At 40.5% G+C, this 288,358-nt stretch overlaps 1 protein-coding gene and 1 long non-coding RNA gene across 2 annotated transcripts; both read left to right on the top strand.

Annotated features, from left to right (window-relative positions):
• Positions 1 to 25,737: 25,737 nt before the first annotated feature.
• Positions 25,738 to 30,460, top strand: SOX4 (SRY-box transcription factor 4). Its single transcript, XM_062569907.1, has one exon. It carries the CDS (start codon positions 26,595 to 26,597, stop codon positions 27,894 to 27,896), a length of 1,302 nt encoding a protein of 433 aa, XP_062425891.1. The 5' UTR covers positions 25,738 to 26,594; the 3' UTR covers positions 27,897 to 30,460.
• A 24,933-nt stretch (positions 30,461 to 55,393) lies between these two features.
• On the top strand, positions 55,394 to 270,501 carry LOC134136254 (uncharacterized). Its single transcript, XR_009957466.1, has 7 exons — positions 55,394 to 55,546; positions 57,743 to 58,049; positions 134,291 to 134,372; positions 191,636 to 191,751; positions 257,024 to 257,199; positions 264,163 to 264,282; positions 270,333 to 270,501. It is a non-coding gene; the product is annotated as an uncharacterized LOC134136254 (long non-coding RNA).
• Positions 270,502 to 288,358: the final 17,857 nt, after the last annotated feature.

Genomic DNA, 288,358 nt, shown 5'->3' with positions numbered 1-288,358 from the left:
AAACGCCTTTGAAAAGCAAGTTTCAATTGGCAAGAATGCATTTCTGAGTTCTCATCTTGGCATCTATCTACCTGGATGGATTTTCATGGTGGCTCCCAACTAAATTCACTGAGAACATTTGGTTGCTCATGCTTCTGAAGAATCAGGCCATTTACTGAGGAGGCAAGCCTTCAAGTTACAGCTGGCAAATGTGGGAACAGACTGCAGGTCAGAGTCAGGGGGAGTCCTGTGCCTCACCACCACGTTGAGATTCCCTCGTGGCACTTCACGCACTCTCTTGAAAAACTTCACCATGTGCCTACAAACTTAAATTATACCTAAGGCTAGTGCAGTTTCATCCAGAATTGCTATAAATCAACTTGCCAATTAGTTACTGAAAGGATTTATATTATGTTATATTGCATTATCCTTGGCCTAGGACAGATCAGCTCCCACTAGTCTCAGTGGAAGTGCCGTGTCTGCTCAGGCCAGAGCTAGCTCGGTCCTCGCAGTTCCTGCGGTAGACTGTGTATTTCAATGAGACACTCTGTAAGTTCCTTATAAAGTGCTAAATACACCTAAAGTGTTAGCCTAAAATTTAGCAACAATCAAGTAAACAAGCAATTATTTTACACTAAGCTGTGTAAAATCCTTGTAATAACCATAATCACATTAAATTGCATCATCATTAAAGTGGACATAATATAGAAGTCTGTTATAAATTAGCACTTTGCACCAAAGCCCAAACAAACTGTAATAAAACCATAAAAATGGTAAAGGCTGCATTGTATTTTTAAACTGCAGTTCTGTTTGGCAAGTACAAAGAGGAGAGCACCCATGCAGGGACTGCATGTCCATTGCTATATTGCTTCAGGGAGCGAAATGTCTGTTCTCATGTGTATCCAGTTAATGGACAAGTAATGCAGCTACAGTTCTGTCTCTTCCTTAATCACTTTTTTATTAAATGCCCTAAAGGCTGCTATTCCTGCAATCAGCAAAATGAGCGCAGAGGTCTAGAGGGGAGACTTCTGTGCTTTCTCCTTCCCTTTACAAATAAACAGCCACATTCCTCAGTTACCTGCTGTGCCTCCATAGTGCCATACACTTGATAGTCGAGGATATTTTTTCATTTCTTGTTCTGAGAGCTCTAACAGAACTGAGGAAGGAGCAGACTGAAAAAACCAAGGAAGTCTAGGCAGATTGAAGAAGCCAAGGATGCTGTTTTTCCTGCTCTTATGGATTTGCTGGATGACTAGTGGTTTCTTGGCGGGCGCTAATGAACCTCCTGCAGCATGTGTTGGTTCTTTTCAGAAGCTTGTGCCAGAAAATGGGGTTTGCTTAGACACCCCAGATAAAAGAAGTGCTGGAGAGGGATGCTTTTTATATCTGGTCATGATTTTCCTTTTCTGGCTGAGCCCCTGGGCTGAAATGACTCTCCTTTGTCTCTCTTTTGGACCTCAGGATAAGTTGGCTGTTCCTCCAAGAGGGGTCTTTAAATAACAGCTCTTCCCAAGCAAAAGCTGGTCTGTAGATGGCAGAAGGTGCATTTCTGCCAACCATTACAGCCTAGGAGGGAAGAGGGAAGGAAGGAGCATTTCTTTCCTCTTCCAGAACCACCACTACCTCTTTGGGGCCAGCTGCAGATACATCAATTAGAAACTGAAAAAGTCTCCCAAGTTTTTTTCCACAGGAAAATGCCGTTGTCTCTTTTGGGATAGGCAGATGTATTTTATTCCCCCAAAGCTCTGTGAGGCTAGAGTGTATATCTTGCAATCTTTGCTGATGAAAGAGTGAAGGAAGCCAGCTGGCTCCAGCAGCAGTGCAAGGAGGGGGCAGGCCCTGGGGGTCAATGACGTATGAAATGCAGGACTGGGCATATCCACTGACAAAAAGTTCAGGAGCTTTCCTAAAACCTACTTTATGTTTTGGTTCTGACATTGACTTTTCGCTTTAGCTTTCTGGTGTTGATGAAGGATAATGCAATTTCCTCTAATGTATAAAGAGCTTCTTTTCCACTCAGTAAACCTCCACCCCAACCACCCTGAACAAAATCCTAATTCCCTTTTTCTTAGAGTATGTTGTGGAAGGTTCAAGTTCAATGTTTTGATTCATTCTTGGCTACGTATGCATGTGCATAGACTATATTACATTACATTGCATTATATTTAAGGTAGGAAAAGACTTGGAAAAATGACTGAACTATTGAAAGCTTTACCTTGTTTACCATTCAATAATTCAGGGAACGGCACAGATATTAAAATTTTGCCTCTTTTCTCCCCCTCCCTTTTTCTTTTTTTTTACTGAAATGAAAATTGCATCCAAGTCCATAAATTGTATGCCAAGTTTTAGCTGAACAATTAGAAACAGCTTAAATATTAAACTGAAAACTTAAGGATATTAAAGTGAAGTTCTCGCATGGGCTCTTAACCATAGCACTGCCAACAGGATACTGTATTATAGCTGAATGTTAAAACATCACCAAATATATCCATGTATTATGTGAAATTATGAACTCAAAACACTTTAGAAGTCCTTTGGATGTTGCATTCCTCTTTCCTAAGCATATTCAAATCCACATTCATTCAGCTGCTATTATATTAAAATCTCTGTATTACCATGAATTAATAAGGTTGTTTTATGTTCTAGGCATTCTTTTTTTCTTCTGTTGTTTATTGCATTTAGTGAATCCATATAGTTACGTGCTAAATTTTTACTCTAGTAATATTTATTTAAAATGGACCTTTTAAAATTTTCGTTTTATTTCTCAGATTTTAAATGAATACAATTGCTTTTATCTTACTGATAATCCGTAACCAAGTAACAGGGAATACATTAGTCTACAGGTTTTTCCTGTCCCTTATTAGCTACCTTTTTATTCTTTCCTGTTGTGTAAACCTTGGATCTTCAGGTATTAAAAATAATATACACATATTACATAACATCTTCCCAACAGCTGGTTCTCTTAAGATTTCAATGAAGTAGCATATTCACCTCCACCTCCTGCTCCCTTTATCTTCAATAAGCTTTGTGTAAGTCAAGTCTAGTGGGAGTAAAAAATCTAAAACTATTATTCAATAGAATTTTCTGAAGGGCTGACTTCTCTAAAAATGTGAAAATAGTCTCATAATTAGTCTGTAAATACACATAAAAATGGCATTATCAAGTGGGAATCAAACATGAGATACAGAATTAAACTTCTACACGCTGTCCCTAGAAGACTAACAGGGGCTAATTAAAAATGTAACTCTTGTCACAGAAGTGAAAGAGAATTCTGTGTATTTCCCAATCCCGCTTCTGCAAATCCTTCCTGCTGAAACAGCTGAATCAGAACAAATTGCTTGTGTGCAAGTTACTTCAGCCATATGGTGAAAGAAAGAAAGGAAAAAAAAAAAAAAAAAAAAAAAAGGAAAGAAAAGGGGGGGGCTGTGTGCCACCTCAGATATATAGCAAATAGGAACTACCTCCATGTGGTATGTGGTTTTACACATTTATAGCTGATGTGGAGACCTAGATGTGAAATCGAGGACATGATGTGAATTTGTGACTCTCCCTCTGGGACTCTGGGCTCTTAGATTAATGAAAACATGATATTCATCCAGTTATAAATACATATTTTTTATATATATATAAATTCATGTATGTGTGCGTGCATGCTGATTATTATGCTATGAATAAACTTTTCCATTCAAGTAGTTAAAACATAAACAGAACAAACTGTGAAAAATAAAGCAAAATGACTATATACATAAACTGCTAACAGTACTAGGGAAATTTTTGATCCAAAGCACAAGAGGAGCATGTCATGAGTTTGGTGAATAGAAAGCGACAGGAATGTCAGTAAAGGACAGGCACAAAAGAGACATCTTTTTGTCCGTGCCATGTCACTGATGTCAGTCACTAATGATCTCCTTGACATGTTGAGTGCACAACTCAGAATGTATCAACATTGACATTTTTTTACCTTTATTAATGAAAGTCAGCTTAAACTTTCTGTAATAGAAATCAGGGCTTGTGCAAAAGGGTGACTCTGTGTCCTGAGGAGCATTACAATTACATGTTTGACCTTATTTGGATGTGGCATTTGATAAATCTGGGATAATTAATCATGGAATAATCTATGAGATTATCCATTTGGGGCCATTTTTTTCAGCTTTTGTTTGTGCTTCAGTTGGTATTTCTATTTGCTAAGAAAGACTGCAGTGGTGCCAGGGATGAATGAGGAAACAATCCTGGAGAGAAATAAAAAGCACAAAATATGGCATAAAGTAGGAGAACCTCTATAAAAGGATAAAACTGAGTGAGAACACTGAATGTATTGGGCAAATGCTGCTGTCTGGAGATGAAAAGCCATCAGTTTGCTACAGCCCACCCAGAAACCTGCAATTCTCCCCAGACTTGCAGGGCTCTAATCCTCTAATAAAAAATTCACATTTATATCCAGAACCTCAAACTCAGTGTTTACATGGCTGAACATTTTTGTGTGTGTTTGATATATAACAATTTTATTTAAAAACGTCTTGCTTTTAATAGATACAGTTTCAGTTATGAGTGTTGCTTACGGTTATAATGTAGGTCCAATTTATTCATTTGAACCATTAAAATACATCCAGCTAAAAATAAAAATTGGAATTAAAATCTCAAATAGTGCCAAAGTGAATGCAATCAGTTCCAGATTTAAAACAGCCCAGTTCCCCCACAATCTCCTCTATTAGGTAGTCATGGACTCATGGCTGTTCCTAGTGTTTTTCTTCGGAGTCATTCCAGACTTCTATTTTCACTCACTTAAAAACAGGAAGAAACAGAGGTATTAACTTAATTTTCTACACACTCTGCAATAAATTTCAAAATACGCTCCTGGAAAGTGGGCTCCTGAAATGGTGGTAGTGTTCTTAGTAGAGCAGCGAGAGACTGGAGGAATCTTGCAGTCAAGAGAATTAGGCCTAAAAACCCCATTACCTTTCAAGATGGAACTTGTTAAATTTCTGGAATATTTTCTTTATATATGCTGTAAAGGCTGTGATGGAAGAACACTATGTCAAGCAAGTGATGCAGCTGAGTCACAGAGCAACCAGTTTGATGCCAAGGCCCCAGCATAGACATTACATGAGTTTCTGGGGCTTTCCTCTGTGCTAGTGCTAGTTTGGCCTCCTGGAAGTGGATAGACGTTAGGTGCACATCTGCCGGTTGGGTTTAATGCAGAAGAGGTCTGGTCTGCGTGCTTCCAACGGGCTCTGCAACGAGAACAGAAGCAGTGTGACTGGGGACAACTGAAAGACTGCCTTCCAAAGTACCCTCTACATGCAAGCTGAAATGCTAGTAGAGCTGGAGACAAGAACCTCCTTTCTAACCTTACTCAGGCAGTAAACTTGAGGTATTTTGAGGAGAGAGTCACTAGGGATCTGCTGTCCTGGCTGGAGCTCCCATGACAGTGCTCCCTGAAGTAAGCATTCATCAGTGATGCTTCCACAGCCAGGGGCTACGGGGTACAGTACTGCTTAATGCTCTACCCGAGAGCTACAGCAACTGGGCTTCTGCGTAAAATTTTTTTAAAAATCTCTGTAGAAATACTCTGATAATGTTACGTAACTAAATCATCAACTAGCGTAGTTATTTCTTTTTTTTCCTGTTCACATCAAGTTGCTAAATAAAAATCTGCTTTATTTCCCCTCTCTTTCTAACTTGCGTACTTCTTACCTTTCTCTTCCTGCCACAGCAGTGCTAGTGGCCGCGCTGGGCTGCTTCGCTTCCCAGTTCCCAGGCACGGCTGCGCCTGGGTCTGACCTTCCTTAGCTAGAGGGGCCAGAGCTCGGCTTCATGTCCCACCCAGCCAGGTGCGCTGATCTGGCAAGTCTCAGCTTGAAGAGCCGCGTCTGCCACCTCCTCCTCCTCCTCTTCCCTGCACGCAACGCACCGTTTGAGGCTGAGCACCCTGCCTTGCGCGGGATCAAAAGCAGCATCTAGCTGCAAGGCAGCAAGGAGCCAACCCACAGCTCCTCGGAGGAAAAGACCAAAGCGGGGAAGGGAAGCGTCCCGCGGGCCAGGCCGGGCTGCCGGCACGCCGGCCAGAGCCCCCGCTGCGCACCGGGGGCTTCCTCTACCAGCGATGGCAGCTTAGCTTTCCTGGCACTAAAATACGTGTTCTTAATGAGATTTAGCAACCTTTTTTTCTGCAATTCTAGATGCTCTGCAATTCTTCTGACACTCTAGAATAAGTAGAGCAATAAATCACAGTGTAAGGTGGGCTTCATGTTTAGTCTACTGGGATCTGTGAAACTGTGGCGATGCAGTCGCTTAGCTAGATTTACCAAATCACTAGTTCTTTCACTCACCTAATGGAAATCATTTTACACGCGGAGCTGTAATTCGTTTTACTAAACCATAAGAGTACTCATGGTGTATACCACTCCTACTACATACAGGCAGCATAGTTCACTCTTCTAATGTAATGAAGTTACCTATAGAATAACGTGCTATTACTCAAAATGAATGAAGTCATTAAAACTTATCCCAATATATCTGCTGGAGGTAAGTACTTTCATTTAATTTTTAAATTTCATATGCTTAGGAATATGAAAGAAGGTGAGAAGGAATGGGAAGGTGGTGTGCGAAAGCTTCAGTATAAAAAGAATAAACATTTTCACAGCACTCAACCAACCTACTTTAAACAGAGGTCAAACAATTGCCAATATAAATATTTACTGCAGTGTAGTGCCATGCAGAGCTGAAAGATATCTTTAATGCATTGAATACTCAAGGGAAGTCATGCAGGTCTTGCACCCATGTGAAAAGAGAGTGTGCAAAAATTGAATGTTTTGCCAGCTCGGGGAAGCATTTTCCTTTACAGGTCACAATTACTCCTTAAAAGGCACATGGCAATTATCATGTATGCAGAGCAAATGGGTGCCTAGCAAATTGCATTCTAATTGCACTTGAGACAACCATGTAACTTCAAACGTAACTGTGATTTTTTGTGCTATTTTCAGATCCCTTGATACAGTAACCTAGAAGAAACACACAACTAAACTATTAAAATCCTTAAAGGGAAGTTATTTTTGCATCAGTGTACCAGAAAGTAGGTTCGAGGGGATCATTTTCCGTATCCGTACATGGCTTTTTTGGCGTGCCCATCACCCACATTTCATGGGTAGCAGTGCACAAACACAAACAAGCGCGGGCAGGAGCGCGCCGAGCGCTGGAGCCAGCCGCGCAGATAAGGAGCGCGCACCCCATGACCCCCAGCCGCCAGTGCGGGAGCTTTCCACCTTTGCTTTGGGGGGAAGAGAAAAACACGTTTTCCTTTTATGCCAAGACACAAATGCAAGCAGGCAAACATGCCACCCTGCGTGCAGGGCAGACAAACCGTTGCCTGCTAGGACTAGGCGAATGCAGGTGCGGAAATGCCATTCCAGGCTTACCCAGGTTCTCACGCTTTGTTTTTTGTCTGCTGTTGGGAGGCGGAAAACTGTGCTGGATGGACTCTCGCCCACTCAGAGCAACTCCATCGCAAGTAAATGAAGCAAGTAGCAAGCACACATCAGTTAGCAGATGTATGTTTAAATCCGTAGCTCTCTCACAAGCTACATCAAAGCGCTTCACAGTCACACATAGCTTATGGCCACCGTCGCTCTCAGCTTTCAGCATCGTTCTGTTTAATGGCTTCTGCAGTTTTATACGCCCCTTCCAAATTAACTGTTTCTCTTTCTATCTAGGTAAAATGTAGCTAATCCAAAAAAAAAAAAAAAAAAAGAAAAAGAAAAAGAAAAGAAATGTCAGATCTTTTTTTTTAGGGAAATAAAAGTATTCCCTTTTGAGATGTAAAATGAATGGTGGTGGTGGTCTTTCTCCTTTGATTTAACCACCAACCATTTATGTGCAGTATTTCTGCTCCACAGTCTGAGGATGGGAACAGTGTTTCTGTGTGTCTTTAACATCACATAAAATACAGGGTGTCTCTGATCTTACGTGAAACTATTAAGGTGCTGTTACGCTAAGCAATAATACAACGAATGATTAAAAAAAAATCAGTAAATGAAGCCCAACTAGTTCTTCTGGTTGAGCTCTTAAATGCAGTTAACATTCATTTCGAGTGTATCCCCTTTTTCTTTCTGGAATAGTTTAAGAACTGAATTAAATTGCCTCAGAACTAACAGAAGCTCCAATTTAAGAATTTTGTAAAAATCAAGAGAAGTATGTTCTTCTTTATATTTGCGTTTCATTTCAAACACATACTTAAAATGATATGTGTTAAAACATTCTGAACTGAAATTTTTCTGATTTATGTTAACCATTTTCTAGAGAGCTCATTCCCTTTTCTCCATCTCATTATTCATAAGCCACATGATCTTTTTTCTACTATCAATGGATTAATTTCATAATGTCAGAAACAGTACAGCTACAGTTGAGGCCCCAGTCCTGTGTAGAATGTGTATAAATCAAATATCCTCTGAGGTGCAGGGGTTGCTGTGTACAGAATTCTCGTAAAAGTTGGAGCATTTTAAAATTGAGTGGACTTTTGTTTTTCCCAGTTTGATCTTTCTAGCACTATGGGCCTCAGCAGCTTAGTCAGTGAGTTTGCTGTAGGGTTATTATTTAATTAATAATAAGCCTAAGAAAATGAATGTGTCATATTTGTAGATCAAAACTCGAGATTTGCAATATAATGTAATTTAATATGCATCAATGAAAGTATAAACAAAATAATATATATTTACTGTGTTATGAAATTAATCTTAATCCGCATAAAAAATAAGTGATACCGATACTTACGAATGAACAAATCTTTTCCTACTGTGAGATACTGCTTTGGTTAATTTTAATTTTGCAAAAACTTAACACTGTGTAGCATGAAATTTTCCATGGTGCACATCTTGCTAAGGCTTGGATTTTATTGAAAAGTTTTGGCTAAACCTATTTTGATATTATGACCAAGGAAAACCATGTCTTGTCTGCATTAACACCACAACCATATCTTATAGTTCTTCTGGGAAACTGCTTTGTTGAAGCAGAGGCTGGAAATCTGATAACCCAAAGAAGTGCTGTTTGGCATCTTTATGAAAATTTGCCATAATGTGACTGAGTTATGAATTTATGAAATATTCAAGTTTATATATGGTGAGGGTTTAAGGCCTGTCTGTCAACGTTTTGGAAGATTAGGATCTGCCAACTAGCCTTTGCTTGTTCCACCTCCAGAGTGACTGATAGTGTTTCATCCCCTTGCAGCTTGTGGTATGCAGCTGGACAACGCACACGACTTGCCTAGGACGCACGCTCCAGCCCAGGGCTACAGCTTTTCGCTGTACTTGCACTTTCTGACTGTCAAAGGCTGCTGCAAAGCCAAGTGTAGAGGCTTGCTGTCTGAAAAGAGAAAATCTTTTTTTCTTATGTAATAAAAATATGTATTTTAGGTGAATACAGCCAAAAAGTGTTTTATGGAGTTAAATGTTAATGGAGTTATTAATGCTAAAATATACGAAATGCCTTACTAATATAATCTAAAGACTGCTAGGAAGACATTTTAAATTTTATTTTAAATAATCTTGCTTTCTCCACATAGTTTCACAGTATAGAACTTTAGATTTAATACTGACTTCTGATTTTGCTCATGGCTATTTTATATCCATGTATTCTCATGATAAACCTGTTCCTTAGCTTAACTATTTTAAAGCGGTTTTCCCTATTTGCCATTTTTTCGTAATTAGGCAGAAATCAAACAACCTCTCAACATTTAGGAAGCCAATATTTTTCAGCCTCTTTACATTCATTAGGTCTCTCCGCTCCCTTGGAGAGTAACGCCCATGCTAGTTTGAATTCATCTTCCCTGCAAATGAATGACCAGTATCCCAGGCCACTAGTATCCTAACAGGGCCTTGTGTAAGGGTATCAATAGATTTCACAACCTTTAATGAAAAAAAAAATCTAAATTGAGCTTGGAATCATTATAACTTTATGAAATTATGAAATTTATGATGTGCTCTTGCTGCATCACCTTGGTGGCTTATCATCTTCCTGTGACAGACTTCTATATCTAGACTGTTTGCTCTGTCTTTGCCATTTCTAACCAAGGAGCCCTTGTCCCACAGTAAAATGATTACTGTAGCCTGTGAAAGCGTGGACTTGCACTCTCTGCTTCCTTATCCCATTTCCCTGCTCCATTCACAAGCAATCCAGTTCTTCCTGGGTGTAATCCCAGGCCTCTTCTGCATTAGCACTGCCTCAGCAGTGTTGTGTTATCAACAGGTTTCTTCAATGCTCTTCCAAGTCATTAATGAAAGTACTAAATAAAAACATCAAGACCAATCCTTGCACAACTTCGGTTCGTGCTTCCCTCCAGCCCAAACCTTCCCTTTCCAGCACTGCCCATAGCTGATCTCTCTGATCCCGTCCCTCCCTAACCTCACAAGCATTATGCCAATTCCTATCTTCTCCAGTGTAATTAATAATTTCCCACGCAGCACCATAACAAATACTTAACTGTATCTCAATACTTCTCTTTTCTAGAGAATCATTTATCTTATCTAATACAGCTGTTGAGTTAGTCAGCCACAATACATCTGTAAACTAAGAGTGCATTTATCCCATATACCATTTATTTCCATCTGAATATGATACTGTCTGAACTGATGTGGTTTGAAGTAATTTCCTTTTAATGTTCTGATCTAATTTAGTTTGGAAAACTTTTTGCTATCATGAACAGAACCAAAAATACCAGTGATAACAGCTGTTCCTTCAGCATACCAGAAGTTCATTCCTGTAAGGGGACAGTTCTTACGAGGATGCCTGAATGGCCAAAAATAATGGTGCAATTAGCCATATTAAAAAAAAAAAAAAAAAAAAAAAAAAAAAAGTCTGATTCCATTTAAAGTTTGAAACTGAAGAATTTACAGAAAGGCTGCAAAGTGACTGGAGAAGATTACTGAATCCAGGTCCCAGAATTCCTGGGCAAGAAATAAGATACTTCTGAACTGATGAAGTCCCAGGGCTAAAACACCCCCAGGTTCCTGTAGTAAAGGAGCAGAAGTCAAAATGTGAACAGCACAGGAAGAGCCAGGTGAGCTCAAGGTCACTGCTACGGTGGAGCACAGTGCCGGTTACGTGGATTGACCAGATGATACTAGACATCAGACCTTGCTCTGTACTACAGAAGGCAAAAGCAAAACAAAACACTCCCTAGAGAATACCTCAGATTCTGTAGTCTTATAAAGTATTGGCTCACATCAGAAACTTGCCCAAATTCAATTAGTGAAAGAACATGTAGGCATGAAGTGGATGCTGTCTAATTTAGTACCTAAGCGTTTGTATTGCCTGCAGAACCCACATGGGGAGGAGCAGAGCAGCACTCCTCTCCAAAGCTACACCCATTTCCAATCTTCCCTTAGCTGTATTTCTGAAGAAAAGTTTATCATTTCTGTTGTTCCTAGGGCTAAATCTTTTTTCAGTAGATTTTTTGTGACTAAATCCTCAGGCCCTGCAATCAAAAGTAAAGAAATAATAAGCATGTGCATAGGATCCTATGCCCAGAGACCTGTGAGAGCATCTGTGTCTCAGCATTTGCCTAGCAAACAACCAAAAGGTTCCTGCTCTCCATGTTCTGGGGGAAAAAGGAAAAAGTGGAACTATGAACTGAGTGTGAAAGATGCTGGGATGCGTGCCTGAGTCAGCAGGCAGAAGTCATGAGAATCAGGAGACCCTAAAAATCTCATCCTGTCGCCACTAGAGAACTAGCTCTTCTGTGGGGAACTGACTGGCTGGGAGTGACAGGTCTCCTTTACTCTTGTGGTTGGTTTCCCTTTGGTTAATGAACCTCTGGTGACCTGCCTTTCCTCTTCGGGTGTACAGCTTCACAGAGTCACCTGGGCAGGGACTGGCAGCATCTCCTAAACATCCTCCTGCCATGGCCCCAAAATAGGATGCTGCTCCTATGCTTCCTTCTTCCCTGCTTTGATCAGCAGTAAAAGTGTTAGCAGTATCAACACTGAAGTCACATCAACAGGCAGCAAAGATAGCACAGGAGATAGAAAAAGGTATTTTTCAGTCCTCACTGCTGACAAAAGCGAGCTTCACTGAAAAAAGGTTTCTGACTCTTTTACTCAGCCTTTTAGAGCTTCTTTTTAAATTCTGAGGATATAACCTGTTTGGATGTTGCTGGGATTTTTTTTCTTTTTTATGGATAAAACTTCAGGTTCTTAAAACCAGGCTAAAAGTTACAAAAAGCACTCAGTTCAGACAGTAGCCAGTACCATCCACAATGATCAGCGGGGCCTCCGTAGGTTACTGTGGCCATGCACATAATGAAAAAAATTAGCCCCTTTAAAAAATCATTATTGGCAGTAACGTGTTGCGGTTTAAAGGTTTTCAAAAATGTTTCTGTTTGTTATTCTACAGGTCATCGGAAAAAAAACTTTAAAACTCCACGAGCCAGACGGCCATTCACAAGGAGCAGAGCTACTGGCACTTCTCCAGCCTGTCCGCCCGCCGCCCGGCAGGAGAGCAACGCCAGCCCCGGCGCTCCGATGCTGGCACCACCGCCACCCGTGGGCAGCTGGGGGCAATGGGTGGGTTTGCTGATGCGTCCGGATTTAAGGTTAGTTGCCTCGCAAACAGCACGCCTGGTTCTGCCATGTTAACGCAGCAGACACCACAGAGGTCAGTAAGGGTGTGCTGACTGCATCGTTCTCAGAGCACAGCAGAGGTACAGGCGAGAGTTTGCTGTACTGAAGCTATGGATGTGGTTATCATCTCTGCGGACACAGGCTATCTATCATCTAGCTAGCTCTGGTGTCAGTAACGGTACCAATGTAACAGACTCAGCCTAACAGCTCAAGGGTTTTGGCTTGGCCGCTGTGGCTTGCGCTGAACCCTGTGCAGACTGCAAGAGTACTTAGGAATCAAGACCCAAGCTAGCAACAGTAGTTCAAATGCACCCCTAGCCCCACCTTGCAATGCAGATGAAGAGTGAACGCACTCAGTGTGAAGAATAAAATATTACGGCAGGTAGGCACGCATATACATGCGTTAGTGTCTTATGCATTAAACTGGAATTAACATGTTTAACCAAACCTAAGTAGCAAACTATTCAGATAATCAACCTCTGAAAGTAAAGTTCAGATTTAGCAGGCAAACCTGTACTGCAGACAAAGCAGTATCTTCACCTCCAGCTCCTTCAGCTGGAAGCTTAAAAATGACTATTATTGTCTTACCTGCCTCATTAGATGTGCATACATTTTGCAATGTGTTAATCAATCCAGATAATCCTGTCTCCAGCCTCAGTGACAGACTGGTGCAGAAAGATCCTGGCTGAAAAGATTGGTGGATTTCATGTCCATCAATGAGTGTGAGGCCCTGGAGAAGAGTCTTCCCACCTACTATAATATATATGATGAAGAATAAGAGGAAGCATAAGCACCAGAGCCTTCAAAGGCAGGCCAGATCAGAGAGAAGGATTATGCCCCTGGGCAAAATGTTGGCATGCCTCCAGTCATTATTTATATTAAATTACAAAATGTTTGAAAGCCTTCAGTTTAGATTCTCAATCGAAGAACAACTACAAATAGGCTTTTCAAACAAAGATCTTATTTATAAATGTTTTCTGCAGCAATGCAAACATAATGTTAGGATTAATATCAGAGATCAACAAAAATGCTTTAAAAAGTGAGAATGTAATTTGGAATAAGAAGTCAGAGGGAATTCCAATCTATTGAAAATAATGTGTGCAGAGAAAAATGCTAATCTGAACAGGCAAATCATTGCCCGCAATATTTGCTCTGCTCCATTAAATTCATACATTTAACAGTTGGGAATTATTAGACCTATATTCTGCTCCATGTCAATGATAAGACACAGCAGGTCTTGCACTTTTAAGACCATAATCAGCATCAGAGCCTATGAGATTCTTTTCTCTTTATTTCTCTTTTTGTCAATCACTTATACAGGCAGCTTAATTATTTCTGAGAACTTGTTTATAATTTGCTTAAAAACACATTAACCTGTGATAATTGCTGCATTCTTTATTATTAAAACTGTTTTGGTTAGAAAGAGCAGATTTAGAGATTACAAATAATCAAATTACATAAAATGCATAAGCACATAAGTTATATAGGGATCATAACTGCAGTACCCTTTAGCTAACCGTAAAGTGGCCTTATTACGTGAAAGCAAAAAAATGACACAACTGGGACTATCACTCCATTTCCACTCCATGGAAAATACATTTATTTTAAATGGACTGTTAAATTTTTTTCCAGGGGAATACTGGAGACCTTCAGAAGTTATTTTGTTAGTTTGCTGCTATATATATATGTATACATCCCACAGTCTACAGTGTGAGCCATAAAGCTAAGAACAGAATTTAATGATCATTTTTTAACACTACTATTTAAAGTTCAGTTTCTACATACTGTGATTGATTATTTGGAACTATTGATAGCAAATCCACTATGTGACTTGATGAATACTGAATAGGCAAAACTAAGCCCTCATCAATAATAGATCATACTTAAAGAAAAAAAATACACTTGACAACTAACTCGTGTTTTACTTCAGAATATTAGAAACCCAGAGAGCAAATACATCATTGTGAGGATTCCAAATCATAGGGAGAAAAAAAATAGATCAAATGGAAAACATTTACAAAAATGATTCTCAGTCTTCTCATTTTCTTCCTCAGTGGTACAAATTAATCACGAAAAAGCCACACATAAAAATTAAATGTAATTTCAACAGCTAGGACAGTTTACAAATTACTTCTGTAGCCTTGAAGCAGGATAAAAGGAAATAAATATACTTCATGGTTAGTAATCTATTAACTGACACCAACTGTTGCAGCTGCGAATAAAACAAATGCATGATAAGATTAGATATGTTGATTGCACCTGGCCATCTGTAGATTGCTACTTAACATAAGAATCACACGCTTTATTCTAGACACTGTGATAAATGCGGAGTAACTGTTCTTTTTTTACTTTAGTAAATAATAGAGGAAATAATAAAGAAAAACTTACATGAAGCTGATTTGTTTTTTTTTTTTTTCTAGTTTGCACAAAGTTTGCCCTGGTATTTTCCTGCTTTACAAGAGGGAAGGACTATGTTGAATAAACACGACTGTATCTCACCAGTACAGACTGAACAACTCATCTGGACGTGTTCGTTTCAGATGAAGAGAGAGGCAGTAAGCACCTCATAACGGAATTGCCTTCAGGACTGTGAAGCCCTTGCCAGCCTTTCTACCATTTGAAGTAAAAATGCAATAGAAATATAAGTTGACATATCAACAGCTACAGTGGTCACTTTTTTTTTCCCTCGAGGGAGTCGTGAACAGTTTTGGAGGAACGGTTCCCTTTATTTTTAGACTGGAGACACCACAGAACCAGGCAACTCTTCAAAACCACAAGCGACATGTTGCCTGCTGCCTGTTCGCACGCTGCCTGGGCTACCTGCGAGCGGCTGCCGCGTTGTCAAAAAACGTCGGAGATGGAGGGTCACCCTGAAGAGCAGCACGGTCCAATGCAGGCCCAGGCCAACGTGTGCAAAACTTCAGCAGTGCCTCCACAAGGGCTTTCCACTTACTGCCTTGCAAGGGTTTGGGAGAGAGCAGGGAGCAAATACCCCCCAAAAGCAGCAGAAGCTTCCTCCACCAAAGTCTCCCTCTTGCAGAGGTGACACCTCGGTCAAAAGAGCCAGGTGAACCCGGGGAGGGTTGGGACAGTGTTCCCAGTGACAGGTCCATGAAGGGGGTGACCTCCACTGGAGGGAATAAGTGAAGGGTGATGCACTGCTTTTGCTTGCTCGCCACAGCCTAGGTACCCTCGCTGCAGATGGAAAAAGCTGATCTTTCTTTATTGTGGAAAGATGTAACTCAGCCCTCTTGCCTGAGAGCCAGCTGAAGGGTCACCAGAACTAGGCAGACTTTCCAAATCTGTAACCTTGCTGCACTGCTCTCAGGTGGATTTGAACCATTGAAAAACAGAATGGTAAATAAGAAACTTTCTGAATATAGTCATTGGATTTTTTTTCGTTTCAACTAGATACCATACAGTACTATATTAAATAAATTTGAAAAATTGCTGTACCATCTTGCTGAAAATGCAGCTGTGTATCCATCATTGTTACAAAATGACAACAGCATTCGGTTGTGCAAGTCTCTTATTTAAGTATTTGCATTTTGCATGCAGCCACAGTTTAAATATGCATCCAATTTTACAGTTCTCATTAAACAGTGAATTTCACTACTGATGTCAATATATCCTTAGCATAGTGTTATTGCCCTGTGTTCCAAAACAAGAACAATTACAGGCAAAAAAGATTTGTAAATTTAAACAAATGTCTGAGTTGAACACTCACTGTGTCTGGGTGATAGTTAGATGTCATAAATCCTGTCAGGGCTATTGAAATTTGTGAACAATCCAAACAGTAATTAGACATCAGATCTGCTCCCCTAATTTACAATACTTTTGGCATTACATATGTTGTTTTTTTTTCCAAGAGGCAGCATTAATCTCTTGTCATTCTACCATCAACCTCAGGATGTACAGCAGGACACATTTAGAAAAATCAGTTACTGAACATACGTATGAAGTGTAAGAGTTTACAAAATATATCTGCATATGAACAGCACAGCCTTTTCCATTTACAGCAATAAATATGGTGTTTTATTTTGGGGATAATAAAATTGAAAAAAAAAATAAGAAGAATAGATTGCTTGACAAATTTAAATGGTGGATGATTTTTATCTTCTTGAGTAGGTGGGCAATTTACCCATTCATTTGCTACATGTGATTCTGCAGATGAAATCAATGAACTTCCCTCAGGTAAATTTTTGCAAGATTGGACAGAAAGCAAATTACATGCTGAGTAAATTTTATTTCTATTTCCTTTGTCTGATTAAAAAGAAATTAGCACAGAAGTTACATTAGAGCAGCACAGAGATTGCAAGCAGGAAAGCAGAAAATTCAAGACATGAAAAGTTCTGGGCCGGTGAAGCTATGCAAAGCAGCCGAGCATCTCCTGCTGCCTGCCCTGCTGAGAGCTCATCCGAAGAGGGGAAGCTGCAAGCAGAAGGCCCCATAACTGAGAGGCAAGCTGCAAGGTCAGGAGTAGGACAGCACATACCCACACTGCAATCCAATTCCAGCTGCTACAGAAATACCTCGGAGAACCGGAACCACCCTGGAGTCAGAGCCCATGGGACCCACAAATCAAGGACTAAAACTGTGACACCTGCTATTGCTCCTGGTACCTTAGCTAGCTCATTTGCAGCCAGCTCAGGTGCTTCTACACTATGCCACCATCTGCAATGTGGATCTATGCCATAAAGCAAGTGTCTCTTCCATCTATTTATATGGGAATTTGACATTTTTTCCATCTTTTAAGTCTATAATCTAAATATTGTTACTTTCCCTAGTGGTCTCATCACTTGTGTTGCTAAGGAAAATCTTTTTTTTCCTTGTATAAATACAGGGAGGGGGAAATCATACAGAAAATTTTGCAGTGCGGTGTTTGTGTTATATGCTTGTACTTGTATTAGTGATATGCTGTGGCACCTCAGAGCTGTTTCCTGGCAAAGTCATACAAACCAAGGATGAGCATGTCTTCCACTCCAAGGGTAGGTCACAAGACGCATGAGATTTAAAAGCTCCGTTCAGTGTTGTATCTCACTTACTTCCACTTCATACAAAATGTGTGCCCTGGGAACCACGTCACTCCCCCAACAGGTGTGGGCAAGGTGTGAGGAGATGCTCTGCGTCCCCAGCAGACAGCTCACACCGTACTTGGCCCGCTTGCTGGAGCCTGCCTCTTGGCATCACTGGCAAAGCATGGAGCAGCGGCACCCCGTGTCTCCTGTCCCCCTTCCTCCCTCTTGTCTTTCCCCACCTTGCATAACCATGTAGCAAAGAGAACTGGGAAACTCACTGGGGTTAAAGAAAAAAGTTGTTTGCCTGTCTGGTGTCCATTCGGTGATCATTTCCCCAGCACAGTCTACTATGCGGCTGCACAAATAGTGATCTACACACAGAGGCGATGGTGGCAGAAGGGCAGCAGCAACCGAAGCTGGGCAGGAGAGGTGCAGAGCTCTGCCTCCTGTACTGCCTCTCTGTATTCAGCTTTGGATAAAGAAGCATAGAAAATAAGAGTTTGAGGAAAACCCTAAGATCTGCATTTAGAAGAGACCGAGTGCCTCCAAACCCCTGCGTCGGGGCGCATGTGAGCAGCAGCCCTTTATATATTTTGCAGCCCCAAGGTGAAAAACAGACGGAGCGTGGGTATGTTACAGCAACACCCACCCACTGGCACTGCTACCTTCCACCGCTCCCCTTAGCAGTCTCCAAAGAGACCAATTTCCCAGGATGAGCGTGTGAAGAAGTCTCAGTCTCTTGGTGGAAACAGGTGCAACAAAATCTGAGCAAAGTTGATCCAAATGCAAACTTTTTGTTTTATCTGGGTGACTCTTTGGTTGTAAAGCTGTTTTAGAGCATCTTGTTTGGTACCTAATTGCATAACTCCTTCACAGGTCTGGGAAGACTATTACTGAAACTGTCCCACAGCCAGGCATTAAAATCTTTTTTTCTCCACCCCCCCACCGCCCTTTTGAATGGAAGTGGAACAAGAACAGGCTAACTGTATATGCATGGTCTTTCCTGAGTAGAGGAATATTCTCTGCTATAGCAACAGAGTGTGTACCTTAAATTTCAAAGGCAGACCAGATAAACCAAATTAAATAGTGGTTTAGTAGTTGTAGTAGTTTAAAAGATAATGCAGGTGCTTTGATTATCAGGAACACAACACTTTTCACATTTTACAACTACTATTTTCATAATCCACAATATGTACTATACAGCAGCATCCTATTGCCTAAATCAATAATTTTATAAAGCAGAATCAACTGGTCACTGTTTTTAATTCATTGCTGATATCTAGTTAAGACACCAGGCTACTCCTATTGGTAAAAGGAAATACATAAATATTGGTGAACTGAGGTTCTGGATTTTGCAATAATGCATGAAAAATGCCTGATTTTTGTAATAGTGAACAATGTACAGTATTCTAGCTTCCTGCTGTTCCATTCAAATAATTTGTTATTTCTGATAGCAATTAATCAAACTTAAATATAGAGTCTATAAGGCAATGCAAATTCAGACATCCTGCCTCACTTAAGCACACCTGCACATTAAGATTAATCATGTATACAGTTCTTGAATGTGAAAGCTAGATCAGTATTATATGGAAAGGGTAGGGTAGAACACTACCATTTTTTTCAATATTCTGTTCAAAAACCCCATCATTCTATGAGAAAAATCTTTAGCAATTTTTTTTGAAAAAAAATATTCATATTTAATATTAAACCAGACATTGTGCATAAGTAGCAGAGTATTCTGCAGAAGTAGCATAAGCAAGGTACATGACAAAGATAATAGAATTAATAAACCCTGGCACGTACAGAATGGTATCATTTAAACAATCTATTCAGAAAAGATACAAAAAAAATCTACTTACTAATTGTAGCACCACCACCATCATTAAGAGCAATTATATGGAAAGAAACCATCCAGAAAGCTAGACCATTGTATTTGCTCTGAGCACAAAGGGAGAAAAAATGATAAGAAAATTACTTTTTTCTCCCATTCATTTTAGACAACAATGTATTTTGTCTCTTCCCACCACAACCTGCTGTTGCTCTTTTTAACTGCGTCAGAAGCACCAAATCAGAACAATTAAGGGAAGAAAAACTCTTTTCATGAAAATTAAACCATTACTTCTGAAGACTATAGAGCCGAATAATGGAGCTTGAATTTCTGACCAAAGAAGTAATTTTATGACACTGCTACTAAAGGTTACAGAAAGTAGATATGTCAGAAAATGATAGGCCAATCCTAAGACATATCTTAATGCCACAACATGGCTATTTTTATTCAGAGCTATTTCCGTGCTTCAGGAGCTACTAGAGTTCAAGACATTTAACATAATCACAGTTACTAACTGTACCATTTTGTTTTGAACACAAAACGGTGTTTCTTCAGCAACAGGATCTTCTGCTGGAGGCACTGGGGAATGCCTCCAGCAAGCCGATGTGGTAACGCCACCTCCGGCTTGGTGGCACTTTTCTGGTGAGTCAAAAGCCAGATGTATATTCCAAGGTGTCTATGCCTCTGTCCATCCTGCCTTAGAGTACATGGACACCCCAAGCTGTCTGGAGGTTGGCGAAGGAATTTTGTTTGCACAGGGTTGGATCCTGTGAATCGTCATCCATGAATAACCTGAAGCATTTACCAGAGGAGGAAAATCATCACAGCTAAATCCTATGCAAGATTTTTTTTTTAGTGTAGTTACCCTGAATATATCACACAAGAAATGGTTGTGCAAGAAACAGATCAAGAAATACTAAGATGATTAAATTTTAGAAAAAAAGCTTTTTTTCTATGTGCACAGCAGCTACTGTAGGCTTCCTTTCCAGAAATACTAAGTATAAGCAATCTTTTGTTTAACATAAGAACCAGTTCCTATATTGAACTAAATGGCCACCAACACCTCACTAAATCATCTTTAAAATTTTTTTTTTTTTTTTGATTCAATGCACAGTGCATTTGTAGCTCCATCTTATCAACGATGCTCGAGCCTGGGTGACATCATTATATTTGTGGAAGTGGGCAGAAATATTACTTCATTCTTGCTACTATATGGGCTGCTTCTGAACTGTCTTCTTGCGGCTGCTCGCTCGCCTGTCGAGACAACAGGAAAACATGAACTGAGTGTTAAGAGAAGGAGAGTGACGGGCGTGTAGGAGAAGATGGGGGAGGAGAGGGTGCGCAGTGGAGAGGAGCGGGCAGAAGGGATAGACCAGGGCAGTGTGTTCAAAAAGCCCAGCAGCTCAGAGCAGCCCAGCACGTCTCCCCTAAGCTCACTGGAGGGAGAAAGTCACCCCTCTCTCAGCAGGCTGGCAGCAAGCAGCGATCAGCTGCTGTTACCCTCTGCTGGCTCTCATCTACCTCTTCATGGCATAGCCTTAACAGCAGCCTCACCTCATGAATATGCAATCTGCTAATACATATGCAGCAGGCCAGTGATTCTTCTTCAGTCTTACGGTTATGGTGCTTTCTGCTTCACAGAAAAAGAAAAAAAAATCTGCCAAAAGGGCTTTAAAAATTAAGCGGAGCCTTTTCTTCTATGAAGCTATTTTTAAAAAATATTTACATCTTAAATGTTTGGAAAGGTGTTGTGATTCTCCTGTCTGTAAATACAATACATCTTCCAAGTTTTTCTTTTTCAACAGGTCTTTTGGACTCATGTTATTCTTAGAGAACAAGTTTAAACTTAGAAAGTCAAAGTGGATAAATGATAGAAGGAATTATCGTATTTTCTTACTATAAATCTTGAGAGAGGTGTTTCAGCCTTCTCAAACCAAACATTTCCATATAAGTGATTAATATCTCAATTAATATAAATACGTATATGTAAATGGCTTCTTACCTACTTATTGCATTAACCAATCTAGAAACATCTCATCATTCTCATAGCAAGTACTGGGTATCTATATGAAAGTTTGTATTTAAGTAAAATGTTAGTGAGCATACATCTTTGAAACAAGCTGTAGTGTACCAATTTAGGCCAAAGATTTTCACCCTTAAGCATAGGTAAATAATGTCTGGTATAGAACACTTTCCAGCAATAAAAGTTCTTCTTAACAAAGAAATCAGAGAGAGTTCAAAGTGTTTATGAATCATTTTGAATAAAGGTGCTTTGTGAATTGGGGTGATGCAAGTCTACAGTGGAATTTTCTTTTTGCAGACAGGGTGAATATGAAGGGCTCCACTTCAATGGCTCAGTTTACACCTCTGATCCTTAAGCTTGCTCTTCTTTAATCATGAATGTACCCTATGAGCATGCTATTTTAAATGCTGTGTGTTGGGGGGGGTCCGCTTAATCATAAGTATCTTACAAACTGTGTTTTCTTTGTATCCAAATGGGCAAGATGGTGGGAAAAGTGTTTTTTAACACAGCAGCTTTGGTCAAAAACTGGTTTCTGCGCTTTGTAGTTCATTTACAGTTCAAGGAGGCTGAAAAACAGAAGGATGCACACATTTAAAATCCAGCCTAGACTGTTACGGCAAAATCTGTGTGATAGAGGTGAATCGCAGTGGCAGGCAGAAATACACTCAGAAACAATAAAGGCATTTTAAGGAATATATATATACGTACATACACACACACACACACACACACATATACACATATACACACACACACACACACACATATATACATACATATATATATACACACATACATATACACACACACACACATATATATATATATATATATATATATTCATTCTTTTTTTCCGAGCGCCGCACGGCGGGGCTGCAGCCTCCCTCCCTCCCTTCCTCCGCGCCGCGCGGGCGCCGCCCCCGGCGCGCTGCGCCCGCCCCGTCGGGGCTGCGCTACATCCACCCCCGGCTCCGCGGGCGGTGCGCGGCCGCGCAGCGCGCTCCCCCTCCAAGTCGCGGGGGGCAGGAGCCGCGCTACCCACCTGGGGCCTCTGCTGCGGCTCCGCGCCCGCGCAGCGCCCGGCGCGTTTGCCGTTTCGGCGTTGCGCCCCGAGGGAGAGGGCTGCTGGTGGAGCAGCGCGGTGGCCTTGGGGGAGGCTCGTCCCCGCAGAGCCCGGGTGGGTCGGTCCCAAATCGGTGCGCACAGCCGACAGGGCCGGAGGGTGGGAGGGGGTGGGCTGCAGCGGTTGCAGTGAAATAAGCCTGGCCACCGATAATGCTCTCCTTAAGGAGGAGGAGAAATCTTCTGCACTGCTAAAACAGAGTGATCTTTAGACATTTTAACTGATGGAGACTACAGACCTGGTCTCACACACACACCAAAAAAAAAAACAAAAAACAAAACAAAAAAAAAAAAACAAAAAAAAAAAAAAACAAACAAACAAAAAAAAAAAAACTTGAACCAGCTCTTGCAGTTCCCCGGACCGCGGAAAACTCATCCAGACTCCTCCTTGTCCCTGCCAATGTCTTGGAAAGACTCTGCTTGCTCTGCCGGCAAGGCAGCCCGCCGGCTCCAGCTCGCGGCTCTGCGAACCCCGGTTGCGTTACTGTTAGCGGTGGCCTCGGTTCCCCCTGGCAGTTTCACGCGGCGTTTGGTGAGCTGCCAGGCGGTTAAGCAGTGTGCAGGTGAAAGTGCGGGTCCCGCCGCTCTGAGAGCTCTTGTGTGGAAACCCGCTGGCTTTCGGTTAGAAACGTACAGCTGGCTGCTGCTGAGCAGAAGCATGGAAAAATAAAATCCCGGGTTTGTTAGCGCCACGTTTTTCCCACGTCCAGCAGAGGAGGCTCAGCGCTGCCACCTCGCGTCCCTTTCCTCGTCTCCCGACTCAAAAAGCCTGCAGGAAATAGGATGAAGCTTCTATTCTCTTTAGTTGTAAAACGTGGAGAAATCTTGCCAATGCCCTTAAAACTGCCTTTCCATTGGAAGCTGAATACTTTACACCCATGCTTTATATCTGGGGAGCTTTAATGCAGTTTCAATCTAGCTTTGGAGGATTAGGGGTGGAAGCAATTAACTTTGGGGAAACAGCCAAGAAATGGTAATAAAATGCTTTTACAAAGTTTCACTTCATATTCTTAAAATTGCTTTATTAAACAGTTTTAAGTGGTGCTTTTGTAAATTTTGGAATTTTTCATTTGGGAAATTATATTCCTCTATCCAGCCCAAGCACACTTTTTGAACTATGATTAAATGAAAAGACTGTTTTCATTAAGGTCAAAATTAACTTACATTGAGATAACTTTTATTCATGGTGGTCAAGGCCTTGCACACTGTAATACAGCAGAGTGAAAAATTTTTCTCTAAGCAGTGTTTTCCATGTCTCTGTATATTGGTTTGTTGGTTTTACTTGTGTATATTGGTTTAGTTTTTTTATTAGTTTTGCTTTAACCCGTCTTCAGATGCGTGAGAATATTTTAATTGCCTTGCAGTTTAATCAAGTTCATATACCCACATAAAATGTGGTAGCTGGTCATTGAAATCATTTTAGACACCCCTGCTAAAAAGAGGAGCAGCATGATTTGTAACAGCTTCTTTTGGCCTCAGTCTTTGAGAATTGAACACATAAATGCCAGTAGTGTAAATTAACTCAGTAGTACCTATGGCTCCAAACCACTCTGAGTCTTGATTTCTGTAGAGATGGGTGGTATATGAAGTAACATATAATGAAGGATATTAGCTTTGGAGGGGGAAAAAATGCTGGAAGGTTTACTATTCAGGTAGTGTAGAGGGGTGAAATACCACTCACGACACAGGATGTTGCTATTGCAAGAGAAAGGAATATTTTATCCAATACGTAGAAAAGCTGAAAGAGGACACAATATCCTAATTCTGCAAGCTAAGCAATAGTTTGGGTTGCATCTTTGTAAATACTCTCAGCAAAGCCAGTTACCTAGTGAGTGAGGTATTAGGAGCTCACTATTTCGCTCAGCACTTCACAGCAGTGTAATAGTTTGAGACCAGTGTGGGACCTTAATACTCAAAGCTTGTTCTCAAAGCAGCTGGAATCCCTGCTTCAGGATCCAACCGCAGATTTTCTTGCAAAAATATGTCACTCGGTTTTAGGCCACTCTCTGAAATTTCAGGTGTTCCCAACCTGAACTGTTTTAAAAAGCATTTTTTAACTGATTTTCACGTGTTGTCTTCTCTTTTTTCCTTTTTTTTTTTTCTTTTTCTTCTGATGCTAGGGGGTCTTGGGGAGTGTTTCTCAACCCCTGTCACAGCCGCGCTGTTTTTTTTTTTTTTTTTTTTTTTTTTAATTCAATATTTATGACCGCAGGCGGAAAACGAGGTTAAAAAGCGATGCTCCGCAACGCCCCCTGCGCCGGGTCCCGGCGAGGGGCGGCCGCCGCGGGACAGCGCGGGGCCCCCCACCTCCGCTCCCCGGCGGCTCGCCGGCTCGGCTCTGGCTCTAGCTCTGCGGCACGCGTGGAGGGGTGGTGGTTTCGCGTCGGTGTTAGATTAGTGTGGGGGGGGAGGGGAGGGGAGGGAAAGGGGGTGTGACCTCGGGAATTATTTTTGAGCAATTTGTTGCAAGGCGAGTTTTGCAAAATAATGCAAAGGGTGTATTTATAAATACGTTTATGTTTACACGCATCGCTGCACGCGGGGCAGACACGGACGCGCTTCTCTCCGCGCTGGCAGGTGCCGCCGGTCACTCCCCCACGGCCCCGTGACCGACTTCCCACCGCCGCCTCGTTTTTTCCTCCGGCCCCCTCTGCCCGCCCCCGCCCGTGGACGGGAGGTGTGTGTGCGGGGGGAGGGGCGGGGAGCGCGGGGGGTCCCGACCCCCTCCCGCCCTCCCCGCCCCCGGGGCGCGCGCGCGCGCGCACTCCGCGGCGGGCGGGCGGGGAGGCGGGGCGATGGCGGGCCCCGCCCAGCGCGGGGCGTGGCCGGCGGCGCGGGGCGTGGCCGGCGGGCGCCCTCCTGGCCCTTTTAAACAGTTCGCCCCGCCGCTAGGAATGAGGTCAGCGCGGGCGCTTCTCATTGCTTCTCCGCGGCCGCCAATCGGCGGGCGGCGGGCGGCGCTTGGCACGCGGGCGGCGTTGGATACAGTGCCCCATTGGCCGCGGCGCGGGCTGCGAAAGGATAAAGCGGCGGCGGGCGGGCGCGGGGTCCGCTCTCAGCTGCAGCCGGAGGAGCCGGGCGCGCGGGGGGCGCGGGGCATCGCCCGGCCGGCGTGCGTGCGTGCGTGCCTCCGGGCGCGCGTGGGTGCCGGCGGCGGCGGGGCTCCGCGCGCGCGGGGCGGCGGCGGAGGACGGGGCTCGGCGCCGGGCTTGCCTGAGCGGCCGCTCTTGCAGCCGCGGAGATGCACACTTATTAATGCACGAGCGGTTTTCCTTTTTGGGGGCCTTTTTCCCCCCCCCATTTTGGGCTTGCCTTTTTTTCCCCCTTTTTTCCTCTTTTTTCCCTTTTTCTTGACTTCTTTTTTTTCCTGCTCAGTACCTCGCAACCGCCAAATAATACCTGCACAAACTCCTGGGTACTGACTCCGCCGCCGCCACCACGCGTCCTGGAGTCAGGGTTTTCGGGGCTGCGGGGGGCTCTCCTCCTCCCCCCGCCCCTGCGGCGGCGCACGCTGGCCGTGCCCGGCATTGAGAGACTTTCCGCGGCGGGCGCGCTGCTCTCCTGAAACGTCGGGGGCAAGCGAAAAGCACTTGTGAACTGGACCGGCTGCTGCGGGGAGGGGGGGAGCCCCGAGGGGGAAAGGAGAGAAAAAAAAGCCAGAGCGAGCCGACCCCCCTCCAAAAAAAACAGAAAAGAAAAGAGAGGAGGGGGGGGAAAATACCCCAACCCACAAGCCAGCTTGGACGGGCGGCTCGCGGCGCTGCCTCTGCAGAAACTCTCGCGGAGCGCGGGCGGGCGGGCCCGGCGCCGCCGCCGCTGCTGCGCGGGGGAACGGACCGCGCCGCCGGGGACGAGGCGCCGGTGTGGACGGAGGAGCGGTGCAGGGAGCGGGGGCGCGGCCGCGGGGCGCTGCGCGGCCGGCTGCGCCGCCCCGGTGCCGCGGTGAGAAGTTGCGCGCCCTGCCCCGCGCCGGAGCGGCGCTGAGCCCCGGCGAGCCGCCCCCCGCCGCCGCCGCGATGGTGCAGCAGACCAACACGGCGGAGAACACGGAGGCGCTGCTGGCCGCCGAGACCTCCGACTCCGGGGCCGGCATCGAGCTGGGCATCGCCTCCTCGCCCACGCCGGGCTCCACCGCCTCCACGGGCGGCAAGGCGGACGACCCGAGCTGGTGCAAGACGCCCAGCGGGCACATCAAGCGGCCCATGAACGCCTTCATGGTGTGGTCGCAGATCGAGCGGCGGAAGATCATGGAGCAGTCGCCCGACATGCACAACGCCGAGATCTCCAAGCGCCTGGGCAAGCGCTGGAAGCTGCTCAAGGACAGCGACAAGATCCCCTTCATCCGGGAGGCGGAGCGGCTGCGCCTCAAGCACATGGCGGACTACCCCGACTACAAGTACCGGCCCAGGAAGAAGGTGAAGTCGGGCAACAGCTCCGCCAAGCCCGGCGACAAGGCGGACAAGGCCGGCGGGGGCGGGGGCAGCGCGGGCGGCGGCGGCGGCCCCGGCCCCGCGGCCCCCTCCAAGCCCGCCCCGAAGAAGGGCGGCGGCGGCGGCGGCCCCAAGCCCTCCCCCGCGGGCGCGGGCGGCGGCGGCAAGCCGCACGGCAAGGCGGCGGCGGGCGGCAAGGCCGCCCCCTTCCCCGGCGAGCCGCCGGCCGCCCTGCTGCCCCCCGACCACCACGGGCTCTACAAGCCCCGCGGGGCGGCGGGCGGCGCGGCCGCGCCGGCGGGCCCCGGCAAGGCGCCGGCGGAGAAGAAGCTGAAGCGGGTGTACATCTTCGGCAGCGGGCAGGCGGCCGCCGCCTCCGCCTCCCCCGGCGGCGCCGTGCCGGGCAGCCCCACGCTGAGCAGCTCGGCGGAGGCCGGCGACCCGCTGAGCCTCTACGAGGAGGGCGGCGGCGCGGGGTGCCGGCCCGACGGGGACTGCAGCAGCGCCGCCTGCCCCTCGCCGCCCGGCTCCGGCTCGCCCTCGGACCACCGCAGCTACACCAGCCTGCGGGCCGCCTCCCCGGCCCCCTCGACGGCGCATTCCTCCTCCGCGTCCTCCCACTCCTCCTCTTCCTCCTCTTCCGGCTCCTCTTCGTCGGACGACGAGTTTGAAGACGACCTCTTGGACCTGAACCCCAGCCCCGGGTTTGAGAGCATGTCCCTGGGCAGCTTCAGCTCCTCCGTGCTGGACCGGGACCTGGATTTTAACTTCGAGCCCGGCTCAGGCTCGCACTTTGAGTTCCCGGACTACTGCACGCCGGAGGTAAGTGAGATGATCTCGGGGGACTGGCTGGAGTCCAGCATTTCCAACCTGGTCTTCACCTACTGAGGCGAGCGCTGGGCAGAGCTCGAGGAGGCACAGACGCGTTGCTGGGAGGACTCGCCCACCCCGCCGGGGCTTTTTTGTTTCTTTTTCTGGGAAGGGGCCGGTGAGACTGCTTCCTGCGCTTTGGGAGAGCGGCGGCGGCAAGGGGCTCGCCTTCTCCGTGCAGAATAAACCCGAGTCCCCTTCCTCCGGCTGCAGACAGGCCCGCACACACCCCCTTCCGAGAGACGACCCTGATGTTGTTGCTTTTTCAGAGACTGGCGGGAGTGAAACGCTGTCTTTTCTCTTTTTTTTCCTACTAATTTTTTCTTCTTTTCCTGAAAAGAGAGACAGAGAAGGGAGGGAAAAAAAAAAAACCACATACACCTCTGGGTTCTTTGTTATTGCCCACTTTATACGAAAGAGGACGGGGAGTGATGCATTGTGTTGAGCGTACTGGATATCTTGAGTGTGTTTTACCCTTTGCTGGGAAAGAGAGATCAGAACTGCTTTAAAAAGGAGGAGGAGGAAAAAAAAAAAAAAAAAAAAAACACACCCAAGCCTTTGCAAGGTTCACGTTTCGGGGGAGAAATCCTGCGGCGGTTTCTTCCTGCAGGGAGAGGAGGCGAAGATGATGGGAGGAGGAGAGGGCGGATGGAGCTAGGAGCCGAACTGAGATCCTAGTTAAGCGCAGAAGAGCCAGACTTAAACATGAGACCTGTCTTGGAAATACGATGGGGGGAAGATAATAATAAACTGAAACGGATTTGCACGTACAGATGAGGTGGCAGCAGCGCTTTTCTCAGTCACCTTATGTTATATGTAGAGAGAAAAATAAAGCCGAACTTCAAGAACACTGAAAACTTCTTTTGAAACAGAGAATCAGAACAGTTTCTGTAACGATGTGGTACAGGGGAAATGGAGGGCGATTGCTTTTGCAAAAAAATGAAAAGTCAAAAAAAGTGTAGTTTTTTCTTCTTACTCAGAATCGTGATGGTGTTGGATTATTTCACTGGTGGGGTTTAATATAGCATGTTATCCTGTCTATCTTTTTAAGATTTCTGTAAGACTGTTGAACAGTTTAAAAAAATAGTGTTAGGATAATATAAAAGCAGATAGATGGCGCTATGTTTGATTCCTACAAAAATATCACCAGCTTTTTTTCATTCTTAACTCTTTAAAGGATTCAAACGCAACTCAAATCTGTGCTGGACTTTAAAAAAAAAAATTCAGGACCAAATTTTTTCTCAGAGTATGTATGTGTTTGTTCCTTATAGCTGTAAATGAAAAGACTGTTTTTTCTCACCGATGCTCCATCCTCGTATTGTTTTATTTTTTTCCTTGTAAATGTAATCGGATGCCATTTTATAAGTGGACGTATTTATACTGGCCAAACATTTTTGACTTGTATTTCTTTGTCCTTTTTTGGTAGTTCTCGTTGTTACCCGCACCATTTTTATGTCTCCTTCACTGAAGGGCTAGAGTTTTAACTTTTAATTTTTTATATTTAAATGTAGACTTTTTGACACTTTTAAAAACAAAAAGAGAAGAGAGATGAAAACGTTTGATTATTTTCTCAGTGTATTTTTGTAAAAAATATATAAAGGGGGTGTAAATCGGTGTAAATCGCTGTTTGGATTTCCTGATTATAACAACAGGGCCGCTGGTTAGTATCTCACACACGTGTGCGCTCACACACACTCACACTCACACACAAATCAGCCCCTATTTTGTCCATGTTTACACTCCAATCTGCAGGCATCTTAAAGTGACAGCATCCCTCAGCCGCCGCCAGTGCCCGCTGTGCAGCCCCACTCGTGGCTGGAGGTGGGGGGCGGCCAGGGGAGGGAGGGGGAAGGGAAAGACTCAAGCGTATATACACTGTATGCTGCCGTTTCGGGGGGAAGCATATCCCGAAATTAGGTAAAGCAACTGGTGCATTGACGTAGAAGGGATCCTGTACCTTTAACTTGTAAACCACATCTTTTGCACTTTTTTATAAGCAAAAACGTGCCGTTTAAACCACTGGATCTATCTAAATGCCGGTTTGAGTTCGCGACACTATGTACTGCGTTTTTCATTCTTGTATTTGACTATTTAATCCTTTCTACTTGTCGCTAAATATAATTGTTTTAGTCTCTTATGGCATGATGATAGCATATGTATTCAGGTTTATAGCTGTTGTGTTTAAGATGAAGAAAGTGAAAACATCTTTGTACATTTAAGTCTGTATTATAATAAGCAAAAAGAAGATTGTGTGTTTATGTATGTTAATATAACATGACAGGCACTAGGACGTCTGCCTAATGAGGTGGTTCCGTTAAGGGTTTACCTTTTTTTTGTTCTTTTTGTTATTTTTTGGTCATCCATCCTGTGCAATATGCTGTGTAGAATATATATATATATATTTTTTTTTGTCTAACGATCACCCCACAACGCAACGTTGGGAAAGAAGAAGAAAAAAAAATCATGCCAGCTAACCATGTCTCAAGTTCACTGCCTGTCAGATTGTTGATATACCTTCTGTAAATAACTTTTTTTGTTTTCTTCGGGAAGGAAATAAAATCAGCTGGAACTGAACCCTAAAACTTGACTGCTCTTGCCCTCATTGCCGCCGGGCTCCCTCCGCGCGGGTGCGCCCGCACGGCCGCGGTCCCCCGCGCAGCGCCGCAGACGCCGGCCGCGCCGGGGGCCGCGCTTCCCCCGCCGCCCGCCCGGCCGGGCGGCTGCGCGCCTTGCCCGCCGCTCTCGGGAAAGTTTCTCCTTCGGAAAAGGCCTTTTTGTGGAGGCGGTCTCTGCGCGCTCCGGCCGCGGCCTTTGGGCTGCAGCGCCGCCGGGGCCGAGCGCAGGAAGCGGCCGTGCTGCGCAAGGCTTCGCGGGGGCGGGGGCGGGAGCTGTGTCGCGGCTCCCGGCGCTGCTGCAGCCGGGGGGCAGCGGGCCGAGCCGCTGCCCGGCGCAGCTTGCCGGGTGGGAGGGACTGACTTTTATTTTCCCTTTACCGAGATTTTTTTTTTTCTTCCTTTGCGTAACAACCGCCAGAGCAAAGGAACCTCGGGCGGGGGGGCAGCCGCGGGGCCGCACAGCCCCCACCCTGCCTTCGCCGGGCACCTTTAATCGCGCATTTCTGGTGCAAAACACTTGCAAATAGGCGGCGATGGGCGCCGCTAGCGGCATGAACGGGCGGCGGCCGCCCGGGGGTCCCTGCCCCGGTCTCACCGCGGGGCTACTCGGCCGAGAGCCCGACCCTGAGCCACGGCTGCGGGTTCAACCTCTGCTTCGTCGTTACCTGCTGGTGTTTACCTTTCCTTTCCTCCCTAAGAATATGTATTGTACCTTAAATAATGTTTTGTAAACTGTTTAAAAAATCCCACTGACATAATAGTCTCGCTTAGCTGCTAATTCAGAGTTGGCTTGGAGCCACAGACTCTCTTTTCCGTGTATAAGGCACAACAAACTGAAAAGAAAAGTTGTATCGGCTGTTCTGCAAAGCTACCGGCGTAAGAGGTTAATGTTTGCCCCGCATTATCTCGATGAATTCCTGTGTTGTATTTGTGATTCAAAATCTGCCATCTAAAGATCTACACAGTCCCTTGCATCGGAGGTTTCCTGGTTAGCCTCTTTGCATATAACTCCTTTCATGGAAGGTCATTTGCAAATCAAATGTGTGCCTCCAGCCTCCGAGTTTCTCCGGGATTTGCTACCCCCTTCCCCCGACACCCGCGGGGGAAGCAAAGGGGACCACCGCGCAGCCCGGGAAGCGCCCGGAGAAGGCTGGCGAGTGCGTTCCTGGAAGCGTGTGCACGGAGTTACCCCATATTGAGCACGCTGTTGTGCTCATCTCTGGTATACTACTGATATATTTGCTTTTAGGGCTGAGCACAGATCAAAATCGGGGGGGTTGGAGGAGGGAGGATGGGGGTGGTGAGGAGGTTGCACTGCAGACACTTCCTAGAGACCGGCTTGGAAAGCAGGCTGGTAGTGCGCCTGCCTTGCCTGTACTGCTCTAGGCCTATTATATCTTAACGAGATTTACCGTTGACTACAGTTAACTTGAGGGGTTTTATGGTTTCCTGCATACATTGTTTTTGTTCTCAATTATAATAAAGGCCAGTATTGCCAAACGTATTGTTTCTCTGGGGACTCTTTGGTGCCGCAAGTTGGTGCCTCTGCATAGCTATGTGGATGTCAGGCTAAAATGTATAAATACACACCCCACTGCATACATGTATTTGGAATATGCATATGTTCCTTGCTTTCTGCAATATGGTGCTAGGCAAGTCTCTGACTAGAGGAAGTGCATCAGACTAAGCCACACGAGAATATATAACCAAATATACTTCTATTTTTTTGTACAGACCATAGTTTTAATTAAAGGAACATATGACTGATTTTTTGGAAGAAAAAGTAGTGGCCAATTAATAAATGTGAAATCTAATAAATTTATAGCAGATTTTTTAAATGAAAATCTATGGAGAGCACAATTAGGTTTTAGAAATCACTGCTGATGTCAGACCGCAGGTTCACCTAACACAGGTTCACATCTTGGGCATGGGCCAGAGTGGCAGGTACCTATGTACGTAGGCGCATGCCCACGACATAGTGAAGTATCGGAGCTGAGATTGCTGTAGATGTGGTTTCCTCATGCTGCCCTGCTGGTGTGGGTGGCCCGAGCCGCACTCCTGCAAACTGCAAGGGAATCTTGCTGCAGCGCACAAAGCAGAATGAAATCACACCTACCTTGGTGCGCCTTTATCTGGCCTCTCATAACCACCATTTCTGAGACCTCCTCAGCCAGCTTGGACAGCTGTCACTGTCCAAGGCTGTTGCTTTATTCTATCCTTCTTGGGTCTCTCTGCTTACATGTGGCCTCCACAGCATCTTGTGGTCAAGCTGAGTGCTTTCATTTGTGTGCTGAGTGAAAAATGGAGTTTCTGTTTTCAATTTCAGCCTCTGTAGACGTAACTTCATCTGTTTTTATACAGTGACAATGTTGTCATCTCTTCATCTTTTGCTATACCACCCATTTTACAGCCCTTTGCTATTTTTCCATCAGCTCTCCCTGTGGTTCATAAGAGTTCAGGAAAATAATTCAACCAGAAGATCTAAATTAAAAATCACCATAATACGCTGTATATGTCTCTATCTCTAAAATTTGTTTTAACAGCATGCTTTTCATAAATCATTAACTCACCTACAAAGTATATGAAGGCTATTCACCTCAAGAATGTGTATATAATTTTATATAATGAGAACTGCCTGTCCTGTGTGTCATTTCATTACCTTCCTTGTGAAGCAGCACACGATGTGACTGCATACACAGACCAGATTGCGTTTTCTCTCTTTTTTCAACCCCAAAGTAGGCATCCCCGGGAGTTCAGTGCTGCTGGACACATTGCAAGCTTTGTGCTTCTGTGTTCCACTTTCAGCAGCTGTGGCCTTACCGAGCAGAAAGGAAACCGCCGGGACTTTAGTCCTCCCTGCCCCCTCTGTTAGCCGCTGTGATATACATTTCCATGATATATGCCGTGTGCCGTGTGTGTACAGTCACGTGACTACACAGCCTTCCCGTGGCCCTCCTCGCTCACTCTCACTGGCCTCCTTTGTTTCTGCTTCCACAATATAGTGGAGAAAGCAGCAGGCCAGAGCTTGACTCCCTTCTTAAGTGCCCTTTACTCTGTGTGGTTGCTTTTGCACATGCATACTAGGATTAATTTTCCTATGGAATAACTCTATAAAGGCCTTGGAAAAGCTTTGCAACACTAACAAGATTTTACAATGTGGTTCCCTGGATCTACACATGTAGTGATCATTTTGATATTCCAGAGTTCAGAAGTTATTCACACACACAATCCATTTCAGCATTTCCTCTCCAAAATCCTCAAATAATCTCTAACCATTAGTTATGATTTTTGTCATCAACATGAGGAAATTAAATGCGACTGTCTCAGAGATGGGCATGTTGCAGCACAAAAGGAAAGTGACTTACTCAGGACTGAGTCCTGAACGTGACTACCCGGTGAGTGATTGCTTGTCTCAAGTTTTGCACTTGCAGAAGTTTTAAGAAACTTCTGAATGAAGGGAGCAGCATTTCCTGAAACTATTTAACCACCAGAATTAAATCATCTGAAATGCAATGACTCATAGGCACACCTAAGCAACATTTCCTAATACACCTTCCACCTGATTATGCTCTTCTGACTTGTTTCCTATGTCTTTTTTCCTAGCAATATAGTCACTCTTAATATGCTTTCTTTATCTTTGTTAATCCCTCCATCTCCTTCCAGACAAAGCTTAATTCTCCTCTGTCCTGTGGCAGGAAAAGTATCTGCAACCTCCAGTGGCTCCAGCAACATCTTCCCTTTTCAGTGAGCTGAAGAGAAGGCTGATACCCAAGGAGCGACTGCTGGAGTGACAGTCGCAGTTTTGTGGCAGGGGAGGTTAGCTTCTTTCACCCAGCCTGATGTCATTTGTCGACAGCTAGGAAATACTGATCAGATTATTAATGCGCTGCCTTATGTCCCGTCCTTATCACAGGCAGCTGGATGAAGGTCTGACACTCTTGAGCCATAGGGAACATCGAGGAAAGGTACCCTGATGGCAAGAGGAGGGGGAACCACTCACTGAAGAGGTGGGAAAAGAAGATGATACCTGATAATGGGAATGTGTAAAATGGTGAATGAAGTGATTTGCTTGGCTTGTGTAAGAGGAGGAAAAGAATTTGCAAGAAACAGGAGCAAGACTGGCAGGCCAGTTGTGAATGGCATGGGGTCTTTCAAAATGATGGAAATTAGAAGGAAGTAGCAACTCAGACCAGACATGTATAAGGGCAGCCATGAGCTGTGAAGCCCGACTGGCACGGTATGTCAGCAAAATCCCAGAATAAATGCATGTTATACTGGCAATACTTTGCTTTTGTTGCATTGGCAGTGTCTATCTCATGTAAATCTGGAAGAAAAAGGAGAACTTTGGACTTTTTATCTTTTCTTTCTAGCTTTCTCAGTGATTCACTAAAATTCTTCCTGGGCTTCTAACTTCTTTCTTTTTAATCCCCAGTTCACATTCCTTTCTCTGACCCTTTTCCTTCCTTCTCCCTGGATGGCTTCCTCTCCTTGAAGAGCAGTTTTCCTTAAAGAGCAGGTTGCTGATGTTATGGTAGAGAGCTAAACTACCACCTATGCGACCCAGAACACAATGTCTTTCTTGCCTCATAGACACTCTTTTTTCTTTTTTTTTTTTTTTCCCTGTTTCAGCATTCATCTCCTTTCCTCGCAAAAGGCACGATGCTTAATGCACGGCAGTAGAATAAAAAGAAATCTAATTGAAGGTGTACCCAAGATGTACCCATACTACATTATCATCCTGATCTCACTCCAAGGCTCTCAGATGAGGGTATCTCTGCACATTGTCTGTCTTAAAAATAGCACCAAGCTGGGTACAAACTGTGACTGCATTTCTGAAAGCTAAATGAAAACAGCTGGTATCTAACTGAATAATTTAAAAGGCTGTTGCTCAGGTCGGCTGTTTTGAGCAAGTGGGATTGCTATGAAACCAGACAAGATCTGACTGTATCACAGCTCACTGAAACCTATACACTCAGGTTAAAGCCCAACCACATCTTTAAAATGGAGAAATTCTTACTGAAAACATAATAACATGCCTTTCTACTTTAGCAGCTTATCTGAAGCTTGTAGCTGCATGCAGGTATCAATCTGTCCATCTCAGGAAAGGGAAACAAACATCCGAGTCTTTCCAGAACCCTATAACTGCTTTAGTTATAATTACTGTCTTAGTTGCTGTATTGCTTATGGTAGTACATTGAATGGACATGAAGTGACTCGTAAGCTGACAAGGCCTGTGTGCGTGGCAAATGGAATGACAGTTTAAAGGAGAATCTGAGTATTTCTCCAGACTTGAATGTCTGAACAAAATTGTCTCACTTCCATAAAAATAAATTTACCCGTCTTTAGACAAGGCAGAAATGATGTTAGGGAATGGTGTGATTCAGAGACGTGGCACTTGACGCACAACTCCTCACATGAAGTCATCAATTCAGATTTACTCAGGGCATTAAGAAAGGCAAAGTAATTTGAGATTTTATGTGAGATGATAGCCTCTGTTTAGAGATAAGTACTTATGTTCTCTAATTGTACATAACTTTAGGGCTTAATTTCCAGAGAGGGAACATATTTTCTGTGAATATTCACTTGTTCCAAAAATCAATTTATTTCTATAATAAGAAAGCAACATGATTATTTTCTAATGAAAGAACATGCATGGTTTATGCATTACTAAATCTTGTAGTTCTAGCTTTAGCTGTAGGGAAGTGAGTGGTACAGTGAGATTGAAACAGGAGATTGGAAACAGGCATCTTTGGATTAATTTCTAGTCTTCCCGCGTGCTTTGTCCAAGACCTGACACAATTTGGAAGATCTTGCTAAGCTGCTTTCCTTTGGATGGGCTTCTCCTGTTGTGAAATACAAACTATATGTAATAGCAGATATGTGGAAACCTAACTGTTTCACCAGGTGTGAAAGTTTTTTAATTACTGTAAATTGATTGCAAAATGCATTGAGACATCAGGATGAAAGGTGTATTACTGTTTTGCAAAGGATTGCTTTTTATGTTTCTAGAAAACAGGGTAATGGAACAGAATAAGAACGAATTTAGGCATTCTTATTCAAAAAAAAAAGGAGGAATTTTACATATTTGAAAGATCTTTAATTGCTTTTGTTCTCTGGGATCATTTTTGGGAAAAAGTGTAAAAATATTCTTTGGAGTTCCTCCTCACTTTTCAGAAACCAAACATGAGACTTATAGTGCCTCACAGAGTCCTTCACTTCCCTGTCCTGAGCTGAAAATGCACACTAACTACACGTGCACCTACTCTGCAGCTGGTTGCAGCTGGAGGGTTGCAAATTTTAGCTCAGCTTATCTAAATGGTGTATTTCACATAACTCTAAAATATCATAATAATGTCACCATGAAAGATAAACATTATGCGTTAGGTTTTAACTGGCCTGCTCAGTGATAAGTTTATAAAGGAGGTTGCCTATCTTCATTAAGAAATTGTTCCAAATTTAGAAAAGAACAGAAGACACAGTATCTTCTGTTCTCTCGTATTGCATTGCTATGGTTGTTAAATCATTCTTGTTGCCCTTAATGCCCAGCATCCCATGTGCCAGATGCATTTCAAACACAGGACAAAGAGAGAAGCAGCGCTTCAAACTGTTTATGGCTTAAATGTAGGATAGAAATCTAGCCATGGTTATGAGCAGAAAACAAGGTAATATTGCTAGTCAGTGTGGCAGCATTCATCTCACCACATCAGCTGCCTGAGCTAGTTGTTCTTTGTTCTTTTTTTGCTGTTATCACAGCAAAGACAAGTTTGAACATGGGGTTTGAAAGCGAACATACATAAATTTGCACCTGTGAACAGGGAGCACTTCCAAAGTATCTGTCACGATGAGGGAAAATGCAAAACCAGAGCAAGCAAACGGGAAGAAGCTGAGATCATGAGACAATCACAGCTCACTTGGTGCTGCTGCATGGGAACAGTCTGATGCTTGGTATGGTGCATGGTGGTGGTGGTAGAAAATGGAGAGACTCCAAAGCAAGCTGGCATGTGAAAAAAGCTATAGGAGAAGAGCACAACTCAGGTTATCATAATCAAACCCACAGGCAGGGAAAACAGTCACTGAATCAGAAATTTTGGATGAATGGGAAGAACTGGGAACAGATCGTATTCACCAAGGCCTAGGAAAAAGCTATTGCAGTAGCTGAGCTCCGCTACGTGAACTTCAAGAATGGAAGTTTAGAAGAAATCATTAAACTGTAGCCTGGATATTAAAGCAGAATTGATGGCTGTTTATTAATGACAAATATGTTGTCTTATGGCACTAACTGATAAGGAGATGGGAATAAGATTGTTAAGAGCATAGTAGAGATGGGAAATTATATCTCTGTTTTATTCCTGCAAAGCATAGGAATCGGATGGCAGGTTATCCACAGGAGATACTAGTCATAAAGGCTGAGGTTTTAATTTCTTCAGAGGTAAGGGTGTCAGTAGATCATTGGGTAAGCCAGTGAAATCTGGTTTCTACAGAGCTACATCTTGGAAGACTACAGTTGAGTGGATTCTCTGATGTCTAATTGGTGTGTTACCTTATACTGTAGCCTATTTGTTAGGGCCCCGATAGGCCTTAATTCCCCTGACCAGCCCCACCTGGGACCTCCCGAGTCTTGGGACTCAGGAGCTCAGCCCACAGCAGGTCTGTTCCTGTTTTGAGCTGTGTTGGTGGAGTGCTTGTGTCATAGCCTGTTTCCTGCTGTTCCTGAGTTGCTAGTTGGGTTTCCTGGCTTGTTCTTAGACCTGATGTGTTCCCTTGCCTTGGTTCAGCAATCATTGGGCTGCAGGAGCAACCTGCTGCCGCACTGGTGCAGCTGAGGTGCTATGGGTTGGTGGCTGGCTGGTGAGCCCCACTCTGGCTGCTCCCTGCCCTGAACTCTCTCTGGGAGCATCAAAGGTGCTTCCATCTTCTCTTAGGCGCCTCCTTGCAGAAAAGTAGAATCTCTGGGACCTCAGTTCCTCCTGTAAATGTTATGGTTGCGTAGGAAGTGACAGATGGGCACGTGCGTATGTAACCCATTTCCTTGGGAAGCCAGAGGAGGTTTCACAGTGGTATCTAACACCGCTCAGAGTGGCCTTAGTGCTCAGTGTAGGACACAGCATCCAGTGGCATTACAGGTAGAGGTGCTTCACAGATTGAAGATGCTGGGTGCTAAAAGGAAAGCCCCAAGGCTTTTGTAGCTGAGTCTGTGGCTGGCGAATCTGTTGGTAGTGTGAAACTTGGTTAATTCTTAATTGTACAGTAACAGCTGTAGTATTATGAAAGAATGGAAATTCATACCATGTACACACAAAAAAAATCATGTTTAACAGTATTTCTTCATAAATGGAGTTGTATCATAGCTATGTTAAGGTGTGGTTAATGCTCTTATAGTCATAAATGAACGGCAAACACATACAGAAAAGAGTATTCAAAAAGAAATATCTACATGTGCACATCCATAAATCACTTGTTCATCAGGGGTGTGCTCAGAGCAATAATGATAACAAACAAAATGGGCTGGTTTCACATCAAGGTGACTGATCTAAATCAGCCGTTTAAATCACTAATTTTAATCATGTTTTAAAATTGTCAAATGGAAACCTTGATTTAAATGATGGATTTTCATTTTGTTTTCCTTTATACTTCCTAGATATTTTCCAAATAGAGGTTGATTCTCGTTGGCTAGTGTAATTCAGCTTTTTTTTTTTGCTATCCATGAGAGCTAATATATATATATATTATGTCTGTATACATTTAAGTAGTTTAACATATATTTATCCAGATTCTTAATTTATACACTTCTCTCATGCTAGAAAATAAGTAATGAGCATTTTCTTGTTTTCTAAATGGTGTTTCTTTTTTACTAATGAGTTACTTCAAACTATGGATGAAAATTAGATTGCACTAAAAATGCATAAAATCTGGGTGGGAGGAGAAGGTTAATTAAAAATGCTAGGTACCTAAAAAACTAATTTCATTAAAAGGTCTTCCTTTCTAAAATGAAAATCCAGATCTACAAGGGATTTTTAAAGCTGTAACAGCAATCGATTATTTAAGCGGACATTAACTGCCTGTACTGCCTACCTAGGCAGGACTACATTGCAAAGACTGTTATTGACCTGTTTCAGAGCTGGGGCTCAGGACTGTGTAGTTAAGCCAAGGTCTGGGCAAAAGAAAAGCCACCTGAGAGCAGAGCCTCTGCAAGTGAGCAGTGGATTTGCGATGTGAGCTGGGGCAAATGGAGAGCATGGGAAAGAGGAATAGTCACTAGTGGTGTTGAGTGTCCCCAAGCAAGGAGAAGACATGCGGCTTTGGGCTTGCTGGAGGCAGATTTTTTTTTTTTTTCCAGCTGTTTTGACCAAAGTGGGTGTTTCTGCCCCAGCACCATCTCGGAGTTTGGTGCTGAAGTGTTTCTGCAGAGTGAGTCCTAACTGATAAATTGCCTGGGTGAGCTGCAGCTGGTGAGCAGAAGGGTTGCTGTGCCTTTTGATATTTTTAGAAATAGATTTCAATGTCTCAATAACACATTTTATCTAATTGAACAGGGAAAACAGACTTTTCTACTTTTAACTCCTGTTGTTCATATTATGTGTTTTGGAAATACAGTGGTGCACATAGGAAGGGGTGAGGTTCCCGAAAGTCCTAGCAGATGGAGAAGGTTCCTGATTTGATGTACTGAGAAATAAAAATAACTTGTTTGTTTGTTTGTTGACACTGAAGAAGGCATTTAAATTATGTATCGGCTGAAATACAGCAAAGCACTGTGGGCGTTTTTTTAGACTTAAACATGTATAAAGGGTCTTTAAAGATCCTTAGGTTATGGAGTAATAAGGAAGGACTGGTTCTTCCTTTGCTAACTAGGACACAGGCAGTGTCCTGAGCATACCGGTTTAAGCAATCAAGTACGCTACCATGGTCTTATTTAGCCCTTTTCTTAAATCTTTCATCCCATTGACAAAATACCATTTGTAAGCTTAGGCTGTTTCACCACCAAGTGTTCCTTTAGTTAGTAAAGATATTGCAGCTCTAAGGAATTTTGATAAAATACTTGGAAGGTCAGTGTGACCATAAGTGTTATGCATGCATCTCTATACGTGATAAAACAAATGTCAACAGATTTATGATCAACCAGTCAATTCAGGTGCCCTAAATATATTCTGAAACAAATGCAAATCATATGCAAAGTAGATGATGTGAATTATAAACGGGCATGCTTAATAATGGTTGTTTGAAGTTTTCCTAAAATGATCCTTTTAAAGTTTCTTGGTCATCGTATTCTGGTTGGTCAAGGTAGCTTTAAGTATGAAAAATATAACAAATTGCCAGAAAAGTCTTTTTTCTTTTTTCTAGTGATAAAAACTGATTTCTACTAAGTAAGTCCTATTTCTTTGGTAATAATTTTACTGTAGTAGTCGAACCTAGGAAAAGTGACAAAGTACTAATTAAGTCTTATCTAATCTCAGTCTTATCTGGCCATCCATGCTCATAATTAGTTTCTCAGGTTTAAAGGAACTAATCATTTAACAAAGCCAACTGTGTAAATTGAAATTAAGGAACTATTAATTCAGCCCTTGCAGAACAAGCTACTAATTTCACATACTTGTGTTAGCGTTTCTGTCCCTATGGTTCCAAGTGTCTGGCAGTGCCTTATCTCTGTAAAGGCAGGAGCACTTAAATCCTGACCCTTCAACCTCAAGCATACAGTAATATGCAAATATAGGCAGAGGCACACAGAAAACAATCAAACAAAACAAGGCAAACAAAATTCCACCTTATTTATATGGTGATGGAAATGACATTAATGAGACTATCTCCTTGTGTCATAGCCATGACAAGGGGGTCTCAAATTTGAGGATGGGGATTCTATGGTTGGAATATTTGGTGGTCCTAATACTAGGTTTAAAATGGCTAGTTTTTAAAATATTTATTTTTAATCTGTTCTTTATAAAAACATTGCTGTATTGTATTTATATGCCTTATAAAGCTGGAAAATAATCTCCCTTCCTCCAGCAAAGACCATTATTTTTATACTTTATAGAGGAATAAACATAGAGTCCTCTTTACTTCAAAACATCCCTTTCTTCTGCGCCTCAAATAGCTACCCTTACAGAATTTCTAGTCTTTTTCACTCAAGATCTCGATTTATCTCCAGCCCTGCCTATCTTTACTAGCAATACCGCAGAGCTCTCACACTAACAGTTTTTCCTTTCCTCTCACCTTTTATTTAGTTCAAAGTAGCCTCAAGTAGTTTTTACAACAAATCAACATACCCAATATGTACAGGTCATAAAGACAGGATTTCATTAGATCTTCTGCACAGATAGAATTTAAATTCTTTTAAGATGTAGAGAAATAGAAAATAGGAAATACTTAAAATTCTGACAGAACTCTACTTGTAGAATGAATTCTGCTTACCAGCTGATAAACATTACTCTAAGGTTTCTTGCTGTATGTAATAATAGAGGAGGTGAAAGATGGTATAAGTTGCTTTTGGCCTTATCTATTTTACTAAATGTCATGTCAGTGATTAGACTTAATTTGATTTTTTTCTTTGGTGCAAATTTTTTAAATAATGTAAATAAAGTAGCTGTTCAGATTAAAGGATAAATTCATGTACTATTTTATAATAATGTGTTCAATGGGAATATTGTGTTCCCTCTGACAGCATCACAGAAAATACCTGTGATGATAAATGTTGCTTGTCATAGTTCAGTGAAGTATCAGTATGTCCTGGAAACTGCATCCTCAAAACTACTTGGTTTTTAGCTATTCAAATTACTTATCAAGGCAAGTAAGCAAAATTATGCTTAGATTAATTAAGAAGAAGACTAGTGTTGGTTCCATCACAGAAATGTTATTGAATAATTGAGACAGAGTACAAATTTCTCCAAAAGTGTGCACACCTCCTCTTAAAAACAAAACCATTTTCATTCAATAGTAAAAGAAGCAGCAGGGAGAAAGAGAGCAAAGACTTCCAAGACAGTGAACTCCTGTATTCTAGTCCTGCTGTCTTGTGTTGGTTTGAAATCAGATTTTAGCTGACAGTAGTTATTCTAACTATAACTTATGAATAATAATAAAAAAAGGATAAGGATGTAAGTAGGGCTGCATGTATCCACAGCTAGCAGGAGGTAGGCTCACTCGGTCAAAGAGTGTTCAGGGGGCTTGTAGAAAGAGGACTTTATTATGCAGGTGATTTCTTTTTAATAGGGCAACAAGAAGCCTTGCCATATAAATTTAGCTGTTTTATACCTCCCGGATTGATCATCTGACCTCCCTGAAAAAGCAGCAGAAAAACCTGTTTTAACTGAGCAACCTCTACTTCTGGCGCGGTGTCCGCCAGCAGACGCTGGATTCAGCCCTCTTTGCCCGCCTGGTGGGAGAGGGGTGATCCCTGGCTCCTGCTGTGCCAAAGGTCTTATTGGCTCAGTTCTATTCTGCGCTTAAGCCAGGCATTGTGAGACCCAGAAATCACTTAAATAATGACACAGGAGGTGGGAAAATTGAAATTGGCTCATATGTTAATTAACCAGCTTCACCTTATCACCCACAATGCACCCTGAGAATTGCACTTAAAAATATGTCCTAGTGTTTCTCGTTGATTTTTATCTTTCATCCTTTTCTAATGAGAGCACTGGAAGTGATACTTTTTGAAGACTTGATGCCAAGTGCACTGAAACTAAGTGGAAAGGACACCAGTGATTTTAAACTGGCTTTGGAACATGGCCTTAGTGGGAAATTATGCTACTTTTTCTACTCAGATATTTCACTTTTGAAATAATTCTCTTCCATTTCTGAATATGACTACTTCATTCATTCAGCAGTGTTTATACTTTCATATTCTGATTTTAAAGGTATTTTTTGTCAGTAAAAGCTGGGATAATTCTTTTCACAAATAATTATAAAACAGAGGAATAACTTAATATGAAAAGAGCTTCCTGGAAGAGCAGCAGAATGTAGTATAAGATACCTGATGGTTCCAGCTAAGGTGGCACGAATCAGTAGCAGAGCAGGTGATTTGCATGCTGAAGTTAGGAAGTGCAGGAGTGTTCAGAATGAGAACCTCCCTCTCCCTTCCTTTTAGAAAAAAAAGAGACTATTGCATTTTTTAAGTCTGTACTACAGATTGCTGTCCCTCTGCCCCACAGAAGCAGGGCACTATCCCACAACTCCTAGAACTGAGAAATCATAGTCATTTCCCCTTTGAATCAAATACAGTGAAGCATGATAGCAAGCTGAAATAATAAGCACAGTTTCCAGCTGATGAGATCAGTGTCCCCCTGGCCAGCACTATCATGAATGGCGATCACCACAAGAGACTGTGGTGTAGGACCAACCTTCAGGCTGGGAGAAAATCCTGTAGCATCGGCTGCAGACCCTGATCGGCCAGCCTGGTTCCCCCTCCAACACCATCTGCCCTCCCCACGAGCAGCAGGGCCACGTGGGCTGGGGGAGCCTGTGCCCAGCATGAGGGGGTAACCAGGTGCTGAGCTGGGAGTGCTGCATCACCCGGGCTTGGACATCGCTGCTGAGGAGGTCTGGAGATGCATCACACATGTGCCATGGAAGGGAGTGGAGAAAGCAGAGCACAAGTCCTCCCTAATGCTGAAAGTCAGGAAGTGATCTTGAGTGCTTAAAAGGATGGGCATGACTGTTTTCCGATGTCCGTCAATAAATCTGCATTTCTTGATAGTTGTCCTCAGAACGCTCCTCTCGGCCAGGGCTCTTCTTTATGGTAACAGCTTTTCACAGCGGAAAAAGTGTAGCTAAGGCAAGTGAAGCACATCATTTCAAGCTGCTTGTTTGTCCCCCTATAAAAATTCTGGTTTTGAATTTGATGACAACTGATAATTGAAGTAGTTTAGGGTGTGTTTGAGTTGTAGTTGATGTCCAAAGGCTTGTATGCCTTCGAAGTTCTGGTAACACTCTATATGAAATTATCTCTGTTTCATAACTGTCTGGCATGTACATAGTGTTTTATCTAGGGACATCAGAACAGACCTGGATATGGATCTAGTTAGTCCAGAGTTTATTCATTACTTGGCACCCATCTGGTGTTTAGTCTTATGGGGATCTGCCTACTGTAAAATATACCCCAAGTCTGTGTATCTAGAAAGCAATTTTGGCTGTGGTCGCTCCAAAGGACATTCTCCTCTTCAGATGTATTTATTGCTAGCTTAAATCAGGAATACTTTTTTTCTTTTGAATATTTAAAAATATTGTGACATTAGCATACTTGTATACTATTTCTTTGATAAAGCAAGGAAAGTATCTCTTCTCACACAGTTTCTAACTTTTTGGATTTTTTAATTTTCCTTAGAATTCCTTATTAGGATGATAATTTGATTTATACTATATCTAATAGATGTTGTCTATGCAATTTATAGAAAAATATGTAGAAAGCAAACAATATAACTAGCCAAATATTAATTAAAGTAAGTATAAAGTAAAAATAGATGTCTAGTGAACCTACAATGGCTAGAAGAGCAGCATGAGTAGGTTAATAATTGCTCTGCAGCTTCTGGCTTTGGTTTAGCTATTGGCATAATTTCTCAGAATTTCACAGCTATTTGTCCATCATGCATGATTAAATATGCTGACCTAAACTTTTCGTGAGCTGTGTTCTGTGAGCATTGCCTCAGTTTCCCTGCAATTCATATTCTGAATTAGGAGAGACTGCTCTGAGTGGAGCTTTCAATTTCTGTTTTTTCAATGCAGACAGCAGAAATTGGGTTACATATTGATTTTTAGGTATCTGTGGCAATGGAAGTGCAAACCTCGTGGACTGTATTACTGATATAACAGTACATGATTTAAGATGGTAGAGGACAAAGAATTTCCCATAAGTCCTGCCAGTGCTTTTGAACTGGCCTTTTTGATACAGTATGTCTTTCTGAAACAAACTGCCATGAACGATTTTCTAGGTATTTTTGATATCTGTATCTAGGCGTTTCTGATATCTCTATTACCAAAAGTATCCACGTCTGCACGTTCAGACATCACTAAAGCTCATACATAGCTGAAACGGCTCTGACACGTGTATCACATGCATAGGTGGATTACTGAATGAATAATGCAAAAATAGAAGCTTCAGGAATATTCACTGAAAGAAGAAAGGAATTAGGCTTCCTTTCAATATTTAGAACCTGACTCCTCATCGACTTGGCTCTTCTGTGATCATTTATATCTTTGTGAAGTAAGCTTAAGGAGAATTAAAAAAAAAAAAAAAAAAAAAAAAAAAAAGCTCCGCTGGAATTTAGATGGCTCAGGAGGCTTGTAATAGGATGAGCGTCTTTACTTCAGGTCACTGATTTAAATCCCAGTTAGAAATAGCCAGAAGTCATTACAATCTGATGATGGGTTGGTGACCTATGAAATGAACTGGCGCCCAGGGGGCAGGCGGCCTCGTGGGCTTCCTTCGCCCGCGGGGGCCGCGTCCCCGAGCAAAACCCCCAGAGCCTCTCGCCTCTCCTGCCCCGCGCCGCTGAGATGGGCAGCATACTGCCTCCGAGGGAGGGTCCGGCTTAAGCAGCCGGCGGCCCAAAGCACGCAGCCCTGTACCCCGCCGGCCCGCCGCGCTCAAGCCAACGAAGCCTCCGTTGGTGGCCTCCGCACAGAGAAACTGCAGACTTCGTTTTCCTTCAGAAATACCTCCTCGCTCACTGCCCAGCCTGTGCTGAGCAGTGTGCAGTTCGATTTTATCCATTAATAAGAGATTTTCCTCGAATTACGCTCTGAGTAGCTGATCCTCAAATCTGCAGAGACAGCCAGCTGCAACCTTTAGGTAGTAATTTTTCCTCTCTCTGGCCGTTATCTAGTAAATACTTACCTCTCTTTATGCGTGTGGTGATTTCTTCAGGCTTTTTCTGTCCTCACTGAAGAAGCAGCATAGGAAGCAGCATATCCTTACACTCACCCACACATTATTTCGCTTAAAAAAAAAAAAAAGAAAAAAAAAATCGCTGTCCTGTGGATGTATTATTGAAGATGCTTATGTATGTATAGTTGGAGTCTAATATAAAACAGCTACTGAATGATGGACCTGTAAATTACTCAGCATCTGCCGAAGCAGAATCTGGAAATGTAGTGTATCTATGTATAATAAAACCAGAATTTGTAATTTGACCTTACAGGCAGAGGTTACTGACACAGATTATAGGTCTCTCTAAACAGATTCCAAAGTCACATATGATGGGTAATATTTTTCTGTCGTGACGCCTCTGACATTGCCTGAAGCTCCAAATTTGAAGAAAATAGGTTTATTGTAGTTCTCTTATTTTTAACCCAGCATATTTTCTTAAAAATAGCACAAAACAAAAAAGATCAAAGAAAAAGAAAGACAGGAGGGCTAAAATTCAGGGTTTTATGCTGTTGCCTGTGGTCCTAGCCCTTGGAACATATCATCTGAGTGACCAGGGCTCTCAAAGCATTGCTTGCATTCAATAATCACACATATATGCATAAAGTTACTTGCAAGCTTTATTTATATGATAATTTACACATTATTGTTTGTGTTTGCTTGCTAATGGGCCGTATCAATATTGGCGTCAATGGAAAATTTTCCGTCACTGCAGTGGAAGCTGGATTGAGACTTTACTACAGACTCATGGGTTTAAGGAAGATCAACTAACTTTGTGCTTTATTGCTATAGACTAATGTAGCACCTCAGCCTCCCCGAGGGAGCGTAAGCAGTATCTCACTGATACTCCATATATCCTGTCTACTAAAAGACTAAATACAAGGATAAAGTCAACTTTTAGCAGGCTGACAATGTTGTTATATGTATTTCTGTGGTGCCAAGGAATCTCACTCAATACTGGTACCCCTCCAATGGCTGGTTTTGTACAACACTTCTTAAAACAACTGTATGCTTTGAAAAATGTGAGCAGGGTAGATTATCACATTGTACAAACATGTCAAAAGGACAGTGAATTAGTAAGACTCAGAGCTATACTTTCATTAATATGGATCTATCACTGAGAGCAAGTATTTTTTTATTAGTCAAAGCAATATATATTTTTAAGAAATAACGAACAGAAAAATGTTGCAGCTTTCAAGATCGGGTCTCATTTGCCAAAATGGAGAGCAGTGGCAGTGCTGAGACTGGTAATCATATTGACCCAAAGGACCAAAAAGACAATATAGAGGTCATAGGCAAATGACCAAAGAAGAGTAATAGAGGTCACAGGCAAATAGAAAGTCAGACATTTAGCTTATCTCATGTCTATATTTATTATGCTGTTTTTACCAGACCTGGTACAATATTTCTGTGCTTGAGGTGACCGTGATGTTTCTTCCAGAAACATGTTGTATTCCACCATCCTTCACGATGGCAAATATATGTCCCCGTTTTTGTTGGAAGGTTTAGCTGTCATATGCACTTCTATATGAAAAGGCTCAAAACTTCTATGACTTGAAGATACAGAAGTTCAATGCGCACATAGGCCAAAACCAAAGCTCTCTGGCAATATTTTGCAGAGCGCAAGGGCTGCTTCATGCAGATCTGCACAGGCTCTGTAGAGCAGCCCTGTGGTCTGCCCGGCGCTCCGAGAAGCCTGCTCTTTTGGGGTGCCTAGAGAGTCAGGAAAAGCTCATGCTTTCTTGGTCAATTCTTTCTTCTACCCCTTCATGCGTACTGCATGGAGTAACTTTTTTTTTTTCTCTTTTTTTCTGAGGGCTGCAGACTGTAACCGCACCCAAGCCACATGAAGCAGAAGAGCACATTTCTGGAAGACTGCCAGGGCCTGGGGAGAAGGGGAAGTCCCATACGAGATTTTTGGCCAGCCTCTAAAATCCTACCTACGAACTGTCCCTCTATCTACCTCTTCATACTGTTAAGAAAAAAAAAAAAGGCAGTTCAAGCTACAGCGGAGTGTTTGGTACAGCAACAAGGTGCACAGAGCACCATTAAACCAGACCAAGATCACAGCTGTGAGCAGGGCTCAGGTCCTTCTCCTGGCACTGTCCTTCATGTTCTCTGCACGGGGGAATGAGAGACAAGGAGTTTGCAGAGTCTGTGCTTCAAGAATATTCAGCTAACTGTTTGAACAGTTTTATGAATCAAAGAGTTCATATTGACTAAGAGTCTGGCCCAATACATTTGTCAATACTTCTTAAAAGAAGCACTTGCATGGAAAGGGTGGCTTTTTCAATAGAAGAAAGGTTAATTAAATTAGTTGAAAAGCAACTAGAAGTGGTAACAAAAATAGCTTTAGCATTGTTTGAAGGTGGGAATAATAGACAGTATGAAACAATATATTCAGTGTTATTCTTATGCTCAAAACAAAGCGAGATTGCATTTTTTTCTGAAAATTTTGAGAACTATATGCATATTACAGAGTCTATAATATCTCATTTCTGTAGCTATACTTAATCATACTGTGTCTCAAGTAGATCAAAAAATTGTGCAATAACTTGAAGTTAACGTTTTAAAACTTTCTGAAAGAAGGAAGTAAGGCTGAAATCAGAACTCCCAAGATTTAGTCTTATTTTGACTATAATAGAGGACTAATGTAGTAATAATCATAATTGTGTCTAGACAGAGAGGATAATTAAATTAGTTGAAAAGCAACATGGGAACATGCAAGCATGGGATGGGAATATGATTATGAAAATAAACATTTTTTTTTCCTGTGAAGGAAAAATAAAATAGACCTGCTTAACTCTCATTCTTCCTACGGAATATCTTCCCTTGAGCAGAGTAGCAACTGAATTCTGTCTTACTGCTATGTAAGAATATACTGCTGAATCAAATCCCTATTTGAATTTGTTTGGGAATTATCTATTTCTTCAGAAATTCTTAGTTTCTACAAGATCTATCAGAAGAGCCATAAGATATTGAGCAAGAAGTGGCAGGAACAGTTAAAATGGAGACAGATATATGTCCTGTTACTGGTCTGCCAAATAAGGGTGAGGAAAGTGGGACAAAAAAGAAGAACACACAATAAAGGGAGATGAGAAAGAGGATCTAAGGTATGTACCTAAAGAAAAAGTTATGTTAAGTGAGAATCTGAGCAAAGAATTTCTCTGGCTTGATCGAGATAGACACTGGAAAAAAAGATTAGAGAAGATTTTCCTACCCTTTCTTCAGTGTAGGGGAAAACATAAGGAAAATATAGGTGATTGAGAATCAAATGCAAATGATATTTTCCCCTAGAGTATGGGTTCTGTGAACAACCTTTAGGTGACTTAAAGGAATGCAAGGCTGGAAAGTTCATGTTTTTTCTACTCTCTTGGAATAATATTGCTTTTTTTTTTAATGTGACTGTTTCCAGTATTTGCATTTCCAAAATAAACATCCTATGAATTTGCCGAGTATGTGTCTCCAGACAAGAATAAGTCCATGCCAAAACAATTCTTTCATTTTCAGGCTTGTCTGTCTTGATCTTTACATTTACAGGAGTGGATTGACCTAATGATTTGACTCATACCCCTAAAAAAAGCAACTAAACTGTAAAACCCGTGCCTGTGTGAGGAAAAAGTGCTGCTATAAAAATGGAAGAGGAAGCACAAAGTTGCTAGGACAGCAAAAACAGAAGGTGCTCTGAATGGCTTGCTGAAGACCTGGTGTCTTCACATCACCATTATGGCACCAACATAGGTTTAAAGTGGCCATTGCCACTCCTCGGGCAACTAAATGCTAAATAGCATTGTCATAACCCCCCCAAAAACCCCACTCATCTGGTGAGCTTGGAGCAATTGCATGTTTTCTTGATAAATGTAATAGAACCTAAACAAGTTAATGTATGTAATCTCTCAAAGAGATTAAAACAATCCTTTAAGTGTATTATCGCTGCAGGAAGGTTTTCTGTCCTGTGCAGCCAGTCTTGCTTTCAAGCCCCCATTTATAAAATTAGCTCTGCACTAATTTAATGTGGTGGCAAGACATTAAAAAAAAGGCAACTAGAAGTCAAAGCCAAACAAATTTTGATGAAAAGTGAAGCATGGCTTTTGTTGTTGTTTTTCTAATGGTAAGGATTATTGTTGACTTAGTTCCTCAGGGAAGTGATTAACTCAATTTCACTCAATGTGTTAGCAAAACGGAATTCCCTTCTGGAAGTTAGACTTTAGAAGAATATACCCTACTAAAGTAAATATAGGAGAAACTGGATTAAATTCTCTGTCCCATTATATAAAAGGGCAAACTAGATGATTTAATAATCTTTTCTGGTCTTAAAAATCTTGAACTTCTCTAGAGTAGATTTCCCAAGCCAAGGAGGCTTGGGAAGTGGAATATAAAGTTAGAGCATCTCTGATGCTATAACTAAAAGAATTAAAAAGAATATGATAGTGCAGGGTGGGGGGAATCAACACTAAAAAATGAAAACTAAAACATAGGCAGTTTAAGCCAGCTGTCTCCAAAACTTGGAAGCCTGGACAGACTAGACTCCTATCATTTGGAAATGTTTAAATGTTAATGTACTATGAGCAATTTCTTCACCGCTGTGACTTTCTTCAAGCCAGACGTTAGCATGTGGAGCTGTCAGTAGATCTGCACTCAGATCCCTCCTGCAGCTGCAGTGGCACCTGTGCACAAATGCAAAGAGAAGAAATAAAGATGAACAGGCACTGCGTTAGAAGTATTATTCCTACGCTTAGTTCTCTTTGAGTTTAATCCTGTGTCAGGCTTTTTGTTATTGTACAAGGGGCTGATGTTGGGCAAAACGGAGTACTGTTATCTGGGTCATCCTACTTGCCCTTTTCTTTCCTATTGGCACAACATTAACAACAGGCTCCCATAATTTCCATGACATTCCAAGATCTATTAAACTGAACATTGGTGTGACGGAGACCTCCTTACCCAAGTCTTTTCTGACACTAGGTGCAAAGTAGCTAGGACTAAGGATTTAATACTCCTCAGAACTAGGTGCTGTCCAAAAGCCTTTTCAATTACTAACAGACCAAAAGCCTTGTCAGCTACTAACAGACCAAGAAGTGGGTCATCATCTGCATGTAGGATTTGCCTTTCCACTTACAGAAGACAGATATCATTATTACTACACTTTATACTATAATTAACAGAGTTCCTATCTCTATTGACAAGCCTGTGAGATTTGCTGGGAGATCCTTTATTCCTAACTTACTGTAAAATTATTTGAATTCTGTCTCTTCCAGATATGGATTTTTTCCATTATGGCTTTGATCATTCCTAAAAAATAATATAGAAAATTACTATTTAATCAACAACAGTTGCTCCTTTTTCCTGCTGGTTGTGTATTCCTTTTTAATGCTTAATGCTTGCCTTCATTTGGCTAATGGAATCACAAAGGGATTTAACCAAATTTTCTCCTGTCTTGACTGCATATGGCCTTTTATCCCTCAAAGAAACACTTGCAAAGGAAATAGGAATTGTTGAGATGCTTCTGGCTTTTTTCCCACTCTCAATCAATTTGCTAATAATTTTTCTCATCCTTGGTCAATTAGCACTTTAGCTACATATTATCAACTCTGACTTTCTTCTCTTTGCATTTACTGGATATAATCAGGTCATGATCATAGGACCCTTAGCAGCCAGTGGCTTGTGGTCCAGTGATTAGTTAATCTTTATTCCTCATGCTGGAGTAAAAAGGTAGAGACATATTCGGTTCAAATACAATGTTTAGTAGAGAATTACAACATGGAATTTTTAAGAAACGTTCACCCTACAGTTTCCAAGGACAGGAAAAGAAGCAGATATATGTGAACCAATTTCTCCTTTCCCCCCCGAACTCCAGCTCAACAGACAGGCACTGGGACAAGTCACCTTTGTCACAAATTCTCAGTAAATGATACCTTTATGGAAGGTATCTTCGATGTCCCTCCAAAACACATGAAGTCAAAAGCTACTTCTGCAGCTTCTTACACCAGAAAAAGCTGCCAAGAATAGGGCCTTGACGGATTTGGAGTCATCTGGAAAAGAGACACAGCAGAAGACTGTATGTGCATCAGCAGAAGAATATATATTGGTTGAAGAATCAATCTGCATCACTAAAAGCAGAATGAAAATGTGAAAAGTTGAGTGAAAACAAGGATGGACGTAAATGAAAGGCGAGAATGCAGTTAATGTTCCCTTCCTCCATGAAACTGAAGGGTCATCAAAACAAAAGTGATGAGATAGAAAAAGAAAAATGGGTAAATGAAGGATGGAAGTAGTGCAGTCTGAGAGAATAAAAAATGTAGGATTGATGAAAAAGTCAAATGGAAGGAAAGGAGAAATGATCTGTTTAGAAGAAAACTGTAAAAATGTTGTGAAAGTTGTACTAGAACATATAACACAGAAGGGCAGAGGAGGAAAGTAAAGGGAGAGAAATGATGAAGAAGAATGAATACAGGAAGGTGTTTCAAATGCCTTACGTTATACTGCGTTATGTACCATCGCCAGGTAATATACACTTGCTTTCATGCCAGAATGGATGAAAATGAGAGAGAAGCACTTTACTGTAGAACATAGGAGAATGTCACACGAGCAGCGCACATCACATGCAGCTCAGGGTACCACACCGACTACAGCCAGCCGGACGCTGGCCAGGTGCAGAGGGAACTGCCTATGGCTGGGAAAGACCTGGGTGAAACTGGGGCTGAGAGTGGGAAGGGAAGAGCTGAGGACAGTTTCTGAGGGGTGGGAAGATGAAGTTGATCCTGGGAAGGGGGGGGGGTATAAAATGTTGTGGACAACCAGACTTTGAGTTTGACAGCACTGGAGAGGAGGGAATGGCTTGAAGGAAAGCCCCAGTATTTGGAAAGCTGGGAAGGGGGAGAGGAGCTGGAAGGACAGGCTGGCTTGCTAGTGTGAAATTAGTGTGAAATGGAGAGGAAAAGGAAGGGACAGAGATGAGCAAAGGCTGCAAGACACATTAATAGCACAGCAAAGGATAAATACTACTTTGCCTCACTGTGCCCTTCTCGTCCTGTTTTTCCTTCTGTAAAAGCGCATCTCAGAATCGTCCTCAGTCTGTTTCCTAAGTTCAAAAAACTAACCCTATAGGGGGCAAGGGGTGCTATTAATCGCTAATTTCCTGTAACTTCCTCAAATTAAAAAAAAAAAAAAAAAAAAAAAGGAAGAAAAAAGGAAGAATAAGAAGAAAGCAAGTTGTATTTGGGCATGTTTTAGGCCCATCTGCCTGCTTGAAAGGAGCCTGATGTCCAGGGCCCTTGTGGGGTCAGGGGTGGGGGAGGAGATGGCGTTCCGGACTGCTCCAGACCCTCCAGCACCTGTACTGGGGGCATCAGCCGCCCACAGTGCACACACTCCCAACGCACACACCCGCACTGCGGGCACACCCGCTCCCAAGGCGCACCCGTCCGGTACATACACCTGCACAGCGCACCTACGCTCTCAGTGCACGCCCTCACCGAGCGCACACCCCGGCACCCCCTCCCCCCCCAAATACCCACACCTGCTGGGTGCACACGCACTCCCTGTGCACACGCACTCCCAGTGCACACCCCCGCGCCGCGGGCACACGCATCCACCCACCCAGAGGGACATCCCCGCCTTGCCCCGCCGTGCCCCGCCGCGGCTCGGCCCGGAGCTGCCGCTGCCCCGACGTGCGGGCCGGAGGCGGGGGAGCCGCGCCGCGCCGCGCTGTGCCGTGCCGCGCGGGGCGGGCGTGGGGCTGGGAAGCTGCAGAGTGGCGTGGGCCCCCGAAAAGTTGGGCGCCGGGCGGGGAGAGGCGGGGGCGCTTCCCTGCGCTTTTGTTTTGCGAGGGGAGAGGGCCGTGACGAGGCTGAGCCGGGGCGCGCCCGCGCCCCAGCCGGCGGCGGGGTTCTTCCCCTGGCCCGGGGCCGGGGTGAGGAGGAGGAGGAGGAGGGAGGCGGAAGGTGCTCTCCCCCCCAAGGTGAGCTGCAGCTCTGCTCCGCGTTTCTTTTGTCTCGCTGCGAGGCCGCCCCCCGCGCCGCGCCAAACTTTCGGCGGGGCCCGGCGCCCCGACGGCTGCACGGCGCCGGCCCCGCCGCCCCCGGGCTCGGGGCCCCGGCCCGCGGCAGGGGTGCGGGCGTCGGGGGGCCGCGGTTTCCGCCCCGGGGCGCGCCGTGGCTGCCGGAGGCGCCGCGGCGGGCGGCGGTGCCCGTGGGGGCGGCCGGAGGGCAGGTGAGGGGGCCGCGGGGCCGGGCGGCGCCTCCTTCCCGTCGGGCTTGTCTCGGACGGATGCGGGCGGCCCCGTCTTGGCGCTTTACGCAACAGGTAGGGATGCCAGGGGCTGGCCGCAGCGCTGGCGGCGGGGAGCTCGCGGCCAGGAGCTCTTTTCGGGGGGCTTTTTTGTTCTGGTCTCTGCAAAAGTGTAGCGGGGAGGCGAGAAGGGGGGAGGAGAAGTAGCAGTCTTCCCAAATTCTCCTTCAGTTGTTTATTTATGTACTTCCCGTGTCCATAAAAAAAAAAAAAAAAAAAAAAAAAAGGTTCGTTTCGCAACTCCGGAGGTTTTACTTTTTTTCTTTCTTAAACTTGTTTTTCTTTACTTCTTGCGTTTGTGCGTCTCGTTCTGGGAGATCAAACTGACCGAAACCAGATACGAGGGGGATTGTTCTCACTGACAGCCCGGGGAATCCAAACAAAGAGGTGCATCTACCGGAAATAATGATTTGAGAGATGTTGCTCTCCCCTTCCCCCCCACCGCCTCACCCGTCTTGGATTATTACTATTATTATTATTATTATTATCGTTATTATGATGATTATTTCTCTGGGAGGTTCAGTTCGAGGGAAGTTTTGAGCGGGAGGCGGGCTGGGGGTTAAGGAGGGATGGAGAAGAGGGAAAGTTGCGGTGCCGCCCGGCCGTGGGGGCGGCGGGGCGGGGGCCGCAGCGCGGGCAGCGCGGCGGCTCCGCGGGGCCGGGCGGGCGGAGGCAGGGCGGGAGGGGGCGCGGGGGGACCTGCCGCCGCTGCGGGCTCTTTGTCTGCTCGGGGAACTTGAACAAAAGGAGAAACTCGGGTGAACTCCGCATCTCTCGCGCGCGGCTTAGCTCGTCGGCGGCAACTTCAGCCGGGGAGGTTTCCTCAACTTTCTCCAAAGCTCTCCCACCGCTTAAAAACCAGACAGCCCCGCCGCAGGCTCGCACGGAAATCTCTTTTCGCAGCTTGAAGAAAGGAGAAGGTATGTGTGGGCTTCTGGTTTATTGTTCTTCCTCTGCGCCCTCGCCCCCCCAGCTTCGCTGTGGGCTGCGAGCGCGGAGAGGAGGGAGGCTCCGGGGGAGTTAGGGGCCAGCTGAGGCTTTTTCTTTGTACTTTCCAGAGCACATGCAGGTATTATTTTGGGAGGGTAACTCAGGCATTCTGCCCTAGCTTATGTAATGGAGGCACTAATCAGGAGGGGTCTCGCCTCCACACATTTTGTCTGCTTGGTATTTTATTTTATTGTATTAATTCGTTCCTTGTTGGGGGGCGGGCGAGGGAAGGGAACGGGTTCAGAGAGTTTTCTGAGGTGGGGTATATTTTTAAGCGTTGGGACAGAGAAAAAGCTGGACGCGGGAGGAACTTGGGAAGCTGCTAGGGACCCGTCGGGAGCGGCGGTGGGCAGGGGGCTCGGCGCGGGAGCCGCGGCTCCGCACGCCGCTGCTGCCCGGCGCCCCGCCGCAGAGCTCCGGCCAGGTGCGCAGCGGTGCGAAAGTTTGGGAAGGGAGGCAGCGCAGGGAGGATTTTGCTCTTTTGATCGCAGCGGAGAGGGGACGAGGAGATGGGTCAGGCCAGGCTGGCCCGACCTCGGTTGGTCTGCGCTTACCCGGTGCAGTCCGCCGCATCCTTTCGAAGAAGGGAGCGTCGCCTTGCCTTTTTTTTTTTTTTTTTTTTTTAATTCTTCTGCGTGTTTGCACTTTCTAGATTAAGCGTCACAACTTCTGCAAACTTACTGTTGTCCACTTTGTACTTTTCCTAGTTCTCTTGCTTTCCTGCCGTGCTATGTGATTTGTTTAGCGTCTTTTTATTCCCTCTTCCACTTCTATGCTGTGTAACAAATGCCATTTCTCCTCTCTTTTCATCCCAGTACATGACTCTTCCTTGCCGGGGCTATTTTCTTTTCCTACTTTGCCCATTTTTCTGCTTCTTCTATAGATATCTTCTCTTCAGAATTTCTGAAAGTTTCTACTTTTCCAGTCCCTCTCTGCTGTCACATTCCTTCTTCACTGGTCCTTTTTCATCTATTCTTCCACCTATATGCTTGCTTGCATTTCCCCCAAAAAACTTTTTTCCTGAATCGTTCAAAGTCCATGCGTCCTTGACTGCACTCACAGTACTCAGATTCCTCCAATGCCAAGTGAACATGTAGGTTTCTTCTGACTCCTTCTTCTAGAGTTATTCTTTCTTAGTCTGTCATTCATGCATGTTACTCCATTACGTGGACAGAACTGGAAACAAAAATTCTTGTACATCCAGCAATATTTATCTTCTCCTTTCTTCTTGTCTTTATTTATTTCTGTGGACATGCATCTCCCAATTCCTAAAAGTTTATTCCAGTTCCTTTCCCTCATCCCCGAGATGGAAGTTTGCTCATTTTTCTTTTCCCTACTCCACCTTGGCAGACCTAATGCAGTTTTTCTCTTTATTGTTATTCTCTCCCGTGCAGAATATTTAAATGTGTCTTTCTATTGCTCATATTACCCTTCCCAACCGCAGCAAAAATTTGCTGTTGGTACTCCTAAAGGAACGACGCAGCAGGAGCACAAGCGTGGACAGGCGCGGTGGGTTTGGTTGTTGCCTTACCTGTTCCTTGTTGGGTTCCTTGTAGTTTCCAAAGTCTGGCATTTGCTGCCGCAGCCCTCGCTACACCAGCACTCCTGCTGGCAAGGGTACAGGGGCTGAGGGTGGAGAGGAGATTTCTGTAGGCAAGGCCATTAGTTGTCTCCTCCACCACTTTTTTGTATTTCCTTCAGAGAGGTAGACAAACTTTATGTTGCTACTTTCTACTTTCTGTAGACTCATGCTTTTCTTAGGTTTTGAAATATCTGCCAGCCCAATTGAAGAGCCTTTATACAATCTTTCTTTCCGGTGCTTCAGTGCTTTCTGCAGTGTAAGACCACACAATGTGTAGAGAAATATGAAAGCCTTTTCCTTAAAGCGTTGAAAGTATAAAAATGACAGTATCTAGCTCCATTCCTTGGTAAACACTCCAGAGTGGCGATGTTTTGTAAATGAAATGCCATCACCAGGCTTTGAGTTTAGAACTTGTCTAAATCTATAAAGAAATACACGTTTGAAATTATTCAGAAGAATGTAACTTTATATTTGCTTATTAGTCCCTGAGCAGTGTGCCGGAGTTACTGTGCTGAATTAAAACTTCCTCCTCCTATTTGAACAGGTCAAATCATGATCGTCAGGAAAACAGGACGGTTGCCCAAGCATCCGCCTGTGATCGGGGCCATATTGCATTATTCAATGGATGGTGGAATACAACTTTGGATTCTTCAATGGTGATTAATGTGGAACGAACAGTACAACAGAGCTTCTGAGCGTCGTAATGGTTGGAATTTGTACGCACGTTATTGAGCTACTGGAAGAAGTGGAAGAGGCTCTTGCTGAAACTGGAGAATATTGTGGACACTGCTGCTTAGAGCTGTTTGGATTATATTTCTTATCCGACATTGAGGTCCCGCAGCTAATATAAGGTAGGGTCCTCTCCAGCTATTGCAAAAATATTATGTCTTGTGCATCAAAATTTGAAGAATATTATTTTTACCTAAAAGAAACTTCCCTTTTAATCTTCTAGTTGTTGTCTTTGCCTTGCTATTGATGCCAACCAATGGTTTTGAGTGGTATTATGTGACAGAAATGACTTACTAATGGTTTGGTAGTGTGTATGTCTGAAATACAGAAGAAAATGGGAACATGAAAGTATTTTTGTTTTCAGAGCTAACTTATTTTTCAAGGTAATGACTTCATTGGGACTAAGAGTGTTAATTAACGTATAGGGAAAAAAATGAAAACAGTTTAAACAATGCATTTTTTACAGTTATGATTTTCCAAGTAATAGACATCCTGTTTAAAGATATGTTAGTGTTTTGAATTCAGCTCAAGAAAACAACATTATATTATTTAACATCTCCTCCTCAAACAGTAACAAAATGTCTTATGTATAGTTTGTGTATGGAAGATAACAAATAGAAATATTTAATTAAAAAATTTGAGGAATCTTTTTGTTTCATATGTTTTTAAAGGCTGTTGATTTAAGGCTTCTTTCTGGACCATGGTTGCATCCCAATACTGTGAAAGTCTGTTGGATGGGGACGGTGATCTGTTTTCTTGTTATGATATGTGGTGACTGATGTACAAAAAGGAAATGTAGAGTAAATAAATTATTGAAGAAGAAATAATTGCATGAATCTAGCTTAAATGTTAATCCAATGATGAGGAAACAGTTGGGTCTCTTAGTGAACTATTGCAAAGAAAGCTTTAAAGCTGTTTAAAATCTGGTCTTTTATACTTGTTTTGTATATTTCTTATTTATAGCTGAAAATGAATGACATGAAGATAGTTGCTTTTGCTGTGTATTTCAGCTCATCTGATTGGTTCACATCTATACCAATATGTAGGGCACACAAGTATTCCTAATCTTAAGAAAAGTGCTGAGCTGGCTGCCCTACTTTAGAGCGAAATAGAAATCTGAACAAATAATCACTTGTTATCCTTTTCAGTTGCAAACAGAGATAAAAGAAGCAATAAATACAGTCTTATTTTCCTGGTTCTGACTGTCTTTTAAAATAAAGATCTACTTTCAGTTTTCTTGCTTATTGAGGATAAATTTTCTGCTACTTACTGAATGTCCTTCACGTATGTATGTCTAGATTTCCATTTGTAGTATCATTCTGCGTTGATACTGTTTGTGAACTTTTCATGGTTTAAGTTAGCCATATGAAAGTCTTTGTTTTCAAGTCTCAGAAAGCTGAAAGTCCTAGACTCCTCGTGGCAAAAAAAGGGGGAAAAGGATAGTAAAAGAAATGTGCTGTATAAAAATATTTAGATCTGCTATTTAGCGTCGTCTTAGGAAGAGAAGCCCAGTCATTAAGTTTCTATATTTAAAGGAAACCAAAATTGCAATCCTTTCTGCATTCTGTGCAGAGTTTCTTCTTGTTCATTTTTTTTCTCATGCGCTAGAAGCTCTTTAGAAAGACTAATCTGATCAGTGGCTGTTCTTCATAACAAATAGAAAAGACATACTTCATTTATCTGTATGAAGGTTATTAGTTTTCATCAACACAGAAAACAACTTTTTACTTAAATGTCATGTAAATAGAGACAACTGCTTGCCTTTTGTTTTATTGGAGGGTTTAGGTAGATTGAATTTTATCGTTGTCATAGGATTCAGGATATATTATGCAAATTATTAGACATACTTGTGCTTGTTTAAATGTGGAATGTTTCAAACATCGATAGCTCGATGACAAAACTGTTAAGATTTGAAGAGGAAGAATACAATTTATCTAACCTCATGTTACTTTGGACAACTTCCAATGCAATGAAAAGAAGTATTCTCATATTATGAGATAAGATCTGAGGAAAGAGGAAAAGTGCGGTCAGCTAGGAAACATTTGGAGCAATAGTTCCCAATTAGGTAGATGCGCTGTGCTGGTGAGGTGCGAGACCCTTGCAGGGCTTATAAAAATACAGAACCTATATAAAAAAAAAAACAAAAAAACCCCCAAAACCCAACACTTTTTGTAGAGTCTCTCCTGGTTCCATGCTGGACAGGCTTGAGTGTCCCAGCTGAGCCATGAGGGCAATGGGGAGGGCTTGGGGAATGAGCAGCACCTCGGTGATAGGTGGGTGGGTGAGCACCTGCATTAATTGAGGCAGGGAGGAGCCCTGGTGTCTCCCAGAGGAGGGCTGGCTGTGAGAAGGGTAGGAGTGGCTGCAAGGAATGATTTTGGGTATGTGAGCCATATGTTGCATTAGTATAAAACTGAAAAGGATTTGTTCTATTAGTGTGTCTGTAGTTATAGTTGATTTGATATTTGCTTTGCTTGTGGCAGTCCTGAAGAGTGATAGAAGTCCTTGGAGGATCCCATCCTGGGGGAGTGACAGCATGTAGGTAGCCCAGTCAGCATGGGCTGGGCTGAGCTGGGCTTTGAACCTTTTCCTACTAGCCTTGCCTGGGATGTATAGTGTTTAAAATGGTATGACAACTTAAAAATAGCTGAGTTCAAATGAATTCTGATTTTTTCTGATAGTTTCTCCTTTGTATTCCCTGTTATGAAAAGCTTCTAGCCAATGTAATTTGTCCTTTGAGAAAGTGTATTACACCACATAACTGAAGAGAAAGTAGCTATGGAGAAGTCTCAGACCAACAGAGCTTGAGGAGAAGAGTTTTTAATGGGTTGCAAGAAGTGCTTTTACAGTTTGCTGTGGATAGGTAAATGGTAGTGTTGGATCTGTACCCTGGGAGGGATGGACAGAAGAAAATAGGGCTCTTGTAACTTCTGCCAATAGCTAATGGAAGAGATGGTATGTGGAATATCTTCTGTTTAGAAGAATATGTAGGAAAACAGAAAGGAAAGCGTGACCTTTTTCTTTTCAGCAGTTTAAAAACTTTAGTCAAAATTATCCCCTTGAAGAAAGGGTTCTGGCATTTCAGATGGTTTTGAAACAGTCCAAAGAGCATTGTGCAATGGTGGGGAGAAGGCATGGGGAGTATGGACACTGTGCTCCTCACTAGAGAGGAGAGGTGGAAGCTGTAGGATAGGACCCGTCCGTGAGCGTATTCCTAGAATAATCCACTGCAAATTTTCTGTGGATACAACTGAGTATATTTAGCTTTGGTTCCAGGGAGAAAGGCACTGATCACATTGTGCTTTCCTTTATTTTGCTTGGTGCTGGTTGTATTTGATATATCTAATCATCTATCTTGGTATAGCAAAGATCAGAGTTGTAAATTTGATGCTTTTGTTTTTTAGTTCTTGGGTCTCACTTGTTTGCCACCTTTTCTGATAACTTGAAGTACAGGAATCTTGCAGAATTGGTATATGCATTGGAGGATGGTGTGTGTGTTCACATTGCATGAGAGAGGTGAAGAAATGTTGATGAAGGTTGGAAGCGAAGACTTTTTTTTTTAATCTGGGTGTGTTTTGCAAAAATGACATTTTTCTCTTCCCCCCCCGCCCCCAAACAGTGTTCTAATATACTTGGTATTCTTGAATCATCTAAAGCAAATGAAGCTCACAGACTGACATGTAAGATGCTTTCTGTAAAAATGCTATCCTTCAGGTCAGGATGGAGTTATGTGGCTTCTGGAATTGCCATTATTCTCTTGATTGGCACTCTTTTGGTAGCAAGATGACTTCTAACTCACTAGCAGGTTCTATTTTGATGTTATTTTATTGTCATGGTCATAGCATGGAATTTGTCACAAACTGTTTATAGAGTCTGAGGCAGTATGCTATTCTGCTTGATATTTTGACCTTTCCTTGATTCAAATATATGGATGTGTTTGGGTTAGGTAGGGGGAATTAGGTGAGCTAGGGGTATTAAGAATATTTTAACGTAAAACTAAATATGGTGGTTGTGAGGATGGGGATGGTACTTCCCCTGAAAGGTTATAAGACTGCAGCATGTGCAGATTGTGTATTCATATCTGTGAAACTGTAGATTAGTGAGAACATATTGTGTGTAATTCTCTATATGGAAGAATGAAAAATGCTCATACCTAATCTAAATGTGGATGCTCCTGCTAAAAATAGAAAAATAGCTAAAGGACTACACTTTTTTTTTTTTTTTTTTTTTTTTTTTTACTTTAACTAGAAAAAAGGTAATGTTTTTCCCTGAATATGCTATGTTGTTAAGTGTAGTGCATTTTGTATATCTTAAGTACTTTGGTATTGCTTTTTCTCTCTTTAAGATGTCTGAACCATGTTCCTGAAGCACTTTATACATGAAAAGCATTGCATAAGCTCTACACAGGACAGCAATTGTAGTGTTGTTCTGAATGTCATTGTTAACTTTCTTCAGAGATGCAGGAGAGCCGCAGATGTTTTGTGTGTGGACTTCCTCACAAACACCAGAAACAGTGAGTGTCTGTGTGTGGAAAGCAGACAGTTGGCGTAAAAAGTAACAAGTGGGCAATGGAAATGGGTATTCTGGACTGATAAGGTTGGAGCCTGACTTAGTTGTGAGACAGTGATGATAGCTAAGGAAAGGAAGTGGTGAGGCATCTTGAAAATGAAGGCTGGTAGCTAGTGATTAGTGTGATTGAGAAGAGATGGATACAGTGCCAGTGGATTGGAAGCTGTTTGTCATAACTTATATGTCTGTAGGCCTGTGTCATCAGGGCGTTTCTAATAGGAAAATGTATTGAAATGGCTATAACACAGGTTATAAATACCTTGGGGATCAGCAGCATTGACTTTTACAGCAAAATTGTTGCTGTTTAGTGCTGGATGATAAACTAAAGCAAACTTTGTGTGCTTTGAGTTAAACTTGCTCCAAAAATAGTTGTCCTCAGTTGCAGGTACAAGTCAGCCTTTCCTGTTAGTTTTGTGGTACTATGCAAGGCAAGAATTTGTACAGATAAGTGATTCAGGAATTCCATATGTTGTTTTGAGATGCTCTTGGAGGTGAGTTTTTTTTTTTTTTTTTTTTTTTTTTTTTTTTTTTTTTTTTTGCTGCTCACTTGGGCATCTTTCAGAATTTGCAAACTGTCTTTCAGTTGGTATCTCTGTATTACTCTGTGCATATGTTCTGAAAATAATAACAGTGGTGATGGCTCTAGGATGTGTAAGTGTGTCTGGGTTATGCAGCAGGTCCTGGGGTGTTTCTAAGCAAATTGTTTCTTTTGCACAGACTGATACGGTGCCATGCAGGACATTAAATTTAGGCCTGAAAGTCATTTAGCTGTGTAATGGGGCTACTGGGCTTGATCTAGTAGTAAGTGTTACTTCTCAGCTGAGCTCCTGTGGGACTGATGCTGGAGCTGGCTGGAGTTAGCTTGAGGGTCTCTTTCCTGGACTCTGCTGTGGGGTATGAATACAGACTCAGCTGTGGTTGTAAAGACATTGCAGTTTGAGGCTTGAAGCCTAAAGCTATTAAAAGCAATGTGTGGCAAGAGATATTCTGCCCCTTATGAAAGATACATAGCTGTATTGGTGAAAACTAGAATTTGAAAGATCTGTGGTGAAAAATGTATTTTTTCTTTTTTCTTTCTTTTTTTGTTTGTTTTTGTTTTAACATGGCAACGTTCACAAAGTTTCATGATGCGACATAGGTAGTAGCTTTACTTGTTTGTGCTCTCGGACTGGGCCTGTGGAGCGTGGTTAGAAATGAATCTTAGTGAAAACTGATACTGGAAGATAGGGTGGCCCTATTTCTTTTTCCCTTCTTCACAAACTTCATGTTTCAGTGCCTTGCTTTTTTGTTTTTTTTTTGCAAGTGTTCTGTTGTGCCCTTCAATAGAAGAGATGAAAGAAAGACTGCTCTAAACCCCAAAGCTTTTTCTTTATTATATAGATATCGTCTAGCTTCAGGACTTGTGTACATTCTTTTACATTTTAGTCTTAAATCTATGCATTATGTGGTTTTTATCAGTTTAAAGTTGTCCTTTTGTGCATAGCTAAAACTGTTTCCTCGATCATGGCTTGGTTTATTGGATTTGGATTGACTGCCACTTCTTCTTTTCAAATAGCTTCTTTTCCATGGTATCAACACCTGATATTTGAATATTATAATCTTCAGAAGACTTTGCATGAACATCTCTAATCTAATGTAGTCAAGTTTTTCATTATATATTCAAATCATCAAGAGAAAAGTTGAATGGTTACTGCCTTTCAAAACATAAATGCTAGCACAGCTACTGAAAATATGAACTAGTTATTTCTGTAAAAAAATCTATATGGTCAACTTAGTTGCACTCCATGCGTCAGCTGTCAGAGTGAGCTAGAGTTCAATGTGCATCTCCTGAAGGAAATCCAGCACTTGGACACTTCTGTGGTCCAGCCCTCTGCCAGCTTGTGCAGTGGAGGAAGGGGACTATAGCCAGATGTATGTTGGTTGTAAACCTAGTATAACCTGAATAAAGAAGTTCAGAAAGTAACAATAAGAGAAACAATTTCTCCCTCTCTCCACAGAGAAGCATGTAGGTGTCAACTTGCATAGCGTCAGTGGAGATTGGTTTTGGACCACAAAATGAATGCATCTAAATACAAGAATAATATTTTCATTTTAGGTGTCTTATAATGAGGGTTGTTAGTATGAGTTTGAATATGTGCTTTAGTATCATATACTAGATTAATGCCTGCACAGGAAATAATTTCATCAGCCAGTTTGAGTCATCCATAGTACTATTTTATTTATTTTTTCCTGCTTAGTCCCCAACACTTGAACTGTTGTGCCTCAATCCAGTCATTCAGGTTCAACTTCGGCAGAGCCAAATAAGAATAGCTGTTCCTAACTTTGAGAGTGATGTGGACCACTGAGGTCTTTGAGAAAGCAAGTCAGATACCAGAGTCTGAAAACATTGTCCTTAGGAAAAATTATGTGTACATACAGTATAAAGACAACCCCAAACCAAAGGTACAGAACCTGAGAGTAGCTTCGTGAAGGAGATGGATGGTTTCTTTCCTTCTATTTAAAATAAGGTTTAATGCATTCATGGGTCCTCTTCCTTATGCTTTTGTCAATGGTTTCCTGTGCAGTGTGTGTGGTTTTTTTTTTCCCTTTGTTTTCACTTGTTTTGTTTTTCTATTTTTTTTTGTTTCTATTCAAATTGAAATAAACAGTTTGTTCTAATTACCAAGCTGCTGCTTAAAATACATCTTACATGCAAATTCTGGTCAAGCAAAAAATATGTCATGGAAAAGTGTGTCAATTATATTGGTAGAGATGAGGAGTGTACTGAAAATAATACTGATCATCTGTAAAACATTTTATCCCAATTTTCAGACATACTCTAACTTCCCCCCTCCTTTTCCTTCCCTTCTCAGACTCCCAGAAGAAACCACTGAAAAGCAATGAGATCTATCTGATAGCACTATAGAGATGATTATTTTTTTTTTAATAATTGGCTTTATTTTATTATGGTATTAACTTTTATATATGTGTACATGCTTTTGTATACATAGCTCTGTGTGTGTGTATATATATGTTATATATATAGCTATATGTTGGCTTGATAGAATTCATTGCTTTAAATTATGCATAGTGTTATATTTGAAGGGGCTAGAGGAGATAATTTATTTATTTTCATCTTGTTTTAAGACTTCTAGTAAAAACTGTTCAGAGTACCAAAACTCATGTGGGATGTTAGCTATTATGGACTTCATGCAGCTGGGTTGGTGACAGTGTATTTGAGACAAGTGAAAAGGTATTTGCAAAGGAACTGTTCATTGGTTGATTTCTGTCCTTTTGCAAAAGGACAGAAATTGATCTGCTGCTTTGACCTTGGATTGTATGTTGCAGCTGGAATAGTTTTTATATTTATTTCTTTATTTTGGTAAAAAGACAGTAAGGTAAGATATGAAAGATCTAAGGTAAGGGTGATGGTTCCACAAGTTTACAAAAACCTCATTTTAAAAAAAATTGCTCGTGCAGTTTTGTAAAGCACAGACAGGCTGGCTGATGACAGTAAGAAACCATATAGTAGACACTGAAAAAAGTCCCTAGCATCACTACAAATAAGAAAATAAAAAGCCTGAATTTGCAGACATACTGTAGGCCATGTGTTTGGATAACTTCAGAGCATGACGGAGTGAGGAGCTCTGGCTTGTTGCTCTCCTGTATCAAAAATGGTGTTTCTGAGTGATAATTACAGAATTAGAGAGGGGGTTTCTTTAGACTTCTGATTGCTTGGTACAAATGCTGCTGTGCAAACAGCTCAGAAATTGCCAGAAACATTTTGCATATAGCATTTTCCCCAGTGATTCACTGCACACTGTGGTTTATGGCCACAATCCTCCCAAGAGGCATGGGGTGAGGGGTGTGTGTGTGTGTGTGTTTTTTTTTTTTTTCTTTCTTTTTTTTTCTTTGTGGTTGGTGGGGTGTTTTCCACTTTCCCAACATCTGCATGTTTCTAAGGTAAAGAATTAGGAAGTAGACACTAGTGTGTTTTTTTTTTTAAGATCAGTGCCCAAATTAACTTTATGGCAAAAATTGTTTTGGATCATGTACTGCCTTCACCATGTGATCAAGTTGGTGACAAGGGGCACTTGTGGTTCTGCTCAGGCAAGACAAGATTATGTCTGCAAAGATGACTCCCTCTGTGGAGACAGAGGGGTTGAGTATGGCACAACAACTGCTTCCCGGGAAAGGTGCCTGGAGGTTGCTGCTGAGAGATATAGCTGCTGCTTGTGTCCCAGTATTGAACTGGATTCTCTCTAAAGAAAACCAGGTGTGCTCAGTGAGCAATTATTGATGTATCTGTTGTATAGTAAATGTCATATTTTTTTCAGTGAGGCTTGACTTTATCCTCTTCCTGTCTAGACGTTCAAAGATGCATTGAGAAATATTGCTGTGAACTGTAGGTGCCAGAAACTTTATACTTGTGTCTAGGGCTGTCCTATCTCTTTAGCAGTGTTTATAGAACTGGCAAAATCTGTAGGTACTGCTGGATTTTTGTTTTTATCCTCTAAATAGAAAGAGGAGTGAGCAAGCAATACGTTAGACATCAGAGAATATTTGTTTAACTTTTCTTAGCTTTTTTTGTATGGCTCTCTTCTGCCTTTAGAATTGTTAAACTGTAATTGTGCTCATCTTTGGGTTCTTCACTATTCTACATTGAAATTGATAGTTTTATATGAAAAAATCCAGTATTTTAAAAACTTGCATCAGTTATAATCCATTTAGAATGAAATCTCATGCTTCAGAAATCAGTACCTCACTTGAGGATTCTTGGTCTAGAAACTCTCTTTAACCAAAACTGTATCCAAATCACGTCCACTTCTTTTGCTAGGTTGAAGTTAACTGCTTAACATACCACTCATAGCTGAGTCTGTGCGGGTCACAAATTTGGGACCGGCTAGCCATGAAGAAGTAGTACATCTACTAAAACCCAGGCTTAAACTGTGGGGTCAGTAGGGACTCGTGACGTTTTGCAGCCACCCAGCTTAATGCATGTTTCATGCTTTTGGTGGTGGTTTGTTTTATTGTCCCCAGTAGGGTGGGGGCACAAACAGGTGGTGTACAGCTTTTACTAATGTAATACAGTATATAGTGTAGGTTGCACCAAGTGAAAAACCTGATAGGAATGTTGGCTCAACCTGGAGTTAGGCCTAAATGCTGTAACACTGAGTTAACCTTTAGAAACCTGTGTAGTCCTTGATTATCTGAATAAAACATACATAAGGAGCAAGCTCAGATTTACTTGTGTTCAGAACTCTGATAACTTGACATTCGCAGCATTTACGAGCACGTGTATTTGTAAATAGCTAAGTAATTTCATTCATCTCTGCCCTGAAAAACATTAAAATTAGGCCTATAGTAGAGAGCAGATTTCAATCATAATTATGGAGTGTAACCTGTAACCCTGTCTTCAAAAAAAAAAAAAAAAAAAAAAAGTGCCCTGTTGCCACAGAAGAGGTGGTGATGTGGTAGAGCTAACGCAGTTGTGAGCCTAACCTGAGCTCTGATGTCCTGCTTAGCTGTTAACATTATTCTGGGATACGGGGACAAAGCTATGCAAGTTAGTCTGACAAGTACTGACCTCTAAGCAAAAGATAGTAGCCAGAATTTTTTCTACTTTTTTTTTTCTTTTTTTCCCCCAACTATTAACTGTTCATTACCATTCAAATGCTGAATAAGTAGCTGAAATTTGTTTTCCCCCTCTGAGGAAGCATAGAGGGGTTGAAGGTGTTAGGCCCCTGAAATCTGTCAAGTTGGATTTGAACAGCATGGAGAAGCACAGTCAAGAGAGAAGAACCATACACTGGAAATACTAACCGGAAGATATTTAAACCTCTTTTCTTGCCAAACGCTTACATGGCACAGGAGTGAGGCAGGCCCTTCAGTATGTGGCACGTAACCTCTGAGCTTTCAGAAGGTGCTGGTGACTCCTAGAAACTGTAAATTAAATAAGCAGATGCGCATGTCTAATCTGTCCTCAGGCATCTCCCTGTAATGCCCTTAACAGCAGCTGTGTGGCCAGGTAAGCGTGACTGGGTTTGTCCATGAAAGGAAAGATTCCCACCTTATTATTGCATGCAAGTAAATGCTTAGTTTCTTCTAACATTCAGACTGTGAAATGACAAAGGTGTTTGGTAAACTCCTTCATCTTTCTAAAAGATTCCCTCATAGACCTGGAGTTTCGAGAGTGAGGAGTGGGAGCTTTGCAACAAGTAGAGCTCCAAGAGAAGAACTGCAATGTTTTTCTACTGTTCAAATTGTACAGGCGTTTAAGGCCCTTTGGGTTATTTTATACCTCTGTGCCCCAGTAGAAAGCTAAGGTGGTGGTTATTTGTTTTTGAATGGAGTTGCAATGGAGCTTTGTTCATAAAACATAACTCGCTTTGACAACCCACTTTACAGCATATGCATTGGTATATTTGAGTATCTTTTAAAAGCTGGGTATTTAAGATATAAGACAGCTCCTTTTTAAATGACTACGTACCACACTGTCCATTTAATGAGATGCTTGCTGCTGTGTATGTACTGATCTGTGAGCATCAGCTTTTTCCTTAACAAAGGAGACCTCCCTCTATGAAGAGGTTGCTGAAGACCTTTTCATTAAGGTGCTGATTTCCAGAGATATTTTTGCTTGGCTGTGCCTAGCCATTTGTTCACTTGCAATTATAAAATGCCTGTGAGACTCTTCTGGGTACCACAAAAGTTGAAAAGTTATAGCAAATGAGCAACATCTTCCTGAATTTACTTCTCATCTTGGATTTGTATTAAGCTTTTAGACTTCTTCTAATTTTACAGCCCAAATTGAATATATTACAGTAATTTTATTAACATCAAAAGGTTTCAGATTGTTCATGTATAGCTCTTATAAAGGAGCAGTTTAAGGCCTTGAAATTCTTAACAGATGCTCAGTGATGTTCTCGGTGTCTAGAGCTTAAAGAAGGAAGAGTTTAAACCCAATTATAGTTTTTTCCCCTTTTGCTTTGCAGAATTAAATATCTTCATTTATGTAGCACAGAAGTTTAACATTTTGAAATAGGTTAGATAAGCAGGAGAAAAAGGCAGACAAGGATGCATCTTTGTCCATGTGGAGTAGTAATGCATTTGCTGATAATTTTATTGTTACTTCTAATAAATTTGGACTAGAAATCCATATACAAATTCCTTTAAAAAGCTCAGTCAAGTGTGTCAGAACAGGGGCCTGAAAACAGTAGCCTTAATCACTACTACTACTTGTTTTTGATGTATCAGTAGAGAAGGCTTGAGGAAAACTAAGGTGTTACGTATATACATGTACACACACACACACACACACACACACGAAAGTGAGTTTTTTTTTTTTGTTTTGTTTTGTTTTTGAGTGAACCAGTGTGGATACAAGAAATGACTTGAGCAGGCCTGTATGGAATATTGTAATCTTATACATCTCTTTAATTTACAACTGGAGTAGGAAAAGCTAACCTAGACATGGTTACTACTATTGGTTTGAATAATGCTGTATATCAGATTCACCAGCCCATTGTTGCAGCAGTTTTTTGTGGTAAAGTAGGAAATTTTGTTTTCAGGAGTGTAGAATATACCCCAAATCTGCAAATAAATAACTGTACTTCTTTAAACTACTACTAGTTAGCGTGTCTACATAGGCAAAGCATATCAGAGTGCATCTTTTCTGTTTCTAAAGACATTTTATATGACTTTTGGCTAATTTATGTCACACCTTGATCTTTGTGGAAGAGGGAGGATTAGTAATGCTCCCTTGTAATAAAATGAAGCATCTCTGATTCTTACCTTCCTAAATTCTCAAATTACATAATGCATTACAGATTATCTGAATTAACATGTTATTAAATACAGATGTGTCAAAATAAAAGGAAAAATGCCTTTTTTTCTAAGTGCCTTCTTTTTTTGTCTGCTTAACTGGTAAAATTTAACTGAGTGCATGGTTAAGTTTGGTTAAATATCGTACTTCAAAACAGATATTTTCGGAGGTATTTTGTATATTTATCGTTACAAGTTTTCAACCTCAAACAAATTCTAGGTGTCAATACATAGGATACACACAAATTCTATGTGTCAGAATTGAGAGAGGATAGATTTTAGACAAAGCTTGGATTACATTAAACATTTTCAGCATACAAATTTCATGGTATGTATTAAAAATAAACTGCAGAAATCCAGATAAGAATGGAGAGCATCTGCATGCATATGTGTGTATGTGCATGTATGAGCTTAGAGAAGGCAGAGATGAGAAGAAGAGAGGGCTTAAAGGAAGTTTGTGTATTTATCTTTGACCTTTTATTCTCACTTCCTGCAGGGATTCTTGTTTGATGAGCTTTGGGAAGAAATAGATTCTCCCTGCCCCCCCCACCCCACCCCCCCGGTCCATTATACAAGCCTTTGTCTTTTTTTTTTGCAATGTTTTCTGGGTGAAGACAAGAGAGTAGGATATGGATAAAGAATGAGGATTTGTAGCAAAATTTCATGCTGATACTGAGAGTAGCTGTTTGCAAAATACAAATTTGAGTGTGCAGGTTTTCTGCTTAGAAAAACAAGTGAAATTACTAGGTTCTACTTTTGTGATGATACAAAAAAAGATTTGAAATGGTACATGTACTTCTGTTTTCTTTCTCTTGTCTCCAACATTGATCATCAGGGAGAACTTGCGTATCCTAAAAAGTCTTTAAGACCCTTTGAGCACCTTTAAAGAAAATTTTTGTGCATTTAATTAATCCTAATGCCTGGGATATGTTCCAGTAAATTCATATATCTGGGCAAGTGCCAAATGCTTTCAATGAGTTCTCATAATTTGAGGAGTGACCTTTGAGGATGGCAGTAGTACCAGAAAATCATCCACGCAAAACGTGATTCTTCTGCAGGACCTACTTTAGTACTCATTAGAGTCTCAGAGACTGTGGCTCTAATGATGTTGAAGAGCAGCAGGGATGGATAGCAGGCAGTCTCTTGCTTTGTACTTGACTGTATTAAGCTGCATTCCAAAAATCATACTCAAAACATAGATCCCCCCAGAAGGAGAGAAACAGTGTAGGGTGGTTTAATCTGCCTTGGGAGAATGGTCACTGTATCTTGTTGCACTGTATCTCGTTGTTTTAAGGGCTCTGAAGAGCTAATCCTGGGTGACCTCAGCATAAGCATTCTTTCAGCATTTGGCAACACCACTGGTGAGTGGGATGATATTAGAATTGTCTTGATTAGTTGTTTGAGGCTGTCTAGTCCAGACCTGAATGTAGCAAATCTAATCTGATTTTATTTTAAGAAGTTTGAGTGCAAACTATTTTTTTAAGAAGGTGGGGGGAAGGGAGGAGGAAAGACTGCTGTAACAAAGACTCTTTGTGGTGGGACTTTGCATGTTGGAGAAGTGAAGTATTACTGTGGAGAGAGATTATGCTAGGGAGTACTCAGGTGAGCTGGGCACATACCAGACTGAGACTGGATGGAGTCAGCACAGGTGCTGGGAGAGATTGCCAGTGTCCCTGTAGGGCTGCTCTCTCATCCCTGAAAGATTGTGATGATCAGGAGACTCCTGATGGCTTGGAAAGGGGGGGGGGGGGGCATCAGGACCCAGGGAATGACAGGCTGGTCAGCCTAACCTTGCTGCCAGAGAAGACTATGGGACAAGAATAAAGCAAGTGGGAGCAGTCCACATGTATTTACGAAGGGGATATGCCTGTCTGACCTGACTGCATTGTGCTGAGGCAGACATCCTGTTGCAGAGGGCAAAGGATGTAGTTTACTTTGACTTTAGCAAGGCTTTTGGCACAGCCACTTTTAGGACCCATATAGCCACTTGGAAGAGGTTGTCTAGATGGCTGGACTGCAAGTTGGGTGAGAGACTTGCTGGACTACTAGCCTCCCAGTCAGTGTCTTGAAGCCCAACTCTGGCAGCTGGTGGTTAGCAATGTTTCTTGAGAGTTGTTAGAGGCCTCTCTGCCTGCAGCTCCCTCTGCAACCCTCACCCCCAATGGGGGTTTGGCTGCCAGCATTGCTGGATCTGGGGGCCAGCCCTGGGGTGGCAGAGCTCAGTAACCTTGGCTTCAGCTTCTGAGAAAATGGCTGCAGAGATGAGGCATGCAAGACAAGATAAAGTCATATATCAAGGTGGAATTGTAAGTGGCTCAAGAGGGGGAGAAGAAGCACAAATGTGAAAAGACATAAAATGCTAAAAGGGGTGGGGGGGATGGGGAAACAATTAGCAAGAGAAAGCAACTTGGCAATATCGAGGATGTACTTCAGGAGACAATGAAGGCCAATCCCCTCTGGATGATGCCTATCTGCCTGGCAAAGACTTCAGATGTGGCTTTAAGTGGTGGGGTTTTTTTTTTTGGGGGGGGGCAGGGGAGAAGAGGGGGATGTTGAGCCTGCTAACATTTAGCTTAGCTGCTTGTTAAATCCTAGTTATCTTTAGTAGGTTTTGGCTGATGCTTAGCCGCTCGGTACTTCTGAAGGTGCTTACATTCTGTTTGGGGAGTCTCCTTGTGCGTGGCCTGTTGAAGTGGAGGAACTGTAGCTCCTTCCGCAGGCCCTCAGCCCGGCGGAGGGAATTTGCTTTTGAGGTTTGCAAGTGAGCCTTGTCATACTTGGTTACAATTTGTAACTTGCTCAGCTACCGACAACTATTCCTGGCTTGGTTTTTTTTTTTTTGCTTATGTGGTGGGAATTTGATTTCTTCCTTTGGTTCTGATCACTTCATTTTTAAAAATATTCAGTTCTTTCACTTATTTTTAATTAGGATATAAGAAGTTTTTATACCAGGATTTTCCAAGATTTCTATTTTCAGATTGGCTACTCCGGCAGTGTCTAAATCTCAAATTGTGTTCTACAATAAGGATTTCTGTTTGTTATGTGCATTTATTTATTTTTTTCTCCTTCCCTGTCTGCTTATAATATTATTGCTGTAACTGGAAACCTTAAGCCTCTAGTTTGCTGTGGCTGAAGTCCACAAAGCCAGCACCTGGAAGGAGCCAGCTATCAATTCTCTGTACCTTTCCCTGTCTTTGCGAGGGAAAGTTTGTTATGCAGGTGATCTGGGAATTACATTGTCCACTCTGCTCATCTTTACACAGTTATTTATCTGTGTGTGCTTTAGCAGTGTGGAGATTTTTAAACCTACCTACAAAAGAAAGGACCTGGGAAGTATGAGTGAGGAAGAGCTTGGGGACAGGACTGGTGGCACTAGGTCAGATAAAGTTCTGTCTTTCAGAAAGTTATAACAAATTCATTAGATGACTGTAATGGGAATTAGAGTGCATATCATGCACAAATGTGATGGCAACAATATCATCAATTCAAGGCCCTTTTTGTGAGGGAGTAAAAGTTGTTAAATGAAAGGCCAGCTTGCCCTGGGTCCTCACTGACCTGCTACAGAGCTGCAGGAAGAGCACTAGAACAGGATGAGTTTGTTTATGCTCTCCCAAAATACTGTCAGCTGCCACTGATTTATGGCTTTGGAGTCTGGACTTGCAAGCCTGAAGCACTGTCTTTGTAGAAAATCTTCTGGAAAATTTTATTTTGGTCACTTATTGAACTCATGAACTTCTTGTGTTCACTGTACCCGGTGGCACCAAATCTCACAGGTTGCATGGTGTGCTGCAGTATCCACTTGTGCTTGCTTTGAACCTGCTGTGAGCTAAGTGTGTCCCTTAATTCTTCTAATGGGAAAGGTAACTTTTTTTCCCTGTTTGCCTTTTCCTGCCACATAAAATCATGCAGAACTATCATCTCCTCTCAATGATCTCTTTAAAGGAGTTGAGGTTAAAGCCTCACATAGGAACTGCTTGATCCATTTGATACCTCTGACTACTTTGTCCTTTGCTTTGCTTTTTCTAGCTCTATTTCTACTTTCTACTCTTTCTGAGGAGAAAGTGGATTTATGTGGTGTAAGGGGCTCTCTATTTCATTCTCTATTTATTCTCTAATAACTGGTAACGTTCTGTTTAGTCTTTTAGACTGCTACAGAGAATAGAACTATCTTAACAGAAACATCTGTTATTCTCCCAGGACTTTGTTCCTTACTGATAGAATTCAAGGCTGTGTATGTTAAGGCAAGATCAAGCGTTTCCTGTCTTTCTCTCACTCCACATATGCATTTTCTTTAATTTTTCTTTATTGAATTTGACCTACAATTTTAACACCTTAGTCACTGAAGTTGCTGAAAACCTTCAGAAGTTAGGGAAACACCAATCAGAACAAGGCTGAGAACATGTAGCCTTTCCAGAACTGTCTCAGCTGAAGGTACAGGCCAAAGAAGAGCTGAAAAGGCTTGTTCCTCTGGGAACTGGAAGTAGAAGATCCAATAGAGTGGGTGTAGTTATGTTCTCACTCTTAGATAAAAATACTGAAGGTAGTCTTTTTTTTTTTTTTTTTTTTTTTTTTTTTTTTTTTTTAATCCAGAATAACTGGATACAAAGGAATATTGATTACTAGTTAGAGGTATTGATGGAACAGAGAGTTTTAAAGAGAATCTCCTGACTGTTGCATCAGTAGCATTTGGCATGTATCTATAGAATAAATTTTGTGGACTTTTTCATGTTTGCTACTTTACCTGTTTGTGGTGTTTTTATTTTTTTTAAAAAAAAGGCCTGGACAGCCACAGGTTTGTTTTTGATTAGTCAAGCGACTAAATCTTACAGATAGACTATCTATTCTAAGGAGGGAAGGCTCTTTTATTAAAGGCAACCAGATGCTTCAAGTATTTTTCGAAAGAGCTGGTAGTGCTGTCATAAATAGTATCAAGAACTGTAAAAATGCCTTATTTACCCTTTTTATGTTAGCTGAGTAAGATGTGTTAGGTACAGCACAGTAAGATGGAGGCTGCTGCCACCATGCCTGGATACAAACTCAACAGACAAGGATGGGTTTAATGATTAATGTGAATTATGATGTGGCAGCTGAAAGAGGTATTCAGAAGCGGGGGGCATCTGTGTTACAATGAATATAGAAATTATTTTTGTCAGCTTCTGGTGTGTGATTTGCAAATCATACAAACCCAGGGAATGGCTGGTAGTTGCAGATATGTTTCAGGAAAAATATATATATATATATTTCAGGAATTAGTCAACCAATCTGTCATTTCTTCCTCCCCCTCCCCCCCCCCCCACTTTAAACTAAAAATCATTCATCTAGTTTGATGGACTATGGACTTAGATTACTGGAGCTACTTTAGAGAATTATACAGATGATAACTGGGAAAGCATATCCCTATCCTATATTACCAATTTATATATTTCAGTTCTAGGTGAGACTTTGATGAAAAACATTTGAATCGCAATTCTTAAGATGTTAAAAAAGACTCTTTCGGACAAAGTGTATGACAGTCACTTAAGATCAAAATGTTAGGAAAAGGATCAGAGATGTTGTGAACTAGTCCTAAAATTGTGGGGTCATTGGAGAAGCATATTAATTTCTCTTAAATATGCCAGAAATAAAAGAAAAATCATGCCAAAGAGCACATACTGATTGTATGGGGGGGGGGGGAAGCGGGAAGAGCCTCTTGAGCAATGTAGGCATGACTGGTTAAAATGGTGATACTAAAAATGCTCCCTCTGCTCCCCATGTCCCCAGTATAATATACATGACAGTAGTGCATGGAAATAGTCTGTAAGTTCAGTGAACCTGAGTTCAAGACACTATGGATTTAAGTACATGACTAGTCTCCAGAAGCCACATCTGATAGGTTGGTGCATCAGTACCAAAATTGGAAAGTAATTAGATGAAAATGATGCTTTGCCTGGCTATAAAAGGAAACCTTGCTATCCAGGTGCAACTCATGAGTCTTTTAAGGCTGTCTTGCTGGAGATGCATGTGTCTGCTTAGGAAATGAGACATCACCTCTCCTAATCCTAAAACAGCAAGAGAAGAAAGAGCACTCGATTCAGCCATTTGCCCAAGGCTTTGGGCAGCAATAACAGATTGGGAGAGGATAAGACAATTAGTGTTGTTAGTACTAGTGATGCTCATCTCCCATGGGAGATAGAGGTCTGCATTTTCTGCCCAGGACAGCTCAAAATTAAGCAGTAAAAATCAGTAGGGAGCTTCCAATATATATAACCTCTGTCAATACAGACTGAATGTTCTTTTTCATTTAGCTCAAAAAGAACGATGTTGGAAACAGTAGTGAACTTGGTGGGAACTACTTTGTTGGTATGTTTAGCAGCACTAATAGGTTAGTGTGCCCAGTATGCTTCTCTTATGTAAAAGAGGTTCTTGGATGGCAAGCCCTTTTGCTGCTGTAGGACACACTTTAGTTTAAGTGCGTGAGATTGCAATGTCTCCACAGGCATCACCCTCTGGCATTTGCTTTGTGAATTATGTGCACACAAGTTATTCACAGTGAACTGCAGAACTGGGCTTATTTATAATATGATGCATCAGAGAGCATTCACACAGGTGTTTAGTTTTTGCATTTTTCTATTTGCTACTCTGTGGTTGGTAGCCTCAAATTAAAAGGGACTGAAGCCAACAAGGAGAGCAAAAATCTCTCTGATGGCCTATGCATTTGGATTGCTAGAAAAATATGCCCTCTTTAATGTGATGGATTTTGGAAGAATAGCTTACCTAGGCTTGTTTTGCTGTTCTACTGACAACGTTGATACAGAAGAACAAGTCATGGGCTCTTGAGGTGCAGCATTTAGACACAGCCCAGCATAAAAAACATAGTCCCAGCTGTATGCAATGTGCTCAAAACTCTCCTTGGAGAAAGTGCTGGCTTGCTGGGCTGCAAAAGCTGCCCTTCCCTCCCACCCCCACCTCTTGACATGATGCAAGCTGGTAGAGGAGAGGGCTCTTGAGGAGGTATCACCACTTGACAGCTGTGTGGCAACCTCAGTGTGCTGGATCATGGTGCTGACAGGAGAAAATGAGTCTGGCCTGTTCAAACAATATCCATTACACATATTGGAAGGAAGGTAGTGTCAAACACTTCTCTGATGAATCAGCTCTTGCCCTGGTATCAGATGGAAGTTGAATATTGCATTAATATCAGATTTGTTAAGAACTTCTTTCTGAGTGAATATTCAAGAATGATGCCTCTGTTGGTGGAAAATAAAGGATAATCTATTGATAACAGCTGCCTTGAATCCAAAGGCACCAGGACCGCATTTTGAAAGGTGCTGTTTCCTAAGAAACACATCAGTTGGGAAAATAATGTTTTCAAATGACTTTTCTGCACCTCTTCACAGGAGTCAAATTAGAATCTTTTAAAAAAGATATTCTTTGAGGGTGTGATAGTTCAATTCTCTATGTTTCTCTATGTGGTTAGAAGTACTTAGTGGAGATGTGTTAAGCTTTTTTTTTTTTTTATTTTTTTTTTTATTTTTTTTTTTCCCCTTTGGTAATAAATTGTTATATTGGTATATTTGGTAATACTTTTAAAGAAGTCCAAACTAGAAGTTTACCTCTGTTAGCAGTGATGTCCTATGTGCTTGGCGTGCTCTGGTCAGGGGCTTTAGCACATGCATTGCTGTGCTGTCCCAACGAATCCCTTGATCTGTCACTAGCTGTGCTGCTTTGGATTTGTATAATGCATTATTTCTGAACTTTGTAGCTGATGCTCAAGTCGTGGTATTTCCACTTTGCATTCCCTGCTTTTGTTCTCTTCCAACAACGTGATTTGCAAGCAGTCCCAGTTAAATTGAAGTGTGTCCTGTTTCCAAAACTACTTTATGTTTAAAAGGTATGTTTACCTATTAAGGTGTCTGACATCACAGAAATAACAGCATATTATTGCTAAGTTTACATCTCTACAAATCTAGCACTTGAAGCAGAGCTCCTTCCCCACTGTTATTTATAAAGAATAAAATAGATCCTCTGGTACGTTGCAGCTCCTGGGTAAGGAATGTGTTTTAGAGAACCAAATTATCTGAAAAATCCATTAACTTAGGTAAGTTAAATGTGGCATAACTTTTAAACAGAGGACACTTAAGCTATTTAGTGTACAGTCAGACATCTGGTTCCAAGTGGTGTATCTAGCAGAATTATTTCACTCAAACTTAAAAAAAAAAAAAAAAAAAAAAAAAAATTTCTGGTTTTAACAGCAATCTTTATGCTACTGTTCTTGCCTGATGGGAGGTGAAGAAATATTTTAATTCAGAATTTTTGAAGGAGGAATTAGATCTCTTTTCAAGAATAATTGTCCTTTTGTATGGCTTCCACGTACCACAGTGATCCTAGTATCACACACTGCTCTGTCTTAAAGGAAAACAAATTGTATTTTTTTGTAGTTTTTTTTAATCATGATATGGTGATTTCAATCTTTTTCTGGAAAATTTCTTAAATGTTTTTAATCAGGTTAGCATGTTTAAACTGGTGTTGGAAGACCATGCAGTAGCTGGGCTCATGAGTGAGGGGTTGGCAGGCTGCAGCACGTGCTGCAAGTGTGAAACTTTTCCTGGGGAAAGGGGAAGCCTTTGGAATTAACGTTGCCTGGCTAAGGCCGTGCCAGGCTTTGCTCTGGCACTCTGCGGGGAGAGGGGGGCCGCTAGGGGTTGTGAGCACTTCCTTCACTATTTAATCGTCACTAAAGGTTTTGGCGGCGCGGCTCTGATCGCCTCTGGAGTCCTGTTGCCGTGCTGCCTTCTGCTGCGTGAGGTGGTAAAAACATGGTCTGGGTCTGGGGGGCGGCAACTGCTTGTGCCTGTGCCGACTGGAGGAGAATAGACCACACCTTGGCATCTTTTGTTTCCTCATTGAAACATCATCTCTAAAAGCTAGAGAATAAGCACATTCGTGTATGTGTGAGAGATGGAATAACCAAACATCCAGTTTCACCAGTGCTGCATCTGCAGACAAATAAGGATATTATCCATGATAAGCTTTTCCATTATTTCTGTAATGGAAGTGGCCCAAATACAGGACTTCAGTGTTAGGAGTGAGACTATGTATAAGGTGTACTGTACATTATGGTGTCGGGGAGATGTAGGTGGACTGGCATCTATTCTGGGTTATGTTCTGGGGTGTGTAAATGTAGCTTGCGTGTGTGTTCCATTAGTTTTGGCTGTTTCTTGTTAGTAGAAATAGCACTTTTGTTTCAATTGCTGCCATGTTAGTAAAGTGTTTCTGTTTGTTTATTTATTTTTATGTTTTTAAGCTTAGATTGACATAGCAATAGGAAGTTGTGTGATAGAGAAACAGGATAAGGAATTATTGATGTTTCAGTACCAAAGTGTTGGTGGGTTTTGTACGAAACTGGGTAGGCTTATTTCTTCCTATTTCTTTTCAATATCAGACTGCACTAGTGTCCTGACAGTTGATTGCATAGACAAGAGGGTAAAAGTGCAAATGCCTTTTACAGCATTTATTTAGTGATAAAAATGAATTAGCTTGACCTTTCAGAAAAGGATCTTAAATAGTTGACCAAAGTAAATTTGTTTCTGAAAAACACCTTACTGTTATTTCAAGAAAATATTTAACTATGAGTTTGAAATCATCAAGACTGACATCTGAGCATATATAGACTTGAGAATATTACAGCAAATAGAAATATTTGTGCATTTATTGTGGAACTTGGAGGGAAAAGCAACTGGCTGAATGCTAGAAGGCTGCTGGATTTAGGCATGAGGTGTAAGTATTTGACGAAGGCGGCATGCTCATCTCTCTCTCTCTCTCTCTCTTCTTTCTTTACCATAGTAACTCTTCCATTCAAAAACAACAATCTCTATTTCTGGTTTGTTGCTTATCTTTTGGCATATGATATAGTCAACATAATTGATTCAACTTGCTAAATGTAAACCATATTTCTGGCAAAGTTTTGATTATTGTGAAAGTAACAGTTTCAAATTAAAATGTCTTAAAGGTCACTACTTGTTCAGAATTAGTTTTCTAGGGGGAGGGGAAATGAGTAAAAATGCAAAACAGGCTTAAAATCTTGTATTGTTCATGCAGGTAGTACTTAAAGCTGTCTGCTCTGTGCTCCCTTTGCTTAGAAAGAAATTCTTCTGTTGGGCAACACGCAGTGGTGAATCTGGTGTTTATTCTTCAGAGGAAAATTTGATGTTTGCTATATGGGTGTTTTTTTCTTAACCTTTGCAAGTAGAATTTTCTCTTTGCTTAGAAGAATTTCACCTGTTTTAAAAAGTGGGATAATTCTTTGGATGCTTGTTTAACTTCCTGTAGTTCAAGGACAGACAAACTTAACTAGAAGTAAGATGATGGGTTATAAGAGACATTACTGTAGAAACACAGGATTTAAAAATGAATTATCCTGGAGGCGGGGGAAGCTCTAAATGGTCCATCTGTTCTGTCCTCTACTTTGCTCTTTATCCTTCCCTTCTCCAAAGCAAGAAGGCTGAAACAAATCGAATGCTTTTCCCCTCCATCCAAACAAGAAGATAAAATATACCTATGCACCTTATTTCCTGTGTATGTTGCCTTGCTTTTTGCAGCCCATTGGTAGACCTGTCTACCCAGCGGGGATAGAATAAGAAGCAAGATCCTAATTTTAGCAGAGCTTTTAAGTGTATGCTTACATCTATTCCTATTGAGGCCAATACTGATGTCTAGATGTTGTTCTGAATAAAAGTACTTTCCTGAACTGGAGCATGAGAGGCAAAGTATTTGGTGTTAGAGCTGTAACTAATGTTTGCTCTATCTGGAGATTATATTTATGATACTCCTCTGATTGCAAAGATGACTGTAACAGTTTGATGTACATTTGGATATTCTGTGTACTCCCAAAGCATGAAGCAAGGTAATTCTTTGAAAGAAAAAGGACTGGAAATAATTCTGTAGTGAATCCAGCAGAGACAGCAGTAAATTCGAAACAAGTAAAGCTACTGGAAATTACTAGAAACTCAACAGTTTCTTATGTTGAGTCTAGATACTATTAGAAGGTTTCAATGCTATTTAAAAAATACTTGTCCCTAGCAAGGTAAATTGGAAATAACAAATTGCTTATAGGCATCACGTTGTTCCTCAATAGTTTTTTTTTTTTTTTTTTTTTTTTTAATATTACAGTAAGAGCCAGAGTACGTGAAGATCTACAAAGCAATCCCCCATTTCTTTCATTTCTAGTATGAGGGTATGGCTTCTGATTTAATATAGATTTGAAAATGCAGCACAGTGTCATTCCCAGTGCCTAGGCTTTCTGTGTGGAAGGGTTCTTCCCCCCTGTATTAAGAGGGAAGATGACTGTATTTCGTAGTTTCTAGTTGTTGCTTTGGGCTCTTGGCAAAGTGTCGGTGTAGCTGGTTGGACGAAGTTCAGATGTGTCTGTTTAACAATAAAATCTTTTGGCACTGTATTGTACGGGGCTTGGTCCAGCAGACAAGTGTGTATTGTGCAGTCTTCAAATAGAAGTGCTGTAGGAGTATTTGTTTTAATCAATATTTAAACCTATGTTGTGGCATGGTTAAAAATAGCTAGACTATTTTGTTAGAAGAAAGTGCTGTGAATATAAATGAAATAGCATAAATGGCTGATAAGTGAATGTCTTGTGGATCTGAGCTTTTTTTTTTTTTTTTTTTTTTTTTTTGTTTGTTTGTTTCTGTTTGAGGAAGAATAAGTGTGTTTTGTGAACAACAGGCCATAAAACTTAATTTTTACTGATAGTATACACCCCAAATTCAGCTGTATATAAACACAAAGATGATAATGCACCAATGCTGTATTTGACGTTTTATCTTAGATAAGTTAACAAGTGCTGCCTGCACTGTTCTGAAATCTAACTTCTTCAATTTGGCCATGTTGAATACGGTGGAACTGTAAAAAGCATTTTTAAAGCATGTGACTGTGAATAACTTGTTAGTGTTTGCTGCAGAATTCACATAGATATTTTCATCTGGAATGTGTGAACCCATGAGTATCTCCTGTTAATTATGCACTTGACATTTCTAAAGCTAAATAAGAATGATAGTTAGTTATGAATGATATCTTGCCATGCTGAAATGCCAAGCTTTATTTTATTGCAATAAAGATTAAGTCCAACAGAGGAGTAGTTATTCTCAGCATCAGTATTTTTGCTAGTGTCAAATTGCTGATACAGCATTTGTTTAATACAAGTGGACCTTTGCACCTTTGTCAAGTGCTTTAAATCTAGAAAAAATTTATGCCTGATCAAAAGGTTAATCCTGACAGATTATTGTAAATTATTTCCTGTCTGAGCAGAGCGGGTGCAGTGAAATTGCCTCCCTGTCGCACAGCCCAGTGTACATTTGGGAAAGCGGGAGGGCAGCGCTGTGGGCTCTGGTGCTGAGGTGGAGCCTGCGAGCGCTGCAGCCTCATCCACGGTGGCCGCTTTTCGCTCCTCAGCACCTTGCGTGGACTGTGCGCAGGCCTTGTTCCAGCGGAGCCTGGAAAATGCACGCTTAAACAAAATTGCTGATATCAGACTTCGTTGGCTCTTAAATGCTTCAGTGAATCAGGGCCTCCATTTTTTTTTGAGCAGGATGGTGTTTGCTTACTGCTGCATGTGCTGTGTTCCTCCTGTGGCTGGTGATGTAGCATGGAGGGGGGAAAAAAATCAACCACGCACCTGGGTAACTCCCAGCAGTGTAAAATTGCAGTTGGAGTACAGTATGCTTAACAAGCCCTATAGCTTGGGTGTGAGGAAGTTCATAAGCTCCAGTCCAGTACATGTCACTTCCTTTTAATTTTTATTTTGAATGCAAAATCCAGGAAATCTGACTGAAAACTACACTTACAAACCATGGTGTAAGGTTATGTAAAGGTTTAGGACTGTAACCATGTAATTACTGTGTTTGCATTCGTGTATCAACTATATTAACAAAATATATCTTGTAGTTTTTCAATGTTGCAATATATAGAACAAAATACTTCGTATGAGGGACACAGGGCATTGAAGGAGATAAAGTAAACTTCTGAAAATTGCAACGTTTGTTATTTCTACTAGCATTTCCAGGTAGCTAGATGGGCATGCACGTATTTTAAAGAGAACACTTTGCTCTCTGTTTGTGGTATGAGCAGCTGCCTAACTCCTGAGAAATGAAACAAGCTAATAAATGAAGCACCTTTCTCCTGATCACCCTCCTAAATCTTATACTAGTAACCCTTAAGCAAGGACGCCAACTCAAGATCATTATAACACATAAGAATTTCCAGTTTCATTTATTTCCTGTTTTATTAAATAAAAATGTATTTTGCCAGGGTGAGAGACGAACTCATTGTGTAGCCCAGAGATGCAGGTATTCACTGCCTGTGAACTACTGAATTTTAATTTTATTTTTTTTGGGGGGGAAGGAGGAGATGTATACAAGATGAGCGTGGTACGTTTTAAGAAGTTTAATTTTTAGTATCTTATAGTCCATAGAATTCAGGGTCTGCCCAATGCAGGTGTGATGCAGGAAGGCATACGTTCAGCTGTGGCCACCGTTTTCCTTAAAACGTGCCCTCCTGAAAGGGGTGATGGGTTCATTGCCTCGTCTGGCTTGAGAGATGTTCACGCCTGCGTTTCCCACCTCCCTGGTGAGCGCCCTTTTGCTGAAGCCATGCCAATGCCTGGGTGGGGAAGCCAAGGAGGGACAGCGTGGTGGTTCAGGCCTGGCGTTAGGGTGCTTGTGTGCCCCTGGGGACCAGACAGTTCCTGTTCTTGGTCTGGCACCTGCTTATCCAGCAACAGTCCCAGCTTTTTGCTTCCCGCTGGTTGAGCCGGGGAGGCCTCCCTCCTCTTCTGCAGCATCTTTTTTTTTTCCCCTTATTGAAGGGAACCTCCTATTGTAGCTTCCCAATTCCATAAATTCTTCCCCTGAATTCCTCTTCTGTGGCCACAAAAAGCCCCTTAATTCTCCGAGGGGGAGCATTTCGGCCTGGCCTCTGGACAGCTGTTCTATTCACAGCTTCTCCCTAGAGCAAGAGGCATCCCACAAGCTGCTGCTTCCCACCACCCCCCCTCCTTTACCATGGTAAAAGCTAAAAGAATGTTTAACAAAGAATTGGAATGTGCATGTGAGAAATGCGAAAGAAACTTAATAGCTTCAGAAAACTGATGAATAATGTAATTGCCTGTAGTATTTTTCCTCTACTAGCAATTGTATAGTGTCTAAAGCAGTCTGTTGCTTAGCCTTTTATATAGCTTTTTGAAAGCTTTATCCATGTTCCTGGTCAGCCCACAAAACAGCAAACTTTGAATTTAATACAAACATCTTATGTGGACCTTAATGGTGAGTCATGTGTTTTAATTATATCATACTATTTCCAACAACCAACTCTTTGGGCTGATGCAAAGTAGCATGAAATCAAAGTATGTATTACGTGCTTAGGGTTGATCAGAGGTGATTAATAGGCTGTATAATATTTTGAAGTTTTTGAAGTCAGAAATTTTATGTAAATGTTAGATTTAATAGTCAGATGACTTAATTTCTCAATGTTATCTAATTTATTAGGAATTTAATATAAAGTTGTTATTAATCAATTCCAACTGTGGCAAGCCTTCTTCTCGGAAAGAGTACCACACTGCTGGGGGGTAGTGAGGACCATAAACTGTAAGAAGTCTTGTCTTATTTTTGTTTTCTTTCTGGAAATTATGTTTTCCAGTTGCTTTTAATTATTTAAGGCTCTTAATTTCCTTTTTTCTTAGAGGTTTGCGTGTTTCTAGCCAACAATGCTTTGACTGTAGGAAGCACTTGTTTGCAGCATGGATTTGGAAGCACAGAGTGATTGTAATCTTAAGATTGCTATTTTGGAGCAGTCCTCTGAAATTGGTGATTTCGAGGAAAGCAGTCACCTCTTAAAATTACCGTTTTTGCCCGTGTGTTTACGTAGTAGAACGGTTTAAGTTACCGCTGTTTGTAGCGTGTTGCCTCCGCGAGATGAAGCGAAAGATTTCCCTCGAGCTGTTGGGAGCTGCTGGGTGCCTCCCGCCGTGCTGCGGTCTCCCGGGGGTCACCCGCTCGGCCGGCCCTGCTGGGGAGAGGGGCCTTCTGGGGGCGAGCGAGGAGCCGGAGGAAAGTAGTCCTGTTCTTAGAATGGGTTTGATGTCAAGTGGGGATGTTCTCCATTGCCTTTCTGTCAAATCACACATGGGAACGGGACTGCTGTTTGGAAAAGCCAGTGTGTTTTTTTTTCCCTTTTTTTTTTTTCTTCCCTGTTTTTCCTTCTGTGTCGTGACAGAGCACAGGCTCCTATGATGAGGCACTAGTGAACAGGGAGATCCTGAGCACTCCGACCTCGCACTAGTTGTTACAGGGTTTATTCCCTTTACTCCCTGCCTTGCGCGGCTGTGGAAGCAGCTCCACGATTTACTAGCTCGTGCTCTCACGTGCAGAGCTTGTTTCGGTCTTGTACTGATATGCCTGGCCTGAACCCTGAGTATGTGCTTTAACACGGCGGACGGCGTCTCTGAAGGAGCCATTACGCCGCAGCGTTTCAGCGGTTTGCTAACTGAACCCAGGCTCGGTGGACAAAAGCGTCCCCTGACCAGGCCCCTGACCGAGCAGACCGCAACAGCCACATTGTCCGTGCCCACGCGGGCGTGCAGAAGAGCCTCTAAACGTGCGTCTTCACTCAGCGCTTGTGTATCGTGTCGCTGGCTCATGCAATGAGGAGACCCTAGGTAGCTGTTGACATGCGTGGTTTCACAAACGCTTCTTGTGCAGAGCGCTCAGCTGTCGCTGTTCTGGTGGAATAAATAATACAGCTGCCATCTTTTTTTCTTTCTTTTCTTTTTTTTGAACAACCAGTTAATGTTTAGAAATGTGCTAAAAGTCAGTACTAATAGAGCCATGTGAAATACTTGGTTCTAAAAAAAAAGGTTGTCCTCTTGTCTTCTGGTAGTGTTTGGTGATTTGTGTGTGTTGCTTTTTCTTTTTCTTTTTTTTCCCCCTCCCCTCCTCCTTTTCCTCTTTTCTTTTCACTGGTGATGAAGCAAGCATTTCAGTGAAACCCAGACTTTCCTGGTTACAACTCAACACAATCTGTTTTGCTGACCTCTGATATACTTACTGGTGCATAAGTACATGGGGCTGGGAGAAGATCTCCTGAGTTACTGGCTCTGGTCCTTTGTAGGACCCACATTACACAATTTTTGTGGATAAAGCTTGTTCAACAATTTTGCAAATCCAGTACGGTGCATCTTGTCTTCTCACTGCTGGGTAATACAAGAAACCATGTTTTCACTATTGCTAAGCTTTTAAGTCTCCACTCGGCTGTGGTTACGCGTAGGCTTGTGTTGCGTCAGCTGTAGCTTGAGCCACGTGAAGGAAAAAGCAGCCTTGGTCTAGTGGCTGAGAATGAGCTTTAGGAAACATAGTATTTGACTACCAGATGCATTCAAAGCCAGGGCTGCCAAGCGCTTCCCCATCTGTTTTGTGATCAGAACAGCAGCTTTTTTTTATGCTTATGCATTTGTTGCATAGAGGGAGTGGCCTTTTTTTTTTTTTTTTTTTTTTTTTTTTTTTTTTTTAAATACAGGACCTCATTAGTTTTATGTAGTCCATTAGAGTTCTCTAGTGTAAGCGTGAGGAAATAAAAACTCTCTTGTCTTTTTCCTCATGATGCAGCTGCTTCACAGGATCCTCACAGAGGTTTTTGTCACCTTCATTTCTCTCGTAGTTTCCTCATATGAGTCCTCTCCGTCAGACCTTGACCAAAGCTCTTGTCTTTCCTGATGGAGCAATAACAGGAAGCCTTCAGGAATAGTGTGAACGCTGCCGTACCCATGCAGCAAGAACCATCCAAACGAGCTTGGATATTAGGCAGGGGACTGGAGGCATCCGGCAACTGCAAAAATCTTATTCTTGCTGTGCTTCTTGGGAGAAGGTGGCCAGCTGGTGATGGGTGGGCTGCTGCTGGAATATAGGGGAAGCCTGGAAAATAAGACTTGGCTTTCCACCAAGTGCTCTGCTGCTAGGCTTGCAGTTGCTGCAGGGCAGCTGTCTCCTCTGCAGCAAGGTGCAGGTTTCTGTGGCTTGAAGGAGCAGTCAACAGGAGCCTCTAGGACCCTTGGAGGGCTTTGGAAAAGTGTGTGAACAGCCTTAAAAGATGAGATAGCAGCCTCTGACATTCAAACACAACTCTCACCACCTCATTTTCTAATCAGTGCCAGTCTTTCAGGTCCTTATATGCAACCACCTGTAGTGTGGCATTCACATGCTTATGGTTTTAGTCACTTAAATCACTGGAATGAGAGAAACAACCGTAGATCTTGATACCAGATTTGCTTGTCAATTTTTCTAACGTATTACAACTACTAGTAAGAGAACTTTAAATGCAGCTAGAGATGCTTTTCTGTCTTTTCTTACCTTTAAAATTGTTTTCTTTTTGATTCATAATTTCAGAATGTATATCCCAAATATTGATCTAAGGTTCTAAATTATTTGTGTGATAGCTGAAGGTCGTCTTTCTTGCAGCATTAGCAGTTTATTGCAACATTTTTTTTCCTTGTTGCTCAGTGCCTGTGGAGGTTGCTGCCACTGAGGCAGCAAAATTTATTTCTGCTGTGAAAGGATCGGAGTTTTGAAGCCTTTGGGTAGGACACTGGAGTTGAGTTGTGAATTCTTATTTCATCTTTATTCATGACCTTGAATAGCAGCAACGGAGAGGAATACTGGCTTCTGGAGCTCACTGGGCCAAGATACATAGTGGTGCTTCTCTGTGAGAAGTTGATTTCCTCTCATTTTGTGTGCTCCCTGGCTTGGATATTTAACGGTAGAGATGCCACTGTAGCAAAAATGTTTTAATAATAAATTACTGCTTTCTTGCCTCCAACTTCAGAAGAACAGTCTCTCTTCTGCAGATGTTATCAGCAGCATGCCCAGTGGTACATGCGCATTTATGATTGTATATTGTCAGAGCAAAAATGGTAGGTTGAGAGCTTTTAAAACAATGAGGTACAACAAAATATGATTAAAAGTTTTATGTGCTCTTACATTAAAAATGCTGTCAATGGCAGTTATTTTCTGTAAGGTGAATCGATACAAAATCCAGACAATTATTACCCAGCCTGAGACAGTATCTCAGCGTTACAGTGCCCTCAGTGGTGGTTTAAAATAATACGCTGCCGACGAGCAGTGGAGGGATGGCAAGGGCATGCATTTGGCTACGCAGATGGCTGTCCCAGGGCCAAGTGTGTGTGGGTGGCTGGAAGGAGTTGTGTCCTGCCCAATGGCCCCAAACTGTGACAGCTTCCTTGTCCAAGTGCTCATTTACTGCTGCAAACCTCTTCCTCTCTTCCCTCTTATGTGGAAAGATATGCTTTCGGGCTGTATTGGTTGAATGATCCATCTGAGTTTTACTAAGACCACTTATGTGAGTAGCACTGCTTGTACATAGATGTCACAAAACTTATGATGAAAGCAAGGATTACAGGGGATGGAGAGGGGAGGGAGAAACAGGGAACCAACAGTGAACAAGGATATTCAAGAAAATTGCGCTACAGACACTTTATGAAGTACACATTGACACTGACTTGCTAGGCAAGCCATATGGCTCTGACTTTTATCAGTCTCGAGCTAGGGGGCACTTAAAAAAAAAAAAAAAAAAAAAAAAAAAAGGCAAATTATAAGCTTGCCCTGAGGTGAGCTGTTTGACTTCTACGCATACAGTGGAATGGATATTTACATCTCACTACTCTTGTTATTCCTTTACTTACATTTACATTCCCTGGCTTTGTGAATGTAGGTCACATCCATTGAATATTTTGTTCTGCTTTTTAATCATGAAAAATTCACAACAGAAGTCTTTAGAAAGATATCTTTCTAAGGTAACGAGAGTCAAATGCATACCCAAATACCAGAAGTGCTGTTTTGAGGGGAAAATACAACATTAGGTGAATCTTATGAGATTTTTGTCATGTCTGGTTTCTTTAATTCTATGACGCTGGTTGGCGATAGTGCAAGCCAGTCCATTAAAAAAATGTCAAGTGTAATTTTTGAAGAGATATGTTTTAAAACAATACATGCATAAAAAATGGCATAGGGAATTTGCCTCTGGGCTTCTGTGAGGGTGACACATTAGCTGTCACAGATGAAGTAGACCCCCCTCAGAGTGCATGATTTCACTGGTCATGATTTATTAGACTTACTGCTCATTAGAGGGGACACATGTGCTATTCTCATAGCGTTTAAAACATGGTCTTATCTAAATATTTTAGAAATGAACTTGTAACTTTCTAAGATCTACTAGTTATTTCATATTACTTTCCCTGAAATGTGTACTGAGTGTGTGTGTGAGTTTTTTTTTTTAATTGAGCAGCAAGTTCAGCTAGGCTTTTTTTAAACTGTTGCTTTATGATAAATACTGATATTTCTTTTTGCCAGGATGTACTGAAATGCAGACAGTTAAACCAGTGGTTCTTATATAGTGCATAATAAATCATATCTTGTCTATTTTTTCCTTTATACTTCCTGTTCAGTTTATTCAATTTAGCTCTGCAGTGAAATCAGCTAGATGCTGCTGTTGCAGCAGAAGCGAGGCAGTGACACTGTGGCAAGAACCCCCCCCCCCCCCCCCCGGCCGCCTCTCCGTGTTTATTGCAGCTCAGTTGGTTTCTCTACTAGTATTCATCTCGGTCTGCCTTCCACCCCCCCCATGCCCCCCTTTGCACACAAGTGTTCTTTGCTTTTTAGCTGAGAAATCCTATGTTTGTGCTGATGGCAATGACAATGACCGTAGCTCACGGTTTTTAATTGCAGGGAAACAAATGATGCTGTACAAAGAACAGAAATTAGTTTCTCACCTGAGCCATCTCTTTAGATCTTGAAAATGACTGCCTGGAGACTTTCCTCTTTTTCCCATTGGCTCCTGTAGGCATTTGTGATTCTCTGTCCAAACTTGACCACTATAGCAGGAAGCATAGAACTTTAAATCTATTTTACACTAAAAACCACAGCAGGATAACATGAGTGTAAGAATTCATTACACAGTATTGGCTTTGGTCACCGTGCTACCTTCAAAATTGTGACTCCCAAGTCTCATTTATTGCAATAAGGAGGAGTTCTTAGGTAGTGTGAGGAAGTGGAATGTTATGTGATTATTTTTTCATATATGCTGACCTGCAGTTGAAATGTTCTTATCAACTGTTTACATTTTTTTTCCTACATCCTTGACTGAGTCCATCAAGATTGTGGTAATATTTTAGAAATAACTGATCTTTGAGAGAATGAGGTGTCATACTAACTTTGCTCTTGAAGGCATTGAAAAATGCACCTAGTTTTTTTGCATTTTCAAAAATTGAAAGGCAATACAATTCTAGTTTAGTCTCAGTTCTAGTAACTAGTGAATGGTTTTTGCCAAATACAACTTTTGATTAGGGTAACTTTGCTAGTGTCATGCAAAATGTTTCTCTGCTCTACAGCTGAAAAATTTTCTAATAATTTACTACTTACCTTCATAACTGTATTTAAAAAAATTGACACAAATTCCCCTGGCTATCCGATAGCCTTGTATACATCAGCTCCACTACAGGGGTGTGAGCATCTATGTGCCCGTGCGATTGGGCATGTGCAGCAGGGGAATGTCTCATTGCTGTGTTGCCTCACTGAATTTCGAATAGCAGAATGGGAGGAAAAAAGGAAGGGCTTGTACACACACACTGCTACTTCTCTTCCCTGGGCCCTTGAATAATTTAAGACTTGGAGAAGGTGATGTGCCAGACCCAACGCAGGAGCTTTGCTCACCTTTCCATGGGAAAGAGGAATGTCTCCCTGAGACCTAGAGAATGTTTCCTCTAGACTGGATGTGCCTATTCCTTTCTATGCCTGAAGGTGTTTGCATTATGTCTTCTTACCTTCAAATATTATGTCTCTTACCTTCAAATTGAGCTCGCCATCTGCAGTGGGGTGAGACCAAACAAAAAAGCAGAATCTGTAACACAGGAAACTTGCCACCTCTTGTCCTCTGACCCTTCATCAGAGCTGAGGAAGGGGATGGGGGCAGAATTGCATACTGAATTCTCATTTTAGGACTCAAATTTGCCCCCATAGGGTCTGGCTTTGATTACTCATTTTTTACTTACTCCTTTTGTCTGTTTATTCCTTCTCTTCAGTAGCCCTAATGTTTCATGGTGTGTCTGTGTTTAACATCTTGCCCCTCAGTGAGAGAGTCTAAGAAGGAATGCCACAACTTTTAATCAGTAATTTTTTCAAATACTCAACACAGAAGCCAACAAGACTGGATATATTTTAAGTAGCTTTGTTTTTGAGGCAGCACCTGGAGACTCGACTTGCTTCATCTTAGAAGCCATCTGCAAACCTGTATTATTATCTGTGTATTATTTTTAGAAGATATTTATTTTTATTTTGTGTGCTAGCATTCTGAAACAGGAAGCCAGTAACAATGCTCTCTATGCAGGAATGCACTGATTTTGGTAAATAACGTAATCATGAATTTCCATAATGGTAAGGTTTCCTGAAAAGGTGCTTAAAGTCTGACACAGACACACTGCTTGTAATTGACTACTCTTATCACAGAGATAAACTTCTAGTCCCTTTGTGAACTTCCAAGGACTTTTAGGTATGAGTTTGTGGCTTCATTTGTCTTTTTTCTTCCAGTCTTTCCTTGTAGTTAATTACGAACACTCGTATATGATTTCAGTCACTCATATCCTACCTATTATTTCTATGTGGTGTCTTTCTAGAAATTCTGATATTCTTTGTTTCTCAAAATATATAAATTTAGCTTTATTTACCCCCCCCCCCAAAAATGTTATTTGGTTGCACTGTTTCTGCTTTTATATGATTTTCTATTATTATTTTAATTTTTTAATCTGCAGGCAAAACATAAATGAGTTCTAATTAGAAAACCTTCTTTTATGAGGGTGGCTATATCCAAAGAGCTTTGAAAGGATACTGTAAGGCAAGAAAATGTTTCTGAAGTTGAAAAAATTAAAACCTCCTGTTTATGCAGCCAAAGTGTGTATAGTGTAACTGGATGGTGGAGTTGGTAGCATGTGTCTTTTGCCATTTTAAACTGTGATTTCCTTCCTTGATTTTTTCTGAGGATTTCATTACAGAGTACTCTGAATCTTACTACTATCTATGTGTATTTCATTGTAAATGAATCAATGGTGATTCACTGTCACAGACACTGTCATGCAAATAGAAAAATAACTTCAGAAGATACCAGGAAAATATCAAAATTGTTTTAAACATAGTGATGTAACCAACTTGGGCTCATTTAGTGAGTCTAATGAACTTGTTTTCTCTAAAGCTACTCAAAAATCCATGCTATTAATCTGTTAAACCAGGCTGGATCATAGTGCCAATCTAGAGAAAATTTTATTCCATTGGCTTAATGTTTACTAGAAAATGCAGAAATATTTTTTTGAAGATTATCAAAAAGATACTGAAAATTGAGATGTGCTTGCATTACTACTTTAAAAATAAAATTGAGCGAAAAATTAAACAAATCTAGACAGTTACAGAAAAGATGTGATGGCCACAAAAGCCAGACTGTCTTCATAAATGTGCAAAATACGTAAGTAACTCTGCATCCAGCTAATGTTCTTAGCACAATTATCTGTCACAGTGATGCTAGTGAGATGGTGTTCTCCTCATTTTTACATTGATTTCTAAGACAGCATTCCAAATACAGCAATCTGTGATATGTGAGCACTTATGCTTTTAATAAAAGTTTTTTTTGCCTAAATTGCTCATTAGGAGTTAAATTGGATAGGACTGATTTTGCTGTTACTGAACACTTCCTAATCTTAAAAACTCCTTAGCTGACAGCACGTTAGTATGAGTTGCTTTTAAAAAATCAATCTAAAATACAGGTGATCTGTATTATTTATTCATGGAGCATATATATGTAGAGTGAGAATGTGTTAGTAGTACTGCATCCTTTCTTTTTCATCTTGGATTAATTGCAAGGTATAGTTTTCATTATTTGTCAACATTTGTCACTGTAAGTGACAAGGTGATAACTATAATAGTGGCAGAGATTGATGTTAGCTGTTTTCTTCTGTGCTGCATGTAAGGCAAATGTAGTGGTAACTGGAGTATTCTGGAAACCCACTTGGGTTAAGTGAGTATCGCTAGTCTGCAATAAATAATGCCAAAACCTAATCATAATTAGGGTCTTTTTAACTTTTTGGTCAGAGTTTTTTTAATTTTTTAAATCCTTTTCTTTGTTACAAAACCCTGAAGCAGCTTGTTGTGTGCCCAAAGAATTGTCATTAAGCATAAATCCCCTTTCCCCAAGCTTCCCTGGAGTGAGAACCACTGCTTTCCTGCCTTCCCCTGGGCATGAGCACCACCAAGGTCCCTGTCTGTGCTGTGTGTCACGGGGTGCTTATTTCTAGTAGGCTTTCACAGTGCTTTCTCTGTAGGCTTAGAAGAGCTGTGAGATTTGTAGCCTTTAATCTTTGAGTTTCCTGCACTGCTCTCTCTTTTTGAAGCTTCTCCTCTTCCCCCCCTTTTTAAAAGGAGAGTTGGAGTAAGAGTGTGGGGTGTGGGAGTGTGTCTTTTTTTTTTTTTTTTTTTTTTTTTGACCCCTTGCTGTTGCTCATTGTCTATTCTGGTTGTGTGCCGAGAGAGGTTTACAGACTGAGAAGGCACATAATGGCAATGTTTTAAGCCATGACTGTTTATTGAACTGAAATATTTGTTTCACAAAGGTAAATGTATTTCTTTTCAATAGGTAAATAATGTATTTCTTTTCAATAGATGATTGCATCTTAAAATAGATTATCGGCCTTAGCATGTAAACAGAGCCACGTATGTAATACACAGAGAAAAATAAGTAGCCTGCAGTGTAAAATGTTGTGATTACTCATTACTCTTGGTGCTACCCATTTGCGACCCATTTTTTAAAACTCAGACACTCGAACTGTTACGATTAGAAATCAGAGCTTTATCTTTTTTTCTTCCAGAAGTATATCAAAATTTTCATGTGGCATAAAACAATAGTGACTGCCTTTTGCAGGTGTTCTAGAGACTGCACAAACTATCAAGATATGGGACAAGCAGGAGAGAGTGTGGGGAAAATGAGGGAGCAAGGTGAGGTGCGAGTCTGAGATGCTCAATTTCTGAACTAAAACTGCTTGCCACTGTGAAGGTTTCCAGGGCCAGGACCTTTGTCTAATATAGGACATCTAAGTCTTGCTGCCACCCTCCCCCCCCCCGCCCTTTCTGAGGCTGATCTCTGAGCTCACTGAGACTTTAATATGTAAAAACTATTTTAAAACTCATTTCTCACTTTGGATCTTGGTGTTTTCCCTATACAATAAGCATGTTTTGAAAGCGTGCCCCTGTAGGTATGGAGGTGAGAAGAACTCAAGAATGAGCAGAGCCTGCCCTGCCCAAGCACACTGCGTCCAGCGGCAGATTTGGGTCCCTCGCTACGTGTCTAGGTCTGAACTCTTCTTTATCTGGAGAGTAGAAATGACATGGCTGTAGTTTCTTTGAGACCTGGCTACACTTCAATCTGTTTTTTACCTCTGCTCTTTTTTGGACCAAGCCCCAGCATAAAATGGTCTGAATTCTTAGATATTCTGGTCTCCATTATAATTCCTCCCTTTCAAATGCCTTTCCTTCCTTTGCAAATGTAAACCTACTTTGATTGTAAAATAATAATGGTACTCAACAGACAAGACCGTATACCCCTGTGGTACCAAGGCCTCCACAGATGACAAATATTCGTATGCTGACCACACATGCTTTTGACTTTTCAAGGTGTTTTTTTCCTCCCCAAATGAAAAAATAAAGCCAACAGTCTGAGTAAAATAGCTGGCATTCTAGTTTCAATCTAGTGTAAGATGTATCTTTAATTTCCAAATATTTAATGGTGTTTCTATGTTTTAGCTGTGGGGTTCTGCAGCCTTTCACAGTGACAGCTCGCTTTATATAAATTAATGGAGGAAACCTACATACTTTGGCAACTCAGGAAAAAAAGTAAATTGTGTTTTGACAGTTGAAGAGACTTTGAAAGATGTTTTGGAGTGTGGTGAATTTTAATGACTGAGGTGGCTAAGGCAGCTCATACCTCAGCTGATCATTTCAGACTCTGTACCTGCAGCCCTAGGAATACAACTGTATTGGTTTGCAGTTATCTGTTTTAAAGTTTTCTCTGCACTTCTGTAGGCGTGCAATGTGAAAAAAGTTTTTCCACCTAGGTAAGTAGAAATTGGAAGGTCAAAGTTTCTTATATCACCCACCACAAAACTGAATGAGTAACCACAATTCTTTGTGTTTATGGACATTCAGGTTAGTATGTTTGAGTATGTATTCCGTATGTGTGATTGGAAGAATATGAGTTATGAACTTTTGTGCCTACTTGAGCTAGAAAGTACCTCAGCACTAGTGTATTTTACTCCCAATGTTTAAACTACTTGTTTTATTTATTTATTTTAATCAGTATCTTGATTTTTGTTGTGTTCAAGGAAAGGCTGTTGATTTGTGGGAGTGATGGGTCTAGGGAGAATCTGGGATATGGCCATTCTGCTGTTCATGTGCACCACTGTGTTTATATTTTTCATGCTTTACTATTTTAAGAAGTGCTAGTTAGTGTCTGCATTATTTCCTGCAGTACCATAAAGGAGCATTTCAATCTTTCATTTTCTAGCTGATATAGGAAATATATCCTTTTCCACTAAAATAACTGCTAAATCTCCCCGGTGTTCTGATACTGGGTCGGTCAGGATGCTCAGCTGACAGTAAGCATAGGAGTGAACCCATTACTGCCATCTGAAAGCTTGAGTCTGAGCATTAGGAACAATCTCAACCAATTGGAACGTTGCTGAGGATTATGAAAAATGGTGCTAAATTTTTCTGCAGCTGTATTGTATGGTAAGAGATACTTACGACTTTGTAGACTTAGAAATCGATATGAGGCCATCATGTCTGTTTTTTGTTTTTAGTTAAAAAGAAAAAAATTGCATGTGTTCTTCTAAGATCCAATGTAAGAGGTATTGCATTAGGTTGATGTCTCTGAATCCAGAAATGAAATCAGAGTGGAAATTAGACCAGCTCCCAGTAGTTTGCTTTTACCAATTCTCTTTTTAAACATCTTTTGAATTCTAAATGTGAACATATTTTATTTGACAATGTCTGACAGAAGGCATAGACTTTCTTTTTTTTCTTCTTCTAGCAACCCACACTTGTTGTATGTTGGTGGATATTAAGTATGGTTCTCTGTCAGGAAAATAATTCCTGACACTTTGTTTTGAGGGGAGGAGAAAGGTAGGCATCTGCATTTATGTATTGCATTTCAGCTGAGATATTGGGTGTTTAGTTCTTTCTGCGTTTGGCCAGATTGTGACATTCACCGAAGCATCTGTGACTAGCAGTTCCACAGCAGATGCAATCCTTTGCACTGAATGTTGCAAGGTACAGGCCTTCATTGCCATAATGATGTTTCAGTTTGGCTCAGGAATTCATTTTTGAAGGTCTTGATCAGGAGATGGGGAGTCAGGACATCTGCTTTGGCCGTGTTGTGGAGCAGTCCTGGAGCGCACAAACTGGCTTCCTTTCAGGTGACACCAAGCCCAAAGCTGTGTTCCAGCTGCTTACTGACTCCCAGGCCTTGTTTTCTCATGGGCACAGGTTAGAGCTCCTCAGAGACAGGCACGGTGCATGTTTCAGGAGTTCTATATAGAGTCCTTCGCAACAACGGTGCTGCCACCAAGAAGGATGCTCCACAGCAGCGGAGCATAGGTGTAGCTAGCAAGTGATCTGTGATGTTTGAGAAATTGTATGCAACAGGTATGCTAAAGTTTAGGACTCTTCTAGTTTGCATGAACTCTGGGAAAGTTTTGTTTCTTGTTCTCATTAAGGTTTTGCATCATGCCTTAACTGCAATATTTTATTTCATGGTGTTAAAAATATTTTTTTGGAAAAAATTACTAGAATGTGGCCAGGGCACCTAGAGCTCCTTTCAGTGGATTTTAGGCCTTGCCAGCTAGCTTTTCTTAGGTCATGGCAAGTATGTGTTTTACGTGCCCTAGGGTGTGTGTGGGTGTGTATCTGTGTCTGCTCTTATAAGTTACACTAGCAAGTTGAATATTTCAAATTTTAACACTGTAATGCACACAAAACACCAAATATTTATTATTAATGACCACTTAAGCATGGATAGCATATCTCTTGCTTTGTTATCAGGTGAGACTGTCTTGCAAAGCATGCCTGTAATAATTCTTCACATTAACTGTTTCAAAGTCTTGGTTGTTGAGCTTTGGTTTTGATGGTCTTGTGACTCCAACTAGCATAAACAAGCATACTTCTGTTGGGCTTGTGACCCCCGTTGTAACTGCTGTGGCCCTGGCTGGGGTCCTGACCTCTCATTTAGGACTTGCTGCATTAGAACAATATAAGAGTTGCCTTATACTAATGTATTAGGAGGAAAATGCAAGTAACTGTCCAGAAAGCAGTAAAACAGATTAATCATGTGGAGGGTTGTTGTTTTACAAAGCAAAACTGTGTGTGTGTGAGTGGGGAGAAATGGAAATCATAGCTTTTACTTGTTCAGTCGCTGAATAAATTCTGTTCCTCACTCCATTGATTATGTATCTTGTTAAAACAGGAAAACAATTGTGTTTTAAACACTTTGGAAAAATACTTAAAAACCAAACAGCACTGACTTTGCACAAAACTCTGGGGACTTTGGGGGGTGGGGAGAGAAAAAAGGCTTTAAAGTAGGTATCACTTAATGAGCCCTTTGGCCACCACCTCCAACCCAGCCCTAGTAGAACATGGCCAAAGAAAGAGACTGATCCTTTTCCAGGTATGGGGAGAAGATGCCATCTCACTGAATTTGTGTTGAATTTCAGCCTGGAAAGTATTGTTTTATATTTCTTAGAGCAGTGATTTTATAATGGAGATGGTGATGCAATTGTAATTATAATATTACAAGTGTCATGTTTAGCTCTTCTAAGAAGGAACTTCAGAATATAGTGTTTTAACACCTGAATTCTTTCAGCATTTACAGACATCAGTGGGAATTCAATGATAAACCCAGGTCTTTTTCTCTGCCAGTATACTTAAGTCCCATTCTGGATTACTTTATACTGTATGCACCCCGATGTGTTAAATAATGAAGCTTAATCACTTCAGAAAGGTGACTGTGTTATTGACTAGGGAAGAAAACCCTGTCCTCCTCATCCTGAAGAGGAGGAAGGAGCACTGGCTCAGGCTGGTATTGCTGTCTGTGTTGTTTCATCAAAGTGGTATGAGGCTTCTGACCATAATGAAACGTAGGAAGCTTTTGGAGAATCATGAATAAGCCATGACAAAAGGTCCTTTTGGGTCCTTCATAGCTCCAAATACCTGGTTATGATGGCAATGCTTTCAGGGAGGCAAGGAACCCATATCTACCTGATTCCTGACTGTATAATGTTTACAAACAGCCTAGGACGGTGAGTCCTGGTGATCTGCAGATAGTTATAGTCACCACTCAGGGATGATAAGGTTCATGTGAGCTATGGCTGAACCCAGTCAAAGAAAGTGCCTCAACACCCTCCAGGTAGCAAACATAATGTGGGATAGAGGTTTATGCAGACCTGCTGGGCTGCATACTTGCTTGTGCATTAGTGATGCTGCTGGAGAGACTTTGCTTGAGCCCTTACAGATGAGAGTAAGTATCCGTGTTTCGTTTTGCAGAGATGAGGGCAATTCTGCCACTTCACCCTGCTCCCTGCCGTACTCCAGGACTGAACAAAGTGTAACCCTCCCTCTGTAGCATAAAAGTGGATAAGATTGTCAGAGGCGTTTCAGAACAGCACTGGGAGACTCCAGTACCAAAGGTCCTCAACTGTATGCTGCATGGATGCAGGGCTGATTTTGAACTTCATTGAAGATTACCTCTGTCAGTAACACATGTTCTACTCCTGCTGTCTCTCTTCAGTCTTATTGCATCCAATGATAATGGTATCCATCAAGGGACTAGGTCATGCTTGTTTCATTAAAAACCTGATTCCCGGATGAGACCTCTGTATCATCTTTTCATAACTTGGCAGCCCTCTCTGAGCAAATTACTACAGTGAATATTCCCCTTAGTGGCTGTAGTTATCACTAAAGAGATCCACTGAGTCTCAAATGCACAAGCTGGTTTGCTTTTGTATCTTTTCTGTCAGGATGACATCAGGCTGAAACTGTATCTTAAATCTCTGAGGGGGACCTTGGGACCCACTCTAACACTCACAACTAGAAGGCAAGATTGTCTTCCCAAAAATAACTGCAATTCTTCAAGGTTTTGCTATTGAGTATGCATTCTTGATCTGCTCATTAGTCTTGTTTGCAGAGTCCTTACTAAGCTGTGAGTTTTAAGAAGAGGAGGGAGACCTGCCCTGTATTCCGTTGTGAAACAGCCCAAGGGAAGATGGTCAAGGTCAGGCACACCTGAAACAGGACCATGCTTGTCACTCAAGGAACTATACATATGGTATGGTAAGTAACTGTGGCATGTGAGCTCAGAATATAGAGATTTCCCTTTGACTGCTCTATATGCATCAGGTTTATAGGACTCCAGTGTGGTTAAAACATCTGCTAGGGAAAAAAAAAAATACTAGCACTTAAGGGCTCACAGTCTTGAGCACAACTAAGCAGCATCTGTGGTTCAGAGCACGAGGTGTAGGTTGCTATTTGTGTAGTGTTCATGGTTATTGAATAACTTGTCTTAGATGCTTGCTTGTTCTGTCACTGTGATTTTAGGAAATTCAAATTTAAATTAGAATTTGTTAGTCTATTTTTGCAAACCTTTAATTTTTCACTGTTACTCCTTAAAATAAGACTATTACACCTGTGAAGAAAAGCTATGACTATTTATCTGATGATATGATCCTGCTAACATGTTAACTTCTGTTTTACTAAAATATGTATTTTAGCTATCTTATGCGGTTTAACTTTTTTTAAGAAGGGGGGGGAACATACTGAGATGTAGTATCTGCCTTACTCATTATACCTTGAATTTTTGATGAGAAATATTACTCTGAGTAATTTTTATTTTTCTCTCATTAAACAGAAAACAGATATATCTCTGTCTTGACAAATGTTTTGTTATCCCTTAAGCCTTCAGTGCTTGCAGAGAAATAATCTTATCAGAAGTCTATATTTTGGGAGACACCTGGTAGAAATAGTTTCTTTGTGGAAGTTTGCTTCTTTGCTGCTTTGATGTGTTACTACACTTGCTTGTGCTGGGAAATGTGTAGTGTCTTTGGCAGAAGATGAGCATGAACTGTGGTGAAAAAAATGAAGTTAATGCCATTAGTCTTCCAGTGATGAGATACTGCAGGTGCTGTCTTTGACACATGGAAGTGTAGTGCCATTACGCAGAAAGGGAACAGTGTAATTTGTAGTCTCTTTAGCTAATGAACAAGCTTTTTTTTTTTTTTTTTTTTTTTTTTTTTTTTTTTTTTTAACAAGGCATTGATGCTGGTTAGACCAAGCATGTCTATTGTTTTTCAGTTTACTTTCCATGCACTCCCTAAAACTGTAAAGAATATAACTATTTCCTCAATTTATTTAACTAAATACAACCTGAGAGTCTTACTATGCTGTGTTTTAGAAAAAACAGCATTTTTTTATGCTTAGTCTGATTGTAGACAACCATTTTCATTCTGCTCTAAGTTTGAGTAGACATTGGGAGTTTAAAGATCAGACTATTCTGTGAATATTTTTAAGCACTACTTTGCTTAGCCTAAGCTGGCTTGATCTTCTAATAGATATTCATGGGTTTTTAAGTCTACAAAGCAATTTAAACAGGCAGCCTTTTTCTTAACGATTTTAAGAGCTATAAGGGACCTTTAGCATTTGTATAGGCCTCGTAGAAAGGTAAAATAAAGGTTTAATAGCTTTGTAGTCTCTGGCAAATGATCTGCATAGAGCATTATCAAAAAAGGTGCTGCTAATAGCCTAATGAAATACTGTATAACAGTTACTTTCATTCATGAAGGAGATCAAAGTGCTATCAAAATGAATTTTATCTGAGGCAATAATGATAGTTTAGACAGTTAATAGTTACCTGGTCTGCATGTGAATAGGGACTGGTGCTCTTCATTAAGAGGAAGAAGCATAAATACAATAGTATGAGGGGTTAAATATGCCATTTACATGCAAAATTATTTGTAGAATCTGCAAATACTTTCTGTCAGCCTCTGTAAGCCTTTCCTGGCAGAGTGTTAAGAGGAAGGAAAAAAGCACTTCGTGGGCTTAAAGTTCATATTTTGTCTTCTGAGAGCAATTAATTTTTTAATAGTGAAAAATTAAGCTTATGGCAATTAATTAATTTTGATAAAGGTATGCTCTTGTTCTAAATTGTTTTATTGGCTTCTATTTAAAAGAAAGGCTTTGATACAATTTGAGATAAAAAAAAAAAAAAGTTCCCTGCCTATCTCTATTCTCCTGTCAGTTGTCTTGGTATCTCTCTACAGGTTATTTTATTTTGTCAAGACACTTAAAATGAAGCTGGATTTTTTTTTTTTTTTTTAACTCATAAGCCTAGAAATGCTGCAGATACAAGTGCTAAGTATCTGTGAGCAACTTTTCACCTGTTCTTTGAAAAGTGCAATTGGAGTTGTGTTGTTTTGACCAAATAATGCCTACCTGGGATTTGGAAGTTAAATCTGATACTCAATAGTTGCTGAGGACAGTCCGTTGTGAAACTTATGTTTTCTTGGAGCTAGGTTTGTTGTTTCCTTGCAAATTCGTATTACTTTAGTTCTCAGTTTTCAGAGGCTGCAGGGAGGGTGCAGTTCTCCTTTACTGGCTGTTGCTCTTTCACTAGCTCCAGTGGCCATAGCTGTGTTTGCCCAGGAGGAACAGCGAGAGATTCTGATGTATTTAGGACTAACTCTGTGGAAATCCCCAAAGGTGAAGAGATGATCGCAGTCTGGGACACACCTAAACATATGCTATGCCTAACGACATACTCTTTGAGAACTTCCTACTCAATGAGTATTTATGCACAAGATAGTTTCTGCTGCTTTCACTGTCAATCCCAGACAGTTGCAATCCAAATAGCACATAATTTCCTGGCAAACTGGAGGCAGGAGAAGTTTCTTATCATTGTTGCCAGGATATTCAGGAATTGGTTCAAAGTTTCATACTGATGTGACGAATGCCGTATATTTGGCTTAAATTGAGAGGTGAGGTTAGCTTGTGTTTTTTTTGGGGCTTGGTTCTCCAAACGTTTCCTCTGTTCCTGTCAGTGGAACTTCTCCAGCATGGTTTCTTTCCACGTGGACACCAATCTCTTGCTGTGCTGTTGACAATTCCATGATGGGTTGGGTGTGCTTGCTAACCCGGGGCAACCAGATAAAGCTGGGCGGTGTGTGTCAGTGTGGTGTTGCCAGCTGTGACATCAAGCAGCTGTACAATAGCATCCAGAAATCTGAGGGTGGAGTAGGGTATCCAGGACTGCTCCTTCCACCGCCCTTCCTCCTCAAAACAGTGGCTAGCAATGTTTGGTGTGTGGGCTCCCTCACGCCCCTTTCCAGCCTGCTGAGCCTCTGTATGGAAACTGCCTCTCCTGCCTTCCTGATTAGCACCTGGCTGGTGGATATTAATGAATTTCCCCATCTTGCCTCCCTTCCTGCCACCGCCTCCTGGTGTATGGGACTGTCGGCTGTTGTGCTGTGAACCTTATTCTTACTCAGATTAGTGTGTTTGAGGCTGCAGTGCACAGGTATGGCTTTTTATTTGAGGTAGCTGATGTGTTTGAGTGGCAGCTCTGCTCTGCAGGTGAGTGGTCAAGGCCCCCTGGAGCAAAAATTTCATGTAACAAAATGCAGAAGAGTTGATGTAGCTGTAGCCTCCCACAGCTGTGTGTATTAATGAACCAGAGGCTCTTATTTCAGACTGATACAGACTTGAAAATGTCACCTGCAGGCAGCTGTGCAAGCAAGACTTTCTCAAGGACACTTATATTTTGAAAAGGGTAGCAAAGATTTTTATAGCAGCGGAGATCCTCTGAATTTCTTTAAGCTTTCTCAGGGGGAAAAGAAAAAGGCATAGGTATGACCTTCTTGATCAGATTTCATCACATTCCTGCAATCAGCTTATGCATTTTAATAACTTTTATAATGTGAATATACAGGCAGGGAAGTAAAACACTATTCAGTTGGACACTTCTAGTCTGCAGAAGTTACTGGTTGATATGTTTCCTTTAATACCAAATCAATTTTCTGTCTACAAACAGGTTTAAATAGAAGTCATGTAGCAGCATTAACATAGCATTAGCAAAGGAATATATACTTTTTTCTTCGTAGTGATTGTTAGATAAGAAGTGATACTGTTTTATTATGGCTAATTTCAGTACTATTGATCAGCTAGCGTAATTAGTAGAGGGGGAACAGAAGCTATTTTTCCTTTCATAATATATTGAAAAAATGCAAACTCAGAATATAAAGTGCAATATGCAGTATAGTGTCAAAGCAAGTGTCTTAACTACTAGAGTTATGCCATTGCTATGAAGAAAGTATAGTGCTGGGCTGTTTCTCTGCACGCTATAGTGCCGTCAGTGCATTTTCTGTGGTGTATATATTAACAACTAGTACCTCCACTTAAATTTCCATATGTTAGTTAAATTCCAAACTAAAACACTGTATTAAGTTATACCTAAGATAAATTAATCTTAATCAATGCTAATTATTAAAAATAACCATGTGACTATTCTCTCTTCCAGTCTGTATTTTTAAAGGAATTTAAACAAGTTTAAGTTTAACCCCACCATCTCACTTCCAAAAGCTAGAGGAACTTGCAAAAACTTAGCTCTGTTTTGCAATGACACCATGGAATAATTGATGTATCTGATAAATGCATTTTTCAGTATTCCTGCTACTCTATTTTCTACTCCTTTTAAAAACTTTTATATAAGTTATTGCATGTGCTTAGTTGCTGTAGCAAAGTGAATTTTTATGATAACTTACTGTATATTAAATTCAAATGCTAAGACAAGTGAATTTTTCATATATTCTGGACTTTGGGAGCTACAGAAGGAATTCAGTCCTACAGAAGGAATACAGGATTCAGCTGTATCTAACAAGGCAGCAATGTTAAGTCTTTGAATTTGAAATTTATTGCAAATTGCATTTTTGTTTATTAGTAGAGGGGACTTCCTCAATAAGTTGTTGAATATATATCTTGATAAGAGTTAATGGAAATAAAAATGAGGAGAATTAACAGTTGAGTGTCAATTTTTGCTGTGATTCCCTTCAGGGAAGGTGTGTCACTGCACCTCGATTTGCGGTGGTGGCTTGGGTGATGATATCAAACTTGGAAATGACAGCCAACTAAAGCAGTTATAGAAGCCTCTCACTGCAACTGGCTGTTACACCTCTCTGCTAGGGGTTACTGCACTGTGCCCAGAGCTTGCAAATGCATCTGAGCTGCCTCAGTGCAAAATCCAGTGTGTTTAGCTTAAGTCGGTGGTGGTGGTGAAGCTCAGATGCAGCTGCTCCACTGCCTTGACTTTGCAGTGTGGCAAACATCTACAGAAGAAAAAGGGAAAAGCAGGGTAGGAGGGGACAGTAATAAACAGCTGCAGCTGGTTTCGAAGCGGGTGTATGCCAAAAGCTCTTCAGTTTAAAAACTCAGACCATTATGCTAAGAAATGTGCCTGCTAGGTGGTAGATCTACCTTGACTGCTGTGGATTTCCCTCATTGAAACAACTCTTGCTCTACCTTGATTGGCAGAAGCTCGAGTCCCTGCTGTGGGTGGGTGGGGGGAACCCTCACAGGACCAAAGCTGGAGGCCTGAACTAAAGGATGTATGTACTTTGTGCTGGCTCTCCTGCTCCTGGCTCCTGTGTCACTGAACAAAGGAGTATGGCCAGGCAAGGCTGAACGTTGATGGCTGTACTTACATGGGATCTCTGAAAGCAGCTGCTGCAAAGTTCTTCTTGAAAGTGGGACTGCAAAGGCTCCTCAGCCCTCTCAAAACAAACGCATGTGGTCATAAATTATAAGACAGTTATGTCAGAGGGAGAAAGAACAGTTTTGTGGTTAAGGCATTGCTGGTGTCAGATCTGGTTTCACTGCCACAAACTTCCTGTTTGTGTCTTGATCTCCTGTGCTTCCATTTGCCATTATGGAGCAGAGATGATCTTGCTGCTTTTGCTCTGTTTTGGCAGCTCTCCAAGGCAGGGACCTTTGCTCCATCTGTAGGACAATTGGGCTGTTGTGGTCAGTGTTGTGCTCCCATCTGACAGAGTGAGGTGAGAGCATTGGCTTGAACCCGGTGAGGAGAGATTTAAAATAGGAACAAAAGGTGTAGAGGGAGATTGCAACCTGCAGTTAAGTGAGGAAACGGTGGCTGGGAGTCAAAAGCAAAGGATGCAGGGTAACAGGAGCAAGAGAGACCTCAGGAACAAATGCACAAAGCAAAAGGAGGGCTCGCTTCCAGTGTATGTGCACAAATACATGCAGCCTGGGAAACAGCAAGCAGGAGGGACTAGAGCTGCATGTGCAGTAACAGTTGTGGCTCTGGAATAACTGAGACATGTTAGGACAGCCTTGTCCTGACAGGAGTGCTGTGATGAACAAGGGGTGCTGTGATGGACAGATAGGGGCTCTTCAGGAAAGGCAGGAATGAAAAACTAGTGTGAGAGTTTCCCTCTAAGCGAAGGAGTAGCTTGAATGTATGGAGCTCTTCCGTGGAACAGATGACAGGCAAGTTGAGGCTTGTGGGTCATGATCAGAGGGCCAACAAGGGTGACATAGTGGTGGGAGTTTGTTATGGATTGTTTGATTGTGATGAGGAAGCAGACAGTATCTTTAAACAACTTAAGGCACACAGACTGTGGTTCTTACGAGTGACTTGAACCTCCCTGACATCTACTGAAAAGGATGGGGTTGTGGAATGCCAGTTAGCTAGGAGACTTCTGGAGGGTGTAAGGAGTCACTTGACACAGGCACTTGATGAACCAACCAAGGATGACACAGTGGTTGCAAACGAGATAATCTGTGTCAGCCTTGGCTGTAGGGACCTTGAAATAGCAGAGCTCAAGATCCTGAGGGGTTTGAGAAAGGCAAGTGGGAGGATAACAGACCTTGGACTTCAAGCAAGCAGGCTTTAGCTTATTCAGGAAACTGGTAGATGAGTCCCAAGGGAGGCAGCTCTGAAGGGCATAAGAGCTTAGGAGAGCTAGCAGGCTCTGAGGGAGAATCTTCCATGCTCAAGAGCAGCATGTTGCTGCACATAGGTGAACAAGTATATTTATCAGGGAACTCAGAGCTCTAATGCAAAAAGGCAGTGTACAGAAAACCAAAGCAGGGACAGGCTATAAAGTTTGGAAACCCTGTCATGGAGATGTCCTGCTGTCTGGCAAAAGGTGTAAAATATGCCTATCTTCAGAAACAGCCTCCCCCCCCCCCCAAAAAAAAAAAAAAAAAAGATAAGAAAAGAAAAAGATAAGAAAAGAAATCCAGGGAACTTCAAGCTGATCTGCCGTGCTTTGCTTTGTGGGAAGATCATGCATGGTGCCCTGTAGAAGTGTGCTTCAAAGCACATGAAAGAGGATAGCAACAGTCAGCATGGATTGACCAAGGCTAAATCATGCCTGACCAACCTGATTAGTCACTTCATCATAGCAAGCAGATCTGTGGACAAAGTGATGGGTGACAGTGGATGTAATTTACCTTACCTTTACTGTAGCTTCAACACTGTCTCCCACGATAATCAAGTATCCAAGTTAGGACAGCCTGGATGGGTATACAGCTAGATGGATTAGTTGATCAGGCTCAGAGGCTTATGGTTAATGCCTTACTCTACCTGGAGGCCAGTAGCACAAGGAGTGCCACAATGGTCTACTCTGGAACCTGTCCTGTTTAATACCTTTATCAATGACCTGGACAAGGTGATGGAGGGTTCCCACTGTTCTTCCCCATGCATGAAAGAAATTAGTAACTTACCCTGTCTGTAGGGGATAAATGCCTTTGGCCCCTGGTATGGGAGGAAGCTAATTTTATGGCACGTATAAGCCACATTTGGCTTTCTCTTAGAGAAGCTGTGTCAGTGTGTGAAATTAGGCATACATCGCTCTAAAAGATTACTCCAGTTATGCCTATGTCATGGAGTGTTATGGTCAGTTTAGCAGTTAGCTCTTTCTTCTAGTCACCACTGATTCCAAAATCCATTATGGTGCTAAGGGGAGGGGGGGGCCTCAATATTGGGTTTGTCCAGTTGTGTTTGACTACTGGTCAATTAAGAAAAATTCCTGTTGTTATAGCAGCAGATAAGTATGTCCAAGTTATGTCATCTTGTTGGACATAGTTCCTGTGTGAGGAGTAGAGCTCTGCCTTCCTACTCTTTGATTTGAGTTTCACCTGTGGGATGCTATAATAATTCTCATTTCTTGGCCTAAATTTCTCTGAGCTGTTCCTGTATTGTTTAGCAGCTCCTGACTCTTGCCACAAAAGACTGCGTTTCAGCAATGAATGGAATTTGTACTAGTAGTGTGTATAAATGCTTTGGGAAGCTTCCCAGTGAGAGGCTCTGTATCACAATGTGAGATGCTGATGTGTGAATCACCGCTCTGCCTTCTTCTGCCAAGATTGCTGTGCTGAGACCGCGGGGCTTAAATTCCAAATTGTTCCATTTTTCTCAATGGGCTTGCAAAGAACTGCTGCGCTTTGTCGCATGAGTAACTGTGAAGGATTTTCTAAGTTGCACATCTCTTAGATTATAGCTGCAGGTCTCATAATTTTATTTTTGAATCTTAGAGGGATATTTTAAATCTTAACTGTAAGGTCTTTAAAGGCCTTTTGTAGGCTAGTGTGGTAATGAAGAGCTCTTGCTCTTGCTGTCTCTGGGGGTGGGGGAATGGAAGAGGAAGCCTGGGGTCCTGAGCTTGGGCTCAGATTTACAGCATTTCTGTATGTAGTCCGCAACAAAATATAATTTAGAATTATGTTTTTCTTGTGTCTCCTTTCTCCACATGCTGAGTTTTTATTCTGAATGCTGTTCAGCTGAGATGTTACTCCTGATGGTGTTTCTTGATAAATTTGAAAGCATTGTAATTGCTGAAGTATTTTATTTTTTAAAGATGATTCTTTGCCCACATCTGTGATTATAGTCCTGGGAATTTTCTTCTGGGGTTCTGCCAGTCTCTTCAACGTTTATTTTGCTCTTAAAAATTCATAACGGATGTATTTCCTGGTTTAAAACTTTGTAATGAGGAAGAAAGGAACCACAGTTTTCCCGTCTCGGTGATAGCCTGAAGCAGGATGTATGGCATACAACAGACTTTCACCAGAAGGAGGAAATTAACTGGCTACAAAATAGAGAAAGTTCACTAGAAGTCACTGCTCTTCATGTATTTTTTAAGTAAAGCTTTGAGTCTCTAGGCAAAAAGGGCAAATTACATAAGCAGAGACTTCCTGTATATTAATGAGCAGTGTTTACAGATAAGTGTTGGTTGTTACTGTGTTGAGATTACGCAGCCTCGTCTTTGACTGGGTTTTACTAAGTATTTTGAGAAACAATTTCTGAATCAGAAAAGCCAGATTGTATTCAGGTCAAAACTGTAAGGAACAAGATATGTTGGTGAAAGTTAGCTGTTATATCTTCTACTCAGGTTTGCTTGCTTCCTCTTGACGTGCAGCTGTAGACGATTTTATAGAATCTGCATGGGATCAGCTTATTAATATAGTAATATGTCTTTCAAACTCTCATGCCTAGAAACAGAGTAAAAGGAGGATGGTGTTAGCATTCTGTGGGATGAGTGCTGTCATTGTTTTTATTATTTTTTATTTTCTTTTAATTTTTTTATTTATTTATTTTTTAAGGAATGGTATTTTAATGCTATTAAATGAAGCATGGATGCATGATGTACTGATGTTTCCAAGGCCAGAGTGCTGTTTGGAAAAAAGCAGGTTGTGAACATGTACTTTATTCTGGTGTGTCCTGTCAGCTTTTTGGACATTGTTTTTGTGGTTACTTTTTAAATATCCTGGCAAACTGAGATTAAGTAAGTTGCCTTCCTTGAGACCTATGCCATACTTGAAGCTGTCTATAGCAAGCAAAAGAACCTTAAGTTTTTTTTTTCCTGAAGTAAATATGAACTAATAAAGGTGGGAAAATATTGTCAGAAGCACTATTATTAATGAGGCTTTATATATTCTTTATTTTGAAGAATTCTCAGACTGGTGGAGGGGAAAAGGGATGGTCTTTAAAATAAGGATATAAAATATATATATAAAGTATGGATAAACATTGAAATCTACTTCAGCTGTTATTTTTGTTGGAGAATGCAGTAAGAAAGGAATTTCTCTGCAGGAAATGCATAGTGTTGAATTTCGTGTAGCATTTCAGCATAGCAGTGCTTGGACATAAGTGATCTTTTTTTTTTTATAGCTAATAGCACAGAATTTATCCCTAGGATGCTACAGGTAGAGATAATTAACTTGATGACACTTTTTCTCTATTGTGCTGTATTTTTGATAAACTACATATGCTAGAAAGAGGTCTTCAAAACTAGAAGACTCATACTTTTTTAGAAATGCTTTGTCCATTTCCTGCTGCATTTTTTTTCTTTTCTCATTCAAATCTGATTTAGAGTGTATCTTATGTGAGGCCTTCATCCCTTCATGCAGTCTTTTGTGCCTTGGTTCCTTACTTGTAAAATGGTACTAATAGCTTTGCTCTGATTTCCCTTTCCTTCCTTGGAATCTTTTTTTCTCCTTATTTTTGCTGCACTGTCTTTTTTTTTTTTTTTTTTTTTTATCTAGAAGATCCAGTGCTGACCCCCAGATTAGAATTTGCATTGATTGCTACCTGAGAATGCTGCAGATGCCATCCTAATGGCTTCTGTTTAAATGATGATTGAATACTGGTTTCAGCATATGGATTATTTTCTAAAAGTGGTGCAGTTCTATCAGAGGTATGTGAATTGAGGGGTTTGCAATGAGAATTGCTCAGGAAACGATTACCAGTTCTGTTTAGCAAGTCTGTTCATGCTTTTCTCAGTTCAGCTGTAGATCAGGAATGGAATGATACTTCATGGCAATAGAGATTTCTTCATATATTTTGAATATTTGAACCATGGTTCTCTAGCTAATCTTTCTAGCAATTCGTATGACAATAAATTAATGGTATCTTTTATATGTATATATACTTGTCTGCCAAAATTTTCTGAAGCTTTTATTAGTAGCAATAGCAGAAAAGATCATTTTTATCAGTGATAGGAAGTGTAAAAAGAATATGTATATGTAGAGTAAAAGATCGTATAGAGATCTTAAGGTAAAGATGAATATATTTTTCATAATATTTTTGTTTGAGTCTTTTTTCTTGTTCGCCCTGCATTTATTATATACGTAAGCAAAAGGAGATTGTATCTTTGGGTTAGCGTTCCTTGTATGTCATGTATCATGAAGCATACGTGATGCCGTTTTGCCATCTCCTTGAGAAATTCTGAAGGGCAGTTGGGAACACCCTGATGAAGCCACGTTGATGCTCTTATTGATTTATTTCCCAATATCTTCCTCCCTTAAAAGTGAAGTACATCAGATAAATGTGAGAGAGAATTCATTTGTGTAGCTGTATTGTCAGCTGGAAGGAATGTTAGTAGACTAGAATTTCAACAAATCTCTCACCTACATAACTTGTCAAATCCTATATATGAGATGCATTGGAAAAACTGTAGCTGGATTCACATCCAAATGCTTTCAATCTAGGGGTAGTAAGTAATTAATGTATACAATCTTCTCGTTGAGAAATGTAGGCTAGTTTGATTATATTTTGGTGATTTCTGGTTGTTATAGTAAAATTATGAGATCAGAATGACTGTGCTTATGCTCTTGCTACTTGATGTGACAGGGCTTTAATGAAAAAACGAGCTGTGAAAAAAGGGCTATATAGGTATCTATTTATACAGTTGAGAAAAGGATGCTTCAGTTCATTGGTTTTTAACTTTTACTGGCTTAACGGTAACAGAGCCAGTAACAGACTGTGAGAAATCACTCTAATGCATGACTTCAGCTTTAACCTTTTTAGTTTCCTGTGCTCCAAAATAACAGTAGGATTTCTTGTGAGACTTGCTGCCTACCAAACCTGGATCGGCTGTCATGGTAGTTGGTTGTGAAGGGAATGTGAAGCTTCTGGATTGCTAACATTGCTTTTAGCTCAGATGGGCAGCAAAGAAATACTTATTCCAAGGGCTTTGTTCCCTTCTTGCAGGTTAGTTTCTATATTTTGTGTTGAACAAACACATGGGTTTATGGGTTAAAATCCATAAACAGTTTGAGAGTGGAATTCAAGTTGTCTTTTCCCAGGGAGTGTCCTAGCCTGATAATTGGTGTTTTTCTTCAGCCCACTTAATCCTGAATATAGTTCTGTAAAATGGCACGATATCAAAAGAATTCTGCTGTAGTGTAGTTTTGTGCATAGGACACCCCTCTGGGAGGGGACAGGCGTGGGGTTGAGGCTTGTGTGGCCTCTCTGAACTGTAGGAGCCTTGCAGCATGCATTTACCCTTTCTCCCTGTAGGTGTGTGTGGATTTTTTTGATTGGAGCTGTTTTAAGGGAAAATAATTGCAGGTGTTTGCTCCGAAGCTCCAGGTGTGGGACAGCAGCCCATGGTGCCCAGCTCTACAGCCTGCTGCTGTCTGGGAGCTTCCCAGTTCCTCCTTCCTGTGCCAGGCAGGTGCTGCTGATGGTTCTCTCCAGTGTCCCCTGGGACCTCTTTGGGCCACCTGCTGGCATTATGCTGGTGGGTAGGGCATCCAGGAGAAACAGCTCAATACTTAGTTTGCCGCTTTAGTGAGTTAGCACCTAGTGTAGCTGCCTGATGGTTTCCCAGTGGCTGTGTTGGGGAGAGGATGAGGCTGCAGCAGGGAACTGTGGGAGGAGGAAAGTGAGGGAGGAGCAGAGGAAAGGGGCTAGGGGAGAGGTTGGGAGAGAGAGGAGGGGAAAAGGGAAGGGGCCTTTCTCCTCGCAGTGGCAGGGAGCGTTGCAGCCCTCCGGCACTCTGTTTTCTCAGGGCCAGGCAGAGCTGCAGGGAAGAGGCCCCATGGGACCCACATGTTCAGGGATCCTGCCGAGCATTCAGCGTGAGGCAGGAACTGAGTTCCTCTGCCTTGCCTGCATGAGTGTTTTCTTCTGGGCATGTGTTGAGTGGAAGATAACTGGGGGGGGGGGGGGGGGGGGAAGTACAGATGCCCATGGGTTTCCAGGAGATGGGAGTCCTGGGGTTTACACATTTGGATTTAGATTTTAAAACTCTACCCTGCATTTTGGATGCACATGTCTGTGTGGGGGTTTGAGTGCCTTGGCTTAGGAGACTTCCTCAAAGTAGTTGAGGAAACCTGTGGTGGAGCAGAGAATTTGAACGTAGGATATTTCTTTCTGAGTCCCACAGTTGATCAGCTATCAGCTAAACCTTCCTTCCTTTTGAAACGCTTTTCTCTGATAAAAGCATGAGTTCAGTTAAGCAGAGCTGCTGTGCAGACACGGTGGTGGTCTGTAATAAGGGATGGCAGTGATATGAAGAAGCATGACTGAAAGGGGTGCAAGTATGCAAGTGGTCAGGGTGAGAACTGACCTGCATCACACCAGCTTTGTCTTACAGCAAGAATCTGCAATGGCAAATGACTTTCGATGAGGCTCTACTAATTTGACCTTTTTCCTGAGGCAGTTTGTAATTTCTGAATAGCAAGAAATTGCATTTTCTTTTTTTCCCTGCCTTCACTGCTGACTCCCAACATTCCCCCTTGATTTTTTTTTGGGAGGGGGGGCGGATTTAGTATAGTCTGCATTCTGCTTCCTATTCTGTAGACAAGTATCTTTTGAGACTTGAAGTAAGTAAATATAGAGGAAAGAAAGCAGCAAAAAATACTGTTCTTTTTTCAATGTTAAGGAAAAGCAATAACATCTTGCAACCTTCAGATTTCTTTGTAGCTGTTACACAAAGACCTGGTTACTCAGAAGATTCCCCCTTCCCCCCGCCCCATCCCGGGTTTAGTAGCTCTGTAGGGCTCTCTGTCAATACAGCTGCTTGTAGACGAATGGTTTCAGGCTTTAGAGGTGCCAGGTTGCAGGAGACGCAGTAGCATTAATGTAACACAGTTGTAAACATCAATAGAGCTTTATCTATGCCTGTTTTAATGATTTCTGCTGAGTCTGGCCTGCTCCAGACTAGCAGCTTAGGTCCGCTGTGTGAATCCAGCACCGCAGGGCTCAGCTGAAGCAAAAGTCCTCTTGGAACCGCATGAGTTTTGTAGAGTCTAAAATACCAGCAGAATGAGTAAGTAAATAACAGAGAAAGCAATAAGAAAGATGTGGTGAAAGATGCCACCCAAGCAAAAGCATATTAAAAGGTGAGATGGTGGGGGAGGGATGGAAGAAAAAAAAAAAAAAAAAAAAGTAGTTTGACTCCTGAATAAATGTGTGGATGCTCTAACTTGGTGCACTTTTTCTTCTCTTGCTCCAGTGTATCTGCTGTCTTTCAAGATTAACCTTCAGTCCCAGCTGAGTGTGTTACACCTCTGCTCCCCGAGTCCTGCTGCTGCCCTGGCTCCCCCTGTTGCCCTCCTAGGGGCCTTTCCACAGAGTTTGGTGACCGAGTGAAATGTAGGGTGACTCAGAGCGCTTAAGCACTGTATCAGCATGCAGGAGATCGTGATTTTTAGCATTTTTTTTCTTTCTTGGAGAGAGGGATTAGTGAGCTCCCAAATTCACTGGGTTAATGGGAAATCTGTGCCCACCAAATATATTTATTTTGCCATGTTGCTGGCTGCACTCTTGACAGGTGCTAAGAGGAGATTTATAGAAACAGCAAATATTTACTTGAATTGTTGGAATACCTGAGGATTATTTAGATGCGGTTGTTTATCATCTCTCATTTTAGTTCTAGTTCAATAATTTAAATGCATAGGCTTGAGTCTTTGGAAACTTTTAATCCACTTCTCATGTGGATTTTATGCAAGTTTTATGACTAACTCCTGCTAATGTTGGACAGCAATTAAAGGTCTGCCAGATACACTTTGAGAGTGTACGGAGTAAGTTTTTTTCATGTTTTTTAGTTATAGTGAAGTAATATTGCAGGGAGAACAAAATGAGACCACAAACAGCCACTGCTCATCGCAGTAGAAAAACTTGGGTCACACTCAGTTAACTCTAATCCTGAAGAAATTTCTAAAGAAAAATTGCTGTACTAGTTTTGACCATATTTCTGCAGGACTTTGTTCTGTGAAACTTTTGGTTTTAAATGTCTATGTGTAGACAAAAGTCTGCATCGCTAGCTCTTAGAAGGGTTTCAGGAGGGTGAAAAAACAAAAAGCAAGCACTTGGACAAAGATAACTCATGCTGGATGTCCAGATTGTTAATTGTAGAAGCAAACAATAATAAAAGCAAATCGTTAACCTTTAGTCAAGTTTCCAGTGGAATGCAAGGAAATCAATGTCAGCTTTGCAGTGCATTTATGAGATTAACCAGTCTACACACTAAGGCATCAAGCCTGCACAAGGAGCTTGGAATTAGTGGCCTATATGGAGAAGTCTGCTCTGATGCCACCTGTGTGGCTGTACTCATCTGTTGACCAGCCTTGCCCACCTAGCTTGACTGTGACTGCTTAGAGAGAAATAAGTTGTTGCCTGGGTAACAAGGTTCAAAATTGGTTAAATCAATTTCTTTCATCTTTCTAGTGGTACTCAGTAGACAACCAAGGCAGATTAGCATATATGTGGGGCTGTTAGGGAAGCCAGTGCCAAGTCCTGGTATTTCTTAATATAAGAGGAGCTGGTGGTGCAGCCTGCTATCTTTTCTGCAGTCTGGGCAAGACTGGAGTTCATCAGAATTGGGTAGCTGAATTAAACTTAAAATTTATTTATTTAATTTTAAACTAAGAGGAGAGAGAGAGAAAGAGATGATTCTGACCTAACTGATAGGAGTATATGGCAAAGAAATGGCAAACTTGTTTCTTCTGACTGTTATGCATTCCCCACTCTCTCCTTACCAGCCTAACAGAAGTTTTTTGCTAAAAGAGATAGTGTTGAGAAGCTGTACTGTGCTTCAGTGGTTTAGGTGACCATTACTATTTTTTTCCAGACCTTGTTGAGGAGGCTGAGTTAATTTTTGCTTCTTTACAGGCCTTGATGCTGCTGTTGGCTCCTGCTGTTTAGTATTGCATTAATGCACTCAGGATACTTAGGACGTCCACAGGCACTTCTGATACTGAAAAATGGGCTGGTTATTTACATGTGTATGTTTTGTTTGAACTGCCTACTATTTTTGAGTGCTATTGAAGGTAGTTTTTTAAATCCTTCATGCCTTTCTCTGCCTCTCTTAATATAAGTTGGTTATTGGTTTGATTTCTGTGTACAAGAGTCCATTTCTTAATGTTTTAGGCTTCAGGGGGTAGAGATTAGCTAGAAGTAGCACGGTTTCAGTGCCTACACCTTGTTCCTGAATTTACTTTTTTCTCTTAGGCTTGGAGGCTGCTTAAATTTGTTGACCTTCATGGCATGTGGCAAAGCATGTTTCCTGGAGGGTGGGGAATGTGTCTGAGGTTTTGGATGTCTGGAAGTGCCAGTCACATTGGTTCAGTTGATGCATGGATGTGGTTTTGCAGTAATTTTCTATACATATGCCTTGGCAGGCACATTCTCATACCCTGGAGTAATAAAGTTCTGCAAATGAATATACCCTTCAAAATGGTTTTGATTAACTGATTATCAAATAGTTTACTGTTCTAGGGGGAAATCTGAGTATATTGAATCCAAGGTAAAATTCCTAAAATGAGATAAAATTTGACTAGAGATCATGGATCTGGAGAGTTGACTTAGGCCCATGGACAGTGGAACTTAACTGCTGTCTTGTATGCAGTGAAAAGCATTAAAATGCTTTAGGCAGAGGAATGAGATGTATTTTCATGTTTTGAATCTGGATATTGCATTTTTCTTGTTTTACTACGTGGTCTTAAAGCTGACCTACAGCTTCCACTTTAATGCTTGAAAAGTTTTAAGTGGGCATACAGAAAGATATTTGCATATTCATTATATTTGGGGGCCTGTTGATCCAATCAGTTTTGGACTGGTAAAAGTACTTGGTTGTGGGGAAAGAGGGTATTCCACGCTGACTTCCTCCCACTAACCATCAGGCTCGTATCACGATGTCTGTGTCAGGTATCTTTTGGATGAAAAAGATTACAGGAGTGGTTTGGTTAGTGACAAGCAAATGTACCTAGTCCAAGTTCTGAAATTATTCAAATTTAATGAGTCTTGTATTCGTCGTGTACTTATTTGTTTGCTTAATACCATTGGACACTTGCAGAAAAAAAAAAAAAAAAAAAAAAAAAAAAAAAAAAAAAGACCAAACAAGAAAACTTTCATCTGGTAACATCTAACTGCTGTGTTTAGTGTTGCTGAATGTGCCTAGAAAAATATCGCTTGATAAAGCAACGTTTTTCCAAAGGAATGTGTTTCTGTGCATGGATGGGTGTATAGGTAGGGGATGAAATAAGTGTACTGCTAAATCAGAATGTTCTAACAAAATAGTAGTTTTGTTTATGAATAGAATGAAGTGAGGAGATAAAATTTATGAGAGCACTGCAGCTATAATCAAATGCAGAGGGAAACTGAAGAAGCTATTGCTCCAAGGAGACTACTAGTGCATTTTTGTTTCTCTTGTTTCTGTGCAGAATACACATAACCATATGATTTATGTTTATGGAAAAATCTTTGTAGACTAACTTTCGCTGGGCCCCGTATTTGACAGGAAGTGTGTGGGAGAGGATGCAGCAGATGGGTTTGCTCAGAAGAGTGACCAGAGCCCACTGGGAATATCAGAGGTACCCCGGCAGTCGGAGCAGCACGAGCTTGCGACCTGCCGAGCCTTTTCAGGTTGACTGCCTCGGCCCGGCTCGTGTGTGCGTTGGCATAAATTGTTAGGCAGCGCTTGCCTTCGACCTTGCCGCTTTGTTTCTAAAATAGTCTGTCTGTATCACTTAGAGTATTTCAGTTCAGTTGGACACTTAGAGCAGCGTAGCACATTTCAGTTCAGTGCAAGAGTCTCCTCTCCCTTCCTTGTCTGTACTTGATGAGAGCAAGATAAATCTAGAATAATTTGCTTCAGTTGAACTAGCAGCCTATAAAGCTGTACCTCTAAGTTATTCTGGGCCTATACCTATGTCAGCATAGGCAACCCCTTCCCCCCCCCCCCCAAAACAACCTAACTGAAAAACTCCAACACTCTTAGGTGCAGAAGACCTCTCCTCAAACTCTTCCTATGTAAGAACAGCTGTGAGATCCCTGGTGTGACTGACGCTGGAAGTATTTCTGTGGGATAAGCTGTTCGGAAAGGGGGCGAGGTGGTTCTTCCCGTCCATGTCACGCTCCTGCTGGGGGCCATCTCCAGTGCTTCGGAGTGAAATAAAATTCCAGGAGCGTTCCAGGAGTGAAATAAAATTCCATGTCTGTGCGCATGGCAAATGCGTCTCTGTGCAGAGTTTTGCTCAGGGTTGGCTTCTGTCCATTTTTTTACAATTTCAACACTTCTTACACTTGAGAAGCTGTTGTCTTCACTAAGTAATCTTTTCATTCTTTGTGGAGTCTAGACTTCCTCTTAATGTCCTGGTTAAAGTGTTTGTTCGTCTAAGCAAGTCTGCAGTTTCCCCTTACGACTTCTCCCCCCTCTTGCTTGGAATGCAAGTTTTGAATAACGTGTGTATTTTTCACATGAGGTGTATTTGTGCTTTGAGCTTAAGTGTTTGAGCACAACCTCACTAATTTGGTTTCTCAAAAATTGCCTTTCTAAAGTCTTAAAATCCCTGTTACATTTACTTTCACCTGTTTTTTTTCTTTCAACTGTGATACAAGTAGCATTTTTTTACAGTCAGCTCTTCTATCTAGTTTTTCGCATTGTTCGTATCTAGAATAGATTTAACTCACTTCGTCTCACTTTTTCATAAAAAATAATCACACCAATAATGAGAAAAATCAGACATTTTTGGGCAGTATTTACCAAAAGAAGGATAAAAAACTATATATATATTAAAAAAATAAGGTGGAAGTGCCAACAACCTAATTGAATAATAATTACTTCTGCATGGGGTGATTTCTAACTCCTATATGCTATGTGACTTTGCTAGTTGCAGCAGGACCAGGCTGATCCTGAGGCTCAGTGGCATCAGCTTGCAGTAAAAAAAGAGCTGTTAGTGGGCATGGACCTGTATGTGTGTGATGCCTGGCCCTTCTGTGGGTTATGGGTGTTTCAGAAACTGATTCCATTGCTGCTTTGCATTCAGAGTTGGTAGCTTGAGGATTAGGAGAGTCCTGGGAGGGCATGGAAAGAAAAGAGGAGAAAAACGGTACTATAGATGACATGTGGTCTCTAACACCGTCTTGGTGCTTTTTTTATTGAGTACTTCCTTTTTTTTTTTTTTTTTTTTTTTTTTTTCTTTCTGGCATAGACCAAGTTTATCTGTAGTTTAAAAGATAAATACTTGTGTTAGTACTCAGATTATTCAGGAAGAGCTAACATCACTTATTTTGTCTAAGCAATTGTAAGGATGGGCTTAGCACCTGGAAGCCAGTGGAAATAGGCTGCATTTGACCCACATCTCGGGCATAGTACCTTGTTAATAAAATTGTGATCATGAATTATGCTAACCTTCCCAATGTCTATTTTCAGTATCACTGTTCATGCAGTCAGAGCGCATATTCCCTTGGTGAAGAGGTTTATTTTTCATCTGTGCCAAATATGTAGGTTTATATAAGTGAACAGCACAATGAAAACAATATGCGAAATCGGTAAGAGCAGTAGTTTGAAGTGCGCAGAGTGGGAAATGTGAAAAGGTTGAAGATGGTTTGGAAACTTGGCCCACAGCATGCGTCAGAAACGTCTTTGTGTGGGTTCCCCCCTCCCCCCTTTCTCTCCTTGGAGATGCAAATGCATGCGTGGAAAACTGCCTCTTACTCCTTGCATTTCATTTCTCTCAGCTGAAAGAAACCCAAGTCCTCGTAGTTCACACAAAATGGATTCAGTCCAGGGAGATCCTTGCCCTCTTCTCGTCCGTGATCTAGAAGACGTTATGCTCGCAGCGCACAGCTTTGCTGCCAGGAATGCGGGGCCGGGGGGAGGAAGAGGCGTGCTCCCCCCGCCCCCCGCCCCCTCCCCCTGCGCTGAGCATCCTTTTAAGCAGGGATTTCGTGCAGATTTGAGCGTGCGTAAAGACAGGCCGGCCCAAGCCGTTCTCAGGGGGCCGAGCAGCGAAACGTGGGAAGGCGCGGAGGCCCCGCGAAGGCGCGGAGGCCCCGGCCGGGCCGGCTCTGCCGCGGGACGCCGCCCCGCTGCCGATGCGCTGGGGCTTTCTGGTGGCAGCCGTCCCGGCCGGGGGAGACCGCCGATTCCCGACCCACCTCGGGGACTCGGTGTGTGACGAGCGGTTTGGAGGCTCACCGAAGTCTGAATCGCGTGGTATTTAAATAAAAATAAATACTTTAGCCTGTGTTTTTCTTCTTTAAGGCCATTTCATGCAAGATTGATTAAATGTCAGTGTTGAATTCAAGTGCGAACACAGCTTTAATTAAAAAAGGATGTTTTTCCTTAAAGCTGTCCCTGACTGGTGTTTATAACTCTGTTATTGATGACTTTTCCTGATGGCCTGGTCTGAAGATTCCCAAATCCTGATTCTGTAGATTAGGTCGGTGGGGGGGTGGGTGGGCGGGGGAGGGAGCTGACACCTTATGCTGCAGCTGCTATTAGACTTCTTTCCAGCGATTGAATCATGCAAAAGGAAGCTAAAAAGGCACTGAACACTTCCTTATTGCTTCTTTCCTTTTTTTTTGTCCTCCATGTAAGTGAGTGCCGTCTGTGCTGCAGCCCTGCTGCTGCTTTGCGAGTGGGAGGGAGAAGTCCCAGGGGTATCAGTGCTGTAGAGAGCAAGAGCAAGGCCCTGGTAGCTTTCTGGAGGAGTCCTCCCTTAGCCTTTTTTTTCCCCTCTGATTCCTTTTTTCTTTTCTTTTTTTTTAATGATGATTTTTGTGTGCTTATGTTGTGTTTCTATTCCCCCCCCCCCCCAAAAAAAAAAAAAAGGTGTGGGGAGGCTGATACTGGTAGCCAGGTAACTACTGGTGCAGAAATCCACATTTCTGGCAATCAAAAAAATTTGAATATTCCATATATTGTCTCTAAAACAGTTTACTACTTTGAATGTGACCCCCTTCCTTCCCTCCCCCCAATATCACAGTGTTAAGTAAAGTAAGTTTTTTTTTTTTTTTTTTTTTTTTTTTTTTTTTTTGGGGGGGGGGGTTTGCACATTTCATCTCTATTTTTGTTAGCATGTTATGCATTTTTCTTTGCTAGTCTCTAAGCCTACGGATTGCTTTCCTGTGATCTGAAAAGTTGATTATTTCTCCGTGGCTTGGAAAGAGTGGGAAAAGAGATGACTTTCTCAAGCTGTGAGAATACTTATTTTTTTATCATATCAACAAGGATGTTGGATGAAAACTTTTTTGATTTTTAAATACAGCAGCTGGTTCCAGTCTCTAGGTTTGAAGTGTTTTCATTCTCATCTGTTTACAAGAAGCTGGGAGAAAGGCTATATAGGTTGCTTATTTTTAAGAGGCTGATATGCTTTCTATGGAGCATACAGAAATGGATCTTACTGAAAGAAATACATTCATGTTGCTGGTCATTAGTTTTAATAGAAGGAGCTTGCATCAGGCTCCTTTGAAAAAGTGCTTTATTTTGAAAGTCCTTTTGATCTTCTGCAAATAAAAATACCGAATGTTTGACCATGACCAGATTGCTTCTGTAAATGGAAGTTTTGTTGTTTTAGATTTATTTGTTATTCCATTTATTTTAGATGAATTCGAAACAAACATCCTGGTGATAAAAGAAAATTTTCAGGAGGAGAGGAGGATTACTTTTATGTTCCAGTTACTGATAAGTGAAGGAATGCTTTTGCATAGCCAGAACCTCGCATAAGGACTTCCTTGTTCATGTTGTGCACAAGATAACTTTTTCCCACCCCAAGTAGCTGAGGTCTAGCACTGTATAAGTCAGTAGCAGGAGAAAGAAGCTTCAGTTTGAAAGAAGACCATTATCAAATATATTCACTGCAGTGATGTGCAATGTTCAGCAGATGCTTTTCAGAGGATATATAGTGAGAATGATTATTTTCGCTTGATGTGTTTGTGTGGCAGAGGAAAGATGAGGCAGAGACGAAGTGGCCAGGTTAGACCTCTCCCTTCCTCCTGCTTTTTTGTACAAAACCTCAAAAACTTGAGATTTTGCTGTGAAAATTGCCATCTATAGCTCCTTGTTTCCTTGCTGTGTGCACATTGTTTTTTTTTTTTTTTTTTTTTTTTTTTTTTTTTTTTTTTTTTAAACAAAACTAGACTTTTGGTTGGGTATTTTGCTTTAATTCTCAGCAGTTAATGTGTATTGAGGATGTTTCCTTTGGGAATGTTTCCATATGGAGAGGGAGAAACTGAGCAGCGCTGACATAAAGTGAGAGCCATTGCATTGTGGAGTCCCAAGTGCCAGCGGTTGGCCGTGGAGGAGCAGTGCTCTGCCGGTGCTGCCTCTCCCCACAGAGTGGGGTCTGGTAGGTTACACTGGCCTGCATGTACAAAAATACATCAATTCCTCAAAAAACAAATATCATGAAACCTAGCCTTATTTAAAGATGTGCTTATGCTTGGAAAATGTGCTTATACTTGGATTTTGCGGTAAAATGTATAAGCCTTATTAATTTTTCTAGTATTCTCTGAATAGTCAAACGTGTCAATAAGTTCTGCCAACTGGCCTGCCTTAGCAGTTTGCTTCGTGTTCTGCTGCGAACTGAATTGTGCCCCTCAGAGAACACTTCCTCTAGGTGATGTTTTCAGCTTAGTGTGTGTGACAGCTCCTCAGTGACTTTTTTTTTTCTCCGCTCTCTCTCCAATGTTTTAAGAATCTTGTTTTTTTCTGCACCTTAAGAGACTATCTGGATACTTCTGCAGTTCTTTAGGGCTGCCATTGTACCTTCTGCTGGTACGTGGATTTGCTGGTACGTGGATCTGCTGTGGTTGTCTCATGTGGACAGGCCTTTGCTGCTTTTAAATGTTCAAAAGACTGAACTGCTTGTGAAGATGGAGACCTAGTTGTAAGGTTTGAGCAAAACAGAGCAGGCAGCTGAGGCTTGTCAACAGGACTGCTCTGCCTGTGACCTCTGGAGAATTGGAATAGTGTGTATTTGTAGTATGTTTTTAAAAAACATTTTTTTGAAAAAAGTTCTAGGATGCAGTGCTCCAGTAAATAAGTAAAGATCAAAGATCAAGAGGTGCCACCTGAATTCAGAAGATGTGAGAAAAGGACAATGTTTTTAGAAGGCCTCAGTTCATGGTGTTTCTTCTCAGGAGCTGTCCTTTCAGTTTCTGAGAAATTTTTGGTCACTTATACAATGTTATTTGCTCCATAATCTTTTATTTTTAAATGTTAAAATTTTATTCATTTTACACTGTTTGCAGCTTGTGAGCTTGGGGAGGGGAACACTATAGGAGGACCATTTGATTCTGTGCATGAATTTTTCTGCTGTGGTTGTTTTTTTTCTTTTTCTTTTTCTTTTCTTTTCTTTTTTTTCTTTTTTTTTTTTTTTTTTTTTTGTGATGGTGGGGGAGTGGATAGTGGGAGAAACCCAATTTACAACTGTTGTGTGACTAAATAAAAGAAAAAGCTGCCAAAGTGAGCTTGTGTCCATATGTGTTGGTCAACATTATTTCCTGTTATTTTATGAGAATATTTGCCAGCAGGAACACTATTTTGGTTTCTGCACCTACCATTAAAAATTGTAATTAATATAATAAATTCTTGCTATTTTGATATCTCATAATAATATTCTTTTGCATATTCTTCTGATATCTCTACCATCCCACAAGTAGAGATTAACTTTGAAAAATGACTATAAAATAACTTTGTGGAAGTTCTCGACATATCTAAAAGTTACAAATTGTGTTTAGGAAGATGAAACATCAAAGAATTTTTTATATTTGTGGATTTCCTCATATTACATAAATTTTCAGAAAAAGCATGTGGCTCTAGGTATTTTTTTAATTAGCTATACAGAACTTCAGGATCCTTCAGAATGAAAACTCCCTTGCAAACTAGAAATTAAAATATTCAGAAATTTCAGTCTAGGGGAGATGAAAAGAGACAGTGCAACTGTATATCCTGCATGTGTTAGAAAACTTTGTGTCTATCACAGCATTGGATCATGATGATGGCAGCTACAGTTCTTATACTTGTCTTGGTAAATCCTTTCCTGATTTAGACTGGCAGATGTTTAAAGATGGTAGGAAAGGCTCTTTTATTACGGGATGGGAACTTTCTTCTGTCACTGAATTGTTTCCTATATAGTGACATTTGCCATACTGTCCCATTAACATCAAAAATGGTGACTTAGTTGAACAGAGCATGCCAAAATAAATTTTTGTGACCCTAGAAAACTTGGGGAGTTGCTCCTCAGCACTTGGTCCTACTTCTCTGCATGTAAATGCACCGTCCTTGTCTACAAAGTGCTTTCTTTGGGTATGGCAATTTGACCGCTTTCTGAAACAGCTTTGGCAGTCAGTATTTGGTATACTTCCAGGAAATACCCTTTTGGGAATGATGTCAAAATTAGAATAGTACGAACTATTTGTCTGAATGAGATGTCACTACTAGACTTCTTCCTAACCACTGAAAAAGATTTTCCGCTTGTTCATAGATTTTTGTTCTACTTGATTGATTGCTCTATCCTTTAAAGTTCACTAATGAAGATTTTAACACATTATTTGGATTAAAGCAGAATCTATTTCATGAGAAAAATATGCAGGGGTTACATTTGGACTTCATCTGCTCTTTTCCTCTGCTAATATTATTCTGTGTTGCCCTTCTATATTCTCACTGGGTGGCCAAAAAAGCAGAAGATTGCAAGAGTCATAAAGATTCATGTTTGTTTTGGGTGGAGACTTCAAAGGCTGACGGGCTTCCTTACACAGCGATGCAATAAGGAAATGGGATGGTGGAAAAATTCTGAATCTGCTTTATATAAAAACGAGATCTTGGAGCCACTGTCCTTGTTTAGCTTCAGTGGAAACCCAGTTTGTATCTATATCTATCACACCCACTTTGGAAATGTAAAATACAGTGATGCATTCATGATGCAAATTTTAAGTAGTGCACTAAAGCTTAGTGACTTAGTGTGTATAGTTTGAGGTTCTGGACGATAGGAGGTATTTCAGTCCATATGTTCAACAGATTCCAATTAGTGAGACCCTCCTGCTACTAAGCAGGATGTGAGGAGCTAGGGTTTAAAGCTGCCTTTTTTTTTTTTTTGCTAAGTTATTGAATGAATTACTTCATCAGTTCCTTCCAGTTCTAAACATAACTCACTTATGTGGCTTGCCCAGGCTAGTCTGTATCTGCAGGGCTTGTGATTTTTGCATGTTTATCACTAGTGTTAGTAATATTGTTAGATGATGTGAAGATATGTCTGTAAATTTAATGAGACATTATAATGAAATGGCTGCAGGAACTTAAGTCTTTATTTGTCATGTCAGGCTACTGGCATTTAAAGAATTTTGCATTGATATGTGCTAGGGATTGAAAGAAAAAGAAAATTGCCTGCTTTCCTCATGCAAGTAATTAACTTGCTTCATGGAGGATATGGTTATCATTTGTATTACCATGCACTAACTTTTCTATGTGTATAGCATACATATGTGTATGCTGTTAGTGGTGTTATCTGTTCCTTTTGTGAAATATCTGGTCTTATTTGTCAATGTAATATGTACTCTCCTTTTTTTTCTAGATTTTCGTCTTCTGCTTTTGTTTTAGGAGACTTTCAGTTATTAATGATCACACAGTAACTGATTTCCATGCTAGAATGGACATGGGTAGCATATGAGTGTATGTATATGTAAGAGATGATGTGGGGTAGCTGTGAGTTTTTGGAGTGTCTGTGGAGCAGAGACCCAGCAGAGGAGTGCCTTGGGAAGGCTCTGTGCACTGGAGCACCTTGAAATGTCTTAGCTGTTGTCCATGTCTGCCTATGTAGCTGTTGCTGTTTGTGTAAGTTATGTTCATTAATAGATTGAACTTTACATTGCTTCTGAGGTGAAGGAGTATTTTTGCTTTCTGGGTGGGGACTGGAAGTTGTCAGACACAAGATGTGTCTCCGTTTGGCAGCAGAGATCTGCTGCAGAGTGCCCCGTGCCCTGACTTGCTCATCATCTCCACTGGGGTCTCGCACGGGCTCCAGTCACAGTTGGTGGAAACCAAGATGCATGGAAGATGCACTGATTTTGTTCCTCCCTGATGCTGGGTTGCAGCTTGGGGCTCACCTGGACATAAGGACCACAAATGGCTGAAGTCCGTAGAGTGATGCAACCTTGAGCTGATGTGCCCAAGGTTACTGTGGTGACAGGATGAGTAGATGTGCTCCCATCCACACAGCTGCTGATTAGACAGTTGACTTGTGACAGAAGCAGACCAAACCAGGAAACTTTAAATCATAACTTGTATTTGCTTAACTACTGATTTAATGAAACTTAAAATAAACTGAGGAGTGACAGCAGAAACTGTGATGTTATCAGCTGGTCAGAACCCAAACTGGTTAACTGAATGCTAAACAGCACGACATGGGAAAAATTGAGCAAAGTTAGCTGCTTTGGCAATAGTTGCCCTTATTTTCCATTCCATGAGGATCTAGGGCTCTGAACTGTATTAAGACATAGCCTTGCAAGTCCTGCCTGAGTCAACTTCCCAAGACCTCTTATGCTTAGCACTGCCTGAAGTTGACTCCAGAAATTCTGTAGGTTCCTAAAAATAGATAGTACTGTCTTTGATTGTTTGAAGATGACAGTTAAAGATTGTACAAATACGAATTGCAGTTTCATTTGGGAAGGTTTGCTTGCCTGAATACTACATAAATACCTTCAAGCAAATACTAAATTAGGGATGGTGTGTGTGGGGGGGTAGCTTGTTTTGATTTGGGGGGTTATTTGTTTGAGCAGGGAGTACTTGTTCTAAAAACACTGCATTTGAACTATCATGGCAGAAAATGAAACATAGAATAATTTCCACTACAGGACAAAAAGGTCAGAGCAGTTTTGAAAGCAAAATCCAAACCTGAAAACGTTACCAAGTTTGATCTATAGTTATTCCATTATTAAATGAACACCTTTGCAGTGCTTTCCCAGATGATGCTAATCCTTACAAATGGAAGCGGATGGCCATCATGCTAATAAATTAAAAAAAAAACAGTTTTGTCTTTTAAAGGATGTCAGGTGTTCACTCAGCTTTTCTTTCCTGCTGCCATGCCTATAGTCACTGCTGTAAAAACCAGAATGCTCTGATGCTTATTTACTCTTAGGTTTCCTTATGCTGCCTTGATGGTACCCAGGGACACTTGCCTGTGACAGTTGCTACACTATAAACTACGGTAATATGGGTTATTGCTGTCTCTAATTCTTTGGTGGAGAAGTGGTGGATTCCTCAGGGACCTAGGACATTCTCTGAAGAAAGAAAAACCTGCAACAACTCTCCCTTCTTAATTTGTTACCAATGTAATTTAGCGTATGTATGTTTAGTGTTAATATGACTAAAAGCTGTTTTTTTCAGTTATGATAGTATTTATTTCTAGAAAGGCATGTAAAATCTCCTTTTAGAGAGGGGGTTAAAAGTGATGGACTTGCTGAAAAGGTGAATTTAAATAAGAAAAATATTTGACATCTTGTTTGCTTGCTCTTGCTTATGGTACCTTTTCAGAAGTTTGAAAATAGCATTCCCTGCTCGGTCTGTTGCATGCTTTTTTTTTTTCATGTGTTTCTGTATCAAGACAGTAGATTTATTTTAAAATGAGATGGTAAAAATGTGAAGGTTATTCTCCATGAGGTTATAACTCCTCCTGTGCTGCCACGTATGTGGGAAGCCTTTCAAGTCTGGCTTTTTTCAGCTTTTTAAATTTATTTTGTGGTGAATATTGCAACATCACTGAATCATTAGAAGTCACAGAATGTAGTATAGTATAAAATATGAGAAGTCAACATTTGTATTGCTTATATTCTTTTTCAAAAAACTTTTGGCATGGTAGAATATGTATATGTAAAAAAACTCGTATTTCTAAGCCTGGGGAGAAGGCTACAGGTAAAAATCACTGCATTTTATAGGGATCTGACTTGAAAGGGATACATTTGTCATGACAAATGTCCATTATTTTTGCCTGCTCTGAATATAACATGTCTTGTGTCTGTGCATGAAACTCCTTTTCTTGGGTGATCAGTTGAGTTTGGCCTTGACTTTTTTTGATCTTGACCGTGTTTTCAGTTGGGCACAACTCTATTTCCCTAGTATGTACCAGGAATAAATACATTTGTAATGTATATACACGTGAGGATGATGGTGGCCTGTCAATGAAGGCGGAAGTGGGTTCACCTCCAAGGGCTAAATAAGGAGAGAAAACGAGAAGGGGGCCGGTCCCTTTAAGTGGCTTTTAGTGGAAGAGTGCCATAAATGCGTATGTTCTATTTTGCATGCATCTTAGGCACTGGTGTCATCGTTATTTTTGCTCTGTTCTGTGTCATCCCAGACATCTTCTAATATGCAAATGTCATTACTTACTGAAAACTAAAAGTGAGTTAAGTATAGAACTGAAGCCATCTGGTAGTTCAGACAGCAAAGTTAGATAATTAGCTGTTCTTGTCAAGGGACTGTGATTAAAATAGGCCATCCTCATAATAGTGACTAGGTTGGTAGGGACTTCCTGAAAGCCACCTGGGATGGTGATAATAAAAAGAACAAAATTAAATTAAAAAAAGGTGGTGCCATCACAGCTCTTGATGACGTTTTTGTAAGTGAATCAAGTCAGCTTTTCATTACAGACTCTGTTTTTATTTCGGCACTTTGGAAAGAAGGGTCGATGAAACTTTGTGGTTCGGTTTCGCAATGCGATGCAGCCGGGCTGCTGCTGGAGAAACTTGTTTCTTAAAGTTCTGGGTTTCCCTTCTCGCGCACCGGTTAACTTGCGAGTGCTGTTCGTATGGCTGATCTCCAGAGACCCTTCCAACCTGTGTTATCTCGGAAGTCCTGCTCTGGGAATATGTTCCTTGTAGGGAAGGTTAGGAAAAACTAAATGTTGTAAGGAGAAAGAAAGGAAGGAGGGAACCCATCATTAATGAACCACTCTCAGGTGGTGATAGCTTCATATATAATGATGTTTAATATGAATTTATTCTGACACGTATTTTTGGAGAGGAAGAGGGAAAAAAAAGCCTTTTAGAAAATAGGTCTTTAGAGGTACATGAACTGTGTAGGGGGAAGAAAGGTCCACGTCGCTTCAGCTGCCCCCGCCGGCCGCAGCCCTGCTGCGAAGGGGCCCTCTTTCTCCTCACTGAAGTGCAGGTTTCCCCACTGCTGCGTGCTTGCTCCTTGCTGCATACAGACCCCTGTGGGGCTGCCATTTGCTGAGGCGACAGAGTAATTTTAATCAGCGAAGTCTGACCTGGATCTTCCTTCAGTCGGGTCTCTTTGGGAGCAGAGTGTTAAGGGCAGCGATGCTAAATGGATGAGTAGGATAAAATGAATGGGTAGTAAAATGGCAAAGGGAGAATGCACCATCACTGGTGTGATTTGATTAAGTGTATTTTTCACTTCAGGTGGATAAAAATGTTTGGTCTAAATGAGATTAATTTCACTGAAATTTTTTTGGCGTCGTTTTGACAGTAAAGATTACAGATCACCAGCATCTGTTTTTGAGACTTGCTACTGATTTAGCAATTACAGTAAAGAAGTGCTCATGCTGTTTCAGTTAGGTTTTGTAAGAGTTTGTGTGACTGTAATAATATTTTCTTACATAAAATGTGCTGCAATTTTTTTTTGATGTAAATAGGTTAAACATTTAAAAATTAAAATATGGCTGAGAATTAAAAGTGCTCTGGCTTCTCTGTGCACAGATTCTCCTTGCAAAACAAAACAAAACAAAAAACTTGCTTCTAAGTTCTTTTCATTAAATCAGTCTTTTATGTCCTTTTACTCCTTGATTAGGAAAGCAATGATTTGAAAAATTCAAGATACTGAGGTCTCAAATGTCAGGGATGCCTAGCTTTTAGAAAATACAAGTACACATTTCAGTGCAATAGGCTCAAAATAAATTGCTGTGAATGTTTGTGGATGTACAAATATTTCTGATTGGTTTAATGGGTCACATATGCCTTTTAATAAAAGCAAGGAATGTACACATGCATGATCAAGTTAATAGCTCAAGTCTCTAATGTGTGCTGTGTGAAATGGCAATATGATGCATCCAGTGAATACTTATCTGAGGATTGTTGTAAAAAGTGTATTTGAACATCACTTTAGTATTTTTATTTTTTTAATACTGAGAAAATTAAACTATAAAACTAATCAAAAATGCACTCAATCTTTTACTCAAATCAACCAAAAGCAGAGTATCCAGGTTCTGGGTTCTGTGTGCAGCTTGTCACTTGGGCTTTAAATTATGTCTACTCAGAGTTTTCATGCCCTTCTGCACTCTTCATACTGACTACCACACTTGCTGTGTATCTGCTTCGGTACAATTCCATGTGATCATTTGTGGTTCTTGTTCATGTCAGGCTGGTTGATTATGCCCAGGTGAACTGACTTTTTGCTGTCCTTTGCATTTTTTAATTACTTATATGGCAAAAATAGAAGTTCATGAAAAAATGGAAGTTAGAACAGGCTTTTCATTTGGTAGTGTTGTGACTGGCTTTAGAGAAAGCCTTTTGGTATGGATGGCATGCACTGAGATGGGTGGCAGTGAGCACCTAGGTCTAACTGCTCTCTTCATGGGAGTTCTCTGAAGCTGAATTTTTCATATTGAAATTCTTTTTTCTTTTTTTGTTTTGTTTGTATGACATGGATTTTTTTCTAAATTGTATTTATCTTCAATGTGGAACTAGCTTTCACATCATTTTTGATGAGGTGTCTGATTATACATGTTTGTTTCATCCTGTTCTTTTTTGTATAATGGTGATGAGGTTCTGTGTGTGTGTGTTTTAATTACACCTTTGAATATTCATGCTCTGCAAGTAAATTTTAAGTCTTCACAGAAAGCAATGAGAGGAATTAACATTTGGTTTTCATTATTTAATATCTTGCTCTCAATGCATTTTAGCTATTGGCCTGATCTGACTTGTAGTAGAGGTCAAGGCATGAACAATTAATCTGGTGGCAGAATTTCTCATTGTTTCTTGAGGGAGGGAGGTAGTTCCTCTGTGTTAAGGTTGAACTTGTTCTTTAAGCATACAGGAAAGATAGCTTTACAGTAGTTTTGTCTTGTAAAGAAATTACTGCTCTGGCTGCGACTGCAGAATGCTCTTGCAGGGTCATGCACTGTAGCTCTGAACCTAAATAAAAGGGTTAACAAGAGTTCAGTTGGAGGAAAGCTCTTAATTCCATCATAATGAGTATGAGAATCCAGAAGGAAAAACAATAAAGCTTTGCTATTTAAATTATAAAAAAAATCATTAATTCCTGTCTTCCCCCATTCCCTTTTTACTGTACTTTTGAAGCAATAACTAAGGATAGAACTGAGCTAGCTCATGATGCAGTTCTTTAGTTACTGGCCTACAAATCAAACTTTTCTTTCAATAATAACGAAATTCATTGTTTTGTTCGTAGTGGTAAAGATGATGTTTGTGACATTCCTCTCTCAAAAGTATTTTCTATTGACTACTCAGGGCTGGGACTTGGTCCCCTCCTGCTTGAGCAGTGCGAAGGGATCAGCTGTTACTCAGGTGGAGTCTGATTCTTCAGAGCTTCCCTGTCTTGGTGGAGACATAAGGAGGAGAGGATGGAAGGAGTTTGGTCGTGGCAATCTTGTCTTTTTCTTGTGCTTTAGGACACCTAGCTTTGAGCAGTACTGTTATCTGAGTAGTCAAAACAATGCTTGTATCCTTTTCCTTGGGAAGAAAAACAAGTCATCAAAACAGACTTAAAATCAACAGTGATTATATTACTTGGCTTGAGAAATCAAACAAGTCATTAATTCTTAAGGTTAAAGCTGGGTATCTGTTTTGCCTTTTGCCCCACCTATGCTGCAGATACGGCTGCAGTTGGTGGTGTGGTGATGCTCTCAACCACCTGGCCAGAAAATGCCCCAGCACCTGTCTAGGATGCCTACCCAGAGCTCCTGGCGCTAAAGCCAAGGGACAAGGAGCCTGTGCTCAGGCCTCCCCATAGGGAATAGGATGCTACTGGAGCACATGCTTAGTGCCAATAACTGGGAAGCATTTTGGATTCTGTTTTATGCTTTTCCTGTTTCTTATTTATTCTTCAAAGACTTTTCCTCCTTTGAGATGTGTTTGTATCTAATTCTAGCACGCATTCACAAAGTATATAACTTGTAAAAGTGTTTTCAATATTTCTTTAATCAAAGGACCTTTTTTTTCTTTAAGAAGGAATAAAAATGTATGGACAATCTGTGTTTCAACAATGGTTTTCATTTACAGTTAAATGAGAACCATACTAAACTATGAATGTTCACCTACTCCTTTTATTTCTCTCCTACTTTCTTGCTTTTATACATGGGAATGTGGTTTCAATTTTCCTCCCCATGATTATTTTGCAGACCACTTTCTGATGCTGTAGGGACCACCAATGGTCCATAGAGATAGTTGAAGAGCTGTAATCTATATAGCATACAATATAACCTCTTTTCTTCTGTTATACCCTTGTTGCAAGACTTTGAGCCAAATGTTTATGGTCTTTTTGTCTAATATACAACATGGCTTTAGTCACAAAATTCAGGGGTGTTCTAAAGGTAGCAACTGGTTGCATTCAGGAAAATATAGGCATGTTCTTTTATACTGCTTTCGTTTTGTCATTGATGGCGTGATTTTGTTGCTCTGTGTTCAGGAAAACAACCTGTCTTAGAAATGCTCTTTTTCTTATGTTCCTTCAGTGTCTTCAGTGAAAGAGGTGATCCCATGAAAATTACAGAGAATCTGCTGAAGAACTTTTAGTTTTCTAAGCCCATTTAGTGGAAGAAAACAGTGTGGTGTTCCTGAGTACAAGTTGACTGCATTTTAGTCCAACTAAATTACCAAAAAACTTAGTCTTGGTCTGAATTTTAGACCAAAGCTGGTTTAGGTAATGGTAAAACTATACGTATCATTAAAAAACCAAACAAAAACAAGAAAAAAACAGAAAACAAAACAACGACAATAAAAAAAACCCCGTGGCGGTCTTTCACTGTTGCACTGACCAGTTAACACTGACAGGATTTAAATGTGACAGGGAGTTATAATTTAGGATTTGTGTTTGTGTGTGTTAATTGGAAAAGCCACTTAATAGCATGAATTCATACCAGATTTTTAAGCTGCCTTCTGGATGAAATTCATTTATTTGCTCATTAAAATCTGTTCTTTTTTTCTTTAACTAGAAATCCTGCTAAGTCAGTTTATGCTTTGAAAGGCAAGCTGGGTTCTTTGTTTTACATTTCATCAGCCGTGGAGTCCCAACAGACCATATTATACCCTAAGTTGTAACTGGATAACAACTCTGTCCCAAAATCATATTTTCTATTACATCTGAGCTATCTCACTGAAGCCAGACCAAGCTGTGCAGATGTAATGGAGAGTATGTGTTAGTTCTGTAGATTATGTTAGGATAGTTATATTAGTAGTGTGAAAAGATGAAAACTAAGAAGAGACTGCAAGTCTTTTTTCTTCAGTTAAAAGAATTCTAACTTTTATCAAAGCTTTCATGTATGTGTGTGTATTAGTATCAGATTATACATTATACATGCTGTAGAAGATGCATCTGCATGTGGATTCTGTAAGCTTCTTTCAACATAACAGTAGAGTGTAGTTGAAAGCTGTTGTAGCCATATCCCTCAGGTTGAATAGTGAATGATGCTTTGCTATCCTTATTGGTTTGAGCTCTCTATGAGAAGTAACTGCATCGAAGCTGCAGAAACCAGGGTTTCCCCCATGTGTTACAGACTACTGGGAATTTGGGTAGGACTTCCTGAGAAGACTAGCTTTCACTTTAGGTAAAGATAATTTTATGAAATTTAAGGGGGCAATTTGTATGATATGGACGTTACAATATAATGTGATGGTGCTCATAAAATGAGAACCATAAACATATTATGCCTATGAAAAAGTACCTTTTCTGTGCCCTAGAAAGCATGATTTTCCTGTGAAGGTTATGGTGGTATGCTAGCAAACATGGAAGTCAACGGTAGCATATGAAATCTGAAAGGTTAACTTGCTAGCTGACTGCATAGTTATGCTCTCCATCAAGCAAATATCTGCAGCTTTAGCATTACATGTTTTTTTCCAATTTAATATTTGATTTAGAAAGAGGAAAGTTTAGAGAGGTATGAAAAAACTAGTCCAAGCTGCAGAATCTTTTTATTATACTTGTGTTTTAGCTGTAGTGCTAAAACACAACTCTGAATAATGCTGTGTCCAAAATTTTGAAGTATTCTTTACACAAAGATGTTTTGGGGATACAGAGCTTTCCATCTAAAAAATTTTTTTAAAAGAAACCCTTTGAGAAAAGACACGTTTCACATTTAGCATAAGTTATTATTTCTGTGACATATAACCGTAATTTGGAAACTATTATTTATCTTCCTGTGAGAACTGAAAAACTCCTCTATACAGTGTGAATTAATATCCACAACTGAATGTATGTGGATGAAGTGTAGTTGCCAAATCATTTTATCTTGATATATTCTTTATATATAATGATGATTTCCAACTTTATTATTGTTTGCAATTGCATTTCTTGTGGATTTAATTCTCTCTAAGATGAATATACACCACAATTTTGTCTGAATGCCTGGAGAAAAATAAGAATAACTATATTACTATTTTTTTTTAATATACCATTTCAGCAAAAAATCATTGAAACTGCAAAATGAGGTTTAATTACGCAGTGCTATTGTTCTGAGTAAGAAAACTGGTTGCACTGCAGTGAACTTGACTTTTGTATGGTGTATCATGCTTATATTCCTTTTTAAATGTTTAGGAATTTGACAGATCTTCTTTTGATATGTGATTGCTGAAGCATTATTGCAGGACAGCAGTAATGACTGAAGAACACCATTCAGGTAAGAAATCAGATCTATGTCATTCAGTATGGTTGTACATTAACTTTCCTCACATTGTTTTGGTTAATTTCCAGTCTTTGGTGTTAAAATATCAAAATTCACTGAATATAAAACTTAAATAATCTCTTCTCTACATGAATGTTTATATTTGTAATTCTGTAAATAATTATTGAAACAGATTTTGGGTATTTCTTTTTTTTCCCCCTGGATTTGGTAGCTCTGACAACAGATTTCTTAGCATGTTAAATTTGGATTTCATGATCAAAAGACTTGCACAATATGGGCTGCCATTTCTAATTTTTCCATCAACTCACCTGCTCCAACAGAAATTAGTTCCCTCTAAGGTAGGCCAGACTAGAATAGCTCTTCTGGAAGGCTTTGCTTGTGCCAGTCCAGGATATAATTGTCAAATTGTTGGTACCTTTGAGAGTTAACCCCAGCTCCTTAAAACATGACCAACTTTACCTTTTTTTAAAAAACAAAACAAAACAAAAACAAAAACAAACAAAAAAAACTTTGGGTTTGAGTCAATTCTTGCTCTGTTGCAAGCTTCCTGGGTGATCATGGATAAGTCCTTTAATCCCCATGTGAGGTGGGAGGTAAGTGCCTAAATACCAATACACTTACATATTTGATGAAAAACTAGTAGGGGTGTGATGTTTCCAGAGTACTTTCTTCATGACTGAGATCCTTAGGAACACACTAAGCTGTATTCCATAACTTGCAGGTCATAAGAACACAAATACAGTGAATGTATCAAAACATTGATTTTGAATGAGATCAAGGAACAAGGTAAAGTCTAGTCCTTTAGGAAGATATATTAAAATCTAGTCTCAGAGTGAGTGATTTCTGATGCCTGGGGCAGAGAGTGGAGCAAGCAAGCACGTCATTGCTTGCTGCCCCAACTACTCATGAGGGACCTCTGAGCCAGTGGCTTCCTGGTGTACAGTGGTGTTTTATGTACTTTTTCTTCTGCAATTGTGTCTGGTTACCTTTTGAACCTATGTGAATTTTTAAGCTCTGCAACATACTGCTGTATGGGATTCCCTGAGCAAATGGCACGTAGGGTGAGGAAAGGAGTGTTTCCTGAGGTTCACTTTGGACCTCCTACTTGCTAATCTCATTTAATAATCTGGAGACTAGGACCAAGCATGGAAAGAGTCAGGAGCTGCATAGTGTCCTTTTTGCTTCAGTGGGATGGTGGAAAAGGAAGACAACAGCTAAGCTTTAAAGGAGGTATCTTCTCAAATAGCTAGGCTGTCATCTCCCTGAACTAAAATGGAACTGGAAGGCTGCTTTGGCTATCTGATGGCTGCTGCCTCCATAATGCATGCGCCTGGGTAGCTGCAGACCTGTAATGTCTGTATTGTCTGCTTTTCTTACTTCAGCTTATTTCCCCCCTTTTTTTCCTTTGGGATCTCTCTCTCTCTCTCTTTTTTTTTTTTTTTTTTTTTTTTTTTTGGGGGGGGGGGGGAGGGGAAGAAACATAATTTGGAGGTTGTGTGGCCTTTATATTCTGTTTCTCCTGAGTTTCAGAATGGAAGAAGAGGGTGCTCTGTTTCCTGGGCTGCAATGCAGTTGTTCTGGCATTTTTTTTTTCCTGACAGAATTCAGGTTTATGTGGAAGAAAATATCATAAGTTAAAGTATCATGAGGGTGTACACTCAGTGGATTGAACCTCTGAGCAACACACTAAAGTATATGACCATTAATCAGGACTCAAGCTTTCTCTTCCCTCCCCTCCTTGTTTTTGCTGTTTTTTTTTTTTTTTTTTTTTTTTTTTTTTTTTTTAACATCATTTAAAGAATTGCTTTCAGGTTTACAGGAATTTTAAGTGGATTAGAAAGAATTACTTGGACAATGTGTTTGCAGCAAAAACATTGTATTGAGGACCTGACTACTCATATTCTAGCTAATATATTTCAAGGGATATGGGAGGAAGTGTGAATACTGCATAAATCTATCTGACTAGGTTAGGTGGTGTGTCACAAAAATATACTGTGCAATATATATCATATTAACTATTGCAGTAGGATTGCTGAACTGGAGAAGGCTATGCCTGTGCACAAGCGGAGCACCTCTGAAATGGTAAAATGTGATGCTGAATGTGTTAAGAATAGAACTCAAAGTACTACGGTTTTAACAGTAAAGGTTTTTAAAATTCTGGAAAATGAGCAAAACTAGAAATAACTTATCTGAGAACCAGGTAGAAGAGTGATTTAGAATTATACTGATTCTGCACATTGGCTGAGGATAGTTGGAAGACAGAATTCACGCTACTGGGTAAAAGTTGGTTTTGTTTGTTTTTGTTTTCCCATTTGGTTTCTCTCAGTCACGGTGGAGATGTTGGGCTGCTTATCTGATCCTGATTTCAGAACCAGCTTACTATTGTAGGTATTTCCATTCCGTCTGCCCTTGTTTCCCCTTCTGTGCCTACATTTTTGGGTAGAAAATAAGGCAGTTCTTACAAAGGATTTCCTCAATTTGCAGGGCCCTCTGTTGAATCCTTGTGAGACGGAAAGCAAGTGGGATGCAGTGTATCACTTAAATCTTTCACAGCTGAAGATGACTGCCCTCAGTTTGCCTCATGGAGAAGCACATAAGGCTGTGGAGGCAGCTCCCTCACTTAATAGTTTTGGGTCCCCTGCTCCTGACAGCCCCAGAAAGTGGCAAAGGCTTACCTCTAAATCTTTTCTGGGAGGCTGATGGACACTCAACTCGCTGTGTCTATTAGCCTCCCAGGAAAGTATAAACAGTATAAGCAGCTATTTAATAGAGAAAGAATGAAAATGAAAAGCCTTGACAATGCAAGAATGTGTGGCTGAAATGTTTTCTTACTGCTTTAAGTCTTAAAGGAAAAAAAGGGTGGGGAAAAAGAGAGAGCAAACTCCGCTGTGCTTACAAGCACAGGGAAGAGTGGCTGAGAAAATTGTTGTTAATATTTCGAAGTGGAGAAAGTGAATTGACCAATTTGATTAGGCTAAAAAGAATGAAAGTTTATCCACAGATCATCTGCATGTGTGTGAATAAATGAAGGTGGATTGTTTCTTGCCAGAGACTTGTATAAAATTGAAAAAAAAAAATGGAGCAATTCCTCTGTAGCATGATATAACTAGACTGTAAACTTTGGCAGGACTCTAACATCCCAGTGCTTCTTGAAACTCTGACAATATTTTTGTAAAATGGGGATTCTGGAATTGGAATACATGAGATTTCTATATTTTCCTTCATGCTAATTAGGTGAAACAGTAAGTTTCATATTTGTCCAGAAAGAGGTCAAAGCAAGTAAGAAATCCGAGAATAGAGGAGCTGAACAAGGGTGAGTAATGAGCCAATTTTTCAAAATGGCAATGACATACCAAGAGCTTGGAAAAAGTACACTCGCAAGCTTCCTTTATTATTATAACCTCTTGAACAGAATAATCCAATCCAAATAGCTATGAACACTTTCCAATAGAGGAGTTTATGACCTAGTTTCTGGCTAAAACACTCAGAGTATGTGGAAGGAACTGGAACAAGGATGCTGATGGCAGTGCCTCTGGAACGCCGTATTAGAAACTTGGTGTATTTAGGCATTCTTGCCCTTGGCAAATACTTGCTAAATGAAATCAAGTGAAGTCAACTTCAGACTGTTTTGCAGGAGACTTAGTCATTTAAATGCCTGGGTTGGCAAGCAGAATTTTCATAGGGAGTCTGAATTTCTTTTTTAATGGTACACTGTTGGAAATATAATTGTTTTAGCAGTTATTTCAACAGGAACTCAGCAATTATAGGTTGCCTTTTTAGATCCTGTGCTTCTCTAAAGCAATGAAGGAAAAAGTTGGCTTTAATATCTGTTGACAGCTATAAATCTGTTTTGAGGAGAGACGGGGAAAGCTTTGATTAGGCTTTTTCATTGGCCAACACCATGGTTCTCATTTCAAGCTATCCTTCTTTGTTGGGAGGAGGTTTTACAGGAGACCAGCTAGGGGTAGAGCAAGAGATGATGGGGCAGCAGAGAAGTAACTTGGGGTAGGAATTACAGTGGCAATAAGTTATCTCTGGTTGGGGGGAAAGGAGAGATGGGAGAGGGGTTGGAGAAGGGAGCAGGGTGCGCTACTGAAGTGGGAGCTGCTGGGGAGATATGGTGCCTCCTCTCCTTGCCCTGGTGCTTTCTGCACAGAGGGGCATGCCTGCTGCTCCCTGCAGCTCCTCGCAACAGCATCCTGTGGCCAGGTGTAGGGCAAGGAGCGATGAGGAAAGTGTGGTGGAAGCAGTTGTTGAGAACTTCATTTAAACAGCAATTTCTTTAAGGTTGGAGAAATGTTTTTTTTCTTGCTTGTGTGTGTCCTTGCACCAGGCATCAAGAAAAACTTCAGTTAGCTGGCTTGGTGAGCACCTGGCTGAAATGGCTGCTTGGTGGTGGGGAAGAAGTAACTCAGGAAAGGAGACCAACCCTTACAAGCTGGGAGGATGGATGATGCTGCTTTTGTTTCCTACTTCTCCTGGTTTTCCTGCAACTCAGTGTGGTGCCACTGAAACTATGGGAGCTGGGTTAATCACAGTCAGCTGCAGTGGCGGTCAACACCATGCATCTCTGCCTTTGCAAGCAGGTTAGGAGTGATTCTGAAAGCCAAGGTTTGGGAGCGATTTGTGTTCAGCCAAGAAGAGTCTGAATGCTGTTGAAATAGATTAAATATGGTGAGTGTGGCAATAGTTATAGTTTAAATTCTTGAAGTGTTTCAATTATAATTCTTTTATTATTCCAGTTGCTTATAACTCCCTGAAATGCTTATGTCTCAAGTTGAAATTTTCCAGACTTGATCTTGGCCTGACAGTGACCTTTCTTCCCTTTTATTCTTTGTTTCTCTTTTCTCTGTGGTATTGAGTGAATATGGCTTGGGTGTTTTATTTTTAATGAGAAGAAAATAGTAGAAAAATGCACTGAAGCTATTACTTTTCAAGCTCTGAGACTGAGCAGCTCAAGTGTTACAGCTGTTTGAGGAATGGTGAAAATCATCAGAAGCAGTTTTTGAATCTGTTCAGAATCTGGGGGGGGGGGGGGGAGGGGGGCACATTCAAAGGGCTGCCAACTCTAGGTCTTAAATTTTAACTTTCTTTTCATCATGCACATGCCTTATGCTACCACACAGGTATCATCTGCAGGTTTTTTTGGTCTGATTAGTGAATCAATTACTTTCAGTTGAACGAAGCAGTAGCCCTGGGTAGAGGAGCAGAAGCTGTCTAGATTTGTTTTTCATTGGTCTCCTTGACCCTGGTGAGATATGGACTTGTAATTCAAGAGTGGTCCAGCCTGGCTGGCAAGTGCTACATTGGGACCTGTTAGTGCAATCCTTTTGGGCTCTCTTTCTGTCCCAGACAAGGTCTAATTCAGGTTGAAAACGTGCAAGCTTTGAGAAACTGTTTTCTAGGAAAACTATGGAAAATAGAACTCAGTTAAATAATCTTTTTAACCAGCTCTACTCAAGCTGAAGGCTACAATAATTTAGAGAAGAATCAGATTCTCTTATGGATAGAGATTTACACCTGGAGTGGAAAGGGTGGAAATAATTGTTTCCCTTTAATGATGTTAACATGTCTATTTACTTATCAACTTATCTGGAGACTACTGATGGTGGTGCTGATAAACAGCAGACTGTGGGTTTTCACTTATTTACTTGTATGTATGAAGGTATGTAAAGGCAATTATCACGTGTCTCTTTCTTGGCCTATACACACTCAGTCTTTACCTTAAAGACCTGGATTTTTGCAAAGGATGATTGGTGTGGCAAAGTCTATAAAACGTTTTAAGACTTTTTTTTTTCAATTCTAGAAATGACTCTTTAACTTATGACCTTCTGTTTTATGGGAAATGTCAGTTAAGTGTGTATTCGTGAATACTGTTTCTATTAAATGTAAGTACTATTCCCTTGGTGAATGTGCATGTGTGACTGAAAGTTGTGGGGCAGCAGAACACGAAGGGTAGAGTTACACACCCCTCCCTCTCTGCACATGCCTCTGTGCTCTTTTAACTGATGGTTTCAAGTGAATTTCATGAACTCTGAATCTCCCATGCAAATTCTCCAGTCTTGAAGAGGACTATAGCAGCCTTATTCATTGCCTGTCATACACTTGCTTTGATCCCTGGAAGATTGCCTCTTCTTTATGAGCTCCTGAGATTGCTGCTTCAACACTGCTTCAGCAGCACTTGAAGCTGCTGGATAAAAGCAAGATAGCCAAGGCATAAACCCAGATTTCGTGTGTCAACGCATACTACTTTTTTCTTGTTAATGAATGGAACTATACGTATGGTTTTCTTAATCCATTTGGGTCTTATTTTGGCTCCCTCCCCCTCCATCCTGCACACCTCCATGTCAGTCTGCTTGTCCTCTTTTGTGGTTTTGTTGTTGTTAATTCCCCGCTTTGTTTTTTCTCTACCTCCAAAGATGATGTCTGAATTTATTTCCTGAGGACAGCTGATATGCTGGAAATAAGGACATGCTGTTAAAGTTAATAGTGCTTCCTTAGGACTGTATATATAATACAAAACTTAAGGCAGCAGGAATTTTAATTTTCAGTACCCTGCTTTGTTTGAAAGAAGACTATTAAAATACAGTATTTCACACTAAAAATATAACCTGCAAATTGGTAGTATTTATTATGTAAACTCAATCAGAAGCGTGGTCCCTGGGCAACACTAATTGTTACTACTGAGTCACTGCTGATGCTCAGTGACTCTAAATCCTTGACAGTGGTGCGAGTAGTTTTGAAATACATGTCCCCATGACCAGTCTAGATGGCTTCCTGCCTGCTGCTCTGCCAGAGTTATGTACTTGCCCTAAGCAAAAATGATTGTATTTGTTGAATGCTGGAGCAATTCAACAAATAGAGTATTTCAAGGTTTGTAGGTTACACAGTAGAACCTGAAGAAAGAGAGCTTTTGGCCTAAGCAAAATATTTCTTGTTTTATAAATTCCTACTCCTTTTATTGCCTTAATTCTGTGGCTTCCTCATGGTTAAGTCTTCACAAAAAACTTTTAATAGCCTCGTGGAGACAAGGACAGGAGGTACTACTGTATTGCTTTCCTTATGTGGTTACATTAAGTAGCTTACATCAAAACCAAACAAATAAAAAACACAAACCCCGGAAATTCAAAGGGCATGAGAGGAGCTGTGTCTTGCCCTGCTCTTAGAGTGACTGAATCCTGGCAGAGTGTTGAATAAGAGTAGCAGACTGACAAATCTGATGCATGCTCAAAGCAGTAGTGAATCCTATATCACCCTTGTTAGAGAACAGTCCATTTATATGAATTTATTCTCATCTATATCCCTGTGCCAGCAGTACTTTGTCCATTGAAGAAGTGTAGCTTGAGAATTTAAGTTTTGATCACTAAATAGACAAGTCCCGTCAAACCCCCGTCTACTTCCTACCTAGCAAAATTAATCTGGATTTATCTGCTGCACAGCAAGGTGAAACACTTCAGTGTAAATCCTAAACTTATGTTGAACTGTTACAAAAAGCCCACTCTAAAAGGATAACTTTAAACAAAGTTGCTCTATGTTGCTATTTATATCTGGAGCCAGGAGGGGCTGTTGCTTTTGCTTTCCTCTTGGGAATCTGTTGGCCAGGCATGGAGTCCTTCTAGCCTCTTGTAGAGGGAGCAGCAAACTGTTACAGTGTCAAACATATCTGTCCACCAAAACTTTGAAGCCTACTTTCCAGGGAAAATTTTGGATTCTGATTTCTTTTGGGTCCCTGAGACACGGCAAATTGCTAAAATGGAATCACCTCATACAGACCTAAAAGTTCAGATGCAGAAATCAAAATGCAATCTAGTTTTAAAGCCAGCCTTGCTCATCCTAATGCAATCAAGCAATGTGAAGTTTGGCAATGGCAGCTGGTGTTATCTGCTGTTGCGGATGTTGTGGGAACATGAGAATCAGTGCACATGAAGTTTTAGGTAAAAATAAGCATTCAGAATTTCTTCAAAGAGGGCAAACTCTTTTTATGATGATTGCCATTTATTTTAGTCTGCTGCAGAAGCCATTGGATTTTAGATTTGTTCTCTTCAATACTCTCTTTGGGCTCAGACTCTCAGATTAATTTATGAAAAGTTTGTGGAAGGTGAGCTATTTCTATCAGAGATATTTAAATGAAGGCACAGAGGTGTTTTTTTAAGAGTATCTAGAAATCTCACTTGGCTGTTTGTGGCCCAATGTGTCTGAAGTCTGCACTTGGATGAATCCACTCTTGCGGTGCTACAGTTAGACTTTGGTTCATTTTGTCAGCTGTAAAATAATTTGGATGGATTATTAATAGGGAACGTGAAGCTAATCTTATGTTAGTTTTCAGTGATTTCTTCATTGGCCTTTCCTTTGTAATCTTTACTTCTAACTATAGGCATGAGTATTCCGCTATCCAGAGCGGGCTCTGGTGTCGGAGATTTCAATGAAGAAAAGTGTCTCTGTTGTCTTGGAATATTTGAGAACAGCCTGGTCATCCTTTAACCTGTTAGCTTAAGCTTAAGTGGGGATTCATAGTCCTAACTCACTTCTTGCTAGAGTTTTCTGCTTGTTTCATTATCAAACACTCTTCCGTGGTGAGCACCTCAGAGAAGCTCAGGGTTAACTCCTGAACTGCCAATCTGCGAAGCCCCCTTGCTTAGTCTGCCAGCCCCCCTGCACCGCCGCAACTCCATGCCGTGAACTGAACTGAAAGCGGCTGCTGTCGAACTCGGGAGGAATCAAAATGACACAAACTTTAAATTTTTTATTTGTGGTGGTGGTTGTTTTTTTTTGCTTGTGCCCAGATAATTCTGCAGTTCTGCCCTGAGTGCCTGACCTCCCGCCCCTTCCTGCTCAGACTTTTCTGAAGTTGCAGTAATCCTCCTGGCTTCGGTTTCCTTCATGAGGACAAAAACACACGAGCTTCCCGCTTGGAAGGCGTCCCATCCCACAGAAGCGTGTGGTGCCGGCGCCGCCGGCCCTGTCCCAGGCAGACCCGCCTCGGATCAGCTGCCGAGCCGTAATCTTTGCCAAACGCGCTCGGGAACGGCTTAGCATTACCCCGTTGCCATGCCATACAACCGGGTGGCCTCTCCCCTGATTTTGGGGGATCGGCATAGAGGAGACTCATGGGAGGTTACGTGCTATTGTTTTTGGACGCTGAGCATGTGTGGGTGACTCATTGCTTTAGTTTATATGTCAACTGAAAATTAGTCTCGGAAGTTTAAACTTGCCGTTTCAGGATGCTCGCAACTGAAAGCTCGAAGTCGTCTCATGGCCACAAGTAGCACGTAGGCTCTTCTGCGGGGAGAGACTAAGCCGCTGTGGAAATACCTGTGTTTGGTAAGGAAGCAAAGAGGATGATGACTTGTTTCTTTGGGTAAGATCAACATGGCTATTGCCCAGGGGCGGGGGGCGCGTGACCTTACGTGTCGCTGCTTTGGATGGGCGGATAGGAGAAGCGGAGCCTCCACCACGTGCCTCGGCACTGATAAGCATTGCGTTTGGCTGATCCAAGGAGCAAACTGGAAAATGTCTGGTGCCTCTGTTGGAAAGCAGCAGCCCATCCACTGCCCTAACCAGGAAGAGGCAGAGCCAGGCCTCTCCCGTCCTGGGGCTTTTCGGGCACCCACGAGCTAGCGCGAGGGCAGACCTAGGGAAATCTGTGCTTTGGGAGGAGGAAAAACTGGAGATTCTGCTGGAGCATTGTCCCGTCTCTAAGCGTGCGTGGCCACTGCCCGAGGGACGCGTAGCTGCTCGCGCTGTACCGGCCTCGTGCCCACTGAGGGGAGGAGCGCAGGATGCGGCGCTTTCCCAGGGTGGAAGTGTTGGGGTAGGAGACTTTGGCATGCAAGGCGGCCTCACTGGAGGAAGCACCTCCAGTGCTCGGCCGAGTCTCTGCCGTCTGTAGGTTCAGATATGCCCGAGATCAGGCCCGTTTCGAGCAGCCTCTTTCACAGCTGTACCTTTCCTCTGATCCCAATCGTTAAGAGATTAGGTTTCTTGAAATATCAGCTTTTGTTGGCCCCCCTGGCTGGAGCAAACCACTTAGCCTACAGATGCAGGAATGCTTGAATAGCTTTGCAGTGTGGAAGAAATGCTGAGTTTCTAATGTGTATAATTTATACAGTATAGAATAGTCTTTCACCTGCAGAGTGCCGGTGAATGCATGGGGCTTGCTTTCTTTTTTTTAACCATGGTCAAGGGCATGCACTGATAAGCTGATTTAAAAAAAATGAAAACAACAACAACAAAAAAACCATGGCAACAGTAGGTGAGTGAATTCCATAAAAATAGGAATAAGGCATCACAGGCAGAGTGCTGACTTCTGGAAGCTTCCCTAGCATTAGCACACTGATTCAAAACTTTTTTCTTTTTTCTTTGAAGGCAGTGTTCTAAGTTCTGTGCCCAGTGTTTCTTGAATAGGGAGATTGTTTTGTTTAGAGGCTCCCTCCTGCTTCCCCCCCGCCCAGGGATGTGTAGTACCATTCGCTTTGTCTCCCACTTCAAACACTGAAGTCCCTTGCAAGTCAAGAAGCAAATTCAAGACTTTTGGTATCTTGAAGCAACTTGCATAGGTTTAAGATAAGGCGCCTTTGTCATAAGGAAAAGCTCAGTACTAATTGTCCCAAGATGTATTAAAAATAGTGGTTTTGGCAATGTGGAGAGCTTTTGACTGACATGCTACTCTTTTGAGAAAGAGTCCATAAACCTCCAAAAGCACTGGCTTCTAGAAAGCAAGGTCTGTGATGCTTTGGCATGCAAGGATTTGGCCAAAACTTTGGAAAAGAGTACAAAAGGTAGCACAAAAAGATGCTTTTGTTTGGACCTGAGCACTGCTCAGCTTGATTCTTCTTTTTCTTTTTCTTTTTTTTTTCTTTGCAGTGGTAAAAACAGAATTTCAATATGGATATAGTCTACCAAGTTTTGCCACTGTGAAGAAAAAAGTCCAAACTGAGTCCTGAATAATGAAACCTGTTCTTGGATGGTGGGTATGGGTCCTTTGCACAGCGCTGTCGTAGCAGAAGGGGGTGGGAGTTCATTATTGTTTTCAAATGAAGAATTAGGTCTAGATGGGTCTGGATTTCTGCAGCCAAGAGGCAAGCACTCATGATAAAACCTTCACATGGCAGAGCTTTTGTGCGACTTGCTTGTCTGGTTAGGGAAATGTCTGATAACTTGAGACTCATGTTTTGATTAACTTTTATGTTCCAGCCAACCCTGTTGGTTCTCAGTATTTTGTCAGTTTGTACTGAAAAATCAAAATAAACTGCTTTTTTTGTAGAGATTGTCCATAAGCAAAGCTGTAATAGGTACTGGGTGCGATGACACATTAATCCTCTATTTATCCATAGCAGAGAAACCAGGCTAGCATAGTTCCTTTAAGTTCTGTATGTTAGAATGGTGATAAGATAATTCGTTATTCCATACAGTTATTTTAAATCTTATTCTAATTGTGATAATTTCCATGTAAATAATGACAGGATGTGTGTGAATGATATCCCTTTCCTTGTCTGTTTTATTTTTGCTGGTTAATATGCAAAGGCATGTTTTCCTTCTGGCCAAAAACCTTATTCTTTAGTACTACTTCTTGTTGCACCTCTGTGAATGTGAATGATTCTGCTGTTTTCTCTGCAATGGACTTGAATTTTTGCTTTTACAACTGAAAGGAGTCTCTGACAGTTATACAAAAAGCATACAGAAGAAAAACAGACTAAATACAATGTACGCTTATTTAAAATATCTCATACTTTCAATATACAAGAAGTACTATTTTAAGTACGCTTCATTTTCAACTGCAAATCCTCCCATGTAATTTACTTTAAGTTTTAAGGCAGCTGTGATTTGCTTTCCTTCCCCTGCAGCTGTTCCCCTTTTCTTGACAATTAGACTGACTGAAACAGTTGGTCTAGACATTGTTGGTTTAATTCAAGGGGAACTTGCTCACTTTTTTCTTCAGTGTTAACCATAGACATGTGTGCCTACACATATACCTACAGAATGTGATGCATACATTTAGAAATTACTCCATCATGTGGTTTGATCTACAAAACCAAGCAGGAGAAAAGGCTGTTTTTGCAGGAAGATCTCACCAAATACAGTTCTCTAAAACTCCAGTTCCTCTAACATCTGTATTGTATCTGGCTGCATAGGAAGGTAAGTCATCAGTTAAGCCAAGCAAAGTAAGAGCAGTTTACATTTTTCTGCACTTGAAATTCCCCTGTTTAGTTCTACAGTAGACTGGAAACTCCAAGCTTGCAGCAGGAGGAGTGATCTCCAAACCTCACTCTCTGGCATGGATCCTTGAACCAAAGAATAGCTGTTATCAGGTGCCTGAAATCTGCACCAGGAGTTAGGGGGCTGTGATTCTGGGGGGCTCTGGTGCTGGGCTGGTGCTGGGCTGTTCTGCAAGAGCCGAGCTCCTGCCAGGGTCATTTGGGGCACAGAGAATCTAAAATGATAAATTAAAAAAGAAAAGAAATCTTTTGGGGAAGAAAATGTGTCTTACAGTTGACTTCAACATAGATGCTGTACCAAGGGAAGAAGTGCAGTGATATTTAAGTGTTAAATTGACTTGAACGCGATGCAGTGTGGCTTCTCGCAAGTGAGTAAAGTTGATCCGAGTGTGCTCTGCTCTGCTGCAGCCAGGGTCAGATGTGAGTCAAAGGGGTGTTTGTATGCAGAATATCTGTGGTGGTATATATTAGTATATACTGGAAGCAACTGCAAGCTCTAGAGCTTTGCTAGTGTCACCCAAATGATTTGAAACACCACTAGGCTTAGAAAAAGTCCTTCTTTCCTAGTGTTGGCTGTTCAAGTGTGTAATGGATAGCCATTAACTGAAACATGAAAGCAATTAAAATGGAGCCAGAAGAATTAGACAAATCTGGCAAAAATGCTTGAGAAAAATGTCTGCTTCAGTTGTAGATACAAATGAAGCAGCAGCCAAAATTACTTTCAAAGGCTTTAATTGCATCTGGTTTAATTTAGGATTTAAAATGCAGGATATTGGTTTTTAGTACAAGTTTTTAATTCATGCTTAATCTGCTGACTGGAATGTCTTTCCAGTAGGAATGATAGTTTGAGTAGGATGGTTGAAAACTTCTTCCATTGTGATCTCAGTTTATTGGTCTTTGACAGGTCATACTCTCTAGAATTGCATGACGGTTCAATATATACAGTTCATGGTGGATCATTTAATTATTTTTAAATGGAGTTCATTGTTATACAATAAACTGTTCTTATTTTAGATATGTAAAAAAGTCATTAAGAAAGCTTTTTGATGATCTTTTTCCTGAAATGTACTCAGTGGGACTTGAATATATAGTATTTTTCAAAGTGTTCTAGTATAGATTTCTTATAAATGAGAAAAATAAAATGCTTGAGCTAATTCAGCTTTTTCTTTAATTAACCTTTTCCAAATAAGAAAATGACCTTGTGAACTCTCTCCCTCTCTCTCTCTCTGTGTATGTGTATATGTGTGTGCATATATATATATGTGTGTGTGTGCATATATATATATATTTTTTTTAAATATTCATTCACTTACTAACTGCCTGATAGGTGGAATGGTCACTTGTATCACCACAGACTGCACTCAAACTGCTACCAAATCTGAAGGCAAGGTCCAGGGAAGGCAGGCATTGGCAGGCTTTCAAATCTGTCTGCTCAGGAAAAGGATTTCCAGTGCCATTTGAAAAATTAAAGTCATGGTATAAATCAGGAGGTTCGAATGATCTAGATATGAAGGATTTTTGGAAGATTATCTAAATGAATTTCTACCACTAACAGCCACTATATTGGATGAGTTGTGAAATAAATTGCTGGGCAAGAGAAGCAAATAGAAGCTAATCTGTGTGGACCCCCTCCTCCACCAAAAAAAAAAAAAAAAAAAAAAAAAAAAAAAAAAAAAAAAAAAAAAAAAGGGCAGAGGAGGAGAACCAGTAATTATTGCACAGTGAGCTTCAATTTTGGTCCTCATGTAAACACATACACCAATACATAGGACAATAAAAAAATATGTACTCAGATAACAGAATCATGAGTGATAAATAGTTTATTGTGCAGGGACAGAAATCAGGCCAGAAAAATTGGAAGGCCTTTTTTGTCAAAACTATGTTATCAGGAGCTGAGGAAAATGCAGTTCATATAATGTTGCTTGTTTTTTTTTTTTTTTTCTTTTCTTTTTTTTTTGGGGGGGGGATAATATGTGTGTGTGTGTGTGTGTTTATATATATATATAAAATACTGTCTTGTGAAATCTTATTTTAAAAGTAATTTTAATTGACTGCTCTATGGGAGTTGGCACACTGACTGAAATTGAAAACAAGCAAAAAGAAAACTAAGAAAAACTCCAAACCTGGAAGCAGAAGGTAATAATAAATTGAGCTAGGGAGTGTTGTCAAATGGACATTGTAAAGCTTTTTCAGTCTTATTTTAAGATAGCTTAATACAAGAAATGTGGCGTACTGATGTGCAATGACACACTCCACGAGCTCTCTTCCACTTCACTGTATTTTCTCCTGCACAGGGGGATAATCTGCACTTTGCAAACGGGGTCTCCCCTTGCTGTGAGCAGGATCAGAGGCTGTATGTTTTTAGCATAGTGCTGGGTTTGTCAGAGAAGTGGCCACACCAGTGTTTTGGAGATTCAGTCTCTGAGGAGAGCTTGGTCCATTTTGTGCATATGTTTTAGGAGCATTACTTTTTGAAGACCTCCAGCAAAACCTTGCTCAATCAATGATGTGGTGAAGAAAACCTGTCAGAAGCTGCGTGCTCTACTCTGGTCTTTTTCTTTTTCCAGACTTACCTCCAAAATCATTGTGTTTTTTAGTTCATTTTTTTTCCAGTTCTTTAGTTACATTTTTTGTGACTTTTCTCCACAAACATGAGATTCAGAAATGCTGAGATTTGTGTGTGGTTACCTCATGTGACAGCTAAGTGTTTGGTCTTTAAAACAGAAAAGCCCACCAGATATCATGATACTTCTGCTAAAATCTCAAGTATTTGGTGGTGCTGTATCTTGACGCATCAATTGTCCCATGATGTATGTTTTTAGCATAGGAATGAAGCAATAAGTGTGAATTTTGAGTTCAATTTACACCTTCTTGGTGTTTTAATAGCTGCAGGTAGTATCACCGTGCAAGGCAGTTGCTGCTCTGTTCTATCTTCAAAAAATATTGTTAAAAATATAGCTGTTACCGATAGATACTGCCTGTCATAGTTTCAGAAAAAATGGCTGTTGTTTTGTTGTCTTCGTTTCATGCCCCACAAGGGAGACATTTACTGTCACTTTTTCAGGCAAAGAAAAAAGTGCTGTGGAAAAGTGAAAAGCTGCTGTGATTTTTGCTGACTGTCCTGCCTCTTGTTTTTGGAGGACACTTACGGACTACACACAATACCACAAAAAAGTATGAGAAACAAGTACAGTTGAGATATCGGACGAAGCTACAGCAATGTAGCCTAATGATGTTTGTGGTTTTTGTTGTTTTGTTTCCAGAATTTCTTTAATTGTGAAACCGACCACATGAAATGTTGGATGCACACTTAAATTTTTGTTCTATATTTAGATTTACTTTTACTAACTGATGGAGATTTAGAGACCTTGAAGTTTGTACTGCTTTGAAAGTAGCTATTTGGGAAATGCAGAGGAACAATGATAGAAAAATGAGTCAGAGTAACTTTCTGATGGCTGTTAAAACCATGTATCTTTGACCTAAAACTAGATGATATAACTATGCAATGGAAGGCAGAAAGCAACAGCTGCCTGCCTCTTCTAATGCCTACATCCTTAATATATTGCCTTAGTTCAGCCTCCAAAATACTCAAAGCCACTATAATACTACTACATCCTCAGACAGGTCCCTCTGCAAGGCACAGCTTTGGGAAGATTATACCTGGTTCATCTTAAACCCAGTTTGTTCCAAACTGGGGCAAAAGTGGGTGTTTGTAAGAAACTAGAAAAAGAAAAACAAATGAACGAACAAAACTAGAGAAGACTCAGAAATGAACAAAGACCATGAAACAAAAACAACAGTGGAACAAGGAAAAAGGTCCAGAGCCCTTCAAATGCTTACACTGCCCCCTCCTTGTCTGCTGTGCCCTGACTCCTGCATGCTGTGGTGGCTGCAGATACCCGATGGGCTGGGTCCAGGAGTCCCTGTGCATGGGTAAGTTCTCAGTTCCCTATGTTCCCTATGTACCACTCTGTGCCTCCAGCTACTGCATTTCCTTTCCACCTGCGCGCTCATATGCTCCCTCTGCTCTCTGGCCAGAGAAACATACAAATTCAAAGGCTGTATGGCACAGGTGAAATACAAAACCTACTCCTAAAGCCTATAGCTGCAGAGCTGGGCAGGTTACTGGGATTCTGCGGAAGGCTCTGAATTTTGTCCTCACTTGGACCTTGAGAAGATTGATGTGTTATCTTTCAGGAAAGGTGACACCAAATCCTTATTTCTTTGCATTGTTTTCATTAGAGAAAGCAAGCAATGGTAGAGTTGGCCTTGTGATTTTGCAAATATTTGAATCTTGAATAAAATACACTGCTGCAAAAAGCAGATATTTTCCAGCTGGCTGAGTCTGCATGATGTTGAAGTTAAGGAGTGTCCTTGCAGTGGCTGACCAGTTGTGATACCCTCATTGGATGACATTCGAATCCATGGCTGCAGACTGTCAGTAAATAGCTGCACTGTGCAGCCAGCACCCTGCAAAAAGGGAAGAGACTGTGGAGTTTAAAGTAATAAGATATACCAAGGAATCTGTTTGTCAGAGGTATTGGGATCTAAACCAGCACAGCTTGTACCCGCTTTGCGCCCTCTCCAAATGTGAAGAGACTGTCTAATATACAGAGTGTATCGCTGGTGAAATGCAAAGTGGGACCAAACACCAGTGTCTGGCCTAGACAGGGAATTTATGCTTGTTCCTTGCACAAGCAGCTGCTATGGGAATCCTGTTGGGAATGATCAGCTTCCCTCAGTGGTCCAGGACTGGGTTTTGGTTGTGGCTCTAGCATCTTGATGGCATGCATCAGTACATGTGGCCTCAGAGTTGCATGTTGCTGCCGTGTGACATGGGTACTTTGTATTTTCTGTGCAAAAATTCCTCAGACTTTTCCAAATGTTTGCCTCTTTCTCCTGTTCCTCTTCTCACCTAGTATCTGCTCCTTCCAGGATAATATTGGAAGTGTTTGAAATTACTGTCTTTGGATTGGTTGGTGCATTTTTATTTATTCATTCACACAGCTGCAAATTTTAAGGAACCTCCTCTTTTCTCATAAAAGCCATAGATTGTTCTCTGTGGCCTGCTGCAAGGCCCTTGATGAGGGCTGGACATGCTACTTCGGCAAAAGCTGCACTTTCACTTGCATTGCCCAGAGCCTGCATGTCTGTGGTGGTGTCTGGAGGGCTGCAGGACAGAGTCTGTGTTGCCCCCTCCTTACACTCATGTTAATTGTAACCTGAAGTAATGATACACCTCATGGGCTACTCCTTTGGTCTCTTTTGTCTTTTTGTATCTAAATCTAATGCACAATTTTCCAGCAAAGGAGCATTACTCTTGTTCTCGACCTCTGTATGATCAGGTACTGAAGCTGCACTCCACTACTCACGTGTGCTTGTGCTTCCCAGTCCCTTTGCGTGGGTTTTGAAGCAGAGGAATATAGGATGGCCTGAGATGTGACTACTTCTGAACAAGTAGGGTGTGTTTAAATGTGTTTTAATAGGCAAGTAGTCTATTAAGGAAAAAAAAATCTCTACACAGAAATGGTGGTGTTTTAATTGCAGTGGTCTGTAGATGTGTAAATAGAAGATCAGGATCTCTTTTTGCTGCTTATTATGTATGAAGCAAAACCACAGATGGTGGCCATGGGAGCCTACAATTTTGGCTGCCAAATAGAGCAGATTGCTGGTGGACTTGCTAAAAACCTTTTTCTTTAATAGTCCATGGTATGAATTTGCTGCATCCTTCTAATTTAAGATCATTACTGAAGTCTTAGCCATCTCTTCCTCCTCCTCCTTCCCCTCCCCACAGTAAAATAAAATCCCCCAGTTGACCCCCTCCACTTCTTTGAAAGGTTCATCTGTCATTGCTGAGAAAGTATGATGTAAGGATGTAAGGAATCTGCTGCAGTATTTGAACATAAATTAATAATAAACTCAAAGGTCCTCTTCTCATTCTGTTGTTTTTTTTCTTTCCTCACCTTAATTTACCTACTACTACTACTATTGCATTGTCACTTGCTCTACAGACACACTGAATGTGGGGGCTTTTAGTAAAGGATCAAATAATCTTACTGTGATTGTAAATTATCTATTTATGTAGACTTTTCTATATATTTAAAAAACAAAACCTATTATTATGGTATTAATACTGTTGTATAAGCATGTGTGAAAATAGTTCCTGATCATTCTAGAAATACTGGAACATTTTTGCTTAAATTCTTATTTTCATTTACTAGGATTTTGTTAGTGAAACAGAAGTTGGTGCAGCTACCTAAGCTGAGTGGAGCTTGTTTGTGTTAATGATTTTTCTGAGGTAAAGAATATAAACAGAAAGAAATCTGAAATATTCTGTGTAATACAAGAAAGAACCAATATCTAGTCACTATAATGTATGTGAAAAGACTGCTATCTTGGGCCTTTTGTGGCTATGGTGGTGTTGTGGTTTTGCTAATTTAGTATGCTATTTTGGAAATTCTTGTCTGCACCTTGGCAGAGGTGAAAGGCGGCATCCGTTGGCCCTCACAACTGTTTTGCTGTCCCTATGCTTAAGCTCGGTCTTTGAACTTGTCCCACATCTCCTGTATTTACTGTTGTCAAATACAAGGCTGATGGTTGCAGTCTCTAGCTTCACGTACTGCTGTCACTAGCTAGAAGGGATTGAGATGAGGGTTGCAAGAGGTGTGGGAGCTCTGATTCAGGATCTGATTTCCCCGGAAGGCACAGGGAGATGCTGATGGGATGGTGCAGAGGGATGCACAGTGGCGGTTGTGTTAATCCGTGTTAATCTTGCGGGATCAAACAATTCATTAAGACGCAGTTAGCGCAATTCTTGTCGTCTCTGTTCCCTTCCGCACGCTGTTGCAATGTTGAGCTGTGCCAATGCAGTGCGCCTCGCGTTGCTGACTCGTGATCACAGCAGAGCTGAACCTAGATGGCTGGAAGGGTTAACTACTCCTGGTGTTAGCCCTTCCTGTCCGCTGGAGAGACTTCCTTTTCAGTGGCAAAAAACCTCCCTGTGATGCTTCACCTTCATCACAGTAGTTTACAGCCCAGCATAGAAAAGTGAACCCCAGCCAGTCGTTTTGTGTTCAGGAGCAGACAACCCACTCTGCAGGGTGAGCAGCCACAGGGCATGGGGTGAACCCTGCGTGGGGGAGTCACCGCTGCAGCTGCCAGTATGAGCGCAACAGGGACTGCCTTCAGCATCGCATTGCAAGGATGGGAAGTTTTGAAACTTGTTAGGTGTCTTGAAAGGAAAAAATACAAACAAACAAACCATAGCTGCTCTACACACCTTGAAAATGCCAACGCTGTATGAACAGAATATAGTTTTTTGCATGTCACTTCTGTATTTGCAGTAGTTTTTGCAAACAGTCACAGTCACTGAGGGATGGGCAATCAAGCTTGAGTGAAGTAAGAACTGATCCATGCTTTGACATTCTTTGAACCGAATATGAGAAGATTCGTGGTTTGGGGGTTTTGTTGTCTTTGGGGGGGGGGGTTAGGAGAGAGAAGACTCAAAATTGTCTTCCTCATTCTTTCTCAGATACTTGAATGTTATCTTTTTTTCTTTTGATTCTTGAGAAAGTCTTGAGCTTGACAGCTGTTCTTTCAAGTTTCCTAGTCTGGACAATCAGAAGAACTTTCGACAGCTAACTTTTTTGTTAAGTGTTTTAAAGGCCCTTGGTAAACTTTGAAATTTCTTGTTATCTTTTAGAATGTTATTTCTAATAACAAAGTGCATAAATCACAAAAACAAAACAGCCTATTAAAACCAGCATTTACTACTTACTGCTTATTGTAGTGCTCTTGACTTGCATAAGTGAAATGGTAGAAAATAATTAAGTAGTCAATCTTGCATAAGAAGAAGAAACAACCTTTTAAGTTTCTTGTAAAAGGTGGCAGAACTTAAGTTGTAGTAATTTGTTAGGGTCTAAAGCTGTCGTTAACTTAAGCTCTTGGCAAATGAAAGGGGAGAAGAAGTAGAGTATTTGTCTATCTTTTGTAAGATTCATTAGATATTTCTTTTCTTATATCTGTATTTTGCAAATAATTTCCTAGCTGTGTGAAACCTCTTTAATTAGCAGGATGAAGTGTACTAAAAAAAAAACAAAACAAACAAAAAAAAAAACTCTTGCCTTTAAAATTCTGGCTTTGTTCCATTTAGAATTTCTCATATGTTCAGTCTGCTCTGCATTGGCAAATACAGGCGAGACATGCAGCCTTTACTTGCAGCAGATTTGTCAGTGCAGGTCGCTTGCTTATTACAGATTTATCTGTCCATTTCTCTTAGAGTTCATTAATCCGTCAGCATGACACAATCCTTCCAAAGAGGTGGTGCCAAATGTTACAGTAGCACGCCAGCACAAACCTGCATGCCATTTATTTTTCCAGAGATTAAATAAGATCACTTTCTTGCCATCTAATATTTATGCCCAGCACAGTCAAAATTCACCATTTTTTTTTTAATAGAATGGCTGTTCAGAAGTATTGTATGAAAACTTAGTTCAGGCTTGGCATTCTTACTGCATGACCCTCTGCTCTGCAGCACTTTGCTTCAGAAGAGTGCTGGTGAGGAAAGCAGGGAGTAAGCATGACAGGGAGGGAAAGCTCAGTGTGCAGGACTCCAGTGGCATTTAAGGTTGAGCTTTGGAGCTGTTTAAGAACTACTGCTGCTTGGCCTGGCGGCATGTCAGAGCTATTAACCTTGGAACAACATACCCTTAAAGAGAATGTGTGTGTGTGTTTTTCTTTTCTTTTTCTTTTTTTTTCTTTTTTTGCTTTTCAAGACAATGCTTCATAAACTTAATTTATGGGAAGAGAAGAGGCTTAGGCTTGAAGTGTGGGGCTTCCACAGTTCCGGCAGATATATAAAAATAGCAAGGAATGCGGAGAGTCCTGGAGAATCTCCATATCCCATTTTGGCTGCTTGAAGCTTTCAAAGCCTCATAACCCTGCAGCTGGAGCAGGCCTGCTGCTAGAGTTTGCAGCCACATACCCAGATCACTGATCATTTTCAGACCACTTAAGCCATGTTATCTTATTTTGTCATGATTCCAGAGTATGGATTGTTCCTTTGTAAACTATTTGTTAAGAACAAAAATAATAAAAAAAAAAACACACACACTTCTTACACTTAAAATGTTATGCTTACCTGCAAGCATCTGGGACTTCAGTTTCATATGCAGTATTTCCTGTATTCAGAAAATCTCTCTCTCTCTCTCTCTCTCTCTCTCTCTCTCTTTTTTTTTTTTTTTTTTTAACACCACAGCATATCACCTTAAAAGCTCAGTTTAGATGGTGATGGTATTTAATAAAGCAGAGTCTAAAATACAAGTGTTGTTTACCTGTCACTGAGACAGATTAAAATAGTCCTATATTAATTTTAGGCCTTGCCTAACAATAAGCAACTGCTTGATTTCAGCTGAAGATGCAAAATTTTTTGTCACTTCTGTCCTGGCATTGACAGAACTATTGGATTTTTGCCAGAGAAACACAGCACAACAAAATGTATGAAGGAGGATACATTTAAAAATAATAATAATAATAGCAACAGCAAAACAATGAACATCAGTTAAAGGTTTTTATGGGTCTGGTTCTTCACTCTTTGTGGCCTGTCCTCTTTAAATAAATGAAGTAGTATCTGGGGCATCCTACTGGTCAGGTACTCCAGGTTCTTGACAAGTTTAGAATAGATGTGCTTATATAAAGACTTTGAAGTTGAGTGAATACAATTACAGAAATGCCTTTTACATAAGATTTCTAAATGCAGTCTTAAGCTCCTAGGAATAGGTTAACAGAGGAGAATCAATATATTAGATGAGTGTCACCTGTGCTGCTAGCTATATTGTTATTGTGTCAGCATTTCCATTATAAATTCTTGCTTTCAAGGGTTTATAACTCTGCCATTAAAATTCACTGCAGACTGAAACTTGGCATATAAAGATTAAGTCTGGAGCAAACTTTTTTCTCCTCTCTTTAAAATAATTTTCAAGAATGCAATGAAAACATTTAGTCCAGTGATTAAGGAGGGCAGTATTATTACAATTAGAAAATAACCCTACTTTATTTTGCATTTTTGTCTACAGTGTGGACTAACAGCTTTAAGTGTTCTATAAAAGGAGCTTGAATGGGCTATTGGGGGAGGGGGAGGAGGGAAGCGAAACACCCCCTTGATAATGCCTTCACAGTACTCTTAGACTGGATTTCAGCAGGCCATTTATCATGCAGCTTTATTGCTGTGAGATAAATGCCTAGAAAATGTTCATGCATTAAGCCAATTGAATGTAGATCATTGCGTTTTAAGAAAAATAACAGAGCAAAGGAGACTATTCCAGGCTCTTGAGTGCAGGACACTGGTCCAAAAATAGTTCAGCTGAGCTGAGCAGGATGGGACTTCTCCCCATGTGGGGGGCCACTAAGAAGGTAAGTTGTGGGCACCTCAGCTCTTTCTGTGATCCCTGGAAGAAGTATTTGCAGGTGGTGACCCGCAGTAGATGGGCTATGTTGCCCAGTGGAGGTGCTCATCTGTCTTCACTGGTGAGAATCTTCGCTTCTAGGTAGATGAAGCTCAGGCAAGTAATATCCTGTTTTTAATGAGGTAATTTAGGTCACCCAGCAACCACCCAGTGTGGGGCAAATTTCTCCTGTCTAATTGCCAGTGGGCAAGTATCTATCCACAGAGCCAACTATCAGAGTGCTTGATTATTAATTGGCACTTTTTTTGTTGTCAGCCCTTGTAGAGAAGCCTTAATGGAAAGACAGCCAGTTCCTTTCATTAAAATCAAATGGCAGCATTTAGGTTATGGCAGTATCTGGAAGTTAATCTTGTAACTGTTCTCAAGTAAACCAAGACTTGTGTTGCTAATCTTGCATATCTTGCCAGTTTGGGTTTCATACGTTAAGTAAAAAAAGGCAGACAGAAAAGGTGTTGGAAGGAAAAGAGATTAAAAAGAAAAAGCACTTAGTGACAAAAGCAGATGTCTTGATCTGTCATGGTAACTTACCTTTAAAGATCCACTATATATTGACTAATACAGGAAATGAAAAGGGTCAAAAATTTGAGACTCAGCATATGTATCTGTTGATTACAATAACAAAACATTGATTTGGATGGGATCCAGGCAATAAATTGACTAGAAAAATTGCCAGTGTTTCCTAATATAGGACCAAATTCTAGTAACTGATACTCTTTTTTTTTTTTTTTTTTTTTTTTTTTATTGGAGGTTAGGCTGAACAGCGAATCTGTGTGCCCAAGTCTATTGAAGGGGACTGACTTATGAGGGTGAGACAAATGAGCAGGACATTGGCCCACGGCTTGTCATGGTGTGGAGGGTGATAGTGGAGACGGGTTTGTAGCAAGAAAAGCTAGTGCTTATTTTGCCAGAAGCCAGCTGTGCGAACGATGGCCGTGCCACACTAGCAGGGCCAGCCACCAAGTCACTTGTTCCAGCGCAGCAGAGCTTTGGGCAGCCGGGTGAGTCACGGAGGGAGGCAGCAGTCGTGTGGAGAACAACGGGAGGGTTTGAGCCATCTGTCGGCATCGGTCTGAGCCACGAGGCCTGGCCGGAATGAGGGACCGGCCGACAGGGTTTCCTTGTCTGCAGCGTCCACGCAACGACACCTCTTCTTCTAGGGGCCTCGTCTGGCTCGCTCGTAGTTAGCGCGATCAAAAGCTTGGTGAGGAATGCGTGTTACCAATTTCTAGGAAAGTAGTGCCAGAGCGTGTTCGTACTCCTGAACTGGGATTGTCATGGAGAGCCTCAGGCTGCTGGCACACTTCCCTGAGGATTTGCCAGCTCACAAGCAGTAGCTGTCAGTCAGGGAGCAGTTATGAATAAACAGCTGGATAAATTGTGCTCCCCCCCTCAATTCTGATACTGTATCATATGCCCTCAAATTGGTATAGCTAATATTAGGAAATGATTGGGTAAAAGGATGAAAAGATTTATTAATGCTTTTAAATGACCTTCAAACATCTTTTTGTAAAGATGGGAATAAAGTCACTTTTACTAATGTTTTCCATTTCTTCTGCTCTCGTACAGTCTTGCCCTTTCTCCTCTGGCAGAGTGCTAGTGAAGTTATGACCACTTTCCCTTTGCTGTGCTGGTATCTTAAGGGTGTGTATGAGAGAGGGAGAGAGCTCGGCTTGGTGATAGAATCTTATTTTACCAAGTGATCCAAATCGGATTATCTTAGAGGCATTTTCAGTAGAAGTTTACAGAAGCCGCTTCAGAACAGCGGAAACAAGAGCTGAAACTCTGCCCTAGGAGTGTGTAACTAGCAATAATAACGAGCATGATTCTTCATTCTTTCCAGCGTTGGAGGAACTACCCAGCCTTATGGCCAGGCTTCCTGTCTCTTCTGAGAGGTTGTTCAGGAAATGGCAAAATGCACAAAAAGGGTCTTTGTCATTGAAAAAGTTTGTTATTGTGCAGCTGAAGTACAGCTGTTACATATTTCCTTACTTAAATTTGGTCCCTTCCTGAGATTTCAGTCTTCTAATTATTCTGCCCAGGTCACTGGTCTGTAGTAGCCATACTTAGCATATTACAAAAGGTTTTTCTTGTCTCCTAAAGACTGAAGATCCTTTCTGTTCCTTCCTCTGCTCCACCAAATATTGACTAATGTTTTTCTGTTGAAGTAAAAGTAAAATGTGGAAACTGGAAGATTTTACGGAGAAGGCTGCATGTATAAGGGAGATCATTGTTTGTGTTTCAGACATTTCTGAGAACTTCAGAGTTTGCTCACTCTCAAAGAATACCCCAAGTCCTCCCAAAGTCAGGGAGACCATACCCTTTCTATTGGAGGATGTCTTGTCTCATGGCTATAATGACTATATTAGCTAAAGTCATGTGTTCCAGCTAGCTATTAACTAAGTTTGTTTCATTTTTAGATAATGGTAGTCCAGATCTTCTAGTCTTAATTTACTAAGTATATTGGTGATTTGTAAATGCTTTTAACAGTTGTGGAGGAAGCTCCTCTAATTAGTAAGACAGAGAATGAAAAGTATATTTCTTTTTCTTCTGAAGGTCTTGTCTTCTGAAGGTCACCTATAAGGATTAGGGCTATAGTTTTCTTGCTATTCACCTTTCAGATAATGGTGTATGCAGATCATTCAATCATAAGAAAATTCTGGGTCCAGACATAATGGTAGTTTCTGTGTGAGGGATATTGTGAAATTTAATGCACCATCATCTGTAAGTTAGTATAAAATAAAAATAATTACAAAACTGAGAGATAAAAGCCATTGCTCTTGGGCTTTAAGCTGTTTTTATTTCTAAGGGCATAATGAACACAGTTTGGATCACAGATTTTTTTTTTTTCTTTTTTGAACAAACAGAAAAGCTGGATGTTTATTGACTAATAGTGGGTGGCAGTGCACAAAATAGTTCTTGCAGTTGTTTTGTGATTTGGTTCTACATTTTTTTAGACACTGAGAACAAGAAAAGATAGAGCGTAGTGTATTGAGCGTGGTGAGAACAGTATCTCTGGATAATGTTCTCTGATCTCCCAAACAGTCTTGATCTTTTAACTTTAGCTCCTCCTTGTAAGAGTAGACCTTGTTGTTAAAGCATCCCCCTGAGATGAGCTAGTACCTAGTTAGGGGGTAGCTGAGCTCTTTGGAAGTACAGCCCTTCATGGAAAGCAGGCTTATAGTGTATTTCATTGTGACTTTAGAAACAGTTTCTCCTCTTTGGGCAAACTTTTATGCCATATCAGATACCTGAAATCTCCCTATAATGGGATTTAGACTACAACTGTAGGGCTCTGACCTGACATGCATTTTTTCTTCCTACAGCTTCATTTGTAAAAGTGTTCCTAACTATTCTATAAGGAGTCAGTGCAGAGTGCAGAGTGGCCATCAGATTTGCAGGCAGGTGATTTTTCTGTATCTTTTATCCATGAATAGTTCCCACAAGGAATACATAGAGAAAATTTTGAAAGAAGTTGGAATTTCCTTTCCTGCAGCAGTAAGCTATCTTGGTGAGCTGTAATGCAGGCCACTGAAGTAGCAGAGAATGTCTTGGAGAAAACAAAGCAAGTGGAAGTTTGCATAAACTATACATGTTTTTAGTTATCATATGATGCAATTTACTTGTCATGGTTTTAGACAACTGTACTCTAGAATAATACATATATTATCATTGCTGGACAATAGACATATCTGAATAAAAAGTAGTAAGTAGCAGAGCTAACTTGCCAGGCTTTAGCTCTGAGTCATAGAGTGCAAGTAAAATCAGCTGGTTTTGATTAAATGGCAATGGGGTACAGTAGTGGTCAATGAAAACTTTGTTTTCACATTACATGGCCTGCCTTTTAAGTCTGCTTGTTAGTTTTATATTTATATTGCAGCCTCTACTCCTTTGAGCCGTGTTAATTACAAGGTGGTGCACAATGTAATCAAAATGCTCATACATAGGTTTCGCACAAGGAGAGAAATGGTACCTCTCAAAGTGCTTGGAGGAAATATTTTGAAGTTAGCTTTGGCCACTTGTACTTTTTTTCCTTCAAACTGGGCTCAGTCTGTTAGTGAGAACAGAACATCGCATTGCGAGGTGTCAGTTTAGCTCCAAGCCAGCACGTTGAGCTCAGCTCATGCTTGTTTCCAGCCAAGTCTGTCTGCAACATATTGCCAAGCTTGTTTTGTGATGCAGCTTCAGAAACCCTGCTCTTATGGTAAAGGCTAGAAGGTTGGAAAAAGAGACTGTAACTAGGCTTTGTATACCTGGGGAGATGCATCTGTGTGTGTCTATGCACATGTGTTTGTATTTGCATGTGCCATAGGGTGCTGAGTCTTGGGGGGCTGGGATGCATTTATGGAAAAGGATTGTGGCAGGGTTTTTTGTCCCTTGACCACAAGAGGCTTCACAGTTTTTATTTTGGAAAGAATGCTATTGCTAACCTGGGAGAAAACCTCTACATTGCCCTTGTCACATGGGTTGTTTTGCCAGAGCAGCAAATTGCTGAAGGACCAGCCTGCAGTGACAGCAGGTTCAGCTGCATGTGGGCTCTGACAATTACAGATGTGAAAGTTGCTTGCCCTTTGCTCTGCACCTCGGGCCAGCTGTGAAAGCCTGGCTGTTCGAGTGGGGAGCCACGACCTTCTGTGATGGGCCTGAACTGCTCACACTGCACCTGCCTAGGATTAGGTGTCATGTCAGTGAGCCACAGGCTCCCTTGCTTTGTCTTATTTTTTCTTTCTTTTTAAAAAACCCCCAACAGCCCTCCAAGACATCGGAGGAGATGTTGGAGGAAGCAGTATAGTACTTCATTTATTCAGACAGTTTAAAATACCTAGGTGGAAATAACAATTGCCTTCATTTGTTCAGGAACAACAAAAGCCTTGACCCAGTGTTTGACCCTACATGCTTTCCTTTCTCTTGTTTCTGCATCTTACAGCCAAGGAAGAGCTGCACTGAAGCTCTGCGCTGCCTACAGGCTTTCAGGAAACAGGGCCACGTAGTTCCAGCCATCCTCCCCCCTTTCCACTTATTGTTTCAGGATTTGTCAGAGAACACAGAGAACATGCTGAGATGAGGTTGCTTGTTTTCTTCTTCTTCCTTTTTTTTTTTTTTCTTCTCTTTTTTTTTTTTTGGTCAGGTCTGGGGCTGAATGGAAGCTGTTGCTTTATTTAGATGGTAGTGGGGAAGAAAAACACAGCTTAGAGCTAACACCCTCCTGGTGTTTATCCATAAATATGGAATAGTGTAAGAACACCAGACGCCTGTGGAGCACGCTGATTGGCTGCTGCTGATGTCATGCTGATGTCACTCTACCCAGTAAAGGAGCAGATCAGCTTTCCTTGTCCGTGTGCTTAAATTCCAGTTCATAACAGCACGTTTTGGGGGCATTGTGACACTTCTCAGGTGGCGGAGGACATTTAGGCCTTGGCCCAAGTCTGGCAATGTTATGTGTCACCATGCATAAACATGTACGTGGGTATGCTTTCCTCTTTCTCTCTCTTTTTTTCTTTTTTTAAACACTTGTATGTGAGCAAGTTGACATTTCTCTGAATTAAATGGTACTGAAATAGGTGGGAGACCCAAGCTAGCATTTAAGCCTCACATGGCATATTGCAAATTTAGAGAACAGGAGTGTGCATTTGGTAGGATAGATAAGGATGAGTAGAAAGGAAAAAAAATGGTAGTTTTGTAGAAATAATCATGTTCCAAGCAATTTACCCCCCCCCTTAAATCAAGGGCAAAGTATGAGTTCTGCAGGTTTTTTTTCCACCTAGTGCTGGTGTATTTTAAGATTATGAATGGGTTGCAAGGTTGTCTAATATTGCATGGTACGTTTATGAAGTAACTCAGTATTTCTAGTACTCTTAAGTGGAAATACTTGAGGAAGTGATTGTCTTCTAAAAATAAAGGAAGGAAGGGGGAGATGGACCTCTTGAATTTGAGGATAAGTTGGATTACTTTACCTTCCAAGGGTTTTGCACATATCTAGCAGTAAGGTTGTATTTTACTGAAAGTTGGGAAACATTTTTTAAACAGAGTCTTTCTTTTAAGCAATATGAATTTGCCTGTATAAATAGAAACATATTGGAAAAGTTTTATTGTAACATTTCTCTTCACTTTCTTTAGAATAAAACCTCATTTTCTGTAATCCATCTCTGTCACTTGACTGGAAGTGACTCAAGCTGATTTGGCAGACCTTTTTGTATATTTGTTGGAGCTGTATTTCCAAACACCTGAAAAATCACTACTGTCACAATTCACTTGACTATTCAGGGATATTATGAATACTATAATTTTACAAAATACTGTTTAGGATTAGCAAAATTAAGTAAACTGACTACTTTAGAAGCATTTTGTTTAGTGTTAGACCACCTCTGTCCAGATACTTCCAAATTTTAATTGGCCAGTAGTCCATAAATTTGCTGATTCAAAAGGAAGAAAAAAAATCATAATTGCGAAATGCAGTGGGCTCATAGGAGATATTTCTGAATTCCAGGTTAGATCCGCCCTCTGACAGGCTGTAAGTAGGTGTGAGCTCAAACGCAAACTGATCTAAACATGTATAAGAAGTTCACAGGCAGATTTTTGCAGGTGGTGACTTGGAGAAGGTTAGCAACCTAAATCAGTAGTATTGCGTATTCCATCCACGAGCGAAGGCATCCCTCTGCTGCGCCACCTCCTGCTGTTTGATCTTGTGAAAGCTTTTCAGACTGAACAAGAAAGGCTATCACTCACTATCAGGCTGCTTAATCCCACGCAGGTGCAGTTTGAGGAACTGTACAGGCCCTCAAGGTCGTTCTGGCTGCGAAGCCAGGCAAACCCTGGCTTTTGCAGATGGCCTGAGTAGGAGGAGCAATGTTCCATAATGTTTTACATCTGTAGCTTCCATACTTCTCTCTGCTATTTTCTCCCTTTTTATTTTTTTTTCCTCCCCTCTATATTTTTTTTACAAGGCTTTCATATAGCAGCTCTGGATGCAGAAATAAATATTGCATTGAAACCAAGCACTTCAAAAGAGTAGTTTTTACTTTTCATTCAAAAACCGTAGGCAAATGAAATTGTGGAAAAGTAGACATCTTTTCATTGATGTTGGTGGTGTACCTGAAGCCAGTTCTTATTTACTTCCTCTCTCTATGCTTTTGTGATTAAGCCTGCTTATTAAAAAAATATATATATGTCAAAAGCAGGATGTTACATCTGGCTGCTTCTCTGCTCCAAATACAGCACTTAAGATGGCTTAAGATAGGGTTTGCCAGACCCCGCTACCTCATTCCAGTCCAAGTGATCCATTCATGCCCTGTCCTGGCCTTGCAAGCTACTTTCTTCACCTCTGAGATGCTGTTTTTGTTATGATGCCATTATGGTTCTATGAACTGTTGAATTGCCATGTCTCCTTCACCCTCCCTTAAAAACCCAGGGCACAGCCTTCTCAAGATTATTTTAGGAGAAGAGACTTCTGACAGAGATAATTTAGGAAGTGTTGTCAAGGGAAGCAGATGAGCTGTGATCAAAGTGAGTCTGGGCACTGAATAAAAGATCCATAAAATCCTGAAAGTTCTAACCAAGTATGACTTTGGAGAGAGCTGGATGGGGCTCGGAGGGGAGAATTCCCGACCTCAGTCAGCTGTGAAGATCTGCTGCTTCCCTTGTGGCTTGGGACTGGAGCACCGAATCCACAATTACACTGTGAACACCAGCACTGGCCTATATTTAGGAGACAGCACTTTGTGGTAAAAAGCTACATATGGCATATGAGCACCCACTTATGAACTAAAAATACACTCTGCAGCCCGGTTTGCCTTTGAATGAAGTCATGCTTGGGGCTGCAATGCTAAAACAGCATTTGATTTCCCCTGCCCAACTTTCTCTGAGTTTTTCTTTCTTTCTTCCCCCCCCCCCCTTCTCCCTCCTCCCCCTCCTGGACTTTTCTTCTACAGTGAAAAATTGCAGACTCAGATTTTCAGCATGTGACTGTCTGCACAGCAGGCCATATGCAGTGGGTACATCAGCCTAGGAAGAATGAGTGTGAATTTCTCTATGGCAGGGGAAGGAGACGCTTTTGTTGGTTGTTTATTTTTTAATCCAAAAACATCTTTTTCCTTTTCCAAACTCCATAAGTAGTTCTGCTTTTTTTTTTTTTTTTTTTTTTTTAAAAAAAAAAAGCTCCATAATACAGTGCTATCCCTAACTGTATGCATTATTGGGGAGGACGAGGATGCAGCTGTGCTTGCCATTTTTCATTCCTCATGAGCTGAGGAACATCCGAAGAGTAAAACTAAAAAGTGTATCCTAGGATCTTTCTTTAAAGAGGAAGATTGTCCCCCTCAATAGAGCTATTGCTGGTAGTCTTGGGAATTATGTAAAATTTAATGGAAGCATTTAAACTAGTCCCTCAGCAAGGATAATGTTTACTCTGCTTCCTAAAATGTGAGCCCAATGCAGTGAGCAAATGCTCCATTCCTTCCTGAAGGATGCATGGGCTGCTTTGCAGCAGAGCAAGTGTGTATAAAAGGAGCTAGGGATCAGTACCCAGTAAGGGGAACTCAGCTGTGCCAACTGGGGTTATTTGTCAGGAGGTCCAGTGACTTAGGTTAGGTAGAAAATTGTTGATGACTGCAACTACCTCTGGGGTTTTTCTTTCTGAACCTCTTGGCTCTGAAATTCAGGAGGAAAATAAAAATGGGTTGAGAGAGAAGAAAGATGGTCCTGAGATAAGGCAATGCATCTTCTCCATAGGAGATGGAAAGCCCCACGTGGCACCACGTGTTGGGCAGCACCAGCCTCTCTGGCCTGGCTGCGCTGTGGGATTGGCAGCGCTGCTGCCCTGAGCACCTGGGGATGGTCAGAGCCTGCGCTCGTGAAGGGAGGGTGGAAACCTGCCAGGCCTGGATGGATAGGAAAGACTTAAGATATCAATTAATCTATCTGGTTAACAGTGAAGTATTGTATTTTCTTCTTTTGAAGAAGCTTCAGACTGTGTTACATACCTTGAATCTTAACTGTAAAACTACTGTTGGACAATGTTACCTTATTATTCCAGCTACCATCCTTCAGGGATTTTTCTGTCAAGAGGCCTGAAAGCAGTGTCTTATCCTCTAAGCATTTTGCATATATTAAACTAGCGCTCTTATTTCTTCTTCGTGCTTCAAAGCATCCTTGCCCAGATTCAGATGGGATTAATGGAGTCATAATTCCTCTCAATTTGAAAATGTTAGGATTAAAAAGGAAGATACTCTGTTTGTTGATGTTCTTCAGTCTTTCAGAGCTGCCACCAGCAAGTTCTCTCCAACTTGATCATTCTTCAAGAGCAAACTGCAAATTAAATATCTGTGGGCTTTCCAAAGTGAGGCTAGATTAAAGGAAGAAGGTGTGGTTTTTTTTTCCCTCTCTCCCTCTTTTCTACATTCTTAAAGCAGAATGTTCTGCTCATTCTTGGAAACACTTTTTCCAGTGACAAGGGTGAAATTATGTAACTTATCCAATGTTCCCATAAATGCACTCAGCGCCAAATTATGAATACGGGAATTCTGCCCTATCAGTCTCCATTGTCCCATGGTGATGTGTTCGGGTGTGGGGATTTTGTTTTGTTTTTTTAAACAGGGATGCTCTTTCAACTTTACCTTACATTGCTCAAAAATGGCAGGGCCAAATAGCTAAAAATGTTACATGTTGATGACATTGATAAATTTCCAGAAGCTTCTGCCTGGAGAGAAAGGGGGGGGGGAACCCGAAAGTCACTAAAAAATCATGGGAAAATAAGGGGAAAACAAAATGATGTGCATGGAATTTCTGAGGCTAGAGCAGGAGTTCTGGTGCTCCAGGGATCTCTTGGCATCACTGTTTCTAGCTCATCGTTTACCGCAATGCCAGGTTATCCTCAGGTACCTCATCCTGTTTGTTTAAATTTCACTGTATTCTTTTCTTTCCTGGGTTCATATTCACAGTAAGATGAAAATTCCCTGCCCCAGTCAATTTTTGGTAGCTGGTCATCTTATTTAAAGAGCTTCAATATTTCTGGAAGAGACACCTTTTTTTCAGATTGTAAACTGTAGGTAAGTCATTCCAGAATAGCTGTTTTGGAGAAATCTGCATCACTGTGTACAAATATAAACCTATTCCAACTATTTTAGATTGCAACATAAGGTTTTGCTAAGAAATAACATCCCAATTTCAAAGGCTGTTTAGTCACTGTGAGTCAACTTGCAGAATCGTGTGCTATATGTTATATAAATGCTTTTAAGCCTTCAGTAGTACTAAAGGGACTAGAATGTGATTTAAAATTGAGTTTAGATTTGAATTTTAGAAACTTCTCAGAGGTCAAAAGCAAGTGAAAATCAGTGTTCAGTTCATTTGGTGAATGGAGTTGCTGAAGGAGTTCGAAATCCAATACCATCTGTGTTGCTAGATCCTGCCTTAAAACAACATCAACAAACTGTTGTCATTCTTGAATCACTACTTGATATATTTATAGTTGCCACGGAATAGTTGCCGTTCTTGACTCCTTATTTCTGTATTTCCTGGAAGGTTCTCATCCAAGACAAAGGAGAATGTTGCGCATGGAATAAAACTCTGCTGGGATGCAACAGATCTTTGATCACAGTATTTTGAGGGATGTGATCTTACATCAAAGAGAAAATTAATTATGTAGTGTTGTTTTTCCTAACACCTGGATCTCATGCTGTTGCTGCTTCTGCTGCTGGCTAGCTGTTGTTTTTCATAAATCACTGTAGGAAAAAAAATTAAATCCTGTGAAATGATGGAAAAAAGAAATCATGGCTATGAAGGAGGAAAGCAACATCTAAATATTTAAATACCACCCAACAAGTTCAGAATCTTCAGGAATTTCCATTTTCCTTGGCTTGTTTCCTTGGCTTACAGCTTGGAAAAGAAACCTCCCTAGATATCTGGGGTTTAAAAATAATAATCTCAGCCTATGTTCTGGATATTAAAAAAACTTAATAAATGAATTAAACCCAAAATGTCTCCAATCATGTGCTTTATGGTTCCATCTCAGACTTTAATGAAGGCCTCTTATGCACTCCAGGGACTTTCACTGATGCATACAAATGAGGTCATTCAGAGAGATGTGTGATACGGATATTTTCTTTCCAGTATATTTTGATCACGCCAACTCTCATTTTGACCTTTGCTTTGCACAAATAAATTTACAACTTCTGTGAAGCTATTGTTTGTAGCACCATTTTAAACAATGGTGGTGGTGGAGGAGATTGAAAAGAGCGGGAGGATTTGTAACTCCTACAAAAACAGCTGCCTCTTTCAACCAAATTCATGAGATGTGAAATAAGCTGCAGCACATTTTTTTTTTCCTCCAAATCAGAGACCACACAGTTTGAGAGCAGGAGTGCTGTCAGCTTTTGCACCAATAATAACCAGTATTTACAAATTCTTATAAGCTATACTATTTGTTTTCCGTAAGCAGTGATGAATTGAGGCCTAAGAAAGTAACAAAATAAAACTTATAATGCCAAATGTTTCTTTTTCTGCCTAGGTTTTTCAGGAGACATTATTCATTAATTTGTTTACTGATATATTAATGGTGACTCTAACATTTTTACCCAAATGCTGACTGGAGGTTTAGTTGTTGTTAATATCTTTCAAGGTATGTAAATGCAGATATCAGGAAGATGGAGAGAATCTCCTAGGAGAGATTCTAGATGAGAATGGAGGAATCTCCCAGGAAAACTAGGAGTTCTTTCTGTATTGGTTTTGGCAACAAAACACATTGTTTGGCATTGATCACCACGAAACAGCATAAAGAGTGATCCTTGATTTACCAAATGCGCTGCTGGACCTGGAAGAATAGCAGCATAAATTCACTGATCTCTTTAAGTGAGTTAAGAGTAATCCTCACTTGTATATGTAAAGACAATGCTCCCAAACTTATTCTGTAGTGGAGCACAGGAATGTTTTAAATTTGTTATACTCAAGAGTGAGGAGGGAATGTTATGATTGTCACTCCCTGCTGTTAGAATAAGCACCTGGATTTATCAAAGCATTTGCTCTAATCGGTGAGAGAAGTTTATCTATGTAAAAATTTCTCTTGCTTATACTGTCAATGAGTTATGTATCTCCACCTTGTGTATAGGATACACTGTTCTTTTCCACTGGCTGAGATAACTGCCCTGGGCTTCACCCCTGGGTTCCTGTGTGGGAATTGCCTCTCATGTGACCACAGAGTAAGTCAGAAAAAAGTTAGTTTGGTTTTATTCTTTGTGAACTGACTCCTTTCCTTTCTGTCTTTACGTTACATTAAATGTGTAACCTTATGTTAAATTGGTATAAAACAGTATCCCTCCTCCATCTTTCCAATCCTTTTTGTACTGATGGTTGGTATTCCATGAAATTAGTTCTGTAGAAGTGGTGAGCTAAGGGAGTTACTTACACAAGACTATTTTAAGCAAGGCCAATATGAAACACAATTAAGCAAGAGTAATGTAATTGTCTTGAAAAATCACATAAAAGGTGAGATTAGCCTTCTCTTTCCCAGGCTGAGCAGTCCCAGCTCTCTCAGCCTCTCCTTGTATTGCAGATGCTCCAATCCCTGTGTCGTCTTTGTGGCCCTTCACTGAAGCCACTCTAGTAGATCTGAGGAGCCCAGCACTGGACCCAGTACTTCCAGTGTGTTTCACCAGGGGTAAGGATCACCCCCCTCCCTGTGCTGGCAATACTCTACCTAATGCAGCCTAGGAGCCTGTTGGCCAGGGAGGGCACGTTGTTGGTTCACAGTCAGCTAGGACCCTCAGGGCCTTTTCTGACAGTCAGCCAGCCCCAGCTAGTCCTAGTGCAGGGTTTTTTTCCACCCCAGTCACAGAACTTTGCATCTCCCTTTGAACTGCATGAGGTTTCTGTCAAACCCTTTCTCCAGCCTGTTGAGGTTCCTCTGAATGACAGCACCCGCTCTGGTGTTTCAGCCACTCCTCCCAATTTTGTATCATCTGTAGATTTGCTATGAGGGTATCCCATCATCCCTGTTGCTAATGAAGGTATTAAACAGAAATGGCCCCAGTATCAACTGCTTGGGTATACCACTAGTGATTGGCCTCTAGCTTGTGCTTCTGACTGTATGCCTTTGAGCCTAGCAGTTCAGCTAGTCTTCAGTCCACCTTACTGTGTACTTTCTAGTCCATACTTCATCAGTTTGTTGATGAGGAAGTTACAGGAAACTTTGTCAAAAGCCTTACTTAACACTAAGACAGACAACATCCACTACTCTCCCCCTCACTGCTCAAGCTAGTCATTTTATCAAAAAAGGCTATCAGATTGGTCATGCACAATTTCCCCTTCATAAATTTGTGCTGACTACTCTCCATTGCTGCCTTGTTCTGTGACTGGAAATAGTTTCAAGGTTTACTTGCTCCATCACCTTCCCTGGGATTGAGGTGAGGCTGACTAGCCTGTAGTTTCCTGGATGTTCCTTCTTGCCCTCCTAGAAGATAAGAGCACAGTTTGCTTTCTTCCAGTCCTCAGTAACTTTCTGTGATCACAGTGACTTTTTAAAGATAGTTAAGAGTTGTCCTGCAATGATGTCGGCCAGCTCTTTCAGGACTCAACGGATGTATCCTCACAGCCACTATGCACTTGTGTATGTTCAGTTTGTTTAAGTGTTCCCTAACCTGATCTTCTTCCACCGAGGTAGGTCATCTTTGCTCCAGACTTTTCCGGAAGTCTCAGAGGCCCGGGATTTCTGAAGGCAGATTTTACCAGAAAAGTATCTTGGCCTTTTCAGTGTACTTTGTCACCAGGCCCCTGCCCCACTCAGCAGTGGGCATGTATTTTCCCTTGTTTGCCTTTTGCTTCAGATGGATTTGTAGAAGCTGTTCTTGTTTCCTTTACCTCCCTTATCAGTTTCAACTCCAGGCGGCCTTTGGCTTCCTAGCCCCAGTGATAAGTAGAATATGAAAAAGAATTAGATACAGTAAGCTGATACTTTCCCAGAGATATTGGTGGACAAAAGAATCCTGAAAGCTTCCGGACAGCACCTGAGATACATGGACAGACACAAGCGTACAGGATACAATAAACTGGCAAAGGGCAAATTAGGAGCAAGGTCATCTGAAAAGGTCTTGAGGAAAGAAGAAAGTGGTGTAGGGTTAACTTGTAACTGTTGGTACAAGTTAAAATTTCAGTTCCCTTTTCTTTCCTTAAATATATATTAAAACACTGGTCTTCAAGGTGACATATCTGGAGGAAAATCAGAATGTGATCTGTGGTTTATATTGGATTGGGGAGTTCAATATACACAGGACTTGGACAGAGAAAAGACAGGACTCTTACTTGCATTTCATGACATACGTTGGCCGGAAGAAGCAGCAGCTAGGGGTAGGATGCTTTTCCAAGGGGTAGGAAATGCACAGAGTCCTTAAATTCATCATATGTTTCAGGCAAGGCAAGCAGTTTTCCTGACCTTGTGAGTAAACCAAAATCGTGATAGGGCAGAGAGCTACAAGGCACATACCATACACCTCAGAGAGATGTAACGTAGGGGATCTCCTTAAGTAGTTAACAAGCAAGAGATGACAGGAACCCCTGCGAGATGCCCAGTACATTTTGCAGGATGCTGCTAGGTTGGGCAGATGCGGATGCCGCGCTGATCTAGTGAGACTCACTATTTTTGTTGTCTTGTTTTTCGCAGGGGGAGACTAAAGACTTATTTGCTTTTAGTGCACGTGCTGAAGGGCAGCACGATGTTGGCAGCATCGGATCATGGGAAATAGGGTGAGACGTCCATCACTGTGCCTGAGTAGGATCGGCTGTCCCTGTGCTATTCCTGACAGATGTTCCTCTATCCTGTTCTTTTAATAATAATAATAATCTCTTCTAACAGTAGTTTAGCAGTCACTTTGGGCAATCTATTCCAATGCCTAACTACCCTTATCAAGAGAGATTTTTCTGATGTGGTGTGAAAGCTTCTTTCCACGGCACTACGGTATGGCTCTGAATGTTTGTTACATGTTTCTGGCCTGGGACACCCCTGAATCTCTGCTCATGTTCAATTTATAGTCCATTGGGGAGATGCATGATGCTGTATCCTAAAATGTTTTCTGAGGACAGGCTCTTTTTGGATATACATGTGCTCTTATGTTCACCCAGGGATTTCTTTTGCTTTGCTATTTGTCTTTCAGCTTTCCTTCATTTGCATAATAAAGGATCACTGTTTGCTTGGAGGTTTCTCAAACCCCTTTAATAAAGGTGAGAGTTAACTTACATGTTTGTTGGACTTTTCCAAAGAGAACGTGGTGCCTCCTAAACTAATCAGTGGAAAACAGGTTAGAACATGCTCTAACTCTGTTTTGGTTTGTACATGTTGGATTTCTTTTCCATGCAAGCCAGTCCAGATCGGCTCTTAAGGTTATGGAGCTGATGTGTGCTTAAGACTTAGCTAGATGGAAGGTTGGACTGCAGCTGTGATGGGCATGCAGCTCCTGATGCTCAAATTGTTGTTGGTTCACTAGCTTAGATGTAACCTGTAATTACGGGTTCTGCATCTGTTCTACTCTTGTTCCTCTTGTTTTTCTGGGCATTAGGGAACTAGGAGATGGTGCTAAAATGCTTTTATAAATAGGGGCTCTGGACCTCATTGTTTATTATGGATTGAAAATGACACTGCTGTTATATAGCAAAGTGCAACATGTTACCATTTCTCTCTGGAGTCTGAATTAGATCTTTGGAATTACACCAGCTTGATAAGCAGAGGCAGTATGTCACGGAGATAGAAGTTTTTCCAGGAGTTTCCCTCCCTTGGAGGGAAGAAAGGACTTTAAATGCCAAACTTAGGCTTTCACGAGGTGTTGTGTAAATGCTTTTGGCTTTTGAGTATTCTTTTCTTACCAAGAAAAAGATCCCATAATGCTTTTCACATAACAGATACTTAAAAGATTGGTTTAGTCAGAAACCCAATAGCCTGTTGTAAAACATTTCAAAAGGGAAGATGTTTTAAAACCCTGCACTGAATTCCACTCTAAAGAAGCATGCATAGAGTATTTCAGCCATGTGCCACAGTTTTTGTTGTGAGCAGGTATACTCACTGAATTGATTATTAAAGTGCACAGCATCAATTTCTATCTAGTCATTACATAAGAAATTTCTTATGTAGTTATTAGGCTTCATTACCTGGGTTTTAAGCAGATGCGTAGGGCATTTGGATCAGTTGTTACCATCCAAGAACAACTCTAAAAATGAAGACAAGCAATTTGTGCTTAATGTAGTAGAAAAAAGGGGGAACCAGTAGGAGGAACTGGCAGGAATGAACAGGGGGGAATGGTCTTGAAGCAGTAATCCAGGGAGGTGATTTTTGCATTTGCATTTTGAATGGATTTCAGAGGGCAAGATTGCTTCTGTCACAGCCAGAAGGAAAGAGATTATCTTGCATCTCAGCAACAGTAACGAGGGCCCAGATGAATGTTTCACTTTTATGGGTAGAAAAGGAAGGTAGGATGCTTAAGATACTGAAGTTGGCAAGATTGTGAGCCAGTTCTGGATGTGTGGAGGTGGGCAGAGAACAGAGCCAAACAGGGCTGAAGGGAAATGGTGAACAGAAGAAGAGGTTGAATGGCAGCTACGTGTTCCCTCCTTGGCAGAGGGCGTTTATGTTGACCTGCAAGAAGTTGCTTTGGGGACTGAGTGTTTGAATGTCTCTAACCTGACATTGCTTGTATTATGTTTTTGTCCAAGTTTTATAATATGGTTACAAACTCAGATTTGTATCTTGTAGTGCTACAGCTATGCCTCATGGCAGTGTAGCTCACTCTCTGTGAATTAAGAAGCTGCCCAGACTGTACCTTCCCTGAAGTGTTGCATTTCCTTCCCTGTGATAAGGGAAAAAGGATGGGTAGGGAATCAAGCAGTGGAAGCGGGCTGTGAAAAACAAGTTTCTGTAAATTTCAAGAAGGACAAAGGCATGCTTTCTGAATCAAAATATTTTGGGTTCTGATTGAAATGCTAGGTTCTATGGTATTTTAAAGAAAAGCTGAAAACTTTAATAGAAAGCCAAGATATGCTTTGTGAAAAGCACTGCTTACAAAGAAGCTCATTTTTCTTTTTTAAATAATGGTCAAAAGTATTTTTCCATCCATCCTATTTTAATCTCTGTTTCCTGTTTGTTTTCATCTTTTGTAGACTGGGAGGGAAGCTATTGTGTCTCATGGATTTTCCATGCTACTGTTTCTATTTCCACTATATGAAATTAGCTATTAAACCCATGCAACAAAAGACCTTTCTTTGCAGTGTTTTTGGTGAACTGCATAAAATGTAGACCCAATAGACAGAATTAAAATCAGAATAGTCAGTTTTCCCATGTTGTTCATGACAAGTAAGAAATGGAATAGAAATTGTGTATTACAGAAGGCTTTTTTTACTGTGTTGCAATTATGATAAGTTCTGGAAAAACATGTAATAAAGATGATGTCTTTGATGGAACATTTCTACTAAAGTTGATTCTTGATTTGTGCAGGACACTTAAAGTGATTTAGCTTTAAACCTTGACATATATATATATTCAGTATTAAAAATCTTTGCTGAAATTCCTTTGGTTTATTAAAAGGAAATATGTTCAAGTTATGAAGTTAATCATTTTACCTGTTGGCTTACTCTTACCCTGTCAGGCAGCCTGGATTAAGAAATTCAACTGGTTTTGCTTTATGGCTTTTTTTTTCCTGCCCCTGCAGAACAGTGCTCTTTTGTTTATGCTCTTAGCACTTCAGGTGAAAGATTTGAATTCCTGCAAACCTGTATTTTCACTTACTGAAATGGTTTGTGAAAATATTACTTTCCACTGTAAGATTTTATAATTACAGTGTGTTGGCTTTCTCTGTTCTTCCCTTCCCCCCGCCCCCCAACTTTCTCAAATTGCTCATTTATTTTGTAAAGAAGTTTTTCCCCCACAAGGATAGTTTTAGTGATAGATGTGTGTGTTTGTCTATGTGCGGTAACAAGTCTTTGATCACCTTGACTATGTGAAGCGCAGCTACGGCGGCGCGTAGCCCCGGGCTGGAATCTGTGCATAGCAGACCTCCTGTTTTTTTTCCGGTTTGGGGCCTAGTTAGGGCCTATGAACTATGAAATCTAGATGCCATCTGGACGCGCCTTCTCTCTGTTCAGGCAAAGACTGGGAGGCTGGGAATCCCCCATCGCTCCAAAAACTTCAGGGACCTCAAGTTCTCTCAGGATTGTGAAAACACAGTCTACCGTGGACTGTAGTGTAGGCTTTGTCTTACTGCCCTGTAAGCCTTACATTTACTTGGATTTTTGCAGTGTATTTTTACCTAATACCCCCTTGTTATATTCTAAACAACAAAAAACAAATTATGTTTCTTTCACTGGCGACAAAGCTAGGGAGTTCCTGACTTGACCCTGATTGAATATACTTGGGGTCGTGGTCCTGTGATGGACTGTACAGCCACGTTTCCTCTTATCCATGTGTTGGGGGCAGGGAGGAGGGTTAAATTTTCTGTTTGAAGAAAATTGAGCAAAAAATGGTTTGGAAAGTGACCTTATAGAAACATTTCGCATGGTCAAGATACTTCAGCTAGCTGCTTGGTATTACATTATAATTTGTGATGAGGAAAGCTTAAACGTTTTTACTTATTCAGCATTCAAAACATGATAATTATTTTTGGTGGTTAAATTTCAATGAAATTAGAAGTCTAGCAGAAAATTGTTTGGCTATCTGTTTTCAGTGTGCTAATGAAACACGCTCACTCTGGTATGATAAGCTTATCTGGAGCCTGTGTCAAATTGATGGGTAAAGGTTATCCTGTAATCTGAAGGTTTGATTTTTGTGTTTTCTTAAGAGATACTTTGTATATGTATATATATATATCTGACAGCCTTTCAGAGGCAGAGCACTGTCGGCTTCCTTTATAGCTCTTTTTTTTTTTTTTAATTTTTTTTTTACATTGCTGGTATTAACGACTCTTAACTTACTCCACTGAGCAAGACTGCAAGCATTATAGTGTGACCTACCAATAGGCTCAGGCAGAAGGCTCTTCTATATGCAGAATACCGAGGGTCAAAATGAAAGCCAGTGGTGTTTGCTTCATGTTTCTTAATGCTCACTAGAAGCTCTTGTGACCCAGACCATGTAGCTGTAGCCAGAGGAGGTATGTCCAACATTGTCACTGAGTTAGTTTTAACAATGTAGGTTGGTGCAAAAGTCCCAAGGGAGGAAAAAGTATGCTATAGCATGAAGGTTCATTTGATAAGTTTGAAGTGATGACTTTCAGTGATCCATCAGCTTTTTATCAAGATTTGGAAGGTTTTGCAATGTTCTAGCTTACATCAACTTTCTTTTCTACTAAGACCCGAGGTCATGGAGCAGGAGGAGTTGTTGATTTGCTGATACGTTGTTTGCTTAAGAGGCTTTTGCCTAAAACTGCTTTTTGGTGGCTGTGTATTTCTTCTTTCCTTGCTGCAGGCCAAGGAGCGGTACTAAAAGTTTCTGGATGTAAAGTAGATGATTATTCAGTTTTTCAAAACTCTTAATTTAGGGTTGATGAGGCACTAATAAGGCAAAACACTGTTAGATATCCTCTGGTAACAAGCTAGTAGTATGATAAAAAGGAATAGGATCAATCAAGTTCCTTCTGGCTCTTATTTTTAGGATTTGAATTTTCAGCAGCTTTAATAAGTTTGTTTCTATTGTTGTTCTGATTTTTGTTTGACTTGCAAGTCTGTGCTGTTGCCTGTTGGGCTTCCATACTCATGAGTTATTTTCTCTCTTTACGTTCTTCAGGTGCTTAAAGATGGAGTGAGTCAGTGTTTTGTAGGTGGAGGTTTAGACAAGTTATGGATAAAATAATAATAAAGGTTCTGTCTAGATTTTTATCTCAGCCCAACGGAGGCAGATGGTTGAGAGATGAAGATAAATCTGGGTGGTCTTGATGTCAGAGATTGCCATGAGATTGGATGCTCACAGCTAGGGGGACAAGAAGAGAAAGAGATCCTAATATTCTGAAATAAGTGCATTAGCCCTTAGTTTAGCAGTGCAAGAAACCTATCTGTATTTGAAAGTTTCCCAACAAGCTATTTTAGCTTTTCTTATCTTAAAAGCAGAAGCAGATAACAGTAATGCAGACAAGAATACCTAGCTTATTTTGCGGGTAGAAATACTGTGATGCATGAAAAGACCTGCTGGAAGCTAAGCCTCATCACTCTTTTCATGCATTTATTTGTTTTTTGACAAATCAGGGCTTTAACAAACGAGTCTCAGAGCATTTGGGTGATATGGAGATTTTTTTTCTTTTTTTAAAAAAAAAAGAAAAAGTGCATTACCAGAGCTGTAACTGAAGTGATTTCATAGTTTATTTTTAGATGCCCTGGATTTAAGCTCACTAATTGAGGGCGGGGGTGAGAAGGGAAGGTTTGCTTGGAGTTGGGTTAAGCTGAGGTTATCTGTGTTTGCCTCAAGCTTGGAAGAGTTGGCAGAAGAATTTACTAAACTTTGAACTTGCATAGGCCTAGCCTTTAACACACACACAAGTCCTTGAAAGCTTTCTGAGCCTTCCACTTCAGCCAGCTTCTCTAACAAGCGTACCATGATCCTTCCCAACCCACGCCGGGAGGATATTAAATACCTTTTTTTTTTTTTTTCCCCCTAAAACTCCTGCTCCCTGTTCCTCTGCTTTAATTTTCCCACTGCAGCCCCCTGTATGTTCCTGCACGCTGAATGAAAACAAGAGTGCCGTTTTCCCCTTATCCCGGTTTCCCCCTCACTGGTTACGAAGCTCATTTCACAGACGTTCTGTGCTTCGGTTTTTCACCTACCACAGACTTAATGTATTAAACTGGGCCAAATCTGGCACTCCTTATCCCAGACAAAGGTGTTATTGAAGCCTTTGGGAATCGTGCCTGGGACTTGGTGAGATTACAGACAGTGGTATTTCAAAGAGGTTTCCATAGCATCTTGCTTTGATCGAAGTAACGTTTTTTTTCAGGGGAGGTAGCTTAATGGAGGCACTACTTTCAAGTCTTAAAGTGCTTCTAACGAGCAGTTACTTGGGTTTGGAGATTTGAGATACCTCGCTTGGTGTTTCCAAGCCGCAGCGAGTGGATTCCCAGCCTGCTTCCACCTCTTTATCTTCCATTTGAAGGCAACCTCCCGACAGAGATGCAAATCACCTTATCCCCCCTCTCCCCCCTTCAGCCTTACACTGGACAGTTTCAGAAAAGGGCAGAGGAGCAACAAAGCAAACCAGCCTCCTCCTGAGAGGAGACATTACGGCAGCTTGTTATCAGGCAAAAACGATGGTGTGCAAGTGATGGGAGAACCAGCTGGGCTGACTCTGACTCCACAGCACTAATAAAGCAGAAATGGGGAGGGGGGGAGCATGTAACCCTTCCCTGCTCCCCTTTGCATCCACACGTGTTGACTCACTCTGCGACTGATGAAACAAGGCAAAAATCTAGTCTTTTGAGTGTGTCCGGTTGTCGGTGAATCACCAGAGGCAAAACGGTGCTTTGGGTCTTAACAAGACTGATTCACTGATGAAGAGCGAGTTGCTTTGGGGAGCTACTGCTGGTCCCTCAGCATGGGTTTGGCAGGAAAATCTCTTGTATGCCCGGTGCTGGGCTTGCCAGAAAAGCAGTGGCTGGAGTAAAGCTATGTTATCTGTACGGGTTCTGCTTATTTCAGGTGCAAATTTGACATTTTTTAAAAAGATTTCAAAGGAAGAAAATGAAAGGGAAAATATCTACTCTGTCAAAAATCACAAGACAACCAATGTTGGTTGGTTACTATAAATAGAGTATATAATTTGTCCCATGCAAGGTGATGCCGTTGTAACCGAGAGAAACTTAGAACATTAAAGTATAGCACCTACATTCTTTTTGTCCATTGAGCAATTTAAAGAAAATATTAAAACAAAGCCTTTTCTAAGATACACAGTGAAGGTGTGTCTCAGCTGATGGATGTTCATTTCTGTCGGGGGTATCATTACGTGATAATAAGAAAGGTTATATTCCAGTGGTATATTTTTGCAGCCCCTGCTTTTTCCTAGTTCCTGGTCAGACTTGAAGGCAATCTGAAAATCTCATGTACTACCTCTGCCTGGGGAGCAAATCTGCTTCCAGTTGGACTGTGCTGGTCCAACGAGCTCGGCCTGCGTTTAGCGGAGGATTTAGAGGTCAGAGGGGGTGATGGCAGGGGGCAGCAATCCAGCCTGGTGAAGAGGCCTCGACACCGCACCATGGCAGGTCGGGATGGTGGTGGCTTCTGTAATTTACTGGTGCCTTGCGTGCACTTGTCTTTTCCACGAAGCTTAAAAAAGGTTTGCCTCTAAGTACTGGGTCTCCCAGAAGACAAACCACGTTAGTGCTAGTTGGTGCTTTTTTGTTTGGTTGGTTTTTGTGGTTTTTTTTTCCAGTTTGGAAACCTTGGTGAGCCTCTCTTCCACTGCCTCTGCCAGGCCTCTTGGCATCACTGCCTTGTCTCCGTCATCTCGGGGACTTGTGAGGACAGGCGGCACCGGGAACAACCCGTGCAGCGAGGATATGACTGGAACAGCGTTCTTGGCCACTTGTATGTGTTTGTAACTTAAGTTCATGAAGGCCTATTGAATGAAGTTACCAGAGCTATATTAAAAATGTACTTGATTTTAGATAGATAGAAACAAGTTTTAATTATTGAGTCATGTCTGGATAGAGAAGGGATTTAAAAAAAAATTATTATATTTTTCCTCCAACCATCAAGCCGTTCTGTACTGTGTGTGCATAAGAAGGACCTGGGGCAACTGCCCAATTGCACAATTGAGATAATTGGGAAAGCTTATTGAAAAATAAATGTTTTGTGTTAAGATGGGTTATATATTTTTGAAACAATCATATCTGTGTGTTCTGGAGTTTACTGTGCCAAGTTTTCCGTTTGTGGTTTTATATTCTTGTGTTGTGCCGTCTCATCTCCTCAGAGATTTTTTTTTTTTCTTTTTTGCCCTATTTTACTTTTTAAGACATGTGCTACATTTTTCCTTCTACCTCAAAACAAAACCTCTGTTTTATTGTTTTTCATATTTTCTCAGTGATGGGAACTGAACCGAATGTGTTGGACTAGTGGTTGAATTTCTGTTGCTCAGCTCTTTTTTATGGCATTGATTTTTACAGTGCAAATTCTACAACAATTAACATTCCTCGAGGCTGAGAATAGCTCTAATGGAAGCCTGTCTATGAGCTGAGAGAGCAGCAGAAGTGGTCTGCCAGTGGAAAGCTTAAGCTGCGAGGTTAAACAGGTCAAATGAGAAGAAACGGTCAGTTGAAAGAAGTGAATAATACAGAGAATTTCAAGGGAAGGGAAGAAGCTTAATGGCCAGGTTTTGCAGTGAGATTTTTACTTATTCATAGGTAAATTCTGTCTACTTTGGTGTCAACATTCAGAAGTTTAGTCTTGTTTCCAAAGCTCGAAGTGTATTTTTGTAGAAATACGAAGTGTGTGTGTGTGTGGTTTTTTTTGTCTTTTCCACATAGTTCTGATTTGGTGAGGTTCTGCAACTCTTCATACACATAGTCTTTTTAGATTTGCATTCATTGAAGAAGAAAATTTCTTCAGTTGAGAAAGATAGCTAATGGTTTGCAATCTGCAAATACTTTTTGCTCTTTTGCAGGTGCATATGAACCCAGTTTCCAGTAGTAAGACACCACAAATGTTATCTGCTTACTTTTCATTTACCATCTACAGAGTCCGAGATGAGATAGAGGAAATGTCATGTTGACCTGTGGTTGTCTCTGAAATATTTCTGACTCTCAGCTTGATTAGTGAATTGTCTTTATCTGCAGTAGCAGATTTCTTATCTGTGATAGTGAAGCCTATTTTCTATCATGTGTTATTACAAATGAATGCCATGTAAGACCCTTATTGAAGGGGTCCAGTCAAATCCATATAATGCTGACAAAGAATCTTCCTGCTGTGGTTTAAAAAAAGGCAGTAAGCTAAATGTTTCTTGTATCCTTTGTAGTTCAAATATTTTAGCAGTGGGTTCCAAGTAGGAGAAGAGTTGAAATGCATATTGCACTGATCTGTTATTCTTTGTAGGTGACTTCTGCTCTATTTAAATGTAACAAGACAAGCTCGGAACAATAAAAATTTGTATTCTACATGTGAAATGAAAGAGTGAGAACTGGTGGATGTAACCTGAACAGGGCTCCTTGGTTGCCCTCTAAGGGGAGCTCTGTGGGGTCCAGTAGAGGTTTTGCACAGTATCTTCAGGGTTGTTGCTGCAGATTGCTTTTTCTTTTCTTGTCTGGTGAACATAAACAAGAAGCTGCTTCTTTTCTCAGATTCACTGCACTTATGCTGATTTGTGATCCTATGTTAACTGTTTTCAATTTTGTACAAACTCATCTTTCCTTGTCTTGTTATGTGTAATGATAATGAGTAATGAGGAAATGGCTTCATAGGTGATAAAGGACATTACAAAAGTCCTGCTGTGAGTTAACTGTAAGCTAAATTGTGCTCAAATCATTGGCCTTGGGCACAGCTCTCCTGCTGTGTTTCATCCTTCCTTCCTCCATTCTCTGTTTTCTGACAGGTTTTGTGGTCTGGTCTTTGCCAAGAAAGCCTACAGCACTAGAAGTAAAATGGGACTTGATTGTATTTAGTGGAGGGTTGGGAAGGGGGGAAGAGAGATAAGGATTTAATATCAAGAGTTAGCGCTGATTCTGAATTTACACATGCTTTTAAGGTCTGTGATTAAACCCTTTCAAAAATGAACTCCTTCAAAAATATTGATCATGTTAGTAAAATAGTGTTATGTTTGGCAAGCTTTTCTTCAAAACATTAACTCTGCAGGAGCTAACGCTGACCGTGCTAAAAACCTTTCTTTCTCCTTCCTAGCATCTCTCTTCCTTTTGCCCCCTAAGCAAAAACTTAAGCAGCTATTTCCTATCTTGGGCGTTCAAATAGCTTTTCTTGCTGTAATGTACCGTAAGCTCTGTCTGCACTGACCTCTGGGAACGGCCCTTGGGGCCTGTTGTCTCTCTGGCTCCTCTGATGCCAGTGCCTGGTGCGAGCGCACCACAGCTCCCACTTGATTCATTCCCATGGGTTTCTTTTGGGTGAGCCCAGCAGGGATGGAAAGGCAGAATGTGCTCACGTCTATCTCTGGCAGCATCGGGCTGTGGGACGGGGTGTCTACCTGGACTGTGAAGCACTCCTGAACCATAGATATGTATCTAGCAGTATGGCAGTACAACAAAGAGGTGCTAAAGCCAGGTTTCCAGAATAACTTAAGACCCATCTCCTCAGCACTTTGCTGTTCCAGAAGTTTTTGGGCTAGCTCAGAGTAAGCTGGGGCATTTATGTAGTGTGAGGTAGAAATGCTGTCTTGGGTCCCCAAAGCAGGACTGTACCAAAGCTCGGAGGCAGTGCAAAGTTGACATGACTGTTACCAATCCTGGAGCTAATTCATTTCCCTCCTATTTAAAAACCAAGTCACATTTGATATTTACCTCTAACCTGTACCATGGGGAGCTGTGACCGAGTGGCTTCCCTACCTTGCTGTTTGTGGGTGGCTGTGGTTTTGGCATGCCATGAACCAGCTTGCCTATGGTTCTGCTCCTGCCTGTGCTGTTTGTGCTAAGATAAGCTGCTTAGCACACATTTCATATCTCCAGCAGGTCGCACCTCACCACCTAGGGGTGACTGGCTCCAAATCCCCTTGACCTGACAGTCACATTCTCCTGGGACCCTACTCTTGCATTCTTGCTGTGCTTCCTGCTGCAGTCCCAAGAGTAGAGGCAAGCTTTTGGAGCAGGAAGGCTGGACTCTGCTTGCAAGACAAACTGGTAGGAACCACAGTGTTGGGATCTGTGTTTCCTCACCAGCTACTTAGAGCCATTATGTTTTCATAAAACATTTTGGTTTCAGCTGATTATGACTTTTTTTCCCCTCTTTGGTTGAAAGAGATTCTTTTCAGAAAATACTAGTCAGACTCATAAAAGGAGTTAAATAGAGATATATTATTATAGTAATTCCAGAGAAAATTTCCAAACATGATCTGAATGCAAGTCGTCGTCATCATCTTTTTTTTTTTTTAATTATTATTATTTATTGCTGTGGGTCAAAGCAGTGTAAACTGCCCCTTTCATCTCTGTTGTACTGGATTCTAAGACAGAAATGCTTGCTATTTAATATTTCATATTTTTAACTCCTCCTCTGCTGAGACCGTTTTTGTAATGATAAAGTGGCTGGTCCAGTCTCAGAAGTTTGGAGGCTCTCCTCAGTTAAAGGCTTCAATCTTCTGTTTGGCAACTTGTACTCTAGTTACGGAACTCACAGCAGAGGAGGAGGATCAGAGTGACGTCTTGCAGGTAGAACTTAAATAGAACTTGATGTTAGTGAGCTTACGCAAGAGGCACCGTGGTGAATTGGTTTTCGTTACCATTGTTTTCAAAGGAAAAATAATTTTAAGTTTACTTACCTACTTTTAAGTCTATAATGGGTGAAGCTGGAGTCCTAGTATCCTAGGCTTTTACTGAATATTTTGTATGGGTATACATAATTGAGCTAATAAACATCAGATAAGAAGTTTGATTAGTATAGGGCAACTTCTGTCCCACATAATACCGGTTTGGCTATGGTGAAAAGTTATGTCCAAAATTGGTTTGTTCTCAAGCTGATGGTGTCTTTGTGAGATAACTATTTTAATGATTTATACTTCATATCTCAAAAAATGGTAGTTGAACACAAATGAAATTTCTTATTCTTTTTCCCCAGATGATTACAATTACTTTTTTTTGTGGAAGGCTATATGTAAAACATACTGCTTTCAGTTTTGTGAAGAAAAGACTTGCTTCAACTATATGCATAAATCTTTCTCTCTCTCTCTCTCTCCCCTCATTTGTTGCCCACATTAATTACACGAATAAGGAAACTACATAATTAAAAGGAAGCGGTGGAATCATTGGAAGCTATTTTCCTTTTGAAATCTGACCACTAGAAACTACCAGTGAAGTCTGGAAAGCTGGAAGCTAATGTGCCATGGATTTGCCCATGCAGTCATTACTTTTCTTGGTGCATGTACTCTCTTCCTCCCTCCCTCCCCCCGCCATTTCTTTTTTTAAGAATGCAAACTGCAAAAATGTGATAGATTATTTTCATAATATATTTTTGCTTTAGTTTCCTCTATTTATAGAGTGCTAACTCACAGAAAAGAATAATTCAGGAGGACTATAAGCAACACCAGTTTTGCACTGGCAGTTTGGGGCAGGGTGCTCTACTAGCCTTACTCTGAGTCATGATTCAGTTCCAATTCTGACAGATAATGGCAAAATCAAAGTAGTATCAGTCTTGAAGCCATTTTTACATTTAGTGGTCAGTAGAAGGGTTTAAGAGTGTGGGCATTCTTGGATGTGTTTTGATATTACTTTCTCATTTCCAGTGCTATTTCTTTTGTCCTGTGCCTTGTCTGTTGGTAGTCATGATACAGATTATACTTAGAACACTTTATAACTTTCTTTTTTAAAATTGACTTTAACTGGCAAGTTGTGAAAACTGCAGCTCTTCTCCTCTCCCGCACAGGTTCATTCTAGTTTTAATTTCAAAGGAACAAACTTCCAAGTTCTACTTCTAGACTTCTATCCTGCACCTTTAATGACCGGCACTTGATGAGCTTTGATGCAAAGGTTTAGTAAAATCAGTTTTTGTAGTTTCTTTTGACAATTTAAATGAAATTTCATCTGAAAGGCTTGTTTTAGTGAACTGGTTTTACAGTTAACTTTCAGAAAACATACGTATTTCATGTGCACTGTGGCTATAGTAAAGAAATGAGATTTTTCATATCAAGAAGAAAACAAGCAAGAAGAAAATAGGTCACCTTTTCCATTTTGAGTCAATTCTAATGCAAAGCTAATTAATATAAAGTTTTTTTTGTGTCTTAAGAGGTTGAATCTGCAATTCAGGGCTGTGACCAGCAATTAAGTGGCAGATAACCCAAGATAGGCACTTACTCGTATCTGCACAATAGGCCAACTAAAAATAATGAACTTCTAAGAAACTGTTTCTCCAACATATTGGACAGACATACATTTTTTTTCTCTATTCTTAAACAATACTGCAGAGAAGTCCAGAGAAACAAAACTTTCTGGAGGAGTGGAGTTGAATAAAGCAGACTGCAGCAGTGCAGGGAAGTCTAGGCTGCTCCGGAGTTGTCTCTGCAGAGAGAACTGCTGGGTTGTAATGTGCAAGTGCTGGATTTTACGTAAAGACCTCTGGGTGTCTGCCTCAATTTCTTTAGCAATCGTGGTCGTTATAGGCTTTGGGCTAGGTTGAGGTGCAGTGCAGACCTAGGAACACACTTCCTGAAGTTCTGCAGGGCTGTTTCCCCCCCCTCTCCCCCCCCCCCACCGCCTTTGGAAAGAAATGGGTTTGTTGGGGGGAGAGGAAATGTTTTGGAAAGCTGTGCTGAAAACCTGAAGCAAGTCGTGTGTAATGAAGTTTAGGATGTCTGCCTAAAGGTATTTGCAACCTGAAACAGCAGCTTGGAGGGGCAAATTACAGCTTTCATCTCATCTGCATGCAGGAGATGCGTTTAGCGGCAGAAAAGCTCTGGCTCTGGCTAGGCTTGCCCGCCTAGGCAGAGGGCAGCCCCGCTCCATAGGGTCCCCTCTGGGCTTTAGATATCAACTTTACTTTACCCAGAGCCCTAGACAAGACCTCCAAACATGCCCCCCGTTTTATCACAGCCCTGTTCTCTGGGGCAGCCCACGTCTGCCTTGTGTAGCCTCTTTGCGACCACACTCCAGCAGGGAACCCTGTGCTTTTGCTTTTTCTCAACCCTAACCCTAATTTTATGTTGAGATTGGAGCTAGGGGGATAAATAGTAGCATAGCTCTCCCTCTTTGCTCCAGGGAGTGATTGGATCAAGGGGGTAATCTTGGCACTACTTTTTCCCTATCGAGGGGGACGAGGGATTTGTGCTGCCGCTGTTCCTCCTCCTTTTCCATTCCAGTGGGGGCGAGAGATCACAGCGTGAAATAGGGCAGTGGGGGTGATTGTCACAGTGTATATGGGCTTTGGATTGACGTGACCCAGATTTGTATGGTTTGCCTCTCCCCTGCTGTGTTTCTTGATGGGGAAGCAAGGGGAGAGATCCAGATCATCTTCTATCCCGAGGTGCCTGTGGCTCGCACATTACATATGGTCTTTCCTAATGAAGCAAGTACCCAAGCCTCCCTCCCCACCTCCAAAAGGAGCAGATTGTGGCTGTATTGGATAGGATTTTAAACAGATATAAGCAAACATGATTTTTTATTTTATGGTTCTGATCTACTCCATCGTATTTCATTATCACCACAGTATCTGAGTAGCTTTCAAAAATGCATAGAGTAAAGTGAGAAGCATTTGGTTCCTGCAGCTGGTTTTCTTTCTTTCCCTTTTTCTGAGGACAACTGAGATCACAGCATGGCTGAATTTGCCACTTCTTTGATAATATCATCCTTTGAACCTAGCGTAGCTAAGCCCTAGGTCACGTCAGCATTGTGCTCACAAAGCGATACGCTCTTGCTTAAAAAACAAGCAAATAAAACCCCCAAACGAGCGGCAGCCATGGCTGTGAAAGTACTCTTGTAGGAGGCCTCCCGGTTGTGGGGGGAAGCATGCCATTTTTTCTCATCTTTTGAGGGTAGGGAAAGACCTTTTGACAGATTTCCAGAAATATATTTGCATTCCTGTGAAAATTTCACACCCACTTGATGTTTGACTTCCCTTACCTTATTTTGGAATTACGGACTGCTCTACGTACCTCCCTCCCTGTGTGTGCAGACGTACACGCGGGTCCTCCTTCAAGGCACCGTGTTACAGAGTAACTGGCATTTAGTGACCTTCTGCCGCTGAAGTTACCTCTTGTGTGCATTAGAATTGATTTTACGCGTCCTGGCACGTGAAGCTGCGGCGCGCAGCCCCGATCTGCGTGCGTGGGCACGGCCAGAGCCACTCCGCGCAGCGCTAACCTGCGCTGCTTTTCTTCCCTCCTTCTCGCCCAAGAGCCAGTAAGACGCTGCATCTCTTTTAGCATGTGTGTGTGTGGCCGACAAACGTGTTCAGGTGACTTTGGCAGACTTCTAGGGAAGGAAGAAAAAAAAAAGAAAAGAAAAAGTCTAGGCTTCTGACCAGGTTTCTATTTTTTGTCTTTTAGATAAAAGCATTAAAAGATACTGACTGTTGGTTGCCTGCATGGTACAGCTTATGCAGAGAAGGAGATTTACGTGTCAGTATCTCAGCCATGCATCTTGGTTTAATTATGCAGTTTAGTCAGCTGCTTCATGAAATGTAAGCACATAGTCTCATAAAAAATAAAATGAAATAGTCTATCTGGCCATCTTGAATCTTAAATAAAGATGGTATTGTTTTGAATGTGTTTAAAAAAAGAGAAATTTCTTTCCCTGTTTGCAGAGATTATGATAAACCTTGCATCAGAGCATTCAGAATTAGACACCTGAAACCAAGAAGACTTTCAGATCCTAATTTTTTAATCACAATATATTTTATTTACCTAATGTATTTTCATGAACTTCTATGTTCCTCTATCTTATATAAAAGAAAAGTTACACTGTTGATCTGTATGTAGAGTTTTGCTTGCACACAAATGAAGAGAATAGTCCATAGTTTGCCTTTGGAATTTAGGGCCAGTTCCAAGAATCCAGATTCATTTTGATTTCTGTGGGTTCAAGACTGAATATGAACCTTGAGGTTTGCCTTCTGAACAACCTACCTCAGTTCTGCCCATCCGTTTTTGTTTTTTTAACTCTTAAGCAACAAAGCATATATTTCAAGTGATTTTTTTTTTCCTAGCACTAGCTGAGACTTCTGGCTTTTCTTCTTCACACCAGCTGCTGGCAGATTTTAAGGTGTGTGTCTCTGCATATTTGAAGAAGCATCATAGATATCAGTGACAGCTGGGCTTTGAAATGTTCTTGGCAGGCAGCACAGAGTGCACCAAGAGAGAGTCATTATGAACATTTTCAGACCATACTTACTTCAAGTGACCAAGTTGTCTAATAATGACTCCTTCTATTAGATCCTGGAAAGTCATGGAACCTTCTCTTGGTCCCCAAAGAGAGATCCAATGATGAAAACCAAGGATCCAAGCAACGCTTTTAGGATTATAAGGTTAATTCTGATGGTTTCTACACACTGTTTAAGTTTCATCTTTTTTTGTGGTGACCAAAGGTGTCCAAACTCATGTGGTTTCCTCTCTCCTCCCCAAAACCCCTGGGTTTCTATGGGCCTCTTTAATTTTTGCAGTTTTAGCTGCTGAAGTTAGAAAACAGGCTTGAAGGTGGGGCTTTCCGAATTGAAGTTCAGTGATCTTTTATCCATTACTAGCTTAATGCGCAGTGCATTCCTCAGCAAGGTAACTGAGTGTAGCATTTAATGTTCAGCTGCATATAATCAAATAAGTAAATAATAGGAAGAAATTCGTACCTGCAGACGCTGTGCCTACTTCAGGTGCAAACTGAAATATTGGAAGTCTGTGAAAGCAAAGCACTCCCAAGTCCTGTGCAGTCATTCTGGATGTGTTTCCAGCATGTCAGGAGAACACTGCACTATGTGTATCATAATTATATAAAGCCTGATTGCAAGTTCCCAGACCAGCTATTTGCATAAACCACAAACTGCTAGACTGTCATGCCAGTGACCTCAGCTGTAACCCTTATAGCAGTGTGTGTGTGTGTGTGTGTATAGCTTTGGGAGTGTTTCTTAGTACCTGCTGCAGAACCCTTCCCAATACTTAGAGTTGGACACAACTGGTAGTTTTGACTAGGAGGCTGCAATCTGATATTGCCTCCCCCCACACACACACCCACACCTTTTTTTTTTTTTTTTTTTTTTTTTTTCCATGTTGATGATGATTTACTTTCTTTTAACTCTCAATTTTTACTTTTGGACAACAACCCTACTGTCTAGATGGCTAGGACTTGGATACTTCCTGATTTTGATCAACTGCAAGTGATTTATTCATACTATTTTTTTTCTAAAAAAAAAAAAACGTAAAGAAGAGAGAGAGAGAAAGGCAAAGGGGGAACTTAATATTCCTAAACAGAGGGAACAAATGCTTATTGCTGACAAAATAAGGAATTTTTGCAAAAATGACCTCTTATTCAACTTTATGTGCATTGGAAGAGTCTGTAAGGCTATTCATGGGGTTGAATCTTTGGATGCTTCACATCTGATAGGCCTTAGTGTCTGTAGTTCACTCTATAAGGTTCAAAGACATATACTTTAAAACTTTATGATTTGAGGCTGGAATGGCTATTTGCACTGGTATTCTTCCATGTCAGATTGTGTGTTTATTTGGAGTTAAAGCTGTAGAAGTGCATGGGTGTGCATGTATGCTCGCACAGAGCTTGAGAAAATAGGTACTTACAATAATACTATATGGAACAGCTCATTCTGGATGGCATCTCCAGACATATGGAGGAAAGGAAAGTGATCAGGAGTAGCCAGCATGGATTCAGCAAGGGGAAATCCTGCTTAACCAATCTGATAGCCTTCTCTGATGGCATGGCTGGCTGGGTTGATGAGGGGAGAGCAGTGGACTATATTGTGTACCTTGACTTCAGCAAGGCTTTTGACATTGTCTCCCATAACATCCTCCTAGATAGACTCAGGAAGTGTGGGTTAGAAGAGTGGGCAGTGAGGCGGACCGAGAACTGGCCGAAAGGCAGAGCTCCGAGAGTCGTCATCTGTGGCATGGAGTCCAGCTGGAGGCCTGTGGCTAGTGGCATCCCCCAGGGCTCAGTACTGGCTCCCATCCTGTTCAACTTATCAGTGACCTGGATGTCACAGAGTGCCTTCTCTGCAAGTCTGCTGATGATACCAAGCTGGGAGGAGGAGTGGCTGATACACCAGAGGGCTGTGCTGCCATTCAGAGAGACCTGGCCAGGCTGGAGAGCTGGGTGGAGAGGAACCTCATGAGGTTCAACAAGGGCAAGTGCAGAGTCCTGCACCTAGGGAAAAATAACCCTAGGCACCAGTACAGGCTGGGGGCTGACCTTCTGGAGAGCAGCTGTGCAGAGAAGGACCTGGGAGTGCTGGTGGATGACAGGTTGACCATGAGCCAGCAATGTGCCCTTGTGGCCAGGAAGGCCAATGGTATCCTGGGGTGCATTAGGAAGAGTGTTGGGAGCAGGTTGAGGGAGGTGATCCTGCCCCTCTTCTCAGCCCTGGGGAGGCCTCACCTCGAGTACTGTCTCCAGTTCTGGGCTCCCCAGTGCAGGAGAGACATGGAGCTACTGGAGAGAGTCCAGTGTAGGGCTACGAGGATGATCAGAGGGCTGGAGCACCTGCCCTATGAGGAACGGCTGCGAGAGCTGAGCCTGTTTAGCCTGGAGAAGAGAAGACTGAGGGGGATCTGATCTGTGTGTATAAGTACCTGAAGGGAAGGTGTCAAGGGGACAGGGAAAAACTCTTTTCAGTTGTCCCGTGTGACAGGACAAGAGGCAATGGGCAGAAATTGAAGCACAGGAAGTTCTGCCTGACCGTGAGGGGGAATTTCTTCCCTGTGAGAGTGACGGAGCCCTGGACCAGGTTGCCCAGAGAGGTTGTGGAGTCTCCTTCTCTGGAGATCTTCAAGCCTGTCTGGACGCAACCCTGTCTAACCTGCTCTAGATGACCCTGCTTGAGCAGGAAGGTTGGACCAGATGATCTCCAGAGGTCCCTTCCAACCTTACTGATTCTATGATTCTATATAAAAATTTACTTTAAAAATAGGAATAAGACATATAAATGATATGAAAACATATCCTTATGAGATAAAATTTGCGTGGGAAATGCACAGGTACTGAATTTTCTGTACTTAATTTTATTTATTAAGTTGGATCTTCTATTAGTATTTTCCTACTAAGGCTGAAGTCTTACTCTTGTATTCTGCTTGTTAAAACTGCAATTGCCAACCCAGTGTATCTGCCACTCTAGACTGTGTCTCAATGGGCAGGTGTTGTTGCGTGCCCTTTGTGCAAGGGGGGAGGGCAATGTTAGGGCTGTGCTGCTGAGATTGTCTGGGGTGTTCTGCAAACATTACAGGGTGAGATCCTCCACTACCTCTACATAGCACATTTACCCTAGTTTTAGGGCTGGTTCCTTAAAACAAATAAATGCAAGCCACTGAAAGCTTTAACCATAGAAGCTGCAGAGAATGGGAAAGTATAATGCTGAGGGTAGGTTTGTGTTCCACTGACAATTTGACTTCCTTTTATAGAGTGAAAGATTAATAAATTTTATTTCTTATGAATCTGTTTTAAGAGAACATTACAGGTTATGTTTTCACTTTTCAAAGAAAGCTTTTTGTAAGGAAAGCATCCTGACAGAAACTTTGGATTTGGAGATTGCAATGCCTAACTGGGATTTATTGTAACTGAACGTGAAAAATCCTGAAATAAAGGATTATACAGTTTTATAAAAACATTGTATTGTTTGTCTTTTTATTATAGATATTTAACCTTGATTTAGAGCAGTGTGTAGGATTTGTCTACTAGACATAATACAGTATAAAGTGTCTAATTGTTTTAAAGCGTGCATTATTATAGTTTCTTATCAGTACATTGCATAAAGTTACTGAATACTTCTGTCCTGTTCTTTCTCTTTCAGGCTGGATTCACATAGCAGAGGAAGGATTTCCATTTTTGAAATACGAATGTGAATGTGATTGAAGGACTTACATGGAGAATTCTGAACCTGGTTCCTTCCTGCTCCAGGAAGGATAGGTGAGTGAACTGTGGGATAATTTGTAATTAACTTAGGCCTTACTTCAGAAAGTTTTTAGTCAAAACAGGAAGATACAGTTCAGATGGCTGCAAGTAAGAATAGAAGAAAATTCAGATACTGCAGACACACCCTTTAATTACAAACACCAGACTTCAAAGTTTTCTGTTCCTGTTTAGTAACAGGAGGGTTTCCATAAAGAGTGACATGAGGTTTCTATAAATCACATGCTGTTTTTTTTCCCCCTCCCAGCCTTCCAAAACTCTCTTCAGTATAGAACTTTTTATATTTTAGTTGCTTTTTGCCCAAAGTCAAAAAAGTCTGAACTGGCGAAATGAATTTAGCCTTTCTCGAAGCAATTCTGAACTGAAAAACCCCAGCTGGAGAAGAGTTTGATGTGGAGTTTTATCAGGTTTCTGCTGTATTTGTTAGTGAAACAAAAATATCGTCATAGGCCCCAGATCCATCCATACTGCATCTGGGCGACTTGTAAAGCATATTGGAAGGGAGGTAATATAATAATTATTTCCAGCAATTGGAAGCTGCACTTGAATTTCCCTTTCCCTTGCTCCCTTGTTCCTTCCCTTCCCTCAGAGGCGAAGAGAGAACTGGAAACAAGACCCCAAAAAGGTAAAGATGGAAGTTCGTGTCAGGTTTTTTACTTGGCTCTGACTGTAGATATGTGGGGCTATTATTAGAAAAGGGCATGTGATTTTGTGGAATTAATATTGACTCTTACCTCTTCCATCTTTCTGAGTAACCTTTTCCTGGTTCTGATCAGTGAATAAATCAGTATTTTTCAGTAAAACATATTCAAAGCAAGTAGACCTTATTTCTGTTGTAAAAGTGTAAGGTGAAGGATGCTCAGCTTTTCACAGAGGATTCTAACTTCTCCATCTATAAAGGCAGATGAGGAGCATGTTATGTGATCCTGAGTAGCTACTGATGCTCAGCAATGCATAACAAGATGAGCTTTTATTACAGATATCACTGACTGGACAGCTGTTGCATCAAGCTGTGACACAACAATAAATAGTTAAGAACTAGTAAAAATGAGCTCTAAGAGTAAACAGTGTAGCAGCAGTATCTTTGAATTAATTTAAAGCTTCTTACAGCTTAGATTCATTTCGTCTCTATAAGTTGTTCTGCAGGCCTGAAGCCATCCAGTGTAGGCTTAGGGTGACCTCCTAAGTGAGTCTTCCCACTACACCCATGAGGGCAGGCAATACCAAAATAAAGACAGATTTGGTCATGACTTTTGTCTAGTTCAGGGGGACAGAGCTGAGATGTTGCCATGATCCTTAAGCCCAAAGGAAACATGTAGGAAGAAGAAAATGGTTATGACAATGACATCGCTTTGTGGAAGGTGGTTGGGAGGAAGTCTGAGGCATTTGCCTGAAGCAATAGTGTGAAAAAGGTTGAAGTATGTTGGAGAGAAAGCGGTAGCGTACAGAGAGATGGAGTGGGCTGCAGTGAGGTAGGAAAGTGTCTTGGTGCTTGGAGGGTGGAGAGGGACTGGCACCTACACAAAGTGAGGGTCAGCGGTGTCTCAGAGCATCTAGGGTTCAGTGGAGGATGGAAGGAAGCATGGAAATAGAAGAAAGGGTGAAAAGATGCCATGAAGCGGATGGGAATAGTTCTGTTTAACTGCGTATGCCAAACATTTTTCCACCATAGATGTTTCTTGGTGGGTTGTATTTGTACGTAAGTATGAAAAGATCTCCCCTGCAGTGGGTGGGAGAGAAAAGGTGACAATAAGATTGAGGAGCCATAGTAAGACTTCTCTGAATTGGAAGAAAAGAACAAAGGAGTGAGAAATGTGCAGGCAATAATAAAAGACCAGGCTTTTTGAAGTGGAATTTTGGAAGGTAATGAGAAAGAAGGGATCTGCGTCAGGAAAGACAGAAAGCAGTAAGATTCAGTTACTAGGTTTCTCATTTTTGTCCACCATTATACTATGAAAGACAACTACTGTTAGAGAGGGGAAAAATCAAGTTTCCTCGGTAAGGAAATGAAAAAGCACGCTGGATTTATTTGCATGCACAATGAGAATTATTTAATGTGTGTGTGGGAAAGCAGTAGAAACATTTTGATAGTACTTTCTGTATTTTCTATGTTTTGATTAAGGGGGAATGCCAGTAGTCATACAACTGAGTAACTGTGAGCCTACAAACCCACACCTGAGTTTCTTGTGATGCTTTCTAAAAATATGCTGTTTTTCCTGTGTTTCATATGCTGGCTGGTTTAGGGTAAGACTTGCAATAATGTTTTTAAAATTTATTTTTAAAGTTTGTCATAAGCAAGTCAAGTCATATGGTAGCCTGTGTGCTCATTGCTGAGGGAAAGGTTTAAATGGCTGTAAATGCTTTACAGATTCAGGCTTTGCGTGAGCAGCCTTGGTCCTGTAATGGGTAGGCGGGCTGTTGCTTGATTGTTCCTGTGGCTCCTGTCTGAAACCAGAGCAGGTCCAAGGCTGCCCTAGTATCTCATAAATTGGCCGAGTCTTTCAAAACGATGATCGGCTTGGCAAGGTGCAGAGCACTTTGTGCTTGTGGATGTGTTTGGTGGCAGGTTGTATTCAGTGACAGCTTTTACCTTGTGCCTGTTTTTTCCTGGCTTTAACTGTGTTTATGAAGAGTGGGGTATATTGGTTTTACCAGAAGGAGACTGGAGTTGACGACGCTAGTACATGCCAGAAAACACTGATCTGTCCTTGCATGGTCCCTGGGAGCACTAAGAGGTAGACGCTGTTGGCTGGGCTGTGCTACAGTCAAGCCTGGGATGCTGGGCAGGGCTGGGGTTAGAGCTAGATCAGCTTTTAGGTCCTGCTGCTTTGGGGAAAAGTCGGGCTTTTTCTGCACGTGCTGCGCAGTTACTGTCACGCGACTGCACACGTATGGCCGATTTGATGCTCGCGGGGCCCGCGCAAAGCCTACGTGCTCACGAGCTCCAGCCTTTGGGACCTTCCACAGCTGGCAGCCAAGGCTGGAAATCCCCTCGCATGGCTAGGAGTGTTTCCGCTCCTGGACTTGCTAGTTTAGGAGCTTGTACTCCATATGGATTGTGCGGCCTTCTTGTTCGGCGTCTGTTTCTAACCCTGTACATGTGTTAATTGTTTTTTTTCCTAACCTCTTAAATTTTAGGTACTGCAGGCATTCCCCTGTATCTGTAAAGATGCTGACCTAGCATCAAATGGAAGAGTATGATGAAGTGATAAATGTTTCAAGCCCCTGGCCTTTTATCTCTTGTCTATTTTTTTTTTATTTTTTTTCAACGCTTCTCAAACTTAAGTGATTGAAAAGCTTTCCAGATCTGATAACCAAAAAGATTTCAAGTGAAACTTTTGGCTCCTATCCCAGCATGAGATCATTCAAAGTGATATTAGCTGAATTTGTACCAGAGTTTGAAAAGAAAATGAAAACATGTTACTGTTGGTGTGTCTCAGCTATTTTTCAGCTCTGCTAGGCAAATGCTTTCTCAATGGTTAGCTTTGGTTGGTAGCCATTGTAAAGGTTTCCAAAAGTGTGCGCACACGTGTGCCCACACATGTGCGCAAACACATACAGTTCTGTGTGTGTGTGTATACATATATATATATATAGAGAGAGAGAGAGAGAGAATACATTTTCTCCATTAATAATATATTTAATTTATACTCTATACTTTGATCTTTTATCATTGTTTGCAGGGCGGCTTTTGTTGGGTTTTTTGTTCATTTATTTTTAGTGTTTTGTTTTTTTTTAAGTAGAGGTTTTAAACTCCAGTGTAGCTGGGAAAAACTTGCATTAAGAAGCAGCATGTACTGAAGCTGTGTTTCTATTCCAAAACTATCTTAAAACTAAACAGAGCTGGGGGATCTTTTCTTTAACCTGTCTTTGCATCTGGTTGTTATGGTAGGCTTCAGCAAAAGCAATTGTCTTATACGTGTGAACATACCTAGTGTGGGTAAAAGCGGGTCAATTAGATATGCATATGTTTTGTGGATTTCCTGTACAGAAGTAAAGTAAGCTACTGTCTTAAGTTATGCCACCAGATTACTAAACGATGCTGAACTTCAAGGTTGCAAAATCAAGTTTTGGAGGCTAGAAAATTCTCGAATTGAAGCTCCTCTTTCACCCTCCTTGTAAATATTCATTTTGATTGCCTTTAATTAGAGGATTGCATGCCATTTTTTTCCTACAAGACCTGCATATCATTCAGTGCACAGCATGGTTAATGCTTAATGAGTGGGGTAGGTTGTTGATGTTTTGTTTCTCACCATTTATTGTATGGCCTTATTTACTGCATTTTTGGCAGATGATGCCCTGAATACAAGAACTATTTGTTTCCTCGTGGACTTTTTATGGTGTTAACACCATAAAGAGTTACTTTACCATATATTTTTCAGGGACTCTTAATCACAAGTGCATAATAAGACAAAAATGATATTTAGCCAAACTCTGAGCTTCAACTGTTAATATCCTGAGGAAATCAGATGAAGCACGGTTGTATTTGTGGAAGTCTCAGAGGCACTAATGGTTTGTATCATCTCTGTATCCCATTCTTCTCATTCTCTAGCAGCAGATAGAAAGTGGGTAAAAGCTCAAGCTGTGGCATGAAGTATCTCCAAAACTGAAGGAATTTAATGGAGATATTCTAAGTGTTTCTTCCCCTCCGCCCTGCACAGTGTTTGCTGCTGCTTCTTGTTAATTCTGTGTGGGAACTTGCCTTATTGGGAATAGTCTTCTGTAATTGAAGATAGCAGTGCAACAGATATTTAATCTGGCAAGGTTATAGAATAATCACTCAGCAACCCACTCTCCAACACTTGATGCATATTGAAGACTTGATGCAAAAGAGCAAAGCTTCAAAACCTATGATACACTACAGGAAGAGAGCACCCTTCATCTGCTTTTTGTCTTTGAGACTGTAAGCTCTTCAGGCTGGAGACCATACCTTCCCATAAATTGATAAAGCACCTCAAGCACTACATTAGTATAAACACTAGTGGATGAGGTCATAAGATATCAAACATCATAATTAAATCAGTGCTTTATTCACTGTCTGTGTCTCGTTATGGCTGCCTCCTAGGTCACACTGCAGCCTTGAAGATCACGTAAGAACTCGAATGTTATAACAACTCTCACAGAAGCATTTACTTTGAAGCTGTTGCTTTCAGCTAGAAACCAATCTTCAGAAAAATGTATCTTTGTAAAATGCAGACCTATTTTGAAAAAAAAATCATATAAACTGGAAATATTTATTATTGATTTTGTCATGAATTACCATGAGTGAATCTTTGCCCACAGGCACCAATCACATGGTTGCAATGGATTTTCTTGATTCAGTTGAAGGACTGAAAGCATCTGAGGGAGTGATGTATTAAAATGAACCCTGTTTCTTCAAGGTTTCAAGAGTTTCAAGTGGTCTCTGCCAAATAACCAGACCTTCAGCATCAGGGCCAACTGTAGCAGTTTTAGAATTTAACTAATACTTAATTTTATCTGCTACTTTGAAGCAAGCTAACTTTAAAACAAAATAGCAAAATGTTTTAAGTAGGAGCCCTTCCCTCCCCAGCCCAGTTCTGGTACCCATACTTCAAATCTCATGTTATATAAGCGTCTGTGCACACTTTTTAGCAGTAGATCCTTGTGTGTTTTTTATAAGGAAATAGACTACCAATTTTGTCTGAGCAATAAGGTACTTTGAAGACTGAAGCCATAATCTCAGATATGCACGTAAGCCTCATGCATATCTGCCAAGTATGATGCCTCGGGCACGTGTTATTGCTTACCTATGCCATAATTACTACACGCATGTAGCTACAGGAATATGCCCATATGATTTTCCTACTGTAAACTTTCAGGTGACTTGCTAATCTAGGTCAGTACTCCGAGCAGCCCTTGTTTCTGAGCTCTTAGTAGCTGCAAAGCTGACATACAAACTTCAGCATTCAGGCTTTCCCAGAACCATCTGAAATTGGGTTACATTTATATTCTGTTTTGTTTTTGAATAGCAGCCTAGCAGCTTGCAAAGTAGTGAAATGATGGCACTGAAGGGTGAGTTGATGCCATTTGTTGTGGGGCTGCTATTTGCTAAATCTGGACCCGAAAGCAGGAAAGTGAAGAGAGCACGGAGGTAGCTCCTTGGTGTCCTTCAGAATAGACAGGCTCTGGAAACTTGGCATTAAAGCAAAGAAATCTAAGAGTTCTGCAACTCACTAAAATAGCCATATGGATGATGTGAGAGAGCTGGCAACTGGAGCTGCCCCTGGGACCAGTCTGCTAAGGAAAGTGCTCCTATGGCTCTGCAGAAGACAGTGATGGCTCACCGTGTCCCATGTGGGATTTGAGCTGGTAGTCCCCACTGGGCAGCTCCCTGCTGGGAGGAAGAGCCATCCTGGCACGGTATAAAGGCTCTGGTAGGGCAAGGAAGGCTACTTGCCCCAAGGGTTAAAGCAGGAAGTCACCTGGCTTCTGCCCAGTTATTGAAATAACAGCAAGGAGAAAGGTCTGTTACTGTGCCCAAAGGTGGGTGCCTTCAAGTGGTTCTAGGGCGTTAGAAACGAGTCAGCTCTCCCATGCTTGCCTCTGCTCTGGAGAACCGTGTTACTCCTTCCTTTTGTCTGAACCAAAACTGCCACTTTTATTTTCTACTTCAATAACAGCATTTGACTTTTTTTTCTTTCTTTCTTTTTTCTTTTTTTCTTTTTTTTTATGGCAGAGGACAGAAGTATATTAAAACACTCAACCCTAATTTTTCCAAGGTCTTCAAAAAGCTCCTTTAACTTTATTGTATTTTCTCAGTTAAGCCTTGTTAAGCACTTGGTAAACCTCCTAATGAAAAGAACAGACACTTCTGTCAGTTTTGCACCCTTTATTATGTCCTGTTCGTGTTTCATTATTTTGCTGTGATTCTCTTTTGAAATAGGCAGTCAGAGTAAAACAAATGGCAGCAAACTCTAATTTAGAGGTGTTAGCAAGAGCTGGCTCACTCTGATAAAAGGGTCAGCCAGGCTTTGCTGGTTCTTTATTATAATCCACTACCCACTGTGGTTTATCCTCTCTGACTATTACTCTTCTGTTATACTTGCTATCATCTTTGTGCAGATGATAGCTTAATACTTGCAAATGACCTAAATATAATGAACAGCAAGCTAGAAAAACTCTAAAACCATACCCATGTGAGAAGACAAGGGTACTACCGGCAATCTTGTTTTTCTTAGAACAAGTGTGAACAAGTGTTGGATGTTTAAAAAAAACCTTTTTTTTCTTGCTACAAGGACACTGTTCTCATTTCTGTTTGCAGTCATCCAGGGAGCTTAGGTGTGCTGAGTGGCAGACCATATTTGCTTGTCCATAGCATACTGTGCCTACAGTGCAAAGCTATATACAGCTTCCAACCAGGAGCCAGCTCGGAGCACAGGCAGAGCAAGCTCAGGTCTGTCTATACCTGCCTGTATACAGATAGCTTTAGAAGAAAGCAGAAACACCCATTTTTTTCATTATTATTGCATTGCACCAGAGGCAAATGCTCTAATTAAACTTTATACTTAGCATCAGTTTGTTGTAGCTGCTGTAAACTTCAGTCATGTTATAACTTCCTCATGGTGGTGCAGAGGCATGGAGTAGAGTCAGAGTCAAGGAAAAGCCAAATAGCACAAACAAGGTCTGTTGCATATTTGGCTACAGCAGCCCAACCCTAATCTCTAAGTTTTGTTAAGATGTTAGTTATGGCACTTTGTACAGGGAAAATTACTAAACAACCTGAGTGGAAATGTGATTAACACTAGATAGTGGAGGATCCAAGGTCTGTCTTGTAATAGATGCGAATCACATTCTTCTTTCCACCGTAGGTTGGGAGAGGGAAAGGTGGTTGACAGGACTCTTAGCATCCTTGCTGCTCCATGTCACCCAGTGTGTTGTTTCTGATCCGTCTGATGTGATGGGAAGAACTGGAACTCTGATAACAACGATGGTAATGTTAAGAAGTGTACCTTTCAGTAAAGGCATCAGAGAATGCTACTGTTTCTCTTACAATTAGAACTAGAAATAGGACCCTAGAAAATGAAAGATTTTTCTGAATGGGTCCCAATTTGTACCTTCTAATTCACTATGGTCATTTGCCTCGGGTGTCTTGATTGCCACTAAGGTGCTGTGCTGGGGTACAGTATTATTCTTGTCTTTATGAACTAGATGGCTAGATGCTAAATACTCGCTTGCTATTTTCTACTTTGTTTTCACCACTGCCTGTAGACTAAGGGAGAATGATAATTCCATGTCCATTCTGGGACTGGAGGACTTTATCATATAGGAGCTATCAAGAGAGGCAGTCTGGTGTGTAACTACTTTTTTCCTTCTGTAAGAAATGTTTTTCTTGAGAAGGCTGGTCATTAAATCGAGGGTCCAAATGTGCTTTTTCTGTTGGACGTCTTTTACCACTGCATGTTTGGGAAGGAGGAGGAGAATGGCACCAAGCTCAGGGAGTCACATTTACATTAAGCCCTCTGCTTCCTGTCGCACTGTATTTGACCTGAAATGAGCAGCTGATATGATGTCATCTTGGCTGTTGCCAGCATATTCGTCTTTCTATGTGAAATATGGAGGGGAAAAAGAAAGTTTTCTTTTTGAAAGACAAGCGAAAACCCGGAAGGATCTTGGCTGGCTTTGCATACCCTATAGGTATGTCTGATTGTTTTTGATGAGTGAGGTATTGTCCTCCTGTTTACCTCTCTCAAAGGAAGTGTCTGTTGACATAGTCTGCTGCATTTCAATCATCTTTATTACACACCACCCTGGGAAGCCTTCGGGCAAGCCAGGCAGGCCCTAAAAGCAACTTCTTAGTCACAAAGAGAGACAGGCCTAACCAGACACCAGCAGTTCATATTTCTTTATTTACAGAGATCTGTGCAATGATAACGTCCCACCTCACAGCAGATGAAGCCTGCTCCTGTGGAGCAGCAGGCGAGAGGAGGCGGGAAGGTCTCACAGCTGCTGCCATACCTGCTGCACTATGTTGGGGTAACGCTCCTGCCAGGAACGTTCTGGCTCTGCAGAGATGGAGGATTTTCCAGAGTGTCCTGGGTGCTACTCTGCTAAAAACAGCAGGAGTACCAGGAGGATGGTAACATGGTAGGAAATAGCTGGTAGAGAGCTGCCTGGTGGAGTGTCACCCTTTCTTTCTCTTTGCCCTATTCTCTCCTCCAACTGTCCCAGACATATTGGGCGCGCTGTCATGGAACAGAGTCCTTAGCGTGGGCACTGCTGGTTTTTGTCATTGTTAGTACTCAAATCTTCGTAGGACTTCATAGGTCTGTGCAAGGTTTGCTTATTGAATGGGGACAAAAGCTTTATGTGGTGTATGTTCCTATTTGGACAATTGATCCCTATGTTCATTTGAGAACTACTGTCATTAATGATCAGTCATGTCATCAGAGCTGTCTCTTAATGTTTGCATGAGGAGAGAGTTTTATTTCAGATTAAAATTTGCATGTCAGTGCTGAACCTTTGCTGGTAAGCAAACTCTGGAAGATTTGCATCACATTATGACAGTTTAATATGTTATTCTGTGCTCTTGTAAATCCTTTGAATATGCAGATTTAGCTTTGATTTGCATGCATGCAATATTTTCCTTTAGTGCTTTAAAAGTAAATCCTAAGCTGCCTGTCAGGGTATATCATTTGAGAGTTCGCAGAAATCATGCTATTCAAGGAGCATCCCATTCTTTTGTTCATGTGAACCACAGGAGGTCCTACTAACTTGACCATCAGTAGTATTTAATCAAACCTTGTTTCTCCAGATCCGTGCAACTGCCTGACAGCTCCGAGTGTGTTAAACTCATGCACCTTTCAAAACAAGAATGGCTTTATACTGTGCTAATAGGAAGAGATGGTTATAACTCTTCTCCTCCCAAGGTGTCTACTGTCCCACCATGGAGCTCAGCTTTAGCTTTGGTTGTTTGTGGCTTAAGATAATGGTGATGTCTGTCTGAAAAGTTTCATGTTAACCATGAAAACTGCAGGTGGTTAAGAAACAGAGTATGAGTGACCCAGTTCTCAAGTGTCAGGCAGTTCTTGTGGGGCACTGGGAGCTGCCTAATAGCTAATTATTTTAATTGATATTTGAATACTTCACGGAATCATGCATTAATGATGAAAGCAGCTTATGCCTTGATTGTAGCCAAAGATAGCGAGGGCCAAATTCACTGCAAACATATAGTAGTGCAAATTATACGTTAGAGCCCAATTGTTCCCCTGCAGGCTATAAATAACTCCTATTAAGTCATTGGGGGTTATTTGTCTCCTGTGGGGGAGAAGTTAGTCTGTGGTATAGCTGACCAGAAAATGGTTGTTAGTGATAAAGCAATGTAATTTGCATTGATTTATTATTCATTGGCTGTAAAGAACAAGTGCAGCTTACCCAGGGAGAGGAATTGACACCAAATTCTTTTGTCACTTAAACAAATGTCCCTGCTGAGTTAACTGAGATATGCTATTGTAACAGACTGGAGTTTATCACACACCTTCTGGCTTATAATTCTATTAAATTCGAATTCGACTTCAGTAAGAGTTGATTCCAAACTGAAATTTGCCCTACCTGAGCAAACAAGGATTGATGGTTAAATAAGAGGCAAATGTACGCAAAGAAAAATAAAATGCAGTCCTTCAAATTTGTCCAAATTTCCTGTATCTGATAATGTGTGTGCCCTGCTTTAGAAGGTCTTGTGCCAGCTTTTAAGATCCTGCATCGAAAACAATAGAATTTTATTGAAGAAAAATAGGTGAATTTGTCCTTGGTGTGGATTAAGTGAAGTTAAAGATAGCCCAAGATCATTTTTATAAGGTTTTCTTCTTAAGATTTTTGATTTTGATGCTTGTAGGCATTAAGATATGTTTTATGATTGAAATAAGCATGGTATTATCAGAGTCTACTTTGGGGCTGGTACTCCTCTGAGAGCTGCAGCTTTTTGGATGAGAACAACCAACAAATATTTCTTGTGAGGTTGCGCTCTCATTCTTCTCCCCTTCTTTTAAGCCAGCTTTCTGTTTCTGCTGATTGTGAAAGAAAATCTAGAAACAAGAATCAAACTCTTAACTCAAAAAAATAGTAAAATAAAAAATCTAGTTTTAAGTGTTGTTTTAGTCAGTCTTGTGAGGTTATTGCTTGGGGGGTTTAGGTCCAGATTCATTACTTCTAAGCATTTGCAACTGGCAGTACTAAAACTTGGTTGCTGATACAGGTGGTGTCCCATCCCTCTCTGGGCTGCTGACAGCATTGATTTTGTGCCTGACACAGGTGGAATCGGTGCCTTAGGAACTAAGCTGAGAGTACAGACATCAAACCTGGCCGATTTAACAGCGCAGTCTTTTGCTACGCTGTTGCCTCTTGAGCTAAATTCTCCAGTGAGCTCTTCTTGGGGGTGTCATAGAGCAGCAGGTGCCAGGTGGGTCTGCAGGGACGGGGGTGCAAGAGGCCCAGTGCCCTGGGTGCCTTCCCGAGGGAGCGAGCAGAAAACGCAGAAACAAGCTGGCTGTTGCTTCATGGCATCAACCATTCTGCAATTCTGTGGTGGCTTTTGGCTGAAAAAAAAAATCAGTGCTATTACAGGAGGGGGAGGAGCACTGGAGGAAACCCTTTGGAAGGCCTTTTAGTGACTCATTGCACTTTGTACATTGACTTAGTAACCTGGGATTCGTCAGGAAAGGCTGATGCTATCTCCCTTTGAATAAACAGTGTCCTGCCATGGGCCGTCTTCGCAGCCTGAGACAGACTTGTGGAAAGAAGTGCTGTAACTATAAATTGCTCTTTTGTGGGTTAGTTTTTCTGGCAAAATCTGAATAAAATAATAAACTTGGAACTCAATTCCTCTCCAAAAGGAGTATGTCCTAGCTATTTAAAGCTGAACTATTTTGCAGCATATTCCTTCACATTTCTGTTAAAGGTTAACAAAATTGTTTAGATAGCTCTAGTGGCTACACATCAGTCTGCTGTAACCAGCTGATTAATGTGACTGATTTCTTTAGCAAGTTTCTCTAATCACTTCTTATTTACAAACTGGGGTGGTTTTGTTTAAAGCAGCTATGGTGAGTGCTTATCCATCTTAAAAGTTCATTCCTTGACTGAAGTGAGTTTAGGAAACACAACTCTAATGGACCCCTGTGACACGCAGCACCCAGTAAAAGAAGAGGTCATATGCAAAGTCTTTGGTAGTATTAATCCTTCTTGTCATCTCCTACAGATGAGCAGTAAAAGTATATATATATTTTTTCTTGAAGCAACAAGAAAGGAAATCATAATGAGTGTAGGCAAATAAGAGAAAACAGTACTCCTAAGCCTGCAAGAAAGTGTGCTTGGAAGCCAGGAGACCATGGATTCCAGTCTTATCCAAGCTGTTGAGTGACAGCTGGTAATTTGAAATAATTTGAAACTTCTATTTGAAGCTTATTTAGACTTCATAGGCTTACCGTGATGGAAAATATTCTAAAGATTTCCCCTGTTAGAAATAAGGTAAAATTATGTAATCCTTCAAGTAGAGCTAGGCACAAAACTGATGTCTCTGCAGTGATGCATCATGCATCTTTTCAGGTACAAGTGCTGAATCCTTCTGTGTGTTTATTCTGTAGGTAAACATCATTCCAACTGCTATTACACAAACTATTTTCAATGATAAATATAAGAAATATTTAGCAACTAAAAGTTGCTAAAGTTTAGTGTCCTGAACAGTGTCTTAAAGCATGCCATAAAAGGGTGGGTTTTTTGCTATAGCGAGCGTCAACAGTTCTTCCTATATTTTTGTGACAGACTGTTTTGTTTTGTTTCCTTCGCTCACTGTATCTTTGGAAAAATATTTTACATTCATCTTTCAGAGTAGGAATAATTCTGCAGATTCACCTTTACTCTCCGTATCTTATTACTAGGTAATTTTATTAGGTGGTATTGAAACTTTATATTCTGATGTCTCAGATATTTTGTATTCTAGTCCTCTTCTGCCCAAGCAAAATCTCTGATATTTCCTGCTGCTGATCTTACCATTTTTTTCTAGACTTACTTGACAGAATTCTAGTCTGCGACTTATGTATCACCTTCAGTTTGTTATTTTTTCTTTCTAAATTCTCTCAAAAAAGGTATTTGAAGTTACCTGATTTTTGCAGACCTTTGAAGAAAAGGCATTTCTTGTCTGCATGTGCAGCTAAAATTCTTGTGCAGTCTCATATCACTTTATGCCTCTATCTTTGCTATATTAATTTTCTTGGCTTTGCAATATGCTTTCTTGTCCTGTTAATATTCCTTTAGATTGTTCCTATTAAAAATCTTACGATCATATCATCTTTAATTTTATCCTCTCTTCTCACTATTCACTTTCCATTCACCTTAAACACAAATCAACTCTACTTTAAAAGCACTTTACAGACAGCATGTAGGTAGACCGTTAATTTATTAAGTTTTTAGACTTCTATTTCTTTCTGATCTGCCTGCAGTGACCACCCCCTTTACTTATTTGCTATGTTTTTGAGCAACAGTTCTGTATTTTTGTGCTTTTGCTCTTTTTAGGAGGAGAGAGTTATTAGCATATGCAGATTTCTTCCTAATTCTATTTTTACCATGATTTCTGTAGGGAAAATTTGGACTCAGGTGGTCAGAATTCATGCACTCAATAGAGAAGGCATGTAGATGGGCAAAAAAGGAAAAAATGTGAGGAAAGCAGTAGGATTTCTACTCAGAAACATTCAAGAAATGAGAATTTTTCTTAAGGAATGAGTCTTCATGTCACTACGCGAGGTGGTAGTCTTTGATATTAAGTCTGTTATAGCTGTTGAATGCATTAAGAAATAAGAGGAAGAGATCTGAAGATACTCATACAATATTCATGCCTGGTTTTAGTATGCAGGAAGTAGAAAAGGTAGAAGAAGATACAATAATGGATAAAGGAAGGACAGCAGGAAAAAAAGGAAGTGATAAAAGTGATAGGGACATTAATCAGATCAACAGGACAGTTAGTAAAAGGTCTGTGTCTGACCTGACAATGGAGTGGGTTGTGGTCAGTAAAAAGTAAGGGGAAAATTTGTACTTTAATAGCATGGGGGAATTTGAAATATTAGTGTAAACTGGGAATTCAGGACACAGCAGAATAATCATGCTGGAAAAGTGGTACTGAATGAGCTGTTATGTTCAGGAAAAACAAAAATAGAAGATGGTAGGTTGTCCTTGAGCATTGACAATATAAAGTATCATTAAAAAAAAATCAGGAAAGGATATCCTGGATGAAAGAGTATCTGTTCTGGTTTCAGCAACTAATGATGAGATCATACAAGAGCTAGCTACAGGATGTAACTTCATGTCGAGTGAGGGGGAATTGATTTAATTAAAATAAATGGAAGATTAAAAGTATGTCCTTAATTAAAGTTCTCACTGAAAGACAGTAAACCTGAATTTGTCAAGCTGCTACCTAAGGAAATCAGCTTCACCAAAGAGTTCAGGGACCTGAATGGTGCAGAAATTTGGGTTTTTTTTTTTTTTTTTTTTTTTTTTTTGCAAGTCAGAGTTATTCACGCAGGCTGTATTTTGTGTCCCAAGGAAGGAGAAAAAGTTATGAGGAAAGGTGAAAGCTAGATTTTTGAGAATTCAGACTGAATTCAAGCTTGCCAATAATGGTTAGATACTGAGAAAAAAACGGATATCTAGCCATATAAGTAAATTTTGAGCAACAGGAAGGCTGCTGCATAATGGAACTGCTGGTTCAGGGATTAAACCTGATCTACTGTGGCCGTGGCAAGGGGAACAGCATGGCAGAAAAATCTGAATGTGGTGGACGCAAAACCTAAATTGACAATACTCCTAAACAGCTTCGAAATAGCTAACCTTTTTATCAGAGAATACTTGCTTGAAATCTAAAGGTATGACTGCAAGTATTTTTAGCAGAAACACCAACACTTGTTCTCTGTGCTGGGCCTCTCTGCTTTATATTTAACTGCCTAAGTTCTCTAGAATGGGACTGTTTTGTAGTTTTGCATTGTTACACTAGTTAATGCTGTGGGTTCTTGAGGATCATCGCTCAGGTCAGAGAAGTTTCAAGTATATCAGACTTATAAAAAGTTGTCCTTCATTTTTAGTGTTTTTCTGTTGTCCTATTAGGAATTATTTGAGGAAATATATTTCGGGTTTTCTGATTGAACAGTGAAGGGAAGATGAGTTCAGCTTTTATACACTGACTTAAGGCTGTGGTATTTTGGGGAGACTTGAGAGGATACTGCTGTTGTCAGACTGGTTATGATAAAGTACTCAGATTTTAGCTAGTGAGATTAAATGAAAGGGCTTGAAAGGAAGCAGATGGATGTGTTAGAATGAGAGGGGAATGTCATAAGTAATTCAAATTTGCTGTTTTAAGTGTTGAAGTCACTATTGGCATCAGTGGTAAGGAGAGGAAGACGTTTTAGAGGGAAAGGAGTTCACTGTTAGGCAAGTTTAGTTTATGTTGGTGATGAAGGGTTAAAGCGGAAAGATTGGGAGTAAAATGAGGTATGAAAATGGATGCGAAGGAGATAGTTTAGAAAGGCAAGCGATATCTGAGGATGTGGTTTCATGAACTTCTTGGGCTGATGTAAGGCTGTGCTGCCCCTGGCAGGAGTAGTCATAGCCCCTCCTGTCCCTTTCCACCATCACCTTCCTGTCAGCTCATCTTAGATGGATTTCACAATCATGAAACTGCATCTGAGCCATCAACACAGAGATGAGTGCTAAAGTCTGTGAACTGATGAGATCACCCAAAGGTGTTGAACTGAGAAGAATGTGTCAAGGACAGGACTTTCAAAAGCACTATTGATCGGGCAGGCCATTCAGGGGACATAGTGAAAGAACAATCATGGGCAGGAAAAATAATGATGTAATTTGAAAGCTCAGTGAAGATGAGGTGTCAGGGCAGAGATGATGATCAGCATTATCAAAAGAACCAGAAAGGCCAAGCAGGAGGAGGAGAGAGGAAGATCCTTGAGATTTGGCCAGAAAGAGATCATGAAAGACCCTAGTGAGAACAGTTTCATTCAGATGGAAACAACGGAAGCTGGACTGGAAGTAATCCAAGATACAGTTGGAAGAGAGGAAGTGAGTTCATTGGCTTCAAGCTATGCTTGCCATGGCTTTATAGATAAGGGAAAGGAGGAAAATACAGTAACTCTCAATAGGTAGGATAGTGGTCTTCTGGACAGTCGAAGGGAGGCAGCGTTGGAAGATACAGAGGTAAATGAGGACTGAGCTTAGCTGAGAAAGAAATGCATGGCTGAAGATAAATGGAAGAGATTAATGGATTATAGATGAAGAGAAGAAAGGTAGAAGGTTTATAGATGTTGTATCATGATGCATTGCTTTCTCCGTAGAAATACAACTCTCTCCGTAGGAATTAGCAGAGACAGGAGAAAGAAAATCCTTTGCAAAACTGGGCAGCTTCTTGCTTAATGAAAATAAATCAGCTAAGTCAACTTGTTCTTCAGTTAGTTTAAACTGATTTGAAGCAGCAGCACACTACTGCTTCCCTTTTCCTCTTTCTACCCCCACGGCCGCAACAGAGAGCAGCGCATCATGCCGACGACGTGTGCTGGTTACAGTGACTGCTACCGAGTTCACTTGGCTTTGGAAAGAGCACGACACGTTCAGGCTTCAGGGGCAGCACTACCTAATTGTCTGGCTCTGGTCCAGCTGCTGATTGACCCAATAAACTCTAATGAATCTGGGTTCCTGAAGTCTAATTTTCTTCCTCTCCCTGTTACGGGCTTTTCTCAGTCCATGAAGACCTGAAACCTGAGTGCTGCCTTTGACAAAGGGAGTGAGAGAGAGGGGCAAGAAAAGGCAGATAACAGCCGAATGTAATCAGCATTTTATTACCATCCTCAGGAAGTGGGAATGGCTTGAAGAAGAACAAGAAGAAAAAAAAAAGTAGGTTGGAGCAAGGAAAGTTAATTATGGTGAGGTTATTTGACAGGAAATTACAAAATACAAACAGACAGAAGAAACACATTTTAAAACAGGGTAGGAAATCTCCAGTTACTTCACTGTGTATATTCAAAACCCCCAAAGCAAAGGCTCAAAAAAGCAGTTTAAACAAAAGCTATCTTATCTGATAGAGGCATTTCAAGCACAAAAGGAAATTTATATATTGGGTTGACAGTCTTAAAATAAACTGATTGTCGTGATAACACTATAGATTTAATTGTGGGAAAAAATTGGGTTCTTTTATATGACCTGCAGACACAGTAAATTCCCATGTAAATTCATTCCTTTTCTTTCTTTGTACATTTCTTGTCTTCTAAGTAGTGTTCATCAGTGTTTTCCAGAAATTGTAAAGGTAGATTTATGCATGTAGGACGAGACTCATAAATATGTGCATATTTTAAAGACTTTCATGCAGACTAGACAGGATTCATTTCCTAAACTACTGTTTGGAAGTATCTTAATGGTACTATAGCAATTTACCCAGATTCAGACAGTTTTGACAGAAATGTAGTGCTTTAGTATGAGGATGGAATCTCCAGTACCTAGTGATCAGCATTATTATTTTATTCATTTCATCATTAGTATACTTATGAAATGCTCTTGAATATCTGGTGTGTCTTATTGCTTTCTGGTTGCTAAGGAAACTATTTTGTTACTACATCACCTTTTTTTCCTGAGGCAGTAAAACATGTGTGAGTGCAAGAACAGCAGAACTTGCTCACTATTCCTACGTAGCCCTGCTGTAGGTGCTGTAGCTGCAAATAAGAACAAGAAGGAACTTCTGATACCTGGACTTTCAAGAGGTGTTTTGTTATGAACAACGTTCTCTTCGAAAAAAAATGTTCATGGGGGGGGGAACATGTTCAATTTCTAGAACCTTCTTTATCACTTTTCTTTGAATTTTACTGCCGAGATGTTGAATAAGCATTCAGTCCATAAAAGTGTCTGTGTCATTGCAGTGAGATAGGATAAGTATTATAAGGGCTCTACAGTTTCATTTGCTTTGAGGAAAGGAAGGAGCAAGGAGAGAGAGAGGAAATAACGCTGTGGTGCAAATGATGTATTAGATTAGCTCTGTTAAGACCAGAGCAGACTTAGAATTCTATTAGACAGCTATCTTCCTTGCTTTTGACTAAGGCAGTAGCAAAGACAAGTTAGGAACATTAAGAGGTTTATAGGTACAACCTCTCTGGCTTTCGTGACTACTAACTCAATTTGTGGAGCTCTTCCTTCCCTTTTCTTGCTCTTCAGTCTGCAAATCTGACAGTGCAGTATGTGAGAATGATGCCACAAGCAGTGTGTGCAGAGGAGGAGATCTAAAACTCAGGGAACGGCTGGCACAAAGACTTCTGTTCATTGGGCTGAAGTGGTTTAGCTCATGTGGCAATGCCTGGAGATTGGGATATAAGGCTGTGAAGGGAATGCTATTGGAGTATTATATTGTACTAGATATATCTGTGACATTGTGCCTCATCGTACCTGTTCGATCATGTAAGAAAATGTAAGATTGTTTTTTCTAATTAATTTGTCTCCTTTTCTGTGACTCTCTGCTGCTGAAGCTGTTGAGCCATCATAATCTATGGACATAACAAAGTGAGGTCTGTGATGTGCTCATTTACCGAATATTATTTCGGAAGTTAGAGGTAGGTAGGTAAAGCTTCTGGTTGGCTGAGATGCAACATGGCATCCTTATGACCAAGTTAGCTAAATGGCTGTTTTCACTTGCAGTCAAATCTTTTCCTTCCACGGGTGACCTGGGGTACACCTAGAGGTCTCTAGCAGATATGAGCATGCAGAATTGCCTGGATTCATGAGGCAATTCTGAAGGCTCAGGGTATTGCTCAAGTATAGTACACAGATGAGTACACGTCTACTGGCACTGATGACTGTAAGACTAAAAGGCACAGTTTTATAGCAGTGTCCTATTGCTGCAAAACCGCGCTAGTAATCCTGTAAAACTGTCAACATATGATGGGTCCATGAGAGGTTTGGCAATATTTAACAAAGAGGTATCAGTTACCACTGTTAGTGGATCAGGAGGATTGGGTTGCAGTGTAAATATTCAGAACTTGCTATTGTTGATTCTTACACTCAAAAGGAAAAAAAGAGAGGACGCTTGTACAGGAGAGAAACTGAGCTTTTCTCATTTGTATCTTATTTAAACGACTAACTGCTGTAAAAGATTTTCATAACTCAACTGAGGGAGTTCATGAAGGAACATTGTGGAAGGAAAGCAGCTTCTTCCTAAAAGGTAGAGAATGATGCTGTCAATATGAATTGTTTCTAATCTGAAACAACAATCTGTGTTGAGGAGGATTATAGTAATCGTTTAATGTTAATATAAAACAGTGAGTATTTTAAAAAAAGAAAGACCTAAACTAATATTAGTTAACTGAATAAGAGTGATGTGGAATAGATACAATAAGAAAGGGAGCTTAAATATGTTTCCAAAATCCACATACTGAGGTTGCAGAAAAAATGGGAAGCAAATCATTCTTGCCTCACTCAAATCATTTTTTTATTTTGTGTTTTTTGCTGAAAGTCTCTGCCATTACTCAGTGATTTACTTTTTAAAAGGTATATGTGGTACTATTAAAAAGGAAGATGATTAAAATGTAATGTTGTATTAGTCAGCTCTCCACAATTGAATTAGAAGTGTTGGGAAGTCATATTTTTCCAATTTGTTTTTGCAGCAGCAATCCACAGAAATGGTTGACCTGACTTAGCTGACAGAAGATTTTCTAAGGGTTATACAATATGCTTCAAAGCAGCCCCGCCAGCCCCCAAAAGCCAAGGCTACTTAAAAATAAGTAGATTTTACTTTGAAGTATCTTTCTATAATTATCTTTCATTTATTTGTTTGTTTGTTTATTTATTTTTAGAGAGGCTTGTGTGAAGGAGAGATTGAAAGGGATGTCTTCATCACATATGATCAGTGTGGTACCTTATTTTGAAATCTGTTTTACTGCTATTTTATGTTTATTATTTTTATGTATACAGAAAATGGAGGAACAGGGCCTGCAGATGCAAAGTTATGCCCTAGAAACAATCATTAACACAAGCTAATTCTGTAACAAGGTACCACCTCCTTTACTGAGCATGCATTAATGTTTTAACTCTTTAGCTAGAATAAAGATAAGTAGCCAAAGTAAGGACAAGGAGTCATTTTGAAAGTGTTCTTTAAAAGAAATCTAATGTTTTTACTTTCCTAGTGATGATAAATAGGTGCATTCTTTTTGGAGGGAGGGCACCCCAAACTATTTCACATTACATTTTCAGAAGTGTGGAGAATATACCTCAGAAAAATTATGTTTACTAATCTGGAAAGGTGTGTTAATGAAACTCTGGTGAAGTTAAATGTTGGCTAGTTTAAAAAATTCTGATTTACCATCTTATGTGCTATTTAATGACTGGTTAAGCAACTATATGCCATCAACTGGGTTGCAGTAGTGATAGAACTGAGACTTGGTGCGTCTGGCTGATTTACTTTAGATAATGGCAAATTCTTGGGGTTAAGACCCAGTTTGTCTGCGAGTGTTCATGCCCAATTCACTGAAAAGTACTCATTTTTTTTTTTTTAAAAAAAGACACTTCTGAAAGGCTGCAAGACCACTCAGTTGGATTTTATAATTTTAGGTCTGTGGCTCTGTTCAGTACTGTAAAATGTGGCTCATTTATTTAACTTGTATCTCTGCATCTTCAAAACTCCAGTGTGGGTAAAGTTTGAACTAATTAACCAGTAACAGATGTAAACCACATTCATATCCAAACCATATGTTATCCTTGTAGCTTATCTGTACTTATTTCCTTTGAAAACAGTGAAGTCTAAATGTGAATTTTCTGTGTATATGGTTTATGGTTTTTAATAGTTTCCAAATATAGACAATAGCGCCATTTGTTTTAAGGCATTTTGAACAATATCTGGCACGTTTCCCACTTGTTTCTCATTGATCACTAGCTAGCTGTTCGCTTTTTTATTATTAAGATATGAAGTGATGATTTTGCAGAAGCCCTTAATACAGTTTCAGTCTCGGACTGGAGTGTCTTGAGGTTGGGTACTGAACACAGTAACTCCCTGTGATACTTACTCCTGGAGAACAACAACTAGGTAAAATCTCACTGTTCCTTTTCAGCAAAAGTAAAGTTTCTTTTGAGCACTGCTAGTTTTAGGAAAAAGGTTGACAATGTGATTGAATTTCACTGGGAAGCTTCAGGATCAGACGATTAGATAGAAAAAAAAAAAGAAGAAAACAGATACTTTTTTAAACAAAAACAACAACAACAAAAAAAAAAAACAGAAAAACAAGCTTTTCAGAGCAGTGGCAGCCCTACTTCGTGGCCCTGCTGAGCCTGGGCTGGACAGGGAGGCACTGTGCTGCTGCGGGGCGATGGCAACCAACTTTATTCCTTGTGTGCAAGGAGGACCTAGTCCTAAAAATCTCCATTTTATTCCCTTCTTTTCTCTCTTCCTCCCACCCTAATTCATGTGAAAACTCTACAGTTTGGCCTCAGGGAAACAGGCTACAAAAGAGGGTATCAGATTTTGCAGCCTTTTCTGCAGTGTGTTGATTGTTGCTCCTGAACCCAGCTGGAGGGAGCTGTTAAAGTGCTCTAACAGCTGAAAAGGGGAAAGGGAAGAGTAAAGCTGCCTTAGCTCTAAATCTCTAGTAGCCATGGGACCTGAGCTTATATCCCATGTGAAAATGGAGTTTAAGAATTATCTTCTCAAACTTATTTTTTTTTAAAAAAAGTAATATATGTACATGCATATATGTTGTTCTACATAAGTTTTTCAAACAGATTATTAAAAATAATGAAACATAATTTAGAGTATTTTTAACTGTCTATAACCCTTTTTCTGTTAATAGCTCATCATAGATTTTTTTACCCTGCAATAGATTAGTCTAAATGTTAAACAAGTAGCAAAGAAATATTTTTTTTTTTCCAAATATGCATTTAGTTGGAGTGGATACAAAGAAAAGATTTTTTTTTCTTCCTATATTTGCTAATTATCCCACTGAACACGTGTTGAATTTCAGTATGTCATGGCATAAAACAAACTATAGGTTAAAAAACATCCCTACAAAACTCACATTGAAGGGAATATATATGTATGTTTTTAATGGGTTAAAAACACTGTTGTAGGGTAAGAATGTGTTAGGAAATTATTTTTTTTAATGCTGAATACCACTGCATAGTAGAACAATGATCTTCAGTATTTACAAAATTGCAAATTATCACAGCATACCAGACATTTGACTTCTTTTAAGCAGTTGTCTTTTATGTGCAATGGTCCCAATGTAGTAGGCATAAAATAAGAGCATAAAATGGAGATTTTAACACAAATATTTCAGATTGTTTCCTGACTGATAGCCATCCAATGCCTGTGCTGCAAATTTTATGGCTGAATGTACTGTATCGGTCACTGCTTCATACACAGCTGCAGTGGTATTTGCTAATACACTTTTTTTTATCTATCTCTGATTTGTATTAGTTAAAACTACCTGTTGGCAAGCAGCTTGCACCCTGAATCTACAACTTCTTCATCTTCTTCTTTCTCAAGGAAGAGCATAATAGGCCTCAATCTTTGGCATTTTAGTCTCATCATAAATCCATGTCTCATTTTTTCTGTATGAGTTTTCCTATTGCCCTAGGGGAAGGGGGGCCTCAGTTTTGGCTTTCTCCCCATGCGTTGTTCACAGAAACTGTGTGGGTTTTACTCTGCTTCTGAACTGAATGAATGTAACGTGTAAGGAGCCTTTGACACATCCTTGTAGCCTGTTACAAGCCAAAAGCTGGTGAAGTGGTCAGATTCATGCTTTACGTTAAAATCAGGCTGATTTCAGTTTTTGAGATGCGTTTATTTCCTCAGGTAAATTTTTCTTTTTTGATATATAGCAAGCGAAGCCAAAATGTCTTTTTCATGTAATATATAAGAGGAGTGACAGGATAGAAAATTACACATGAAAGCCTATCTACTATGAGTGATATGAATTATTAAGACACAGGCATTAGCCAAAGTCTCATGCAGAAAGGAGCACGCGAGCATTTTTCCCACACAGTCTGTTCTCCAGCAGGTCCCCAATCGGTATAGTTTAACTGCTGGCCTTAGAAACTCAACAGTGGTCAACATTTCAAGCCCAGCCTCTTTAAACCACTGCCTGTCGGGAGATAAGGCCTCCAAGTAAAGCAAATGAAGGTCAAGGGGCCGTTCCTGAGGCTATCTGAGGAACGGTCGTGAAGCAGTCTGGAGCACTTTTGTTATCCAGCTAACGGTAAAGGTGGGAAAGCCTGAACTGAGGTCTGAAGGGGGTGTTTCCCCCAAAGGGTGGTCAAAATGCCTGGGAGAAGAAGTTGCAAGGAACTGAGCAGCGAGATGTATAAATGGCAGCAGTCTGTTGCCTCGCGTAGTAGCACCTTGCAAATGAGGGACTGCGATGAGAAGGGAAGACTGAGCTTTCCCTGTCCTCCCGCTGTGAGTGAGCAACTGTGTTTTCTAGAGAGACGAGTGTGGATAACCCTGCGAGGGCCAGAGGAACCTCCGGGTATGCAAGTGGGCGCAGTGAGCGCAGAGGGGGCTTTTCCCAAGTGCCTAGGGGAGAGTGAGGGGAAGCTGGTGTCGAGGAGGGGACTGTGAGACCATGTACAGGACTGACCCAATCGTCCTCAAATTCAAATCAGGTTGTAGTGACTGAGTCGGATTTTTGAAGGCATTGAGAAAAACATCTTCCAGAAATACGTGCACACATTCACATTCCCTAAGAAGCCTTTTGCAGAACAGCAAACAGACTTTGGGTCACTTCTGAAAATCGGTTCAATGTTGGACTATAAAATGAAGCCTTCTCTATTGCAGCTGCTCAGCACAAAATGTATGCTGACCTGCACACATTCAGATCCTTCCCCTCCCCCCCCCTTTTTTTTCCTCCTTTGGTAATGCAGTAGTTCTGAAACAGCTTTTCCACCAGAGCTGCTCTGTCTCCCTGCCAGCTCCTTAGGAAAGTTTAATGCGATTTGGAACTGCTGTCATTTGTAGTCAAGGAAGGTAAATCTTTTCTTAGATAACCACTTACTGGAAGACTCAGTAAAATGACAGACTGGTGAAGGGATCAAACTGTGGAAGAAGTCATACGTATAAACATTCAGCATGTATTATTATTATTTGTTTAAATGTAGTCAGAAGTAATTGAGTGAATAAAATCTACCAAGGAAACCTTAAAGTTAGTCCCCATTGCTTAAAAGCACGTAGCAATCCCAAGGTATTTTTGGTCTTTGGTATACAATTTCAGTATACTAGGGGCCCTGCGGTAAGGCAGGTCCCTTGAGTGCGTTCTCCTTCAGTCATTCACTGTCTCTTTGCATTCTGCCCTTCCGGACTTCCAGGAATGCTCCTGCTTGGATTGAAGTCCCAAACAAGTAGGTGGTGATATTTCTTCCTCCCATCACCACACCAATTTGTCAAGCCTGGGAAGACTGAGAGAAACATAAACGAAGAAATAATAACTTTGCCTTAATGGGGAAGAGTTCAAATGTGGGATTCTCTGAAATTGGTGTGGTATAAATCTTTATTGTGCTTTAGTGTTTTTGTTTCTGTACTTGATTTTTTTGCTACTTACCTCCTTTTCCCCTTCTGCTGTTTAACTGATTGCTCTGTCTGAAAATTTGTTTCTTTCCTTCTGCTGTCAACATCATTGACTCATCACATATGCGGGATATAGCTTGAAACCAAAATTTTTTCAGGTGTTCAGGAGATCATGATCATGTTCCTTATTTCTAGGTGCCGGCTTTTGAGACTCTGGGGTATGACTCACTTGTGCTGCTGAAGTTGACTTGAATGATGTGGCAAATGTAATTATTTTGAAGAAACTTGGCCTGACAAGTCTCCATTTGCGCACTCAGAATAATAGTGGACACTTTAATACATCTGTCATGGCTCCCCTTCTGTAATGTGCATACAATGATAACATTCATTTCATCTCACAAAGATGTGGTGAAAATGAATCGCTTAATGTTTGTAACACATTCAGATGTTGTGATGAGCTCTGTAGGAAGACCCACAAGTAAATGAATAATTCGTTGTTCCAACCAGGATCTGAATAGTGCACAGTAAATAAGACGTGGGACTTCACACTGAACAGTAGGAGTATGGCAAAATAATTAATAATCACATGTTCAATTATCATTGTCCATTCAGAGTATTGAAAGAGCTGAGGATCTTGTAGAAAGCGCGTGCTCGTGTTGTAAGGGATTTTATATTAGTGTGTGTGACTGGGAAGTATAGTAAACATAAAGTGGCTGTTTCTTCTTGAAGCTACCTTCAGTATTAATGATGTTATGTATTTTGGAATAAAGGTGAAGTGTATTAGGCTTTCTAAATTGCATAATTTTAATCTGTAGGTATCCTTTTACGATGTTGTGGTAGTATTTGGAAATCCTAATTTTTTAATTCTATTTTAATAGAGTTCTCTGTCACTTAGTGAATGTCCTAGGTTAGCTAGTGCTTAAGCACCAAAAGAAGGATGTAACACCCTTTCTGATCACTGCAGAATGGTCTTTGGATATAGTCTGTAGAATGGTTTTTATCTCTTGATATGAAATGATTTTAAGAGAAGCTAAATGGAAGGGGAGAGTCAAACTTCTTTCAGCAGAGTACCAACTGCAAGAGATGAGGGTGGAATTTGTTCTTCATAGAATCTCAGGTCCTGGAGTAGCTTGTTCCTGTGTTCACCCTTGTGACCCTCCTTTGGATGATAGCTCTCAGTGTTTAGATTCTGAGAATGAAAAAGAAAACTGAGAAAGATATTTGAGGCTACACTACAGAAAAATGTCAATAAATCAGGCTGACTGATAGTTCTTGTGGTAATCAAAGTCTCCTGCAATTTTTTATAGTCCTAGAGCATAAGCCATCCATAATATGTAATCAATTCCACTCTGCAGATGGGACTGCTGGTTTTTTTCCTAGATATCCCTCTCCCTGCTTTTCTAAGCTGAATCTTCAGAAATCAATTCATGTAACTCAATCAATTTAAAATACTGAATACACTGTGGTAATTTTACCAGAGTTCTTGCATTTCATTGCTTGTAGTGACAAACTGACCAAATCTACTGATCGTGCAGCACTAAAGATACACCAGCGTACAATTTTCCTGATTTCCATTGGCCACTTTCTAAACCTTTTAACCTATTTTTGGAGTAATTTTTGCACATAGAATTTATAGTTCACAACTGAGAGTGTCATGTGATTCAGTGGTCGCTGACATCCTCTGGGTGCTTTCAGAAAGCTGGCCATCTAGAGATCATGACTACTATCAAGGCATTTAGGGATTATTCCATAATTGGGAAGAAGTGTCTTCAGCATTTCTGAAAAACTATACCTTAAGTCCAACCATGTATAATAATCAACCCTGAGGGAAGACTGAGCTTTATAGCTTTTCCTCAAGACTGCTTCCTCTATGAAATTATTGGCATTCCTGCTGAAGTTTCTGTGTATACTCTATTTATTTCTTTCTTAGAATTCTATTTTCTATTTAGATAAGTGTTAATGTAAGCTGCAGGCTTATTTAGCATGATTTGGAATGACCATATGCTAAGCCATAGATAAACTTTAAGAATGTTGAGCATTTGTATTAAATTCATGCATCAGGATTCACTGGTGTTGAAGATTTCACCAAATATACAAAACCAGACTGATTCTGCAATTATGTTCCCTCTACACACACCATTTCCCCCCTCCTACCTCTTGACCCTCACAGTCTAAGTGCAAGAGCACTCATGACAAATACGTCCAAGGGACAGACACGCACAGCTCGTGGTGATAGGACACCACTAGTACGTATGAAAAATAGCAGTCATGGTGCACCAGTGTTTAAAAACCAAATTAGGCCATGTTTTAAAAGCAGACAATTCTGTGTTTGGCTCTTCTGGAGAAATTCAACAGACTGCTAATACTTAAGAATAGGAGGGCAAATTTTTGGTGAAAAGCCCTGCAAAATAGCTGAGTGATTGGAAGCAAATACAGGATTCAATAGAAAAGAATAAATCTGCATTTTAGGTGTGTGAAGAAATATAACTGTTAAGTACAGTAACAAACTGAGAATTTTAATGAGGGAAGATGACTTTCTTTCCTAAATTTCAAACTGTGAAAGGCCACTAAGTGTACTTTTTAAGTTTTTTTTTTTATCAGAGTAGGTAATTCTTTCTGTTCAAATAGAAACTTGAAAAATGATATGAACCTATCTTCGCAAAAGATGGACTGAACTGTTACATCATAAGGTTGATTCTTTTGGGGAGTTTTAATTGTAGTTTTAGCAGCCTTTTGTAAGAGGTGGGTGTTAGATATTACTTAAAAGTAATGTGCTTCTGCTACTTTCTCAGCATTTTCCTAGGACCCTATGTTTTTTTAAAACCTCAGTTCATAGTGGAGTCAATATTTTACCAGTTTCACAACAAAGGGTAGATTACAAAGTTGGAGCAAAAGGTTTGAGGGCGTTGGAAACAACCTAGGAGATCCAAAATTGAGAGCGAGAACATAGTGGATTGAAAAACTCCAAAGTAGCGCACGCACTGTTCTCTTGTGATGTAAATTAGGGTCTGAATTAGAAACTGAAGGGTCTTAGTTCTTTGTATTTTTACCGAAGGATCTCAAAGCATATTTACAACCAATGAATTAATCTTGGCAGCAATCTGAAAGATATATGTAAGCTACTATGTGCTTATTTTAGGCCTGCATGAATAGAAACATAAATCAGCTTGGCTTATATAGCCTGCAAAAGTAGTGTCAGGAGCAGAAACCAAAGGTCTCCTTTCCCATCTTGCTCTGCTGACCCAAGAGTGTAAGAAAGCTTATTCACATCAGCAGAACTGTGCCTGCTGTTAAAAGTTCTCCTGAGCTATGTCTTTAGCCTACTTTCCAAAGAAAACAAGACTTGTGCCTTTTCCTGCTCCTCATCTTTCTACCCAATAGCATTTCAATGTTGTGGCCAATTATAGGAGGATTGGTAAGTGTTGGAAGTGGAAGTACTGGAAAAAAAAAAAAAAAAAAGAAAAAAAAAAAAGTAAATGGCTAGAGAAAGGATACAAGAAGTTAGGCATTTCTGAGAGAGATGTGAGCTTACCAGCTCTCTCCTCTGTTTGGCCTGACAGCTTGGACATCTCAAGTGCAGTTTACAAGTCAGCGTAGCTCAAAGAAGGGTTACCTCTTTGCCCAGCTGGGAGCTAGCTAACAGGGGAGGGATCTGGGAAACATTTTGGAGGTGGTGTCACTGGGAAGACAGTGGGATGAGGATGGCCAGGAACTATCGTTGGCCATAAATTAGAAGCGAACTTAGGTTTTATTACTGTTATTGCTTACAGAACAACTTGTTCCTATTCTTTGTCTGTAATAATATGTTTAGCCAACTTTGAAATGTACTGTTATAATTTTCATCAGATCAGTGATTAAAAAAGCATATTTTATTTCTGACCACAGTTGATAAAAGCAGATATTTATTTACAATATTGAAGTCTAACCCCTTTCAAGGGAGTGTTTATTTAAATAAATATATAGCAGCATCTCAAACTCCAAGAGATTTTTGTTTTAAATCTTCTAAGTGTCCTTTGCAGTTATGTCTTTCATCTCATGGGAACTGCCTGCTTCTTGTTTTAATCCCAAAACATCATCAAAGTCAGTGGGAAAGAAGAAAAAAATCTGCAACTTCCAAAATAAAAGCTGTGTAACATGACTGAGCTGGGCAAAAAGTAGTTTTAATTTTTGGTGTAAAGAAAGATGGAGTGTTGGGGGGGGGGGAATATTCTCAGGGTTGGGCACTTTAACTGCATTTGTATCTGGCTTTAGAATTTTTGTTCTTTCTACCAAGAATCACACATGAAATGTGTGAGCAACGTGCAGGATGCTGTCTGTCTAATTTTACTATCCACAGGAATACAATGTGTAGCTATTTGTTGTAGAAAGTAATCAGAAGTGCATGTCAGAAACCTCTCCCCAGTCCTCCTGGAAAAGAAAAAACACCAACTGTCCTACTTTCACCCTCCCAGGAAACTCCACTAACCTGAATTCTCTAGTCTGAGCTAGCACTCAAGGTCATCAAAGTAATTTTTCGAAGTCTTGCGGCCTTAGTATTCTTACAGGTAATAGCGTCAGGCCCATTATCTCCTGCTCCTCAATTTTCTTTTGGCTTCCTGCAATTTACATCCAATTGTTCACTAATATTTGCTGCATGCTTTTAAAATAAATCAAATAGCACTTTCTATACTAGCTCTGGACTTGATAAAAGTCAGACGTGGCATTTGGGACTTTTAAAATAACACATTTTAATACAGAGATGTGAGGTATCTTTTGAAATCTGTGGTGGGTGTTTGTTTCCTGCTGGGCTTAATTTAGGAATCTAGTGCTAGCATTAAACCAAGGAGAATAATGTTTGCTCTTTCATCTGTGTGCCACATCCCATCCAAAATCACAAACAGCTTCTTTAAGTTTCTGACCCTGCTGGATGTGCATAATGCACATGCCTGTCTGACACATGAGACATCCAGAACCTTTTTTTTTTTAAAAAAAAAAAAAAGAAAAAAAAGCTGTCTTGCTAAAAAAAAGCTGTCTTGCTAAATGCTTGTTTTAGAGAAAGACAAGTGTCTGAGTCTGTTTTGATTTAATTAAGATACAGCTTCTCCTTTTTCTGAAGAAACATCTTTCTTACCAGGTCAGAACTCCAGATTTTATCAGTAAAACAACACAAGCAAAAATGCTCAGGGAAGAGTTAACTTTCCCCAGCTGAGAACCATTTCCCTTATTTTAGCATGCTCTATGAATGCAGAAGTAAATACTTTCTTACCTTCAAATTACGAGATTAAAGAAGTTCAAACCTTAAATGGGAGTCTCAAGCTTTAACACCTGTGTATATAGCTGACACATAGCATGATATACTGTACAACATGTAGAAGGGCTTCTGGTGCTGTGCAGGCTTGTAGGAAACTGTGTGTTGAGACGGTCATCTACTTGGATCATGCTATACAACTGAGATCAGAGTTTAGAGAACATATTCCACCTTTTTTTTTTTTTTTTTTTTTTTTTTAAGGTCTATCTTTGGAAATCATCTTGGGCCCATCGTGCAATAGTACAGATTGCACATGAAAAGCACATGTTAAAAGAATATTTTTAAACCGTAAAATGTAACACTGAGAAGTTAGAAGATGCTAGAATCAGTGTTGTCCCTGTAATCTCAGTTGGTACCTTGTACGTGTGTGTTATGATACAGATTTAAATTATATGCTTGCATCTTTTTTTTCCTCTGTAGTTTATCCATCTCATTTACATAAATATCCCTTCTCCCTCCCCTTAGACAGGAAGCACTCTCTAAATTGACAAGCTATTTGTGCTTTGTTTTCTCTTTATTCAGTATGTGGGCAAGTTTCACTTACTGCATGCTGTTCCGAACATGATATGAAGACAAAATAATTATTTTTTTTCCTGGAACTCTGTGATACTTCCCTAATAATGCTAAAAATTCAGAAGCAGAGACCTTGTATAACCTAACAGCAGCTTCTTCATGGCGATGGTGAGAGAAGCCCTGGTCAGCATAAATTTGGAGAGCTTAGGTGTTCAAATGTAAGATGTTTTTATAAAGAGTGTGCAGATTTTTATTTTTCACCAGCTAAATAGATCTGGGAAAATTCTGAGTAAATAAAATGGCCACATTCACAACAGAAGGCTCTTTCTTTGACACACTTCAGGTTCATGCTCCAAAGCATTAAGCTACCTAAAGCTTCCCAAAGGAAAAGTCACCAGAACTTTATAGTGTGTATTTTCTAGTACAATTGTTTTTTGTGAAAACTAATGTTTGCTTGTATGAAAGGAGAATTTGAGCCCAAACAGGTAAATTTTAAATTTTGCATGAGCTACGGCTGTAAACTGGGGCTTCATAACCAAAAGTATCTGGCAAATTTAGCAATTGAAGATGCTGTTTAGCTTACTCAAGCACATCAGTTTTGTACAAGGCTGAAAAATTGTATTAAACTTCCATGTTCTTCAAAATGGCATGTTGTTGGCATATTGTTCAAAATTTTGTTCATGTAGTGGAAGATAATCTGCACTTATGTTGATGTGATAAGAGCATGCTGGCTACAGCCATCAGTAATGACAGGAGGAGACAGGAGAAGGAAATGAAGTTGTGCTGTGAGACCTGGTTTTGGCTGTGCCAGGTACTGAGTTCTCCATCATGGCAGAATGATTCTTAGTTCTGGTTTAGTTCTGGTTGCCATTTGTAATTCAAGTTGTGTTTTATATAACCACAATGATCTTTTTTTATTTATTTTTTTGGGGGGGGGCATGTTGTAGTAGAGACCAAATAAAAATTATTCTATAGCAGTATGAGAATGCATTTTTTTAAATGAAATTGTTTACTCAGCAGTCTTCAAAGCTCGCCTTGCCAATAGGGATTTGTAGACTTTTCAGACCGCATTGCAAAGGCTCTGAACTTGATCAAAAGCAAAAATGCAGCAGCACATTTTTCAGCTTTCATGGTCTCTTTCTCTCTCTCTTGCTTGCAACAGCAAGCCTTGGTATTTACCCTAAGCATGTTGATTAAGTTTTAAAAGAGCAGGTATGTCTCTGCCTCTGCAGCAAAAGGCTACCTACAAGTATCTTTTCACCTGATACTCTTTTAATGAAAGTTGTCTTAACCATAGCGCACTTCAGAAAATCCACTTGCTCGTGCTTCTTTCTTTTCTCCCAGGCTAGCCACATTTAGTTACAAGACTGAGAGGCGGCAGGAGGTTTCATGTGCAAGGAGAGCGTTTTTTGCAATCTCTTTGGTAACTTAAAGAATATAATGGAGTAGAGAGAATTCAGTGTAAGGACAAGCAAAGATAGAGGAGAAGAAACACTAGTTCTCAGTGGTGTGATACTGTACCTGCCAACCTGTTTTGCTGATTTCATTTTGATACATGAAATTAATTGTTCCTGTGAAGTTGTGATTTCTTGTGGTGCCACTAAATCTCCTATAGGCAACATTTCACTCACTGAACAGCTGAGGTGGAAAGATAAGCGTTGTGGAGGAGCTCGGCAAGAATCTACTCTCTTTCTCTCTCTCAGAAGCAAATTGTTACAAGATTGAACTGTCCTGATGATGAGTTGACATTGGTCTGTTACCTGCAAGAGGGTCTGCAGTGATCAGCCATACCGTCACCAGAAACAACGCCTAAAACTGGTGCCAAAGTGCTACACAAGGCAACTTCAGCCATACACGTGAAATCTGTTTATTTACAAAAATACAATCAAGCTGATTAATATAAAAAGAGAAAAATAAACACACGTATTTTCTGTTGTATATTCAATGTGTTCATTCCAACAAAGCAATCCTTTTGGTTGTTTTTGTAGGAGAGTAAGCCAGAAGAAAAACCTCGTAGGTTTGGGGTAAAATTTTCAAAAATGCCAAATTAAGGAATTTAAGGACTTTTTTTTTTTTTAATAGAGCATTTAAACAGAGAAGACTCTGCCTCACTGACTTTCATGAGACATGTTTCTGAACATTTAACTTGGTTCTGAAGGAGGGTCTTAAAAGCTGAAATGTCTTGAGGATTTTGAAAATGTTGCCTTCGATCTTTATGTGCTGTAATGGGGCCAAATTTTAGGCAATGAGATCAAAGGAATGTAGTTCTGAGCTACGTAAATTAGTACATTTAGTTTAGTTGGAGGCTAGGAAACATGAATCATAAGCCTGGGGAGAGCATGAAGCTTGTATTAAATGCACAAAAACAATGTAGAAATCGTTACATAAAAGAGTCTCTTATTTTTCCTTTTATCTTTGAGAATTATCATAGTATGTAATGTAAATTATATACTGAATTATCATGCAGTAATGGTTTCAGCATCACATGTGTAGCTGAAAACGTGGGTATCTGCAGGGTGCTAGTAGTTATTTTTACCTCAGTAGTTTCTACACTTGGAAAGGGAAATATCCTGGCAAACTTAGCTCATGTACATAGAATATTTAGGTTTTAATAAGTACTCACTGGAATTTTAATTATCTGCCATTTTTGGTTTTATTGCCCATTTTTAACCTAAAGAACATCATAAATTCTAAGCTGCAGTTTCTCAAATGGTTGTGTTTTTGTCCTAGTAAGGTAATTTCTTACAACAGCATTACAGCTGTTATGACTTATTTTCTCTGTTCAAGGACTTCTGCTACTCACTCCTTTGATGTGTCTTATAGAAGTCAAAAGAGAGGCAAGAACATACTTGACACTCATACAACGGTATATAAGGTCAAGTATGACCGAAATGAAACTGGCAGCAATGGTGCTTCTGTATTTTGCTGTGGTATTTACATAACACTTTGGGACGTTATGCTAACATTTCAGATATATCAGTTTTTCCTCATCACTGCTATCCCTAAGATGGTTTCTGTAGGTAGTAGCCAGTAAGTAGGAGACACATTGAACCTTTATATTTAATCCACCTAGAAGGAATCTTTCTGGATTAGGACTAAATAGAAAAGTTTTTGGCTTTCAGCCCTATACTTTTTTTTAAATGTATGAGTGCAGCTCATCTTTCATCTGTAATGTAATATTCGATTTACTCTACTGAATTTATCTGAAGTCAGGTTTTATCATTTGTGTGTGCCAGCTGTCTCTGTAGGTCTCCTGATGCATCGTGGTTGAGTACCTGCAGCTTCTGTGCGAGATCGGTACTCGGATTGATAGAAGTAGGTGAAGAGGCCTGCGGGTGAAAGTGTTGGCACTTTTGCACATGAGGACAAAGTAAATGCTTTACTGAACGCAGACTTGTGAAGAAACCTCACAGCAAGGTGGAACCACGTTGAAGAGTTCCGTTTTCAGCACAGTTAAGGTCGGAGTTTCTGTTAGGAAGAACAGGGACTCTGCGTGCTGGATGACAGGTGAACTTTTTGGGGCACGTACTCTATAGGAGGAACTCTATGGAGGAATTTATCGGGGGGTCTGTGGAGGCAGCTTTGCTCTGGGGCTGAAGCAAGACCTCTTGGAAGAACTCTTATTGTGCTCAGAACTCATGTACACTGGGGAATTTTGAGATGAAAACACTGTTCTTCCTTGGTCACTGTATTTTACTGATGAGTTAGCGCAAAGTAATTTAAACTCAGTTGTGGGCAAATGTAGAAGGCTTTTTCTCCAAAATATGTTATCAGTGGAAAAAATTGCAGAAGTAGAAAGCTAAATCATACTATTTTGGAGATTACTGATTAAGCTCTTTAAGACTGATACCTACTTTGAGATAATATATATTATATTTTTCCTGTGTGTGTGTTAATGCGTATGATTTATAAATCACTTTTCAGCTGAGCAAAGTGCCATAATTTGAAAGAAAATTGCTAATTTGCTAGATGAATTGGTAACTGATATCTTTCCCTCCTCCCTTCCCCCAAAAGAAGTTAGTATATTGTAAGTGGAAGATGAGGAAGGATATGCAACTTCCTGGGAATCAGAAATGACTCTGCTTATCTAGGATGATTAAGTCCAATCCTCTTAACTGCCCCTTAACTTGATTCAGCTGCTCCCATCCTTTTCCACATTAATTTGCTCGGAATGCTGGCCTTCCAGCAGCAGCAGGGCACATTCAAAATAAAAATATTAAGCTCTTTATTCACTAACAACTGTTTGACAAACCAAACAACTGGTTTTGGCATTTTTATGTCCATTAAAAATATATTTCCTGATTTTTTTAATTTAATTTATATCTCTGTTTTACATGAATTTTGTTGAGATTCAAATTCATGGCCAAATCTTGATATTCTATGCTATAAATTCCACATGGATGCTTTGGTTAGGATGTGTTACTAAAAGTTACTAGAAGATGCTATGATGTTTTTGGTATGTACTTTCTAAGATGTCACATGAAAGAATTAACAGAAATGAACTTTGGGCATTGCAGAACTAGAACTGTTAGCAAAGAAAAATGAGATCTGTAGATTTGGGGGCAACTTTTAGTCCTATGCATTGTCTTCCAGTGCTTCTCAAGACTTTGCACTGAAAATGCTGAGACTCTGTTTATTAACTGAAATTGAAATTTGTTTCTGCTTATACATAACTTAATGTTTGTTTTTCATTGCCATAAGTTTGCCTTTTCTTGGTATCAAAAGCATGGCCCATTTTTGTGGTGTTCTTGCTTTTTCAGTCATAAACAGCTAAAAAAAGTTGTCTCCAAAGAACAGATTTTTAAAAAATGAGAGACATTTTTTGATCTACCTGTGTAAACAGTATTTTAAGAATTAACACAAAAATAAAAGCAGAGTGAACCCAGATGCAACATATTTTTCAGTTGATGCGAGTTAGTGTTTTTATTCAGTATCATTAAACATTTCCCTTTAATGGGAATGTGGTTTACAGTGGTTGTTTATAAATATGCAGATGTACTTAAACCAAATAACTGTAAAGCATTTGCATGTTAATAGAGTGTTACCATGTTAAATAGCGGATAGCAGGCAAATAGAAGGTACAACTCCTGTTAACTGACAGAGATGTTATTCATTATTGAAACTTATTTTCTTTCATTATTGAAACTTATTTTCTTCTCTTCTATCGAATGCACAGTAAAACTAAGTTTATGCTGTTATTTTATCCACCAAAATCAATTTTGAGGACAAAAATGAATTCCCTTCTTTCTCAGATAGACAGCAGAACTCATAAGGGAATAATTACAAGTCTAATTCAACTCTTTTAATGACATCAGCGGAACGATTTTAGAATTCAAAGTCCCGGATGAGTTCCTAAGCTTTTTAACTCTAAGCTTCTGGTCTAAAATAGTATGACTTTTAAATTTTGTTTTCACTGGAAGATCAAAGAAATTACTAAGGTATTAATTAACTTCTTGTATTTCTATTTGTGTAGCCTACTGAAAGAAATTTGTGTCTTTAATAGCATCCATTTGCTGGGTGAGATAAGAGAAAGAAGGCTGGTATGTTTGGGCCTAGATGAGGAATTGTCTGTAAAGCTGACAAAGTCCTCTAGAGATTGGCCATCTGCATATGCATTCCACAGAAAATTCCCAAGCAAGATCTAATCTAATGATCCTAATGTTAACTTTTCTAATGGACTGGACTCCGAATGGATTACTTTGAATCACTGTTGATTTTATGTTGTGCACATTTTGAGTGTGTGAAGCTTGAATGTTTTTTTAGACTGTAGAGTCATGAGTGTGGATGAACTATGTGCTTCTACATTGTTTTCTTTCTAGTAATGGGTTCTCATAGTAATAAAGACAGATCAGCGTGGCTTTGGTGGTGCTGGTAACCTGTATGCACAGGCTTTCCAGAAACTTGTCCTTAGTCTGCAAGGGAGCCTATTCTGCCAAGTCTTTTCTGTAGCTGCTACCTGTGTAGCTGGAGTCAAGCTAGTGTTAACATCCTCCTTGTTATTTTGCCTTTGTTATATTATGGTTATTTAAATGTTAATCCTCGCACATATGCGAGACATGGCTGTCTCTAACACAGATGCTTTCAAAGGGGTATTGTGGTGGAAGGGAACCAGTTCAGTGCCAAATTCTCACTGCAAGAATGGGTATCCAGTGCAATGGCAACTTGTCATGTTGGTCAACCATGATTTACCCTTGGTCATTTACCGGTACTGGCTGTTCCCAATCACACTCTCCTTCACGTGCCCAGAAATGTGTTCCAAGAGGACTTTCTCCATGGATTTTCCTAGGAGTGACGTGAGGCTGACCAGTCTCCAGTTCTCTGGATAACCTTTTTGGCTTTTTCCAAAGATGTGCTCAGTATTTGTCTGTCTTCAGGTCTAAGGAGTCTATCCTGATCTCCATAACTTTTCAAGGACAATAGAGAATGGCCTCATGGTGACATTGACCAGCTCTTTCCACATACATACACAGGATGTAGCCTGTCTCTGATATCCCCAATTTTAGCTGAATTGCATGCAGCACAAGGCACTGAAGGAAGTGCTAAAATGATATCTGTTTTTGCTGCTCTGAGGTAGAGCAGAACTGAGCTACTTGTTTGCATGCTGTCAGGAAATACCATTAGTTAGCTCTCTTTCCCTTGCCTTCCCTTTCCCCTTCCTTGCTGTACTGTAAGAGAGGGGAACCGTTGTTCAGACCATATATTAGGATGCTACTGCTGCATGCTAGGGAAAGAGAGAGCTAATACTTTGCTGAGGAGGAGAGGTAGTGGGGAAAAGTGTCTCCTCTTTTATTATGTTTTTTTTGTTGTAACAGTATTGCCTGTTATTAATAATAATAATAAAAAGTTGTAGAGGGCTGACTACCTGTTGAAGGTAAGATGTCCATACTTTGACTCTCAGTCAAGAACATCCTTCCACAGGGGAGCAGGATGTGCTTAGCTGCTGGCTACCAGTGGCCCTTCTGATCTTGTTTCTGCAGGAACAATTGTTGGAGCAGCAAATATAATGCATGTGAGAATAATAACACATAAAAGTATTGATTTACTGGATACCTGAGCTGCTTTTGTGGTTGCAAGCTTTGCAAGCTGTCTGCCGTATGTCGTACCCAAGTCATCCTGCTCTTCCTTTTCATGCTTTTTTGTTTACAAAAGATTAAGAAGTGATTTAATCCATGGCATGTGAGATGTTGCACCCATACAATGCCACTGTAGAGGATACTGGCCAACTAGAGCTTGGTCCAGCCTATCTGTTCCACTAAAGCAAATGCTGTGACTGTATGTAGTATTTGTTAATGCTCCGCACCGCAGGGCCAGGATTGCTGTTGTTTTGTATCTCCCAGAAGGGATGAGGAGGAGATAGCAGAAGCAGCTACAGGACTGAGGGTATTTACTCTGTAATTCTTCTCTGCCATCCCTTTCTTTTCCCTCCCTTCAAAAAATCCTACCGCCTCCCAAACAGTAGCGCATAACAAAGGCTGAATTCAGCCTATCTTAGTTTAGGCAAAAAGGAAAAAAAACAAAAAACAAACAAAAAACCCACCACAACAAAATTGCATTCAGCATAATTTTAGATGTCAGGCAGAAAATCTAGTGGTCAGCGGTTGTTTTCTAGCATAAGGTTAGGCCTATAATTACAGTGGCAATTTTGCTTTAAAATCCTGACAGTTATTGTCCCATGAATGTGGCTTTAACTCTCACTGCTATCTAGCTAATGCCAGATTTTTTGGCTGGTTTTAATCTTAGTATGTGAGAGGCTGAGCCAACAACTAGATTGCTTGTTCATTGGCCACTTACTAGATACACTTTTTTACACCTGGCAGCTTTTTGTTTTATGGATAAATTTGCGTACTGTGGTTTAATTACATGCTGAATAGAAAGGGATGCAACTTTCCAGGGGGAAGCGTGAAAACAGTTTGCACCTGACAAAAGGAACATAATGTTATGCCTATCAAACAGCAATAGAAGGAAAATCCCTGAGTGCCTCACCACAATATATTCCATTGCCCTCACCATCCTAATAAGAAGCCTTTCCAGAGCTCGGTGAACTCTGGAGAGTTATATTTGTTTGCGTAATCAGTCCTTCTGCTCTTCCTTCCCTCTGCCCCCCGTCCTCCCCCCCCTTTTTTTTTTTTTGGTTTGTTTTGTGTGCTTTTTGTTGCTGCTGCCTGGATCCTGAGGCCATTATGTGCAACTTGTCAAGCCACCACAGTATGCCTGGCCTCTTAGGTTTGGCTGCCCCTGTTGTCCAAACCTGCAGTCAGGTATTGACGTAGTCTAGCAGGAATGTCTTGACTGCTTCCTCTCCTTGTGAGCTTAGAACAGGAAAAGCAAGGGTCGCAGAGACCTCTGGAAAATTTTTGTGTGCTGTGAGAGTTGCTTTTGAAGGATGGGATTCTCTATGGATTGAGATTTTGTATTGCCCTTAAGATACCAAAGCACTTACATATTCTAGTGGACCATTCAGATCCATTTTGCTTGGAGAACTTTCTGCCTGCATTATATTGTGGCTCCTGGGTGCTGCAGAAATGGTCATTAGACACTTCTTGTAGTGGAAATCTTCTTGAAAATACCATAAATTCTTGGAATTCTTGGAAGAATTCTTTAGTTTAAGAAAGTAGATATGGGTTTTCAGTATAAGCTTTTCTGAAATTTGTGGAAATTTTGATTCATTTCTACATTTATCTGCTTCCTGTCTCCAAATCCTCTTCAGAGCAGCAGTAATGCCTAGAAAATATTTTCTGCAGTCAGAGTAGATTGCCATTATAAACAGAGAAGAATGCATTAATTTTAATTTGGAGTTTAATTTGTAGCTTAGAAAATTCTTTCCTTCTCTCTTCCCTCTGGTTGTCAATTATAATCATCTCTCCTAACCAAGCAGGGATAGATGCAGTTTTCTGCTGTTTTCTTCTCATTTTAAAGAATGAGTTTTGCATAAAAAACTAAGGCAATCCTTTTTCCCTCAGTACACCCGTACTTCCTGGCAATTCTGAGCAGGACATAAATTCATTAAAAGCCCCAAATTAGTTCTAAACCAATGTTTCTACAAGAGCTCAATGCAAATTATACTTACACAATAGCATAAGACGAAACTCTTCTATGCATTTTGTTTGTTTGCTTGTTTCAGCAAATTTATATTTATTGTGCACGACACAGTTTTGTGGGAGGATGTGGATGTCTTAGAGAATTCAAGGTTAACTGACCATTGGTTATTAAGACTGTATGGAAACCTTGAGGTCAATTTGGATTCATCTGTTGCTCCGGGAAATTAGAGGAGCAGAATGTTTTTAAAGGAACTTTTTCTTCAGTTACATGCTTGCCTAGGGGTGGCTTCCTCCACTGTTAAGTGCCTTGTTTTTGAGAGCTGTGCCTTGGTTGTAATCAGGCTCAGCGGACGAGTGTTTGATGAAGGGGGGCAAATGTATGCTAACTCTGAATGCAGCTTGCAACACCTGAACAGCGAAGACCTGCAAACAAGCTCAAGTCTATCCTAATTTGTAAAAAGCTTATCAAGTGAGGATGGGGCTCCTTAGGAGGTAAGTTGTCTCATTCTTACCAGCCAAAACAACAAGGTGTGTATCAAGAGCTGCTGCCCTGAACTGGATGAATGTGTCGATGTCTTGACACCCTTTGCAGACTCCAGACATACATACTTCTTAGGGCTTGTCTCCATACGGCTTTGCATACTGAGCCTCCTGGAAACCGTGTGTCTGTGACTCACGAGGCACTGAGCCCAGGCTAATCAGCTGTGTTGACAGGCAGGGTATATTTTATCAGGCTTAAAGCCACCTTAATGTGGTCATGCATTTTCCAGAATTCTTTGTGGACATGCTCATAATTGGAGGAGTTTAAAGTGACTTTTCTCTGTGTCCAGTTAAACTGCACAGCCTTTAAAGAGACCGCGCAGCAATACCTCTTCTTTTTCTCCCTGGGCCTCAAAGACCAAGACAGGATGGGAAAACTCTGACAAAAAACGTAGAGTTAAAGTAAGCCCTAGGAAGACAAGAGAAAGAACAGTGGGAATCTATCAGGTACAGAGTTGTGTCTTTTTTGGCATGCTCTGTTTCTTCTAATACTTAATATTCATTGAGGTACAAAAAGAGCCTTTCTGACCTTGAGAGATGTTATGTTTGCATTGGAATATACTCTTGCTGGGAAAATTATATTGAACATTTGAGCTGAAACTTCAATTCTTTTGTAGGAAGTGTATTTTTAACAAACTTGTTTTCAAACTCTGAAATACCAAATATCTTTCTGCTCATTTTCACCTAAATTCATGTATTTTTTTTTTTTTAAAAAAAAGGCAAACTGCAGATGCATTGCAGGATTTTTTGGATTACTAATCCTCCCTATTTGGCTGGCTACTTTCTGAGAACATATTGAACACATGTTCTGGTACTGTTTGAAGGCCCTGTGAGAGGCAGGAGTTGATTGAAAGCTCTCAGTTATGCTGAAGTGGGTGGCCATAGTGCAGGAATTGAGCAGCTGCTATAAACTTGCTGAACTTTGTCACTTATAAATTATTTTGTGTGCCATCTGGAACAAGAATGGCTCCACAGTTCATGAAAGCTATAGATGAAGTTCACATTGAGCAGTAAGTGTGAAATATTATTAAGCGATTATCAGATTTTAAAGGCTTCTTTGAGTGGCTTAAAGAAGGTTTTAAGGTTAGAGATGTTTTAATTGAAATGTATTGCCAACTTTCATTTCCTTGCAACACGTTTATTGAAGTCGTATCCCTATTAAGTCCTTAGGAATATTCAAGAATCATGTTGTGATTGAGTGGAGGTCAAAATATCCTTTACATATGGGGTTCATCTGCTTCATAAGCAGAAGGCAATACAACTGAAATGGCTCAGCATGTTGGTGCTTAATGTGCACTGGCTGGACATTTTGTGGGAACTGTCACCAGAGAGAGAGCGTAGCCCCCAGCCCTTTGCTATTTCTGTGCTTTGTGGGCAGATCTGCTGTTGTGCTGCTGAATATCTTTTAAAGTCAGATGTCTTGCAGCTTGAGTGCTTTCCAGATAGTTGGTATTGAGGGCAGGTGGAAGTGATTGGCTTATGGATATTTGTCAGGTGCAAAGCATGAATTGACAAATGGCACAGATATTAATTATATAGAAATAGTACTTGGGTCATAAACTGTTGCACCGTTCGTGTAGGAGTACATCTCTCTTCCACTGTTGGAGGTAGATGGAGAGCTTATGTGAAGGTGAAACAAGTGGTTCTCACTGGGAAGCGGCAATAAAGCAGCTTTCTGGTCAATTGTTTTATAATGCTGAACAGGCAGTTCCCTGATGCCATTCCATACATTTTTTGTTGACATTATGTACAAGAATTTAAAAATAACTTGTCTTGCATTGTGCTGGCTATTTAAAATGCATTCTCAAAATACAGCATAGTTGCTTGGATTAATGGTATACGTGCTCTGAGTGTGTGACAACTGCCATATGTTTCCATTATAGTTTTACTTCCATTAAAAGTGTATGAAATGGTTGTCTAGTCATTATAGCTGCTTTTCAGACTTGAGTTTGTAATTTTCCTCTTGAAGGCTCAAATTTGTGTGTAGGTTTTGCATTTTGTGCAGAGTGCTAAAGAGAAGATGGGAACATTAAATCCAAAACTGATAGGGCCTGGGTTTTGGAGAGTGATTGCCAACTGACACATGGGTTCTGCTTGCAGGAACCCCCTTCAGTTGCAGGACCTCCAAAATGAAGAGTGTGTGTGTGGGTCTGCATTACCAATCTGCTTGTCTGTTCCTTTCAGTCTCCCTCTCTCTGCATATGCAATTCTTCAGTATCTAATAATGTGTCAGTTCATTCTGAAGCCTTCTGCTCCATCTGGGTACTAGATAGGTCTTCCTACCTAGCTGCATATTTTCACAAAATCTATAATAATGTATTATTTTTGAGACCCGTAGTCTTCTGTCAAACTTGTTTGAAATTAGCCAACAGGTTGAAAAATTACTCAGAGCAGGTAGGCGTATAGGCAGATAGATGCCTGTGCACATCCAGACACACATGTGCACGCACATGGTAATCACATAGACTTTGTACCTTTAGGAACAGTACACTGAGTAATGCATGTAATCTTTTTTCTGCACTCCTGATGAAATTTCACAAGGTCTGAAAATTAAATCCTACTTTAAGAAATGATTAATTTGAGTTCTTTCCAAGCATGGGTTGCCTTTTTTCTTCTTTCTTCTCCTCTCTCTAATCCATCCTCATAAGTGCTATAACAGAAATGCTGACAGACTTACCTTTGCCATCACCAGTGGGTGCTATTCTAAAAAGTATGTAATGATTTTAATGAATTTTGTGGCTGAGAGTTGGACACTGAAGCTGATTTGAAAGCATTCACCAGTGAAAAAAGGATAGGCCTTTATTGATAGGTAGTCAAAAGTGAAGACTTAGCTGTAATTATTTACAAATCAATTAATGGACCTTTCCTCTAACACCCTATCAGTCAAAGACCGACTAAGAGCAGAGGAGAGCATTGATAAGAATACACCATGAAACGAAATCAATTATCTTTTATCATTCTGACAGAAGTGAGCCATGCACGTGGATTAACCCAGAATGCAACAGGAAAATGTCCACAGGCTGGAAGATAACCCAATTTTGTAAAATCAAAGTTGTTATAAGAATATTTCATAATTGATGGCAAGATTAGAACTCATCTAGCATCCCACTGGTGTAAGAATCCAAACAGCTTCCGGTGCAGCATTGCAACTTTTTAAAGCTAGATTAGTTCCAACTCGGGAATCTCTCCTTAATGTTAGCTAATATAAAGAAGTTACATCCGTAGCATAAACTTTTAAGGTCATATGTTTATGACTGTAGCAGGTAGATACTCAGCTAGACACAGTGCAGCTCTTGGAAAACACTGATGTGCTTGCAATGCTGAAAAAAGCTGTCTTGTCTTTTTTTAAAAAGTTTCTTTTAATTATTGTGTTCTTATGGACAAAACGTTTGGTTCAGATTTGTTTGAATCAAACTTGCAGTGATACGTAGGTCATAACCCTAGCTATAGACGATGCTGCAGAGGTGCAACAATAGAAACAAATCTAAAATCCTTCAAAATGGCCTTTGAAAACTTCCGAAAGGTTTCTGTAATTAGCAGCAGAGCCCTAGGATACTATTTGGGTAATTTATTTAAATGAGGAACTTTTGAAACTACAACAGCTGTAGCAAATATCAGTTCTTCATGAGACTGCACAATGTGAAACGTTCAAGGAATTTTCAGAATCATGCCTAATTTTTTTGTGTCTGCACTCAAATCAGTACCAGCAGTGCTCTGATCGCTGCTTCCAGCAGTGCAGTACATATTTCATAGCCTTATGATTAGCATAACTTCATTCCATTCAAGCATTCCTCATCAGCATGTGCCTGCTTCAGCTCCCTAAAGTGTAGATCCCCCAAGCTGCTCTTGGAAAACCCTAATGAAAGAAACAATCACACGTGCGCACACGCACACACGCAAATTAACTAGTTTCACTGATTCAAGCTGTAACATCTTTCTGGACTTCTGCAGGTTATTTTGTAAATCATTCAAGGAGCACAGCGGTTGCTCTACTTGTCTATTCAATTAATTTTTCAGGCTAAGATAGCTCTAACATTTGTATCTCCACCAGGACGTAGTACAATAACTCCTTACTCGACAATGCAAACGAGCACTGATGAATTCGGGAGCATGATACCTAAAAACCATTTAAATAAACAACAGACCAAAGGCAAAACCCAAACCAAAAATATGACTCAAAATAAATATTATCAGTAATGTTTTCTGAAGGAGAATGAAAGGCCAGCATAATAACCTTTCAGTAATGCGTGGTGCAGTCATTCCAAAGACCTGGTTTCTGTTCCAGGCTTGGTCTGAACAAACCTGAGTGGTTTGCTTAACCTCCATGTGGAGAAAGCTTTGTATTGCTCATGGATTTCAATGATAACCTTGCAGATAGGTGGAAGTATGTACCTCCTGTGAGCCATGTGGGTCTAAAAATGGGGCAATTTTTAGAGAGAGCAAATTACAAGGGACTTTGAAGTAGCTGGAAGTATGTAGTGAATGCTTAAGAAAAGATCTGGAGTGCTAGCTTTTAAAACACTTTAACATCGTAAAGCCATGAGAAGGTTAAAAAATGTATGTAATGAGAATCTGATAACTAATGTGTGTCCGTGTTGAACATACAGTATTTTCAAAGAACCCGTCTGTGCTCCTGGGTGCTCTGTCTGTACTTACAGAGATGCTTAAGTTTTCAAGCTGCTAAGCATAAAAGAATATTCAGTGCAAAACTAAATTTATTAAAAGAACAAGTTAGGAGAGCTGTGGTTTCCATAGTAACCATAACTCCAGTATTAATTGACAGTTAGCTTCAGATGCTGAGTTCTTAGTTTCCTGCTACTTGCTTTCAGTAATAATTTTTAAAATTTCTTTGCGTCTATTTTATTTCAGATTTATTTATTTTTCTTGGTAGTTTTGTCCACACACTCATCTAGTTCTTCAGGGACGACCTTTCCCCCTGCCCCTTTCTCCACAGCCCGCTCCCTCCTTCCCTCCCTCCAAGTGAGGCAGAATGGAAGGGACAGATTGGAAACTGCAGAACTGAAGTCAACATCAAAGCATCTTTCCTGGAATAAATTCCTTCTAAGAAAGTCATTGCCTTGTCTGCAAGAAACTAAACTCTTTATTTAAACTTACTGCACTTCTCATGTATCAAAATGACATAATGAAGTGACAACTATGTAGACAAGTAGTAACGTGAGAAAAATAAAATAACTGTTGCTTTCAGCACATTTGACACTTTTTAAAAAAAAAATCAAAAGAATTTTATGTATGTTTTCTCAAATATGTCATAACCCTGGCATTAGTTCAGGAATGCTAACATGATTTGGGATTGAAATGCTTTTTTTTTTTTTTTTTTTTCTTCCTTTTTGCCTTCTGATTTGGCTCATGCTTATGGACTGATGCATCTTTTTTTGGAAGCGGCTTTATGCGGTATGCTTTCTAGGCCAGAACCAATTCGTCTGAGGGAAAATTTGACTTTGAGTGAACACTAGGTAAGAGAAAAGGTGATGAAAGAACAGTTGATTTCAAATCTCTGCCCACCACTGTCTTTAATATACCTATGTTAGCTTTGGAAGAGGAACATTCAGAAATAACACGGTAGCAGGAGTCAACAATACCTATCTTGGACAGCAGAATTTTCCTTGGAGGTACTCCTGTTTTAGGTGTTTTTCTTCTGGAAACTTAGTAGCGTGCTACGCTTTAATCCTCTTTTGCTTGTTACTCAACAGTAAATATCGTGAATAAACTTTTGCCCCTGCAAAACAGTTCTTTGAAGTATGTGGTAAGTATTTCTACATAGATACTGTTCCTCTGACTGTTTTCTGGGGGTTTCTTGAACACCAAACACAGTGAGGAGATGTACATATCGACAACTTTAGACGTGTAGCCATCATTCAGAAGTCCAAAGTTAAAAGCTTAAGTCAGTGTAAAGACTGATGTCATAAGTTTATCTGATATTAAAATAGACCCAAAATAAGTGGTGTAAATACTTAGTAATGAATCTCTCAGAAAGAAGCTGCAGAATACTAAAAGACAATCATCTGCGTGTGTGTGTGTGTGTGTATATATATATACACATGTATACATGGAATAGATTGCTATTTATATAAGTGTAAAAAGCCTCTCTTCTCCTGAAGCAAATTTTATTTGCTGATGATTATGTCTTTAAATTTTTTCTGATTTTTATCTTTTTCCAACTGAAATCTTCTTTTTACCCTGTTCTCACATCTAAGAGCAGTACAGTGTTTGATGGTTAATGTTGAACTTCTGTTTTGAGAAAAGGGAATTATATAAGCTTTGTGTGTAAGAGAGATTTTAGGGAATTTCATTGGAAGTAGACAGATGCATTTCAGTGAAGTTTTGCTGAGAGCATTTTATTCTCTTTTAAATTAAATCCAAAGAACAATTCCAAATGAAGCTTTATTTTCACAGTCCAACTATTTTTAGAGCAAATTTTTATTTGATTTCACTCTCTTTGTAAAAATAGTCTTGGGTCTTTCAACTCAAACCATTACATACTTTCAGATAGATAACAAAACTGTGTGTATATGGTCCAGATTTACATCTAAGATCTACCTTAGGTCTGTATTCTTCTGGTGAAACTGTTTAGTCCAATAATAGCACATTATGACAACAGGAAACCCATCTTACTGGAAGGTTCCTCAGGGCTCTAAAACCACATTTGGCATTCTGTAATACTGGATCTACATGACCATGGTCTTTTTATCATAATTTTCTCTTGAATCTCACCTAGAAGAATTATGATAGTGTCAAACTCCCCAAAAAACTCAAAAGAGTTTGCCTGACAACAAACATCTTGCTTTATATTTAAGCACCTAATTAAAATATTCCAGTGTTCAAATTTGCAGATGAAGTGGATGTGTTTACATTTCTGTATATTTCTAACGTATAGGAAAATGAGAATCCAGAAATGGTTATTAACCAGTTTAGTTTGCTATTTGTGCAGTAGGTCATACTTTTGATAAATATAGCTTTTAGTTTTAGATCCATGCTTGCTCCATGTTCTTCATTTGCCAAAAGAATTAATTATTTTTCTAAATAATGGTATTTCACATGGAACTCCCTGGAAATCTGTCATCTTGGTTTAGCATCCCAAGGAAGTAATGTTGCTGGCATCAGACCAAAAAATGAAATATAAATTTGCATCTTAAATTACATACAAGTGCAAACAGGTTTAAGGTGATGTAATACCATACCTTGTTCAGTGAAGTAAAGCAAGGAGGAAAAGTTTTAACTATCGCATGGGTAAACAAAATGACACACATGAACAAAACAGCTAGTTTTAGATGAAGCCTCCTTAAAATTTTAGTACATTTAACATCTCAGTAATCACTTATAAAAGTATAATCTAGTGCAAGCAGGGCTTTTACACAGAGGAAACAAGCTTTATTTATTTATTTACTTTACTGTCAGAATTCCCAAATTGTATGTGTAGTCTAGTCAGTGGTGTTCTTAGTGATAGAAAAAATGTTTTTCCTCATCTGAAATCTATTTGGACAAAGTCAGCTCTAAATCTTAATTCCATCGACTGCTTCAGGACTGTTAAGGGACACACTTAAATACAGATGTAGATGAGAGGAACAGAGCACAAGCTGCTGAAAAAAAAAAGTGAAGGCAAAGTAATAAGTAAAAAGGAATTATGCAAAGGATGTATGAAGGAATGAAAGGAAGAAAAAAAAACAGATTTAAAAGTTGTGGCAAAATAAAATATACTGTTGGCTGCAGAACCTCTCTATCTTTAGTTCTAATAATAGAATTTTTCTGGTACTCACACATAGACTAATATCAAATATTATAAACTCTGATATTTCCAAAAATTGAATCAAAGGAAGATCGGAATAGAATAGGTATTAGTCTTTGAGCTCAGGTGAGTGCTTCAAGCTTAAAAATCACAGATCCTCAAAGTTGTTGGCACGAACTTGTGTTTAAATGCCACTCTTTACAAAGTTTGTATAGCGATCCCAGTTGTCAGTATTATGGGTTTATTGTTGGCTTAAATTTTAGAGAACAACATTGTAAAGTAGGGGTAGTACACTTTTACCGTCGCTCTTAATATCTGCGCACGAGGATAAGGAGGCTAGCAAATCTGTGTAGATAGCGCAAGAGTTGTATTTGGTATGCATTATTATTCTATATCAAAGCAGTGTCAAAATTTTAAAAGGCAAACATGGCTAAGTTTTCTTATGGCTGTGCAAAACGTTTCCATTCCGTTGGACAAATACGAAGAGGTGGAAGGACGTGAGTATTAACGCAACACAAAAGGAACCTGTAACCTTGCCTGTAGGTCTACAGACCAATTACTGTGGGCTGAGTTCTTGTAAATTCATTGCACTGGTTACAGCCTCAGTTGCATATGTTTGACCTGTGGTTAATGTGAAGCGGTGGGAGGTAGTTTATCAGCCAGCAAGCTGCTGTGTGCCAGAAGTGCATATCTGGGCAATACCCAGGAGTACCCGATGGCTTGGAAATTCCCACACTGTTCTATCTTGTGCGCATGCTCTTACCATTGCAGATAGTATATTATATTGCATGATGTGAATGAGCAGATATGTTTCAAATTATATGTTTAATCTGAGAAAGATAGAATTCTGTCATGAATGCACCATTTTATTTCATTTCTTCAAAATCAGGAATCAACAAAAAATTTCAAATGTAAAGCAGATAATAGGGTTGGTTGGTATACTTGTCTGTCAAAAACTGGTTAAGCTGACTTTGGTCTAACTCTTATTTTGTACCCAAAAGTAACTTTGCAACTGTAAATTAAAGCGTGCAAATATATGCTTGATCTGAGGCCACAGCAGGTAATAAGATACCTTTTCTGGAAGAATTTTACCTGAAGCTGTTTCCTGGAGAAGAGGACAGGAATAAAAGGAGGTTTTAAAAAGCAAGCACTTTATATTGTAAATCACTCTCCAAATTTGTACCACTGCAAATAAACAAAGTTTTAGGATCAATCCCTACATTCAGAAAACTGGTGCACATTGGTCATTGGAGCTGTGCAAAAGACCTTCCATTTCTGTCCTGTCCTGCAGAGATAGAGAATGCTGCCTGACTATTCGCAGGGTTTTCTGTCCTTCCTAACAGCTTACCTAGGGAATTCCTAAGGAACAGTAAAAATATCATAAAATATCATAGGTAGTGTGATCTAGTTACCTCAGGCAAACGCAATCGTTTTAAGTTTTTGAAAAATGTCATTACTTAAATACAGAGATATGAAGGGATACATTTTCAAAGCACTGCCTGGATGATTAGGTGTATTTCTCTTTTTGTAGTGAGAGGAGTAGTTGGTTTTAGACCTTGTCCTGTGTTTGCAAGTACACTTTAGAAGAGATCAGGGTTCAGAAAGCTTTGCTTTAGGACGTCCAGATTGCTTGAAAGGTATGTATAGTCCTCAAAACCTGGCTTGCATTTTCACTTTCCTTGTCATTTCAAGGTGAAGAGAACATTGCTCGCAGGCTTTTCATTAATGTTGTAGGAAAATCACAAGAACAATCGTCTCTCATGGTGGTTTGAATTTCTTTTTATAACAATTCATGTAAATAGGTATGTGTACGCAAACTAGACGTAGCTTTAGGGCTCCTGTTAGATTGCCAGTATACACTCCAGCACTCCAGGTGCGGTAAAATTGGACAGCACTGGGTTATGTGCAGCACTCTTTTCAGTGGTATGAGTAACACTTAGAAATGCTACTTAATCTTTGCAGCTAAAAGGCCTAGAAGCCATGTGGATGGACTAATATACTTTAGATTTTTATTTTTTGGAAGCTATGGAAGCAATATATAGAACATATCTTTATTTTTTTACGAACTGTTTTTACTTGGGATTGTTCTTAAAATGCAGGGTTCTCATGCAAACAGCTATGCTATGTTTTAGCCAGCTGCATTAGCCATGCTCTTTGAAGTAGGTGTGCCATGCAAGCCTGTCAGCACTTTCCAACATCAGTGAGCTCTACCTGTGTGCCTTTGACTTACTGGGAAGGAGGCTTGCTCCTGATTGCTTTAATTATGTTTAAAGCAGAACTATTATAATGCAGATTCTCTTTGGGATATCTCCTAAGACAGAGAAATGCAACCTTAACTGCAGCAGTGACCCGACCCCAGTTTATCTGAATACGGAGGACCACAATGAAGTAGGATGTTTCCCCGCTCCAAAAGACAAGTGTAAGGGCTACTTGCAAATGCTTAAAGAAATCGAGGGCTTCTCAAATTAATATTTTTGGATATTAAAGAACCTCGGGTGAGCAGCCATGGCTGATGAGATAGAAATTTCAACTTTGTTTGATCACTGTAAGCTACAAGTGACTGACCTCAGCCATCTTGTATAATGTGGTTACTCAGCTGTGAGCCTGGCTGAGCTGGCTGCATCCCCACTCTGTTTACTGGAGCCCACTGTAATAAGCTGCGTTGATTCTATTGAAGTTTGGCTGAAATTTGGCTGAAGAGAAGAAGTGACAAATTCAGATAAAAATGCAGGTTCTGTCTGCAAGAATGCTCTGTTCCCTGTGAAAATGGGGAGAGCTGGGACATTGCATCTAGGCAACTGGAGGTATGGGAGCAAAAGTTTCATATCAAGTACCAAGGCAGATGTTGGTACTGATGGCTTGACTGGCACAGTCAAGCTGCTGTACATCCCGGTGCAGACATGGGAGTCCTAGTAAAGGACTGCATCCTGTGTTAAAGCAAGAGACAAGATCTCAACAGAAACCCTGAAATTTTGCAAACAAATATCCTGGACTGAGTTTGCAATGCCTAGTGATAGGCTGTCACAACTGACCATTTTCAGCCATGACAGTGCACCCCACTTTTGGAAATGGTGGCTGAGACATGAACCCAAGTCTGTCTTCTGCAAAATTATTCAGGGCTAGCCTTGCTCCCAACAGCAATCCAGTGCAGCTTGGTATAGCATCCAGCCACAAATTCATAGAACTAGCCACAGCAAACAAATTAAGCTGAACTTGAAATCAGTAAGCGAGCAGTGTGTGGGACGCATATCCACGTGTGCCCTCGAAAAAGGCTACAAGGACACCTGTTCTGTGTGGAAGAAGTGTGGTAGAGCTTTCTGCTGTGGAGCAGACAGATGATGCTTGCATGTGCGATTAGTATGTTTTTGTCAGTGAAACATTAGTGCTATGTAGTACTCTTTGGCTATTCTTTCAAGGTGCAGGCTGTTAAGATTTTTAAGAAAATGTGAATTAAAAAAGTCCCTAAACAGTACTTAACAAAAGCATAAGTGCTTGCACTCGTCTGTTGAAAATCTGTGTCACGGAGAATGAGGGTAAAAGAGGTGTTGAAATACTTGGGAGTAAATAAATACAGGACTGCATAGATATATGTAGCCCCTGTTGTCAAGTCAGAAATTGTTTATTGTGAGGTTACATCCTCAAAGCAGCTGTTTGCTATAGCTTGCTGTACCAGTTCTACAAGATTTTCTGAAAGAATCAAGATATGAAGCTTTCTGTTTGCTGCCAATATTTCTATTTCACGCAAGAACCCGGCATCTTTGCATGCTGTGCTTGGAGTCCTTGTGCTTAGAGAAAGAACCATCTTTCTTGGGAATAAATCCATCTCAAGTCCAAAATAAAGAAAAAAAATACTTTTCTTTGAATTTTTTGTTTTCCTTTCAGAGGCAAGGAATTAGGAGGGAGAAATGTTAGAAACTGAGTGGGCTTTAGAGCACATGCTTAGCTATAATCATTCTTATACACCCATGCATCTCTCTCCTTTTATTACCCGCCCTCCATGAAATGTGGAGATTAGCACTAGTCATGCGGAAGTGTTTAAAAATTCAAGCAGTGACAATAGGAAGTGTCAGACTAATGGAATAAGTATGGCAAAATTACAAAGACAGCAGCTATTCATTAATAAATTAGAACCTTGTAGATTTTTTTTTTTAACTGAAGGGTTCTAACTTGCAGATGATATTGTTCTGGAAGTAACTTTATAATTTCCTCTTCACCCCACATAGGGGGAGAAAAAAAAATCCCCTTTTAATCATAAACCGAGTCACGTGTTAGTATCTCCCTCTCCCCCACACCACATTCAGAAGTAAATTTAATGCAAAGAATTAGAGGCACCACCGCCTCCGAGTGCCAGGCGGAGAACCGCGAGGGGCAACCAGGACGTGGAGACGGAGCGAGACAGAGCGCCGTGAGCAAGCCAACGCGCAGCGCCGTGCGTTTCGCCGCGCTCGGCCCCAGCACGCGATACGCGCGGGTGGCTTTAGGGTGGTGTTTCCGCGGCTCGCTCATCCACGCGGATACGCGGTGCTGCCCGGCTCGGCGCCGGGGCGCGAGGCGCTCTCGGGAGGCTGGCGCGAGCTCAGCACGGGATTCCCTGGCACCGGGCTGCGACTCGGGGCTTGGCAGAGGGCAGCCCTGCCTCCCCCTCCTTTTCAGTCTCCTGGCTCCTTTCAGATCACCACCCCGATCTCCGCAGTCACGTTTCCCATTTAAAAGCGTTCAGGGTGGCTGAAATGAAGGGCCACCCAGCGCTTCTGCGGGAGCAGCTGCAGGACCGGGGCTCTCCTTGGCCAGAGCAGAGCATGTTCTCACTTGTCTGCGTTACGTATGGGTGGCCACAGATCCCTCGGGAAAGCGCGTTTTCTCACTCTCCGGAGGTGGCAGCTATTGTCTGCCTTCCCAGCTTTGCTGTTTGAAAGAGTTTTCTTCTACGTCTCGTTTCTGCTAGGTTGCATGCATTTAGTTAATGGTCTTGAAACAACATGGGATAAAACCTTTCAAATCTACAGTTCCGTTATAGAGGGATCAGCTTAATGAGAAACACTATTATTATTAAAGAAAACGTCTTGTTCCTTTCTCTATCCCCTGCCTTTTTCCTCTCTTCTTTTCCTCAGCTGAGGACTATGGGTGACTTTTGAATGCAATATGTTTTTCTGATCAGCTCTCTGAAGGCTATGTCCCCTGATCTTCACTACAAAAATGGCATTTCTTATTAATTTTTTATGAACTGAGCTTATTAACCTGACTTTCATTTTGTGTAAGCTGTAATTAAAATGTATGAAGAATTTGACTTGCAGTGTGCCCTTCTGGGTTTATTGTTGGGTCTATCTTAGCAGCATGCATCAAGAGCACACTGAGAGATTGATTTTAAAGAGAGACTTGGGTCATTTCACAAGGAGCAGTTGGAGCTTTTGAATGAAGGATCCAGAAATGCCTTTTCCTTCTGGCAAGATTGGTGCTGCTGTGGAAGGGACCAGGGTAGAGCGCTGGCTGGAAGTGCAAAGAATGAGCTCAGATCACAGCCTGCTTTAGCAAAGTCAACACATTCCTAGTCTCTGAATAACTACTTTATTAGGTGATGTTTTAAATTTCCTTTTTCCCTTTTATTTGGGGAGCATTAGTAAAGACAGTACAGGGGAGTGCCGTTTCTTGAAATGTTATTAGAGGAAAGTGAAAACTTGTTGTTCTGTGTAACCTGTGAAGCCAAATTTGGTTGGAGCCCAGGCAAGCTGTCAGATTTGGGATGTTTGAGGTAGTCTGGGAGGATGTCAGTTCACTGAGTGTGTTCACTGCTGTTTTATTTCTGTCTAAATAGTCTAAATTAGCTACCACTGTGCTTTGATCACTCCTTTCTACCACTCTTAAGTCAATATAGTTCTTGTAATAGTTGTGTGCATGTGTAGATATGTCTATAATAAAGGTCTTTTTCTGCACTTACCAGTGTCCAAAGGCACATTTGACATCAAAAGTGTCATGTGAAAGCAGTTTTCAGAAGGACCTGCCCATTCTCTGGGTGGCACAGCACATCTGTGATTGAAAGGAATGCTGCCTCTGCCTGTCTTTCCAACAACCTCCATCTAACATGTTTAAATCAGACCATTTTCTCATTCTAATGGATATTTTCCACCTCCCCCAAGTTACACCAGGATGGCAACTTTTAAATGATATTTTCCCAGTGGTATTTGCAGGGAGGTTTGCTTGTGTGTTTTTATTTCAAGCTACCTTTCTGTTATAATATGACCACCTATGACTCTTAGCTTTTGTTTTTTTGGTGCTAACTTCTAGTTGTCTTTTTTTCCTGGGGAAAAAAATCAGAAGTATGATACGCGTGTACGGTATGGTTGAGCCCTTCTCCAAAGCAAATAAGAGTTAAGAGAGAGTTGTTTTAAACTGCACGATTGCTAAGCGAATTTGATCTGATACTGACACTTTTGGAAGATGACAATTTTCAGTATTTTGATTTGTCCATTCTGAGGGCAGTTCTTCTGGCTTTTGGCTGTTCATCTGAATATCTCTAGTTCTGCATTTTCACTCTGTGGTGCCTGCAGTCTACTATGTACAACCCAGAACTCATACACCGAATGGGAAAGCTCAGCATAGTTCCCCTCTTATTTTTAATCTCTCCTTGACCAAGTTTTAAAAGCAAGGCTGCTGCGTTGCATGCCTTTCAGCTGATTGAAAGAGCATTTAGAAATGTCACGGGGCAAAGTGGACATACTCTGGGGGCTCCGACGTGACCTATCCATTAAGGGCAGAGCGTGGATTTACTTTTTGTAGGCAGGAGCTAGAAGAGAGCTGTTGATTATTTTATTGCTGGATTTCCATCCCCTTGTTTCTTCCGAGGTGTTTTGGCCCTTACTCTTCTCTTTCTCGTTCAGCACATGTCACGCTCTCAGCTGGCTTGTGCTTATAAGGCATCCTCCCTCACGAATGCCTAAGTCACATACCGTTGCGGGGGCAGAAGAGGGCTGAAAATGAGACGGACAATTTGCATCTACCTGCCCACGCAGGCAGCCGCGGGGAGCGGCACTTCCTCCCTCGGCCGCAGCGTGGTGGGACTGTCACGCCCCGGCAGTTGCCCGCCGCCGGGGTCACTGCACCCCAGCCCGCGGTGCGGCTTTGCGCCCTGCCACTTCGGGGCAGCGGGAGATGGACGGCCGGTCGCCGGCTCGTCCTCCCCGCCGCGTTGCGCTAATTGAAATATCGCCGAATTGATTTCGTCTTGCCTTCCATAGGTCTTTGATCTGTGCTGGGGTGTATCGTGTCATGAGGCAACGTGGAATTTAATGGAGGGGGAGGTTTGCTTTCCTCTGCAGCAGATTAATTGTGGCCTTTCATGACGCCCAGTTTTTCAGATATGGCAAAATGACAATCCCTAGAGCAGGCTGTAAGTTTAGGGGAATCATGTCTTTGCACTCAAACGGCTTCTGGTATGTGCCCTAATTAATTAAAGGGTATAATCTGTCTGAAGGAACCTCCTCTTTTTCCTCAGATAGTGGTTTGCTCAGATGATTTCTCATTTGAAAACACAGTCAGACTGTTTCTTTTGATGCTGTTATCTTTCCTTCGCCTGTGTGGGGGTCAGCCAGCCTCGTTATAAATGCAGCATAGCCAGACAGTTTCCTGGCTCTGGACAAACACCAGGCTTGTGGAGCCAAGCCCTTCATGATGAGCCCAGGTGAACCGGGCTGCATTGCTAGCGAGGGCACCTCGTTATGCTCATCAGCCAAAAGCCCCCTTCCAAGCACACCCACGTTCATCTTGCTTTGGGAGCCCATGTCTGTCTTTCAGTGTTGCTTTTTGCTTTCCTGAGAATGCAGCACAAGGTTAGCAAATACTTCAGCTGTAACATATTCAGTGGCTGAATGCACGTGGTTTATTTAAGGGAGGAGAGAGCTATTTATGGAAAGCATGTGGTTTATTATTGTTATTTCCCCCCCACACCACCAAAGCGGGAATGTTTCTTTGGGGTTTGGCATGTTCTTCTCCACAGTATGTGCAAAGATGAGTGAAAGGTTTTTGCAAACTTTCCAAAGGTTTGTGTCCATTTTCTCACCCTGGGTGTTAAAACTTACTTGTTATTGTATTTTTTATGTTTGTATTTTACTCATTAGTAACATTAGTAGTCACATTGCTTAAAAAAAGATTATCCAATCATATGGGATACTTGATTGTCATTGGGTCAATTATGGTTCGTTAGGCAACACTTTAGTCTTTGATGCCTGGCATTTATCGTACACAATTTATATTTCTCAGAGATCTGTAGTACACTATGTTTGTTAGTTGTGGGGTAAAATAAAGTATTGTGCTCTGGCAAAGACTCTCTACAGTCCCGTGTCAGCGGTTTCTGGCAAGACAGGTAAATTTTCTCATGTATCAAGACAATGTTGTATCAGCGCTGGAGGAGCCTGCAATTGCCCATTTTAAGTAGACTTGCAGAATGGTAACCTGCAGTGCAGCTTGCAGAGTATCACACTTTTGCACAAAATATTGCGTGCTCAGAATTTCAAAATTCTTACTTGTTCTCATCTCCAAGGGAGGTCTCAAATCCTTTTGAGGGCGGTTGTGCCTTCCTGCCCATTTGAGGATTTCTGTTAGATTGTAGAGCGAGTGACTCGGGAAAATGGCTGAACAGAAGGACATCCTGTGGAAAGGGGGTTGTCTAATCATGCACTTAAGAAATAGTTGGCTATCAGATGTTACACCTGTGTTGCAAGTCGGAAACACAGATATTTTTGTTCAAATCATTAAGCAATTTCATCTAATGAAAGTAACTTTCCTAAAAAAAAAAAAAAAAAAAAAAGGATAAAAGAAAAACCAAAAAACCCCACTCTATAATTGAGTTTTTTCCTAATGACTCTTTTTTATCTAAGAGCTTTCACAATGCTTAGATTTGCAAGTTAGAAAAAAGAATTTTTTTTGATTGCTTTACAAAATCATAGGATGTTTCTGCGGTGAGCATACATCTGTGCTGGCTTTCACTGAGCTTTGGAAATAGGTCAGGAATTAAAGCTCCGGCTTTGTGGTTCTGAGGAAAGCCCTTAAGAAATTCCCTCAGCCTTAAGAAGGTAAAGAGGGGTCACCAGGAATGCCATTCGAGCGGATGCAGGTTGCACGGCCTCTCCTGCCTGCACGTGCGCACGTCGGTGTCCTGTCGGCGCGCGCGTGGGCGAGCTTTTGGAATTGGTGCTCGCTCGGAAGGGGCGGGCTGCTGAAGGAAGGAGACGGTCGAGGAACATGTTGGCGCTCTGCAGCTATGCGCCAGTGGTAACCCGTAAGCCTGGCTACGTGTCCTAAGCTTAGCTCTGCTGTTTTGTGCACCTCTGCAAAAACCAACCAACCAACCAAACCCCTGTGTGAGGCTTCCATTTACCGTGTGGTCGCATTTCCATGGAAACCGGCAGGCAACAAGCCTTAATCACGCAGGGCGCCCGGCACAGTGCAGATAGAGGTTGCGCGCTGGCGTTTGCCCTGTGCTGCCCTCTGCTCCCTCATGAGCACTTGGACGGTGGAGGGAGCGAGAAGACAGTCGGCTGCAGAGGAAAGGAGGAGGAATCAGGCTGCCCGGGGAGGGAAGGCAGCCACCGGAGTGGGAAAGGAAACGAGCAGAAATGCACCATTTTGCTGTAGTTTATTAACGTCGTGGTCGTGCTCTCAGAATAAGCGCGGAAGCGAGCGCTTGCCTCCATAGCAGTGGGAGCTGGTTGCCTTGTCGTGGGCCTTGGCGGGGCCGTGGGAGCCGGCGCTCGGCTCCAGCTCCTTGGCGTCGGAGTCAACCTGGACATAGTTTCCATAGCTTTTCCTGAAAAGAAGGGGGGGGAAATCTAAAGTTATAGAGGGAGGAAAAAGAAATAAAGCAAATAGAGCAAAACCAAACCCAGCATTTGCTGTAAATGGGATTGTCCTGGTTTTTGTCCTGCCCTTTCTCTCAGGGATGTTATATAGCAGGGTTCCCTTGTGCGAGGCTTTTTCGTTACAGCAGAACAGGAGGGAAGAGGAAAATGGGGTGGGAGGAGAGAGATTCCCCCCCAAGCACAGGAAAAAGAAAAACACGTTTTTCCTTTCCTTTGGCATAAGTGACTTCTTCCGTCTCTCCCCAAGTCCCTAATTTATTAGACCTGCAGGTGGCCCTTAGGCAGCTCCATAGCAGCGGGGCATTTCGCTCTCCGAGAGCATTAATTTTCAGGCGTGCTGTGTGGGCAGGCTGCCTTCAGTGTGCGCGCAGTTCTTCCTTTTTCTTCCTTTTTTTTTCTTTTTCTTTTTCTTTCCCCCCTCCCCCCCCCTTTTTTTTGCCACCGCTCTCCTTAAGGAGAGCAGCTCTTGCTCGCTGACGCCCCTCGACAGCACAGGCGGTAACAAAATTAGGTTTGGCCCCTGGGAGAGGCTGATCCCGATCAAGGTGTTACTTAAAGCTCGGCAGAGGGGAAGGTCGGTGAGGAGGAGGAGTGGAGGCCTCAGGGTGGAGGCCTCCGACGGCCGAGGAGACGTAGCGCCGCTGACGGACCCGCGGGCGTCCCCCGGCCGGGGCGCGTGGAGGACACGAGCCCTGGCGCGGGGCGCGCCGCGCCTGCGCGCTGGCGGTGCGCCTCAGCTGGGAGATGCGCTGCGAGGTCCCCGCTCGCGCGTGCCGAAGCCGACCGCGGTTACTCCGCGACGCCGCTCGCGGTGCCGTAATGTCACGTCCGTGTGACCTCACCCGACGTCTTGCAGGAGCGAGGGGCTCGGAGCTGAATTATAACCTTGCTTTCGTGGGTTGGGGCTAGAAAAGAGAAACAGACCCATAAAGATTTGTGTGCTCGCTCTCTAAACGTGGCTGAAAACACTTGGATTTTTGAAAAATTTGATCTTCTCAAAGCCCACTCTATTATATTTTCTGCTTTTTCCTTGCAACTCGTAAAATATCACTGCCAAGAGAAATGACCACAGGGGTGTAAGAAGCTATGGAAAAAGCAGAGACAAATCTCCATTTCCATGTTGTTGTTGTTATCCAGCCTTTTTCTTCTGAAAATGTAAGTCAGGGAACTAAGTTATGCACTGAAGTTTAGAAAAAAATATGTAGATGCCTTTTAGGATAAAATACTTGTGGTGTATAAAAACTACCATAGTTTTGTTTGTAAAATGAGTCAGCGAAATTTGGCTTGCTTCTTAAAAAAAAAAAAAAAAAAAAAAAAAAAAAGAAAAAGCTGTTTGCCAGTCCTTCCCCTTATCCTTAGGTCATACCTGTGTGTAACGATGTGACCCATGGTGGGCAGAAATAATTCAGCCTAATACAAATAATGATAGTGTTCATGGTGGACTCATCACGACATTTTCTCTCAAGCATTTCTCTTTGAGAACTGCATCTTCAAGCCAGGAGACTTGCAGTAATGACTTTGAGAGAGAGAATAGTACAGTAACAGACTGCATAAGGGAGGAAGGGAATGCTTGTTTTGCAAGGTACACCAAAAAAAAAAAAAAAAAAAAAAAAAAAAAAGACTTTGCAATAATGTGTGTGTGACACTATACACCCATATCCACACACACACTTTTGCATCTAAATAAGCACGCGTCTGCACAAAGCCCACTGGAGGAAAATCCCAATCTGCAAGAAACCAGATGAAGTGAGTAAAGGAAGAGAGGGCTGGTCTGAGTATACCACCTCCTTGGAATAAAAAAAAAAAAAAAAAGAGAGAGAGCCAAGCAGATACTTTTAAACATACTAGAATCAGACATGTGTAAACCTCGATTTCAATTGGGATCATCTTTTGGGTAGAGGATGAAGAGGAGCATGCTAACTAACTCTTGAGGTCATATTTAAGCAGGAACATGATGTAAACACTGTCTTGCCAGAATGAGCTACTTTCATCATGCCTCATCTGTTTCCATCGTTACTATGTTTTTAGTATCTTTGAAGGTTAAATTTATAGAGGTAAGTTACTACTATGTAAAAAGGGATGTGTGAAAAACGAAGACCTCCCTGCTGCAACATAAAAAGGCAAAGAAGCTCCTGTGGTGAAACACTTACAGTAGTTTTATAGGAATAATTTGGACATTATAGTTTTTATTAAATGTTGGTTTAAAGTACTGTGGTCATGCTGATTAGGTGTGTAGGATGCAACTGCTTTGTGTTGAAGCAAAATTGTGTTTACAGGAAGCCAAGTAAATAGGAAAGGAGTATTTGTGATTCAAGGGAGAAGGATTGTTATTAATGTTCCAGTGACTTGGTAAACTAAAAGTCTGGGAAGTTGGTTGTGGGCTAAGAAAACCACAGGTACTCAGACTCTGTTTAAATTCAGCCTCACAAAATTTATTTGAATGTGCACGTAGAAATCCAAATATTGTGGTGATCGAACAGCGGACACTCTTTGCATTCTCAAAATGTCATTACAGGACATTGTAAAATGGTTGAAGAATCAGAAAGCCACACTTATGTTCTGTAGTTTAAAATCATTTCTGTATAAAAAACATCAAGGAGAACAGGCAACATGTTTTAGGTCTGAATAAGGTAATACTAAGAAAGGATGTGACACCTAAATGCTTGTTACTTAAGGTTGCTCCAACATGATGGAGATTATCTGCAAGGTTCTGACCATGTACCAGATAATGATGCCGTCCTCAAAAAGGATAAATGAAAATAATGTTAAATATATATGCATCCTGATTGTTGTGAATTCCTTCAAGTATTTTTCATAGATTAAGTTGTTCTAGACAGTATTAGCCTTATCATTTAAGATGCCACAATTAAGGAAAACACAAAGCATATCAAAATTGTACAGTTTGTACTAAAGTCTAACTAATCTACAGCTGAAAGGGTTGAAGCTAACCTTGTACAGCAGAAGCACGTTAAAAATTGTTAGTGATACTGAGTCTGGAATTTGACCCAAGGTTTCCAAAACAGTTTGAAAAAGTAGTTTCACAGAGTGCATGTCCAAATTTTGTTAAACTATATGTTGCATTTTACCTAACACTTGAAAGAATTTGTAACCAGAGACTATAGATCAGATCAGTTATATTTATCCTTTTTTTGGATGGCTTAGCTGGAGCAGAGAAAACAACAAACAGCTCAGTCTCCTAAAACATTTTCTTTCATTTGTATGACAAAGCTATACAAAAATCCTAGCTGAAAGTGAGGGCTCACGTTATTTGATATTGTATTTAAACACAGTGCAACGTAAGAAGAGAGCACTGAGTATATGTAGAAAGATATCTGACCTGAGAAAGTCATATGAAGAGTTTGAGGAGGAGGAAATAAGGATAATTACATTAAATTGATTTTGCTACTATAAAAACCATGTGGAGGTTTGCTTAAATCGTTATGATTTTGCTTTCCTTTCCAGGAGGGGGACGTGGGAAACTTGATTTTAAGCTGAAGTAACCCAGAGGAGTTGCAGTATTTCTAGATTCTTTCACTTTATCTAAGGCACTATAATCCAGTGGCCTGTGACAAGAGAAGATTTTCACTCAATCGCAGCCTAGAAATATCAAATGTTCTCTTGACAAACAACACTGAACTCTTTATTGACACAGTGAAGCATTGTTTTTGTGAACGGACACTTGAGTTTCTCAGTATAATGTCTGCATTGTTGCACAGTGTAATATTTATATGCACAAAATGTGTAATTGAATACTTAGGACCAATTCAGAGCTGCTGTAGTGGGTATGACTACTTTGATGTCAAATGATTTGCACATGCCTGCATCATGGCTGAATGTGATCTCTTAGCTTTTCAAAGTTATGATGCTGAAGATACTAAGGTGACTGTTACGGAAATTTATTTCCTAATTATATCACTCTTTTTCCACTAAGGATGTAGCTTTGATCAGTTATTCACTTACTTTTCCTCAGACAAGGCTATATGTTTAAAACTTTTCTTTGTTCAGTTAGTACTGAAGCAACAAATCTGCTATATCAACTTCTGCAGAAAATGTGAGGGAAACGATGGTTGCAATTCCATCCAACTCCAAAACATGAAACACCACTAAGGAAAACAATCAGGATGTCTGTATCTTTTTTCTTTTCTTTCTTTTTTTTTTTTTTTTTTTTAATCTTCTACTAATGTTCTCAGTGTTAGACTATCTTCATGAGCGAGCCCTATCAGAGTTATCAAATGCCTCAGCTTTGTTTCAGTGTTCAACCAGCTGTAAAGAACATTTTATTGCCTTGTATATTCTTCTACCATAAACTTACCACTTAAATAAATCACTTTAGTATTATTTAATAGATGACTCTAAAAATGAAGAGGCTTTGGTTTTATTTTTTTAATTTAATTTGACTATAGTCAGGGATTTGCATAAAACAGTACATTCAAAGCAAGCACCAACCTGTGTTAGAGTATTTGTAGGGTTTTTGTACCCCATGAGTAGTGTACCATCCTATGCACTGTGCCACAGAAGAGCAGCTGTGTGCTGTGTGCGAGGAGGCTGCTTGCTAGCAGGCATGGCTTATTTGAACCTTGTTTCAGGAAATAACATTTTTGCAGTTAATTACCAATTTTGCTCTTTAAAGGGGTCCAGAACCTTCAAGATCCTGAATCAGCAAAGCACTTCAATACATCTTCAAAACTAAGTACTCGTTAACAGTTTTGTTTAAGAAAGATGTGAGGTCTTTTGCTTGAGGTTAAACAGGCAAGTGCATTCCTAAATCAGGGCCTAACATGTTATGGTTCTCAGAGGTTTCCAGGAATCTTGAATATCCTGAAAAACTGACTTTGCAACTTCCCAAATTAAGTATAACCTAGAATTATAAAAACAAAATCAAGCCATTTTACCATGAAGTATCCTGGAAGGTCTTCTAAAATCCATTTTCCTGTCATCACTGATGCTAGTCTAGTCAAAGAAATTCTAGCAGACTGTTTATGTTTTGGTAACTGGAAAAAAAAATACAGATTGCGTAAGCCTATTTTTTAGGAAACCAAGTTGAAAGGAATCAAATATTCAATACAAATTAATTCACTTTTTGGAGATGGAGAAGCAGAAGAAAGAAGAATAATTGAATTGCTATTCACCTCCTGATTATAACCTTCTTCAGAGCAGAAGGTGGTATTTTGTGGTCTCCTTCCTTTGACTAAATAAAGAAATGGATGTTAGGAGCACTAACAGCCAAGTTTTTACTTCAGTGTTTTATTTAATGTGTGCCATTTTCTCCACACTTATTTCCTAATGTATAACACCCAGTTATTGTAATATGCTACTGATAAATTATTAAAGTGTTATAAAAATGCTTTTGCTCCAATTCAGCAAGTTAAAAGCAGAATCAAAGCTACTTTCTCATTGTTTGTGGGTAATTTACACACACAACCACTATGTTACTTGTGGAGTGGGTCTAAACATCTTACTATAAGTTCTAAACATGACATTTTCTGTAATAGTGTATTAAATTGTCGTAGCTCATTACTTCATCTTCTGTAATGATAGACTCTGATCTTCTCTTATTCCCGCTGAAGACAGTGCTGATTGCCATGAGTGTAGGCTCAGGCCTCAAATCATTTTTAAACAGAATTTCTTGAAAGTGATTAATTGACAAAGCATTCTGTGAATGTGGACTGTTTTGTTCATCCCGTTATTTATTTATTTAGTCTGTTATATGAAAGAGAGAGAGCAAGTGGAAATAAGTTTTCTGTTGTGAGAGACGCCGTATTTATTCATTTAATGTCAAATTTGGTTTAAGTTGGGATTGGGCTGAAGAGGTATTTTAATTCATTCGGAACTAAAATGTAAAACCAGACAGCCCAAACAACATTGGAGGACTGGAGAAGCATGTTATAACTGAAAAAAGTGATCCTTCCTGTGTGTAGAAGCTGCCTAAAACTGCCTGGCTTTGGGCTGAGGGTGACGGGCTGCAGCGCAGGCACAGCACCTCCCCGCAGACCGGCCAGGATGCGCCCGGAGCTGGAGATCTCGCGGTTCGTCTCCAGTTTCCACTCCCTGGTTCCCCAGATCTGTGCAGGGGTAAGGCTCTGCAGCTTTGCAGGTTCCCTCACTTCGGATTTCCTGGGGAAATTTCAGTTCGAGTTAGCATAATGCTTGAAAGCCTGAGAAGCGAAGATTTTGGAAGTGGCGAAATCCACACTTTCCACAGCTGGCCGAAGATGCGCACCAAGTTTGGTGAAAACCCTGCCTTTCTTTGATTTGCCCCAAATGTCCAGATATTTCAGATGAAGCATTTTGGGTTCAATGATGCAAGCCTTTTTTGATCAAGGCGTTTTCAGCAAAATATCCAGCACTTCCCAAATATGGGTGAGCCTAAGCTGGGAGGCTGCGTCGGCGAACTTTGGAAAAATTTGGACCACATGTGAACTCTGCCACTCATCAAATATAAATAATCCTACTCAGACCCTTACAGCTGCACTGAAACAGAGCTTTTGAAAAGATTGAACTTGGATCATGGTTTTATGGCTATCTCTAAAGTATTTTATTGCTGTTTTATGACACCAGAGTGTAAATTATGAGGCTGTAAAAGCTTGCAGTGTGAAGGTTTTATCCTTTGCTTATGTACAAAACATAAATAGTACCCTTTTTGTTTTTAGAATAAATATAAATAAAAAAATACAATTAAGAAGCAGAAGGCTTTGAACACTTCAATTTATTTTATTTTTATGTTTTTAAGTGTGGGTACATTTATCTGTTTGAGTTGGTGATGGTTGTTTTTATATATATATATATATATAAGTGAGAGAATAATTATATATAAATATAGGTCAAAAAAAGAGAAAAGGTGAGTGGAGAAAGAATTAGTGTGTGTGTGTATTGTACATATGTAGATATTCCTAGTATTGCTGTAGCACTCCAAGACTAGAGAGGAAATGTCTTTTATTAGATGAACTAATATAGTGGATAAAATATACATCCTTTGGGGGCACAAGCCCCCCACCCTTTTTTTTGTCTGAAACAAACATTACAGAATTTGTGTGTAAATACAATGAATTGGTTTATACTATATTTGTACACACATATACATACCTACCTAGATGCAGTTACATACGTGTAGCAACAGCAATATTTGCTAATTTGTATTATCATTGCATGTCTTGGTTTTCTATTTTTGGACTGTGAATGATACAAATGAAAATGTTTAGCTTCTTACTGCCTTTTTACAGCTAATATGAAAATGTGTAATTCAGGAGCTGTATTATATTTTTGAGTCAGGAGGATTAAAAATGCATACTCGTTGGTTATGATATCATCAGGATTCATCAGTAGTTTACCTCAGCTTCATCCCTTGGGTTTTGTATCCGGTAGTCCTTCAGATTTTGCGCCGTTCCACATTGAGATGACTCACTGTCATTTCCTTCTTCCTATCTCATGCTGAGTGGCCATGGGACAGAAAAACTGTTTTCCTCTGCTCCTTTTAAGGTTCTTGTTCTATAGACTCTGTCAGATAAATTATTTCATCAGCTTTGAAAGAGTTATTTTATAGCTGTGAAGTTCATGTTACCCCTCTGTCCCCAACTTTGGCATAAGAGTCCTCTTCAGTCTCTTGACAAAAATGCTATTTTATGCTGTTAGAATGGAATTGAACTGTTTGTGGTTCTCCTGTTGACCAACACCTGCAGGACTGGGAAGGGACATGTGGGGCTATAGTTGCAAAATGTGTCATTGTTAGCCAGGCTAAATGATTATTGCTCTACTTTCTTACAGGTAGTCTCTTTATTTTGCTACAAGATGCAGGCAGATCACTTTGCCAGCTGTCAAGGCAAATATTGCTGTATGGTCCTTGGTCTCAGCAACATATCTAGCATCCTGGTGACGGCTGTCTTCAAGGGACTGGACAGAACAAACCTCATACTGCACCTGCATTTTGGATTTTCTGCTCTGTAAGTACGCTGTGCTATCTGGCATTTCCAAGCTTGTTAACCAGGAATGTTTTGACTTAGGAGCATCCGTAAAATTTATAGTAGTGGTTTTGATATGATTTGATACCTTTTAGTTGAATGAAACTTTGTATCGGGATAAAACAAGCATGACAGGTACTTGTATATCGATTTATTAGGCCCTATGTTTAGCAGAATTTTCCATGATTGTTAGAGAAATCAGTATTTTTCCTGTAGTACATCACACACATGCTATAAACAGTACGAAGACTGTATTTGATGGGTAGCATCTGATAAAAATCGTTATCTTTCCACTGTGTTCAACAGGAAGGGTAGGATATGCTTTTAGTTACCTTGAAGATGCATTTTCATAAAACCTATATGTGCTTAGAGGTGTCTGTGAATGTAGAGAGATGGGACTGTTTAAGCAATGTTATGTGTATAGGTGTACATTTTCCAACTTTAAGAAAGATGTCTGCAACCTAACTGCACTTACTTTTGCTGAAATAAACATTTCTTGAGAAGAATTTAGCTGAACGGTTATTTTTGGTCTGGCAAAGGGAAAGCTGACTGAGTGACTGTCATTACTCTGATGCTGATTACTGGAACTGACCAGCTTAAGGGCAACTTGCTCATTTTATTTAAAAACAAAACTGGTCTTTCTGGGTCCAACTGTGATTTAGAAAGGGAGGAGCTCTAGACCACTTTAAAAAAAAATAAAAGGGTCTCGTAGACAAAAGCATTTTGTGAACCCCACATGATGTGGGAATGTGGGATTCAGGGAGTTAACAGGGTGATTCAGACATACAATCTTCACATTCGTTCCCACTCCTGAGAATTTTCCTTAAGGAATGAAACTTAATTCCCACACTTGGTCAAAACCAAACAACTCTTCTGCCCCACCTTTTCCCTTCTTTTTTTTTTTTTGACTGGAAAGTAAGAGATCTGAACCTAATAAACCTAACATTAAGCCCTGGCACGCACTGTAGTGCCCAGGATAACCTCAGGAGAAGAGAAGTGCTACATTAGCCGGCCTTTGCAGCAGTCCTCCCTGGGAGCTCTTTACGGATATGTTGCCGGATCGCTCCTCCCCTTTTCTCCCTCTGCTCCATATGGAGACATAAGCCCGCAGCTGGAAGCGGGGCCTGCAGAGTGGTTCTTCCTATTTTTTATTAGGAAGTAGGAGAGAACAGAGAGACACCTGCCATGTGTACTATATGTATATACATTTTATATGTATATATATATATATATATAAAAAAATATAAAAATATTTCCTAGACCAAGAGCACTGGTTTAAAATCTCCCTGAACTAGAAAGTTAGGATCTTACAGCCCTCAAGAGAGGGCCTGTAAGCCTCAAGAGGGCTTACAAGCTCTCTTGATGTAACTGTATTTTTTCCCTATATTAAAAAAAAAAAAAAAAAAAAAGAAAGAAAAAGAAAAAAGGTGATATCAGCTGCAAGCTCTCTTTTTCTGTAGCAGGAATTAAGACTATTCAGAATGTGAAAATTTCTCAAGGTGGGCACAGGGAATTAGTTCATGATAGATCAGTTTCATGTTCCTTTCCCCTTCATAGCTCCTTTTCACCTCCCCCCCCCCAAAAAAAAATCAAACAAGAAAAGCCCAAAATATATCCTTTACTATTCAGAAAATAAAGCAAGATTTTTAGGTGGCTCCGTGCTGTCTAGGTTGCAGTTGAGTTTAAATGCACGCACATGCACGTATTTTCTTGCTTTCTCCCTCTTAGGAGTGCTTCTCTTTGTGCTCCTCTTCCTGATATGATTTATAGATTCCTTTGACATCATCTCTAACAGCTCTAAATTTATAATGTGATTTTTCCCTTGGCCATTCTTCTTTACCACCTACCAACTTCTTCATTCATTTCCTTGGTCCCTCCTTTGCTTCTTGGATTGGAATACTCTCTCAGCATGCTGTTGTATTTTCTGGTCCCCAGTTGCACCTAGTAGTGCCATCCACCTACCTGGGGATTTCTTGACTTTCCTTTTTTTTGGGGGGGTGGGGAAATGGAGTGGGGGGTATTATTCTTTTTCTGGGCTTCCCTGCCAATTTTGGAATAATTCTGGTGAATCTGTCTATGACCTCTGTCTCTCCTCCGTCTTAATTTATAGAGTCTCTGTGGGCTGCTTTTAAAATTCATCTGAGTTCATTTGATTGATTGTTTCATGTCTCCCTGCTGTTCTGATCCTATCTCACAGCTGCTCTTCATACTGTGTCTTCGGTTTTTGAGTAATCACTAATGTTCTCTTCCAAACAGAGTAAATATATAAAATACCTTGCAGAGTTTCCCTCTGACTGGCACAATTCTAGACAGTTAGATCCAGAGCGGCATTATTTCTAATATTTTAAAGACAAATCCGATCCGATAGGATGATCAGACTGGCTGCCTACAATATGTTGTCTTTCATCTCATTCCCAATTCACATTTTATTACAGCAGATGCTGCCAACATCCTTGTCTCTTATGCACTGCTATAGTTCTGTCTCTCTCCTCCCTTTCCTTTCGCTGGTGTTTCGCCAGTGTGTGGGCTGTTAAAGTCCTGTTTAAATCCACATCCAGTTTTGTTTTCATTACACAGAGTTGGCAACGCTGCCCAGTGGTTCCTTTCCATTCTCCACCTTCCTTTTGTTTTCTGCCTTAAATATATTCAAGCGGGAAACAGGAGGAGGGATGGAAAAGGAAGGGTTCGGTCTAGACTTCCAAAGCGATTTCCCTTTCCCTAAAGAGCACAGCTCATTTCCTTCCAAAGCACTATGCCTGGGAAGTTGCACATTTCTTCTCAGCACTGGCTTTCCTGAAATTTGTTGAGTCAAGGCACAGCTATTAGGAGTGGTCCAGAGGACTGTAAACACGAACGTACAAGTGTTCTTCCCTTTCTCGCTTCTAAACAGAAGAATAAGCAGAGATTAATATAAAAGGAGAGCGAGGTCTAGATAAGCAGCCACAGGGTGGAAATGTTAAAAGAAGAGACAAATAACTGTCCTTGTTATTATTCATATACATACCCGTACCTGGGTTTTCCTGTATCATGGGGCCTCACAGGGCTTATTTTTGCAATAAATGTCTTGGGGGCAGAAAAATGATAAACATGGAGGATGATGATTTGTCTAGAGGTTAATTACAAGGTCTTGTCTTTGCAGAAACGAGTTAGTTTGTAACTTTAACTTTTCATAATATTACCTTCAGCCAAAGACAGAAAAGGTTCTTTTTCTTCAAGACGTGTACGTATTTTCCAAATAACCTGTTCATGAGTAGTGTCCCACTACTCCTTTCAATACCAGTGTATTTGCTCTTACCAAGTTTCTGTAATTGCTTTAAGTTTAACTAATAAATTGCTCTAAGTCAAACTAGAAACAGACTGTGAAAGAGTACCATAGATTTGACTGAGCAAATTTCCTTGTGTGATTTAGAGATATTCTCTGCTTAGATTTTTTTTAGGTGAGTTAAACTTAATCTAGTTGTAATCTAGTTGGAAAGCAAACACTTCAAAATTATGATCCCATCATCATTTTTTTAATCTGTCTGTTCCATGGAGTTTCTGCTTGACTAGTTGCTCCATGTGTCTTTGCCTGGTACTGCAGAGATGAGATTTCTTCTGTGTTAAAAATGATCGGAAACTTGGACAGAAAGGTGAACTGTAATCTGATTAGGTGCTCATTTAAGGTAATTTTTTCATCTGTTCAGTTTGACTTTTGCTTAGCAAGACAAGATTAGGGTATGTATTGTCATGGCACTAGTAATTGTAGTTCAGTGTCTGAATAATTGATTGCTGTTTCTGAGTCTGAATAAGCCAGTGTGTTAATTGTCAAAAAACGTACATATAAAACAGAAACTTTAGAGTTATAACTCAAAACTTCTAGGGTATTCAGACTGCCCAGAAGTTTTATCTTGGATCACGCATTTCAAGTTTTAAGTAAATTTGTGAGTGCTTTTTGTTTTTGTTTCCAATAGATAAACCAAGATAGTGGCTTCTCATTTCACCTCAAAAATGGAAGTTTCACAAACATATAGGCAGAGGAGCTTTAAAAAGTTGTGTATGAGTAGGTGTGCTGTGCTGGTGGGGGAGGGGGTAGTTGCAACATCCACGTTGATCACCTTTCCCACCCTTCCAATAGATAGTGCCAAGCCATTGGAGCCCTCCAAATTTGGGCATTGGTATCTGTATACGAAACTTTGAAAAGGACAACCAAAAGATGTTATGGTACATTTTGTTATTGTAGCTGTCTCTCTGGCTGGGTAACATTCTTATGGATATTGTGCTGCAGATTATAAATTTTTGGTCTAAGCGGGGGATGCTTCCTCACACTTATTTCAGCTGGATTGCAGGAGGCTGGACTAGTACAGAGAGATACAACATCCTCCTTGTCCAGATGCTCCTCTGGAGAGAATAGAAGTGGAGCTGGTAGTAAAGGTGCTTGATTCAGTTACAACCTTATTATAATCTCTCCAGCTGTGTTGAGCAGATTGGCTTGAATCTTCAACATCTGAGGCTGGTTAGGAGAATCTCCACTGTGTTAAGCAGCGTTCTGGTGGTGCCAGATAATCAAGATGAAATGGAAATGGGGACGATTAACATGACTCTGACATTTCTACTGATATCATCTATCACCAGTGATTACAGTAGACGTTTTTTCCACCTGAATTTGTAGCTTTATCCAATTGGTATTTTTTTTAGCCTCTCTGACATATTCTGCCACTTGGGAGATAGGTAGTGATTAAAGGAGAAAAAAAAACATATCTAGTTTTGTGGCTCATCATCTGGTAGGAGTCCAGAGGTCAAGCTGCATTCTAGGATATGTCAGTGGCATATTGTATGACCTTGGATAATTAACTGTATTTCAGAATTTCTGAGATCTTATATTTGTGAAATGAGGACAAAAACTAAAGCACTTTGAGATCTGGGGAGTAAAGGTACTATATAAGGATTGAATTTTATCATTGCTAATGATAAGACTATTAATTCATTCTCAAGTAGCTTTATCTGACGTAAAAACTAGAGTTTTTTTCCTGTGGGCAGTTTAAGAGATATAGAGACCTCTATTATAATAACTTTGAAGGTATCACTTGGAGGCAGTACATAGAGTTCTTTGCTGTGTTCCGGCATTTAACATATTTTGTAATGTAAAGTCCTTAGAGATCGGTGTATTTTAGCAGGAACTCTGTAGCACTTTCCCAGAAAATGATCAACAACTAAAAAACATGATTTCAAAATAAAACTAGCATTTACTATTTTGAAATTCTTTCATGCATTGCAAAATAGGACGAAGGGGCTAGATCTTGTATTGCATCCACATCTAAAGATCAGTGCATCTTGCACTTTACTGAAGTCAGTAAAAGAAAAAAGATGAAAAGAGTTGCATTTTTTTGTTCTTACCATTGCATTTAAATTGATGTTTTTGTAGCTGTTTCTTATGCAGAAGGTGCATAAGAATGTGTGGGCTTGGCTTTGGGTCTGTTTTTGTGTGTCTTTGGATCAGGAGTTGTCTTGTTCAGGTCTATCTTTAGATCAGTAATGTACCTCTTTCTCTTGCCTTCAGCTGTCTCCTTTGCAGTTTTTTCTGGCCATTTTTTTTTTTAAAAAAAAACCTAAATACAAACGTAATCCTGCTATTAGGAGTCTTTAGCTTTGTGAAAAAAAATGGTCAGTTGTTTAGTGAACAGCTCTTGACTGGCTCACAACCAGTTGCTGGGCTCACATACTTTCTTTCAATGCCATAGCTGATCTCAAAGCAACCAGACTTGGGCAAATAAATACGAAGCTGAGTGAAAGCAGGATATTGGTTTTGGCTAGAACCTTTTTTTTTTTTCTTTTGTGTAAATGTAATGAATAATCACCGTCACCAAACTGGTTAGAAGTGGGTGGAACAACATGTTACATTGAGAACAGAAAATGTTTTCAAGGTGAAAGACATCTTCAAGTTTTCTAAACACTTGAAAGAGGAATGCTTTCTTTCTGAATCTTCTGGAGACAGATGAAGCCATGTAGCAACATGACTCCCATTACCATCACCTAATCATTTAAAAGGTGCTATGGAAATAATTGCGACCAGAGAACCATGATGCTCATTGTAAGGTAGCTTTCTGAAATGTGGCACACTCCACTTTGTGTCACCGTGGTAGTACTGCTGCAGTAGCTCAGGATGAATCCCTCAGTCACACATGCCTAAAATGGGTCCAGGCTGAATAAAAAATGGTACCTCTCCCTCCTATATCACTAAATTCTCCTTTCCTCTTTCATCCCCACTGCCCTTTATATACATCTGGGAAATTAGCAGAATGTTTGTTTTGCTTCTTTTGAAAGTGTGTTCATAGTTTTAGGTGAGCGTTTGACTTATGGTCATTGGCCCTTGCACAAGAGACTGTGAAAGCTATTTCCTTTTTCCTTAATTAGAGCATACAGAATATCAGGTTTCTGAGCAGTGAATTTCCTCTCAGGAGATAGTTGAGCGTATGTGGTAGAAGTGGTTGTTTTTGTAGACTTGAGAAGTTTGTCCTTCTGTACTTTCCAGATGCTTTCTTAACCCAAACTTTTCATACATACAGAATTGCAGTCTTGTCTTTTTTTTTTTTTTTTTTTTTTTTTTTTTTTGGGGGGGGGGGTTAAATAGTCAAGTGGAGAGTCAGAGTGAATTCCTAGGAGCATGGAAATGAGCACAGTCACAAACATGGTAAAGACAGTGGGCCAACCTAGTTTGTGTGCAACTTCATTTGAGTCAGCAGAGCTTCACCGAGGTAAAACCAGCCCTTTGCTGTTATTATGCTGGTGATGGTGTTTTCCTGTATGCTTTATTTGAGGTGCTGGTGAGAGAGGGAAGAAAAAATGAGAGATGTTTCCTTCTCTGCTCATTTCCTGGTTTTTAAGGTCATGTATTTTTATATCTGCCTGTTTGTCTGTGTGGGTGGCCATGTATGAATGTCTGTCTGTCTTCTCCTTATGTAATGTCAGGTGGAAGTTTGGAGCCGAGCGCTACAGAGGCCAACCCACATCCTTCGCCCACGCAGCTCTGTGAAGCAGTTAAACACATCAGTCGGGGAAAACCCTCAGGTCTCGGCGCCGTTGGAGCAGGTGCGTGAATTCATGGCGTCATTGTGCGACTGTCGTATTGCTGGGGGCAACCACTGGTGTCTGTTATGTTATCTATGTGCAACAGGTCTACCTACTGTAACAATCATCTTTGATGCAAAACATATAACTCAAACACTCAAACCACCGATACCCGTTGTTTCCTCTTTCTGATGCTCTGATGTAGAGCAAAGAGTAAGAAAGAGCAAGCACCATTCCTTTTTGCAGTAAGATGTAGTAGAATCACCATACAAAAATCCCTGCCTAATGCTGTCATCTTTGAATCATCTGTCAGTTGCCAAATCTTGCAGAAAGAGAAGGGAAAAACCAATGCCTTATCCAGCAAAAAGGAGAGCTGGCTAGATCAGTCATGAACTAACTATCAGAGAGTCCTAGAAGCACAGAAATGATACAGTTCTTAAAGTTCTTAAAAAGCACGTCGTATCAGTGATGGCAGAAAATGAGCTCTGCTTCTTGGAGGTTTTTGAATTTAATTCTTCAGGTGCTGTGGGCACCCACAGTTTGCGAGGCATAAGTTTCACATTGATTTTATGTTAATATGGACTGAGTGCTGCTACTGCTTTAGTGTGCATTTAGTCTTGTTTTTTTAAGGGCCGATACTGACAATATCTTCTTTCTGTGAAAGATAACTCAGAATAAACACACGCTCCCCCTACTGAACCTCCTCTCTTTTGTGTCTCTTGGAATTTGTAATGTATAATGCCAAGCTGTAAATAAATTAACTTTATGAGTGAAAACAGTTTGTGCTTCCCCAAGTGCAGCCATTAGCTTTTTCCACATTCTGTCTGCTTGGACCAGCTCTGCTACAGACTAAGAGACAAACTCTGTTCCTCTGCGCCAGTGTAAGCATGACTTAAGTCACCACTGGGACTTCGCTAGAGTGGGCCTGGGTTTATATCAGTATATGTGAGAAAAGAATTTGGTCTCAGTTTCCAGTACTTTGACTGGGATACACTTGTATAAAATATTTATATTGCCAAGTGCATGGTGTATATCAGATTTTACAATTTACACAAATTGTCCTTGGAGCAACATGTGAGTGGGCAGAGAGGAGGAGAGTCCAAGGAGTGCTCCAGTGTTGGGTGAGCTCTTGGTTGTCAGAGTCTCCACCATTTGCATAGACATGGAAGTTTTGTATCTCCAAAGATAGAGTTAAGGGTAACTTCCAATCTGCTTGGTGTCTCCATTATTTCCATAGACACAGAAATTTTGTATCTCTGAAAATAGAGTTAAGGGTAACTTCCAGTCTGCTACAGCAAGCTGTCACTCTGGGGTGGGATGCATCTGTACCATCTTTCCAATCACAATCAAAACCTTCCCTGTTGTGACTAGGAGATTTGTATCACTGTAGTTTTGGTGGCTTGCTGTTGGTAATGTCTGACCTTTGCGAGGTGGAAGCAAAAGACATATGCAAAGAAATTCAGAAAACTTATTTTTTTTCAATGAAATGGGTTATCTGATTATTTCATTTTCACACATAAGCTAGAGAAAGCAAACTTGTAAAATAGCATGGTATATATCATTACAGAAATCCTTAAAGAAAAAAAATTTTCTCATCAATTAGAATATATAAGCCTTATTGAATTGGTGTATTCAGATATGTAAAAATTACAGGATAAGAGCCTATTGGGAACAATTCCCCCTATATTGCCATGCCAACAGTCTCCATGCTGCTCCATTTTACCTACGGATAAGTGATAGGTGCCTAGACCCAGGAAATGAGATGGCTTCAGCTCTGCTGTACACAGATACTGCAGAGCAGTTCTGACACCTACAAGATATTTCCAGCTTTGAAACACTTTTTTTTTTTTTTTTTTTTTTAACACATTATTAGATGGGGATTATTAAATAGTATTTATGTTTCGGAAATAGTAGAGCAGAGCATCCATTTTGTTTTAAAATGAACATTAAAGTTTTTTTTGTAATTGAAGGCAATTACTTAGCAAGCATATAATTGAAGTGTTAGTTTACACAGATAATGAGGGCATCTCCAATTATATTACATAACTTTCTATTTGCGCAAGTTTTGTGGAAGGACTATAAATTGTATGCTTTAGGATATAAACTCACCACCAATTGAATAGTTGAGGAGAAACTTCCCACACGGAGAGAAGCATTGTCTTCTCCTTCCCTCCCTCCTCCTTTTTCTTTTTTTGAGGTGTGTCTACTAATAGCATCTCCTGAAAACAAGCATCTCTTTAACCAGATGGTCCAGAACTCTGTTTTTTGTGTTTCCTATAAAAATTGATCTCAGCATGTTTCACTCCTATATGGGTGGTGCTGGCCAGGCTACAAGGTGCAAAAATTGCTTTCTGTGCAAGTTTCCATGCACTTGCACAACATTGCACAGATGCTGATCTGCAGGCTGAAGCACAGGAGAATAACAGTGCAGTGATCACAAAGGGGTTGTAGCATGTTGGCTTTACCAGATTTGCTTTGCTGCTTTAACATACGAATGAGCTCTCTCTCCTAAGCAATTTTTCACACAGTGAAGGTGGAACAGGCTGGTACAGATGGCAGGAGAACTGAAGAGGGGGGAGGGGAAAAAAAAGAAAAAAAGAAGAAAAATATTTGTCTGGCTTGATAGTGTTAACAAAAATATAAAGAAAGAAAGAAGGAAAGCAACGTTTGGAGAGCAAAGAGTGACCTGACAAATGTGACCTCTGCTTTTCCCAAGGGTTTCTGACTTTGAAACCAAAGCTGGCTTTAATGTTCACCAGGTGCCATCAGGGTGCTTTGATTCCCTTTAAGGAAGGGAATTATCCTTATAGTTTCAGCATCTGCACTTCAGTGAACTTCAGTGACAGAGTGTAATCTTGTTCAGATCATAACCCTTGAGGTTCAAAGGCCACGAGCAGCTCAATAATTAATTCTGTTAGTTTCACAGGGGAGGATGAACACTGACCTGCAGTTTGCACAGTTTTTGCCCGCAGGAACCTCTCCAGTTCTAGCCCTTCTTCAACATGATCTCTCCAAGCTTCTCTAAACCACCAGCCAGGGCAACAGAAAAGCCAAGCAGATGCAGCAGAGAAGCAGTGCTGGCAGTAAGATTATTCTTCGTGCTAAAATAATACTTTAAACATCAGTAGTTTGTCAGCTGAGATTATAGTTCAATTTTGTAGAAGTAGGGAGATGTCATACCCAAGATGTATGCTTCTTGGTCCTCTGTTTTTATGTAAGCACATTGTTGTTACTTATCATCCGATTTCTGGCTGCTTGCTTTCTGTGGGAAATGTGCCTGTGATGTTACCTTGATAGCTCAGCCTTGCCTGTGCTTGGGATTTTAGGTCATTCGGTGACAGTCTTGTCCTCCAGAAGACCTTTGAAGCATTTGGATTGGCCTTTCAGATTTATAGAAATATTGCATGTTGTTGGCCAGAGGAAACAATCGACTGAGCTGTGAACTTTGCTGCCCACTTCACACACCTTTCCTCTGAGAGGTCCAAGGGCTGAGCTCTCCCAAACCTTTTCCCCACCCCTGGGGGGAGACAGGGAATTTAAGGAGCTCCTCTAATAGCTGCCTTTTTTGCGGCATCCTAGGGCTATCCAAGGGCCCACTCAAGGCTATTAAAACAGGGGGCACTGGCATTAGCAAAGGGGGCAAGACAGCCTGGAGAGGCTCTGTAATACCTACGGTTGTCAGCATCACAGTGAAGGTATCCTTTAGGAACAGAAAAAAATAATCTCTCTAACATCATTATTTGCACTACAGACTTGTGTAGGTCCCGAAATGCAAAAGAAGGACCCCGCTTTCTGCTGCTGCACTTGTACCCGATGCCTCTTCTAAGGTCCAATCATTCATTCGCTAGTGCAGGCCCTGAATGCTTTTAACAAGAGATTCAAGATACTATAGTGCACCTTGCCAAAAGCCAAGACAGCTGGTCCGCCAAAATAAAGATGTTATTAATAATTGCATTTCACATCGTGGCACAGAACCCAGATGGTCTTTATCTCTGTGTAGAAGTGCTTGGTTTGTTCTGTAGTAGTGTTAGTTAAACTGGAAAATGTCTACATCAGGTCATAGGAAAAAAACTATATTTGCATTCAGAGGGAGCATTTTATTAATTGGTAAATAATGACATAGAGTGAATTGAAGTATATCGCCTTTTTCCATCTGATTTTAAGTGCGTGCTATGTAAGTGTATGTACAAATAAAAGGATGTCCTGGTATCCCTAAAATGACTGTACGCAGACAAGTTGCGGTACAATTTAGTGTTAAGGGCAATGAGAGTTTAGAAAGACCATGCTGTCTGAAGATGGACAAGGCATATAGTAACGTGAACGTATTTTTATGGGTTTAAAATAGAATATTAGAAGCATATTCCTACAAAATAGAACTGCAATATTAAGATATAGACATATATAGGTATCTGTTTCAATATCTTGTTAAGATTATAATATTTTTGATTTTTTTCAAAAATTTCCAACCCAGACACAAAATCTGGTTGGCTGTTCTTTTCTGTTGCATGTTAGGGTAAAAAACTTGCAGTTTGCACGTGGGACTTAGCAATGCTACAGGCAGGTATACAGTCACTTTGGATGTGAGGGTTGATTATAAACACTAGGGAGATTGAATTGTATTGAAAAACAGAAAATTCAACAAAACAATTGAATGAATTGTTAAAATTCTCTGAGAGGACTTCAGAATAGAGGTCTCTGAATGCATTCACACATGTGGGGAAGGAAACCTGAGGGCAAATGCATATTGCTGGGCCCTGGTCTAATTTCATGTAACACTACCGTGAAACTAAGCCTGCATTGCTGTAAAGTGCATGTTGACTTAGCGCATTCAGAATCGATTTAGAGCCCTTATTAGAATAAGCGCACTTGCACTGCTTTTGCAAAATGCAGCCCTTGTTAAATTGCACTGAATGATTTTAAGGATACTTCAGTAGCTGGAACTGGTAGTAGAGCCTAGCAGCGAATGTTTCAAAATTAATTTGAACGGATAAGAACAACCAGTCCATCTTGCAAATAATACTGGCATGAATGCTTTATTTAAGTTGTTCTTATAGTTAAAAGTAGTATCTTAGGACTTCTGAAATCTTTTCTAGTTTGTATTCAGCAGCACATTGTGGAAAGCTCACAAGTAGCTGCAAAACTAAGAGAAGAACAGTAATCAAAAGGAAGACACTTCAATATTCTCAGCTGAAAAGTTCTACTACATTACTATTCCCACTTTTAACCTTAAGCTCCACTTCCCAGTAGCGAAGTTCTGAATGTATTGTTTAAGGAACAATATCTGACACGATATTGACTACTTTATTTTGTTCACAAAGAAAGGGATTTCTTTGTTACTTCAGAAGGAAAAAAATATTCTGATATGCTAAGGAGTTCGAGGCAAAGGGAGATTTTTTTCTGCTAAGATAGATTTAGGAAAAAATAGAAGATAATTCTGTAGAAAACAATTTGTCATGATCTGTGTTGCTTGAGAAAAACCTCAGAAAATTCAAAGGTACACTCAAGGAAAAATTAATTTTAAATTTCAGTTGTGTTCCTAGTTTTCAGCTGAATTCATGTTGAATCTCTACATGTTTGTATGAGTGAATAGAGGTATGCTTACACTTAGAGGTCCAGAAGCTGGCATTGTGGATGTATTTTTCCATTTACTGCTCTTGCAAATCACAGAGTATTTGCAAATCAGTTCACAGGATTATGAATACTGAAGTATGCCACTGAGTTCATAAATTGAAATATTATATCAATACTTCTCTCTATATAGTTTTTCCTGACTGGTAGAATGGGTGTGAATTGCGTTATCAATGAGTGCTACAACAGGTAGCATCAACAACAGTTTGCATTATCAATTATTCTGGGTTTTTAAGATATCTTGAATATTACATAGATTTATGTTCTTATTTTAAAATGTCTGTAGTGGTCCTCTGTATACATTTCTGATTTTAAAATATACTTCACAAATAACAGCGCTTTCTCTTGTTGTCCATCTATCTACAAATGAAAAAGAAAGTGTGAATGTGTTAATTTTAGATGTCTAATTTTTTTCTTTTTTTTTTTTTTTTTTTTTTTTGCAGTTCAGTATGTTTACCCTGCACCCATTTGTTCATGACACCAATTTTCTGCTGGTGACAACCTATTCCATGAACAGTAGTTCCACTTAGTCTTAAGTACGGAAAAGAAGATACTACATTAGGTGAAATTAAACTTTAAAATCTGAACGAATTGTTCATTTTAGTCTCTGCTTCCTGTAAAAATTCCTTTAAAATAGTGGGATGCTACAATACACAGAAGTGAAAATGCATTTGATGATCCTGGGACAAGAAAAGGCAGGCATGGTACTGCAGCAGTTAAAGCACAGATGGGTGATGTGCTGCATAAGAAAGCTCTAAAGGAGATATCTATGCCACAGTTGCTATGTTCCAGATACAACAGCTTAAAAAATAATAATCTGAAACTCCTTTGGGTCAGTCTTTTTTTAAAAAGAAAAAAAAAAAAAAGGTCGTGATTAAGCCCAGAGTAATTTATTTTAATCAAATTATTGACCTGTGAGTTCTTAAAGGGAATTAAAAAAAAAAAAAAAAAAGTGAGTGAATGGGTAGTGAAATGTTGCCATACCTTTGGCCATAGCATGCTTGTAGGCATAAATGTAATAATGTTGTACCGTGCCATATACTGAAGAGGCAGAGTAGATGGGTACATCTGCTGACTATTTTTCTTTTTAATTTGGAGCCACCTGAAGGCAGTAACTAGCTGAATAATAACCCGGTCCCCATATGGCTTCCGTTCTTTCAGAGTAATAGCATGCAGAAAAAGAATCTACTTTTAGCTCTGGCTTCTGTTTGCTGCTTTGTGAGCCTGAGAACGCTTCCTGTCTGCTTGGAGATGGGAAGTGTAACCAAAGCAGACACAGAGGGGTGACACTTCTCATGCCCAGCGTTGGGCTTTCTGTACCACCTTGCAGATGCTGCAACTTGTACAAGTTGCTACATGGATGAAGAAGTAAAGAGCCAGAAAAAACTGGAGAGCCTTAGCACGATTTGCAGCTCACTTCTAGCTCTAATATTTTACTGTGTTTGCATCTCAGCATGCATTATATTGTATCTAAAATACATTTCCCATTTATAATACTTTACAGTCTATTATTGTAGAGAGCAGGTGAATATTTTCCTTACAATATATATAATTTTGAGAGTAATTAAAGGGGCACATTTTGAAATAAACAGTTTTGCTTTGGTCTAGAATTTATACCTAGACTTACTACATACATTTTCTGCATTTTTGCTTCTGTATCTCCCCTAGGTTTCCTTCCTGTCTGTGTTCTCTTATTTCCCCTCTAAATTGTAGATGTGAGGGGACAACCATTTTCATTGAAAATGGGCTCGCTTTGGGGATAATCAATGGCCATTTAAAACAAGGTCAGAAGTTCACAAGGATGTTGCCAAAAATCAGATTGCATGAAGTGTGGCTTTAGAAAAACAAAGCAAAATTAAATCCTCAACATCCTGCAATCTTGAGGTGGATAGTGCTAGGAGGAAGTGTCCCTTCTGCATGTTTTTCTCAGGAGATTCTGCTCTAGAGATCAACTCTTGCCCTGCCTCTGTTAAAATAGGGTTTGCAATACAAATTCACCCTTCATTCAAAGGGCAAGGTGACAAAAGGAAGACAAACACATTAAGGGACAACAGAGGGAGAATTTGTACATAGGCTGCATTTAGTATTGATACTGCTCACTGTAAACATGGGTTAGGATTGCAGATGGACAGGCACCATCAATATCAGCATTTTTACTACTAGCTGTCACCCTGTTGAATCAGTTAACTACTTCAGTGTGAGGATGTGAAGACAGGCAACTCTTTTGAAAGCACCTGAGAAGGAGAAGGTCACGTCGACTCTTTTTTTGCCTATCCGAGCAGATACCTGTGTCTGTACTGGAGATCAGCAGTCAAGTTTGCAGATTTTGAAGGTACACAGGCACCGAGCAGTTAGAGTTGGATTTTTGTGAGAAATTGTGCTGTTTTTTCCACTTGTAAAAACATGAAGTCTTGATACATACTTCACTGCCTATTCATCACATCTTTAGCTTAACAGTGCAACCCAAAATCTAGACGTCCCCTTTGACGTTTTGGAATTTAGATTTCTGACTTGCTGCATTCTGTGGTTAAGTAGAGCACAGGAAGAAATAACAGCTCACTAAAACTGTCGTTTCTCCTGACGTGCACTGTGACTCTCAATATATATGCGTGTCTGTACACTGTCCTTTGAACACTGCTTTAGGACTTTTTTTTTTTTTTTTTTTTTTTTTTTTAACACACACGCACACACACTCCCGCCCTCCCTCCACAAATGAGACTTCAGGCCCTGCAGAAGCTGATTTTCTGTTTCTGCATAAACATGAACAACAACTCAGAAGTTTCTACAATGTTGTAAGTGTTAAGGCATTTAATTTGTGTGTATAGGTATTTGCAAATCTATTCATAGTTATTCTTAAATGAGAAGTATAAAGGCTTGATATTGTGCTTTGGACTTCTTTCTATTTCTCTACCTGCTTTTTCCAAGGCCATTATAACTGTTAATACTTCATCTCGTGAGAATTCTGGACAAGGCAATGCACTGGATACGGTGGGATATCTGGTTTTCTACATACTGTCCAGTAGGATGTTCCTGGCAGTGATACGATGAACCTGAGACATAGTTTGCTGTACAGAAATAACAGTAATTATAGTGCTATTCCATGCTTAAGATTACATCAGAAGGAGGTCTGGTTTGACAGAAAGGTTGTGTCTATATGAGGGAATTAGACGTGGCTGTGTTTGTTCTTTGGCAGTGAGGCCACAGAAGGGCCCGTTTCCACACTCCAGAAGGTGGCTACATCTACACTACCTTATGGGACTGATCCCCCAGCCTGTGGTTTTCCCCTGTGGCACTAAGGAGAGTGCTGGCTAGCCTACGCCAAAAACTATTGTAATACTCTAACTGTAGAGACAATTACATTTTACTGCCTGGGATTGTTTCCTGGCAGTTCAATTTACTGATATAGAAGGGGCCAGGGAGGGCTGCCTGGTTGTGTGTGCTCAGTTATCATGTTCGTCGAGGATCAGCACGTCCAATCGATGCGTTTCATGCAGCCGGGTTCTCATTTTGTCTTAGCACTGCCAAAGACTTTATTACGGCTTTGCATTAACATGATACCCAAGTTACTTTGGCGTATCTCGTGAAAAATGGGAGAAGAGGCCTTAAGCAATCACGTAACACAGGCCGCTGTGGCTGAGGTGCTGTGATGGTGGAAGTGAATGGACTTGCCGTTCCCTCGAGCTATTCCTTGCCCTGCCTTAAAGATTTCAGGGATGATGGTGAGTTTTCACCATACGATACAGCGCGTTTCTGCAGCGCGCCCTGAGTGCGTGCCTGATGTCTGCACTGCCCATTTGTAGGGAAGGCCTGTAGTATCTGCGCAAGATTTTGGGGCCGTTGGCATTAAGTGATAGTGACAGGTCACGTGACTGTTAAGGCAGCGACCCAGCAGAGGCGGTGCGTGTGCATCTTCAGCGTTAACGCGATCGACATCCGCTCACCAGAAGGGTGGCCAGGCCTTTCCTTAGGAAACATATGCCAAAACTATTATCAGCGACTACGTCATGGCCTGCAGCAAGCTGGACAGGATGTTAATGAGGAGGGAATTGTGGAAGAGAGACTCCAAGTGCATCCCGTATTATCAAAACAGAATGCTGAATAAACAGATTATTTCCATTACTGTGCCCTGTCAGCAGTCCTGGCATTTTGATCTTGATCAGGTTTATGCTGTTTTATTTTATTTTATTTTTCATTACTTGATACGGAATTTCTTCTTCTTCTTCTTCTTCTTCTTCTTCTTTTTTTTTTTTTTTAAGCATAAAAAAATAAATAAATGAAGGCACACATCTGGGAGGCTATAAAAGACCCTGTGGACCCAGGACAGCCCATTATTTCTCCTTGATGAAGAAATCTCTGGTGCATCCTGTGATGTCTGTGACAGTGTGTAATGAGGCACTCCACTGTGTCAAACCCGGAGTTGCACTTCTGTCTTATCTGCTGCAATAATAAGACTTTTTGAACTACTGAACTCAGTAGAAGTTATAGGTGTAAAGAAAATGGTTTGTATTTTGCAACTATTTACAACAGGTAGAGACCAAGGAATTCAAAACAGTTAATTTTTTGTTTTTGGACCACGTATCAGAACCTGAACTTAGAAAATGTCAGTGATCCCAGCAATGCCTGGTACTTGTTTTTATTTTCATGTTTGGCAATTTTATATAGAAATTTCTGTAGAATTTTTGGCAACCAGCTCTACAGTCCTCAACTGGCGGTTCAATATTTTATTGCTAATTATGCTTCTGCGTGTTCTTCTTTTACTTTTTCTACTGGTCCTTCCCAGCCTCCCTGAAAGTTTCCCTGAGTACCAAGAATGAGATACAAAAAATATCTTCTGAAACATGAGACTCATTCAGTGGATGACTGTATATGTACAGTAGTGACTGCTAAGACCATCCTCTGTATTCTCTGATACAACAGGAGAGTACTGCAAGGAATATTTTCAAAGGAGTATCAATACAAAAATGCTGGTTATTGACATCATTTCTGCAGAAGGCGGCGAACAGTTCATTGCATACAAGATGGACAAAAGAAGTATCTTTGGAAATAACAGCTCTCCCTTTAAAATTTTGTGTGTGTTAGAAAGCAAGATATTAAAACAATATCAAGCCTCGTGTTTTTTTCTGAAATGCCAACTGTTAAGAGGTTGCATTTTTACAGATTGGTAAGAAATTCATCATTAACGTTAGTTTGATGTTTCTTGAGATATTAGGTTGGTTCTCCATAAAATCAATTAAACATGGCCAGTGTCGCAGCCAGTTTGTCTTCTCATTACTTCTCCACTGCGCTGTCTTCACTAGATAATTACTGCAGCTTTTCCCCTACATCATAGCTGGTGTGCAGTAACTAACATGAGGTAAGCTGGAGTTGTAATATGAGCTGTCAGGGTGACCTGGCTCCTGGTTTCTTGGCAAAGTATTTACAAAGTCCCTTGTCTTTGTTACAGTTTTACCAAAAGTCAGCTAATACATCCTAAGAATAGCCCTCATATAAATTACCTCCGCCCTGACCGGGAGATAGCCGCTCTCCGGGTGCGGCGAGGGCTGCCGTGCTGCAGCCGTCCTAGCCTTGGCCCCGCAGCCAGCGAAGGTGCAAATCTGTGCCGCTCTCTGCTAGCAAGGGGTGTTTCCTGCCGCAGAACCTGCCAGACAGCTGTCAGATGGCAGTGACTGTCACTTGCTATCAGTCAGAGCTTCACTTGAGGAAACTAGCTGTGGGTAAAGAGTTTTATACTCATCTGCTTTTTTTTTTTTTTTTTTTTCCCCAGGCTATCTAAACATTTTTTGTTTTTTAGGTTTCTGTTTGCAGAAAAATGCCTCTAAATAGCTATTTAAGAACGTGAGAAGCTGATCTATTTATTTATATTACCATAGTGTCTTTTCAGATTACCCAGCTGAGGATTCTAATGAGATTGAAGAGGAGAATACTGAAAATACTGTTTGTGAGAGCTTGTGCACCAGAACACTATGGGTTAAAATCATCTTAATTAGTTATTAGCTCACTTGCAGAATGCAGCTCTCAGTAAATAAAGTGGATTTAGTTTCCTTAAGTGCAACACAACAGACTTCTTATAGGAATGCAATTTTATAAGGCCAAAAGAAAATAAGTAGAGGTTTTAGGTCTTTTAAAGTTTGGGTAGAAACAATTTTCTGCACTACAGTTTAGCTGTGGCCATCACGTTTAACAGTTGTTACTGCTAGCCCCTGCTAGTTTCATGTGTGATGATGCAGCATCAGCCAAAAAACTTCAGCAGTGTTGTGAAAATAAAATAATTTTTCTTGGTTTCGTTAAGAAAATAAGAATTGAGAGTTTAGTTTATTATTGTAAACCAAGATCCATAACCTGAAACAGTCCAAGATAGTACTATAGCTTCCAGCTTAAAATCAAGGCCTGTCAGGTGGTATCACATCCACTCCCCTTTCTGCTTTATTTGACCCAAGAGGAAATTTGTTGAAATGCTTGCTAACCTTTACTGAACAGGAGTACTAACTTAATAAATATGATTTTTCCCTAGGGAACTTTACTGTCTGGTTTAAGTTTGGGCAAAGTTTCCCCCTTGACATTTTTCTACCCATGTTGTGAGTCTTCCAAGGAGCACAACAGTAGCTCTCAAGGAGACAGATTTTATTGGTGTTCCTCTGGAAGAAGCATAATATTTGTTGACCATAGCCTTAGCAAAAAAATTATACTTACGTATAAGCCAGTGAGAAATACAGCTTTTAACTTGTTGGAATTTGCAAGGGGAATCTCATAAACCTTACAAATTTCTACTATCTCGTTCTTTATAGTGAAAAGGTAAAGTTGTAGGCAGTGGATAGGAAACAGTTTATTTTGCTTTTCTTTAACACATCCTGCCAGTAAACTTGCATTGACTTCAGGTCATGCGATAAAATAAATGAATAAAAGATGAATGAGTAAAAGTTTTTTACAGAAGGGGAGCTGACTTGCTACTTATCTTCTCATCCTAATCTAGGGGATGACATCCTCTAGTTAGAGACTTAACTTCAGTGAGTGCAACTTGAATGACAGGATATTGTAATTAAAAACAAACAAACAAACAAAAAAAAAAAAACAGGTTTTGTCTTTGTCTCTCTCATCTTTGTCTCCTTGCTCAGAATGAAATCCAGAGCAGTCAGACTGAATGCATGCTAGAGGCTTGATTTTCTCCTTTACGTAGGTACTCCTCAACCAGAAGAAATCCCATACTGAAATAATAAATGTGCCCTACAACCCAGAGCATGGCATTATGTTATTTGTTTACTACATTTTTCTTCTTTTTTTTTTTTCCACTGCCAGACATGAAGATTTATTTGTGCTTGCTTTTTTGCTCTGTCAAAACTGAAGTATGTTAGTGTTTCTTTGCCCCTAAAAAGCTCTTTTCTTGATAGAACTCTTCCACTTTTTAATCGGCCCACTACTGCCTGAGTCACTATAAATAAACGTCTAACTTCATGGATATATACTAGAAATACAATTGATAGCTTATTTAATAGACTTGTAGGCCCTAAGTAAATAAACACAGCTGCATAAATAAATGGGGTGAAAATCCAACAGCAATTTGAAGACATGTTGAACTGGCTGCTGCTAAGTTTTCTTGTTTTTAAAGCCAATGATTTGAGATGTATACACATATACATACATACGTGTGTGTGCAAACACACACAGAGACGTGTGTATTACAGAACAACTGAATGGTTTTTTTGATTGGAAAACTGCATGCTAATTGTCACAGGAAACAATAGTTATCAACATAAAGCCATTTGTCAAAAAATTTTTATGTCAATTTTATATTGTATTCTGATTTAACCCTGCATTCTTATGTGTACACCACATTATTTTGCTCATTACTGCTTAACTGTCATGGAAGCAGTACTAATTCTTGAACCATTATTAGATAGATTTTTGATAGATTTATAGAGAACAGGTCATTATTACGTAGATAAACTAATTGCTGTGATTTTAATAAAGGAAAGAGAAATAGAGTTAGTATGTTACATTTTAGCATTTTAAATCATTCCTTTGACTTGCATAGAACAGGGTTCATTCTTCTGGGCCAGAGAACTTAATTCTTACTACACAGAACAAATAAAGACCCTGAAAATTCAAAGCTTCTCTTGAAATCAAAATTACATGGAATATTAATGTTTAAAATAATTAGGAAACTGGAAAGGCAAAGACTGTTGGTTTCCTTGGTGTAGCATTCTGTGACATCAAATATATCAGGACTGAAAGGTTTTTTCCTATGCTTCTTTCTTAATAGGGTTACTCTGGAGGTTATAGCAATGTTGTAGCTCAGGTTAACAAAGTATGGGATGATCCCCAATTGCTTTTACTTCGGTATAAAGAAATTAGGGGATTCTAATTGGTCATCTGCATAAGCATTGGTTGTTTTAACTTGAGATATTTTCTCCTTCACAGCCTTTTCTAGCCGCTGACTTCAGGGTGTAAACAGAAAGCTTCAACTAACAAGTTCTGACTAATATATTTTAGCAGTCTGATTTGCACCATCCAGTACAGATTTTCTTGCATGCTAAACTGGGTTAGAATACTTTTCTCACCATGCTAAAATTTTGATCAGTTTAAGATGTGTAAAAGAATACACTGCATTATCCACATGAGACCTCTCGTGTGTGCTAGCTGAGGCACGGTAACAGTGTCCTCCAAAATGTCAGTAGGCAAAGCCTGTGGCTGCACTTCGCGTATACTTTGTACAGATGAAGAAGGACCTTTAACTCCCATCCTTGCATGCTCAGCCTGATGATACTGGCGGATCAGCCTGCCTTCCTACTGATTCCCAGTCTAATGAATAATTTTGTTCATGCTGTGTGAGATAGAAGATGAACTGAGCCTGTTCTTTAGGGCCTGTGTCGTCGGTTCTGCAGTGCTGGCAAGCGGAAAGTAGTGAAGCTGCGTCTGGTGTCAGTAGCCTTAGCCGCCGTGGCTGAAGGTCCCTTGGCTCAGAAGAAGGTGCAGCTTGTAAGAAGTCACGTGGGCTTATTCTCTAACTCATTTTCATGTGTAGAAAACAAGTTTAAAACCAAAGGATTCATAGTCACTTGGCACAGACATAAGTGGTTATACCAGTTGTAAAGCTGCGGAGAGTTGATGTTTTTTGTGCCTCACACCACAGTTTAACAGAGTAAATGGCATTATTCTAGTTCATGCATGTATTTGAGATGTAACTGTCCTGACCTAGGCTTAAATGAGAAAACGATTGTGTCCACCTGCAGAAAGGTACCGTTAAAAAATTTTCCTGGAAAATGGCTCTGAGCTTATGGTGTCTTGGTAACTGTATTATTCATAATGTGTGGTCCGGGTTCTTTAATTACACGTGCATAGCGGGTCAGTTATATTTACTGTGAAACAGCATACCACTATGTGTATTACACACAGATTTTGTGTTCTTGAATATATTTGATAGTTATGTATTGTTCATTATTTTGTGGCAATTTTACATGGATATATAAGTGCTAATACTTAAGACTAAGGTTCATTTTTTACAGAGGTATTTCCTCCTCCCCCCCCCTTCCTTTGAATGGTACTTAAAGGACTGTATAATTATGTGGTGACACAAAACAGACATTAAAAAAAAATCAAGCAGAAGATGACACTGGTTCATAGCAAGGGCTAATTATGCATCTGAGCGCTGGATCTTGGCAGTAAAATACCTTAAGCCCTGAGGGGATTTTTGTAGCTGTTGTTGATTTATAATATTTGATATACTAAGAAGAAAGAATCCTGCCTACAAAAGTGTATGTAATGCTGATGGCCTTTACAGATCAAACTGCAACATATGTTAAGATCTGAAAATGGGGACATTTTGATCAATACCAGCGAAAAGGCAGTATTTTTGAATAGCAGTAATAACCAATCAAACAAGAGCAACAGCAACTGAACAAAAATTTCTGCCTGTTATCCATACTGGTGAATACACTTGCTGCTCATAGAACATTATTTACATGACTTTTACTAACAGTGAACATCACATCTTGCTCTGGTTCTAGAGGAAGAAACTAGTTTTGGTAAGGGACTCGTCAGACAGTTCTGATTTCCAGCTCTGAAGGAAATACTCTTTTAAACACAAATAATCTGTTGAACTGGATTGTTAAGAAATTTTAGTCAGTTAGTTGCCTTTGGCTTTTTCCATTATGCTGAGCTAATCAGTTAATATTAGGAGAGAAAAGAAATAGATATAAATATGCAATAGACAGCAAATAAGTAGAAGACTTATTTGTAGTCTGCTGTGACTGGAAGATATTACAGAAATAGTGAAGTGGTAGCACTTTGGTGTTTTCTACAGAACAATTATTTAAAATCTTAGAGGAGCAAAACCAAAGGATATATGAGTCAGTGATAAGCCATATGGTTACTCATATGTCTGAGATACCATCCTGACCCTAGAGAAGATCCAGTAATTTGAGCAGAGCCCTTTTAAATAATAGATAATAACAATACAGTTTTAAGTGGCTGGTCAGTGCTTTGAGAAAGCCAATGTGTAACATAGGTAAAGTGTCAGTGAAAATGTAATGTGGCAAATCTGTATAATATTCTTAAACCTTCATGTAAGCATTGCATCAAATGGTCTGTTCTTTCCTGTTCTACTCTATCTATAACCAGGACCATGGTTTTATTTATTTATTTATTTTTATTATTTTATTGGCAGGATTAAGCAATAAATTTCTAGTAAGTTTTTACACATTTTGTGAAAGCGTAGGGTAATTAAAACAAAAATGCAAGTAATATCATTCATCCCGGAGAAGAGGAGGCTCAGGGAGTATCTTATCTATGTGCATAAATGGGGGGACGGAGGGATGTAACGAAGATGAAGCCAGTGGCTGTCACTAGTGCTCAGTGACAGGACGAGAGGCAATGGGCACACATTGAAGCACAGGAAGGTCCACTTAAACAGAAGATTTTTTCTTTCCTTTTTTTTTTTCTTTTTTTTTTTTTTTTTTTAATACTGTAAAGGTGGTCAAACAGTGAAGCCAGTTGGCCAGAGAGGTTGTGGAGTCTCCATCCTTGTTGATCTTCAAAACCCAGCTGAACATGGTCCTGGGCAACCTGCTGTAGGTGACCCTGCTGTGAGCAGGGGGTTAGACTGGACGATCTCCAGAGGTCCCTGCCAGCCTCAGCCATTCTGTGAAGCTGTGAATGCTTCCTAAACACAGATGGATTTTAACGCATGCTGAAGTTGAAGCATGTGTCAAGGTGCATAGTTGAATGGAGTCTGTAATGTGTAATTTGTAATTCTATACATATATGAATTCACTGAGCAAATAAAATGAGCAATTTTTGAAGTTGCTTGAAAAATACACATTTCACAAGTAGTTGAAAATGCACTGTTGTAAGTGCAGAATAGAAAAACAATCCTAACTTTGAAGTAATCTTAACCTGAATGTTGTACTTGTATGTAGGTACCTACTAACTGTAAGTTAAATATGTAACCAACTTATTTCATCTCAACAGTTACAGTTAAAGATCTTGCTTTACTCTTCACTGTTCTGTATTTTTAAACTGCAGATTAATGACCTGAAATGGAGAGATACAGTTGCAAAGCAACTGAAAATCTCGCTGTGATGTAAAGCAAAGAAAAATCTCACTTCTTAACCTACACTCCCTATTCATAGAGTTCAGTGCTTGATACTTAAAGAAAGGTTTGTACACCCCAAAGGTCATCTGCATGGTTTGGTTTTCTTGCTCCAACATTGCGACAGTTGGTGAAAGATATTGCCGCCTGATTGTGTGCTTAGTTAATCTCAGTCACAACAGCATGCTCTCTGCAATCTTTAAAAATTCACACACTGATAACCGCAGAACCCTATTATTATTAACAGGGCTACGTAATGTTATTTATGCTTTAAGCTCTTTATTGTGTATAGAAACGGTTTACGGTCTTTCTGCCTTTCTGTCCTGGTGTCTTTAGAAGTTAAGGCGCCGTGGTCTGGAAGGCAGACCAGGCGGGCTTGAAATCTGCCCCTCGTTTTTTGTTGCGGTCTCCGTCACTGAGTGTTTCGTAGCCCTGCAGTCCACTCCAGCCACGTGTAAGGGGATGGAGATCGCTCAGCAAGTCAGTGTGAGAGTCTTATTCTAGTTACAGTTTAACTGTTACTTCTTTGGACAATTTATAATATTAAAGGGAGGGGGGAGAGATCTCAACCTAACAATGTGATAATTGTCTACTTAAAATAGCATCCGCACTCTGCAAAAACTGTTCCTGTTCCACCTCTGTCCCATTTTGTTCCTCCTTCTAAAAAGTGTGAAGCATGAGGTTTTCAGAATTTGCTGTCCTTTGCAGTATCTAGCCTATTTATTATAGCAATAAAACCTCAGTATCTGAACTGGCACCTTCAAGTGAATTCCTTCGGTGCTCTGTAAGATTACTTTAATTATTAGTGGACGGTACACGTTATACTCTGTTGGCAGTCCAATAGCCCCGCTAACATGTAACTTGGAAATTCAGGGCATTGTGTTCTTTGTCTTGAACAGTATTTTCCCATAGACTTTTTTCCAACCCGCAAGTGAAGTGTTTGTTGTTTCTAAAAACAATTTGTAGCTGTTCACATTAGGAAAATCTAAAAAGTGAGGCAGAAGTGTTTCCTTGCTCACACTTGCTACTCATTTGCAGGGAGTCAGTTTTAGAATGACTTTATTGTACAGCTAGAAGGCCAGAGATTAAATTTTCAAAAGCACTCACACAGTGTATGATGGGAGGTATCAGAGTTGATGCAACTAAGTCATTCTGAAATGGGACTTAAGTGCTTTTGAGAATTTCATCTTTAATCTTTCAACAAGTCTGAAAACTGCAAGGAGTCAGTATAGTTTCGGGTGACTGAGAATTGGTTGTATGTAGAGATATTTAACTTTATCAGGTTATCCTGAAGAAATTTGCAATTCATGGCTTCAAGTAAGACGATCTGCTGGGCAGTGGTTATGCTTGAAAAGTGAAAAGGGAAAAGTGCTGTAGTTCTGTTTGTATATCCCGACTTTAAGTTCTCCATCCTGTGGGTGATACATTATCGGACTGATTCCAGTTTCCTGTTTATATAGGGTCTGGCTTTGATGCGAGTACAGCAGATTAAGAAGGAGCAGCAGAGTTCCTGTTTTAGAAATTTTTCATAAAGATGTATATAAGTGCAATGACACTGTGCTGACAATTATTAAAAACATCAGACCAGTGAACACATACTTTTTTTTCCTGTACCAAAGATTTAAAGGCATACCACCTGATCAGGAGGCCCACTACTTCATCTTTTGATCAAAGATACAGTTGAAAGAAATTTTGCATGTTGTCTTACACCTGTTTTTTAAGCTGAGAAATGTATCTCTGAAAACGCTGATTTCTCTATACAGCCTAGACTTTAACTAAATAATTTCTGCAGTAAATCCCACAGCTTTTGCTTGAAGCATCAGTTCATGATTTAAAAGCTAAAGTGATCTGGAAGCTGCAGATAGGCTTTTCCAGTAATTTGTTAGTAACATATTATGATAAGAACTTGTGCTTTATTTGCACTTTCAATGTGTTTAGCAAAGTTTCTTGCTCTCCTCCTCCCTGCGTAGAGAATAACGGGCTGTGGTATAGTAACCTATTGCCATTATTCTTGCCATTGTGCTAAGGGTTTGTTTGGCAGCCCAGAATTTTTGTTTCAGTGTGGAATTCTCTCATTCCTTGCATGGAGTGATGTTCTGTCAACATGTCATCTATTGAAACAACACACTTCCATCAGAGTGGTCCATTAACCACTGCACCGAATCTCTAACATCCTAATAAAATCATTTGGTAAACTGCAGCAAATACACTTCATGATCAAAGAAAGAAAATAGAAAATCACTTGTTTTATGTAGAAATAAATAAAAATATGCATATAAATATAATTCTTTGCATTTATAAGCAAACTTTAATGTTCTGAGCCACTAAGTGGTAAGCGTTAAGCCTATTATGACAAAAGAAGCAATAATTCAGGGTAAACTTGTGATGAACTCTACAAGAAGTCCCAGCAATTTGAAAGATGCAACAAGCAGACCAACACACTTTTTTTTTTTTTTTTTTTTTTTTTCCCTGACTGTTTGCAGCTTCCTCGGTACAGGAAACAAGACAACTCTGCTCCATATTACCTTTTCCTGGGTTAACTTTCCAAGCTGGTTAGTGATACCAAAGGGGTTGCGTATACCTGATAGAACTTGTTGGTAAAAAATATGTGCCTCAAGTAACCCTGGAACCCTGCCTCAGTTCTCTCTAGCAACTCTCTCTGTAAATATTAGAAAGCCCTGAAAGGTGCTTAGGATATTCTTTCCAAACTCTGCTTAGCACTAGCAAATTTACTAGTCTTTAATTGGCATGTGGATTTATTATATCATTTTCACTTTGATTTGTTCCTGTGTTACAACCCTGATATTTTCTCTTTTGCCTTCTTTTGGAGTTTCATCAAGAAATGATAAATATATGTCTGTGCATATGAATTGCATTATATGCAATACAATTCTTGTAACTATTAGTGACAACTGTAGCATGATTCCAGTGACAGAAAGCTTACACTTGCAGCGCTCTGAATAATCCCATCACTGCCTATCTATGTTTGAAGTATATAGAACTAGTTAGATTTAACTTCTGCTCTGGTATATGTTTATCATGTTACTGACTTTCTGTTCCTTTCTGCTACTTATGGCTGTGTAATTTACATTTACTTAATGATCCAGAACATTTACAAAACAGCAAAAGGATCATCTGCTAGTCAAAATCTGTTAGACTACTTCAGTCAGAAAAGGGTTAGTTGTCAAATGTTAAATGCAAATAAGAGCCAAGTGGGCATAATTAAACCAGGACTTGTAGTTATTAAAGTGCATAAAACCATATTGGAAGTGCTGCATTCAGAGGAGAATGGGGTTATTTGGTTAGGTCTGAAGTTATTAGCTCTTGCAAAAAAAAAAAAAAAATAAATGAGGGTAATTTATTAAGCTTAGTTCTACCATTTTTAGCGAGACACCATAAGACTTTTTTCATGGAGAAAAATCCAACAATCAAATCGAGGCAATTTAGCTTTCTCTCTCAAAGGGCCTCCAGCAGATTTTTTTTTTTTTTTTTTTGTTAAGCACATTTATTGCACATGCCTGTGGAGCTTTGGACCTTACTTGTATTTTAGAATTTCAAGGAGGGTTTTTTTCTGTGTGTATATGATTAGAAAGCAGCGCTCATGATGTTAAATCCAGCAGAAATCTTACCTCTATCTATATAATCTCTCTAGCCAGCAGAATATTAATTGCATCTAGGGAATCTCTGTGAACATGTCAAATTATTGTGTACTTCACATGTTACTGATTGAGAGGACTGCAAGAACAATATATTGATCAGTTAAAAGCCAGTATAATTCCTGAATAAATAATTGCCAAAGCAGCGTGATTTGTATTTACTCTTCTTTGGATGTCACATTACTGAACTGACATGTAGGGAACTTGCAAGGTGACTTGAAGTGCCAAATGCTCCTCCCCAAGACAAACTCCTATCTTCTATGCATTGTATAAGTATATTCATAGGAAAAAATTCCCTATAGAGGTGTAAGGGAGTCTAATAAGTTTTAAATGATGTAAAGTTGGTTAGCACGGTTTATAGCTTGCTTGGATGGGTATGGTCTATATTTTTTTTTTCAGGCCAAGTTCGGTGCTACAAATGCTGCTATAAAAACTGTCTGTGAATAACTGCAAAAGGTATCTGCTGAGTGAAGCACGACATTTTTGATGAAGGTATGAGTTTGTAAAGCAAATTTTTAGGGTCAGGACAGAAAACTGTTTAGAAGCCAACATCTGCCAGAGTTATACTGTAGCTCTTGTGGGGTTTTAAGTTGCTTTCTAGTGACATAAGTTTTGCAAGTCTCTCTCTCTCTCTTTTTTTTTTTCCCTAGCTGGGAGCTATAGTTACTGATGAAAAAAAAAGGACATCTGCTTTCCTAATCTGCTAATTTCTCTGAATGCTGAATTTAACATACTTTTCTGAAGCGGATCATACAAAATTTCTACTTGCAGCCACTTACCGAAAGAGATGCCTTTGTGACCACTTAGCACTGCGACCATCCAGTACCTACTGGTAAGAGTAACGGAAAAGTCAGCAGAAAATTATTACAATGTGTAAATGACATAGCATGGCAGCCACTGCGAGTGGGCCTTGTCTGCATGTTCCCATGAGTGCTTAGAAATTTTTGTACTGCTACTTGGGACTGAGTAAACATGTTTCCGGTTACGTATCCGAGCACTGCAGCCGTTATTCCTCACTGAACTGTCTGTCCCTTCTCTAGCGATATTCCTGACCCTTGTTCCTACTCTCACTTCGGAGTTATTTGCTGCTTCCAAAGCAAGATATTGCTGAAGATAACTGCTTTTTATATCCTCTCTGTTACAAGCGTGCGTTGAAGTTGAGGCAGCCAAGAAACGCAGAGTTGCGAAGCTGGGGCCATGCCAAGGCTTACTTGGCGTGCTTTGGAGTAGAGCTGGTGCAGGGGCTGCCGGGCCTGACCTGATTTACCCAGTCAGTGTAGAGGTGACATTTATACATAGTATGATTTGTTCCAATACTTAATTCCTCTGGGAAAGTATTTTGTTCTGCTTTAAATCTAACATGGCTGTGACACAGCAGCATGCCTAAAGATCTCGGGGCATGCATTTCCTCTGTGTAACTAGCATATCTTTGTTGACACGAGATACACGAAGCACTTGAGAAACCAGCAAAATGGAAGTTTTGCTCACATTCTGTTCTGAAGACAACGTTGGAAGCAAAGCTGATTCTGCAGAGGAAAATGGGGCAAATCTGAAGTCCTCAGTGGAGCTGCTGCAGGGATGGGCCACCTCAGCAGCACGCAGGCCTGTGCTTTGCAGCATGGGGCTGCATCTGTATCATACTATGGAGTCTTCATGGGGAGCCTACAATATTATTTCCTTCTCCCTAGTATCTATATGAGACTCTCTAAAGAGAATGTGATGGTCCCCAAGCTGACGTGCTAGATCAGTGCTAGCAAGGGATCAAGGAGGAAGAAGTCTGGCCCCTAACTGACAGGCATCTTGCTGTGCTCCCTTTTTTTTTTTGTGCAGCATTTAAATATCACAGAGATGTGCCTGTAATAATAATAATTAAAAAAAATGAAGATAGGTATAGAAACAGTTTGTGTAGCTGAATGCAAAGAAAGCTGCCAGCAGCTTGCACCCACAACTTTGTCAGCAACACCACTGCCACCACCACTGCCAGTACTTAAACTTGGATGCTCCAGCTCTTGCTAGCCGTTTCACCTAACTAGATTTAGCAGCATGCAACACAAGTTCTTCCTGCACCTTGAATGTACCTTGAACACAACAGTAAAAACAAAAAGATGCTTTTCTAGTTAGCTGTTGCAGTTGCTCAAGAAGAATTTCGAGCAATTGCAATTTTATTGTTTTGGGCAGGAAAAAAAGAAACAGTTGAAAGAAGCTGGTCTTAGAAGAAGAAAAAATAAATCAAGCTTCAAAATAGTAATTTAGAAAGAGAAAAATAAATCCTAATCAAGCTTATCATTCTCTTGTAAAATATCACTGGCTCTTTTCTCTAGGCAGAGCTCAGGCCCTCATTTCCCCATTAGCCTCTTTCCAAATGGAAATGGCTAGAATGGCAGGGAGAGTTTAGCAAACCACCTTGTTATTTTGGAGCACATTTAGTCCTCCATTTTATATACATCACAGGGGGGTTCAGCTTTAGGTTTCAAGCTATTATATTTGTAACTAACATGTTATATATTTTTTGACAAATAATAGATATTTTATTGGTGATAGTTACTGGAATTGATTACTGTGCAAATGTATAGATCTAGAGATATACTTTTACTTGTAATTAAATAGTCAACCCTGGGTTATATAATAATGGTTGCAATAATAAGTAGGGCTTTTGACTTTGCTGACTTTTACTGTAAGCTAGTGAAAGAACTTGGCTGTGTTTGACTATCATTTTTGGAATATGTCAAAACTTCCTAATGCACATGTTTTCCAGATGCTAAAATGAAGACATCTAGTGTTTTGGGTATTTTTCTCATTTTCATCTAGCAGCAAAGGCCTTGGAACTAGTGGCATTCAGTTGATAAGATGTATTTTCTTTCTTTCAAGGTAGTTATAATAGTATGATATGGAGAAAAGAACTGCTGCTGCAGTTCATATGAGGAACTGTTGACACAGCTCCCAGTGCCAAGTGCACTGTGCTGGAATATGCAGAGCTGGAAAGGAGTAGAAATTTTAAAAAATGACTCCCCACTTCTAATCAGTAAGGAGTACTGTGTTCTCTGTAAGTATGAGGTAACCCATAAAAAGCCCCATATTGAAACAGCTGTCTGGAAAACAATGTGGAATTAAGGTATTTTCATCTCTTGGGAGGCTATTCATGTGTAAGTTGTATGTTTTGCTCTGCTTGAAGGCATATGAGCTGTCTTAGCTGGGTCATATTGTGCCGCATAATATTTGGCATATTTGT

The sequence above is a fragment of the Rhea pennata genome, chromosome 2, assembly GCF_028389875.1.
Source record: "Rhea pennata isolate bPtePen1 chromosome 2, bPtePen1.pri, whole genome shotgun sequence".
NCBI lineage: Eukaryota > Metazoa > Chordata > Aves > Rheiformes > Rheidae > Rhea > Rhea pennata.
Note: the sequence above shows the minus strand (reverse complement) of the source record. Positions and strands in the feature narration are given on the sequence as shown.

Excerpts from the sequence above, each read along its gene's own strand:
- SOX4 (XM_062569907.1), top strand. The coding sequence starts at position 26,595 with ATGGTGCAGCAGACCAACACGGCGGAGAACACGGAGGCGCTGCTGGCC.